At 39.7% G+C, this 288,358-nt stretch overlaps 2 protein-coding genes across 14 annotated transcripts in view; one reads left to right on the top strand and one right to left on the bottom strand.

Moving 5' to 3' along the window:
* ARHGAP26 (Rho GTPase activating protein 26) overlaps positions 1-90,835 on the top strand; it is a 469,263-nt gene extending 378,428 nt beyond the window's left edge. For 3 of the 7 annotated variants that reach the window (XR_003309454.2, XR_003309455.2, XR_003309456.1), the window contains 5 exons: positions 9,154-9,304; positions 69,294-69,569; positions 70,603-70,791; positions 76,063-76,154; positions 84,434-90,835. Coding sequence is in view for 4 of the 7 variants with exons in the window: in XM_023187730.2 (XP_023043498.1) it covers positions 9,154-9,304; positions 69,294-69,404; positions 76,063-76,154; positions 84,434-84,522 (443 nt within the window). In the remaining 3 variants the exon portion in view is untranslated. The remainder of the gene's footprint in view (positions 1-9,153; positions 9,305-69,293; positions 69,570-70,602; positions 70,792-76,062; positions 76,155-84,433) is intronic. The other 4 variants (XM_023187733.2, XM_023187735.1, XM_023187730.2 and 1 more) reach the window with 3 other exon arrangements.
* Positions 90,836-143,383: 52,548 nt separating this feature from the next.
* NR3C1 (nuclear receptor subfamily 3 group C member 1) lies at positions 143,384-268,786 on the bottom strand. 7 transcript variants are annotated; one of them, XM_023187763.1, is made up of 10 exons: positions 268,581-268,683; positions 267,417-267,457; positions 263,861-265,057; positions 178,325-178,494; positions 173,378-173,494; positions 163,951-164,229; positions 162,190-162,334; positions 158,842-158,972; positions 146,220-146,377; positions 144,842-145,739 (listed from the first exon to the last, which is right to left on the bottom strand). In XM_023187763.1, exons 3-10 carry the CDS (start codon positions 265,042-265,044, stop codon positions 145,587-145,589), a joined length of 2,337 nt encoding a protein of 778 aa, XP_023043531.1. In that variant the 5' UTR covers positions 265,045-265,057; positions 267,417-267,457; positions 268,581-268,683; the 3' UTR covers positions 144,842-145,586. The 7 variants fall into 7 exon arrangements, with proteins under 7 accessions (XP_023043537.1, XP_023043536.1, XP_023043531.1 ...); XM_023187765.1 differs by lacking the exon at positions 268,581-268,683 and adding an exon at positions 268,191-268,444; XM_023187769.2 differs by lacking the exon at positions 267,417-267,457 and having other exon boundaries at positions 143,384-145,739; positions 178,328-178,494; positions 268,581-268,749.
* Between the last annotated feature and the right edge of the window lie 19,572 nt (positions 268,787-288,358).

Here is a 288,358-nt window from a genome sequence, read left to right as displayed (position 1 = left end):
AGACTCTCTCTCTTTAATCTATGGGTATTAGTATAGTCTTCTCTAGGTGGTTTTTTGTTTTGTTTTGTTTTGTTTTCCTTTTCCTAAACATAAAGCTGTCATCTATTCTTAGAATGAAGAGCTTGATGATTTCTCATGCTCTGTGCTGGGCAGGGACTTAGATCAGTTATAAGACAGCAAGTGGCTCCTTATATCTTAGGCAATGTGTGATGGAAATGGGGCTAGGAGTGAAATGGGACCAGCCTCTGAGATTAAAACTTTGTGGACAAGAGGAAAGGGAATGATGGGGAAATGCAGGATTTAGAAAGCATCATAGCAACAAATACAAACCATCCGGAAACCACTGAGTATTTTAGTGAGGAACAACTAGATATCAAAGTTATCTGTAGACAGTCAAGGAATGTTTTCTGAAAGGAGTTTTGAGAAAGATACAAAATGATGTGAAGATCCCATCCTGGTCCAATAGATAGGAAAGGTGGTCTGTGATGGGAGAGTCTCTGTGCGTAGCAGTGGGTAGCTGTTGTCTGTAGAACTGCGGAGAGAACTGTAGAAAGGTAATTTAGTCAAACTGAACCTGGAAGACATTTTCCTTAGAAATTGATTTTTTGCTTGTCTGTGTTTAATATCTATGACTATATAACTTACCAGGTGGTTTCTTGTGTTGGACATTGTGCACCACAACATCCCAATTGATCTTTAAAATTATATGACACAGGTACCGTCCCTATTTTACAGTTGAAAGGAAATAAAATTTACATTAAATAGTGTACACTCAGGATTACACAGCAACAATGTAGATTTGAACCCTGTCATTCTACCTCAAAGTGACACTGTTAACCAATCGTTATTTTGCTGTCAAATTGTGGGATGGTTCGACAGGAGATGCATTCCATTAGGGTTAGCTGTTGTGACCGAGTCTGCACGCTCATCCTTATCTCCAAGGGAAAATGTTTCCAGTTCCACTTAAGAACCTGGAGTTCAACGTTTCATTAAGCTGGGCGTCTGCCCATAAAATGCTGAGGGGCTGGGGTGGAAGTACAAATGGATACATTCGGTAAAGAACTTTCAGGCCAAACTAAATTTGAACCTCGTCTAATAATAATAATAATAATAATAAAAATAATTATAGCTCTACTTATGAGCCTGCTAACCTCATTGTCTCGTGTCATCCCCACAATTAATAATCCTGTGAGGTAGGTTCTTATATCCAAATTTTACAGACAAGTAAACTGAGGTCGAGAGGTTAAGCAGTTACACTGTTAGCAAATGGCAGAGAAGGGATTTGTACCTAGGTAGTCTTCCTTCCCTATACTTTGTCATCTCCAAAAGAGTGCCTTTGTCAGTTCTTGAGCTACCAAAGTGAAAACCTTGCTAGCCTGAGTTACAGAAGCAATGAAAGCCATCTGTTCCAGCTTCCAGGGCTACATGGGGGCAGCTGAACCATATTGAATGGGTTCCTCAACATTCGTCCTGGCAGGCTGCAGCCACATGACAGTCTCCCCTCCAAATCTAGCACCAACTACACAGAGAGTGATACGTGTTGAACGGTAGCTTTCATATACTCGGCCAAGCCACTCAGGCTCATTTGCAATCACCTTCGAACAGATGGAACGAGGTTTTTCAACTGTGCTGCCAAATGAATGGCAGCAAAGGAGATTACTGTTTAATCTCCAAGTTTCCACACAGATACATCATCCAGCAGAGACTGTACTGGTACATCTAGGTGAAAGGTACTGACACACAAGCTGTACTTTTTCCGGACAACTGTAGAAGGGGGAGCCAGAAGGATTGAAGGGAGCCAGCAACAAGGTCTTGTACCTCATAGATTTCTTCCAAGAGGTTGCAAGGTGACACTCAGGATTTATTCTGTCCCAAATCTTTAGCATTTATACCGAGATGTTGAAATGCGTTTCTTGGAACAGAGGTTCGTAGACTTGAGTGTGCATTCGAATCTTGTGGGGAGCTTGTTAAAAATACAGATGCTTGGTCTCCTACCCAGGATATTCTGAGTCAGGAGGTCTTGGCTGGGACTCAAGCATCTATATATTTAAAGCACCCTAGTGATGCCGATGCTAACTCAATTTAGAGAAGTACTGGCTTGGGAAGGTGGGGACAGTCAGGGTGGCTTGTCTTCTGTCATTAGCAGGACATCTCTTTGAATCACTGTTGGGGTTTGGAGCACCCTGGCATGGTGGATGAAAACAGAGGCTCTGCAGTGAGACTGAGACTGAGTTGTTTTAATGTCATCTCTATCACCTACCACTCTGAGACCTGGAGTATGTTACTTTCCTTTTCTGAGCCTCCGTTTTCTCTTCTGTAAAATCTATCACTAGTAATAGCTTCCTCAGAGGGTAATTGCCATGGTTAAGTGAGCCAGTATATATAAAGTACTTGACGCTGGGCCTAGACCATAGTAAGCACCCAATAAATGTTAGCTACAATTATGGTGATTATCATCAGGCTATAGTTTTACCTTACAACTGACTAAGGAAATATACCCCTCTTTGGAGCCTGCAGATGCAAAGGGGAGGCCCATCTGTAAGGGAAATGCAGAGTCCCCCCGGCCCCTGAAAGAGCCTGTTTGATGCTTGAGTGCAAAAACATCAGCAGCCTAGGACATGTCGTACAGTGTCGGTGGAAGTGGGGGGTGGGAGCAGGAGGGGATTCTTGGGCCTTGTTTTACATGGATCATGTTAACTAGCTGCTGAGATTATAGCTCTGAATGATTTTTTTAGTTCCGTTAATTCATCCTGGACCCTCTCCCAGACAGGCCCAGTGAGAGGTTGAGAATTCAGCTTATGTATTTCTCATGTGTGTCTTCCTTGTTGAAACATGACTGGGAATTCATACTATTCAAAGGCTTACATAATGCCTTTCTCTGAGCAGTCAAAGCTGTAGCATGTGCCCTTTCTCAGGTTGCCTTTGCAGATCCCGGGTGCCCTGGGCACACCTATTTGCTTTGGAAGATGACATGTTTATTCACATGGATTGCTATTGTCACACAGGCTGCAGAAGGTGTGTAAGGTGTTTCTTGGGTCAATTATGTGTAATTACTACACGTGACTGAAAACCATGTTGATAATGTGGCCATTAAAAAATGATGCTGTGGAAAGCTTGTGGCAGGAAAAAAGTTCCAGCTAGACCCATTAAATGAAAACAAGCACATTCTAGACGCATGCTTTTGGCACTATCACCGAGTGAACAAAGCAGATACCATTAAGTATGATGTGAGTCTGCTTTGTTAAAAGCATGACACATGTCTGTGTGTGTGTATATGTATATATTCCTCTGTGTTGCAGAATAATTGGACTTTTACACACCAAAATGAATACAGCTGGAGTGTGGCCCATGCAGGATATTTGTGTGCAGACGCAAATGCTTTTCTATACTTTCTAAGTTGGAAAGAAATGCATATTTCTTATATATTCACTTGTTTTTAAGTTATTAAAAACAAAACTCCCTAATTGTATCTTTCATGTACTATCTCAAACCCATTTTGTAGTGAGTCGTGGTATAAAAGTAAGTAAACGTGTAGTTTCCTTCTTTCTAATGAGCAAGAATATAAGCCATCTGTACGTGGACTCCCTCAGATCCCAGTCAACTGTAGATTAACAGGAAAGCAACTTTTCCTGAAAGCAAGTTCTCACGTAGAAAAGAGGGCTGTCTCGTGAGTAATAGCGTGTCCATTTAACTCTGATCATTCAACCCCCTATTCAACATTCATCAGAGGCCCATTCCTCCCTTGTGGTTTCTGAAATGGTGTTTTAGGGCCAGTCTTTCTCATTGTGCCTCCATGTCTCTTTCCTGTGAATCAGTGCAATCCCAGGCCAGCTACAGTGACTTCCCCATTCTCTCACGAAATTCAGTTTTATTGGCATTTTTTCCCTTTGCAAAGAAAAGGGTTATTACAGGTGCTATAGAGAAAGAGTCAGTCTGTCCACACAGAACCATAATCAGAAGTCATTTTGCTGAAGATCATCTGTCAAGGTTTTAATATCATCTTTCATGTATCATGTACTATGATCAAAACAATGGATTGACTCTACTTTTCACTTTTTTTTTTTTTTTTTTTTTGAGACAGAGTCTTGCTCTGTTGCCCAGGCTGTGGAGTGCAGTGGCATGATCTTGGCTCACTGCAACCTTCGCCCCCTGGGTTCAAGTGATTCTCCTGCTTCAACCTCTCAAGTAGCTGGGACTACAGCTGCCCGCCACCACACCTGGCTAATTTTTGTACTTTTAGTAGACATGGGGTTTCTCCATATTGGCCAGGCTGGTCTCGAACTCCTGACCTTGTGATCCGCCTGTCTCAGCTTCCCAAAGTGGTAGGATTATAGGTGTGAGTCACCGTGCCCAGCCTACTTTTCAACTCAATGTGTAGCGTCTGTCATCACCCAAACTCCTTTTTAAGATTAAAAAAAAAAAAAATGCCCAAACTGTTTTGTATACCCAAACATATTATGCAGACTGCTTTCTAAGATTATTTTTATCATAGGGACTGAGCCTGCTGGGTCAGCCTGAAATGAGACCACCTCAGATTTTAGTGTGGCTTGGCATGTCACTATTATCAGGAGCAAGAGCTACAGGGGGTAAAAATTGCTTCGGAAAGTCTGATTCCAAGCTTCCCATGTACTTGGGTATTTCCCAGGGATGGTAAACTCAGAAATTGCTGTACACTCATCATTTTTTATTGCAAAATTCATTAAGCTGCCGTGCTATAATCATCCCATCTTGTCAAGATGATACATTACAGACTTCATTGCAAAACTTTAACAAGCAGGAGAAAGTACACCTCTCTCCTGACCACAGCACAGGAAAGCCTCTGGGTATTTTGTGTTTGCCTTCCTATTTTTTTATATAAATCTCCTTGTCTTTGTAAAACTTCGCGCTGTCTGGTAACTCCCTTTTCTCCTTGTTTGATCATGTGGAGAGTCCGTTCCCTCCTTTTGGCTCTATGAGGCATCCTTAGAGGCTGTTAAAGAACAGTCCTCTTGCCTCTTCTTTTTGCCCTCTACTCTTAGGCACCATGGAAAGTTGGGATATTAGCTTGTATTCTGACAGAGTCCCATGCATGGTGGGAAACCTCCCGCAAATGTTTCATATTTACCCTCCAGCTCTGTGTATTCAGTGAGCCAGACCTGTTCAGGCCTGCCAAGACGTGTGAATTTGGCTTGGCTCTGTGAGTGCTTTCCTGGCCTCGCCTTTGGGTTCTGTGATAAACAGAGCTCCTGCCTCCCGTGTGTGACGGGGTTGCCATTAGAGTGGGTCGGAGTCACTTGGTAAATATGGAAAGTGAAGTCGCTCAGCTCCCAGATTTCCATGGCAACCCCCAGAACAAGTACAATATCACCAAAATTATTCTGCGGCTTTCCTTTTTTAGTTGCAGTGATTTGGTTGCATACTCATGTTTTTCCGTTCCTGATTTGTACAAAAAACAAAAACTCTGCCCACTGTCATCTTTGGTTTCAAGGACATTCATGGTCCCTGTCTAAAGCACCTGAAAAATTCAGTCACAGAAAATTACCTCTTTCTGTTCCAGCAGCATAAATGTTTGACTGTGTATTATTCCCTTATATTTAATATTTATCTTATAACCATTCACGGAGCCTTAGTGTCAGTGACCCGTGGGCTAGGCACCAGGAGTGGATGGCTAGTGTTGACCTCACCAGCCACATTAATGGATGCCGTGTGGCCTGACAGCATGTCCGTGCCCTCAGGTGGTTTGCATCCTTAAGGACCAAGTTCACATCCAGTTTGTCACTCCTTATAGAACGTATGTTTGTGAAAGCACTGCCAATGCATGCTTACCATTATTTGGGGATTTATTTTATCATTTTCTTGTTGCTGGGGTCTTGTTTTCTGTGACTGATAGAAAGACAGATTCTTGTTGACAAACATGTTTGAGGTGGGCAAGCATTCTCACTGACTTCAACCAGTTTAGGCATACTTCTGAGTTGTGGGCATTCTTTCCTTTTTGTCATGGTCCTCTATGATCTTGTTGACTTGACTCATAACTAGCTGTTTTTCTTTTGAAGCCCACTAGCCTATAATTTTTTTCCTTCAGCAACATAATTGCCATCAGTCCTTCTTATACCTTCTATGAGGATACCAGAGCTGGATTGAATCATCAGTGACTCAGGGAAGTCTAGCTATGTTATTTGAAGGATTTGCTTCATTTTTATTTTTATTTTTTAAAGTGTCTTCTAGACTGCCTGTTCTTGGGCGCTTCTGTCAGGAGCAGTACTCATTTGCCTAGCTGATGAAAAACACTCCTATTTTGAGTGACATTACTGAATAATAATAATAATAATAATATTATTATTATTATTATTATTATTATTTAAAGGAGGCAGAGTCTTGCTCTGTCACCTAGGCTGGCGTGCTGTGTTACCATAATACCTCACCACAGCCTTGAACTCCCAGGCTGAAGCAATTCTCCTGCCTCGGCCTCCCAAGTACGTGGGACCACAGGTGTGTACCACCAGGCCTGGCTAATTTTTAACTTCTTTTTTGTAGAGATGGGGGTCTCACTATGTTTACCAGGTTGATTTCAAAATCTTGGCCTCAAGTGATCCTCCCACTTTGGCCTCTGAAGGCGATGGGATTGCAGGCATGAACTGCCATGCTTGGCTTATTTTCTCCTTATTTCCTTATTGACTCCAAATGCTTTAAAATTTGTCTTGGTATAGTTTGCTGTAACCACTAAAACATTTGACTGGCCATTGATCTTATTCTTATCCTTTCCCTGGAATAATCCTCACCTGCCTACTCACCCTCAGTAAAGATTGTCAGCCTTTCAGCTTAGATCCTCTACCTAGATGTTCTCAGTCTCATTATGTATTGTCTACAGATGATGAAACCTTTCTTCTACAAAATTGTAGTCGCTTTATAGTCAGGCAGTGCCAGGTTTCTGGGTTTTCTTGTCATTTGTCCCAGCAAGGGATACCAATAAAGAGTTGGCCTCTTAGGATGCATATTTGGCCCTCTTGGCTGTAAAACTATGAAGCCTTATGATACATTTTTATACCCTCCTTTACTAATGGATAGTAAGGGAGAAAAATAATCTCCTGCTAACATTTTAGAAAGACGAATATACTTTTAGCAAGATACTGTTTTTAGTTTGTAGAATGATAATCCTCTCCTGGAAAAGTAAATATAATCACAGGAGAAATGTGAGCGATAGTTACGCTCTTCTGTTTCCCAAGAATTCTGAGAATTATGTCACACAAACTTGGCCCTTTAAGCTTCTCAAAATCAGGTTAATAAAACTGTTTCTCTGTCCTGTCCTGTGAAGCAGTAAATGTCTCCAGTTGAAGCCCAGGGAACCGTCCTCACTCTCTTTCTTTATATGGTAGTCTCGAGCTCCTCATGGTCTTTCGGGCATCTTTGTATGCGTGTTTTGTGAAAAGGAAAATCTTACTGATACTGATTCATACTGATAAATGGCACATCCAATCTCTCAGTGATCCCCTTATTATGTAATCTTAGTGTTGTTTTTCTTTCTGGTAGGAAGTTCCCATTTACAGGCCCTGTTAGTCCTCCTACATCTTGGCTCAGTGTAACTCTTTTGGTTTCTCTTTGTTGTCGTTTTTGTTCAAAAATGAAGCTCTTAAAATATGAACAGTTCTAAATCTCAGACATCAGTTCAATCTACTTTTTCCAAATCTACTTTGAGTTCAGTAGTCAGGAGGTAGCCTCATAGGGTTTTGCTCTCTCCTGTGGGGCTTTATCCAGGGCGTTAAGGATTTGCTAAGATATCAGGGGTATTGGGGTGAGTGTGTATGTATTTAGTGTGAGGCTTACTCTAAAATCACTTCATAAGCATACTTTATTTTTACAGACATGATTCGTGCAAAAGGAAAAGTATTTTTATGACACATCACCCTCTTAATTGCCTAAAGAGACCTGAGTTCAAATGTTGGCCTTTAAATTATCATACCAGTGACTCTAGACTATCCTGTGAGGGACATATTGTAACATACCCCTGACTCACTGCAGAAAGGTCCAGGAGTAGCCTAGATATGATGTTTAAGTGAATTAATTGCCAGAAGTATCAGTTGATTTTAGTATGGTATATCTGTAATCAATAGGGGACAAGAATCACATTCCACATCTATAATATTTTGCTACGGCGATGGTGGGTGCCTGTACCATTTAGCTAAATTATCTCCAAAAATTGTGTTTTCCATTCATGATTCTGAGTTTTTAAAGATGGGAAGAACATAAAGTTCTGTTCTTTGAGCGGTATTCTGAAGTTTACAAGATACATTCCTGCCTGTGATCCCACTTGATCCTCATGACAGTTCCACAAGCTGTGAAAGGCAGTTCTTGTTCTCCCCATTTTATAGATTGTTAACCAGGAATCTAAGATCAAGTAGAAATTGCCTGAGGTCACATAGCCAGTCAGGGCTTGAAGAGAACTCAGCTTTTCTGTCTCTTGGCTTGGCAATATTCTCCAAGCGTGAATATGACTGCTGGGACTATGGACTCGGGTATTTTGTTGTTGTTTATAGGCAAACCATTCTGCAGCCCAGTACAGAATGATTTATCAAAGAATTCACTTGAAGTTAAACACCAAGTACATGGAGCTAGAGGCAACACCGAAAGACGTGTCTGAGAAGGGGTCAGGAATTTAGACTGTTGGAGTCATAAGGACATTGGTGGCTGAATAGTAGATCTTCTCTGGTGAGGCTCTGTGGAATTGGAGGTGGGACATGGCCTGATGAATTAGAGCAATACTAGAGACAGGAGTTTTAGAATAAAAGGTGAGTGTCACAGAAGCCAAGGGGATCTGGGTGAATGTGAGGGGGTCTATGAAGGCTTTTCTCTAGTCTGGCAATCTGCCAGTCAAAAGAAGATGCAATTTGTGGTGCCATGGTAGGGCCACTCTTAGAAAAAATCCTGGCTTATATTAAAGGGGAGATATATCCTGTTACGACAAGGAAGGGGGTTTGCTTTAAAATTTCGAGTCACCTGTTCCCCCTTGACTCTTCCTTTCCCACTTTTAATTCTTAACCTTTTCTATGTTGTTTCTTAAACTTCCCTGGGACCAGAGATCTTAATCCAGTCTTATTCTTTATAAATTTTTGTGCGTGTAGCAATACACTGTCCCTGTGCAATAATAGTAATATGGGACTTGTGACTTTTTCCCCCCAGAGGAACAAAGGAACAGCATCATCAACTCCAGTTTGGAATCTGTCTCATCAAATCCAAACAGCATCCTTAATTCCAGCAGCAGCTTACAGCCCAACATGAACTCCAGTGACCCAGACCTGGCTGTAGTCAAACCCACCCGGCCCAACTCACTGTAAGTATGATGTCCAGGTGCCTATCCCACAAGGACTTTGGTCAGCCATTCCACCTAGAATTTGCTATCTGGCTCCATCTGACTTCGGACCATTGTCCCCTGAACATTATTTAAACTTCCTCCCTAAACTGGGAGCTCAGCTGGCTTGTTGTGGGTTTTTAAAGCATCATCATCTCAGAGGGAGTTGTTATTCTTAACATACTGCTTCTTAGCCTTGGTGATTTTTGATTTACCGTCCTGCTGAGATGGCTTTGGTGATAGCTATTGCCTGTGCTGGCTGCTGGGCATGAAAAGCAATTTCTGTAAGTTTTACAAACATCCAGGGACTGTAGCAGCTCTGTGGCCGAGTTTGTTTCACTCATCCGTGTTGTCTCGGTTTCCCTCCCCACTGACTATGTTGGAAATGTTCAGTGCCACCTCCGTGTCTGCTTCCATAAGGAAGAGCCTCTAGGAGCCCTTTGTGTCTTCACATCCTCAAACCTTAGCAAGACTATGACTTCTTAACAGATACTATTAAAGAGAAGAACCCTTTTTGCTTTATTTTTGGGCATTGAGCACCCATAGTCAGGACAATGAGTTTGGGGGCTGGTTGTCTAGCCCTCCACAGAAACTAGATCTACTCTGCTAGGATCAGAAAGTTCTCCCTCATGGTTTCAACCCACATTGCTTCACATGCTTCTTTAGACCATCCCATAAATCTTGTCAACTAGTGCCTTTGCAGAAAGAATGTGAGGCCATGACCAGAACAGTTGGACTCTCAGGCTACAGTTATGTAAGACTCAGGAAAAACAGAGATGATTTTGCCTTTCTCTAAGTGAAAATAGATTGAGGTTCAGCCACAGACTGTCTTCAGGGCGGTTGTTTCACGTGGGGAGACACTAGCATGGCGGTGAGATGCTAGGATGTCAGTAACCTTTTCCTGCTGCTCCGCATGCCATAGTTTCATGACAGCACCCTGTCATTCAATTGCTATGAGGTATTTACAAATCTGCAAAATGAGTCTGATAATGCTTTAGAAGACACTAAGGGCTATTAAATACTTGGGAGGAGAGATGACTCCAAAATGGACGTAAGAGGTACATAATAAAAATGTTACTATACTGTAGGATGAAATCTTAAACTGAGAATATCAGGTCTTTTTAGTTGTTGGCAGCTTTAAATCATACTGATGTTCAGGAAGTTTAATTATTTGCCTGTTGAGTGGTAAATCGCATGTTCCTTCACCAAGAAGTGGACCAGTGCCTCAGGACCTCAAAATAATTGAATTTGTTTGGCTTATGGGCAGTGAGTCTCTTCTGGTTCTCCATAGCTGGGCTTGCCTAGGGAGCCTCCCTGCCTTGAGGTTTGGCCTTCTTTTTTTTTTTTTGAGACGGAGTCTTGCTGTGTCTCCTGGGCTGGAGTGCAGTGGCCGGATCTCAGCTCACTGCAAGCTCCGCCTCCCGGGTTTTTACGCCATTCTCCTGCCTCAGCCTCCGGAATAGCTGGGACTACAGGCGCCCGCCACCTCGCCCGGCTAGTTTTTTGTATTTTTAGTAGAGACGGGGTTTCACCGTGTTAGCCAGGATGGTCTCGATCTCCTGACCTCATGATCCGCCCGTCTCGGCCTCCCAAAGTGCTGGGATTACAGGCTTGAGCCACCGCGCCCGGCCAAGGTTTGGCCTTCTTAGGCTCTCCTATACCCGCTTTCCTAGACTTTAGGGAGATTCTATTTTCTTTACTTTTTTTTTTCTTAATTTGTTTTAATTTTCTGTACCTAGCAGTCGCTGAAGTTATTTCTTGCTGTGTCTGAGCAAGGTTGAATTTCTAGCCCAAGTTGCTTAACATCCCCTGATTTTAGCCAGCCACTACCACTGAGTGGTCTGTAATTTTTTTTTTTTTTCAGTAGCTGGTAGCTGTGAGCTCCTGAGTCACTGCTGAGTACAGTGTGTACAAAGAGGTTGCCTAAGCAGCTAAGTGGAAAAGGGGGGTGTGTCTTTTAAACAGGTCCTGAGGAGAAGGCTTGGGATTTTTTATTTTTTAAGTGTCTAGATACGATTTTTTTTTTCCATAACATCCTAGGAATCGCTCTGCCTACTTCACACCACCCAGAGGGACTGTTCCCTGCCTGGTACAGATCTGGGGGGCTTTCCTGGGGAAGGGAGGGTGATAACAGGAATGGTTCTACTTGTATGTCTCCGGAGGAGGATTAGAAAAGGAAGTGTGGGTGTGCCTCCAACAAGACCACTGTCCTTCCAAGCCGAGTGAGTCGCTGATTGATACCTTTGAGTCTTGAGGTCAGGGAAGGTTGTTCCCCGAGGTAGAAGCAGTACCCGCACCAGCACTGATACCAGCGTCTGCCACGGTCCAGAGTGAGAGCCATGCCAAAGTCCCCCATAAGCTCTGCAGGCAGGCTCACAGCCACTTCTCAAACCCAAGGCAGTGAGGTGATTTTCCTGGGTTCCTGTCTCCCTGATATTTTCTGCCTGGGATTTGCTGGCGTGGATTATGCATGGCTATTAGGCAGTCCTAACAAATGGACCCACAGTACTTTCCCTGAGCAAATTGATTCCGAGAAATCTGTCGGCATACAGATGTGCCATGGTAACAATCACCCGAGACCACTTGGGTCTCAGCCCCAGGTGTGGACCCTTTTGTTCCTGCCATCATTGTTCGGTTGGAAGTGTCCAGAGCTCCTCCAGTGGGAACACTTAATGATGCAGATGAAAATGAGGAACATAGGTGGGCTGGGAGGATTACCATTAGCTTGACTATTAAATAGGCATGAGGTACGGAACCAGCCGCCATGAAGCTATCTGTTCTTTTTATTTCACTCCTTTATTTCACTATTTTTTGTAATGACTGGGATATCATTATGACCAGATAGAAATCTTAGCGAAAGAAACATGTTTGTAACTCATAATACAGTGGTACCTCTGATGATACATTTTGCGGTATTATTAATCTTCCCTAATTCTCCAAGGATATCAGGGCCCTCTTATTTACATGAATGTAATGCTAAATCAGACATCAAAATTAGAGATGCTATTATTCTACCTGTGCCAGGGCAAGGCTGCTGGGTTTAAATCTTTGGCAGGCCCTCAGCTTGACTCCTGAAGTAGCCTTCTCTCCTGAAGAACAAAGGACAATTGGTAAGTCAGGACCAAAGTCCAGCTAGTCTGAAATTGTTAGCAACTGTGGCTGAACCTATTTTATGCCCAGACCCATGCATGCCAAGCTACCTGGGGTAAACCAGAAAAAGAGGGTTCCTGTCTTCCCCAAGAGTTCACAGTCTAGCTAAGGAAGAAAGGCAGTGGCATATGGCAGTGCTAATAGGGACTTACAAGTCATAGTGTGTTTAGATTTCAACCACTATTAACTGAGTATCTGCTGAGTGCACACACCAGGTCGAAGTAGTGGGAAAGGTCGGGTAGATGGAGTGTGAGGTGGGCATTAGGAAAAACTTAGGTGGATGGATGAAGAGCATTCCAGGTAAGAGGGATGAAGGAGGCAGAGATGATCCAGAATGGATAAATGCATTCTGCAGACATGTATATTAGGGGAGAGGGGAGCTGTAATTCCTCCGGTACCACTACTACCAAAAAAAAGACTTGAACGAACCTTTAAAATCAGGAGATTTCACATAAAATTCAGATTTCATGCTGGAACAATTGGACATCCACATGCACAGAAATGAATCTAGATACAGACATCATACCTTTCACAGAAATTATTTCCAAATGGACCATAGGTCTAAATGTAAAATGCAAAACTGTAAAACTTCTAGAAGATAACATAGGAGAAAACCTCGGTGGCCTTGGGTATAATTATGACTTACTAGATACGACATTCAAAGTATAATCTGTGAGATAAAGGCTGGTTAAGTTGGACTTTGTTTAAACTAAAAACTTCTGCTCTGTGAAAGACACTCAAGAGAATGAAAAGACAAGCCACACACTAGGAGAAAATATTTGCAAAACACATATCTGATAAAGGATCAGCATCCAAAATATACAAAGAACTTTTAAAATTCAATAATAAGTAAACAAAGAACCCAATTAAAATATGAGCAAAAAATATGAACAGATACCTAACCAAAAAGGACATACAGGTATCAAGTGAGCATAAAAAATATGATTCACTTCTTATGTCTTCAGGGAAATACAAATAAAAACAACAGTGAGATACCACTACACACCTATGAGAATGGCCAAAATTCCAGAACACTGACAACATCGGATGCTGGCAAGGATGTGGAGCAGTGGGAACTCTCACTCATTGCTGGTGGGAATGCAAAGTGATACAGCCATATTTGGAAGACAGTTTGGTGGTTTTTCACAAAACCAAACATATTCTAAGCGTACAATCCAGCAATCATGCTCTTTGGTATTCACCCAAATGAGTTGAAATTTATGTCTACACAAAAACCTGCACATGGATTTTGTTAGTAGCTTTATTTATAATTGCCAAAACTTGGGAAGCAACCAAGATGTCTATCAGTACATGAAAATGGATAAATAAACTATGGTGCATGTAGACAATGCTATATTATTCAATGATTTTTAAAAATGAACTCTCCAGCCATGAAAAGACATAGGGGAACTTTTAATGCATATTGCTAAGTAAAAGAAGTCAGCCTGGCAGGGCTCAGTGGCTCACACCTGTAATCCCAGCACTTTGGGAGGCCAAGGCAGGCAGATCACTTGAGGTCAGGAGTTTGAGACCAGCCTGGACAACATGGTGAAACCCCATCTCTACTAAAAATGAAAAAAAAAAAAAAAAAAAAAAAAATTAGCTGGGCGTGGTGGTGTGGGCCTATAGTCCCAGGCTCAGGAGGCTGAGGCAGGAGAATGGGTTGAACCTGGGAGGCAGAGGTTGCGGTGAGCTGAGATCACGCCACCACACTCCAGCCTGGGCTACAGAACAAGACTCCATCTCAAAAAAAATAGAAATCAATCTGAGAAGACTATAGTATGATATAATACCAACTATATGGCTTTCTGGAAAATGCAAAATTACAGAATCAATAAAAAGATCAATGGTCGCCAGGGATTCCGGGGGGAGGAACAGGGATGAATATTTGGAGCACAGGGCATTTTTTTCACGGTGAGACTATTCTGTGTGATGCTCGAATGGGATATACACAAGACATTATGCATTTGTCAAAACCCATAGAACACAAAGACTGAATGCTAATGTAAACTATGGCCTTTAAGTTAATAATAATGAACCAATATAAATATTTGTTCATGAGTTGTAACCAGTGTATTGCGTTAATGCAAGTTGTTAGTAATCAAGGAAACTCAGAATGTAGAAATAGAGAGGGTATGTGTAAAACTTTCATGCAATTTTTCTGTAAACCCAAAACTGCGCTAAAAAATAGAGTCTATTAATATATCTTTTTAAATCCAGATTTCCAGCTTCTTTTGAAATTTCGGAAGAGGTGGCTATACTAAACCTGTGTGGAACTTGGGAGCGGATGATGCTCTCTGGTCTCTATATTATCTCACAGCTGGCCTTCTTCACTTTTATACCTAATGCCTGTAGGCCCATAGTCAATTAAAAATGGCCACAGAATCTTTGGAATCCCTCCCATTAAGAGCTAGAGCCCTTGAATCTAGGCTGGCCTTTACCCTTTGACTTATTTTGGCCAATAGAATGTGGAGGAAGTGACATCATGTGCCTTCCCGAGCCCAGGCCACAATGCCTCACAGCTTTCTCTCTCATCCTCTTGGAACACAGTCACCACGTGAAGAAGCCTGTTGTAGCCTCCTTAAAGATGACAGATTACGGGAGAGAGAAGCCCAGCTACCTCTCTCAGCCCAGCTCAGTATCGGGACCACCAACCAGTTGAATGCAGCTCACCTGGGTGAATCAGGCAAGACCAGCCAAAAGCTTCCCAGACAACGTATAGGTTCATGATAAATATCACATTGTGGTTGTGGGAACCCAGTGAGTTTAGGGTGGTTTCATATACAGTGATAGTAAACTGATACAAGGCCTGTGAGTTTGTGACCTTGGAGTCATGGGCAGCTGTCTTGGGATGGGGCTGAGCTGTCTGCGTGCATAGAAAGGTATGGAAGGGTCTCACTGTAGCATAGTGCAGCATGGAGACTGGCCTCTCAGTTTTCAGAATCTTCTTGGAAAGAAAACAACTCGTAACTGAGATTCTAAGAAACTTAAGAAACAAAATTTATGGCTAATGGCAGAGGCAAACAACAAAGGTGGCTCAAACATTGGAATGGAAAGCAGGAAACCCTAGGTTTTAGTTCTGGCATCAACATTGCCTGGCTGATGATACCAGTCCCTGGACCTGAGCATGCCCACCACCACCACCTTCCACTCTCTCTGGTGGAGGAAGTGGGGCTTATCTACCTCCAAGGGTGAGGGTCATTCAATGGGTGCTTACCGAGGGCTGCAGAAACAAATCGTTCTCTCCTTCTACAATGACCAGTGGGGCATCATGCCAACTCCCTTCTGGGAGAGAGTGATTTTAAAGGAGGAAGTAAACAAATGCTGAGAAAGAAGTCAGGGGACGGCCCACCAGGGACATAACATGCTGCAGTAATTTCCCCAAATTAGAAACGACTAGGTGAATGCCTTCTTTAGACCACAAAGATTGAAAGATTGAAAGAAAACTAGGAGGGCTGGGATGATTACCGCAATGACGGAACCCAACCTTGGAGTTCTCTCTGCCTAAGTGGTCCCCACCCCTAAAAAATAACGAACTGCTCAGTAGGCTCATAAATAAAACTAATTTTTTCTCGTCCTTCCCCCTTAACACACACTCTCATGCATTTCCAAGTTATTTCTGGTGACCTAAAAGACACGCATGCCAAACGCCTGCAGATTCTGCCAGAGTCAACCTTCCTCTCCTGTCTCAGTGGCCAGAGAACAGTCCCTGGAATTCAAAGGATAAACAAGGCCTGTGTCCAGACAGAGCTGTTTCTCTGAAACATTGCTGGCTTCTGAGTTTGATTCAGCTGCTCTCTGATGAAATTCAGGGAAAACTTGCCTTCAGAGATATCTCTCAGATTTTACGCATCTTCAGCTTAGCTGGTCAGCATTCATTCCACAAATATCAGTTGAACTCCTACCATGGGCCTGGTGGTGTTCTGAGTGCTGAAGGTACAGTGATTTAAAAATATTTTTTTTAAAAAAAAAGAGTTTCTGCTTTCATGGATTTTATATTCTAGTGGAGACAGGAGATAAATCAGTGTTTAACACAGTATATCACACAGTATATTGAGAAGTCCCAGGGAGAAAGCTAATGGAGAATCAAGGAGATAGGGATTTGGAGGGGAAGGAGGCAAGTGACGTCAGCTCTCTGTACCTCAATTTTCTCATCTGTAAAATAGTGTGATCATAACCTCCTCAAATAAAGTGGCATGAAAATTAAGTAAGATCATCTTTTATTTACATATTTTAGTACTGTGTATGGCAATTATTAGTATTATTTTGGAGGGCTACCCCCACACACTATCCTTACATTTTCTCCAGTCCCTCAGCCATGGTATGTATTTTTCCTGTGCAGAGAAATGTCCCTGGCTGTCCCACTCACCTTCCCCCACCAGCCTCCTACCTTGAGTCTGAGACTGGAGCTATAACTCAGTCCAGGCTGTAAGTTATCATTGAAGAGGAGGAAGGAACTTCTGCTGTAGAGGCAAGTGTTACCCCTCCTTAAAGCAAGACCGGCTAGGGTAGACACGCCACGCCCTGTTCCTGGAAGATTTGGAAACCTCTAAATCCCACAGGGTACCTGATAAGTTGTGTGCATAGCTGTTATTTATTGAGACCAAATGCATGGCAAAATGTATAATATGCATTAGACAAGTGATAATTAATGACATATTTTTTTAAAAAAGCAATTTTACCATCCCCATGCTATTTTATGCCAAAGGGTTACACCCAAACAGGCAGCTATGATTTTACTAGAATTGTCTCTATTTGTCATCCTTTGGAATGTGGGGCTTTGAAAGAGGAAGTTTTCCTCTGTGGCTGGATCAGCTTTTTGTGGAGAAGGATGTTTCCTTTTAGATTGAGGATTCTGTTTCTCACCCACCTCCAAGCAGAAAAGGTCTCTTCAGACCGGTTTGCCTGAAAACTTGGTGACATTCCTCACCTTTGGAAATAACCTGAACGCCTCATTGTTCTCAAGAGGATTCATTTGCCTCTCCTTGCTCCCCACAGTGCCCTTGGTGATTCCAGCTTACTTACTCGTTCATTGTTGTTTCTTGGACGTGCCAGATACCCTCCCTCTGTCACCTCAGGCTCCTGGGCTGTGGAAGCCACAGCTCCGCCCCGTAACTAGGCCATGTTCCCTTGACATTTTCAGTTTGTTACTGGTGTGACCCATTTTCTGAGTGGCTTCATGTCCGCTTTTCCCTTTCCCTAAGCAAGATCTCACTCATCAATCAGGAGCCCAGCTGGGCTTCCCTTGGTTGAGGGTGGAGATTCCTGCCTCCATCCAATTTGTATTAGATAATGGGTTTGGTTATTAGTGGTGGTTCTTCTTTTTTAAAATATAAAAATTGCTTGAGACAGCCCTCACACTTGATGACCCAGTAGGATTTCTTTCCCAAGCACCAGGGACCCACTGGTGACACTTGGATCTCTACGGCCTGTCAGCAGAGGGGGTATGGGAGGAGGTAGGGGCAGGGCGCTGTTTGAATGCCTAGCCACATCCCTGTTTTCCAGCAGAGTGGAAATCGCAAATGGAAAAATGTTTTCCTTTACACATATTGTTCTATTCTTTTCTCCTGTATAAGCTAAAATCATATAAAGGGTATGTATTTTCTCTTTAAACTTATAAATCTTGCTAAATAACCTAAAACAGTTTCCAAAAATTGCCCTGATGTACAGCACATGCTTAAAGTCTTGGGGTTTAATTAAAGGTATGAATGACTGAATTTCATTTTGAATTTATCTACCCTCAAATGCCTTATGACACTGTATTTTATTTGTGTAAGTTTAGGCATTTTAAATCTCAAATTTTTGGTAGAATATATGGGAAGGAAATACACTTAAGATTTTGCATGGCTTTTCAGCATTGTTATGCCTGTAAGGGAACTTTGAAGGAACTCTAAAGTGTTATTTTTCTTATTTAGGATTAGAATTGTTTCTACCTCTGTGTATTTAATCTGAGGGATCTTATTCATAGATTCAGATTCTAAATTGGGTAAATTAAAAGTACATTAGAGTTCAAGTACTGCTTTTGAAACCTTTTTTAGTCAATCTGGAAAGCAGATGCTTACTTAGCTAGGAAAGCATTCCTAGTTGGAAACAGCCTTAGAATCTTGTTTTTAACTCCTTCTCTGCATTAGGGATCTGGAGAGCCATGCGGGATCTACCGTAGGCTTCATTTGGTCTCTATTACACTGGTCTTCCAAGGCAGACTCTTAGTTCCTGTGCACTGGTTCTCGGAGTGTGGTCCTGGGACCAGCATCATTGGCGTTACCTGGGAGCCTGTTAGATCTACAGAATCTCAGGCCCCACCCCAGACCTACAGGATCAGCATATTCTAGAAGGAGGGCCCTGTAATCTGTGTTTTACCAAACCCTGCAGATGATTCTGATACATGCTCAAGTCTGAGAGCCATAGTGCATAGTGATCTAGTGCGTTAAGCTCATGGACTTCCACCAGAATAAAATCAGGACTTACCTCAGTGTAAAGCTCTCAGGGCCAAGCCTGTGTCATCACCAGCACCCTCTGATTGTCTGGCAGTGATGACAGTACTGGGGCTTAACTGAGCTCTGCCCGTGGCCTTTGGGATCAGTCACAGCTTATACAGCTGAAGAGGGATGGGTTTGCTTTTCACAGGAACCTATTAGCTCACCAGTGCTGCACTTTCAATCTCCCCCAAAAAACCCAGTCAGCTGCTTTGCAAATGCGTGCCTGTTGGTTACAAATCAAGACAGGGTGGATGCATCAATTAAGCCAGTAGATATTTTTATTGTTTATCTATGGTGTGCGTAACATGAAAAGACCAAGATGTTGGTATTGACAGAAAAATAGCTCCCAGGCTATGTGATACTGAAGGTGATGGATGAGCATCAATGTGGACAGATTACAGATGTCTAAATCAGCATTTTGCAAACTGGTACAGGAAGGGAAGGGGGCAAGAGCTGCATTGGACTAAGTTCAACAGATTCTTTTTTTTTTTTTTTTTTCTCGAGACAGAGTCTCACTCTGTCATCCAGGTTGGAGGTCAGTGGTGTGATCTTAGCCCACTGCAACCTCCACATCCTGGGTTCAAGCAGTTCTCCCACCTCAGCCTCCCAAGTAGCTCTGACTACAGGTGCACACCACCACATCCAGCTAATTTTTGTATGTTTTGGTAAAGACAGGGTTTCACCATGTTGGCCAGGCTGGTCTTGAACTCCTGACCTCAAGTGATCTGCCTGCCTCAGCCTCCCGAAGTGCTGGGACTATAGGCATGAGCCACCATGCCTAGCCAGTTCAACAAATTATTGGCTAGAGAACTTCTGAACCTTTAATAATGTCCATCATGAAAGGGCATCTGTTATGGTACATTTCCTTAATACATTGACCATAGTACATTATTTCGACAGCACTTCTCTTAAGCCTGTTGAAACAGCATTCCATGGTTTAGAAAATGCTATTCTAAATCAACACTCTACTTTTGAGGGGGAAAATGTATTTCTCATAATGGATGGCATTATTTATGGTAAAGATCCTTCCAGAGAACAGAGATTTTGTTTATAGGTAAGTGTATGACCACAAATAACTTTCTGAAGACTGAAATGGGTTATAGGTTTATATCATGTGAAAAGCATCGGTAAGCTTGAGAATCTGGGGCAGAGCAAAGCCTGTGTGGCCTGATTGTGGATCTACAATCCACAATTGTAGATTGTACCAGGGTCAAGCCTCAGCTCTGCCATTTCCTAACTGTGTAAACTTGGGAAAGTTATTTGCTATCTCTGAGCTAAACCTCTTCCGTGAAATGGTAATAATAATAATAATAATAATACCTACTTTTAAGGTTATAAGATAATGCCTTCCTAATACTTAGTAAATGGCCTCGTTCAGAGTATCAGTCAATAAAACCAATCAATAAAAATTGGTTTCTACTATTATTTTTATTCCTTATTATTTGCTCTCAAACTGCCCCCACTACCAATGAACAAACCCCTAGTGTTGATTTCTTCCCATGGTGGCAGCAGATGGACACTCAATATTTATTTTTGTTTATTTGTTTGATTCTGATGTAACATAAAGCAACACAGATTAAAAACATTGATATAATTAACTATAAATAATAAAATACACTGAAATCAGTAGAAGTGCTCCTCTTCCAAGACAGGCATCAAAGAGCATTTGGTCAAAGGCCCCTACCCTATTGTTCCTCCGTTGGGTGGAGTCAACTGGAAACTACACTAATTAGACTAGAAACCAATTGCAATCTCAACTCTCCACTGGGGAAGAATTTAGCCCCAGGAATTCCTCTCCAGCCTAGGACTGTGTGTTGATTTGACTGTCATTATGGCAAAAAGGAAAAGGACTTCTGAAAAAAATTTTATCTGGAAATGTAGCATCTTAGTCATTCACTGCATTTGCACTATCAAATTCTCTTCTAGTGTCTATCACCTTCCTTCACAAGGAAGCAGTGGAGTTCTAAGACATTGCTTTAATGTTCCTTGTAATATTCTTTACAAAGTGAAGGCAGCTGGTGATGGGGCTATTCCCTGGCTGTTGTCAAAAATACTCAGAAAAGGGATAAAATAGCTGTATTACACACTACTCTATTACCTCTTGTTACCCTATACAGAAGTCTTTTCTTCAGAGAAAACCAAGATGTTATTGTCCACAAACAAATAAAGACAAAGGTGTTCATCCAAGGATGACGCATTATGATCCTAAGAAGAAACTTTGGTGCATTTGAAATAACGTAACTCAAGGAGGGTTTATTTACCAAAGAGTTGGTGCCGAGGAATCACAAGAGATAGTACAGTAAGTCAGGGCTAGCAGCTGCTGCCCAGTCACCACCCTTAGCTAAGAGGACATGAGAGGAAAGTGGTACAGGATCCCAGAAGGATATACGAGTTGGTGCCTTGACAGGAGCAGTGACCTTTGGTCAAGGGACACAGCCAGACCTTTCAGAAATGGAATAAATGCCTTGGCCCTCTCCTTCCACTGCTAGTCTAAAGAGCTCCCCATTGGTGAACCCAACAGGAAGCCAGAGATTGCAAAAGCCCTGTTGAAGAAATCCGTGCTGGTTAGATCCCAGAGAAGAGATCAGGGTTAAGATTGTGTCTGGAGAGGCAAATTAATGATGTCCGAAGAGTGGAAACAGCAGGAATAGCTATCAATAAAGGACAGCCTAAATAAATGGTAGAGTTGAGTACTGTCCAGTACAACAGAGGCATTAGGTAGTTCTGTATGTGCTGGTCTAGAGCTACCTTCAAAGGCACATTAAGGGGGAAAAAGAGGTGCAGGACAGTGTGCAGCTGTGACTCTCAGTCCAGACAGCACATTAGCACCACCTGGGGAGCCTAAAATAAAATATACCAACACCTAGGCCCCTTCCCTGGAGCCTCAGAGTTAATTGATCTGATGTAGGGTCTAAGTTGTGGTGTGTTTCTTAAGCCTCCCAAGTGATTTTGATGTGCAGCTAGATTTGAAAACCATCAGTGTACATTATATGATAGTATTTTATATAAGAATCCAGGGATATAGACACACATGGGTGGGTGTAATATCTGTAATATTTCTGGGAAGATACAGGGGAATGAATCCGTGTGGTTTTCCCTGAAGGAGGCAGATGGGATGGTGATCTGTGGCAGAAGGAACACTGACTTTTCATTTTAACACTACCCTCTTGTAGTGTGGGATTTTTTTTTTTTTTTTTTTTTTTACATGTGCATGCGTTGACTGTTTAGCTTCAAAAACTCAGAAATACATTTGCTTAGTTTTGAAATGACCATCCATTCATTCATTCTCTTAAAGCTTTGGAACATGTCTTTGTGAGAAAAGATTTTTCTTTTTTTCTTTTTTTTTTTTTTTTGAGATGGAGTCTCGCGCTGTCGCCCAGGCTGGAGTGCAGTGGCGCTATCTTGGCTCACTGCAAGCCCTGTCTCCTGGGTTCACGCCATTCTCCTGCCTCAGCCTCCTGAATAGCTGGGACTATAGGCACCCACCACCATGCCTGGCTAATTTTTTCTATTTTTAGTACAGACAGGGTTTCACCATGTTAGCCAGGATGGTCTCGATCTCCTGACCTCATGATCCACCCGCCTCGGCCTCCCAAAGTGCTGGGATTACAGGCGTGAGCCACCACACCCGGCCAAGATTTTTCTTTTTAACCTTAAAATTTTTTGTATTACCTCAATAGCTAGGAATCTAAATGAGATGCTATTTGATAGAAGAGTAAGGTCTTTACCGAGAAGTTGTTGCTTTGGGTGTGTTTTTTTTTTCTTTCTTTCTTTTTTTTTTTTCTTTTTAGACAGGGTCTCACTCTGTTTCCCAGGCTCAGTGCAGTCGTGCAATCACAGCTCACTGCAGCCTCAACCTCCTAGGCTCAAGCGACTCTCCCACCTCAGCTCCTGAGTAGCTGGATAGTCCCAGGCATGTGCCACCATACCCAGCTAATTTTTTATTTTTTGTATAGTTGGGGTCTTGCTATGTTGTCCAGGCTAGTCCTCTGGATGCAAGAGATCCTCCCACTTCAGCATCCCAAAGTGCTGGGATTACAGGTGTGAGTAATCATGCCTGGGCTGGTATGTTTTAAGTGAAAATGAAATTAAGGCCATTGGTCGTTGGTCATCGAATCATTCCGTCAATAGCCAAATGGCTCCCTTTCTCCAGGCTGGCCTCGCCCAGGGCTCCACGTCAGTTTAGTAAGTGGTAACTCTTGGAACAGCAGAGGAAATCATATATGGAGTTAATTGAGCTGTCACTCAGGGAGCTGAGTAGAACCAGTTAGACCCCTGCCTCTGGGCTATTTCAGATTTCTTTTTTTTGAGACGGAGTCTCTCACCCTGTTGCTCATGCTGGAGTGCAGTGGTGCAATCTCAACTCACTGCAACCTCCACCTCTTAGTTTCAAGCGATTCTCATGCCTCAGCCTCATGAGTAGCTGGGATGACAGGTGCGCGGCACCACACCTGGCTAATTTTTGCATTTTTAGCAGAGACGGGGTTTTACCATGTTGGCCAGGCTAGTATCAAACTCCTGACCTCAGGTGATCCACCCATCTTGGCCTCCCAAAGCGCAAGGATTACAGGCACGAGCCACTGCACCTGGCCTCAGATTTCTTATTAAAATTAGGGAGCCCTAACTTAAGAATCCAGAAAGTCAATTTAACATTGAGCAGCTACTCATGAACTCCTCCTCCAACCCCCAACCAACATTGTGAAATATAAGTAGTTCAATTATGTTGAGCTATATATAGTTCTTTCACCTGATCTTCATCTGTCATTCTCCATCTGCTATCTAGCCAATTTCCTTTGAAAGCTCCATTTTAAAGGAGAATATATAATGGAAAAACCTTAACTCCTGACCTTTATGGAGATATACTAGAGTTACTCAATAATAATTAGCAGTTGCCCTGGTAACCTCAGACTTACTGCTTAAATCACCTGTATTTTTCACCATCCCCTGCCTGCAGGACAATAAGATCACCGGCTTTGTGCTAATGAAAATGGGGACATTTTAGTAATTTTATAATCCTTTTCAGCCTCTATTATAAGGGTAGAATGATATTGTTTGTGATTATGCTCACTAAAAAGAGGCTTTTTGTTTTGTTTTTTAGTTACCAAAGCAGTGAGATAGAAATCATTCTCGGTTTTGAGCAAATTGGAAAGCCCTGTGCAGTCTATTTTGTTTACCACTGTACTGAAAACCTTTGAAAACTTAAGTAGGTGAAACTTGCAGACTATAATGTAAGGATGATGGCCCTGAGATAGAAAAGGAGAATGAAATTGGCAAGTCTGTCATATCAGACGTCACAGACAAAGATGAGTAAAGCCCTCTAACTCCAGCACTTTGACTTGCACAATGCTGCTGAAATGTTGGTAAATCCAAAGCTGAAGCACAAGAGAGATTTCTTCAAATGAATGTGTTGGCTTCTGCTCTGTCTCAGGGAAAGCCTGCATCCCCTCCGTAGCATCCATGTACTGTGCCTTATGGCATAAACCTCATGGTAGGAGCTCCATATAATTCTCTGCTTCTTCTGGAGGAGAAACACCCTACTCCCAAACACACACACACACACACGCAATCCCCTTTCCCATTTTTCCCTTGATCCTTTGCGTGGAAGTAGAATTAGAGGACATATGTCCTTAGTCATCCCATAACAGCACTTACAATGTTCAGTTGTCACACAGTGAAAATAAACTGGCAAGAAATCAGAAATCAGGAAATGGAGTCATGGGAATCCTGGACATACTAATCCAAAAGAGACAAGATCTACACGTTAGTGATGGCCACAGCCAAGGTAATCTCATCCCAGAGAGCAGTCAGACTCTGCACTATCCCAAGAGAAGACTACAAACATTTCATATGAGGAAATGAACACCCACCAATTGCCCTTACTCCCCGCTTTCCCCTTCAGCCTCAATGGAACACAAACTTATTTTCATCTAATGTTTCCCTTTGGAGTATGGCGCCGCCTGTTGAATATTTGCTACTGTAGCCTAACTGCACTCTGGAGCACTCACTAATATCAGCATCCAGAATCGACCAGCTCTGACAGACAGTCCCTTCCCAGTCAATGAGCAAACACTTACTGAACATTTAGTATTTAAGACACTATTCCAGGGTGCAGTGGCCCACACCTGTAATCTCAGCACTTCAGGAAGATCACTTGAGCCCAGGAGTTTAAGACCAGCCTGGACAACATGACATACCATCTCTACAAAAAAAAAAAAAAAAAAAAAAGTTAGCTGAGTGTGGTGGTGCGCGCCCGTGGTCCCATCTACTTGGGAGGCTGAGGGGAGAATTGTTTGAGTTCAAAAGGTCAAGGCTGCCATGAGCTGTGATTGCACCACTGCACTCCAGCCTGGGTGACACAGTAAGACCTCATCTTAAAAAGAAAAAGACACTATTCCAGGCACTGTGAAAAAGACTAAAATATACTCTCCTTGCTGCTGCTCAGACGAGGGAGATCAGATCTACATATGTAGGGGAGCATTGCTGCCAATGCAAGATACATTTTAAGTAGTAAGTGAGCAGTTGGGTCATTTACTCAAAAATATTTATGGTTGAATGAAGTATCTTTGCAATTGTAGGCACGGTTTCCAATAATTTCCCTAGTTCGTTTTCTAGATCTGCTTTGAAGTATATTAATTTCCTTATCTGCCTTGGTCTTGCTGCTGTGAGTTGGGTAGAAGGAGTTCTAGGTATGTTTTTCTTTTTCTTTTTTGGAGATGGAGTCTCACTTTGTCACCCAGGCTGGAGTGCAATGGTGCGATCTCAGCTCACTGCAACCTCTGCCTCCCGGGTTCAAGCGGTTCTTCTGCCTCAACCTCCTGAGTAGCTGGGATTACAGGGTTGCACCACCACACCCAGCTAATTTTTTTTTTTTTTTTTTTTAGTAGAGACAGGGTTTCACCATGTTGGCCAGGCTGGTCTCGAACTCCTAACCTCAGGTGATCCATCTATGTCAGCCTCCCAAAGTGCTGGGATTAAAAGGCATGAGCCACCATGCCTAGTCGGAGTTCTAGTTTTATGATCCAACTTTTTTCTCCTGTTCTCCGGGAGGCTCCCTACCTCTCAGACTCTACCAAGCTATGTCCCAATTTATTTATTTATTTATTTATTTATTTATTTATTTATTTATTTATGCCCACTGAGGCCTCTGTGGCTCTAATGTTTTAGATTTCAGGAAAACTTAAAATTTGGACTGTAAGAATGACATAGAAAGGAAAAAATATCACAAAGAATGAAAAGCTGCAATTTGATCATTTGCATGTGTTGCATTTTTGAAGTCCTCCCCACCCCATTGCAACAAGAGACTTTATCCTTAGATTGTATTTGTTCTTTTTTTTTTTTTTTTAATCCCAAAGAACTAGCAGTTTACTGATATTTGTATTGGCAAAAATTTGTAACAATTTCTTATATAATGTACTATATCAAATATCCTATTAAAATAAAATTTAATTCATATCTTGAAGGATTGTTTTCTGACCTTATATGGAAAAGGAAAGTTTTGAGAATGAGTAGTTCTTTAAACCCTGAATCAGTGTAACCAGGAAAAAATAAGTGAAGAGAGACTATGGCTTGCCATGGGTCAGGGGAAGTTTTACTATCAAATTTTCATGCAATACCCAAATCTCTGTATAGGTATGAGGGCTCTCTTTTCTGGTTCTTTGTCTATAAGGAAATTCTAAATTAAATTTCCTCTTCCTTACAAGCCAGTTGTTAAGTTATTAAGTTCTGCCTTTAATTTCAGCGTGAATCAATTAGGTTAGATGCTCGCAAGCAAGCGCCCTGGTTCATCATTTCAAAGAATGAGACTCTTTTTGCTATATTTTTCTTTGCATCCGTGGCTGATTTTTCTATTCTGCTAGCAGCTCTTCTTCCACTTGCAGGAGTTTATTCTTTTCACTTGTATGCCAACTCCAGTGGCAGTACAAAGGGAGGGTTAATAAAACCTGTGTTGAGTTGATATTTTGACTATCACAGCTCTGAATTGGAGCATAGAGAGCGCTATTAGCCATAACCCTGAGTGTTCCTGTTGAAACCCAGAGCCAGCTTTCTGCCTTAGTCATCATTTTTGGTTCACCTTGTGTAAGCAAGTTCCCAGTGTTTAACCCACTGGCCTTGGCACATTTCAGGAAGAATTAGGTCTCTATGTGCAAAAATGTTCAACAGAAATCTAAGACCCTCATCTAGAATCTGAATATATAATCAGTGTGTTGGGCCCCAAAACAGAAGAGCAATGTGATGTCATGTAGAACCCTATTTGCATGCTGCCACAGCCCTATACTTTGCTTTACTCCAGATTCATATAGAAATCCATGAATTTGTAGTAAGTAAGAGAAAGAAAGCAGCATCTCTGCTCAGCTGAGCTGGCCTGTGTGCCGAACTAGGAAGATGGCTCCTTTCCTCTGGAGAGGATATGATCTTTTCAAGGCTGCTTTTTTACACATCACCATGGGGCTGGCCTGACTGCACGCTGAAGCTGTGAAACCTGAGTGTGTATCTGTGCAAAACTGGGGTAGAATCAGGACCCCTAGGGGTCCTGCACTGGTTTGGCTGAGTGGAACATACAGGTTGGGGTTTTTGGAGGCTGGATGGGGAAGAGGGAGGAGAGATGAGGGTGTTGTCAGTGAGGGAGGAACACTGGGGAACAGAAATAGCTAAAAGAAAGTTTAATGGAGTTTCTCGTACACGGTGCATGATGTGAATCCTCCTCCATGTCACCCCATGTGGGCTTCGGTAAGAACCACTCCCTCATTCTTCAGTCTTCCACAGTATTAAGAGCTTGGGTTCTGGGGGAAGATTTACTGAGAGTTCACGTCCCAACTTTATTAGTTGTTTTACAATGAACACTTCCTTTTTAAAATTTATTTTAGATTCAGGAAGTACATGTGCAGGTTTGTTATGTGGATATATTGTGTGATGTTATGAGGACTGGGCTTCTAATGTACCCATCACCCAATAATGAACATTGTACCCAATGGGTAATTCTTCAATCATCACCCCATCAGCCCTCCCCACTTTTGGAATCCCCAGTGTCTGTCTTTCTATCTTTATGTCCATGATGTGTATTTTTTATTCCCTGCTTATAAGTAGAAACATATAGTGTTTTATTTTCTATTTCTGAGTACAATGAACAGTTCCTTGCCCTCTATAAGCCTCATCTGTTAAATGGGAATAATAATAGTATCTACCTCCTAGGGTTGTTAGGATGAAATGAAATAGTTCATGTAGAGCTCTTTGCATGGCTTCTGGCTCATGATCAGGGCTCAGTAAAAGTTACCTGCTATAATTATGGTCATCGTTGTTCTTTTAACAATCACTGGGTATTTGGAATGTGTTTGGAGGGTTGTACGGAGGTGCAGAGTCCTGCTTCGTGATGGGCACAAGGTGAGAAGGGAGGCTGCTCTCCGGGTTCCAGTCATATCTCAGTTAAAGGATAACACACGTCCTTCCCCTAACTCATCTAGAACAATCCCATGTACATAGCTGGCAGTGAACACAAAAGCTCTCTGAGTAGCTGAAAGAGCTCACAGTTTCATCAGCTCTTTAGACCTGTTGGGCATCCTCAGGTCAGGGTGACTGAGGGAGTATGGGCAGGAAGTCCAGGCCAGGAATCCAGGAGAGGCTGCTTAGGGCTTTGGGGTCCAGGCAGAGCAGGAACTATAAGAAGGAGGAGCAGAATGAATTGGAGTGGCTCTTTTGGCTCCACATGACCACCATTTAGTTACTTGGTGTGTTGGCCTCTCTACATCCAATCGCTGCTTCTCAGTGCTCCCCTCTGGCTTATTCTTTCCCACCATTCTGTGCCTGGGCCTTACTTTCCCTCACAGCTTCTGCTTCTGCTTCCTTATAGCTTTGGATTGCCATGACCCCCAACAGCCTCAGTGCTCTCATAGCCTCGTTCTCCTTAGAATTTCACCTGCTTCTTTGCTGAATTCTGTGCTGCCCAGCCCTGAGGGAAAGCATCTATGCCCTGGAGACCTTGAGGCAGGGGATTCTACAGTTTAATCATCTGTAGCCACAGGGAACTGGCTTCCACAACCTTTCAGCAGGAACTGAAGGTAGAGCATGTTCCAAGGTTGCCAAGTCCAGGACATACCTTTTGCAGACAATTAAAACAAACTTGGCTCCTTGGCTTTCCGCCATTCAGTATTTTGGAAGTAACACTCATACCACAAAAGGTAGTTATATTCACAGAATAGAAAGTTAATAATTGCTGCTGAGGCAAAGTACAGAAGAACTCTTTCTGAAGTCATAAAAACTGTAATAATACAAAGGTCTGGATAAAGAACTAGCTACCCTTCACACCCAGCAGCTTCTTTGGTCACAACTGTATGACAGCATGAGACAGTAATTGATTTTTATAATTCTCTTGCCTCAATTAAGTAAATTGCATCTGATATATTCTGTTTTTGAAGGCAGAAAAATGTGTGCCATGTTTTAGAAAGGTTTCCATTGGTTGACCTGGTGCGGTGGCTCACGCTTGTAATCCTAGCATGTTGGGAGGCCAAGGTGGGTGGATCACTTGAGGTCGGGAGTTTGAGACCAGCCTGGCCAGCATTGTGAAACCTCATCTCTACTAAAAAAATACAAAAATTAGCTGGGCCTGGTGGCACACGTCTGTAATCCCAGCTACTCAGGAGGCTGAGACATGAGAAATGCTTGAACCCAGGAGGAAGAGGTTGCAGTGAGCTGAGAGCACACCACTACACTCCAGCCTGCATGACAGAGTGAGACTCCATCTTTAATTAAAAAAAAAAAAAAAAAAAAAAAAAAAAAGCCGTTGTTTGTAGTAAGAATAGGGGCGCTCAAATGATTAAATTTCATTTGTTTGTAGAGTTGTTCATCAATGATGTAGATTGTGTACCACAATTCCTTAGGACCTAGAGATGGTGATAGTATGGGGGTAATCTCATGACTAAGCCAGGCCAACTGTAATATTTTCACGGATTTTTTTGTTTTGTTTTAACTGGAGCTGGGTTAAGAATCTGTGTTGCCTACCAGAATGTCCGGCAGCCATGTTCCCCATCACATGGAGAAAGTCCAGCTGCAGCCATTCCAATGTGCAGAAGAAACTGACAAGAGACAGTGGAAGCAACACTTCACAGAGGGCTTTTGTGCCCCATTTTTTGAGCTTTTTTAACTCTCTCTGCCATGTCTTCAGTATGTAAGCACATTAAAGATGAGTTAGAGGGGGATCGTGCCCTTCACGATGAGAAATAACAGAAACATTAAATACCTATATTGAGTGGTCTAGGTGCTACAGGATAAGGTGCTGCTGGAATTCCTAGGCAAGAGAGATGACTTTGAACTGGGATGATCAAGGAAGGCTTTGTGATCAAATTGGCACTGAAGCATGCATCTTGAGGATGGGTTGGATTTCAACAGGAAACAGTGGGGAAAGGCTCAGAGGCAGGATCATACTGGGCACATGTGGGGAGCTGCTCATAGTTAACTTTGAACATATGCTTCTCATCTGTAATATTACCATTGTTTTGTTTTCTTGTGTCAATATGCTTTTTACCTCTTTAGACACTAAAGCTGGGGAAGTCTAGTCATGTTGTTTTCCCATTCCAGAATTCCATGCTAGCTGGATCCCGATGGAACATCTTCTGTCAATTTACTTCATGTAATTGACTTGCCTGAGATGTTCCCTATTTTCATCACAGTTTTGCTTCATAGTCAAATAGACCTCACCATCTGGAATTCTTCTTCTTCTTCTTTTTTTTTTTTTTTTTGCTCAAATTTTCTTCCACAAAAGGCCTGTTTTCGTTTCTAAGTGTCACACAAGATCCTACGACATTCTGCCTCATCCTCTTTGCTTTGAGTTTTATAATGTTAAAAAAACCAACAAAACAGGTTCAAAAATAAGCTGTATTCCTCTTCTGTGTTGCAACCCAATACTAAGCACATCAGACAAATTCTGACACCTTCAGCTTTTAGCAAAGGCTGTTTGGTTGCCTTGGAGTTAGACTATGTCTCTAAGAGACTAGCTCTGGGCTCTGAGAGATCTATCCAGAAACAATCAGGATAGACCAGATTCATGGTGAGATTAATAAGGAGAGGATATAAATAGTGATCATGTGGACTTACAGAAAATTCCTGCTTATTTTTACTCCTTACACAGAATTGTTTTGTTTAGCCTTCACTTACTATGCTAACACTGCTAAAGTACATGTGGTATTTATTTTCATTTGGACGGGTAGCATCCATTCTCTTTCTCAAACTGTAAGTGAACTGTGGAAACTGCATCCCAGACATTCAGTGATGATAGTCTGACACATTGTCACAGAGTACCATGCACTACTAAAGTGACTGTTGGGGCCTTTGCTTTTGCAATGTTTGCATTTCTCTCAATCCAGGGCCTCTCTGGGCTCTAACAAGAGCTATTCCTGTCTTCCTCACATTTCTGGAAACTGAATACTGGTGTAAATTTCCCTTATGTGACATCTTTTACATGGACAGACAGTTATATTCAATACCCTGTGTGTCAGCTTGAGCAGATTTACCAATCAGTGTTCTTGGTCGCAAGTAACAGAAAACCTAGCCCAACTAAGCTAGGCTAAAATGGAACTTACTGTTTTTCCAGTGTGTAGGAACGTTTGTATTCAGGCATGGCTGGGTCTAGGGGCATGGGTGTTGCCATCACAACCGAGCTCTTGCCGTCTCTCAGCTCAGCTTTCCTCTTTGCTAACTCTCCTTAGATAAGCTCTTTCCTTTTGATGGCAGGGTGGTTACCACCAGTTGGACTTACTTTCTTAAAAAGCCCAAGCCCAGCAGAAAAGAAAGAGAGAAGCTCTTTTTCTCAGCACTTTGAAATACAGACTGGGCCTAACTTTTGTTGGTCCACATTGAGTCCCATCCCCATCCCTTAACCAATCTTTGTGGCCAGGGATGTAAGTGAGGCTCTGTAGGACTAGGCCTGAATCGCCTGTTCACCCTTGACTGGGTGGGAGGGGAGAACAACACCCCAGGCACATGGGCTCTGCAGATGGAGAAGGAGTGGTCCTCAGAGAAGAGAGCCACAGATTCACTACACTGGACCTTTCTTATGTGGACTTAGTGAAAGATTTGGTGACTTTACACTCCAGGATCCGAATTTGTGCTGCTTTCATTCCCCTCAATAGTGTCTTAGATGTTCTCTGAAAATATCCCTTTTTTTCCAGTCCAAATGCTTCTTGCATAATTTATTTTATTCCTAGTTAACTGACTGCCTCCTTTAAGAATAATGTATTTTGTAGTTTTTTAAAAATGAAGAAAATATTATCTTCCTAATTGGCCCTGGACATAGTTGATTCATTTAAAAAACAAATTTCTGGGAAAAGGCTTTCATTATCAGTGCCCATTAGAGGTCATTAGAGAACATATGGCAAACACCGGTGTGCTGGGGTTGGCCTCCATTCATTTTAATGACAGTGTTGTCAAGAGTGCATCTTAGACTGTGATTAAGCAGAAGAAAAAGAATCTGAAAAGGACTGGCCCCTTGTCTTCTGTGAGAGCCATGAACATGCGAAAACAGTGGTTCAGCAGTTCTGAGAGCGGCTCAGACATAGGCCACTGCATGGTGGCATCTTTTGGTGGCCTGCCAGACACAGTGGGGCAGCTAGCATCCACCTCACAAGCTTTGTGAAAGTCTCCAACTTGTGGTGACAGTGTCCAAAACCTATGAGTTTGGATAAGAACTCTTTCTTCTGCCAGGAATCACATTGAGCCGCTGGAAAATTCCACCTCAGTTTGATCTGCCAGTGTCTGGTTCATACCTGAGAACAAATTTTGCTTGCAAAGGTTAAAATGAAGTCTCCATGAGCTATGGTGTTGATAATAGTGCTGATGACAATGATAACTCACATTAATGAAGCCCCAGTGTCCCAGGCACTTTACGTGTGTACTTATTTAATCAACACAATGCCGCAGGTACTGTTGTACTCCCCATTTTACACATGAGGCACAGAGAGATCACCTAACTTACCTGAGGGTAGAGGTGGGATTTGAGCCCAGGCAGTCAGGTTCTAGTACTGCCCCACCCACAACCACTATGCTCAGTTGCTTCTGTGGGCAATGGCTGGGTGTTGGCAAGCTACTAAAGCTGGGTGTGTTGGGAAAGAGACTGAAGCAGCCCAGTCATATTTCTTCTTTTTCTTGCCCTCCATTCTCTGGTATCCTTCAAGTGTCAGATGCTGGGGGAGTCTGGGGAGATAACAAGAGCATGGGAGAACAGGAAACAGAGAATGAGTACCTAAAAACAGAGGTCAGCAGGCCAGAGTTTAAGAGAAAAAGAAAGGGGAAAAAAGAGCAAGAGATCCTTGAAAGGAGCTATAATAAAGGACAGAGAATATAAAGAATAAAAATGGACTCCAAGGAGGAAAAAGAATGGGAGGAATGTTTATTGACCATCTGCTGTTGCCAGGCAGTAACCTAGGGCTTTTCCATATGTTATCTAATCTTAGAACCCAGTTAGATGAACAACCACTGTCAATATTCCCATTTTACAGATGGGGAAACTGGGTTTCAGGGGGATAAAGTGACTTCCCCAAGATCACAGAACTGGAAAGCAGCAGTTTGAGCTGAGGCCTGTGTGACCCTCAACCAACGAGCCATCCATCGTCTTGAGGGCTAGTCCCTCATTCCTGGCCATGGTTTGTAGCCCTAGATGAAAGCTGCACTTGAGATCTTGAGATTTGGCAGATACTTGGAGATCATACTCCAAGGAATATAGCCATTCCTTTGCTGGAAGGCAGTTGCTGTGTACTTGCATCACAGGGAGGAGAGGGGAGGGGAGGGGAATAAAGTTTTATGGGACACCTCATTACTTCCCAAGTTTCAAACTTTTATCAAGCCAACTCTTTAAACTTTAAATATATTGCCAGAGGTACTGTCCCTTAAGCATTCCATAGCTCTTCAATCTCAGGTAAGCTATTTTTTCCCCCATATTTGTGAGCTTTCCTCCTACATTTGCCCATTTCTGCCATTAAAAACAAAACTAAAAACTTTCCCTCAAAAGCTGATCATCTGCTTGTCACTACACTTTCTTCCAAATTGAAGAGGTGGTAGCAGGATGTTTGCAAGCCCAGTATTTATCTCTGGTGTAGGCACAATCCCAGCATCTACTGATTGCATTTCCCATTTACTGTTAGTTTTGCAATTTGGGAATTGAACTTCCTCTGCATTTTTTTCGTTTCCTTCCTTTTATTTCTTAGAATCCAGGTCTAATTGTCCCCCTAAGGGCTAGACTGGTTTCAATAGATTTATTAAGTGATGGCTTTACAGTGTGGGTGTTATGTCCATCTCAAAACCTGTGCAGGCAACCATCACATACACGCTTGTCTCCTATTGCCAGCTAAAACTGAGGCAGCATTTTCGAGAGTGCCAAGCCTTTACTAAGTGCAGGCATTTGTTTGTTATTTCAAGTCTTTGTATGCTGACAAATTCTGTTCATGTATGTGTGTGTTTAGGGCACAGTTGGGTGACAATGTGCCAGGTATCTGGTGACAACTGTCCTGTAAGCATGGTTGATAACCAAACAAAATCCAGGAATGTGAGGCTCGTTAACTCTTTAAAAAAAAAAAATACATGTATGGTTGAGTAAAATGAGAATTAAAAAATAACAGATTAACAAAGGCTGAGAGAAGAACAGAGTAATTCATCATAAAACTGTCCTGAGCCACCTAGCAGCCATGACAAAGAAGGGAAAAAATATAATGGGATGTATAGTCTAATTGTCTGTTCAAAAAAAGCATTCCAGTTCATCAAGAGCTATAATATTAATTTTTCATGTGAGTCTTATATTAATGATTTTCAATAGCTCAATAGACAATATCTTCCAAAGCAGTTTCATGCAAAAAATAAATGAGGCCCTCTATATAGAGCTATTACTCCCATTGGTTTTGATTAAATACAGAGTCTGATATTAAGCTGAAGTATTGAAAGGTTGTTTTTACTATGGTAAAACAAGGAGAACAGCCTGGAGAAAGCATGTTTGCTGGTGATCGGCCTGGTAACAGAATGATAGATGGAAGGCAGGATCCCTCTTAGAGGATCCCAGTTGTCTTGGCCATCCTTTTGATAGGCTCTACATGACATGTATTCTAAATTGACGTCTGTGGGAATATAAATACCCGAAGGGCAGATACCCATGTTGTTGGCTGAAAGAAGATGCCAGAGGCATAGATAATGTTTTATTGAGGCCAACTGGAATCCTTGTCTCCATAGGGTTCATATGAATTCAGCAAGCAGTTATCATGTCTACAGCATGCCAAGATAGTGTTGGGAAGATAGTATTCCGTGTATGTGAGACCTGCACCCAGGTCCCTTTAAGGTGGCATGACAGTGCTGTGATGGAGACAGACTCAGGATGCGGTGGCACCCGGGGAGGGACACTGAGCTTCACCCTCTGGGCTGCATCTTGGTAAGTGAGTAAAACTTACCCATGGGAAGATGGGGGACATTGCAAGCAAATGGAACTGTGCAAGCACAAACAAGGAGAAAAAAATAAAGAGTGCCCTTGAACTCTTTGGCCTCAACTGATCCTCCCGCCTCAGCCTCCCAAAGCACAGGGATTACGAGCATGAGCCACTGCACCCGGCTCATACTGCATGCCTGAGAAGTAACAAACCATTCTGCAGGAGCCTCGAGGGCCTAGAGGGAGTGGAGTCAGAACAGCAGAGAATTACCACAGGCCAGCATTTTGGAGAGATGTATTTTTAGGCAGAGCCAAGATGTTTCTCCAAAAATGAAGTGCCTCTGCATTGCTTTATTAATAAGAGTCAACATTTCTGAATTCAGGCACTTCGCTTCGCAATTTACATAGGCATTGTTTTTCTTAATCCTCACAGTCACTTCTCAGAGGTAGGTATTATTTTCCCATTTTTACCAGTAGCAGCCTCGGAAAGGTTAAGTAACTTGCCCGAAGTCCACAAAGTCTAACTCTAGAGACTTCCCCACCTCACCATTTGGGAGCTTTTTTGTCCAAAGCCTCTGAATGTCCTAAATCAGAGTTCAAGTAGAACTGGAGTTTGGAGTCATGCTGTTTGGAAGGGAGAGGTGACCTTGACCTAGACTGCACCCTAGGCTTCCCTATACCTAAAAAATTTACCCTGAAGATGATTTTTCTTTGGTGAAGGCTGTTAGACATTGAGGCTAGTCTGCCCACCAAGATGAATTTGGTTTTGGCAAAACTAAGTAGCTCCTCTTCCCAGGAGTCAGTTGCCGTTTGAGGGCAGCATCAAAGCAGAGAAGTGTTGTATCTTCCTGTGTGTAACAGCAAGAAAGGTGACATCTATTTCTTCCAATAGGCTCTCCACATTGTTTAGAAATCAGTTATTTCTTAAAAGGAGGATGGCAGCAGGTAGATCAAAATGTCAATATTCGTTCAGTGCCTCTTCTGTTTTATGCAGCTCAGAGATTCTGTCCCATTCAAAATAAAAGATAGGAAACAATCTATTGTTCATTGTTAAGAATCTGGTTGAGTATGTTGTTGGACATCTCCACAATGGCATGTTACATAGCAACTAAGAAAAAATGAGGAGGCAACTTTTGATGTAATGATGGAGTAATCTCCAGGAGATGCCATTAAGGAAAACAGACAGGGTTCAGAACAGTGTGAATAACTGGTGGTCATTTGTTTTTAAAGGGAAGAGGGGTGTGAAATCACACACACACATCCACCCACACCAGTCTGCAAGTTCATTTAGTATCTCTGGAGAAAATATGAGAAACTCATACTAATGGTTACTTCTGGAGAGGGAAGGAAGAGTTATCTTTCCTATCCACCCTTTTATACTGATACCCTTTTATACTGTCTGGAAATTTTATCAACTGATACAATAGCCATTCCAAGCAATAGATTAATATAAAAATGAAAGAGAGAAAATGCCCCATCCCCCAAACAAGTTGAAACATATTCATATAATTTATCTGTAGATATATACCTCTATCCTATGGTTGTGAATTATGCATCATAGGAGTATTTTAAATTTGTAGTATATAAGCAGGCAACTTTTTAGCAATATGGGATTACCTAGGATCATAGGTAATTGGAACCCTCAGCCAAATACTTGCTGATACACTACCTCTGAGTTTCTAAACAAGTGAGCAAGAAAGTCCTGTATTGAACTTCTAAGCCTCATACCTGGCAGGGACAGATAAGTATACATGGGCAGGTTCTTTGATATGTTTCCAAGTCCATTATGAGAGATAAGCAAGCTTAAGTGTAAATCTGTGATTTAACTACATTTCAAATTTGATATGCAAGGATGCCAGAGAGAACCTGTGTGCTCCGAATACGTCTGTGGCTCTAGCTCTTTAAAAGACGTTCTTCTCCCTACATTAAAGGAGCCCAAATGTTCCCTCTCCTATATAAATAAGGCTGTTTAACAGACCTAAGGGCTGACTCTTACTTTTTGGTGCTTCACAGATAACTAAATGGTGGTATTATTTTAACCAGTAAAAATTCAGAAATCTAGGGTCAGGCTTGCAGCTGGCAGAGCTTGGAAACAGTTAATGATTGAAAGGACTCATCAGCATCTTGAAAGGCAGCTCCTGAGAAGCTTAAGCAAAATGCTTCAGGGCACCTGCAGATAGAGGATTGGGGCACTCTGCGGTGACAGTGAAGGAGAATGTGTTTGATACCATCTTGTCACAGAGAAAGGCTATCTGTCATACCTCAACTGAGCATGAGTTTTTCTTTTGTAAGTAAGATATTTTCAGAAATGTTCTAGAAAAAAGACTGCTTTTCTTAACCAAATTTGCAGTGTCTAAAAAAAGATACACTTTTTTTTTTTTTTTAAATGAAGAATGATGGATACCAAAATGTAAGAGATTTCTAATAGACAGCCCATCTCAGTTGGTACAGACTTCAACACCTGGTCCGGAAGTTTTATACTATTGGGCATATGTGGGGTGTGGGAATTACTGTTTGTTTTGTGTTTCTGCAAAAGCAGGTTTGAGTTTCTTTCTGATTCTTATTTAGGTTTGAGAGAGAATTGCCATAAAAAGGTTTTTGTTTTTAGCCAATTTTGACTTTTTCCCTTAATTTTTAAATTTCCTCATCTGAAATATGGCACAATAGGCCAGGCACAGTGGCTCACGCCTGTAATCCCAGCACTTTGGGAGGCTGAGGCAGGTGGATCAACTGAGGTCAGGAGTTCAAGACCAGCCTGGCCAACATGATGAAACCCCTTCTCTACTAAAAATGCAAAAATCAGCTGGGCATGGTGGCACGTGCCTGTAATCCCAGCTACTCAGGAGGCCGAGGCATGAGAATTGCTTGAACCCGGGAGGCGGAGGTTACAGTGAGCCGAGATTGTACCACTACACGCCAGCCTGGGTGACAGAGTGAGACTGTGTCTAAAAAAATAAAATAAATAAATAAGTAAATGAAATATGACACATGACCATGAAACAGAATTGTCTTTATGAGATTTGTGTCTTCTCTTAGCCAGAGATTGGCCAAGCATTTGTTCCTTAAAAATGAAAAGTCATGATGCCTGTGTAGTGAGCCATCTGCTGCTCAGTAGACTGCATAAGAGACTTGCCAGCCAAGTCTGCTTTTATATTTATGAACTGACATTCACTTCTTAGATGGTAGGAATTAATACAGTGGTACTCTACTTTGAAAGTAAGTTTCTCTTGGGAAATTACCTGCAGGATTGGCAGGTGAGCCCTTTGGACAGAATAGTGACTCCCAAGCACCATCGCATGTTTGTTTTTGAGAGCTTTTGTGTCCCTCCTCTCATTCTTCTTCCGGGGAGCACCACCTCCTTGCTCATATACATTGAAGTAAAAGTCCTTTCACCACTGAATGTAAAGAGACAGCCTAAAAATGAGAAATTAATTTACCTTAGCCCCAGGGTAGCTTGGAGACAGCTTTTAAATTTTGATGTTAAAAAGCACTTGGAAAGACAGTTCATTTTGGAGCCTGAGGAAGGAACTACTTTAGTTAGGGGTTTAACATAAACCTAAGTAGCAGACCGTTAGGCAGAGGTCTAGATTTGGTATTGAAACTTCAATTTCAATACTATAATGTAAATTTCCACCATAAAAAAGACTCAGGTGTCTGATTTTCATCGTTATGCAATTTTCAGCTCATAATCTCAGAATCCATAAATGCCTTTAGGATCTAATTTGCAAAGAGAATTACATATTGCAAGGAGCCATGGAAAGTATATAGCTAGTTCCGTGGAAAGCAAAGCTGTGAGTGACATCTAATTAGGCTACAGTGTCAATGTGTTTTGGGTCTGGCACTCATCTGTCATTACTTTGAACAAGCCATTTGACCTTTATATTACATGTAGGGACCATACCTCTTCATTTGCCTGTTAGGTCTGTTGCCCTGGTGTAAATTTATTTGTGGCTTTCTGCTTCAGTGTGCTGGTTTGGGTGATAAATTATATGATCACTCATATACCATCTAGAATAAATGATAACACCTCATCATATTAGTTTCCCAAGTGTCTTTTTCACTAAATTGATCATCTGTGGACCAAGGATCATCTAGTTGGCCTCTCAGAACAGTGTTTGGCTTTGTTTGCTACGTAGTGCTTGTCAAATGAAGGAATCAGTTCATCAGGCTGCATCACGAGCCTGTAGGATTTGGATCCATGAAACATATGTGAGATCACCAAGCATGATGCTCCCCAGTGAAAACAGTACTCATTGAATGCCAAGACACTCAGTCATGGTTGATTACCAGACCACAGAAAACCTGGCAGAGCTGGCATGTCAATAGCAGACATGTACATGTATTTGATGTGCACGCTCACCCATAGCTGCCTTGGAGACAAGGTGCTGTCGGCAGAGCAGAAGTTGGGAAAAATTTCTGATGGGCTTAGGATCTGGCTGGCACTGTTGTCAAGAATAACAATAATACTACAAAAGGTATTTATAGCGCTTTTCAGTTTTCAGAGCCACTTGAAACAGTTTTCAGAGTGTTTCATTTGGTTTTGGCACTAACCCAAATCATAACACTTGGCATACTGTATTATAGTTGCCCATTTTCTTCTCTGATTCCTGCTCTAAGCTGTAACGTGGGTCAGGCCCACATCTGTTTCTTGTTCACTATTGTTTGCCCAGCACTTGATGGTGCTCTTTGCGGGTATGTGATAAATACAATGGAAAGCATGACGACTGCAGGGCAACTCTCTCCTACATTTTCTAAATGAGGGACACTGAGGCTGAGAGGGCATGAGAGGCCTATTCAAGTCTATGTGGCAGTCTTTTTTTTTTTTTTTTTTTTTGTATAGCATCTCACTCTGTCACCTGGCCTGGAGTGCATCTCCACTCACTGCAACCTCCACTTCCCAGGCTCAAATGATTCACCTGCCTCAGCCTCCCAAGTAGCTGGGATTACAGGCATGTGCCACCATGCCCAGCTAATTTTTGTATTTTCAGTAGAGATGGCATTTCACTATGTTGGCCAGGCTGGTCTCAAACTCCTGACCTCAAGTGATCTCACCTCAGCCTCCAAAGTGCTGGGATTACAGGCGTGAGCCACCGCACGCAGCCTGTGTGGCAGTCTTAACCCGTAAGCTCCTGTTAAACCTGGACCTTTGGATTCGAAGTTCAGTGCTCTTTCTGTTGAATCAGTACCCAGAAGAATCAGCATTGTGTTCATTGTATGAGGGTGACAACTTTGCAAGAAACATAGAAAAATGGGAGACTGCAGTTCCCTCTGCATGGGATTTGCTCCCTCTACCTACACTTGATAACATCTGCTGTTTCTTTTAGGATCCACTGAGACCTCTTCCAGGGAGCCTTCCCTGTTGCCCTGCCCCTTGACTGGCTTAGGTGCCACTATTCAGCGCTACTACAATAGCTGGTGCTCATTTCTGTCATTGTACTTAACAACAGCTGCTGCTGCTCATGCGGGCTCCCTTGGGGCCAGACACTGAGCTGAGGGCTTCACATTTCCCCACAATTGCTCTAGGAGGGAGGCTGTTAATACTTCATTTTTCAAGTGGGAAACTGAGGTTCAGCAAAGTCATCTAACTTGCACAAGGTCACCCAACGTGTAAGTGGTTGACCTGGAAATCATCTGACTCCAGACTGCCGAGCCCACCACACCCCATTTAACTAAATACATGATTTTTTTTCTTTTTTTCCAAGGAGTCTTGCTCTATCACCCAGGGTGGAGTGCAGTGGCACAATCTTGGCTCACTGCAACTTCCACCTCCCAGGTTCAAGCAGTTCTCCTGCCTGAGTCTCCCAAGTAGCTGGGATTACAGGCACCTGCCACCACATCTGGCTAATTTTTATATTTTTAGTAGAGATTGGGTTTCACCATGTTGGCCAGGCTGGTGTTGAACTCATGACCTCGGTGATCCCCCTGCCTCGGCCTCCCAAAGTGCTGAGATTATAGGCCTGAGCCACCACGCCCAGCCATTTATCATGTATCATGATAAATACATGATTATCAGCCATTTATATACCAGCTTTCCCCCACTGGACTGCACACTCCTCAAAGGCTGGGATGAGGGCTTATTCCTCTTCAGCATCTGGTACCTTTCCTGGCACCAAGGCAGCACTTACTAAATACTTGTTGGGTGTACAAGCAAGAGAGGCAGTGAAGAGAGCTGTGGGAGCCCAAGTGAAAACAGGGAGTGCATCAGCTTCTTGGACCAGCCTGGGACCTCCTGGGGTGCGTTGCTTTTCATGACTGTGGCTTTCTGCTCTGCTGGCTGTGATCACTGTTCCTGCACACTGCCCTTACTGCTGAGAACAGACACTGTGAGCTATGCCTGGAGGCTCATGGCCCTGGGGCATCTTCCCCACACCTGGGGCTTGGCTCCCTGTGAGAGAAGTAGAGTTTTTAGCTGTGCAAGCCATTGGGTGGCCACTCCATAAGACATCTGGAAGGAGGAAACTCCGGGGGGTTTCCTGGGCCTTTTCTTGTCTGAAGTAATTTGCTCTCTTTTATTTCCCATTTTAAAAATCTGGAGTTATTTCCAATGTTTGGTAATTCCACACTTCATTTGTTACTGTGGGAAAAGTCCTGTGCTGATTGTTTTTCATCCCTACTCTTAAAACTAAATATAGGAATGCCTCATGTCAGCCTCCATTTTGTCCCCACCCAACCCACTGACACTGCCTCTCATCAAGGTCACCATGACCTCCCTGTCAAACCTCATGACCCCTTTCACGCCTTCTTTTACTTGATTTCAGGCAACAGTGGTCATTGTCAACAGCCCCATTGGTTTAAAACCCTCAATTTGCTTTTGTCTTTGGTGGCACCATACTCTTGAAGTTTTTGGACATCTCTCTGTCTCAAAGGAGCCTCCTTTGAAGGATCCTTTCCCCTTAAAAGTTCTTATTTCAGAGAGTCAGATTTTAAATTCTCTCTTTTTTTTTTTTTTTTGATTTTTGTTTTTAGCTTTTTGAGATGGAGTCTTGCTCTGTTGCCCAGGCTGGAGTGTAGTGGCACGGTCTTGGCTCACTGCAACCTCTGCCTGCCGGGTTCAAGCAATTATCCTGTCTCAGTCTCCCGAGGGGCTGGGACTACAGGTGTACACTACCACACCCAGCTAATTTTTGTATTTTTAGTAGAGATGGGGTTTCACCATGTTGTCCAGGATAGTCTCAATCTCTTGACCTCGTGATCTGCCCACATCGGCCTCCCAAAGTGCTGGGATTACAGGCGTAAGCCATCTTAAATTCTCTTCTTAACCCCAGTTGATCTTGTCCCTTTCTATAGTTCCATTTATCAGCAACATGTCTGTGTTGGTCCATTTTCTCACTGCTATAAAGAATTACCTGAGACTGGGTGATTTATAAAGGAAAGAGGTTTAATTGACTCACAGTTCTGCATGGCTGGGGAGGCCTCAGGAAACTTAAAATCATTGGGGAGGCCTCAGGAAACTTACAATCATGGCAGAACGGGAATGTCTTATATGGCAGCAGGCTAGAGAAGCGTGAGGAGCGAAGAGGGAAGAGCCCCTTATAAAACCATCAGATCTCGTGAGAACTCACTCGCTATCACAAGAACAGCATGGAGGGTTCACCCCCATAATCCAGTCTCCTCTCACCAGTCTCTCCCTAGACATGTGGGGATTACAATTCAAGATGAGATTTGGGTGGGGACACAGCCAAACTATATCAATGCCAAAAACTATATCCCAGATCTCCTACCTGTTCTTCAGACCCATCTACCCAAATGTCTGCCAAGCCAGTTGCCTGTTATGCATGAATGGTTCCCCTTCCTACCCTGCACCCACACCTGTGTGTCTCCCTATTTCCATGAATTCCATCTGGTGCATGGAAACCTGGCCAACTTCCTTTAATCATCACTGACTTCTCATCAATGATCAAGACCTGTTGATTCTGTTCTCACAGCAGCCTATCAGTCACCATCCCCACTGCCACCACCCCAGCCCAAGCCTTGCCAATCTGGCCTTCCTGACCCTTTTGACTGGCTCATTCTCTATACTGAAACCTGTGGGATTGTTCTAACATGCAAGCTTGAACACAGCACTCTCCTGCACAAAAGTATTTGACGGCCCCCATGGATACTATATACTCCTGAATCCTTTTATTAACTGGGAGGCCTGGGTGACCTACTCTGGCTTGTCACTGCAGCCTCTGTTTAGACTCTCTACTTTGACCTTACTGTACTTGTTTCACTTCCACAACCTTGTCCTGTTTCCTCTCACCTCTGGGGTACACTGTATTCTTAAACATCCTTGCTTCAGAAAGCCTTTCCTGCTTCCCCCTCCTCACACCTTCCTCCTCCACGCTCCCTAGACTGGGTGGGATAACCCTCAAGTGTTAGGGAAGCATCATCCCCAGTGGGGCACTTATCAGTGTGTTGTCATCACCTAGTTATTTGTCTCATTCTCTGTGGGCCAAACCTGTCTTCTCAATTGTATCTCCTCAGTGCCAAGCACAGTGGCTGAAACATAGTGAAAAACATTTATTTATATATGACATGAATGAGTAAACAAATGAAATACACTGGAAGAGATTTCTGGACAATTCATTTTGCAAAAAGAGGAACTTTAGCCCCCCACTCTGGATATGCCAGTATCTTTGAGATGTTGAGGATTTTTTGTTTTGTTTTTGTTTTTTAATTCTGTAAATACATTACAGGTTTTGCAATGCCTCTGATTCGGGAATTTGTTTAAAACTCCCCAGTGGCTTAAAGCTGCACATAGAGTAAAATCTAAACTGTTTCTCATGGCCTACATGGTCAGCCGTTGTTTACCTGACTTAACAAACCTCTCCGACCTCTCCTGACACGGTTGCCTCCCTGGCTTCTATGCTCCTGTGCTTATTCTTGTCCCTGTACAAAGCACATCCGTTCTTGCCGTGAGGCCTTAGCAACACCTGCTCCTGCTGCCTCAGAAGATTCTTCCCTGATCCTTACACACTGTAGCCTGCCCTGACCCTTCTGTCCCCACACTCATCGCTGTCTACCACAATACTCTGTGTTATTTCCCTAATGGTAGTAAGAGTTGACAACTCTTACTACTATTAACTCATCTCAGCTACTATTCTGGAGGAACACAAAGCACTCGGTTTTGGTGCTAACCCACTGGGAGTTGGCCTTATCCTGAACAGTTGCAAAACTCACCCACAGTTCATCATCTGCTGGAGAGAGCAGCTTGCAGATGATGAACTGGGAAACTCCGTCGCAGTTTCCCTCTGAAATGTTCTTGCCCGGTAATTCACTTGTTTGTCTCTCCTCATGACACTAAGCTCCATGAGAGTAAGGCGGGTCCTATCTTGTGTATCACAGGATTCTCAGCACTTAGGACAAGGCCTGACTCTGATGCTTCCTAAATATTTGTTAAGTGAATCCATTTTAGTTTAGAAAACAATAAAACTTGGTTTGTTGTTAAGCTACAAACTCCTTTACCCAAAGCCTGTCATTAAGATGGAAGATGCACAAGATCATTTATTATCTACCCTAGCTGATTGGCCTAGGAGATAATTCACATAACAATTGATTTTTATATACTCATAGCCCTGAAATTTCCAGGCTATAAAGACAAAGCCCTTGCTCTATGTGTGTGATGGTCTGGCCTGGTCACACAGTTAAGAGAACTGTGTGATGATAGTTCTCTTAAGTAAACAGTCACTCTGTCTTCATCCACCCTATTCTCAAAATCAAGCCCTATGTAAATAGTCACCTCCATAAATCCTGTCAAGAAAATTAATTTTTAGAGTATAGTTATTGATTTTATCATAGTCCTCCTAATCCTATGTGACATAGATCCTTTGGAAAGTTGGTGCTACCAGGTGGTAAGAGTGGTCCAACAGGCCCTGTGGTTCTCTGGCTTTGTTGACTGTCTGAATGCAACGCGATGGCAACAGGTTAGCTACTTTGATTTTAGGTTATTCTCCTTGTGCCTCATGCAAATGAAAAGTAACAAAAAACAAAAACCCTTTTCCTTTCCTAGATAAGACCTGTAGGGGAATTTTGGCTGTTCTTGGTGGCAGTATAATCTCACAAAAGATGTATAAACACAGTGCTTTGCCAAATATTTACAGAGCTGAGGGGCAAGAGGTGGGTTGGCATAGGACCAGATTAAAATGTCTTGGAAGGTTTTTTGTGATTCCTCAGAACACCCAATTCATACACATGGTCTCCTCACCTGTGAAATGGGGCTAATGGTAGAACCCACCTGCTGATCTTGTTGTGGGGATTGAGGAGATGATGAGAGCCGTGTGCTCCGTGACCTGCCTGGTAATGTGCCTTCAGTAAATGTTAACTGTTCGTACTGTTAGGTCATCTCAGCTACTATTCTGGAAGAACACAAAGCTTGTGGCTTTGGTGCTAACGCACTGGGAGTTGGCCTTATCCTGAACAGTTGCAAAACTCACCCACAGTCCATCATCTGCCGGGGAGCAGCTTGCAGAATGAGTCGGCTTCAGGCAACCCATTTCTTGAGCTCTTCCCTGCCCACACGTACTGTGAGTTGCCAAGAAAGTAGCAGCTGCATTCACCAGTGGAAATTCCCCCGGGGCCCCCTTGGAGGCCACCCCTACCTCTGGTTATGGGCGAAGGCGTACCAGGGGAATGGCTTCCTCCACCAACTCCTTAGTGTCCGATGTAGGTCTCTAACTACCAGTGTGAGTCCTGTGGCTCCTCAGCAGTGTCTCTGCGCCTGTCTCTGTCATCCTCCTAAGCAAGCGGAGATGCTGATGGGGAATATAGTAGAAGGCACTTGGGGCAGGACTCCATTTTCTTAAGTTTCAGTAGAAGTTTGGATAACCTGTAGTTTTTGAAGATTGATGCTCCCGCCTTCTTTCCTCTCCTCATGGTAACCACATGGTTTGAAGTTCCCTTTGCCCCTGTTCAGAAACTCTGACCCTTGAATAAAGGGGTAAGGTATTTAGATTCTGAAAGTTTCATGGGGGAAAGGGGTTAAGGGAAAGCAGTGTATGTGTGCAAATGCTGACAGTCTGAATATTACATTATCTATTTCAACAAATAAACCTTGGACCAGATCAGGCTGTCCAATACAGAGACAACATTGATCTTTCAGGAGGGATTTGCCAAGTCCGAAATGCCAGCTGTCCCTTCCTGCCCATTAGGGGGTAGAGAATGCCTCTTTTGGACTAGCTGAAATACTCATTACAAATATTCAGGCCTCCCTCTAACCTGAATTAATGTATTATTGCTTATCCTTTTGTCTCTCCCTTAAAAATATGTATAAGGAGCATTCCTTGGTGATTCCATGAGGATTATGGAGGTACATCTTACCTGCCTGAGTGTCTCCAGCATCACAGCCGGAGGTGCCGTGGGTGGGGGTCTGTGTGCCTGTGTGTGTGCAGCATGTGTGTGTCTACTATATAAAAGCTCATTCATTCCCTTGCTGTAATTCAGTGTTCAGACTCAGCTTGCTGACTGATGGACTGGAGGAAGCCAGTAATTCTTAATTCAGGAGAAGAGGCTAAGGGAGAACAAATCTACCCTCCTGCCTCTCATCAGCCCCCTTGTTCTGAAACACTGCAGTGGTTCAGAGAAGTCTCCTCTTAGAGCTTTCGTTTCTTTTGGAGGGATGGTTTGAACCTAGACTGGATCTGCCCCATTTTTGCCTTGGCAGTCTTGATGAACAGAAGCAGCAAAATCCATATATTCAAGAGACTGAAAAAGGGGAGAGGAGGGAAGGAACATGTGTGAGGCCAAATTGCCCCACTGGGGATGAGATTATAAAGGAGTGAGACCTTTCTGTCAATACATGTTGTAAGCCTTATGATGGGCTTACTACACCCCTAGTATTTATCAGGAGGAATTAATGAGAGATCTATGCAACAGTGAATGGATTTTTACCCCTGTATTATTTACAATAGTAAGAGAAATAATTTAAATGTCCAACAATACTGATGGTTGTGTAGTTATTACACAACCATGAACTACAATGCAGCTACTGAAAATTATATTGCTGATAACTGTTTATTGATATGGGGATATTATATAACAAAACTACTTTGTCAAAGACAACAGAATGAAAAAGTATGTAAATTATGGTGTCATTTTAATGCATGAGATGAAATATGTATGGATGCATATATACACCAAGAAAGATTCTAAAATAGTCACTAACGTGTTAACTATGGTATCTGGAGGAGGAGTATTGATAAGTTTGGTTTGGTTTTGTCTTTTGCTTATTGTTTTTTAACAGTAAGTATGAAGTCTTTTTATAGCTAGAAACAACAAAGTTTCTTTCTGTATTAAGAAAAAATTTCTGCATTAAAAATATATGTTACGGGGTGTCCCTCCTTTTTTTCTTTTACCAAAAACAAAGGAAGTAGAAAGAAAGTAAGCTGGCTTTGAATATTTGAATTAAGCAGAGCCCTGGAATCCTCTGTGTTTATTTTTGCTTTTCCAAAAGCAAATTTTTCCAAAAGCAAAAAATGGCTGCGCACACCCTAAGGCTATTTATTTCCTTCCTTAACTCCACTACTTTATCCGATTCAGCAAATATCAATCCTTGCCCTTCTGTCAAGGGAGCACTTTCTGTTTACTAGACATGGTGCCCACCTCTTGATGTATGTTAACTCCTGCAGTCCGCACAAACACCCTTTAGGGTAACTTTTACCCTTGTTTTCAGAAGAGGGGATTGGGGCAGAGTTGTCACAAGGCTGGCAAGCAGAGGAGTGAAGCTTCCCAGCCACGCTCTGCCTGCACTGCCCCTCCCTTGCTCTTCCCACTTGACCTTGCATCCCCGGTGCGAAGTTTCTCACTGAATGTCCTCTAGGCCTGTCTTCCTAAAGGAGCCATCCCATTTAAAGAGCCAGGATTTAGCTTCTTTGCAGAGATTAGGGCAGGGAGAGGAGAAGTAAAAAGTTAAGAGGCCATGGCTCAGAAGGAAAAGGAGGGAGGAAAGCTACTGCAATGGCCCACCTGCCACCCTCAAGAAAGTCAGCCATTCTCAGAAGCCTAACATTCAAGGATCCGGTCCAGCCTACCTTGTCCAGCTTAGGAATGGGGACTGTTTGTCACTCACCTTGTGGATATTATAACATCACCTTGTAGAGTATTATAAGAATGAGAAGCGCCATCTCTGGCAGCATTTGTATGAAACATATGTGATGTTGCTTTTAAGAACATGGAGTCCAAGGATAAAGCCCACCCCAAGGAGGAAGTACTGCCCTGTGACTCTGTGTCCCTTTCCTCTAACCCCCTCCCGACTCCATCTCCACATGGGGCTTCTAAGAAGCCATCCACAGCAGTGCCTAGGGACTCAGACTTCTCACTGTGCCACCATCAGTATGAGTGTGGAGTGGGAAGTAGTGACTCTTCCCCATCTTCCCAGGCCTATTTGCTGCAACATCAAGCCTCTCTTACTCTTGAGCAAACCATTGGAGAAACAGACATCTCCTGTTTTCCTGCCCTGAAAGAAGATTCTGGGGCTTACTGAAGTTTCATAAATGAGCCGGAGCTCAGGATTGACACCTCCACGTGAACATGAAATTTTGAGCTTTGGGCACAGGTAATTTGATACCTGTGGACCTATCTGCCACTGGTGACACAACCTGAGCACCTACGAACTTGTCTGTGTACATTTTCCACTGGGGAGCTTTGCTGTGCAGACACAGTGACAAGGCTGTGCTAAGAGGGGAAGTAATCCTAGAATGAAAGCTCTAGAACCTGAGATGTAGTACTTTTTCTCTCTTTCCATTTGGTTGCATGATGGTGCAATTCTGTCTTCATTTTCACTTCTATGTGGATCAGTGCCTTAGGATTTAGAGATGGTACAAATACTGAGTCCTTAAATCTACTCTTCATTTTAAAATAAAAGCAGGAGTTTTTTCAGGACAAGCCAAGCATATTCTAATTATAACAGCTACCATTTAGTAAACATTTACTATATCCAGGCTTTAATATACTAAGTATATTGTATATATTATCTCCTTTAATTATCACCAATCCTATGAAGTGTAAGCATTATTAATGATCCCCATTTTGCAGGCAAAGAAAATGAGGGACACAGAGGTTAAGTTGCCCAGGGTGACACAGCTAATAAGTGGCAGAGCCAGTAATTGAAGGCTGTCTGACCCTAAACTCCTGCACTTAGCTGTTAATTCAGTATTCTTAAGAATATTGTTTTCTTTTAGAAGTCTGCTTATCAAGTATGACAAGTTTTCTCTGAAAACAGATAACCCATGAAACTATTAAGAAGCTTCCAAGCCATTTTTTCTTCTTTTCTATTTAATGTATATTTATGCGATCATGGAATGGGATTTCACCTGTTTCAACAGCTTCTAGGGCAATTTAAGCAAATTTTCTGGAAGTCTGTTTGGTTTGTGTCAGGCCTTTCCTGGTCCCTCGCGTCCGTCAGGCTTGTACAGGAGGCGTGTGGGAGCTTTTTTCGGAGCCATCCGCCTTGTGGAAGCCACACAGGCAAGGCCAGGGGAGAACAGTGGCACAGGTATTCAGAAAAACCTGGCTTCCAGCGTCAGTTTGCCTGAGGTCAGGCCAAGCACCACCACTTTCTGGCTCTTAGAAAATTACTTAACCCCTCCAATCTGCAGTTTACCCTTATGCAAAATCAGGGCTGCCCTTGCAGGACTGTTGTGACGAGTCAAGTGCACTCTATCCATTGGGAGCTGTTATTTTAGAAGCAGGACTTCGTGTTGTTGCTACGTCTTGCCTCAGCAGAGAGAAACATTTTGCTCTTGACACTGATTCTCCTTTCTCAGCTGTAAGGAGGCCACAGTCCCCTTGATTTTGAACCCAAAAATGGAAAATGAGAGCACTCCATCTCACAGGACACTTTCCCAAACTACACCAGCCCAGTCTGATCCCTCCCTTCTCAGAATCCCTACAGTTCTTTTGACCAAATCTCAGATTAGCACTAAAAGTTTATTAATTCAGTGGATAAGAAGCTTACACACATTTCCAGAGCCAAAAATAATGATAAAATCCATGCAAACAAATAAAAGGTCTTAGAGGAGCAAAGTAATCACAATGGTGTTTTGCTACTAAGTACAACACCTGGGGCATTCACACTTCCCAGTCATGTTCAGAGCTGAGGTAGAGCACAATGGGAACCAAGATCAGTGGTTCCCGCCTCTGGTTGCTCATCAGAACCACAAGACCAGAGCAGGAATAGTGTTTTGAAAGTATAGCTTCTTAGGCCCCAACCCTGCCATACTCATTCAATTTCTTGCTAACGTGAGGACTTGCCATTTTGTAAAGTACATTTGATTTTCTTTCATTTTTGTAATTTGCTAAATTGTCATTTGTAATAGTCCTTCCCGGAGAGGAGTCTCCTTTCTCTCCTATACTTTTCTGGGAGAATGACAGAAAGTTGGAATAAATGTAGAGTACCGTTTTGTCACAATAAGGCTGGGTGACAATATTGGAAGAAGGAAGAGCTGACAGAGACATGCTGTGGGGTTTGGGGGATGACATTGTGGAAAGTTTACCCTCACTAACATTTCAGGTGGGTATTTTTGAAGGTGTAGACTGATGATTTCTGAAGGGAACTGAATGAGCCTGTAACAGTGTGACCATGAATACTGTTGCAAGTGAATTAACATAAATATACTGATGAAAAGGGAGTAGAACTTTAGAACTGTTACATCTCAGGTAGTGAAAGTGAGGGTAACCTAGAAAAAGGAGGTGTAATAACTGTAGTATCGAACAGTGTGCTGCGTCCCGCAGATAGCTAGAGATGTGTCAGGTTACACAGAGGAAGAGAAGTTCCTAGGCTGTTTGTTTGGGGCTTGCATAGTTCCCCTTTTCCAAAATGGAACAAGCAACATACTTTTTTAAGGGTGCACAGAGACTTCATTGAAAAGGCAAACATTTGTTTCCCTAAACAGAGTGACTTTTTAGCTTTACCAAGAAGCAATTTCGTGCAGGAAAAGTATGTTTAGCTGTTATCAGCTGCTACTGGGAATTCTGCTATAGACAGGCCAGTGTTTACTACTGATATTCTTTCCACAGTTCTTTCAAAATAGGACCCTTTCCATTAAGTTCACATAGTATTCTGGGAAAAGGCTCTGTGATTAGGCAAAGAGACTGTGAAGGAGCTTAGGCAGAAATGGGGGTTAGCTTTGTTTTAATCCCAAATATTTAACCATAAAAAAAGATGCACTGGGGCTTAAGACAGTGAGCCCTCAGCAGTCTACTTTGTTGAGATCTCAGCTCAGATGTCACCCAAAAGAAGTTGCCCTAGCCACAGAATCCAAATTACACCCAGACACCCTCCCCACCCAGGCACCTGCTTTCACACTGCCTTGATTTTGGTTGATTTCATAGCTCTTAATACCACCTAAAATTATCTTCTTTGGTTGTTTACGAGTTTATTTTTGGCTTTACACACTCATAAGTAGTATTTCCTAAATTTTTTCCATTACAATAATAATTTAAATATTATCAGGAAAAATATTTGGGGCATGTACTTCCAGTATGTATTTGTTTTTATTTACTTAATTATAAAGTATATACCTGTCTTAGTAATTGCTATATTACACACATTAGAAAACATAAAAAATATAAATGTTATAAGAATCAGATATTTAAAATGCCAGTAGGAGCTTTGATATTTTTCTCCTCCACCAGCCTGTGTTCTCCCCCACCCTGTGTTCTCCCCCACCCTACCTTGAAGCTTACTGAACTTGAATGTAAGCTGCCTGAGAGCAGAGGCCTTGCTGGGCTTGTTTCCTGCTGTGCTTCCAGTGCCTACAACTGTGCCTAGCAGGTAATAGGTGATAAGTAAATATTTGATTATTAAATATTTATTGTTGAGTAGTAAACAAGGCTAAGGCACAATTCACTCTTCCAGGCTCCTAATAGCCAAGGTTTTACTACATCTTTGGAGGACAGAAGGAGGGAATAAAACAAAAAAAAAAAAAAACAAAAACCTGGTTTCTAGGGGTCAGAATGCCTTCCTAATACAATATGTGCTGAATAAGGATTTACTGTAATGATTCAAATCCTTCACCAACGAGGTAATTACAGCTTCCTTGGTAAGAGCAGAGCTCAGGCAGACAGGTGGTTTCTAGTTTCTCTTATAACAGATGGCACAAATGGACCAGCTTCTGAAGCTTTTTGAGGAAATTTGCTCATAAACAGTTTTAAATATTTTTCTTTTATATCTTCCAACACATGCTTCTTAAAGTAAAAATGCTTCAGTAGATTTCAGGCAAGGGCACATATTATGAATAGTGCTGCATGGGGCAGGGTGCTTGCAGTTTGCCTGAGTAGCAGCAGGTGCAGTATGTCAGGAACATAAGAGGGAGGCTCCGTGCGCCATGGTGGCTAGATATACATTGAATTTTCGAAGTGCTTAAGGAAATAACAAAGCTGTCAACCAAGAATTTTATGATCAGCAAAACTGTTCTTCTAAAATGAAAGTGAAATAAAGACATTCCCAGACAATTACTAGAAGAAAGCATAGGAGAAAATGTTTAGGTTAGGCAAATCTTTCTTAGATTTAACACCAAAAGCACAATTTAAAAAGAAAAAAAAAATTAACAAATTGAACTTGATCAAAATTAAAACTGTTTGCCCTTCAAAAGACACCACTGAAAAAATGAGAGGGCAAGCCATACACTGGGAAAATATATTTGCAAATATTATCGCTAATAAAGAACTTGTATCCAGAATCTATGCAGAAATCTTACTACTCAATAAGAACATCATGTCCATAGAATGGGACAGAATTCAGTAATAAACATAAATTGACTACTTATACACGCCAGAACATGGGTGAACTTCAAAAAACATTATGCCAAATGAAATAAGTCACACACAAAAGACCACACAATATGCAATTCCACTTTTATGAAATATCCAGAAAAGGCAGATCTCTAGAGTTAGAATGTAGATCGGTGGTTGCCTGTGGCTGAGAATGGGAGAAGGGCTTAACTGCAAATGGCAGGAAGGACCTTTTGGGGTGGTGGTGACTTTATAAGACTGAATATGAATGATGCTTGCACAGCTCTATCAATGTTCTAAAAGTTGTACACTTAAGACAGATAAATTTCATGGTATATAAATTATACCTCAATACAGTTGTTTTAAACTCTCCCAGGAGTACAAAGCATTCCTTAAATGTTGATAACTATTTTTATTATTCTGTAGGCAGTGTATACAAATGATACCAAAATTAAGAGGGAGAAACGTTAAATGACTGTGCACACTTTGCTTGAGTGGACAAATATGCTTTTCATTCATTAAATTAGCTCCTCCAAATAATTAAATAGATCTTGGGAAAATATATGCCACACTTTTATAAGAGGGTAAAAAAGGGTTAGTGGCCAAGAACAGAAATTTCCAAAATGTGAGCTGTGTGGCACTGAGATAGCTGAAATAGCTTTCAATGGTGCGTGGATGAACTTTCTTCTATATACTACTAATGATGAGATATTATTTACAATGGACTAAAGTAGACATTTGTTAAGGAGATCAATCTAAAGAAAATATTAAGAAAATATTATCTATTAAAATTACATGTGATACACAGATGTGACAAACATAATGAAGCTGGGGCACGCATGACTGAGGTTGGGCACCACCACCCAGTAGCCAGGAGCAAGAACAATGCCAGTGGGTGGCTGAGAATGAATACTGAAACACAGGCATTCATCCAAGTTTATGCCCAACGTGCCTGTCTCCCTCCCCACCAGAAATGAAATGTCTGAATCTCCACTTCCGTCGTATTTGTCAGGCCTAACTGTCTTAGGCAAACTGGCAAGTGGCCATATGTGGAGCTGTCGTGACAACACCAGAATGAGAGCTGTACCGTTTTATGACATCAGATAATTCTGACTCAGAAATGTCTGCCTTCCCTGTCTGCCAGCAGTCTTACCATTGGTTTCTGGTAGATCCATTTCCTTTCTTTTAACTATTTACTTGATCCTGTGAAGTCTTTCTTTAAAATACAGTCTTTAGATATTGTCAGTTCCAAGCATTCACAGTGTGCAAGAGATAAAAGAGGGATAAGACAACTGCAATTCAATGTAGCATCAAGACCGGAAGAAAAACACAGCCCTTGAAGATTCCAAGGAGAAAGATCTAACTCACTGGAGAAAGATCAAACTCATTGTGATATCAAAGAAGCCTGAGCAAGGAGGTCACATTTGAAATGGGCTTTGAATGGCAGATGAGCGGTGGTTACGGGAAAGGGAAAGGCATTTCATATGGGAACAGCAGCACCAGCAAGAACATGGAGATGCAAAAGCTTAAAGCACACTCAAGGCACAAGTAAAACCATTTGACTAGAAAGGGGTAGGCAAACCAAGGCCCACAGGCCACATCCATCCAGGTGCCTTGTGAGAAAAGACTGTTTTTCCATTGTTACATTTTAAATGGTTATGTAAGTACCTCAATTATATTCTCAGTTTTTGCCTCTTGGCCTGCAATGTCTAAGCTATTTATTTGATGGCCCCCTAAGAAAAAGTTTGCCGACCTGGAGAGCCCTGGGGACTTTGAAGACAAGTAATGAGTACTGAGAGGGGAGTTGGGGCTTTGTTGTGAAAGGCCTTGAAATGAGGAAACCCAGCTAGCTTAAGGGAAACAAAGTCATAAACTGACATTTTGGGAAGTCTCATGGTGGATCTAACGCTCAGCACGTTTGGATTTAAGAGCCCAAATTATTATTTTGCTTGGCTCTTCTTCCCTCTTTTTTTTTCATTTTAACTTCATTTGCGGACAGATGTTGGCCATGTAATATGAAAAAAGATCTCTGGTCACCCTAAGCCAATACATTTCATTGTTGGATCCAGAAAGAAGAGCATTCATATGCAGTAGGCTCTCCTCATTCACGGTTTTGCCTTCCTTGGTTTCAGTTACTTATGGTCAATGACTGTCTGAAAATATTAAATGAAAAATTACAAAAATAAATAATTTGTAAGTTTTAAACTGCATAGCATTCCAAGTACCATGATGAAGTCTTGCTCCCCGGGACAGGAATCATCCTTTTGCCCAACATGTCCACACTGTGGACACTAGCCACATTTTAGTTGCTTATTAGCTACCTCAGCTATCAGATTGACTCCAGGTATTACAGTGTTTATTTTCTTTTTTTTTTTTTCCTTTTTGTCTTTTTTTTTTGAGAGAGTCTTGCTCTGTCACCCAGGCTAGAGTGCAGTGGCAAGATCTCGGCTCACTGCAACCTCCGCCTCCCAGGTTCAAGTGATTCTCCTGCCTTAGCCTCCTGAATAGCTGGGATCACAGGTATACGCCACCACACCTGGCTAATTTTTGTATTTTTAGTAAAGACAGGGTTTCACCATGTTGACCAGGCTGGTCTCGAACTCCTGACCTCAGGTGATCCACCCACCTTGGCCTCCCAAAGTGCTGGGATTACAGGCATGAGCCACCACGCCAGGCCTACAGTGCTTATTTTCAAATAATCCTTACTTAACAGTGGCCCCAAAGTCCAAGAATGGTAATGCTGGCAATTTGCATATGCTAAAGAGAAGCCCTAAAGTGCTTCCTGTAAGTGAAAAGGTGAAAGTTACTGACTTAAGGAAGGAAAAATATATGCTGAGGCTGTTAAGATTTGTGGTACAGTAAGATATTTTGAGAGATTACATTCACATAATTTTCATTATATTGTTTTATTATTGTAGTTGTTCATCTCTTATTGTGCCTACATGTATAAATTCAACTTTACCATAGATAGATACATATAAAAAACATAGTATATATATAGTGCGATACTATCCCTGGTTTCAGGCATCCACTGAGCATCTTGGAACATAACCACCAAGGATAAGGGGGACTACTTTATTAGACTCCACAGATGAAGAAGGGTTCAATGCTGACCACTGTGGCCAGCCTGGATCACATGCCTGCCCCTGCAGTGAAATCAGTGGGACACTGGACCCACCTGGGTCACTTAGGATGGAAAAGAACTTCTCCAAATGAACCAGAAGAAGGGGAATGCAAAAATTCTAGAATAAACTGTAACTACTATTCCAGTCTGTCAGAGTAAGAAATTTATTCTACATTCGTTAAGTAACCAGAAATGTATGAGCAGGAAAATGCTCTTCATTCAACAACATTCAACAAATATTTATTCAGCTGTCTTTAGCAGGTGTATGTACTTACAGTGCACAGTAGGATGGACTGGAATGGTAAAAGGTAAAGAAAACAGGCTGAAGATTCTTGTAACAGTCTAGGTGAGAAGGCCTTTATCCTGTGAGCAATGGGGAAGCATTGAAATGTTTTAAGCAGAGAAATGATGTAATCATCAGATTTGAATTTTGAAATTTTCACCAAGAATAGTTCTCTTAAGTTAAGCATTTATGTATAAAACCTTTTTGCACCGTAAGTTAACTCATAGATTATCCAGAGTACATTTGCATCCACCTCAGATTTGAAAAAAAATAGAAATTATAATTTTGTGAGATCAGAATTGTGTTTTGCCATGTCTGTTTTTCATTGACTTCTCTGTAGATATTTGGTTTTGAAGTACAATAACTAGAAGAGAATATAAAAATGACTTTTCTTCAGTTTGTTTTTATTCACAGATGGTAAAACTCTTTTTCTCCAGTGGAAAGGGTGACTTTGCTGGAAAATCATTTGAAGATTTTTCCAGTCAAGTCAATAAGCTCCTCAGAACCAAATGAACAAGGGGTAAAAATCACCGTGAAGCCTAGTAAGATTACATTCCTCCATGGCAGCCTGCGCCAGCCATTGTGGAGGGCCAGCGGGAACACAGGGAGAATGTCAGGTTTGTGAATGGTCACACTAAAGGAGCAGGGCCAGGTGTGGAAGATATAAATGGAATAAAGAAGAAGCTTGAGTAGATTAAAATCAGATCAGAGACAATTTTCCACATGTTTAGACTACTAAATAAGCACCAGAATTAGAGGGAAGTCTGCTATTCGCTTGGAGGGAAAGAAAAAGACTTGGAGACTTTCAGCCTTTTCATCAAAATTTATCTCTCCTTATCTCTCTGCCTCATCTGCCTTTCATGGTATCCGGACCAAGGTTTGTGCATTTGCAAGAGTTTAACTTAATCATCCTGGGCATTGTCCTTAGCAGAAGTGCTGCTTCTATTGCTGAAAAGTCCTGACGAGAACATAGTGAAATATTGTAGGCTCCTTACTCAAGGAATCTCCTCTCTCCAGGGTTACCCGTGAGCTGAAATGCCTTGGGCCACTGCTGCTAATTTTAGATACTCCTTTGTTTTCAGCAGTGGACATTTAGATTCTTATTAAATCTTTTTCCTCCCCCTAGTCCAAACAGGAAATATTCCCTGAAAGTAAACCATATAGGAAAGTATGCCAGAGAGCCAGTGCCTCTCAGTCTGTGTTGTTAATATGTTGTACAGTTTACTCAGAATGCTACATCAGAGACATCCTCCTTGACATCCCCCTACCCCGGGTAAAAGGAAGAGACCACTGATTTACTGTAATAAGTTTACCAAAATAAAAAAGTCTCTGAAAGAGTCAACATAATTTCTCAGTGCAGTAGGCAGAGAAACAATACAAGTTGGGAGCTGCCAACTGTATTGTGCAACCTAAACCATGGATTGGTGCAACAAAGGCTGAACTATCATTTTGCCTCTATTAAACATCCTTATTCTATGGAGTGAAAGTCGCAGTTTGGGTGGCTGGGGAGATTTTTTTTTTTTTTTTTTGCAATATTTATTACATTGTGGTTATAAAAGTAACATGTTAATTGCAAAAATGTGTTTTAAAAACACAAAAACTTCATGTATGGGGACAAGGGGTCTAGGGGAACTCTGTACTTTCTGCTCAGTTTTGCTGTGAACCTCAAGCTATTCTACAAAAAATAAAGCTATTTCAAAGTTACCTTTAATCTCATCACCCAGAGAATGCTACTAATACGTTAAGGTACTTACTATCCATATGTTTTAAGATAGGTTTGAACATGTATTAAAAAGTACATGAAATATAAATGTACATCTTAACAAATTGTTATTTAGCAAACACCCCCTAAATAATACTAAATTATTATTTAGTAACCACCCCCCAACACCTGGTTAAGAGCTGCAACCTTGCTGGTGTCCACATCTCTTGCTTTCTCCTCCCTCATCATGGTCTTTTTCTTCTACAAGGGTGATGTCTAATCTCATGTTTATGGGAATCAATTAGTTTTTATTTATATTTTTACCTCATAAATACATTATTATGTTATTCATGGTAGTCATGTTCTATAAAGTTACTGCAAATATGGAATTACTGAATACTAAACCGTTGCATGGAGGGGAAATACAGAGTGAGCTTTCTGCAAGCTCCTGGTCACACATTTTCATCACCTGATAAATACATCACCCTGTTTTATGTGTATCTCTACTTAAAGACACCTTATTTAATATTACTATTGATTTATTAGCATTGAACTTAGAACCAGCAGCACCATTAACTCATGCCTGGAGCTCATCTGACACACACATTTTCTCTGTAAGGCACATCACAACCTTCTTGTGCTTAGGAACACTTGACAGTGCTTCAGCTGTATGCTCAGGGGCCATTTTAAATGGCAAAATCACCATCGAAGAGCACAAAAACGTGGTACTAGGTAGACCTTGAACAGACACTTGTTTGCAGTATGAGAGCTGAAACAAGGCAGAGCTTTGTTTCAAAAAAGTATTGATTTTGAGGTTACAGATACATTTTAACATGTAGGTGAATTTGCAAATAAGGAATATGGAAATAATGAGGATAGACTGTATATGTGCCTATATGCAGTATTTTATTGTTTTGAGTTCGACTTCGTTTGCTCAACCATATTTAAGTCATTTATGTTGCTGTGGTTCATTTTCATTGCTGTAGAGTGCACCATTGTATTAATACATGGGAATTATTTTTTCATTCTACTTTTTCTGAAATTTTGAATTTCCAGTCTCTGCTTTTACTAATAATTTGCTATACACATTCAATACACATCTTCCAGTGTACACATAACACACCCTTCGCTAGGGTGTATGTCTAGCAATGGAACTACTGGGTCCGAGAGAATAATATCTTCACCGTTGATAGATAATGCTACCCTATTTTTGAAAATGATAGTAGCAATTTACACCCCTCCTGCAGCAAAATATGAATTACAGATATACCTCATCCTCATAAACCTCTGGTATTTTCAGCATTTTTATGTTAACTATTTAGTCATTCTGGTGGGTGTGCAGTAACGTCTCACTGTGGTTTTAATCTGCATTTCCTGCAGTGCAGAAAGGTTGAGTGCCTTTTCTTTTGGATTTTCTCTTTTAATATCCCTATTCAGGTTTCTTGCCCATTTTCCACTTGGTTGTCTTTACTCACTAGTAGGAAATCTTTACATAGTCTGGTTATAAACCCTTTGCTCATTTGTATGTTGTAGGCTGCCTTTTTACTCTTTTAATATTGTTTTTGATATGCCCTCTCTATGCCCTATTGGATAAATTCCAACCTCTGTTTGGGAACCTTAAGTTTCTGGAGTTATTTCTTCTAAAATCGGTATTGTTTGCGTTTGGCATTTAGGTCTATAATCTATCTGGAACACATTTGTTATGTATGGTGTGAGGTAGGGGATTGTGTCATTTTTTTCCATAGAGATATCCAGTTATTCTAGCACCATGTATAAAAGAGCACTTTCCACTAGTAGTATAAAATAGTATAGGCCCATGATAAATTCCAAACAGTATAAATAAAAAAGTGAATGTACAGTCCATATCTGTACATTCAGTTCCCTACTCTCAACCCCCTGAGACAGTCATAGTTTCTTGCTTACAGATTTTAAGAATCATGTTTAAACATCTCTAGCATTTAAACAGTGGCTTTAGATTATACCCTAGAACAATGAAAGATTGGATGTAGTAGCACTATTGCTTTCTTTTTATTTTTATGTTACTTGAGTGAATTTGTTTTGGCAAGCACAATATCTTCATTATGTAGAGAAAGGCAATTGTACTGCATTCAATTTAAGAGTTATATGCCTAGTAAGGAAGTATTGGGATTTCTTAGCAACTATTCATATCTTTTGAAATAGCAAATGTTACCATATGAACACTTCATAATGCCCCCAAAATGCTTTAGTGTTTTTTAAAAAATAAATTCATAAATTGTGAAATTTTTTAGTTGAGAGGAAGTAAATAATTTTTATTCTGGGAAGTTATGTTGTGCCTGAAATGTGGTATTGGAAAAGATTGAAAGGCTACACTTAGGTTCAACAGGAAAGAATATTAAGCTCAATAAGTATTGTGAGCCATGGTGCACAATAGAAGCATTCTGCCCATTTAACCTTTCTGGCCCTTTCCCTTGAGGTTTTTCTGTACAATGAGCAGTTGAACTAGGAGTGTTGTCCGGATGTCTTTGTTTCCAATCTGGAATTTTTCCCTCTGCCTCATATTTCTGTATTATTCAATGAGAAAAGATTCAGATTATTGACTTGGGGAACATTAAGGATGATGTATGTGCTATTCCAAAATCTTGAATTTTGTTTAAATCATGGAATTACTTGCCATTCCTACTCACCCCATCTAAGTTTAGAGTTTATTTAAACCTTCATAAATTATTTTATTTGTGTAAATAATTTCAACTTTTAGATTCAGGGAATACATGTACAGGTTTGTTCCATGGGCATATTGTGTGATGCTGAGGTTTGGAGTACGAATGATCCCATCTCCCAGGTCATAGCCACAGTACCCAATAGTTTAACAAAAATTTCTTAAAGCTAGAAAACAGAATCACTGCATTGTAAACTAGTCAAGCTATTTTTAAAGCAAATTATTGAAGAAGTATTTTAAAATGCAATTCCCTATTATTGTTAATACCTTAAGGGGATTTCACTAGTTTCATTAAAATAAGAAACAGAACTCTGTCATTTTTAAAATAAAAATGCATGTTAAATTGTATTAGATGAGGGGAAATAATCTGTGCAAAGACATCTGCACATAAGTAATAGAAAAGAACATGGAACAGTCAAGCTCAGGGACATGTGGATTTTTTCTGCTCGTAAAGTTGTGAAGTACATACTGAAAATCCAGGAGGTTAGGACTTATACAGGATTTCTGTGTTGTAAAAGCTTGAGTGGACACACGTAAGGAATATATGTCTTCAAATTTTCAACAGATAAAAACTGGTTTTGTGTCATTTGGTCTGGTTTACCACTAGCCAATTTACCAGTATTCCTTTTGACTCTATTTTCTTGGCTAAACTTTGATTTCCCTCTACCTGAAGTCAAACCGTAAAGGGAGATATTTTCCAAGGAAGAAGAATTCAGTGAAATGGGATTAGGTTAGATAGGACATTTTAGATTTTCATGGAATTTTCTTCTCTTTTTCATCATAGGGAAAATTAAAGCTGCCCCCTGTTACTTAAATAGCACCATCCCCAGTTAACAGTCTAACCCAGAAGGGGAACTGACAGCATTAAGATGAGCCCTGGGCCGGTGATCCAAGGCTCAGCCCAGGCCTGAGACATATGATAGGGGACCTGGACTGCAGATCATGGGCCACTGCCTGGCAGAGACGTGCAAATGACAATTTTGCTGCTTCTCCATAGTCTGACACTGCGGAGACTCTTAGTGCAAGACTCTCAGGCCCTTCCTTGTGTGCCTCATCCCTCCTACTTCGTCCTTGTTTTGAAAGTCCTACACTAAGCTACAAATCCACTACTCTTTTCCTTTGGGAGCAGCCATACCTTTCAACTAGGGGGTCTCATGTCTCCAGATTGTGGATATCTGTCTGTCTATCCATCTGCCTGTCTTCTTCCCCACACAACCGTCTTGTCAAAATGCCCTTTGGAAAATTAAACATTGCTTCCACGTGGAAACAGAACACAGGCAGGGAATTGTATTCATTCGTACATCACTGAAAAGATCAGGAAAGCAAAGAGTCCAAGGTGACCTCTGAACACTGAAAAAATGTCCATCTAATTTTTTTCTAATGATCATGCTTAATGTTGGTGGTGTCATGGTGAGAAGGAATTCTCAATGTTGGTGGAAATGCACAGCAGTAGAACCTTTCTGGAAAGCTATTGGCACGGTATATCAAGACCTTTAAAAGAAACTCCTAGACTTTGACCCACTAATTTTACTTTCAGGAATTTATGCTAAGGAAACAATTGAGACACTGGCAGGGATCCTCTACAAAGATGTGAGTTGCAATACTATTTATAATAGCTAAAGGGGGATAGGCGTTATGAGTGTACACAATAAGAAAATGGTTTCATAAATCAGAGTATAGCATACAATAGAATACCTGTAGCCATTTTTAAAATATGTTATCAAATGCTATATAATGGCATTGGAAAGTGCCTTATTAAGTGGAAAAAAAGCAGGGTATTAACTGCATGTGTAGTACAATTCTCCAAAAAAAGCGAGGACAAATATGCCAAAGTGTTAACAGTGATTATCAGTGGCATAAATTATGTATGATTGTATTTCTTTTCTTCTTGATTTTTGGTATTTTCCAATTTTCTACAAGGCCGTCGGTAATTTTCATTATTAGAATTTTGAAAGATTAACTTCCTTCTTCACGGTCAGCTTACTCCTCCAGTAATAGAACCTCTCATCTTGTAGTAGCTCTACTACTGTGGTGTGGAGACTAGAGAGGGTCTGCCACATCCCTTGTCACACTGGGAGCCTGCCTGGGCAGCCCTGCCACAGTACGGCAGGCATTCCCTGGCTGGTCCAGCAGACGTTCCGTCAGTCAAGTGAGTCACCACAGAAGGGTGTCAAGCTGATGATATTGCTACACACTGTACTTGAACTATCAGCCACAACCCAGTATGCTGCCAAACCTTTTAGCCTTATCTTCCTAAACCGTTATTCTTTCACTGTCCAGTGAATTTCAGAAAGACTGACTGGGACTGTCTGACTCCTTTTGAGGACACTATGGGCCAGCAAACTAAAGTGGATGTAAGCCTACCAGTTGAATCCAAACCAGACCAGCAAATGTTCCTTCCATGCTAAAATATATGCCATGTTGTTGCTGTCATTGGGCCTAGATGTGGGGGCCTGGCAGGAACCCAGGAATATTTAGGGGCACTGGGTATTCAGCTCAGTACACCCATCTGGACTCTGAGGGTTGTAGGAATGCCTTTAGGAGTCGTCTGCTAAAATTGTGGTTATAAAATCATTTTTTCCTCTTTTTAATTGTTTGTTATCCTTGGCTTCATTAGTGGGAAAGAGGTTGCAAATTTGATATTGGAGGTTTCAGAGCCAGGAGTGAAATTGACCATTTTGAAATTTGTCTGTTTTGTTTTGGGTTTGATGAGGGGCTGGAGGGAGCAAGATTTTTATTGTATTTATTTATTTATTTTGTCTGCCATTGTCATTTTCAAGTAATCTACAGCCAGACACTTCTGTAGTGAAAGGAGAATTTAAGATTCTACAAAGAGTCTTGGGCCATAATAACCATCCCTGTGCGTCTTATATCTCACATATGTGTTTGTTCTATGAGTATGAGAACGCGTAGTCATACACCTTTAGCTTTGCATCAGAACTAAAATACAATGTGCTCTCTATTTCTTGGAGGAGTGTTCGTCTGTTTAGAGTCCTTCTGTTGCAACAGGCATCATTGTGGTACATAAAAATGTGCAGTAGTATTGTTGATGGGTTTATTGCCATGACTCTAAAGTACAAATAAACAAAAGGCATAATTTCTTTAGTCATTTAAAAAATCACAGAAGTGAAGAGTTCTGTAGATGTCGATTAGGTCCGCTTGGTCCATTGCTGAGTTCAAGTCCTGAATATCCTTGTTAATTTTCTGTCTTGATCTGTCTAATGTTGACAGTGGAGTATTAAAGTTTCCCACTATTATTGTGTTGTAGTAGAAGTCTCTTTGTAAGTCTCTAAGAACTTGCTTTATGAATCTGGGTGTTCCTGTATTAGGTGCATATATATATTTAGGATAGTTAGCTCTTCTTGTTGCATTAAGTTAGCTCTTCTTTTTGCATTGATCGCTTTACCATTATTTAATGCACTTCTTTGTCTTTTTTGATCTTTGTTGGTTTAAAGTGTTTTATCAGAGACTAGGATTGCAATCCTGCTTTTTTATTTTTTATTTATATTTTTTGCTTTCCATTTGCTTGGTAAATTGAAGTGAACTGCCATTCACAATTGCTACAAAGAGAATAAAATACCTAGTGATACAACTTGCAAGGGTTGTGAAGGATCTCTTCAAGGAGAACTATGACCACTGCTCAAGGAGATAAGACAAGGACACAAACAAATGGAAAAACATTCCATGCTCATGGATAGGAAGAATCAATATCATGAAAATGGCCATACTGCCCAAAGTAATTTATAGATTCAATGCTATACCCATCAAGCTACCATTGACTTTCTTCATAGAATTAGAAAAAACTACTTTAAATTTCATATGGAACCAAAAAAGAGCCCATATAGCCAGGACAATCCTAAGCAAAAAGAACAAAGCTGGAGGGAACACGCTACCTGACTTCAAACTATATTGCAAGGCTCCAGTAACCAAAACAGCATGGTATTGGTACCAGAACAGATATATAGACCAATGGAACAGAACAGAGGCTTCAGAAATAATGCCACACGTCTACAACCACCTGATCTCTGACAAACCTGACAAAAACAAGCAGTGGGGAAAGGATTTCCTGTTTAATAAATTGGCTGGCCATATGCAGAAAACTGAAACTGGACTCCTTCCTTACATCTTATGCAAAAATTAGCTCAAGATGGATTAAAGACTTAAACGTAAGACCTAAAGCTGTAAAAACCCCCAAAAAACCTAGGCAATACCATTCAGGACATTGGCATGGTCAAAGACTTCATGACTAAAACACCAAAAGCAGTGGCAACAAAAGCCAAGATTGACAAATGTGATCCAATTAAACTAAAAAGCCTCTGCATGGCAGAAGAAATTATCATCAGAGTGAGCAGGCAACCTACAGAATAGGAGAAAAATTTTACAATCTGTCTATCTGACAAAGGGCTAATATCCAGAATCTACGAGGAACTTAAACAAATTTACAAGAAAAAAAAACCCATCAAGAAGCGGGTGAATTATATGAACATATACTTCTCAAAAGAAGACATTTATGTGGCCAAAAAAATATGAAAAAAGTGCTCATCATCACTGGTCATTAGAGAAATGCAAATCAAAACCACAGTGACATACCATCTCATGCCAGTTAGAATGGCGATCATTAAAAAGTCAGAAAACAACAGATGCTGGAGAGAATGTGGAGAAATAGGAAGCTTTTACACTGTGGCTGGGGGTGCAAATTGGTTCAACCATTGTGGAAGACAGTGTGACGATTTTTCAAGGATCTAGAACCAGACATACCATTTGACCCAGCAATCCCACTATTGGGTATATACCCAAAGGATTATAAATCATTCTACTATAAAGACACATGCACATGTATGTTTATTGCAGCACTAGTCACAATAGCAAAGACTTGGAACCAACCCAAATACCCATCAATGATAGACTGGATAAAGAAAATGTGGCACATATACACTGTGGAATACTATACAGCCATAAAAAAAGGATGAGTTCATGTCCTTTGGAGGGGCATGAATGAAGCTGGAAACCATCATTCTCAGCAAACTAACGCAGGAACAGAAAACCAAACACCGCATGTTCTCACTCCTAAGTGGGAGTTGAACAATGAGAAAACATGGACACAGGGAGGGGAACATCACACACCAGGGCCTGTCAGGGGGTAAGGGGCTAGGGGAGGGGTAGCATTAGGAGAAATACCTAATGTAGATGACAGGTTGATGGGTGCAGCAAACCACCATGGCACGTGTATATCTGTGTAAGAAACCTGCACATTCTGCACATGTATCCCAAAACTTAAAGTATAATTTTAAAAAATCACAGAAGTACTATGGAGTATGTATTTTATTATTATACCAATTCAAACATAGTGGTAATAAATGTTAAAAAGCAGTCACTTAATACCAAATGTTACTGCTATGGCTAAACCATAAACAAACAAATGAAATTCTGAAATTCTGTTGTTAAAAATTGCATTTGAGGCCAGGCACAGTGGCCCATGCCTATAATCCCAGCACTTTGGGAGGCCAAGGTGGGTGGAATACCTGAGGTCAGGAGTTCAAGACCAGCCTGACCAACATGGTGAAGCCCTGTCTCTACTAAAAATACAAAAAATTAGCCAGGCCTGGTGGCGGGGACCTATAATCCCAGCTACTTGGGAGGCTGAGGCAGGAGAATAGCTTGAACCCAGGAGGCAGAGGTTGCAGTGAGCCGAGATCGCACCATTGTACTCCAGCCTGGGCGACAAGAGCAAAACTCCATCTCCAAAAAAAAAAAAAAAAAAATTGCAGTTGATACTATGGTAATCAACATAGGGATTGAGGAGTAAGTTGTTACAATAGTTACGAATATCCTGCATTCCAGCCACACCCCCAAATAATTTCAGCCATGTACTTCTGGCCAAGAACCACTTAGATATCTGAGGTTGTGAAAAACATTTAGAACCCACATTGTGTTCACAGAATATGTTCCCAACTATGCCATTAGCCAAAGGCATAATTCTTGGTACAGATGGAATAGGAAGCTGGAGGTGTTTCCTACTTATTAAAGTCATTAAAAAAAAAAAAAAAAAAAAAAAAGTTGGAAGGACTTTTTAATTGTCCTGTGGTAACCACTGACCAAAAGAACACATTGGTAAAAGCCCCTGGGTCTGGGCTGTTCTCTTGTACCTCCAAATTGTCCCCGGTTCTGCTTGGGTTCCTGGACTGGGTTGTGGTTTGAAAGTTGTTGCCAGGCCTTGCCTACTAGGTCATTGTCTGGTGGGGCGGGGTTGTGTTGAGAGGACTGAGAAAGTGAGGCCTCTCTGACTAGCAGCAACTGTGGAAGAAAATGGAGACTGCACAGTAAAAAGAAGTTGACACTTTTCCTAGGACTCGAGACAGAATCAAGGGGGAGCCAGGTATTAAGCTAATAATAGCTTAGCCCTCAGCTGATGGATCTTACTGTCTTACATTACTATTGTTTTTAAATCTGTTGCTTCTTGTCAAATATATTTTAAGCTCTTGAAGTCAAAGGACCTTGGCAAATATCATGTATTGTCTTGAACATACTAAGTGCTCAATGACTAGCTTTTGCTGGATTAACAAAAAAAAAAAAAATTTTAAAGAGTCATACTCTTTACATTTTATTTCTTCTCTTATATGAATTCCATCTGCTATATGAACCTGCCAGACTGAACACTGGAGGCAGGATTGGGGATTTTGTTGGAATTTAGAATATGTTGAGTCTTATTGTGATTCTCTATGACTGTATTGTCATTTTCCCATGCAAATAGGGTAGGAATCTAAAGGAAACACATGAATCAGTGGTTAAGAAGAGTTCTAATGCTATGACTGAGTCTATAAAGAAGCTTGGCACAGGCTAGAGGAACAGGGCAAGTCCTGCTATCTCAGAGGGAGTATACTGGCTGCAGGAGCCCTGGCCTTAGAATCAGCAGATGAGGTTTGAACCTCAGCCCTGTTACTTATAGGCTGGGTATCCTTAGGGAAGCCTCAGCTTAGCCCAGGTTTCCACATCTGTGAAATGGGAATTACAGCAGTACCTGTTTGTGGGCTTTTCGGGTGTGTAAATGAGATTCATTAGTTTATTCAATAATGATTCGTGAAATATAATACCTACAGACACTATTTTAGATATTGGATATACAGCAGTAAGCAAAACAAAAGCCTCTGCCTCATGGAATTTATATTCTAAAAATATACGTAATTAAATTTAATAAAGTGTTTATCAGTCACATTAGTTTGAGCCTCTCTGATGAACTCACACTGTGGTTTTTGCTGTTATTTGTCTATAGGAGTTACAACAGTAAGTAATTAGGGCTACTATTGTGGTGTCATGCTTGAATTGGTATAACCCTAGGGAAGTTCCAGTAAGTAGGACATTTGTGTGTGCCTGCTAAATTGCAGTACGCTTAGAAAGTCTGTTCCCCTTGAACCGGATTTCTGTATTTTTGCCCCCATGAAGTGCTTAGTTCAAACAGTCCAGCAGTCTGCTGAGATTCAAGGGTGGCAAGTGGTGGTGTGGCTGAACTGGTTTCTCTCAGTCATTGGTGTTTGCCCTATTTGTGATGTATGATTTCACAGAGTTGTGAAGGTGCTTGTGTCATTTGTGGAAATAAGTCAAAAGGCTAACACAACCAATTAAAATCCACAAGCCACATTTCAGTGAGTAATTTCAACCTTTCCTCTCCAAACTTTTCATTAGCCACCCGTCAAAGAACAAAAAGAACAAATTGAAGGTTTCAGCTCATTTTTTTTTTTTATTGCCTTCCCTCTGGGGCTTTTTCTTTGAGTATCGTAATGCCCAAATTCCACGAAAGGAGAAAGGGCAAGCCCGGGCAGCAAACCTCAGAGGAACCGCATTCTGCTGGTAATTGCATACCATCTCCCAAGAGGTGTATCTGTATTCACCTCCATCGGCTGTCACCTTCTTCATGCAGTACTTCAGATCTCCAGTGGCACACAGACCATCTAGTTAAAAATGCAAACAGGAAATTATTTTCTCACTGAATGGCCTTTGTGGCCCAGAAGAAAGAAAAAATGGTCATTTCTGCTGAGACATAACCTGAAAAACACTCTCACAAGAGTGGAAGCTCAAGGCTCACTATAAGCTAGCCCTGCCTCAGAACAAGGCTGGTGATAGCATGTGTGTGTGGGAACTCATGTGCATGGGCTCAGGGCATTTGTCACCAATGGACATGATTGAAGAAGCTTCTATCACCTGGAAAGCAGTTGTTCTGCTGGGCAAAGCTTGTTTATACTCCGAGGAATTACAGAAAGACGTTACTTGATGCGGAGGTTTGGTCTGGAGGACTGTGACATGGCCCTGACAGCACGTCCCTGGGTTTTGGTGCTCCTCTGCTCTGCCCAGCTTTCCGTCATCTGGCCTCCCATGACCTCCTGTGCTCCCATTGTGGTTTCCCTGTGTGCTGACAAGTTTTCTGGTTGTTATGTCTTGCAGCCCCCCGAATCCAAGCCCAACTTCACCCCTCTCGCCATCTTGGCCCATGTTCTCGGCGCCATCCAGCCCTATGCCCACCTCATCCACGTCCAGCGACTCCTCCCCCGTCAGGTCTGTTGCAGGGTTTGTTTGGTTTTCTGTTGCTGCCGTTGTTCTCTCATTGGCTTGGTCCTCTCTTCATGCAGTGTTCAGCCTCCTCGTCAACTTTGTTCCCTGCCATCCAAACCTGCACTTGCTTTTTGACAGGCCAGAAGAAGCGGTACGTGAAGACTTCAGGTAAAATCTCGGATGATGACCAATCTGTTCCCGTTTATCCAAAGCTGGCCAGGGACAACAGGGGGCTGCCTCTGCTCTCCTGTGGTTCCATCCTAAGAGACCAGAGCTAAAAGGGACCATTTGCATGAACCAGCATGGCATTTTTCACACCCTTTTTAACCCTGACTCAAGTTTCTGAACTAATCTCTCTGGTGCCTAGAGTTAGGGGAAGGAGCACCTCCTGAATCAGACTCTGGTTTTCATGGCTCTCTCAATTTCATGTGCTCGCTGTGCTTTGGCGTAAGATAACATAAGCGGGAACAGTGTTGAGACACGTGCCAACCTTTTCTTCTCTCTTTTTTATCAGGTAGCATCAGGCAACATTTATTTGCAGGGTTGGCCCCCTGGCCCTTGAGCGGTGACACCGAGTCACTTAGACCAGATCCAGTGGGGGAGAGCCAAATAGAACACACAGAATAAAAGCTTGAGAGATGAAGCGATTTCTCTTAAATTGCTCATGGCTTATGCCTCCGTGTCCCCCATATACTCCCAGAACCATCCATGCTCCCAGCCTGCTTCCGTCTCTGTGTGTCATGAAGCCTGAGCTGTCCTGGGGACAGGCACTACCTCTCTCTGAGGGAGAGCAGCTTGACCTAGTTCCTCCTCTCAGGGCCATGCTGTAGTTTTCCCTGCTTTTGTGACTTCCGCACTTAAGTTATTTACTCTTGTGCTCTTTGGGAAAAAAAGAGCTCTTTACAACCAGGAAAAGAATGAATAGGGATCCTGCAGAATTCCTATGCTGTGAAGCTCCTGAACATGCTTCTCTCTCAAGCTTAGTCTCGGCTTTCAGACAACCAAATAGTAGAGCCCAGTTTTAAGCATCAGAAGCGTTTTGGGCTTTGGGAGTATTTTCTCTTCTGTCTTTTTCTCCAAAGGTTGGATCCAGCAGAGAGGCTTAAATAATTGGTGAAGCCGAGTTTCACTTTTAGAAGAAAAGAAAACCCCATGCTATTTATATAGATACAGATACGTATATTACTTTATTCCCCACTAGGCACTTACACATCTATCATTTCATTCTATCCTCATGTGAGAATGAGAAGAGAAATGGCCTGAAACCTATTGTGGAAAAAGAAAACTAAAGCACAGTGAGGTGACTTGGACACGATGACATGACTAAATGAGAGCCAATCCAGAATTCAGGACTTCTCCCCCTCAGCTCAGCACTCTTTCCTCCAAACACGTGGGTAACCCCAGCTTTGAGTTTCCATGCCGCTCCCGGCCCAGAGCCTGGCTTGCTCTTTTAGGTTTTATACAGCTTTCTACCTGGCTTTGTCCTGGATGATGGGAAGGAGCTTTTCAATGAATTCTTTTTTTTCTCACTCTATAAATAAGGGAAATTTTTCAGATCATGACTTCCTGACATTCTAGTGATTTCCTGATCATTCCTTGGACATCTTCTGGGCACTTTGGGAGACATTAACTTTTTAAGATACCAGAAACAGCATGGATTATTCTCATTAGATCATGCGGGCCTGAACCAGAGGAAACTAAGTGACCACAGACAAGTCAGCTTCCAAAATGCCTCACTCACTCATTAGAGAAACTTGGGCTTTAGGAGAATGTAGTTCCTTCATTTTTATCAAAATGGAGTAAAAAATCTTCAAAATATTGGCCCTTTGGACAAAATGGGTTAAGAGACTCGAGAGTGGCATCACTCAGCTAAAATCCTAAAATGTCCTCTCTGCCTTGATGGTACTCACTTTTTTGTGACTCTGAGCTTTGGGGCCCTGTTTCTTGTCAAGTATCTTTACCTCTTCACTCGTTTTCATCTCCCCAAGCATTTCAGACTGTTTTTCCTTCCTACCTCTTCCTACCTCCCAAAGTGTTTCCAGATTGACAGAGGGCAGTGGCAATAGAATCTGCCCATCTTGTGTGTCTGGGGTCACAATCAGTCAGTACCTCCTTCCCTGGCCATTGTTAGAATTTGGACACCCTTTAGGAAGCTGCCCTCTTGAAATAAGGCAGGCAGGGCACAGTGGCTCACACCTGTAATCCCAGCACTTCAGGAGGCTGAGGCGGGGAGATCACCCGAGGTTAGGAGTTCAAGACCAGCCTGGACAACATGGAGAAACTCCATCTCTACTAATTAGTAAAGTACAAAAATTAGCCAGGCATGGTGGCAGGCGCCTGTAATCCCAGCTACTCAGGAGGATTGCTGGAACCTGGGAGGCAGAGGTTGCAGTGAGCCAAGATCGCGCTATTGCATTCCAGCCTGGGTGACAGAGCTACACTCCATCTCGAAAAAAAAAAGTCAAGGCAGAGTTGGGCTAAGTGTGTATGCCCGGGGGAGCACAGATAGCAACATTGCTGGGGAGCTAGCTCATCAGAGGAACAGAGAGGGCCAAAACCTATACACTGCAGTGTATAGCAAAGAGGTGGTGGTATACACCCATTATTCAAGTCCATTGAGGCCTCCCCCAAATCCACTTCCAGAGCATGAAGCTTCAGATTTCCTTCCCTGAGCAAAGCCTTTAAAAGTAAATATTGAATTAGACCTAATCAGTGGTCCCATGAACTTCTGAATGATGTCTCCTCTGGAAATTGCTTCCTGTCTGTATTAGTCGGTTTTCATGCTGCTGATGAAAACATACCCAAGACTGGGAAGAAAAAGATGTTTAACGGACTTATAATTCCACATGGCTGGGGAGGCCTCACAATCATGGCAGAAGGCAAGGAGGAGGAAGTCCTGTCTTTCATGGATGGCAGCAGGCAAAAAGAGTTTGTGCAGGGAAGCTCCCATTTTTGAAACCATCAGATCTCATGAGACCCAATCACTATTACGAGAACAGTACAGGGAAGACCATTCCCCATGAATCAGTCATCTCCACCGAGTCTCTCCCACAACATGGGAATTATGGGAGCTACAAGATGAGATTCAGGTGGGGATGCAGAGCCAAACCATATCACTATCCCGTCTTCAAACCATTTATAGACCTTGTTTGTTCAAAGTCAGGAATGGAAATGCCTTTTGCAGCACAGTAGAGAAAGGGTGCCGGAGACGCATTCCCTCCATATTTCCCTTTTCTTTCACTTGCCCACCCCTCCCCCATAAAAGCCCACAGCCCCAAACCCATAACTTGCATTTGCACAGGAGTCCCTGGAAATTATGCCTAAATGATCAACCCTTTGCCACCTGCCAGTCTAGCTGGTCCCACCTCCCTGTAGTGCCATATGATGGAGAATGGGTCATCATGTTGCAAGGTTTGCAAGGGCATTTGAGGGAAACTCCTGTGAGTGCTTTCCAGGCCTTGTGCCACACTCAGAGGCGAAAATTAAAAGGGAACTAGCAGGAGGATCCAAACTTGTTCATGCCTTTAAAGGCCCAGCTGAAGTCTGCAGGGCAGTGTGACAGGAGCAGCCAAAAACTGCTCCAGGCTCTCTGTAGCCAGTTTTGAGATGCACTGTGAAGAATAGGAAGCCAAAGAACCAATGATGCCTGGTGGAGATTTTTTATTTTTTTTCAATCAGAGCCAAAGCCTACAAACACAATCTTTCTGCCAATAGGATTTGTCTGTTTTGGTAGGAACCCTACCTAAAGCAAACTGCTTAAGGCTTTTGAGAAGGAGTTACGGGACACTTGACTATTGAGCTGACAAGCTTTTAAGAAGATAAGACTTTTTGGGTAGGGTTGCCAGATTTAGCAAATAAAATAAAAATACAGCATACCCAGTTAAATTTGGATGGTAGATAAACAACAAAAATTTTTTCATATACATATGTCCCATGCAATATTTGGGACATAATGTATACTAAAGAAATATTTATTGTTTAATCTGCCATCCAAATTTAACTAGGTGTCCTGTATTTTATCTGGCAACCCTACCCATTCCTACTCCTTGGGCAATAGGAATGGCCCCCTTTAAAAGCACCTTTTCTATCATTTCTCCCATTTTTGTGCCTATCCTATGGCAGTAGAGGGAGATCTCAAGGGAAAATTCCTCCCATAGACTGTTGGCTACTTATCAACTTGAGGAAGAAACAAGGCCCTTTCTTGGCTGGCTTATTTTTTTATTTATTTACTTACATTTTTTTTGAGACAGGGTCTCACTTGACTAGAGTACAGTAGTGCAATCTCTGCTCATTGCGGCCTCAACCTCCTGGGCTCAACCAGTCCTCCTGCCTCAGCCTCCCAAGTAACCTGGACTCCACACGTGTCCCATCATGCCTGGCTAATTTTTTTAATTTTTTTGTAGAGATGGAGGTGTCTATAGTCTGGTCTTAAATTCCTGGGCTCAAGCAATCCTCCCACCTCCCAAAGTGCTAGGATTACAGGCATGTGCCACAGCACCTAGTCTGTTATTTTTTAATGTATTATGTTATTGCCACTTCATTATTCAATTTCACAAACCTAATATCAATGGAATGTTACTCTTTTTGAATGATAATCTTGGACACCTGGACCATTCCCTTTTATTTCTGCCTGCCAAATACCCCTGCTGGTTTCCTGGCTTGCCCCTGTTTTGTCCCATTATCCTTATTTAGTGAGGTTAATAAGTAATGTTTGCGAAAATCCAGTCAGAGGAGCCTTTCCTCAGATGCTGTTTCCCTTACTTTTAGTCCCCCTTCCCTGGTCTCTTTGCTTTTTACCCACCTGCTCTGCCCTGCCCAGGACCTGCTCTGCGCTGTCCTCAAGAGGCAGAAATATTGCCTCAAAACCTGGTCTCTGAGACCCCGGCTAATGTGAACTGGATTCTCCTTTCACCTTCAATGTCATAACAGGCTCCATTTGCCTGTCAGTATAGTCTTTTATCTGTTTTAGCACTTTTCACAGCCAAGTCACTCCTCCTCTCTGCTTTCCAGCTTCTCAAAAAAAAAAAAAAAAAAAAAAAAGGCCTCTTATGTTCCTCCCTGGAAAGTTGCACATAGGATATTTGGTCCTTGCTGGCCAACACAGACTTGGTTTCTTTGGCTCACAGACTGTGCCCTTTGTCCTGAACTTTATTCTTTCATCATAATTAGCCAGGAAGAGCTGTTTTCCTGTTGGAGCTGATGAATACTAAGGACTCTTCTTTCCTTCATTCCCAGGGGTCCCACTTCATTTTCTCCCACTTTCCCAATGTTTTCCCACCTGGCCATCATCTCTTGGCTCCTAGAAAACCAGAGGGAACAACAGTAAACTATGGCCTAGTAATAAATTCGAGATAACCATTTACTTGGATCAACCTGCAGAATGGAGACCATGTGGCTCACAAAGCTTAAAATATTTACCACCTGGCCCTTTGCGGAAAAAGTTTGCCACCCTCTGCTCTAGAACAGTGGCTCTCAACCCTCATTGCATATTGGAATTACTTGGAGAGCTTTTTTAAAATACTGATGCTCAGCCAGGTGCGGTGGCTCACACCTGTAATCCCAGCACTTTGGGAGGCAGAGGCAGGTGGATCACGAGGTCAGGAGATTGAGACCATCCTGGCTAACACGGTGAAACCCTGTGTCTACTAAAAATACAAAAAATTACCTGGGCGTGGTGGTGGGTGCCTGTAGTCCCAGCTGCTCGGGAGGCTGAGGCAAGAGAATGGCGTGAACCCGGGAGGCGGAGCTTGCAGTGAGCCGAGATGGTGTCACTGCACTCCAGCCTGGGTGACAGGGTGAGATTCCATCTCAAAAAAAAAAAAAAAAAAAAAAAAGATGCCTATATAATATCTGCACATCTGGGTAGAACCCAGGCATCTGCATTTTCTAAATGTTCCCCGGGTGATTCGGATGCACAGTGAGAGTGACTGTAAACACTCATTGGACGTGAGAAAAGCAAAAACAAAACAAAACGCCTCATGTCCGCTATCCCTTCTTCCTCCTCCCCGCACTCCCCATACAGGTGCACGTGTGTGCTCGTGCACACACATGTGTAATTGCCCTCACGCACCTTGTCTATTCCCTCCCCTGGGAGTTGGAGAGCTCCAGCTCTGGAATCCTGCCTCACCAGCAAGACCCAGCCTAGTAAGAAATCAGGAACATCTGGGAGAGCTCATGTCCGCCCGTGGCCTGGAACTGAAACTTGGCTTTGCTGGAATTCCTCCTTCTTGACTCACTGAGCATTGCCAGCTTTCAACAGGGTCTGTTGGGAGTGTGTTCTCCAGAGCAGCTTGGAACTTCTTTCCTGCCCCTGCTTCCCTCCCCTCGCGCCAGGCACTCCCACTCCAAAAATGGGGCCCAGCCTGCCCTCCCGCTGTTTGGCTGTTGTAACACCCAGGTAGAGTTTTAACATGGCACAAGGTGACCCCACAAGAAGTGTAGTTTCTTGAAGCTTATGGCTTTTCTCTGAATATTTCTCATTTTTCTCCTGTGACCTTTGCAGCTTTCCCACCTCATGTCTTGCCATCTGGCTGCCTTGCCAGGCACTTCCCACGAGAGGGGACTAGGTAGTTTACAGGGAAAGGGAAGAAGAGAGATTAAATATCTGGGGCTTTCTAAGGGTTTTTTCAAAAATGTTAAATAAACTCCTGTTTTCACACAGCACACCGTTCCGGAAGGCGAAAGCCTTGTATGCCTGCAAAGCTGAACATGACTCAGAACTTTCGTTCACAGCAGGCACGGTCTTCGATAATGGTGAGTTTCTCATCCCCTCACAAAGATATGGGCGGGGGGCGGGGACAAGGGGAGCACATAAATAACTGGCATTTTCAAAGCTCCTCCCTAGGGAAAATCTCAATACAATGGGTAAGAAAAAAAAGCGTGTGTGTGTGTGTGTGTGTGTGTGTGTGTGTGTGTGTTGGTTTCTGTGTCTTTTCCCAAAATAAAAGAGCAGCAGCAGGACTTCCGGAGACATTGTGAAGAGTGAACTAGTGTAATCAGCTCCATGTTGAGTTGTTACCACCGTGAATGAGATTGTGCCTGCAAAAGACCCAGCCCAGGACCTGAAAGTGGCTTTAAGAGATCCTACGCATCACATGTTTAAAATGGTACTCAACACGTATTAAGCATTCAATAAGTTAATATTTTTATTATTAAAACCATCGTCATCATTGTATCCGTCTTCGAAAAAGGCCCTGATGCTCTCATAGTTCACAGTGACAATTTTTCCTCACTTTTGTCTGAGCAGTGGGTGCTGCACCTGACTCTGGGGTCCTGGCTGTATCTGTAAACACATTCCAGGCCAGAGCAGAGATGGGTTCCTGGCGACCAGCCCTTGACTGTACTCATGTCTGCAGGGGCTGCCGTTGTGTGTGCCCAGCCCCTGCATTCAGCACAGCAGAGATACCCATCAGGTACAGGTAGACAAAAGGGGGAACAAGGCACAGAACATGGAGTTTCCCAGGTCACACTCAACCCTTGGCCTTCTGGGTCAGCAGAAGGGGGAGGGATTACCCCAGAACTGCATGTGGGTGTCTGGGTCTGCATTCCCTTTTATCGCTCTCAAAGCCTCAAGCACTGTCCTTAAACCTTTGCTCCATTAACTTTCATCTGGGCCCTTTATAAATCAAAGTGCACAAACAGCCAGCCCAGCCACCTCTCCTGTTCACAGCTGGTGCTTGCAGGCCCCAGCAGACTGCAGGTGCAGTGCAGGTGCAATGGGGCTGCTGAAGGCTGTCCAAAGCCATTTTACTGGTGAGCGTCCCCCATGCAGGCCCAGGCGGCGGAGTCCTCACCCTGCCGAAACACGACACGGCTCTTACAGAAGACAAACCACAATGGGCTGCGTTGCTTGGGCTTCTGCTCCCTGCTTTGTCAGCAGGGAAGGGGCTTCTGCCTGTAGAAGAGCAGGATTTGAGAGATTCCTACATTGACAGGTGAATCCAGGGCTTAAAGGTCTGTCCTCTAAGTCCCAATTCACTGCTCACATGGGCAAGGGATCATCATGTTCCTATCAGCCATTCCCTCTGACAACACAAAGGACTCCTGATCTCAGGGGCAGAATTGTTTTAAACTATCGAAAGTTATGTATATGCTTCTATCTTCTTTGTGATTCCTTTCGGTGAGTGCAGCCTTCTTCCATTTTTTAATGGTTTATTAAGATAGCTGTACAACCTACAATTTACCCATTTAAAATGTACAATTCAATGGTTTTTAGTATATTCAGAGTTGTGCAACCATCACCACTATATAATTCCAGAATATTTTCATCACCCCCAAAAGAAACCCCATACCTTTTAGCAGTCATGCCCCACTTACCACAACCCATTTCCATCCAGCCCAAGGCAAACCACTCTTCCACTTTGTCTCTCTATATTTGCCTGCTCTGGACATTTCATACAAATGGAATTATACAGTATGTGATCTTTGAAACTGGATTCTTCAGTTTGCATAATGTTCAAGTTCATCCACATTGTAGCGTGTCAGAACCGTATTCCTTTTTATGTGTGATGGTATGGATATAGCACAGTTTATGTAAGTTCATTCCTCAGTAGATGGGCACGTTGTTTCCACTTTTTGGCTGTTTGAACAATGCTGCTGTGAACATGCGTGTAGGTTTTTGTGAGGGCACAGGTTTCCAGTTCTCTTGGGGATACACCTATGAGTGGGATTGCAGGGCCACATTAATTCTGTGTTTAAGTGTTTGAGGAAACGCCAAACTGTTTCACGAAGAAGTTGCACCATTTTACCATTTTATGTTCCTACCTTCTTTCATTTTTAAGTCTTTCTGCAGTAGCTTAAACAGTCAAGCATAAAGGGGGGGAAAAAAAAGACGAGAAGAGAAGCCTGGGTGATTGTTAACTGCCAAGTCCTTTTTTTCCCCAGCAGAGTGTCCTTCAGCATCCACAGCCATCTTCACTGCCACACCAAAGCCCCGGGCGCCTCCACCTGTCACCTGGGCGCTTCCACTGGCCGCCCGACACATCTTCTCACTTCTGCTCTTGCTGCCGTAACCCCCCCTTTACAGAGCAACGAGAGTGATCTTTGAGAAATGGAAATGACATTAAAGCCCTTCAGTGGCCTCCCATTGTCTGAGAATTACTTACAAGGCCCTCCAGGGCCCAGTCCCTGCCCCTCTGACCTCTCGCCCTCACTTGACATACTCCAGCGTCATAGACCTTCTTCATGTTCTCAAGTAAGGTCAGCAAACTATGACCTGCCGGTCAAATCCAACCTGCCACCTGCCACCTAACAATTCTGTAAGTGCTCCCGCCTACAACGTGGTAATCGTCAGAAATCCTATGGGTATTGATAGATGAGAGCAGGAGGGAAGTTTGGTTGAATGAGTAAGAGGCCTTACCCAAGCCTTCCTGTGGGCTCGAGGAGTCGTGGCAGAGTTTGCTGATGCTGGTTTGTTTTTAACCAGCCTTGCCAGTGACCTTTCAAATTCCCTGAGGAGCAAAAGGCCAAATTAAACCTGAAAGAAAACACCTCTCAGTGTTGACTGAGTTGCAGTAGAAAATGGATCTGACGAAATGTTAGTACACTTTCTCAATTGAGTTATCTGAAAATATGTTATTAGGTCTTCTTTCCAGAGGAATATGCTTACGTAGACCCTCTTCCTCCCCAGCCCTTCACCTGTACAGGAGAAAATGGGGCATTACAGAACACTATTACTCTGCCTGGCGGGGGGTGGGGAGGGGGTCTTTTTCCTTGTTCCATTTCTTGTTAGTTTACCACTGGGGATATTAGGTAAAGGCTATTTAATTTGTATGCTGTGTAGCTGTCAGATTAAATCATCAAACCAATCAGAAGAAAGTGCACATGTGTGTGTATGTGTGTGTGTGTGTCATTGTGTGTGTGTCAGGATTAAGAAGAATGAATAAGGAAGAGGAAAAGGGGAGGGGCCCGGGGAGGTGAAAGTCTGCTGTTTCGTAATTAATCTCAAAGCCTTTGGATTCCAGGGGCCCCTACTGTGACTCTGTAGTGGCTGCTACTGTCAGCTCATGGACTTTGTGCAGTGGGAAATGGATGTGCAATACCTAGAAATAATTCCAGTGTCAGCTCTGGCCAATCTACTGGGAAACTGTCCATTTTAACAAGAGCACCTCAGACAGTAACTGGAAAGAGAAATAGCTCATATTCTCAGGAACATTAGTCATCCTGAAGCAACATGATTCGTGATACCTGGAAAATGCACATGGCAGTCACTAAAATTGGGTTCTAGGGATACTTTTAACAAGATCTGAGAGGAGCTGGATCCGTTCATTCCCATGGTACCTGACACAGCACCACTACACAGCAGGTGTGTCCCAAGTTTCCTTTGCTGATGGAGAACATCCTCACGGGGGAGCCCCCAAGCTGCCTAGGAAATGGGTTAACAGGAGAGCACTCAGGGATCTCCTTCAGCTTCTCCAGCCATCTTCGCTGCCACGCCCAAGCCCAGGCCACCTCCACCTCTCACCTGGGCGCTTTCACTGGCCGCCTGACGCATCTTGTTGCTGGCTTCCACTCTTGCTCCCATAACCCCGTCTTCACATAGCAGCAAGAGTCATCTTTGAAAATGAAAATCACATCATGTTATTTCCTGCTTAAAATCTATCAGTGGCCTCCCACTGCTCTGAGAATAACTTACAAGGCCCTCCAGGGCCCAGTTCCTACCCCTCTGACCTCCTCTTACCCTCGCTTGACATCCTGCAGCTTCGCAGACCTTTATGTTCTCAAGTAAGGGCAGCAAACTATGACCTGCCAGTCAAATCCAACCTGCCACCTGTTTTTGTAAATAAAGCTTGACTGGAACACAGACACTCATGCCTTTGTGTCTGCGTGTTATCTGTGGCACTAATGGCAGAGTTAAGGAGAGAGACACACTCCCTGTGAGGCTCTTTAGGAAATACAGGCCCACCACTGTTCTAAAATCACTCCCAGCTTTTTCCCATTGCAGGGCCGCTGCACTTGCACTACCCATCTGCTCTAGTCTTTCTCCTTTCACCACTCCGTAAAATTATATGCTTGCTTATTACTTGATTGTCCCACCGAGCAAAATCTTGTCTGCTTGTTCTGTGCTATGTGCAAGGACCTAGCATGGTGTCTAGCATGTGGTAGGTGTTCAGTAAACGTTTTTTAAATGAGTGAATGTACTTTAATTACCCAGGGGTCTGCACCTCTTTTAGTTAAGACTCCTTTTGGGGACAAGTCAGCCATTAGAGACCTTAGTCACACACTTGCTCCCTGTCCATGGTGAGCAAAGGAGGGCAGAAGGCATGAGTGGTATGTGCAGGGGTGTATGGTGTACACAGGGGTAGAGCTGAGAGAAAGTGATTGGCAGGAAGCACACCTGTGTCCCCAGAAGCTTGTATTTGTTATATGCTTGCTGGGCTGAAGAGCCCCTCAGGCAGCTTGCGGCAACACGTTTTGTTTGTGCAGCATCTTGGACACTGGTGCAGTTCAGTGTTGCATACTGGCGCCATTCAGCCCAACAAGCACTTAGCATCTTTGATGTTCAGAGCATTGGGCTAGGCAACAGCAGTAGTAGTTAAGATGACAGACTCTGGGATCAGATGTCCTGGGCTCTGATTTATTTTCATCGTCTACCAGCTATTAATATTTAGTTTTGGCCAAGATGCTTAACTTTTCTCAGCCACAGTTTTTCGTCAGTAAAGTGAGGGTAATAGCAGAACCAACTCCATAGTCACTCTGAAGATGAAAGGAGGAAATGCAGGTGTGAAGCGCATATTCGCAGAAGGTCTGCCACCTGGCATGTGCTCAACATGTTATCGTCCTTATCAGCATGGCTCACACTCTCTGGTTAAATAGAGACCTGATATAGTGGGAAGGGGGTTGGTCTCTGGAATCAAACAAGCTGAGTTCAAATTTTGGTTCTAGTATTGTGACTATGCACAAATTATTTTACCTCTCTGAGCCTTAATTTTCCCATCTGCAAAATATGGATAATAATAATATAAGCTAGGATCCTGAGAATCAAATGAATCAGTATGTCTAAAACTCCAAGCACACGGCAGCTTCATAACATATCTAAGTGTTAGCTTGTATCATTATAATTCACGAGGCAGAAGGGAATTACTGAAGGTTGTTGAGCCAGGAAGTGCTATAATCCAAACCAAAACGCACTGAAAAACTAGATAGAGAAGCAAAGCTTAGCACATTTGAACAGCATATTAATAGGACGCATGCATACTATGTGGGATGTACTATGAGCATTTTAGGAGTCTGGAAGAGGAGGGTGCGGGTAGAAGGGATTCCATGGTAATATTTACAAAGGAAGTGGGGCTTCAGGTAAGCCTTAACATGGAAACAGAAGACAGCAGAAAGAAAGGGGGCACTGGTGCTACCTCCCTCCTCCATTAGTAAATGACAGTTTGCATTTTAACTCAGAGGCATTTGGGCACAGAAAACTTACAGCTCCTGACTTCCTGTGAGCTAGTGAAAATACAGGTTCCTGGGTCCCCTTCCCAGAGATTCTACTTTAATTGATTTGCCATGGGGCCCAGGAATGTGCGGTTTGAATAAGCATCCTGAGGGTTCTGAAGCACATGGTCTGGCATATGCTTTAGTAAACCCTGGCTTGAAGGCTCAGTGAGTCAGCAGTCCGACCCAAAGGCTGTGTTATCTCCTGCGATCCCCTGTGACCTACCTTTTGGCCTCCAGTTTGGAGGGCCTGTCTTGTCCCCTCTAATTCTTCCCTTAGTCCCCAAATTGCATTGTAAATGTTTTCACCCCCGTACCTGTGCTGTGGTTGAACAGCTGGCCAGGAAAAGGAGAAAGATCTGAAGGAGATGGACTCAGTGCATCTGGTAGAGTAACAACTCAACTTGGAGCTTTGCTGTAAAGCAGGAGGGCCTGGCTTTTGTTTTTTGTTTTGTCAGTTTGGTTGCTTTATTCTTTCTAGGTTTTTCTTTTGGAGAATGGGTTTGATTTGTTAATTTTATTCTGAACATTTGATTTTTCCTGAAGCTCAGGTGGGTGGTAAGGGCCGTCTGGTTTTACTAGGTCTTTACTAGGAGGGGGTCTTGCTGAGCAGTCGCGATCCAGGATCTCCTACTGACTAGCCTGTACTGAGCAGTTGCTCTGTGCCTGGCTCTGTGCCGAGAGCTTTATCCACACCAGCTCCTTACATATTTGCAAGAACCCACTAAAGGGAAGAGAGTCTTGTCACCAGTATGAAGTGCAGAAACTGAAGTGATCTTGGAAGCTTTGGTTGGATGGATAGGCAGAGGGCAGGGGTATTTGGGTGTTCTTTAAGAGTGGCATGGAAGACCTTTGGTAATTGGAGAGGCCAGGTTGCTTTTAAGTTGTGTCTTCTTCCAAGGCACTTCTCTCCCAGACTCTGTCTTGTGTGGGTTGTCATGAACCCAAAGTATCCTTGCTGTTTATTCCTGAGGCTTAGTGATCTGAAATTGGCCACTTTGGAGGCCAACAAATAGATGTTTAACCTTGTCTTTTCCTAAGGAGGCACTCAAGGTGTACCCAAAGTTGACTGGCACTGATCTTCTGGAAGATTCTTTTGCTGTCTCCCATTTGCCTCCTTTGGTTTCTGTTCTTGCGTCTTTCCCTACAAACTGAAACTAGAATTCTGTAGCAGTGTCGGAGCGGAAATGCTTTTCTAAAACAAGCTCAGGAAGTCATTTAATTAGCCCAGGAAGGGAATAGGGGAAAATCTATTCTCTCCAAATAATCTTGGAAAATTGGAACTTTCCTAACACATTAAGAGTAAATGCCCTGCCTCACTGCAGAGTGATCTGTATATCTTCAGTTGACAAGCATGAACATCCTCCACCTCTTAGTCCCATGATTCCTTCTCTCTTCCTTCCTGCTATTGACTACTTTGCAGACTCAGCTGGATTTTAGATAATCTTTATAATATCACAATGGTTTCCATGGAGATGGATCATGATGTCACAAAAGTAGATATACATTCTTTGGATACTGAAAAATCAAAGGGCAATAGAGGGAGGAAGAGAAGAATTTTTAAGCTGGTATATAGAGGAGGGGGAAATCTAGAGAACAGGAAAGAAAACTAAGAAAGAGTGTGAGTGAAACAGAGAAATGGCTATTTAAAGGCTATTCAAAATGACAACCACCAAAAAAAAAAAAAAACCCAGAAAATTTGCAAGGAAATTAGAAGCAAGGGGTAAGGATTTGAAGGAAAGTAAGATGATGATGAGAAGCTGGATTGATTGATTGAGACAGGGTCTTGCTCTGTTGCCCAGGCTGGAGTGCAGTGGTGCAGTCATGGCTCAGTGCAGCCTTGACCTGCTGAGCCCAAGCAATCCTCCCACTTTGGCACTCCCCCTCCTCCAAGTAGCTGGGACTACAGACACGCTCCATCAAACATGGCTAGTTTTTGTATATTTTGTAGAGATGAGGTTTTGCCATCTTGCCCAGGCTGTTCTCAAACTCCTGGGCTAAAGCAATCCACTTGCCTCAGCCTCCCAAGGTACTGGGATTACAGGCGTGAACCACCAGGCCCAGCCTCTAGATGCTGGATATCTTTAGAGACTAGTTCTTAGTCTTCTATGGGTACTGCTCTGAGGACATAGTTGATACTGGGCAGGCGGGTGGGTGAGTACGTGGGAGGAAGGAAGGAAAGAAAGGAAGGAAAGGAAGGAAGAAAGGAAGGATACATACATGTATGGATGGACCAGGACAATTGTTGCCCTCTAACCTACATAGTAGGAATCTGTCACTTCTTTGTAGTTTAAACCAGGAGCTTCACAAAATCTATGAAACCCCTAAAATTGTATGCAAAATTTTGAATGTCTGTGACTGTTTCCTTTTTCATTGTGAAGAAAGTTTTCAGGACAGCTTTCATCAAAAGGCTTATATCCCACAAAAGGTTCAGAACCTGTAAACTTCTAGAATGATGTAACTTAATAAGTGATTGTACTCATTGTTCAAGCTTCCTTCATACACACACACACACACACACACACACACACATACCCCACACACATCTGCCGCCTGCTCTATCTGTAACGCCATCTATTCTCGCTTTCTCTCCCCTTCCTGTACAGTTCACCCATCTCAGGAGCCTGGCTGGTTGGAGGGGACTCTGAACGGAAAGACTGGCCTCATCCCTGAGAATTACGTGGAGTTCCTCTAACCGTGGGCCCCAGCAGAACTGCTGAGCTTTACATGGTATCCATGACAACTGCTGATTCCAGTGTCGTAGGCCATTTCTCTTTGCCACTGAGAAATGCAGCGTGACTGACTCTGTTGCTACCTGTCAACATGAATGTTTCTGTGAGCTCTGGTGTCACTCATCTCCATGATCATCTCAGCCAACACTCATCAATACTGCAAGAAAAGAAGTCAATCAGCAGAAGGAGACCATTTGCTTTTGATAACTAAGAGGAAGACTTGTAAAGCCGTTTTCTCATGAGTACCCTAAATAGGGGGCACTCATTTTGTTTCAACAGTCCAAACGCCCAACCTTCAGAAAGAGGAAGTCAGATAGAAGTAGTCTCCGAGAGCACACTGTGTAGCTAAGTCTACTGGGGCTGGGTGAAGAAATTGGCGCTGAGATCCAGGCTGGATCCGTTGCTTTTGTTTACAGTAGGCACTCTCTCTACCCCACCTCTCAGTACTTGAGACTTAAAGTGCTACAGGCAGCTGAGTCTGTTTGCATGCAGGATGAAGAGGGTTAAAGCACTGTTTATATAAGATCCAATCTCTCACCATCTCTAAAGCAGCCGTTGGCCCGTCATCAGTGAGATACAGTCCAGTCTTCTCATGCACGGGAACACACACACCCTGCGTTTCTCCCTCCCAGGCTAGGAACCTCTCTGCCACCAAGGGCTGCCATCCATCGCCTAGTAACCACGGCAACCCAACCTACTCTAAAACCAAACCAAAAAAAAAAATAAAATAACACATCCTCTTTGCATGACACATTTTTTCTCTCCCCTTTTTGGTATACTTTTATTGAATGGTTTTCTAACAACTTGAAGCACAGGATCAAGGAATTAGGGTGGTCTACTTGAGGCAGACGGGATAGTAGCTGGGAACTGTTCCCCTTCTGATGAATTTCGGCAGCATCGGGATATATTTGGAGCACACCCTAGTAACCTCTTGAGATTAAATTACATAGTCTTAATATTTCTGTTCCTCCATGCAACTGATGTTTGTTTTTTAAAGGGTAAGATGCTGCCTCCCAATGGGTGACACCATCTGACTGGTTTCCCCATGTCTTCCCGTTCACCCATCCCTGCTCCCACCCTTGCCTGCCTCTAACCCACCACTGGCCAGCCCCCTTGCCCTGCTCTGGGCTGCTGAACACTGGTGCTGTGGTGGTTTTCAAGGTTAATTCCTAGGCTAACCGTATGGCCTATAGTTTAAAAGGACATCTATATTCACTGCCACTCCGAAAAAGGGAATTATTTCTCAGTCTTTTGAGGCATGAGACTAATATAGGCCATTGTGATTCAGAAAGAAACCCAAGGTTAGAGGGTGGGATGGGTACCCTCTGAAAAAGGGAATTTGCTGATGAAAAGAGGCTGGATCTTGTGGAAGGCTGCCTTGGATGGGGAAGTTCTGCCTGGACTTTTCAAATTCACTTGGCCTTCAAGCAACAGAGTCATCCATATCTTCCACATGTGAATGTCATTGCAAAGGTGACTCTAGACAAACTACAAACCGACGGACGGTCAGGCTCCCCAGGAGCCCCTTGGATGGCAGCGTTGCTTCCGAGTGTTTCCTGTTTCTGGAATTCCTTGTTAGGGAACTTCAAAGAAGAAAAGAAAAACTTGAATTGTGTGGAATTACTGTATCTTTTACTTTTTTTTTGAAAAGATAAACTTGTAAATAGAATGATTTGAAATACTATATGGCAAAGTTTTATATTTGATATTCTTTAAGCTAGTTGCTCACATGCTTAGTCTTCAGTTGCTGAAGAAGTACGTTTAAGAGGGAGAGGGGGCGGCAAAGCTGAAGAGAGTCAAGGTCACTGTCCCCGCTTCGGCCTGAAGGAAAGAGAAGACATTCCTATGGCCTTGCTCTCTGCTGTCCCGTTGGTGGGCATGACACATCAGTGGTGTTCAGTCTTCATGTGTTTCTGAGTATCCCTTGGGCTTTGGATTTGGAGATGGGAAGAGCATCTCCAGGCAATGAGTTTTTCAAAGAATGCCTACTTAGTGGTAAGATGAAGCTCAGGATTTAAATAAGTGGGGTCAGGCATTTGATTTTTTGTCTTTCTTCTCAGGTGTATTTCTTGGTACCCCCAAGATATCAGGACAGAAAGAGATGAGTCAATTGCTGTGTTCTTTACTTCTTTTTCTCCACATCTTCTGAGACTTCAGAAATGTGGACAAGCTAGTTTTCAAATTTTGTGTGTGTCTGTAAGTTCTTAAAAAACCAGCTTCTTAGAATGTTCAGTTCTCAGTGTGCTGCTGCTTTCCTTTTTCCTAAACATTTTTAAACTCTTCCCTTTCACCTCCAATTCCCTATGATCCCAAAGGAAGAGGAAGACTCCAGGAGGGATGTAGATTGTGCCATCATAGCTTTACAGGTGGTTTTAAAGTTAACAGGGGTTTGTCATGGCGATTCACTACTCAATTTATCAGCTCAAGAATTATACGACTCTTTTCCAGGAACTCACCCAAGAGCAAGCTAGACACTACCATCGAATCAGGGAATAAGAATTAAGAATGGACAGGACCAAGATAGAACTCAAGAAAGCCATTGGAGAAAACTCGAGAAGAAAGGGAGTATACTAATAGGTTAGATCTGTGGACCTGAGGACAAGAAGACGTTGGGAAATGGGGGCCTCAGGGGATGTGCATTCACCTACTATTGTGTTTCCCAAAGAAAGACCAACATCATGCTTTTAACACATACAATGGGGGTTTTTTATTTGTGTTTTTGTTTGTTTGTTTGTTTGTTTGATTTTTGAGACGGAGTCTCACTCTGTGGCCCAGGCTGGAGTGCAGTGGTGCAATCTTGGCTCCCTGCAACCTGCACCTCCCAGGTTCAAGTGATTCTCCTGCCTCAGCCTCCCGAGTAGCTGGGACTACGGGCATGAGCCATCACACCCAGCTAGTTTTTTGTATTTTTAGTAGAGATGGGGTTTTGCCATGTTGGCCAGGCTGATCTCGAAGTCCTGACCTCAAGTGATCTGCCTGCCTCTGTTCCCCAAAGTGCTGGGATTCCAGGTGTGAGCCACCATGGCCGACCACATTTGATGTTTGAAATTGAAACCTGTCCCATCATAAACTTACCTGGAGCTCATGTGGAGGAACAGAAGGCCAAGATCCTTGCTTTGGGAGTGCCTCACAAAGCATCCCTGTAGACACGTGGCCCCAGCTTCACTGCTTGGAAGCATGTCCCTCGCTCCTGAGTTGGCTCTGATTTGAAACCAGGAGAAACAGAGCTGCTGCCAATGGGATCTTTTAGGTAACCCCCTCTCCAGCTTCCATGTGTCTGTGCAGTGCCCATGAGTTGCTGCCAATGGGAGCTCTTAGGTACCTCCTCCCCAGCTTCCCTGTGGCTGTGTGGTGTCCATGACAGATGGCTGCCAATGGGATCTTTTAGGTAACCCCTCCCCAGCTTCCCTGTGTCTGTGTGGTGCCCTTGACAGATGGCTGTTGTGTTTCCCTTTGCGCAGCCAGGCTCCCCTCCTTCCTATTAGCTACAAAACTGGATAAACTTCAGAATATGAGCCAAAGAGTAGGAAGGAACTTGAAGACTAGAAGATTTTACTCTCTCCCCTATCCATGCCCCCAACCTCTGACTCTGTGTGAACAGGAAACTGTAGGGCAGATGAGGAGAATGAATTGGTTATCAGAGTGGAAGACCATGGCCCGGGATCCCTGAGCTTCCCCAGTAGCCTCCAGTTTGCCTTGTAAGACCCAGAAATCACTTAGCCATAGCCTGAATCTTTTAGGGGTGTTAAGGGCAGCCTCTCACTCTTCCTTCAGGTTACTAACAAAATGTCATAGTTAAAGAATGCCGTGCCAGGAGAAGATAGCTGGTTTCAAATCCCTGCCCCCAGGCAAGTAAAACCCTGCCTTGCTCAAGACAGAAGATCTTCTCTCCTGTTTTTCAAAATAATTGTATATAGGGATGGACCCTGTGCAGTGTGGCCTGCCGTGGTGTCCTAGAATTGGAGCCAGTCTTTCGCTTAATGTCCGAAGTATTTCTACGGCCAATATGTGTTTTCTTATGTCAGACCAAACTGTCTTTTTGACATCAGTTCATTTCCTTTCGCCAAGTGCTTTTCGGACAGAGAGGCAAAGAGAATGAACAATCAAGTATTGACAGACTGGCATTAGCAGGACAGAGCCATACGAGTGACAAGGGCATTCCAAGGCACTTGCCCAGAGCTACAGAGTTGGGTGTGCCACACCTGCGGCTCAAAGGGAGGGCCTTCTATCCCCTGAGTTTCTAATGCCTGAGAATGGCAACTCTGTCTCACTAAAAGCTCTGTCTTGACTACAGAGGCTCCAAAACCATTCGCAGATGAAGGGGAGGAAGACAGAAAGAAGAAGCCAAAGATAACCTGATCCCTGCCTGACTGTTGGCACCTGTCATCCTCTGGCTTCTGCTCCCAAAAGCAAGTCTGGATGACTGAGTTTTGTGGACATGGCGCTCCCAGAATTTGCCCAAGTACTGAATGTTTTGTGAGCAACCGTATTCCCCAAGTAGGTAGCCAGCAATGCAGAAACCAAACAGCCTGTTAGCTACCTGACTTTAAGAGGAATGACCTAGGTGTTCTGCCAAGGGAGTTATCTGTCATCTCTGGCAAACTTGACAATCATCACTTACCTCGACAACCCTGCCCCACATCCCTTTATAAAGTCAGCAGGATGTCCTCTCACCCACCCCGTGCTGGTGTCTAAAAAATTTATCTTGTCATGCTCAAATGTGTTTGGCAGCCACACTGATCGGCTGAGTGCTGAACCACCGCTCTGTAATTGTAGCATCAAAATGACAACAGCAGCAGAGCGGCAAATCTTGCCCAGCCCCACAGCATGCCTGAGACAAGACTCCAACAAGTAATAATTAACTTTTTTCTCCTGCCGCCTACAGTACCTGTCTAACTAAAGAGCTTCCCAAAGTGAAGGGAAAGGCCGTAGAGAGAATCCAGGTGTTATTCAGAGCCAGTCCTTGCTGAAATGTGGTCTTCCAGTGGAAGCACCTGTATTCTTGGGAGGAAAAAGTGCTGGATGCAAAGTAACACCAGGACCAGAGAGAAAGAGGAAGGTGAACTATCCTAAGGAGCTTTGGATACTTTTTTAGAAGGATAAATATTGTGCTTACTGAGGAGAAAAAAAAAAAAGCAATCACAGAAAAATTTCACAGCTAATATTTTTACAAAAGTTGTGCCGGACATTAAAAAACGTCTCTCAAGGTGGAATGCTTTACAGAATAAAGGCTTAGCACAGGCCCAGACCCTTGTGTGGGTATGACATGACGCGACATGTACATGTCAAAATTTGCTTTAGTGTAGTCAGAACCAGAGTATTGATAAACAAAATGTTAGTTACCTGGAGCAGTCCTGGAGAGGCTAAGACATCCTATACTGTTGTACATCAAGCATTTCTACAAAGTTATCCAGACACCTAAAAGCAGCTTTCTTGGTTATCCAGATCCAGTTTCTTGGTTATGCCAGAATCAGCCTTGTATCTGACAATGCACATCTGTTGATTCTAAAGTATATTTGTGTGTGTATATACAGCACATATTTACATCTATGAAGACACAGACACTCATAGAGACCCACATGAGCTGGCACTTGCTGAGCCTTTACAGCCTTTAAGACTTGGAGGTTGAGAATTAGAGACAGAAGAGAGGCTGTTGATGGCCTATTAAAATGATCAAAGATGTAAATTCAGTGCCATTTAAAAACTGTTCATACTTATCAAATGATTATCTACAGCTACATTCTTTGTTAACTTATTTAAAGTCATGTTGCAAAAAAGGTCAAACCCATGAATGCTTAGTAGCTAAGGCTAGTGTTCAGAAGCACTCTAAAAGACATTTTGTCCACATTTTGGAAAAGAAAATATTTGCATGTTTAATCATAATTTAGACTACCTTTGAGTATACTGTAAAGTGCTGTGTGATATAATATCAATAAAGTACTTATTAAATGGCACTTTAATCTTTTCTTTTAAAATAACGCACTGTTCTAAACTTCAGTATTGACTATTGAACTGGTGCATAGAATCCAATGCTGTAATTAGAAAGTAATCTGTGACTAGAATAGATCTTTGTCCCTGTTAGTAGCCCTGTTGCCATGTTCAGGCTTTTAAAAAATGTGCTTTTGTGTCACAAAATACATCTATAAAGAAAATAGAATTTCTGTTCAGAGGCCTCTGAAACTTGGCTTTCTTACATTTGGTTGGTTTATGTGACAATCCCTATGAAATGAGTGGACGTATGATTTTTGAATTAAATGTCTTTTCCATTTGGTGGTATTTTCTTGAGTTTCTGATAGAGTTTGACTCAATACATACTTTAATATGTCTTCAAATAAGCATATATAGATGATGATCCAAGGTCGCGATCCTGCAGTTTTTGGTGACAACCACAGTGCTGATTTCTGATGAGCTCTGAGAAGCTTTGCTTTCCATTTAGGAAGAGGTCAGATGCTGGAAACTTGAGAATTTGCTCATCAGGCATATTAAACAATTGAGCCCGAAGAGTCACAGTCCACTTCACATTTCTAACTTTCTTCCATTAGAATACATATTGTTTTATTCTTCCTAAATTTGACTTTCTAATCACCTGTTTTCTGGAACCTCATGAACGCAAGGATGGAATCATCAGAGCCAGAACACAGGCAATGCCCTCGGCACAGCTGGCTCATAAATCAGTTGTTGAGAGCTTGTCGCGCGCTGTCCCAGGCCAACCCAGATCACTGAGTCTTCGCATTCATCACGTCCCTTCCAGATACATTCTGAGTGGCAGCCTGGGACCCAGGCTTCCAGTGAGCGCCCAGCTTCCGCCGTAAGCACAGAGGGCTCCCCGACATGCTCAGCGGAGGGGGCATGGGGAAGCCAGCGCTCTGGGGACTGAGGGTGAGGCTTCTGGCTTCAGAAGCTTGCCCTGGGAGAGGAGGAAGGGATGTGAAGCTCCCTTGGTCCTGGTTCTAAGGGGAGGGGGGCTCTTTAAATGCGTGGGTCACACGTGAGCTGTCTACTTGTCCTCATTTGCCACTTAAGGCCCTGGTTTACCCCTGTAAACAGCACAGGCTGGCAGCAGCTGCTGCCCTCACTGAGCTGACAGCCTCCTCTGGAAAACTCCCCCAGCACCCAACGCCTCCCACATGTGTGGGTCATCCTGTAACTAGGCAAGGCTTTCTGAGTATGGCGTACATCGATGTCTGATCCTTCATGGAGAGAATGAAATATGTGGTGTGTATTTTATCTTTGTCCTTGGCCTTTCCAGTAGATTTCCCAGTTACTTCAACTTTCATGCCTTCCTAGCAGAAGGTTTTAATTTCGTTTTGCTTTTAGCAGCCATTCAGAGCAGAGCACAAACTGTCACGTCCTGTGGTTTTAAGCTTGGTGTTTTTCACTCAGTTCTGACTGCATGATTAGTCCTAAGAGCACCTGGGTTAGAAGTGGATTTGATTGACAGTTGAAATTAGGTAAATGTTAGAGAGTGAGTGTGATGAGAGATTTTCTCAGACTCCAAACATGCTTGCTCATGAGAATTAAGTCGTGGCTCTAATTTCTTATTTTCTCAGTTCTTTCTCAACCTGCACTCAGATACCACACTTCTCTCCTACCTGAATGTGTCAATGTCATTGGCTTGGCCTGCTTTTAATAGCACCAAGCTAAGCTGCCACTAATTAACTATGCGGGGTTAGTCAGTATTGGCTGACTGCAGCCTGCACAGCAGCCAAGGGAGGCTCTAACCTCCATGGTAACTGCTCGGGGTGGGTGAGGTTCCTCACATGGAAGAGCTTTGAATAACCATCTGCAGGGAAGGGGCATGCCCATGCTGGGGTGCATACTTCAGAAAGCCACCCTGCAGCACCCAGTCAACATCAGACAGCGAGGACCAAAGCCAGAGGTTTTAAGTTGAAATGATCAACACGGAGACCCTCTGTATCCCACAGCACTTAGCAACTCCTGTCACACTGTAAATGTGTCACATCTCTTATGTCATTGGCCCCATGAAGCCTGCTGCAACTTCCTATTAGCTGAAACCCAGGTAGCTTTGATGCCTTCCCCAGGCCAACCAGCAAATTAGTAAAAACGTGAGTCCATGGGTTCTTTCTTTGGGTGCCAAATCGCATCTTACCCTCCAGGTCTTGTGCCCACCATAAACTTGAAATATGTGTTTTGACACTGTGACTGGATGCCCTTTTGGGATTTGGAGGTGGGGGTAGGTTATTGGAAAGAATTATTAACTGTTTTTCTACCTTTTCTGAACCTTCATGACAAAGAAAAGGAGTAGTCATGCTTGCCTCAGCTGTGATGAGCAAGTTGAAATTATGGCAGTAGAGGATGGCCATCTTTCTGTTCCACCTTTTCTCCTATCACACCATCACACCATTTTTCTCCCTCACGTACTTTCTACCTATAAGTAATTCACGATTTGTCATCAAATGTTTGAAGCCCATCTTGCTCTTAATAAACAGCTCAGTTAGGACAGAGACCAGGTCTTGTTCACCTCTGCCCGGTACCCAGCCTGGGGCTGGCACTCAGCAGGGGCTCATAGCCCCTGGGTGGGCTGACCAAGGGGACAAAAATGTGGGAAAAGCACTGCACTAGAAGGCAGTTCCTCCTTCCTGTTTTACTCTACAGTTATGGTTGGAAGAAAGAAACTGCATGTTATTAGACGTGGGTACTTGAACACAGGGTAACTTTGTGACCCTTGGCAAAAGGCACTGTTTGCTCACATACTGGGATTGGAGCTCATGGGAGGAAGACCTCCCACCCTCCACTCAGGCACACACAGCCACATTCTTTCCCAGCCTCCTTGGCTGGTGCTGGGCACAAGAAACCATCTGGAGAAACAGCTGACCAAGAGCCAGAGACCCTGTGCTGTCATCTGGGTTACTTACGGGTTGTTTCATGAACCTCATGTGAAACGGGCCTGCCTTCAAGCAAAACCACATCACAATCACCCCCAAACATAAAAGAAGTATTCCTTTGTAAAGTCCCTTCACGGAAATTCCACACTGTCCCACAGGAGTTTGGTCTGGTGTCTAACACTCTCACTGAGGGAATTCTTTGGGTCTGACTGAAGTTTCCCATGTGGCAGCTTAAGTCCGTTTCCGTTCTGTTTTTCCTTACAGTGGGGAGCAACTGGCCATGGCCCATTGAGAGCAATCACCCTTGATTTTTTATGCTTCCATTCAGCAATCACTTATTGACCACCTCTTCCATGCTGGAGCTGCTACAACCAGGAAGTGTAAGACATGATCTCTGTCCTCAGGAAACTCAAAATTGGCTTCTGCCATAGGGAAATGTACAAGGAACAGCGTTTGCCATGTGGTATCACCATACTAAGCAGTGCGTGGCAGGTAGTGTGATGCGATAAGGAAGAGGGATCCTTTCTACTGGGAAATAGGAACCAGAGAAATTTCACAGAAGAGGTGGCATTCAAGATGGACCTTGAAAGATAGAGAAGAGTTTCCCACTTAGGCAAATGGAGAAATGTCCCAAGCAGAAGGACAGCAAGGATCAAGAATGAGGTGGGGGGGAGGGGAGAGAGAAATGGGGAAGGTGGGAGTGGGGAGAGAGAGCAGAGAGAGAGAGAGGTGGCTAGGTGGTTAGGTATGATTTCAATGTGACTGAAACATGAGAAGACAGAGCTTTCTGGAGAATTGAAAACTCTAGTCACCCTCGCCCACCCCCCATCTTAGCCTTTAGGCTCTATTTTCTCTCAATGACTGACAATATTAGCTAACATTTAGCTAGGTACCTAACACTGTACTATATTGATCACTGAATCCTCAGGACATTTGAATGAAGTTCTATAATCATCTATAATTATAGATGAGAAAACTGAGGATCAGGGAGGTCACACAAGCCAGGTGGCAGTGAACTGAAAGTTCAAACATAGGTCTGTCTGCTTCTACAGCCCATAGGTCTTTTTTTTTTTTTTTTTTGAGATGGAGTCTCTCTCTGTTGCCCAGGCTGGAGTACAGTGGTGTAATCCCAGCTCATGGTAGCCTCTGCCTCGTGGGTTCCAGCAATTCTCCTGCCTCAACCTCCCAAGTAGTCGGCATTATAGGTACAAGCCACCACGCCCAGCTAATTTTTTTTTTTTTTTTTTTTTTTGTAGAGATAGTGTTTCACCATGTTAGCCAGGCTGGTCTCGAACTCCTGACCTCAGGCAATCCACCTGCCTCAGCCTCCCAATGTGCTGAGATCATATGACCTTTTAAAACTTCCAAATTTGTTTATAGATACACGCAAGTGATTTACACAAATGCATAAACATAATCACATCACATGTGATCATTTTAAAATTTCGTGGCAGTTTTTCCTTCTGGTTTTGATATGGTTCTTCCATCCCCCCCCCCCCCCCCCAATCAGCCTCCTCCCTCTGCAGAACCAATGTCAGCAACCTCATTTTGCCCTTCTCAGCAGTGAGCCCTTCAGAAAGCACAGTCTCTGGCACACACTCAGCCTTGGTTTTGCAGTGGCAGGAATAAGAGCAGGAAATGTTTGGATTAAAAACTTTCTTTCCTCCTAGGAGCCCTCTGCTTACTCATCTTGGGTGAATAGTTCCCCATTTCTTGAGCTCTGTGCAGATACTCCTCATTCCCTGGGCAGCCCCGGACACTCCAGCTGCAAGTGTTGGCCAGTCACTTCATCCTTAGGGACGTGGCATGGAGGCAGCCCCCACAGAGGGCCCAGTTGTGCTTTGCTGGCTGGAAGTATGTAATGTGAAATTTTAAAAAAACTTAACAATTTGAAAATGGCTCCTTTCTCCACCCTGATTCAGCTGCTGACAACAGACCTTCAGGCTCTTACGGGATTGCCAGGGAAATCCCATGAGCACGTGTCTTCTTCTGGGAGAACCAGTATGTTTCTAACCCGATCTGCTAATGCTTAAAAATAGATCATTTTCATGGATTTGAACCCTCTCTTGAGCCTAATGAGATTTAAAGAAGTCACAGGTAGCAGAGAGAACACGAAGACTCAAAGCAGATGGTGGGTGAGTATCTGTAGGGCACAGGAACAGTGGGAGTCAACTAAGGTGGGCTTATAGAGCAAGACCCTCACCCAAGTCTCCTACGTTCCCTGAAGGGGGCTAAACTGTTGCATGTTAAGAGGCCAGTCGTGAAGTCTGTCTCGTTGATTCAGCACTTCCACGTTATGGACATTGAACCAATTGCTGTACATTAGTCTCGTTCAATTCTCAAATCAGCTCCATGAAATAGGTGCTGTTGTTACCCTATTTTGTAGATGAAGAAGCCAAATATTAGATTGGGCAACTTGTTCAAAGTCACAGAGTTAATAAATAACAGAGCAGAGAATCAACCCCAGTGGGCTGACTCCAGAGCTTAACGCTTAACTCCCATACTCTTAATTCCCATATTATTCTAACTCTGGGAATGGTCTTAGAAGCTCCACCCCCCAAACGTCCTTCACTTCTTTCACCCCAAGGGAATATCTTTTGTTTTGTCTGCTTGGCATCCAGTACCCCTCTTTCTGATAGCAGCACCTCTGTTTTCCTTTGGGGAGCCACCCTGCCCCTCCCCTCACCTTGGGTTCCATGGGTTTGGGTGAGCTGGCATCAACCCGTGATCCAACCATGACCCTGTGACCCTGCTCTGGCCTTTGAGATCACCACATCTACCCAGCCAAAGTGATTGATTGATTCAGGAATGGGCACAGGGCCTAGTGAAGTCCCCAGTGCCAGGGCTTTGTCCTGGAGAACGGTATACAGGACACAGCAGAGGAATTCATCATATCGGGAAAGAATAGTAAGTGCTCTTTCCCCCAGCCTCAATGTCTCCTCAGCATGAACACTGTCTGCCACTTGTCTTCATTTAAAGTCCCAGTATAAAGGCCCCCATACTTTATGTTGACTATTTCCTGAGATTTTAATAGTGTACCATGTAGAAAAGTTGTTTCAGATAGCAAGCAGAAGATGTGAAATATTCATTGCAATATAAAATGGACAAACACAAACACTAAAAGAAAAATCTGGGTCAGGTGCCATGGCTCACACCTATAATCCCAACACTTGGGAGGCTGAGATGGGAGTACTGCTTGAGCTTAAGCGTTTGAGACCAGCCTGGGCAAGATGGCGAGACCTCCATCTTGGCAAAAAAAATTAAAAATTAGCCAAGCACAGTGGCACATGCCTGTAGTCCCAGCTACTTGAGAAGCTGAGGCAGGAGTATCCCTTGAGCCCAGGAAGTCGAGGATACAGTGAGCCGTGATCATGCCATTGCACTCCAGCTAAGCTACAAAGTGAGACAGTCTAAAAAAAACTAAGAATAATAGAAAGAAAAGACTTTATGCCTTCCTCCACTCTGGAAGCAAAGCTTATTTTAAAATACTGACTTTCGTTCTTCATGCTGGGCCAGGAGAAGCCATGACTGGATCTCATAAGAATAGGAAGGAATTGTGTCATACAGAGGCCTCTGCAAATACTTTCCCAAGCACAGTTGATTCAAGTCGTTACTTGATGATTTGGCCCATCCCAGGGGTGCATCAGTGTTGAGACATTTCACCCTGGAATTCTTACAAAGGACCCCTCAGTCAGTTGTAATAAAGAATGGCAATACATCATGCCCAGATCATGACATGGAATTGAATGGCATAAAGTGATCCTCAGTTCAGAAAGATGTTCCCACACCTTGGGGGCCTCACCCAAACCTGTTCAACCATCCCACAAGCATGAGTCTGAGACACTCTGGGGGTACCCAGTTCAGACCTTCACCTTCACTGGGGTGGGGCAGCATCGTTGGAGGCCCTGAAAGGGGGTAGGTGTATCTAATCAGACTTAGATACCCTGCTGCTGCTCTTCCTCCATGCTGTGCTCACGTTTTCCTTGTTTCAAGGACTGCCAGATAAAGGGATTTCAAATCTTCTTTCCTTCCTTCCTTCTTTCCTTCTTTCCTTCCTTCCTTCCTCCTTTCTTTCTTTCTTCTTTCTTTCTTTCTTTCTTTCTTTCTTTCTTTCTTTCTTCTTTCTTTCTTTCTTTCTTTCTTTCTTTCTTTCTTTCTTTCTTTCTCTTTCTTTTCTTTTCTTTTCTTTTCTTTCCTTCTTTCTTCTTTTCTTGATACAAACTCTTGCATCTGTTGCCCAGGCTGGAGTGCAATGGCATGATCTCGGCTCACTGCAACCTCTGCCTCCCAGATCCCAGTTCAAGCAATTCTCCTGCCTCAGCCTCCTGAGGAACTGAAATTACAGGCATGCACCACCACACCTGACTACTTTTTGTATTTTTAGTAGAGACGGGGTTTCACCATGTTGGTCAGGCTGGTCTCAAACTCCTGATCTCATGATCCACCTGCCTCGGCCTCTCAAAGTGCTGGGATTACAGGCATGAGCCACCGCTTCCAGCCAGGGATTCCGCATCTTACAGGAACATCTCCACTGGCAAGGAGGGCACTCCTGGCCCTCAATAGATAATACATTCACTTAAGTACAGCACTTCGAAATGTTCAAGGGATTTTTTTTCTGCTCCAAATTTTCACCATGGCACATTTCTGATCAAAAAATTTCAGAAGCTCCATGTGGCCTGGAAAGGAAGGAAGGAGGGAACGAAAGAGGGAAAAGAAAAAGAGAGAGAATCCTTGCTCCTTAGCATAGCATTCAAGGTTTTTCCCGATATGGCCCCAACCTCTTCTCCAATGCGCCTGCATGCAACTTACGTCCCAGAAGCACTGACTCTTCATCATGTTACAACCATCTGAACCAACATCCATCTGTCCATTCATTCATTCTATATTTATTGGGTCCTTACTTGTGTCCACACCTAAGACTCAGAGCTGTCTCCCACTTGTGTTCCCGAGGTTAACTTGGGCTTACCTGCCCTCCACTTCTCCCACCACAAGGGAATATCTGTTGTTTTTGCCTGTGTAGCATCTATTACTCTTTCTTCTGGTAACAGCACCTGTTTTCCTTCACGGAGGCCCCCCTACTCCTCTCAGATCCCATGGGTTTAGGTGGCAACAACGGTTTATTTTTGAACCCAGTCTGGCCTATGAGATCATCAAATCCACTGAACTAGAGTGATTGGTTGATTCAGGAATGAACCTAAGACCTAATTAAGTCCAGGGAGAATCAGTATTCTAGATTTTTTAGATAGGTAGTGGTGAGAGACTTGGTCTGCTAGATTTGGAGCCATGAAGACTGCTGGTGGCTATCTTGTCCCCTCAGTGAAGGAGGCCGCCTGAGATCTGGATAACTTAAGAGCAGCACCGAGAGAGACAAAGAATAACAGCACCCATGCCATTGGGCCAGATGCACCTGAGCTTTTCCACTACATCAGCCAATAAATTCGCATTTTGCTCAAAGCAATCTGAATTGGGTTCTTTCACTTAAAATAGAAATCCTGAGCTCTAGATAAACTCAGGGGTGATTTCTGCACAGCCCTCTGTCCCACTTGATTGTCTACTCCTTTGTGAGGCACCAGAGAACCTGACATCAAGTGTGATTCTGTAGGATCTTGAGGTAATCGCTCCTCTTCTCTGAGTATCAGTTTCCTCATCTTTAAAATGGACATAAGAACACTTCCCTTCTAAGGTTATGTGGATTAACTGACATCTATTAATGTGCTTTATAAAGTTCATTGCCTTTAAGTCAATAATATAGTATCACAATATGGATTGTTTTTTTCAATTTGTGGAAGGAGTTGGCAATATCTGGATGTTTTCTAAAATGTTGCAGAGCCATTACTACATTCAGCCTGCCAGTCTTGGGCATCACCTGGGGCTCTATGGGTTCTGCCCATTACCCCTGTAAAGGACAACCCTACATATTAGGTGTCATCCATTTCTGCCCACTTGCTTCCCTGGCCATGGTCAAAAGGTCTACTTGTGACACGAGTAGACACGTGATAGGGTCTGGATCTGTGTCTCTGCCCAAATTTCACATTGAACTGTAATCCCCAGTGTTGGAGGAGGGGCCTCGTAAGAGGTAATTAGATCATGGGGGTGGAATTCTCATGAATGGTTTAGCATCATCCCCCCTTGGTCTGTATAGTGAGTGAGTTCTCATGAGATCTGGTTGTTTAAAAACACATAGCCCCTCCTCCCTCTTTTCTCCTGTTCTGGCCTTGTCAGATGTGCTTGCTTCTCCCTCACCTTCTGCCATGATTGAAAGTTTCCTAAGGCCTCCCAAGCAGCCATCATGCTTCCTATACAGCCTGTGGAACCGTGAGCTAGTTAAACCTCTTTTCTTTATAAATTACTCAGTCTCAGGTATTTATTTACAGCAGTGCAAGAATTAATACAACACCCAAGCCAGAGGCTGTCAAAATGCCAGTGGTCTGGCTTAAACACACGATGCAGGCCAATCAGATTTTTGCTCCTGTGAGTTTGACCTTTGAAGGAAGCTGTCCTTAGAGATGGGTGCATGAGATGAGAGCTCCTGATGTCCAGCTAGGACTGGTGGTCATGTTGCACTGGGTACAAGTTTAAGACATAAAGAGGCCTATCTGCAGAGGCAAGAGATTGGTGCACAAAGAAAAGACCAGAACCAGAGAAAGCAAAAAGCTGCCTCAGTCCTGAACAGCTATTTTCCTAGAAGGACTAGGTTCTGTGCTCTGTTTTAGGATCCCAGATGATCCCTGTATCCTTACAATTAACACCTCATTGTATTTGGGTGGATTTAAGTGACTTCTCTTCCTTACAACCAGAAAGCCCTGTAGTAGTCTATTCTCACGTTGCTAATAAAGACATACCCAAGACTGGATAATTTACAAAGGAAAGAGGTTTAATGGTTTAACTCACAGTTCCACATGGCTGGGGAGGCCTCACAATCATGGCAGAAGGCAACAAGGAGCAAGTCACATCTTACATGGACAGTGGCAGGCAAAAAGACAATTTGTGTGGGGGAACTCCTCTTTATAAAATCATCAGATCTCATGAGACTTATTCACTATCATGAGAATAGCATGAGAAAGACCTGCTCCCATGATCCAATTACCTCCCACAGGGACCCTCCCATGACATGTGGGAATTGTGGGAGCTACAATTAAAGATGAGGTTTGGGCGAGGACACAGCCAAACCATACCAAGCCCTCTCTAGAGCCATAATAGGTCCCAAATGGCGATGAGGAAAGCCAGAGGTTCTGGCAGCCCAAGGTCAGGTAGTGAAACAGTTTTCAGCCTCTGGGCTTTTTACCCTTAGTCTGGAGCTCCAGAACTGGGGCGCCCACCCTGAGGTTTCACACCAGGAGAGAGATGGAGTGTAGATCTTGTGCCCCTCTCTTTCCTGCTAGGGTTGGGAAAAACAGGTTTAGAAAGTTGCAGGAGTTGGGCTGGCCACTAATTTCCACAAACTACCTTAATGTCTTATTGTTGTTAATATTAGCTATTGCTCTTAAAACACACACATAGCAATGGTGTTGCAGGGAAAGCCAAATAGAAATGACAGCTTTCTACTTCCTCTGCTCAACTGAAGCTCTTTCCTTTGATAATACCTGGAATGGTTTTCTATTAAGGGCAAACCGGAGGGCCCTGAGGACTGTGAACAATCTCAAGCCCTCTGCCACATTGTTTCTCTCAAATGCCAGAGGAAAAAGGTTGAAAATCTTGAGAGGCAGGGACAGTGATTTTCTCTCCTTGGAGGCCTAAGCTTACCATGGGGCACTGGCCCCATTCATCTGCTGTGCGGCACAGTAAATTCTACTTCTTCTCTGCCCCGTCCCTGTGGTAGCCCCAGCTGAAGCTGATGAATCTTATACTTAAAACTGGCTCATCTCAGGTCACCAGAGCCAGCTTGTAACTGGCTATGGTGGGAGTTATTTATACCACCAAAATCACCAAGTGCTACAAATCAGCCCTCCACCTCCACCCCCACCCGCACCCCAGCCAGTTTTTAAACACCTCCTAGCACACCACTGCCTAGTCTACTTGGGTGTTAATATGATAGATAACACCTGAACTTGGCTCCATACAGCCTAGGCTGGCTTCAGCCTAAGTGAGGGAGGGCACGTGGGAATGGGGGTGGGGTGGGTGTAGAACTAGAGAGGCGCAAAGTCACTTTGCCCAAGTGCAGGCAGTACTCTGCCCTGTGAATCAACAGCTGGGTTTTGTTAATTTGCACTGGTTTTCACCAGATCTAGAAAAAGGAGTTGGTTCCCCACCTCCCTCAAACAAGCTTCTTAAAACTTTCTTAGAGCTGCCAAGACCTCCGTACAGGTCCTGTGCATCAGAGTACTTAGTGATGCATTCTCTCTGCCGCTCCATTTGCTGCAGGAAGGAGGCGGGAGCTCGATGAGATGGAAGCCACTGCAGGCTCATTCTCCCAGGTCAGTGGAACGGTCACTAACCATTCCAGGTCTGGCTGCCTCACTTGGGGATCACAGAATTACTCTTTCCCTTGGTAACTGCTGAGGGCAAGAGGCCCAGAGGTTGGCATTGCCAGTATACAGCCCCCCAGGAACCAAGCTTGGTCAGAGTCCCCAGCATCTCTGAGCTCACTTAGTGACTGACCTTTAGCATCCTCTGGGAAGTTTATTGAAACCAAAGATCCTGACTTGGTGTATGTGGGATGAGGCCCCAAATTCTGCGTGTGTGTCTGTGTGTGTGCGTGCGTGTGATGAGATCTCACTATGTTTCCTGTGCTGGCCTTGACCATATTCTGTGTTTTTAATGACACTTGGGATGATTGTGAGTCTGGTGACCCTCAAAACTCATTTTAGGGTCAAATCCAGACATGAGTGATGCGTTAATAGACACATTTCTTTTTTTTTTTTTTAATTAAATATTGAGGTTTTCTGGGTTCTCTCTATGCTGTTGTTAGCAACTTTCCTTGTGCCACGGATGTATGAATGAGAAGCTTCTTCACTGTGTCATGATTAACACAAGCATAATATGAAAAAATCCATATTTAGTAAATCATAAATTAGTCGGTAGCTATATGATGAAAGACCTCACCAAACTTTGCCTTTAAATACTGGAATGAACTCGCTCACTTTAAAATATTAGATTTTCAGTAACCCAATTGCCAGAAACTATTTCAAGAACACAAGGATTCTGCCAGGATCTAAATCAACACACCTTCCTAACTTTAGTGCTGATTAGAGTCAGGGTAGCTTTTGGCCAAAGCAGAAACCGTTACAAATACAGGCTGTCAGTGACAAAGCCACGGTTTCTCCTTCACCTCCTCTGTCCTGAATAGAATTGAGTAAGTGAAAAAAAGGAATAGAGCCTTAAGTATCCCATCTGCAAAAGAAAAAATATCTTAAAGGGGCAATGTGTTCTGGGAAAAAGCATGGGATTTCAAGTGGGCCTTTGAATTCTCATCATAGCTTTTCTGACAGGTTATTTATCCTGTCTGAGTCTTTCTCATTTTAAAATGGGGTGGGGAAGTGCCGGGCGTGGTGGCTCACACCTGTAATCCCAACACTTTGGGAAGCCAAGGCGGGTGTATCACTTGAGGTCAGGAGTTCGAGACCAGCCTAATTAACATAGGAAACCCCCATCTCTACTAAAAAATATGAAAAAATTAGCCAGGCGTGGTGGCACACACCCGTAATCCCAGCTACTCATGTGGCTGAGGCAGTAGAATCACTTGAACCTGGGAGGCAGAAGTTGCAATGAGCTCAGATTGTCCCACTGCACTCCAGTCTGGGCAACAGAGGGAGACTCTGTCTCACCAAAAAAAAAAAAAAAAGGTGTATGTGGATGGGGAGAGGAGATAATTCCTGTGTGGCAGAAACATCAAGAGGGATCCCCACCTCATAGAGTTGTTTTGAGAGTTGAATGATTAAAATTTGATCCCTAATGAATTAAATGAAACAATTGTGTCTGGCAAACATTTGGAACAATGGAGTATCAAAATAAATATAGTAGAAAGTTCCAACAGACATGGGTGATGGTTTGATAGACACATATCTTTTTTTTTTTATTAAATATTGAGGTTTTCTGAATACAGTCAGAATTCATGAGTCCAAGCTGATATAAATAAATAAGGCATACAAGAAAATTCTTCCTTATGGTTGAAAGCAACTAATAACTGTAGAAGGAATGGCAGAATTAGAATATCACCATCTGGCAACCATAATAATAAGTATTTGAGTCATGGAGAATCATCAATGAATGATTCACTTAGGATATTTACACAGTTTCAAAGTGTCTCCTCACAAGAGACTTATTAATCACAAGGGATCAAACAGTAGCTGTACGGTAGAGAAGCCTAACAGACACCAACTTTAAATGGGACTAACTGACAGCATGTCCCTCCTATGAGGCATTAGGAAGAACTGAAAAATGCCTGGAAAAGAAAAACAAAAACATATAACCTGAATCTCACCCAACTGAGGGGCAAGACCCTGAACTGAGGAAAGACCCAACTGAGGGGCATTCGACGAGATAACTGGGCTGTTCACTCCAAATATGTCAACGCCATGGAATAAAAGATTCAGAAACGGCCGGGCGCGGTGGCTCAAGCCTGTAATCCCAGCACTTTGGGAGGCCAAGACGGGCGGATCACGAGGTCAGGAGATTGAGACCATCCTGGCTAACACAGTGAAACCCCGTCTCTACTAAAAAATACAAAAAACTAGCCGGGCGAGGTGGCGGGCGCCTGTAGTCCCAGCTACTCGGGAGGCTGAGGCAGGAGAATGGCGTGAACCCGGGAGGCGGAGCTTGCAGTGAGCTGAGATCTGGCCACTGCACTCCAGCTTGGGTGACAGAGCGAGACTCCGTCTCAGGAAAAAAAAAAAAAAAAAAAAAAAAAAAAGATTCAGAAACTATTCTAGATGTCCATGGACATGACAAGCAAATGCAACACATAACTTTGGGTTTTCTTTGGCTAGAAAGGACATTATAGGAACAACTGGCAAAATCTGAGGAAGGATTAGAGACTAGATAATTGTATTCCATCAATGTTAGCATTGCAGTTTAGATAATTGCACTGTGGTTTAGAGAGGCAGAATTTTTAGGCAGGCTTTTAGGAAATATACATAACTATTTAAGGGAATAGGGCATCAGGTCTCCAATTCACTCTTACATGGTAAAAGAAAGAATTTAAAGAGAGAGAGATGATAGATAAGGCAAACGTAGTAAAATGCTAACTTTTGGGGTATCTGGGTAAAGATTGTTCAGGAATTCGTCACTATTTTAGCAACTTTTTTGTAGGTCTGATGTTATGTTTTTAAAATGTATTCAGTACATACTGAGACCTGCTGTTTTATCTTAATGATGATAATAGAACATTGAGTCTATTGTAAAGAGTTTAGAAGCCAAAAAGAAAGCAAATATAAAACCAACACAGGATGTGCTAGAGGGAAGTTTGGGGTTTTATAGTGCAAAATTTGTAACTGGCCACCAACCTTCCCTCATTCACCTTGATTTAGGTCCTCTTGGTGGCTCTGCTCCCAGGACTGGGGGCTAATGTGGAAGGTGCGATCTTATAGGAAGCGCAGGCTTTATGAAGTGTGTCCTGTGTAAGGTGGAAGCCAGTGTGCTTCACTCTGATGTTGTTTCTTAGGCTCATGCCTGGAAGGTACTGCAGGATACCGGATACTGGGTCTACCTTCCAGCCCCAGAGGACACGGTGAAAAGCCATCTCAGGCTAAAGGTTTCATCTTGGCCCTGTTTCTGTCTGGAGGACATAAACATAAGAGAGTACTTTCGGCGGTACAAAGCACCATCCACATGTGTCAGTCTCAGACACGTGCTGGTGGAGCCTGTGGCTAAGAGGGCAGCCTCTGGAGTCAGACGGGCTGCTTCCAAATCCCAGACATGCCACTTACCCCCCGGTAGGTGATTGGGGGGAGGTCATTTAATCTGTCTGCCCTCCACTTTCTGCATCCATAAAATGGGGATAATAACTGTAATATAGAGCGAACTAATAGGATTGGTGTTCAGTAAATGAAACAGTGCAAATGACACAGGCTTTGTGCTCATGCATCCCAAAGTATCTTCAAGTATAAAATAATGCTATCATGCTATCCTGAAATTACCTAAAATCAGAGCAATTGTATTAGAATTTGCTGTAACTTCTCTCATTCCCCTTGACCTGTCCTGGCCAGCTTATCTTCTGATGGCACAAATCACCAATTGCTTTTAGTGTCGATTTTCTCTTGGTGCCAGTTCCTACTGGGCTTCTGGGGTAGGGGGCTGGCTCCTCTCCTACCTCAAGATTCTAATTTGCTAGGAACCTTGGGGCTCCTCAGATTTCTGTGCTACTGCAGGAATTCATCCTGCTTGAGATGCTCACCTGAAAAACATGCGGTTGAAGATGGAATTTCAATGTTAGGCCCCAGAGCTGTGGAAGGTATTTTCAGTTTGGCCTTCTTGCCAGGCACACTTGAGCCTGCACAAATTCTGTTCCCCACGCAGAGACAGGGAAAGAAAGCTGCCTTGCTGTTAGGACTGTAAGACTACACCCAGGATCTCAGAACAGCACTTCCCCCACCAATCTGTCCACGGTGGCCTTAGCCAAACCCGAGGAATGGAGGCTTAACAGGAATGTGTCATAAGAAAAATATTCCATTAGAGTTTTCTCTCCCAGATTCCACGCCCACATTTCTGCCTGCCTGTTGGACATCTCCAGTTAGATGACCCACAGGCATGTCCTTACCAAAACAACATGCCCAAAACGACACTTCACTCTTTCTTCCTGTCTTGGGTAGTGTCACAAGCCAACTTAAAAGCCTGGAAATCCTCCTCCCACATCTCACCCCTACTGCTAGGAGGTCTTTTCCATTGCAAATCCCAAATGGCTCAGATCCGATTCTTCCTCTTCGTGCCGCACATATTGACGTTCAGGGCTTCAAGATCTCTCGCCTGGACTATTTCAGCAGCCTCCTAACGAGACTCTCTTCTCCCGGCTCCTGACTCTGGCTCCTCTCCATGTTAAGAGCAAAGTCACCCCAAAGCAGGAAGTGGGATTACTCTCCTACCATGATGAAGCCTGCGTTGCCTCTCCCAGTGACTCAGGGATGGAGTGTGGACTCTTGAGTTGCCATGTAAGGGCCCAGCCCATTTCCCCTGCTTCATCTCGCCCTGAACACCCCTCCCTCCAGCATCCCAAACTGCTCACGGGTTCCCCAACTCCTCCTTAGGCATTTGCTGGTGAGCCCTTGAACAAGATCTTCCCTCTGTCTGGACCTTCTCTTCTCCCCACCCTTTTTTTTTTTTTTTTTTGTAAACATGAAAATATCAAAAGTGTATGTTCTTAACATGTTGTAATACAATTATTTTAATACAATACAGAGTTTCTGTTTCCTTAATAGCTACTTTCCAAATAATTTTAAAAGATTATACTCAGTTTTTATTTTCGTTAATATGTATCCCCAAACAATTCTGTTTTACTTGCTTTTGTGATGATCTTTCCTTTACTGAGAATTTGAATGTAACACCAATAAATATTAAGCAGTTACCATAAATATAACATTTAGAATATGGGATGACTGCCAAAAATTCCTAAAGGAATGAATGTAAGGTACATACATTGGAAGTATCTATCACCACATGTGAGAACAATTCAAGCAACCATTAGTCTAAATGTAATCAGAATAACATCTAAACACACATCTTTGGCACTATGAGGATCTGAGAAAAGAAAGAAGGAGGAAAAAAAATAGTTTTGAATTTAAGATGCTATATATAACAAGATCATTTCATGTGCTTAATGAAATTTGAATTACTATATATATTTCAAACTGCACACTTTGTTAGGTGTATTCAAGCATATTTATATTTATTTTCAGACTATCCATAGGAAGTAATTAAAAAACAGTGATTATACCTGTATGACAGTCTTAGTACCAGAAAAAAATTATGGATAGAGTGAGTTGTCTGCTCCTAAAATATCCCCTTTCCGTGAGTCTTTTTGGTCAAGATCTTCTGTAGAGTCTGATATACGTTGATACAATACTTGCATAGGTTGCAAAGAAGAACTAGAGAACCCAAAAAACAAAAATCTGCACTTCTTTTTTTTTTGAGACAGCGTATCCCGGAAGTTTCCTACTTAGCCTTCTAATTCAGCTCAAAAGTCACCTTCTCTGGAAAGGAAGTCTCCCTATGCCCTCTTCTTTCCTCCCAGAGCATGTTTTCAGTGCCTTTTGCATCATAATGTATTAGTTCATCTTGTGGTTGTTGGTTTATATATTTACACTAAATGCTTTTCAAGATCAAGGATTCTGCCCTGTTGACTTTTGTACTCCCAGGTGGACATGGTGTTTCTTCAGGAAAGGGTGCTTGGGTGGGTGTGTATATAATGCACCAATAGTGCCACAGAGCAGCCCTGATATGGTTTGACTGTGTCCCAACCCAAATCTCATCTTGAACTGTAGCTCCCATAATCCCCACATGTTGTGAGAGGGACCCAGTGGGAGGTAATTGAATCATGGGGGCAGGTTTTTCCCATGTTGTTCTTGTGATCGTGAATACATCTCAGGAGATCTGACGGTTTTATAAATGGGAGTTCCCCTGCACATGCTGTCTTGCCTGAAGCCATGTAAGATGTGCCTTTGCTCCTTCTTCACCTTCTGCGTGATTGTGAGGCCTCCCTAGCCATGTAAAACTGTGAGTGCATTAAACCTCTTTTTCCTTATAAATTACCCAGTCTCTGGTATGTCTGTATTAGCAGTGCGAGGATGGACTAATACAAGCCCTGTACATTAGAAGCACTGCCCTTTGCTGTAGCTTCATAATTCTGCGTAAGTACTAGAAGGTTGATGCTATGAAAGGTGGCATTCAAGGCTCCAAATTCACCTTTATCTCAAACTTCTTTCAATAGAACTTGTCTCCCTTCTTTACCTGCCTTCCTTATCCCCTTTCTCAGCAGATCTCTGAGAGGATATCTCTCAGTCATAAAAAAAAAAAAAAAAAAAAAAAAATATTGTCTTCTGTATTTACCGGCTACAGAAATTTACTTTCCTGGGGAATCAGAGAGAGAACTGATCTTGTTAAAAGGCTCTAGCTATAATCCCTTAGAGAGGGGATCCACTGAGTAGAAAACTGTCAACAGAATAAAATGCTGACACTTTAGGTGTCTATTTCCACACCCAGCCATGTTTACATATGATATTTAGAACCAGGATTCAACTGACCCTGGCACTCAACAGCCTTTGTTCTAATTTCTTCCACGTTGAGTTTTGTTCCAAGTTTCTGACCGTTTTTACTTTGGAAGGTGGCCAGGGTCCTGGGGTGGCCACGGTCATGCCAAGTCTCAGTGCCCCCTCCACTTCAGGGTCTTAGACTGCTGCTTGGAATGCGTGCGTTCTGGCAGGTGCAGTGCATGCAGGGGTCAGACCCCTATGGTTTGATGAGATAAGAGCCTCCTGCACAGAATCTCATTTTTTCTCCATCTGCACCGCCATTTGGGCCTCGGGCCTCATGACTCACACAGTGGCTATCCATCTGCCCATTTACTCCAGAAAGAGAAAAGGACTTCTTCGCACACAGTGAGTCATCGCATCACATTTCAGAGCCACCTGCCTGACTCATAGACTATAGCAGAGCTCTGTAATAACGGGGCTCCCTATTGCATGAAGATGAATATTACTTGCATATGACCCTTTACACCCCCAAACAAACTTGATATTCCCATCCTGAGCCAATAATGGGAGAGATCAGGCTCGGCAGATTTCTGTCCTCCTGTTCTTGAGTCCCCTCCCTGCACCTTGAAGACATGCTAATTGATGGATGAGCTTTCCGCTGCTGAGGCCAGCAGAGGCCTCAGCATCAGAGTTAAGACAACACTCCAGTGGCAACCCTTCACAATTGGTCAGAATTAGTGCCAGAGGTTAAAGCATATTGATATGCTAAGGTTAGATTGGGAAGACAGGACTGTTTTCAGGGTAAGCACTGTGGTCTCCAGAAGGCTACCCTTCTTTTTTTATCTAGTTAATTATTTGAATCAGGAGTATGGAGGGAGGTAACATATGCACAGGGTACAAAACTCAAAAGGTATGCAATAGTGTGTAGTGAAAATTATCTTTCCCATCTCAGTTCCTCAGTTCTCCTCCTAAAAGTCACCAACATCATCAGGTTTTTTTAATTTTAATTTTTATTTTAATTGAGACAGTCTCACTCTGTTGCTGAGGCTGGAGTGCAGGGGTGCCATCTTGGCTCACTGCAACCTCTGCCTCCTGGATTCAAGTGATTCTTCTGCCTCAGCCTCCCGAGTAGCTGGGATTACAGGCGCATGCCACCACACCCGACTAATTTTTGTATTTTTAATAGAGACGGGGTTTCACCTTGTTCACCTGGCTCATCTTGAACTCCTGGCCTCAAGTGATCCACCTGCCTTAGCCTCCCAAAGTGCTGGGATTACAGACGTGAGCTACCATGCCTGACCAGGCTTTTTAAAATATATATTTTTTTCCATACATTATCTTGACAGATACAAATGTACACAAAAATATTTTTTTTGTGTGTATACATGTGTGTTTGTGTGTGTGTGTGTGTATATGATGATAGATGATAGATAGATAGACAGATTGTAGGTGGGTGGGTGGACAGATGGATGGTTAGGTGGTCGGATGGATGGATGGATGGATAGATAGATAGTTGGTGGGTGGGTGGATGGATGGATAGATAGATAGTTGGTGGGTGGATGGATGGATGGTTAGATGGTTGCATGGATGGATGGTTGGATGGATGGATTGATAGATAGTAGGTTGGTGGGTGGGTGGATGGATGGATGGTTAGGTGGTTAGATGGATGGATGGTTGGATAGATGGATGGATAGATAGAGAGATAGTAGGTTGGTGGGTGGGTGAATGGGTGGATGGTTAGATGGTTGGATGGATGGATTGATAGTAGGTGGGTGGTGGGTAGATGGATGGATGGTTAGATGGTTGGATAGATAGTAGGTGGGTGGGTGGGTGGATGGATGGATAGATAGTAGGTGGGTAGGCAGATGGATAGACAGTAGGTGGGTGGGTGGATGGATGGTTAGATGGTTGGATGGATGGATAGATAAATAGTAGGTGGGTAGGTGGATGGATGGATGGTTAGATGATTGGACGGATGGAGGGATAGAGAGGTAGTTGGGTGTGTAGATGGATGGATGGTTAGACGGTTGGATAGATGGATAGATAGGTAGCAGGTGGGTGGGTGGATGGATGAATGGATGGTTAGATGGTTGATTGGATGGACAGATGGATAGATAGATATGCTGTATTAGTTTCTAGGGTTGCTGTAACAGTGTGCCACAAACTGGAAATTTATTATCTCACAGCTCTGAAAGCTGAAAGTCTCAGATCCAGGTGTGGGCTGAGTAGGTGTCTTCTGAAGATTGTGATGGAGAATTTGTTCCATGCCTTTCTCCTAGCTCCTGGTGGTTTGCTATAAATCTTTGCCAGTTCCTGGGCTTGTAGAAGCATCACCTTGATCTCTGTCTTCATTTTCATAAGGCGTTCTCCCTGTGTACATGTCTGTCCAAATTTTCCGTTTTTATTCAGCACACCAGTCATATTGGATTAGGGTTCAACCTAATGACCCTTATTTTAACTTGATTACCTCTGTAAATACCATATCTCCAAAGAAAATCACATTTGGAGGTACTAGGGGTTAAGACCTCAACATCTGGATTTTGGGAAGGGCACAAGTCAACCCATATACAACAGGCATCTAGGTACATGCTAATTTTTACACAAATGCTAGCCCACTCTCAACACTATTCTGTGTCTTGTTTTTCATTTTATTGCTCTTGAAGATTTTTCTACATCAATACAGAGACCTGTCTGCCTCATACTTTTTAATGGCTATTAAAACTGCAATGAATCATATGGGAGTAAAATTATTTAGTCTTATAGTGAGGGATACTTAAGCTGTGTTCTAACTTTTATTATTACAATAGAGTTTCAATGAATGCCCTTGAACATATCAATTCACACTTTACATGAAGCACAGCTGCAACATATTAAAAATGGAATTGTTTGTTTATAGGGTAAGTGTATTTTGATTTCAATATCTACATAAACTGTTCTTATGCAGAGGACAGAGATGAGTTTATCAGATTAGCTAACAGCCACCTTGGGTCTATTTCAGGTTAAAATTCAGGACTAGGAAGGGTTCATAGAAGGAAGGAGGGGATCTTTTTAAATTAGCACTCATGAGCCCCCCAATTTGAAATGACACCCTTGATTTGTGCCACCAAAAAGTATTTCTCTGTGTCTGCTCTAAGACCATATCTTCACTACTGAGCTCATGGACTGAAACTGTGTCCAGAGATTCTAGAACCTTCCTGAGGCTTGAGCACAGGGTTTGGAGCAGCACTGTTAGGTGGAGAGGAGAGAGAGGAGTGAGGGACTTGGAGGATAGAGGGTGGTGCCCCAAACACAAAAGAAGAGATGTTCCAACTAATGCGAGGCCTACTGTGCATGTCATTTCTCTACTTGTTCTCGCTGGTTCCCTTCCTAGGAGGATGTCTGTTCAGCTTCTGTTGAACCAAACCTCCAGGTTGATTTTGGCCAGGAATCACCACTGGGGAGTCCTGGTGGAGGGCTCTGAAGGTGGGGGGCTGAGGATGTGAAGGTATCTGAAGTCAATCAATCAGATTACAGTATGACACTTTTTATCTTTTTAACCTAACTGCCAGCTGGAAACTTGGAAATCCTCCCTCAGTTTTTGCTTATTATGGGAGCCTGACTCATGGACATTAACTCGCTTCCAGCCCTTTCTAGCCCTACTCTCCCTGACTCAGCATTTTAATATCACAAGAAAGTCCAGAAGTCGTGTCCTTGCTGACTGTTGAAGCTGAAGCACAAAGAAGTGAAGTGACCCAAGTTTCTATAACCAGGAGCAGCAGAACCTGGGTTACGCATCCGTTCACCCATAGGTGCATGCATGAGACTCATTCAACACACACTTATTAGCATCTACCAGGTTCCAGGCACTATGCTAACTCCTGGGGCTACAGAGTTATAATTAAGACAGACCCTCTTCCTGCTCTCTTAAAAACACTCACGGTCCTGTAGAGAAGATAGCCATGAAAGCAATAATTTGCATTTGTAAAATGTGCACAGAAAAAGAAATTAACAAAAATGAAAGACGTGAGAGCTGTGAAGGAGATATTCACGGCACCATGAGAGTGTGGGGGGTGGGTCAGAGACTGCTCCAAAGGGGAGCGACATTTCAGCTGTGACCTAAAGATGTCTCCATCCATGAAGAGCCTTGCTGCTGAGGCGCCCTCTTCCCTTGGACCAGAAAAGTACGACAAAAAAACATTCCTCTCACTGACCACTCCAGACTTAAACAATGAATGAGAAAATTCCCTGTCAAGACAGGGAGCTGGCCATGTCCTGCTGAAGAAGCCTAATAGAGGGACTTTCCTGGCCCAGGAATAATTTGGAAGATTATAAGTGACTAAAGGACTATTTGCCGCAAGTTCTAACTTTCCTGCTTCTCTGGATGGGGAGTTAGAACACGGTGCCTCTACTTCATTGTTAAAAAAGAAAACTTATAGCTCATCAGGCCTATCTAATGCCTCCTACCTGGCAATGAGGGGCCTGCTGGCCTCCACCCCCACCAAGGCAAGGGCAGCTGTGGAGGGGATTTCTTTTTTAACTGTGCTCTTGAGCCTGGCCTTCCTTAGACCCTGTTTTGTACCAGCAATAATTAAATAATTGATGTATTCCTAGTTTGAAGACACAAACACAGGCCTGGGACCCCGCATGTCTAGAGCTGAGCCCGGGCATTCTCAGGTCGGTGACCCAGTAAGCATCACTCGGGCCTTCCTTATTGGATCCTATGAACGTTAGAATGTGGGAAAGGAACTTATCTGTGGTTCATGAACACTGAAGAGAGAACCACTGTCTTCTTTTCACTCTAGCACCGTATGAGGTTGATATAATGATCTCCATTTTACAGATGAGAAAACAAAGGCATGGAGTTTTTGCCGAGAGTCACAAAGCCTGTAACTGATAGAGCTCGGATTTGAACCTGTATCTTTCAGATACTGGACCTTGCTTATAAACAGTCATCTAAGACCAGGTGGCCAACAGAAAATAGATCTTATAACACAGTACAGGACTTTCTTCCCTCTCCACCCCTTCCTTCTTGTCCCAGGTAACTTACTTCAGCAGTTCATTACCCAGCAAGACAGAAATAATGAATATGGGCAGAAATGGGGAGGTTGGCCTTTCTGTTTGCTTTCCAACTAACCAAGGGGAAGGGCGACTCTGGGGAAAGATGTTTGGGGGAGATGGGAAATACAGTGGGGATTTGACTGTTTCCCACACTGTCATCTAACTTTGTGACAGAGGAGGGGCAGGTTTAGAATCTTGTCCCTCATCAACACATGTGAACCTGTAACTGCCAGTGGGCCCCTCTCTCAACTGTCTCAGGAGCAGTCCTGTAGCTTTTCCACCACAAAAGCCCTTCTGGGAGGCCTGACCATAAGATGGTATGTGCCAGTGTGAGGTGCCACCTGGCATTTGGTGAGGTTTCTACTTCTCCAACCCCACTACTCAGTTGTGTTTAAAACAAGGACCCAGGCAAATGCCAGTATCTTTGCATAAAAATATGCCAGTCCTTTGAAACTGATGGCAGTTGCCATTTTTTTTTTTTTTTTTTTGAGATGGAGTCTCACTCTGTGGCCCAGGCTGGAGTGTAGTGGCACGATCTCGGCTCACTGCAAACTCCACCTCCCAGGTTCACGCCATTCTCCTGCCTCAGCCTCCTGAGTAGCTGGGACTACAGGTGCCCGCCACCACACCTGGCTATTTTTTTGTATTTTTAGTACAGACAGGGTTTCACCATGTTAGCCAGGATGGTCTCGATCTCCTGACCTCGTAATCCACCTGTCTCGGCCTCCCAAAGTGCTGGGATTACAAGTGTGAGCCACCACGCCCAGCCCAGTTGCCAAATTTTTGAGCATGAGAGCGGTAGATGAAAAAGTTCCCTACCCATACCTGCATCCAGTGAATAGCAAAAGGCTGAGGAACAGAAATGCGCCAGACCCACAAAGGGTTTCTGCTGAGTCTTGGTCATCTGTTTCACAGGTTTCCAGGCACTATGCTGCTCAATCTTACTGCCTTGTGGACAAATGCAAGTCAGACCTTGGCCAAATGTATTCCTTCCTTCAAGTTTGAGTTTCTCATTGATAAAATGAAGTGATTGAATTAGTCTGAATGAGATAATATGGGTTCAAAATCTAAAGTTCCTCTTCCTTCTACTGCATTTGTCAGACCAAGGCAGAGTTGGGGAATGGTAGGGACAGGGCGGGAGGAGTGGGAGCAGTGTGCCCTGGGCTGGCAGTAAGGAGGTGTGTTGTCTATAGGGAATTTAAACAGATAAAATCAACTAAAGACTGGTGTCCGTCTTATTAAGAGCTGGTGATTCTAAACAAGGTTATGATAAAACACTCCTCCCTGCAGGGTGGACTGTTGGTACCACCCTGCTCTTGGTGTGCCACTTATTGAGACTCTTTTGGTTGCCAGTGAAAGAAACACAACTCAGAATGGCTTCAATGAAAAGGATTTTATTGGTCCACATAAGTGAAAAGACCAGACACAACTGTGCTCAGACAGGACTGTTTGCAGGTGCTCCATGATATCCTCAGGGATCTCCCTCTCTTCATCTCTTAGCCTCAGCCTTTTTCCTGACTGTCCTAGCATCACTCCCGGCAGCTCCAGGCCTGCACCCTATCAGCTAAGCTACCTCAGTCAGTCTCACTGACCCAAAACTTTCAGCAAAAGTTTTGGGTTTTCCCCTGGACCAGCTCGAGTCTCATGACCGTCCCTGATTTAACGAGATGGAATATGCTGACTAATCTGCCTCCTCATAGAGCAGGTCATCACATATATACTGAGAATGGTGAGGGAGGGGGCATTTCTCCAAAGGGTTATCGAGGTGGTATTGCTAGAAGAAGGGAGGATGGATGCTCAATCACTAAAGCAATACTGTCCATCATATTCTTGCCTTCAAAGATGAGCTCAAATGATCTCTCTGGCTTGGAATCCTCCATCCACATTTTCCCCTTTCTTCCTTCCAGTGCTGAAGATCCCACCTCCTACTCCCATGAAGGCTTCCAGATTCCTGCAGCTTATCTTCAGTTCTTTTTCCTTTCAACTCCAAAGAATTGTCATGCATACCTGTCACTCTGATAGTTAACCATTAATAAGATCAACTGCTAGTTTGTTGTCCATTATAAAGTTAATACATGTCTATTTTAGGGAAAAATAGAGAAGTAAAAAGAAGAAACAAAAATATCATCTGTGGCCCCTCCACATGGAAACTAGAAAGAAGAAATTAAAACCACTAGGTTTCTTCTATGCATAATTTTTTTCTGTTTTTAAAAATATAGCATGCCCTTTATATAACATATATATACGTATATGTATGTACACAAATCAACTCAATGAATTTTTGCAAACTGAACACATCCATATCACCAGCACCTAAAATTAAGAAACAACATTATCAGCATTCCAGAAGCCCCTCCTTCCTGCTCCTTCCAATCAATACCCCTCCTGTAGGGTAACCAAAATCCTAATTTCTAACACCATAGATTAGTTCTGCCTGCTTTTGAACTTTATATAAATCATATATTGAAAAAACATAGTTGAGATCATTGTGCACTGGTTTTATTTGTTGTTGTTGTTATTGTTTTGTTTTTTGAGACAGAATCTTGCTTAACTGCCCAGGCTGGAGTGCAGTGGCACAATCTTGGGTCACTGCAACCTCCGCTTGCCTGTTTCAAACAATTCTTCTGCCTCAGCCACCCCAGTAGCTGGTATTACAGGCGTGTGTCACCACACCTGACAAGTTTTTGTAATTTTAGTAGAGATAGGGTTTGGACATGTTGGCCAGGCTGGTCTCCTGGCCTCAAGTGACCCGTCTGCCTTGATCTCCCAAAGTGCTGAGATTACAGGCATGAGCCACTGTGCCCCGCCTGCTTGTTTTATTTCAAATGATGGTATGAATCTTTTCTGTTTTATTGATTGATTGATTAGGAGCAGAGGTTTAATAGGCAGAAGATAAGAGAAACAGAAACGAGAAACAGCTCTCTCCCTAGAGAGCAAGGGATCTCCCAGTGGAAAAGACCAGCTGTCAGCAGATATGCTGGATTTTATAGTCAGGTTTGAGGAGGCGGTATCTGATTTACATAGGGTAAAACTTCCCGCACATTGCATACACAGAGGGGATAGGAGTCATGGACAGGAAAGGAGGAAATTACCATAGGAAAGTTGAATATTCTGTTGCCGACACCCCATTGGGCAGTAGGAGGCTGGGGTCAGTCCGGAATGCTTTGGATAAACCGGGGGATAGCCCCAGCCAGAAATCCTCAGTTGCTCCAGGACTTCTTCCAACCCCAAGTGATGGCTAAGTCCTCCGTGAAAGGAAGCTGGTTCAAACACGGCCAACGTGCCCAGCAACCCATGTGTGCTGGTGGATTCTCCATGTTCTCCCCAGCAAGCCTGTCCCCCAAGTCTTGTAAGACTGGCAGCCATGCTAATAGTTTTTAAACGGCTGAAGGGGGCCCAGTATTTGGCTTGATTTGGTTTTAAAATGGGGGCCGAGAGCCTCGAATTGAAAGGACAGAGTTGGCGCTGGGCGCAGTGGCTCACACCTGTAATCCCAGCACTTTGGGAGGCCAAGGTGGGTGGATCACGAGGTCAAGAGATCGAGACCAGCCTGGCCAACATGGTGAAACCCCGTTTCCACTAAAAATACAAAAATTAGTTAGGCGTGGTGGTGCATGCCTGTAGTCCCAGCTACTCAGGAGGCTGAGGTAGGAGAATTGATTGAATCCTGGAGATGGAGGTTGTAGTGGGTCAAGATTGCACCACTGCACTCCAGGCTGGGCGACAAGAGTGAAACTCCGTCTCAAAAAATAATACAATAAAAAAAAGAAAAGAAAAGAAAAAAAGGAAAAGAAAGGACAGAGTTGGAGTCTGTTCTTCTACTCAACGTTTTGATGAATATTCTACCTTGGTATCATGGACGAGGCACCCATTATGAAGTGGCTACATTGCCTGGGGTATATACCCTGGAGTTCATTGTCTCACACCAGGAAAATTTAGGACACAGACACATGCAAGGAGTTTAGGAGCAGAGGTTTAACAGGCAGAAGAGAAGAGAAAGAGAAATGAGAAACAGCTCTGTCTATAAGAGAGAGAGGGGTCCCCAAGCGGAAAATACCCTGTTTTCTTTCTTTTCTTTTGAGATGGTCGCCAGGCTGGAGAGCAGTGGTGTGGTCTCGGCTCACTGCAATCTCCACTTCCTGGGTTCAGGTGATTCTCCTGCCTCAGCCTCTTGAGTAGCTGGGACTGCAGGTGCGTGCTACCACCCCCACTCTCAGGCATGAGCTAAAGCTGCAGTCCACAGGTGGAATTTCTTCAAAGAAACTTCGGTTCTACTTGTCAGACCTTTCAAATTATTGAATCAAGCCCAAGAATTATCTGGGATAATTTTCTTTACATAAAGCCAACTGATTATGTTAATAGATGTTAATCTCATCTGCAAAATGCCTTCACAGACACACCCAGAATAGTATATGATTGAATAACTGGGGACTGTAGCCTTGCCAAATTGACACATGAAACTGACCATCACAACTATTCCAATAATGTCTGGTTTATTAAAACAGCCATTCTTTCCCGCATTGCTCTGCGGTTGCTGCCTTCAACGTTAACCATGTAAATTATCTTAGTCTGGGGATCTGTTTCTAGGATCTCCACTGGCCCATTCAATTATCCTCTCCCAATACCAGACTTTATCAATCTTTTTATCTTTTATAGTAAGTCTAAACATGTGGGAGAGTCCTTCCATGCAATCTTAATATTTTCAAATATATTGTATAAGCTATTTTGAAGAATATGCATATTCTCATGTATTATATACTGAATTTTGACACATGAGAGGGCATTCCCATTTTAACATGGCTATCTGGTTGACTCATTTTTATGTGATCCTTGGATTTAAACTTCTATTATCATTATTATGCATATATTAGAAACTTTTTCTTAGTCTGAAAAAATTGAGATCTGGGCATATATATTTGCATAAGTAAAATTGTACAAGCATATATACTACTATGGCACATATATACTTCACTTAAATAATAAATTCTAGGCAAGATTAAATCCCACAGCTCAGTGTATTTTCTCTTGACAGTTTATCTTAGAATGATTTTCGGTAGCTGGGTGCAGTGGCTCACGCCTGTAATCCCAGTGCTTTGGGAGGCCGAGGCGGGCGGGTCACTTGAGGCCAGGAGTTTGAGACCAGCCTGGCCAACATGGCGAAACCCTGTTTCTACTAGAAATACAAAAATTAGCCAGGCATAGTGGTGAGCGCCTGTAGTCCCAGCTACTTGGAGGCTGAGGCATGAGAATTGCTTGAACTCGGGAGGTAGAGGTTGCAGTGAGCCGAGATCGCACCACTGCACTCCAGCCTGGGTGACAGAGTGAGACGCTGTCTCAAAAAAAAAAAAGTATGAGATTCAATAAAGTTATTAAAACGAATGAATATTTAGCAGTGGCAGTAATATTATTATTGTAGTTTCAGTTTATAATTGAGATGCTTTTTTTCTGTTTTTTATATTTGTGATAAGGAATGTAAACAGTAAGATATTCGTTTATTCATACTAATTTGCTAAATTCTTGGTGATTTTTTGACTCAATATTTAAATTAATTTTTCATTTCTTTAAAGTCAACCTTTAAATCATTTTCTATTATCCATCTTTTAAGTTTCTAAGCCATTTTAATAGAAGAGTAGCTTAAGATTGTGAAGTAAACTGGTGAAGAAAAACTATTACCACTTGAAGACACCTGTGTACATCAGGATTATTTTTGATACATTGGATCCTGAAATTTATATGGAATATAAACTATCAGACCTAACTTATAATTTAGAATTGTTTGAGCTCACTAAAACATAAATATAAATTTGAACATAATGTATACTAATAAAATGCTAATCAAATAGTCTTTACTTTGTATTATATATGTATCATATAAGACTTTGAAAAAAGAGCTCCTGCCAAAATCATTATACAACTACTGTATTAGTAAAACTAGTATTACTGAAGTAGATAAGATCCATATACACTAGCTTATTATTGTTTTAAAATAACCTAAGAAATACCCAATCATTGTGAAAAAGTTAGGAAACTGTAAAGGATTAAAACCTCTAGAGAGATTCTACCATTCAGAAATAAACACTATTAACATTGTTAGGTATCTCCTTCCAGATGCTTTGTGCATGTGTACGTGTGTGTGTGTGTGTGTGTGTGTGTGTGTGTGTCTATGAAGACAGTATAACATGGTGGTTAAAATCATGGACTCTGGATCCAGTCTTTTTGGATTTGAATCACAATTTTGCCACTTACCAGTTTTGGGATCTTGGGAAAGTTCACTTTTCAATGCCTCATTTTCTTCACCCATAAAATGGGGATTATAAAAGTACCTATTTCAAGTGGTGTTGTGAACATTAAATGTAAAGCACTATACTGAATAGTCCCTGGAACATAATAAAGATTCTATAAAATTAGTGATTATATATTATATAATGTATGTATAGACCTACATTGAAAAAAATTGTTCATATATATACATATACATACATATATACACACACACACTGTGGTCATATATAGGCTAGATTTTTAAATTGCTTTCATAAAAATCAATTTTATTGAAGTATAATTTACATGTGATATGATGTACCCATTTTAAGCAAACAGTTTAATCAATATATACACTCCTGTAACTACCGCAGTCACAATCAGGAAAGGCATTTCTATTATCCCCGCAAATTCCCTCCTACATAGTGTCCCAGTCAACATCTATCTACCCTTAACTCCTGGCCCTAGGCAACCACTGATCCCCTTTCTGTGACTGTAGATTGGTTTACCTTTTTAGGATTCCAAATAAATAGAATCATACAAAGTGTGCTCTTTTGTGTCTGTTTTCTTTCAACAGTTTTTGAGATTCTTCCTTGTTGCATGTGTCACTCTTTTTTTTTTTTATCACAGTATTTTATTTTATGAATATACTATAATTTCCTTATCTATACACTGTTAATGAACATTTAGTTCTCAATTTTTGACTACTATGAAAAAAGCTGCTATGAACATTTTTTGTATAAGCCTTTGTGGGGACATATGCTTCAGTTTTCTTAAATATAGATACTTTAAACAGAGAAACCTAGTAGTAACTTGCCTTGTTGGAGAGTGGGGTGGGCCAAATTCAGGAGTCCAGTGTGGCACTGTCACAGAACAGGACCAGGTCCCAAAGTGCCACATCTATCTTTGATGAGAATGGCTTGCCTACTGCAGCCCCATCAGCGAAGAAGAAGACTGTTTTAATGGTTGTCATTCCATTTATTGTACTGGACATTTTGAGTCAGAGGAAAGGTGCCTCTTCTAGTTTCACGTGCAGTTTACATGAAGCTAAAGCTGATTCAGGATGGATTTTTATGGATGATAGCAATGGGTAACATTTTTAAACATTCAGGATGCTGACCATTTCCCATGTTTTATTACTGAATTCTCATAACAACATTGTGAAGTAGGAACTGTTGTTTCCCCAGTTAGAAAACCTGAGGCCTGGAGGAGCTAGGCAACTTACCCAAGGTTATATATCCAGTAAGGAGAGTCAGCATTGGAACACATTTGAACCAAGCTTTGTCTTTTCTTTCTCTCTCTTTCTTTCTTTCTTCCCTTCTTCCTTCCTTCCTTCCTTATCTTCTTCCTTCCATTCCCCTTCCTTCCTTCTTCCTTCCTTCCCTTCTTCCTTCCATTCATTTTCCTTCCTTCCTTCCTTCCTTCCTTCCTTCCTTCCTTCCTTCCTTCCTTCCTTCCTTCCTTTCTCTCTTTCTTTCTTTCTCTCTCTCTTTTTTGTCTCCCTTCCTTTCTTTCTCTTTCTTTCTTTCCTTCCCTTTTCTTCTCTTTTCTTTTCTCTCTCTCTCTTTCTTTCTAGTTTTTAAGATGTCTCACTCTGTCACCCAGGCTGGAGTGCAGTGGCGCTATCTCAGCTCACTGTAACCTCTGCCTCCCGGGACTAAAGCAATCCTCCCATCTCTGCCTCCCGAGTAGCTTGGACCACAGGCGTGCACCACTATGCCTGGCTAATTTTTTGTATTTTTGGTAGAGACGGAGTTTCGCCCTGTTGCTCGGGCTGGTCTCGAACTCCTGAGCTCGAGTGATCCGCCCGCCTGGGCCTCCCAAAGTGCTGGGTTTACAGGCGTGAGCTACCGCGCTTAGCCCTTTTCCTATGCTCTTAACTACAAATTATACTCCACCTCGTTCTTGACTCACACTACTTACTAAGTAATATTAATGGCGGTCTATGCTTAATTGCTGATAGTTTTCTGATAAAGTCATTTTGGGTAGACTCAACTTACTCTACCTTTAATTATGTTGAACTAAAATCAAAAGCAGGTCTTTCCCGCCCACCCTCTGCTCCCCCCAGCAAATCCTTCTAAAACGGCACAGATTATATTGTAGATCCAGCGATTCATCATTTCATCCATGTCTTCATCAGATATTTACTGAATGCTTTGTAGTAGACACTGTGATTGAATCTGAAATATCCCTTCTACCTCTAGAGAATTAGCATTTTTAGCCAATGAGGATAAATCTGCTCTCCCTTGTCACTGATTGGTTGAGGGGTGGGCAGACCCTAGCCTGTTTGGGCCAATGAGAGGTGAGTATAGGACTGTCAAGATCTTCCGGGAAGAAGCCCTACCTCCACCGCCATCAAGCTGGTCTCTCCATCTTGCAGCCCGAGGGAGGCCTGACTTGGCGTGAGGCTGCGGTCTGCAGAGTGGAAGGCTGCAAGAACCTGGTTTGGAGTCTCACCTTCTGCATCTCCAGTTAATACGAGGTACAGCTTTCCTTTTTTTCCATTGCTTAGGCTGATTTGAGTGGAGTTTCTAATACTTGCAGCCCAGTTTCTGAGATTCCGCCATGGTAAGTACCTGCCCAGGTGCCGCAGGGCGTCTCTCTCTCTCTCCCTGGAGAGGCAGGTGCTCAGCAGCACCTGGGCCTGCTCGGTTATGGCTCTCGACAGGCACTCATATTACTCACCACCTCCCGTGCTTGAATGTAGGCTCCCTGTGGACAAGGACACTTCCCAATTTATTTTGGGATCCCCAGGGCCAGCCTCGCAGGATGCATGTGGTGGACAGCTGCTGCGGATGAAGGGAATCATTATGGGGGGTTGTGTGTGCGTTTCCTCGGAAAGAACTGAAAGTTCCAGGCGGGGATTTACATGTTTGCGTATCTACTCTCCGTGCCAGGTGTTTTACACATACGTAAATTCATTACTTCCTTGTAGCAATCCCAAGAGCCAGCCACAGCAGCAATTCCATGTTTTATAGATGAAGAGCCTGAAGCTTTCATCTAGAGATGAATTAACACTTATTTAAGGTCCCAAAACTAGTAAGTGTGCCAGGAAATGCTTAAGAATAGAGCTTGAAAAATCCCTTTAATGATTCTCTCCGTCTACCATTTATGTAAGTATACCTGTATGAGATAGATGGGTAACATTTTCTTCAATTCTGGCTTACAGTGGCTTAGGGTCATTATTTGAGATATTGGTTTTCATCAATTAATTAAATTTTTGGACTAACACAAAGTTTCCCCCCAGCTTTACTGAGGTATAATTGACAAAATTGTATGTATGTAAGTTCTGCAACATGGTGCTGATACATATATATATAGATATGTATAGATATATAGATATATATAGATATGTATAGATATATAGATATATATAGATATATATACATCTATATATCTATATATATATAGTGTGTGAAATGATTACCATAATCAAGTTAGTGAATACATCCATCACTTCACAAAGTTACCTTTTTTGTGTGGCAAATAAAAAAGGTAACTTTCTGATCTTTGTTGGCAGATTTCAAGTATACAATACAGCATAATTAGTTTTAGTCACCATGTTGTACACTGGATTCCCAGAACATACCCATCTTATAGCTGACGGTGTGTATCCCTTCACCAGCACCTCCTGTTTCCCCTACCTCCTAGCCCCAGGAAACACCATTCTACTACTCTCTGTTTCTGTGAGTATTTGTCTGTCTGTGCCTGGCTTATTTAGCATAATGTCCTCCAAGTTTATCCATGTTGTTGCAAATGACAGGATTTCTTTCTTTTTTTATGACTAAATAGTATCCCATATCTAGATATCCCATATGTAGATATCTCTATCTCTCTATCTATCTATATAGATAGATAATACACACACTACATTTCTTTGTCCATTATGTGTCCAAAGACACTTAGATCATTTCCCCGTCTTGACAATTGTGAGTAATGCTGCAGTGAACATGGGAGTGCAGATGTCTCTTTGAGATATTGATTTTGTTTCCTTGAGGTGTATATCCAGAAGTGGGGTTGCTGGATCATATGGTAGTTCTATTTTCAATTTTTTGAGAAATCTCCCATAGCATTTCCTATAATGGCTGTACTCATCAAACATTAAGAGATATTATAGATATCTTGAAATTAGATGTTAATCACTGTGCTAAGTTCTGAGTGTACATGAGCAACACAAAAGTAGGCCTTGGTTTTCAAGCACACACATCTGTGGTGTCACGAACTTGGCTTGAGTGTGTGTTGACCCTTACAGCCCCTGCTAACATCCTAGAATTTTGGATTTGGAGTGTGAACAGTAAAGTCGCACTCATTTTCTTTAAAGATAGAATGCTAAAAACTGTTATCAGTGAATTTTAGCGTTCTGGTTAGTTGGCCCTTTGTTGATCTTCATTATAATTGAGATTTTTCAGCTTTTTTCCAGACAATTGCACATCATTGATGATATTTACTATCTTTGAGGCAGATTTCTGCCTATATACCCATAATTGGCAGGGGGAAACAAAGAATCCTTTTAGGATTATATTTAATGCAATGCCTTATTCCCATGTTATAGATACAGAGCAGAATCTCTTATAAAACACCTCACTCTCCAGAAACTTCAGCATGTTCTAGATATGTTTGTACTCAGGGTACAAAGTAATGCTGAGAGGTTTTTGCTGTGCTCCTAAAGGCCAAAACATGGATCTGGCTAGAGCAAGGAGTGCTTGTGAAAAATGTTTTCTCAGCTCTGTACTGTATATTTTTTGATAAACTTTTTTTTTAAATGAATTCTTGGGACACATCAACCATGAAAGAGGTTGCAGCACATCCAACCTTTCACCTGAGTCCCTGGTGGTTTTGTATGTTAAAGGTGGTATATTAGCTTTCTAGTTCCTGCTCACAATTTGATAGTGCGTTTTTTGGACTCTTTGCCACAAAGAGGTATGTAATCTCTGGCCTACTGTATTTAAGTAGGAAGCAGCTAAACTGTTCATGGCCTGCCGGTCACAAAGATGATGCCATGTTTAATCCGTTCCATCACCCTGCTCTGAGACACTGTGTTTTAAAAAATTGAGATATGATTCACCCTTTCAAAGTGTAATTCAGTGATTTTTAGTATATTCACAAAGTTGTACAACCATCACCATCATCTAATTCCGGAACATTTTCATCACTTGAAAAAGAAACCTTGTACCCATTGTCAGTCACTCCACATTTCCCCACTTCCCTTTGCTTTTGGTAGCCACTAATCTACTTTCTCTCCTATGGATTTGCCTATTTTGAACATCTCATATAAATGGAATCACACAGCATGTGGTCTTTTGTAACTGATTTCTTCTGTTTAGCAGTGTTTTCAAGGATCATCCATGACGTTGCATTTAATAGTATCTCATTCTTATTCATGGCTGAATAATATTCCACTGTATGCATAGGCCACATTTTATTTATCCATTCATCAATTGATGAACATTTGGGTTGTTTCCACCCTTGACTCTTGTGAATATAGTAATTCCCCCTTCATCTATGGGGGATACATCCCAAGACCCCCAGTGGATTCCTGAAACTGCAGATAGTACTGAACCCCATTGTGATAGTCCATCTGGTAACCAAGATGGCTACTAACTGACTAATTGGTGAGTAGTGTATATATAGCATGGATGCACTGGACAAAGGGATGACTCATCTTCTGGACAGGACAGTGGGATTTCATCATGCTACTCAGAATGGCGCATGATGTAAAATTTACAAATTGTTTATTTCTGGAATTTTATTATTTTTAAACTGTGATTGACTGTGGGTAACTGAGACTGTGAAAAGTGAAACCACAGATGAGGGGGACTGCTGCAGTGCTGTTATGAACATTCCTGCACAAGGTTTTGTGTGATTTATGTGTGATTATGCATAAGTTTTGTGTGTTTTCAGTTCTCTTGGGTATGTATCTAGGAGTGGATTGCTGGTTTATGTAGTAACTGTGTGTTTAACTTTTTGAGGAAATATTGTTTTCCATGGTGGATGTACCATTTATATTCCCAGTAATGTACAGGGATTCCAGTTTCTCAGTATTCTTGCCAATACTTGTTATTGTTTGTCTTTTTACTTATAAATTTCCTAGTGGATGGTGACACACTATATTTTGCTGGAAGAAATGTATAATCATCGTATTTTCACATTTTCAGCCTTAAAGTCCTATTCCATGCAAAAATAATCATTTTCTCTAAATCTTTATCTTTTACCTATTGAAGACTGTCATTGGAATAATTCAGTTACGTTATTTACTTGAACTTATAGGCTAATCATTGAAAATCCTTAATTATGACTTGAGCTTTTGCCAGCTCTGAGGTGGATTTTATTGAAAATTTCAACCATATCTAAAAAAACTCATTATTTACATGAAATTTTAAAATTATTTTGAATCACTTGACCATGTTCCCTTGCCCCAGACTATTTCCAGTGCCTCAGACTGTTAAATAATGTTATTGAAACAACTACAAACACAAGAGTTTCAAAGTCATTACTAAACATTGCAGAAGAAATATTCGCTTCCTTGCTTTATAAGTCACCCTGGCCAATGCCTTTGAAGATATTTTCAAATTGTTTACTGGCATTGTGCATTAAACTCTTTCTTCAGTGTACGCTCTGTGAGCCAGAAAAATAGTAACTTTTTTCTTTGTTAATACTAAACTTTATGTTGACCATTATGATTCACAAACTTTTGACATTATGTTATCTCCTTGTGGTGGTTAGATTATCCCTTTGAAGACAGATATTAATATTTTTCTTATATATAAGAAAAATAGATTAACAATTGCCCAAGGATTCAAAACTAATAAGTTGCCCATGTAGGCTTTCTATTTCATTTCTCATGATTTTTTTCACCTCACAACTGTGAACCCCAGATATCGGAGACAGGTCTCAGTTAATTTAGAAAGATTATTTTGCCAAGGCCTGTGACACAGCCTCAGGACGTCCTGACCACGTGTGCCCAAGGTGGTCAGAGTACAGTTGGTTTTATACATTTTAGGGAGACATGAGACATCAATAAACACATGTAAGATGAACATTGGTTCAGTCTGGAAAAGGTGGGACAACTCCAAGTGGGGAGGGGGCTTCCAGGTCATAGGTAGATAAGTGACAGATGGTTGCATTCTTTTGAGTTTCTGATTAGCCTCTCCAAAGGAGGCATTCAGATATGCGTTGATCTGTGTGAGCAGAGATGACTTTGATTAGAATGAGAGGCAGGTTTGCCCTAAGCAGTTCCCAGCTTGACTTTTCCCTTTAGCTTAGTGATTTTGGGGTCCCAATATTTATTTTCCTTTTACAAAGCACTCTCTTCTAAATGTAGAATTCTGTCTTAACAAATATAAAAATGGTGGTATTAATACAATTCTCAATAGTTGCTCTTACTGCTTTAGTGATATGAAGAAACAAAAATTTAAGTTAATAATAAAGTCTCAGTAACATCTGCATTTACAAGTCTCTGGTCTGCCAAAATACCCATTCACTTAGAATAGTGCTAGGTCCTGGAGAAACCTCTGGGTCAAGACATGGCGCTGGCTGGGTGTTGTGGCTCACACCTAGCACTTTGGGAGGCTGAGGTGGGCGGATTGCTGGAGCCCAGGAGTTGAAGACCAGCCTGGGCAATGAAACCTTGTCTCTACAAAAATACAAAAATTAGCTGTGAGTGGTGGCATGCACCTGTAGTCCCAGCTACTTGGGAGGCAGAGGCAGGAGGATCATTTGAGCCTAGGAGGTGGAGGTTGCAGTGAGCTGAGATTGTGCTATGGCACTCCAGCCTGGGTGACAGAGTAAGACCCTGTCTCAAAAAAAAGAAAAAGAAAAAGAAAAAAAAAAAAGATATGGCCCTGTTGTTGAGAAGATCTCACTTTAGGGAATGCGTTCAAGTCAATTGACTATCACGTGTGTGCTGGATGCTGTAAAGGAGGTGTGTCTTGTGGTATACAGGGGAGGGAATGGGCCCTGGAAAAGCCTTCCCTGAGATGATGTGTATAGAAGAACCGGATCAGAGAACAGCAGTTCAGGTAGGGGCAGCTCTATGAGCTGAATGGTATGGAGGACCAGAGGAGATGTCGAGTGGAAATTTCAAGTGGTCTGAATGATGCAAACTTGGGGTGTATTTGCATGTATTGAGTTAAAAGTTTGTGTTGGGGAAGATGGAACAGAAAATAGGCCTGAAGAGGTAAGTTAAGACTAATTTGAGAAGGGCCTTGCCAAATGTCTTTGGTTTTTTATTCAATCTATGGAAAAGCATCAGAGGCTTTTGAATGGGAGACCTGCATGATTAGATTTGATTTAGAAAGAAAATGGAAAGTGGTGGTGAGGATGGTTTGTGGTGCAGTGAGACAAGAATCAGGACGATTGGTTGAAGGTTTTCGCTGTAATTCAGGTGAGGAATATAAGGACCTGTATGGCAGAGCTAGTGGTACTTTAAAAAAAGACAGGTATTCCAGGTTTTTTAGCTGGAAAGTAGAATTTTCTTATGTTAGTGATGGTCACAGTTCGTAACTTGAGAATGTTTATTTGAACTCTTTTCTAGTGCCTAATATTCTTTACTAAATAAGGATATTTAAGTCTGTGACTTATTGATTGTTTTCTAAAGGCGGTATTTGTTGGCTTACGGAAGTTGCAGATTGCCTTACAGAGAATTCTGATTCTGCAAGTTGAAGAGTTTTTTTGTATTTGTTTTTAAACTTCAAATTTATTGAGACCAAATTTACATACAGTAAAATTCACCCTATTTAGTGTAGAGTTCGGAGTTTTGACAAACCTGTATCCTCAAGTATGTAACTACCACAACAATCAAGGTATCACCCTATAAAGTTCTTTCCTGTGCCTTTGTAGTCAGCTGCCTCCTCTAACCCCCAGCCCCTGGCAACCCCTGATGTGATTTCTGTTCCTATGGATTTGCCCTTATTTACATAATATCACATCGATGGAATCATACAGTATGAAACCTTTTGTGTCTGACTTCTTTCACTTAGCATAGTATGTGTGAGATTCATTCATGTTAATGCATGAATGTATCAGTTATTCATGTTGACTACTGAGTAGTATTTCCTTATAGGAATATACCACAAATTATTTATCTTTTCATTTGTTGATGGACGTTTGTATTGTGTCCACTTTTTAACTGTTGTAAGTAAAGCTGCTGTGAACATTCATGTACAAATGAACACATCTTTACATGGACATATAATACTCTTGGGTTAGTACCTAGAGGTTGAAAGTCTAGATCATATGGTAGATGTATATTTAACTTTTTAAGAAACCACCATGCTGTTTGTCATAGCAGTTGTACCATTGTACATTCTCATCAGTAGTGTATCAGAGTTCCCCTTCTTCCACACCTTCACCAACACTTGGTATGGTCGGTCTTTTAAATTTAGCATTGTAATAGATACATAGTGATATCTCATTGGGTTTAGTTTGTATTTCTCTAATGACTAATAATGATCATCTTTTTATGTGTCTGTTCTCTATCTGTATTTCTTCTTTGGTGAAGAATCTATTCAAATATTTTGCCCATTTTTATGGGGTGAGGATTTTTTTTTCCTTATTGTTGAGCTTTGAGAGTTCTTTATGTATTCCAGACACAAGGTTTTTTTTAAAAATCAGATTTATACTTTGCAAAGATTTTTCTCACAATTTTTGGCTTGTCTTTTCATTCCCATAAAATTGTCTTTTGAAGAGTAGATATTTTAAACTTTGATGAAATCCAGTTTATAAATTTTTTTAATGAATTATGTTTTTAGTGTCATGGCTAAGCAATTTTTGCCTAACCCAAGGTCACAAAGATTTTCTCCATTGATTTCTTCACCAGTTTTATAGTTTTAGATTTTACATTCACGTCTTTTTTCCATTTTGAGTTCATTTTTGTATATGATGTGATCTACAGATCCAAGTTCATTTTTAAAAACATAATTAGCCAATTCTCACAGCACATTGGTTAAAAAAAGGTTATTCTTTATTGCACTGCCTTTTTAAAGACTATTCTTTAAAGAGAGGTTTTAGGTTCACAGCAAAATTAAGAGGAAGGTACAGAGATTTCCTGTATACTTCCCGCCCCACAAACGTGTAGCCTCTCCATTATCATCTCTCCATGAGAGAGAGAGATTTACTACAATTCATGAACATATATTGATACATCATTATCACCCAAAGTCCATAGTTTACATTAGGGTTCATTCTTGGTATTGGACATTCTTTATGTTTAGACAAATGTGTGATGGTTTGTATCTACCACTGTAGTATCATAGAGTATTTTCACTGCCCTAAGAATTATCTGTGCCTTATACGTTTATCCCTTCCTCCTGTCTAACTCCTGGCAACTGTTGATGTTTATTTTATTTTATTTTTTTATTGTCGTCATAGTTTTGCCTTTTCCAGAAAGTTGTATAGTTGGAATCATACAAGGATATAGCTTTTTCAGATTGGCTTCTTTCACTTACTAATGTATATTTAAGGTTCTGCCATGTGTTTTCATGGCTTGATAGTTCATTTCTTTTTAGTGCTGAATAATATTCCATTGTCTGGATATACCACAGTTTATCCATTCACCTACTGAGTGACATCTTGGTTGCTTCCAAGTTTTATTAATTATGAATAATGCTGCTATAAACATCCCTGTGGATGTTTTTGTGTGGACATAAGTTTTCAGCTCCTTTGGGTAAATACCAAGGGATGCAATTGCTAGACCATATGGTAAGAGTATGTTTAATTTTGTAAGAAACCACCAAAGTGCCTTACAAAATGGCTGTCCCATTTTGCATTCCCTCCAGCAGTGAATGAAAGTTCGTTTTGTTCCACATGCTTGTCAGCAGTTGGTGTTGTCAGTGTTGTGGCTTTTGGCCATTCTAATGGGTGTGTAGTGTTGGCTCATTATTGTGATTTTCACTTCCCTGATGACATAGAATGTGAAGCATCTTTTCATTTGCTTATTTGCCATTTATGTATCTTCTTTGGTGAGCTGCCTGTTTAAGGTCTTTGGCCCATATTTCACTTAGGGGGTTTGTTTTCTTATTGTTGAGTTTTAAGAGTTCTTTCTGAGTTTTGGATAACAGCCTTTTATCAGGTGTGTCTTTTTCAGCTATTTTCGTTTGGTCATTGGCTTGTCTTTTCATTCTCTTGACATTGTCTTTTGCAGAGCAGAAATTTTCAATTTTAATGAAGTCCCGCTTATCAATTCTTTCTTTCATGGATTGTGCCTCTGGTATTTGTATCTTTTGGAATTTCTCCTATATTATCTTCTAGGAGTTTTATACTTTTGCATTTTACACTTAGGTTTATTAATTTTGAATTAATTTTTGTGAAGGACATAGAGTCTGTGTCTAGATTCAGTTTTTGCATGTGATGGCCAGTTGTTCCAGCACCAGTTGAAAATTCTTTGCTGCATTGAATTGCCTTTGTTCCTTTGTCAAAGACCAGTTGACTGTATTTATATAGGTCTATTTATGGGCTCTCTGTTCTGTTCCATTGACTATTTGTCTATTGCTAATATCACACTATTTTGATTACTGTAACCTCATGGTAAGTCCTGAAGTCAGGTAGTGTCAGTCTTCTGGCTTTGTTCTTCTCCTTCAATATTAGGTTGTCTATTTTGGGTCTTTTCCTTTTCCATATAAACTTTAGAGTTGTTTTGTTGATATCCACAACATAACATTTCTGGGATTTTGATTAGGATTGCATTGAATCCGTAGAGCAAGTTGGGAAGAGCTACTATCTTGACAATACTAAGTCTTCCTATCCATGAGCATGTAATATCTCTCCATTAATTTAGTTCTTTTTTGATTTCTCTCATCAGAGTTTTGTAATTTTAATTGTGTAGATCTTGTGCTTTTTTGTAGATTAATACCTATTTTTGGTATTAATGTTATTTTTGGAGGTGCTAATGTCTGGGGTTGTGTTTTTAATTTATAATTCCACTTATTCATTATGAATGTATAGGGAAGCGAATAACTTTCATGTATTTACTTTGTATCCTGCAACCTTATTGTAAGTGATTTTAGGAGTTCTTTTGTCAGTTCTTTCAGATTTTTTACATAGACAATCATGCCATCTGTGAACAAAGACAATTTTATTTCTTCCTTCCTAATATATATGTATTTAAATCTTACTGCAAATTAGCTGGGAATTCAAGCACAGTGTTGAAAAGGAGTGGTGAAAGGCAACATTCTTGCCTTGTTTTTGATCTTACTGGGAAAGCTTCTCATTTCTCACCATTAAGTATAATGCTAGCTGTAGGTTTTTTGGTACATATACATATATTTTTAACCAAGTAGAGAAAGTTCCCCTCTATTCCTAGTTTACTAAGAGGTTTATCATAGATGGGTGTTGGATTTTTTTTTTTTTTTTAATGCTTTTACTGCATCTATTGATAGGATCATGTAATTTTTCTTCCTTAGCCTGCTGATGTGATGGATTACATTAATTGGTTTTTGAATGTTGAAACTTGCATGCTTGGGGTAAACCTCAGTTGGTTGTAGTATAGAATTCTTTTTCGGATTTGATTTGCTAATATTTTTTTGAGGATTTTTGCATCTGTGTTTATGAGGGATATTTGTAATTTTCTTGTGCTATCTTTGTCTGGTTTTGGTATTGGGGTTATGCTGGCCTCATAGAATGAATTAGGAAGTATTTCCTCTACTTCTGTCTTCTGAAAGAGATTGAGAGACTTGGTATAATTTCTCCCTCAAGTGTTTGGCAGAATTCACTAGTGAACCCGTCTGGGCTTGGTGTTCCCTGCTTTGGAAGGTTATTAATTATTGGAAGGTTATTAATTATTGATTCATCTGTTTTTTTCTTGTGTGAATTTTGGCAGATTTTTATCCTTCAAGAAATTTGTTCATTTCATCTAGGTTATAAACTTTTTGGGCATAGAGTTTTTCACAGTATTCCTGATAATCCTTTCAGTGTCTCTGGGATCTGTAGTGCTGTCCCCTCTTTGATTTCTGATGTTGGTAATTTGTGCCCTCTCTCTCTTTTTTCCCCTTAGCTTGGCTAGAGGCTTATCAATTTTATTGATCTTTTAAAAGAAACAGCTTTTGGTTTCATTGATTTTTTTTCTATTAATTTTCTGTTTTTGATTTTATTGATTATCCTTTAATTTTTATTATTGCTCTACTTTTGCTTACTTTGTGTTTAATTTGCTCTTCTACTCATTTCCTAATGTGGAAGCTTACTTAGATGATTGATTTTAGGGCTTTTTTTTTTCTTTTCTAATATATGCATTCAGTGCTCTAAATTTCCATCTGAGTGCTACTTTCATTGCATCCCACAAATTTTAATAAATTGGGTTTTCATTTTCATCCAGCCCAAACTATTTTTATTTTATTTTTTGAGATATGGCATCACTCTGTCACCCAGGCTTGAGTACAGTGGCATGATCATGGCTCACTGCAGCCTTGACCTCCCGGGCTTAGGTGATCCTCCCACCTCAGCCTCCCAAGTAGTTGGGACTACAGGAATATGTCACTGTGCCCAGCTAATTTTTGTATTTTTTTGTAGAGGCTGCGTTTCACCGTGTTGCCCAGCTGGTCTCAAACTCCTGAGGTCAAGACATCAGCTTGCCTTGGTCTCCAAAAGTTCTGGGATTATAGGCGTGAGCCACCACACCCAGCCTCAAACTCTTTTTAAATTTCTTTTGAGATGTCTTCTTTGACCCATGAGTTACTTATTAATAGAAGTATGTTGTTTAATCTCAGTGTATTTTGAGATTTCCAGTTATCTTTGTTACTGATTTCTAGTTTAATTCTACTGTGGTCTGAGAGCATACATTGTATGATTTCTCTCCTCTTAAATTTGTTAAGATATGCTTTATGGCTCAGAATGTGGTCCGTCTTTGGTGAATGTTCCATTTGAGCATAAGACAAATGAATTGCCTTTGTACTTTTGTAAAAAACATCACTTGTGGCTGGGCGCGGTGGCTCATGCCTGTAATCCCAGCACTTCGGGAGGTCAAGGTGGGAGGATCATGAGGTCAGGAGATCAAGACCATCGTGTCTAACGCGGTGAAACCCTGTCTCTACTAAAAAAATACAAAAAATTAGCCGAGCGTGGCAGCGGGCACCCGTAGTCCCAGCTACTCGGGAGGCTGAGAGGCAGGAGAATGGCGTGAACCCGGGAGGTGGAGTTTGCAGTGAGCCTAGATCGCGCCACTGCACTCCAGCCTGGGTGACAGAGCAAGACTCCGTCTCAAAAAAAAAAAAAAAAAAAAAAAAAAAATCACTTGTTTGTATATATTTATATGTGGGTTTACATCTGGACTTTCTATTCTGTTCCTTTGATCTATGTGTCTGCCTTTATGCAGTACCACACTGTTGTGATTACTATAATAATTTTTGGAATCAGGTAGTGTTAGTACTTTAACTTTGTTCTTTTATTTCATAAATATTTTGGTTGTCTTAAGTCCTTTTCATTTCCATGTGAATTTTAAAATATACATGTCAATTTCTATATATAAACCTGCTGGAATTTTTATTGTGATTACACTGAATCTATGTATTAATTTGAGCACAATTGACATCTTTTTTTTTTTTTTTTTGAGACGGAGTCTTGCTCTGTCACCCAGGCTGGAGTGCAGTGGCCGGATCTTGGCTCACTGCAAGCTCCGCCTCCCGGGTTTACGCCATTCTCCTGCCTCAGCCTCCCGAGTAGCTGGGACTACAGGCGCCCGCCACCTTGCCTGGTTTGTTTTTTGTGTATTTTTTAGTAGTGACGGGGTTTCACCGTGTTAACCAGGATGGTCTCGATCTCCTGACCTCGTGATCCACCCGTCTTGGCCTCCCAAAGTGCTGGGATTACAGGCTTGAGCCAATGCACCCAGCCAATTGACATCTTATTAATACAGTTTCAGCATCCCAAGCTTGAAATCCTAAATACTCCAAAATCCAAAACTTCTTGAGCACCAACGTGTTGCTCAAAGGAAGTGCTCTTTGTAGATAGAGCATTTTGGATTTCCGATATTCAAATTTGGGATTGTTCACCTACTCAGTATAAAGCAAATATTCCAAAATCCTAAAAAATTTGAAATCCAAAACATTTCTCATCCCAGGCATTTTAGATAAGGAATACCCAACCTGTATTGAGTCTTTGAACAGTATCTCTTCCCTCCATGTATTTAAATCTTGAACTTTCCTCAGCAATATTTTGTAGTAGAGGTTTTTAACATTTTGTCAGATTTGTCACTTAAATATGTCACATTTTTGAAGCTATTATAAATGCTATTTTTTAAAATGTTAATTTATGATTGTTGATTGCTAGTATGTAGAAATAAAATTAATTTTTATGTTGATTTGGTATCTCAGGCATCAGAAAACTTTTTCTGTGAAGGATCAGGTAGTAAATATTTTAGGCTTTGCAGGCCATATGGTCTCTATTGCAACTACTTAACTCTCCTTTTTACAGTATGAAAGCAGCATAGACAATATGTTAATAAATGAGTATCTGTGTTTCAAAACATTTTATTTACAGAAACAGAAAGTGAGTTGGGTTTGGCTCTAAGTTGTAGTTTGCCAACCTCTGTTGTATCCTGCAACCTTGCTAAGCTTACTTGTTAGTCCAAGTAGCTTTTTAAAAAGTAATAATTTATTGAAGTGAAACTCACCTAACATGAAAGTAACCATTTTAAAGTGATACATTTAGTGGCATTTAGTATATTCACAGTGTTGTACAACCACCACCACCTTTGTCTGGTTCTAAAACATTTCCATCATTCCAAAGTAAAACCCCTTCCCCATTAGCAGTTTCTCCCCATTCCATTCCCTTCTTCTGCCAGCCCCTGGCAACCAGCAATCTACATTCTGTATCTATAGATTTATGTAATCTATATATGTCATATAAATGGAATTATACTATATGTGACTTTTTGCATCTGGCTGCTTTTACTATGCTTAATGCTTTGGAGTTTCACTCATGCTGTAGCATAAATCAGTACTTCATTCCTTTTTGTGGCTGAATATTTCATTGTTTATATATACTATGATTTATCTGTCATTCGTTTATGGAGACATTTGGACTGTTTTCACCTTTTGGTTGTTGTGAATAATGCTGCTATGAACGTATGAACATGTGTTTGCTTGAGTACCTGTTTTCACTCTTGTGGGTATATACCTAGTAGTGGAATTGTGGGATCATATGGTAATTCTGCATTTAACTTTCTTTTTTCTTTTTCGAGACAGGGTCTCACTGTCATCCAGGCAGGAATATGATGGTGTGACTATGGCTCACTGCAGCCTCAGCCTCCCAGGCTCAAGTGATGCTTCCACCTCAGCCTCCCAAGTAGCTAGGAAAACAAGCATGTGCCACCACACCCAGTTATTTTTTTAAAAAAATTTTTTGTGGAGATGGGGTCCCACTGTGTTGCCCAGGCTGGTTGTGAACTCCTGGCCTCAAGCAGTCCTCCTACCTTGGCCTCCCAAAATGCAGAGATTACAGGCATGAGCCACCACACCTTTTTGAAGTCTAGTAGTGTTTTTTAATTTTTAAAGGTCACATCAGAATTTCTAAATAGATGATCATGTCATCTGTTAATAAAGAGTTTTACTTCTTTGGTGATCTGGATGCCTTTTATCTTTCTTGCCTGATTGGATTGGCTAGAGCCACCAGTACGATAGTGAATGAAAGTGGTGACAGCAGACCATGTTTTGTTACTGTTCTTAAGAGGAAAGTATCCATGAAGTGTGTATAATGCTGGAAGATGGCTTTTTGTGTGTGATGCCCTTTATTAGGTTGAGGAAGTTCCTTCTATTTCTAGTTTGCTGATTTTTTTTTTTTTCAATTGAGAGTGTATGTTAGACTTTGTCAAATGCTTTGTCTGACATCTTAATCACGTGGATTTTTCTGTTTTCCACTATTGTGAATTGCATTGGTTGATTTGTAAATGCTAAGTCAAACCTATATTCCTGGGATAATCCCTTGGTCATGATGTATCTTCCTTTAATATATTATTATATTCTATTTGCTAAGATTTTGGTTAGAATTTTTGCATTTATGTTCATGAGGGATATTAGTGTGTAATTTTGCTATATTTTGTCTAATCTAGCTATCAGAATAATGCAGACCTCATGGAATTAGTTGAGAAGTATTCCCCCTCTTCAGTTTTTTTGGAAGTTTCTGTAGAATTGGCAAATAACAGAACAGCCTTCCTCAGCCTTATGCATGACTTTGATTAATTAAGAAATGCAGGGTTGGAAATTTGTGTGCAGTTATTGTGTTCATACTGCTGTGTTCATACTGCTCTTCATCATTTGCCTCACTTCTGTACATTTTTGGGGATAGCATTAAAAAATTCCCCCTTTCTCTTAGATTTTCATGAGGACTAAAAACACAGCTAACATGTATTGAATGCTTGCTATATAGTAGTTGAGCTAAGCACCTTACATATATTTTTCAGATGTAGAAACAGATATAAAGTGGTTGTAGAATTTTCTCAAGATCACAGACTTAGTAAATAACAGAAGCAAGGCTTGAACCCAGATTTGTTTATTCCAAAGTTGTAAGACCACTAAGGTCTTAACAGTTATTAACACTTAGTATTCATATAAGACATTGTTTTTGTATTTAAAGTGAGTAGTCATGTATGTGCTGTGAGTTTTTTTACTTGTCATGTAGGTGATCTAAAGAGATCACATGGTTGCCTTCTCTGGGGATGGGCAGAACATAAAACTAATTAAACATTACAGGGGCATCCATTAATATTAAACGAGCAAGGCTTTGTGCTGCTGAACTCCAGCTCATCCTTTAACACCTAGCACAATGAAGACATCTTCTGACAGGCTTTCCAAAAAAAATAGCTGCACTTGTTTGAATGAATTCAAAGCAGTTTGTGCCTGCGTTTGATACAACTGAATGGCAGTTACACATTTGCTTGGCTGCCTTTCTCTATATATTTTTAATACACATTTATTGAGATTTAATTTATATACCATATAAAATCCACCCATTTTAAGTGTAGCATTTATTAAATTTACAGAATTGTGCAACCATTACTACAGTCTAGTGTTAGAACATTTCCGTCACCCCCAAAAGTATCCTCATGTGCCCATTTGCACTTAAACCCTAATGTTATCCCTAGCCATAGGAAACCACTGATGTGCTTTCTTTTTCTGTATAGATTTGCCTTTTCTGGACAGTTCATATAAGTGAAATAATATATGGTCCTTTGTGTCTGGAGTCTTTTAGCCTGATTTTGAGGTTCGTCCATATTATAGCATGCAGCAATATCTCACCTTTTTTTTTTTTTTTTTTTTTTTTTTAAAAGAGATGAACTCTCACTCTGCTGCCACAGGCTGGAGTGCTATGACACGATCTTAGCTCACTGCAACCACCACCTCCCGGGTTCAAGCAATTCTTCCACCTCATTCTCCCAAGTAGCTGGGACTACAGGCGTGCTACCACGCCCAGCTAATTATATATATATGACAATGTTTTGCTCTTTTTGCCCCGGCTGGAGTGCAGTGATGCTATTTCAGCCTCTGCCTCTTGGGTTCAAGCAATTCTCCTGCTTCAGCCTCCTGAGTAGCTGGGATTACAGGCATGCACCACCACGCCCGACTAATTTTGTATTTTTAGTAGAGACAGGGTTTCTCCATGTTGGTCAGGCTGGTCTTGAACTCCCAACCTCAGGTGATCTGTCCACCTTGGCCTCCCAAAGTGCTGGGATTACAGGCGTGAGCCACTGTGCCCAATTGTTTGTATTTTTTCGTAGAGACAGGGTTTCACCATGTTGGCCAGGCTGGTATCGAACTTCTGACCTCAAGTGATCCACTCCGAAGTGCTGGGATTACAGATATGAACTGGCGCGCCCAGCCGGCAGTATCTCACTTCTGATGACTGGGTAGTTCTCCACTGTATGCCACATTTCATTTATCTGTACATTGGTTGATGGATATTTGAATTGTTTCCACTTTTTGGCTGTTAAGAATAATGCTGCTATGAGCATTTGCATACAAGTCATTGTGTGGACACGTTTTCATCTCTTCTGAGTAGATACACAGGGGTAGAATTGCATAGTCATTTGCCTTTCATCTTTAATTCCTTGAGGGCAGGAACCTCTCCTTGGAGTCTTAGTATTGCCTTAATTGTCTTTGAATTGCTTCATCTAGCATGCTTGCCACATAGTAGGTCTTGAAATTGATCAGGAGGTATTTGTGACGTATTCTCATGTTTTGTGCGCCTTTGCTTGTTTTTGTGGACACTGTCCCCCTTGCTATATTGAAAGAATTTCATTTTTATCTTGATTTTTTGCAATCCTAGCGAACAATTATAGTGGTTTTGGATGACCTAGATTTTTATTTCTAGCAAAACCCCATGTATATACTCATAGTACTTTTAAAACAATGCAACTTTTTAACAAAAATAGAAAAACGTATGCCTTATTTACATTATATACACATTATAACCCTATTGAATATTTTTGGTGAGGGTACATAAGGTGAACAGAATATAAATTGTCTCTTGAATAGAGTGAAGAAAGTTTTTTGAGTGTCTGATATGGTCTGCACAAACTCTTTTGTTCTGAGACTTAACATGTTTGTAACCAAGTGAAGTAAAAATATTTCCCTAACAAAGTACTGCCTCATTTTAACTAGGAAACAGGAAGCCTAAATGGAGGGAGGGCAGGGTTATTTCACCAGAAAGAAAGTGCTATAAAGTTACCAATACTCTTAAGAATGATTTACTTTCAGTTAAAAGAGATTAGTTGAAATTCTAAAAAAAAAAAAAAAAAAAAAAAAAAGAAAATCACCTTGTGTAAAAGTCTCTGTATTTTCAACTTTTTTTCTACACCCAAAGTCTGGCTCTTTACTTGCAAAACTAGGAGCAAATTTTAACTTGCACTGTGGTTTTCATTTGTAAACAACTTTCTTCCTTGGTTTGACTGTATCCTATATGCTATTTATCACTTGAAGAAACGTTCGATTTTCCTGTGGGCATTAGTGGGCATTAGTGAGACAGACTCCCTGTTGTGTATTAGACAAACAGAGGGCATTCTGCAATCTGTGGGCAACTACTATTGTCCATCATCAACCACCCTAGGGTACAGGACACGTTTTTAAGAGAAGGAAATACAATAGTCCCCCCCCTTATCTGCAGTTTCACTTTCTGTGGTTTCATTTACCCTCAGTGTAGTATGATTTTTTGAGAGATCACATTCACGTAACTTTTATTACAGTATATTGTTGTAACTGAGTTATTGTTAATCTCGTGCTGCATCTAATTTGTAAATTAACTTTATCATAGGTATGTAATATAGGAAAAAGTGTACAGTTCAGTTCTGTCTGTTTCAGGCATCCATTGGGAGTCTTGGAACATATCCTCCATAGATAAGCAGGGACTAATGTATCATTGTTAAATTTCTAAGTCAAAATTGATATGGTAGCAAAACGGATTAAACGAGGACATGTCAGAAGACCAGACACATAATGATCAATATGGGCTCATTCGCCCTAGTTAGCGCATATTAATAATTTCTCAAGTGGTTAAAACTACGGATTCTGGAGCTTTGTGACTCTAGGCAAGTTACTCAATCCTTTAAGCCAGTTTCCTGATATAAATAAAATGAGGATATAATATCACTGCTTTACAGTAGTACTTTAGAGGGGTACTAAGATAAAATGAGATAATATGTTGAATGATCATTGTGCCTGGCACACAGTAAGTGCTCAGTAAAGCATTAATTTAAAACAGAAAAACATAACCAGTTCCCTGAGAGGCCCATAGGCCAGAGACATGCTCTTTGACATCTGATAGATGAATGGCCTCATTAAAGGCTTTCCATTCAAACTTCAATAACATGGGAGCTAGGGGCTATGAATCAGTTGCTTAAATTCTGAGCCTGTTTACTTTCTTATAGAGTTTACTTAGAAAATGGAAACGAGAATAATCTGCCTCGTTATTTTCATGTCATTGATTCATTTGGTGAGGCTTGTTAAAAATGTGTGTGAAGGTGTTCTACAGAAATGTAAGGTTACTACTAAAAGTGAATGGTAGAGCCATAATGGGTATACATATTGATGCCATATCTGGTATCTCTGCATTATACCTGAAGACACTGGGAAAGGTTTGTTACACACTTTTCCAATCACATACTCTAAGTGACTGAGGGTAGCAATAGTATTTTTCTTATTCATGTTGTATCTTCAATATTATATAGTAGGCAGGTAGCAAATACTTGGTGCACATGATGATGGATAAGGCAAATTTGGCTTTTAAATCACAATGCTTTTTTTCTTAGTGATGGAGATCTCTTGTGAAAAAAAAAAAAAAAAGTACTCAAAGAAGTTTGTTAGGTCATCCAGTTCCTGGATATGGCCTCAAAATCAAATGTTCTGGAAAATACTGAATGGATCGTATAGAATAGCTGACTTGCCACTACCCTGCCCCACCTTTCTATTCTATGTGCAATATTGCTATGAGATTTATATTAAATGTTTATTCCCTTTTCTTGAAGAGCTGATTTTAAAATAAGCTAAGAATTTTGACTAGATAATGTTTGCTTACATAAAATATAATATTTTGTGATAAAGACATACATTTGAGGCAGCCTCAGGAGTTTCTCCTTCCCTTAGTACCCTTTGCAGTAATTGGCACACAACCATTTGAGGCATGGATGGGATAATCTTCAGGTCTTTGGCACCAGGGCTAAGCTTATTTTGAATTTATGCCATATTAGCATGTGAACATTGCCACACCGACATTTAAATGCCCACCATATTATCTTAGGGTTCCTGAAGTGGGGGTAACTCTACTTTTAGTAGAACAAAAATCAGAGTGGACAATCGGAACTGTACAAGTTCTACAAAAGCATGCTGGAGTCACATAATGAAAAAGCAGATTTTTTTTTTTTATTATGATGTTTCTCCATATTTGGCATTGCTGTAAATGGCTAACTAACATTTACTGCCAATTCGGTACAAATGTGTGGTTTGGTAATACCAGAACAGCAAATTTAAATGAAAAAATAAAAGTTAAACATTTCCACACAAGGTTTTACAGTCTGACATTTCACTGCTTAGGTAAAAAGACACTTTTTTTTTTTTTTTAACTACAGATTATTATTCAGCATGAATAAAAAACTACAACTTTTATTTTTAAACAGGAGTCACTGGTTTTAATTTTTACACATTTTAAAATTACTGTGATAAAAAATAATGAAAAAGCTTCTTAATAATGCCATACACAGTATAATATAGATTTGTCCCCATTATATAGCATTTAATATACAAAATAGAATATTGACACACTTGAATCTATATGTAGTTAAGCAAGTTATTTGAGGAGGGTATTTTCATACAGCCTTTCATCAGAAAATAGAATCCTTTCAGACATTTTCTAGAGAGAAGCAAATCCTTTCCTGAAAACCTGGTCACTAATCCTGGGTGGACCAGGTTGCTTGAAAATAGTCTGGGATATTATGAAACTCCACCCAAAGGGCTTCAAGTGTCCTCTTTACACTTTTATTTCCCTTCTGACACTAAAACCAGGCACATAAAAAAACACATTCACCTACAGCTACAGTCAGGGAGTGACCAGCCAAGATCGAAATCTCACTGAAGGCTGCCATGGTTCTGGAAGTTTGACAGATCAATGTATTGTATAACAATATTTTTAATTCCATGGTGGTGTAGTTTTTAGGGTTTTGAAAAGGGAACTAAAATTATGAGACTTAGGTGAAACTGGAATTGCTCCCTAGCCTCTGAATTCTCAAGGGAGCGTGGCTTTCCTTCATGGGCATGCCCAGAGCTCATCCCATGCTAATTATCCAGCACTTCATAGACACAAATCATGCTAGCTTTCCTTTTGGGATGGCCAAGGTTTCCTCCCACAGTTTTAGGCATTTGGGTGTATATACCCCAAAAATGTTATGTCCTAAGTGCCTCAGTTCTGCCTGTATAGTATCCCACAGAATGCCTACAAACACTGAGGAGGTCACTTTTTTACACCAGTAATTAAAAATACTTTTCAGGATTTGTTGTGAGTAACCAACTCTCACTGAAGTCACTACAAACTTCAGTAGTTTGGGTTGGGATAACCAGATAACACATACATAGGAAATAAAGCTGCTTTCAAACAGCACCACCATATAGCACTTAAGTCCCTAATTAAACATAATTAAGATGACTTTCTTTTCCCCCACGTATTCTAAAAGGGCACAGCTTCTTTTCCCATTTAATGAAAAGCCTCCTATAGTTGTTGATGAATATCAGTTGACTTATTATTGACAGCAAAGTACACATAATCTTTTTTTCATTGAGTTCTATTTTTTGAGCGCCAAGATTGTTGGGACGAAAATCAGATTAATATGTGAGATGTGCTTTCTGGTTTTAACCACATAACGTTCTATAAATGAACGATAATCTGCATTGTAGAAGCTCTTTTTGAAACTTAACACTGTCATTGATAAAAATATTCAAGCAGTTTTCTTAGGCACCAAAAATTTATCCAGCTGGGTTACAAACCATCTTAAAATATTACATTCCCTTTTAGAGAGCATTCAAAAAGCAAATGATTGTTTTTTATTAAATAATTTCTCCAAAATACTGAAAATAACAAATAACATTCAAAAAGCATTCAAAGAAAACAAAAACATGTCCTCATTTTATTTGGAAATAAACTTTTGTTGTAGGATAGAAAGGAATTAGTGTATTATTGGCAACCTATGAGATTCTGCACTATTTACATATTGCTGGTACCTCTATGCAAACTATTGCCAAACTTCTGTTGTCATTCAACTGCTGGGGGAGGGCTGTATGTGAAAGTAACCCGCTATTAGATGGTGCCTTTAAGTATGTAAGCACCACTTTACTGTCTCCTGTTTACATACTTTAGTGCAAGGGGAGATTGAGTAAACTAAACCTGCGCTGACCGACTCACTGTTGGAATGAGAAGGGTGGTCAGAATGGGAGGCAGAGGGTAACTTCCTCTGTAATCTCATTGGGTCAGAGCCTCAGCAACCTTCACTGCACACAGGACCAGTCTCCATCTCCCTCTTCCCCTAGAGCAAATTGTTTGGTTTCTGAGACCATCGCTGCCTGTATGAATGCATGTACAAACTATAAATCATATAGGTTATCCATCAGCATTTCTTTGACCCCTACAAAAAATATATAACATGTCATGATAAAACAATCTCATCTAAAAATCATTCTTATTTTACACTATACAAGCTATTTTACAATCATTTTAATAAATTGCATGTAAAGCTGCAGTAGCCCTTCCCTTCCCAGATTAGTGAATACCAATATGATATATATCTGAAACTATAACTAAATATAAAAATATATTAGAAGTTCCATATTTTTAATATTAGATTTTCAGTTTTCTATTACACAAATAATTTGGCCACCTTGAATAGAAATCAAATTTCCTGTGGCTTAGTAAATATGTTAAGTTTTGAGTTTACAGAAAGTTGGTAAGGTGCACACAGAAAGGGCTACTACAGCTTCTATTTTGTTTAAAATAATTTTCAACAGTGAAGAAATTCACAGGACTTGTGTTAAACTCTATGGCACACATTAGGGATGTGTAGTTTTACAAACGTGGATGTCTGACACACAGTTCTAAATCACAAAAATCAGTAGCTGAGCTTTCCTGTACCATCAGGAAAGATTAACCAATTGGTGACAGATGGGAATGTGAAAATGGGTGTCTAGCCATTTTTGCCATATTAGAGATTTAGTTTTTGGGTAAAGTTTAGTGAGAGGAATTACTTGCTCTGATTAAAATTCTCTCAGCTGTGTTACAGCTGGTTCTCTGGAATCACAACTTTTAAGAAGTTATACAAACTACTTCAAAAGGTCCTGAAAGACAAATAGTTTACCAGCTTTCTTGCCATATAGCCTTTGCAAAAATAGGGCATTAGGTACAGACAGGGCCTCTTGGTAGTGATTTTTAAATCAGTCTTTTGCAACCATCATCCACAGTTTACCCAGCAGGTCCCTGGACTAGGTGCTCTATACCAGTTAGGACGGTGAATTTGCACAACCTATATAATTCTCCACTGAAGCAGATATATACAAAATATGAGCTTTTTTTTGACAAGAATACTGGAGATTTGAGTCAATTTTGTGGTCTTCTGATAGCTAAGTGCCATCAGGTTAGAAGCACCAACCCATTTTCACACAGAAGATTAATGTTTAGAGTTTATTTGGGAAAGCTACGAACTAGCTGCCCATCTTAAACAGCTGTACAATAACTTGAATAAAAAATTATGTAAGAAAAAATGAGCAAGCGTAGTTCACTAAATATAAAGGAAATTGTTAAAACCAGACAGTAATAGCTATAAAAGGCACAACTTCCCTTTTCTGATATACACTTGTAAACTTTTTTTCAGGTTTCCATGCATAAATCAAAAATGCTATCTTAACTATACAGGGGGGGGATACACCAACAGAAAGTCTAGAAAATTTCATCCAGCCAACTGTGAAAAAGTATGAGCAGAAAGTTCATCACACAGACTTTGGGCACTGGTGGTTTAGGTGCCATCCTTCTTTGACTATGGAGATTACGTCCACATGTTAAGGTTTCTAATTTCTGGGATATACTAACTAATGAAATTTCACTGTTTACTCTCCCATCACTGAAAAGTGATGACTCAATTGCTTCTGTTGCCAAGTCTTGGCCCTCTATAAACCACATGTAGTGCGTATTTAAAACAAAACAACGGACGAAAACAATAAAAAATAAAACAACCTCTACAGGACAAACTGATAGTTTATACAATAAAAGCTATTAATTCGACTTTCTTTAAGGCAACCATTCTTATTAAGGCAGTCACTTTTGATGAAACAGAAGTTTTTTGATATTTCCATTTGAATATTTTGGTATCTGATTGGTGATGATTTCAGCTAACATCTCTGGGAATTCAATACTCATGGTCTTATCCAAAAATGTTTGGAAGCAATAGTTAAGAAGATTTTCAACCACCTGCAAGAGAAGATACAGTAATGATTAGGCTTCAAAATTGGTCACTGGGAACAGCTCATGTTTGTTGTCCTCTATTTTGAAAGAATCATCTGGCCTAGAATATACCAATCTCACTGAAATTCCCCAGGTGAAAAAGAAGCACTTCCGTACAAGTTTCTTTGATTGTATGTAGAATTATACGGAATTATTTCATGAACCGCTGTGGTACCTATATAAAGGGTACATTATTCTAATTTAATGGATTAATCATACTTTTTAAAAAGTGTTACTCAATTCTATAACATCGTGATTTTATAAGATGAAAGGATAGTTCATAATTGGTCTTAGGAAAAATGTCTACAAAAGTTGAACTGAAGCTATCACCAACATCCACAAACTGGGGATGGGGTGGGGGTGCTGTTGGTATATAATTATATGCACTAATTAAAACATCCTTTATCCCAGAAAGTTCTTATATTTGGCTTTATGTTCGACACTTACTTCATGCATAGAATCCAAGAGTTTTGTCAGTTGATAAAACCGCTGCCAGTTCTGGCTGGAGTTTCCTTCCCTCTTGACAATGGCTTTTCCTAGCTCTTTGATGTAGGTCATTCTAATTTCATCAAATAGCTCTTGGCTCTTCAGACCGTCCTTAGGAACTAAAAGGTTAAGATGAAGTCAATTAAAGGATTTTCTTTTTCTTTTCTTTTTTTTTTTTTGAGATAGGGTCTCAATGTGTCACCCAGGCTGGAGTGCAGTGGCATAATCATAGCTCATTGGAGCCTTGACCTCATTTGCTCAAGTAATCCTCCCATCTTAGCCTCCTGAGTAGCTAGGACTGTAGGCACAAGCCACCGGGTCTGGCTAAATTTTTTTGTAGAGACAGGATCTCCCTATGTTGCCCAGGCTGGTCTTAAACTCCTGGGCTCAAGCAGTCCTCCTGCCTAAGCCTCCCAAAGTGCTAGGATTACAAGTGTGAGCCACCGTTTCCAGCCAAATTTCTTGCTGTAACTTTTCATACATGCAAGACGGGCACTTAACACTGTCTGTGTACTCTTAATGCACCCTAAAATATAAGTATTTTCTCAGGATTATTAAACTACAGCCAAGAGAAAATGCAGGATAACAAAGAATTGGAGGACTTAACCTTGAGTAAATCACTCGATTTCTCATCTATAAAATGGAACTGGTGATGATACCTTCCTCCTTAGCTCACAAAGCTATCTGGAAGACCAGATGAAATAATAGTGGTTTTTAGTTAACTTTGTCTGCCATTCTGCACTTGAGTTTAATTCTGGTATCGAGATAGATAGAAGGCTTCAACAACAGTGTTTATTCCAGCAATTACATCTTAGAGTATCTGTGACATCACCAGTTAACTATAACCTTAAAATCGCCATGCAATACATTTTGTTTTAATGTAGCTACTAGATATGTCTTAATAGGGAGCAGATATCTGTCCTTCCTTAGGTACATGGATTCTGGTTAGTGAAACTGGTATAAAAATTTTGGGGGGATACATTACATTACTCTTCAAAAAATGGTACTAATAAGGACAAGGAACAGAGGGTTAATCATGGTTTCACTGAATCCTGTGGAGATTAGGACTTTTGTAGAGTGCCACATTTTTCACAGTGTGCTCCTGGGAAAACTGATTCTGCGTTAACTATGGTTAGAGGGAGAAAAAGGATTTGGTGGTCAAAGTTTGAGAAAAGCTAAATGTTTAATACATATTAGGCAGACTTCTGAATTTCAGTACTTCTTGGAGATACTACCATGCACTCTCCAGAGAGGGGGAATGCATTATTTCCCAAACTGAAACTTCACTGCTGCTGACATTTTTAGAAGATGCTGGTATAAAGGAAAAGCTATGGATTTAGGAGCTTTGAGAAGTCTTAATTTGTTTTTTTTGTTTTGCCCAAGACAGAGTCTCGCTGTGTGGCCTAGACTGGAGTGCAGTGGTGTGATCTCGGCTCGCTGTAACTTCCACCTCCCAGGTTCAAGCAATTCCACCTGCCTCGGCCTCCCAAAGTGCTGGGATTTCAGGTGTTAAGTCACCGTGCCCAGCCAAGAGGTCTTACTTGTTACTTGCCATGTGAACTTGAATATAACCTCCTTGAGCATCTTTCCTGCTCTTTCTCATTGGATTATGATTAGAATTAGACTAATGACTATGTATGAAAATGTTTGATTCCATAAAGCATTACTTGACACTTCTAAGACTTGACACTTCTAAGATATCAGTATTAACATGAAATGAAGACTGCTTAATCAGGAGTGATAAGGGCATTCTATGTTAACAATGGGTTAATTTTACACATTACTATACTATAGAAAATCTAATTATTGCAAAATTGTAAAACAGTGATTGCTTACAGTTTTTTCCCTGCTGGTTAGTCCTAATTCTAAAAATAAGTAACTATGGTGAAGCCCAATTCAATATGCATATAAAATAATTTCATCCATCTCAAATTTTTTGTTTAATGTTTTAGTATTGAAATCACTAACATTACATCCTCTTTTGGCTGCAGGAAGTAAGTACAGCCTGGCATTCCCCTCCTACTGGAAAACTGGACAACAAGCAATACATGATTATGATCCCTAGGAAAACAGAAACAAATATGGTAAGCCATACCTAGCCTAGGAGCAAGAAATCTTAATTCTAAGCCTTTTTGCTTGAAAGTAATCATCATACTGCAGAGCAGGGAAAGGGAACCCAGAGTCTAGCAATCTTGCTGGGTTGAGGAGAAAGAGATTGAAGTTTGGGGAGGCTAAAGCAGCTTTAATGTATAGGTTAGACTACTGGAAACTAAGGAGGTACACAAAGTAAAAATTCATGCATACTTAGGGTGAAATCCCTTGAGGCCATAGAGGAAAGAAAGATCTAATTAAATATGCAGGAAATTCAGTAGAGAGCTAGGGGCCACATCTCAGAAGCAAGGCTAAATTAGTCCCAGCAAAAAGGCTACTATGGATCACTGATTCTCAAAAGGGAGGGGGAGAGTTTGCCTCCAAGGGGATATTTGGCAGACAATCTATAATTATAAAAACCTTTGTCTCAGAATCAATAATTTGACATTTCTGAAACAATCTACCCAAGAACTGCATTCTTTTCAAGTATACACAGAACATTAATCTAGAACATAAAACAAGACTGATTATACTTAGGAGGATTACGTCACACAATGAATGCTCTCTGACAAAAATGAGATTTAAACAGAAGTCAGTAACAAACATATCCATAGAAAAACCCAAATGTTTGGAATTTGACATTTAGTGAGCTATGGATTAAATAAGGCATCATAAGAAAAATTTTAAAATATCTAGTACTGAAAACACAGCATATCAAAATGTGTGGGATGCCATCAAGACAGTGCTTAGAAAATTTACAGCATTAACAGCTTTTATTAGAAAAGAAAGGTCTCAATTATATATGCTTCTACCCTAAACTGGTAAACTAAACACAAGAAAAATGGAAAGGATAAAGAGTAGAAACAGATAACTAAGAACATGCATAAACAACAACAAAATCAAGACCAAGCTGGTTCTATGAAAACATCGGTAAAACTGAAAACTTTTTAGCCAGACTGGTTAAAAAAAAAAAAAAAAAGCAAGAATATATTAAATACCAGTGTCAGGAATGAAAGGGAATAATGCTAGAGATACTGGAACCATTAGAAGAATATTATGAATAACTTTTATACCAATAAATTCAACATTTGAAGGAAACAGTTAAATTCCTTCAAAAATGTAAACCAACAAAGCCCACTCAATAATAAACAAATATCAGTAAACATTTGATGAATTTGTACTCGAAACCCTTTCTACAAAAAAGGCTCCAAGCAAACCAAGATGGCTTCGCTGCTGAGTTTTACCAGACATTTAAGGAAGAAATAATACCATATTATCATAACACCAAAGCTACAGAATATATCCCTCATGGATTTAGATGCAAAAATACCAATATTTCAGTACACTGAATTCAGCCATATGTAAAAAGGATATTATATCATAACCAAATAGGATTTATCCCGGGAATGAAAGGCTAGTCAATTACTCAAAAATTAAACAGTATATTATACCGTATTAATAGACTAAAAATGAAAGATATATGATCTTGAGGCACAAAAGCATATGATAAAAGTTTTTCTGCTATTATGAATAATGCTGCTATGAACATGGGCAGTCATTAAATGCATGGCAAGTCACAAGGGTCAACTACATACTCTCTAGGAGAGCAAAAATAAAAAGGCCATACCAAGCTCTGGCAAGGATGTAGACAAAGTAGTAGGAATCTAGCACAACTAGACAGAAAATCAGCAAAGATACAGAAAACTTGAACTACTCTATCAATCCACTTGACGTAACTGACGTTCATAAAACCCTACTTAACAAGAGCACAGTACAAGTTTTTTTTCAAGCACTCATGGAACGCTCAGGATAGACCATATGCAAGTGCCTAAAAAAGTCTCAGAAAACTTATTAAGAGTCATTCAATGTATATCCTACCTCAATGGAATTAAACTAGAAATGAATAGGAAGAGATATAGGAAATCCCCAAATATGTAAAAAAGCAATACACATGGGTCAATGAAAAAAAATCATGAAGGACATTAGAAAATGAAATGAATGAAAATACATAAAAAATTTTTAGCTTTAAACATCTATATAAGAAAATAAGGTCTCCAACTAATAATGGAAGTTTCTACCTTAAACTAGAAAAAGGAACAAATTAAATGAAAAGCAGGAAAAAAGAAATAATAATCAATGACACAGAAAACAAAAAACAGTAGACAAAATCAATGAAACTAAAAATTTCAATGAAACTAAAAATTAGTTCTTTGTAAAGACTAACAAAATAAATTTCTAAGTAGACTAACCAAGAAAAAAAGATGATCAGGCACAAATTATCAAAATGTATAATGGAGGGGCACCACTATGGATCCCACAAAATTTAAAGGATTAGATTACAAACAACTTTATGCCCGAGTTAGACAACTCAAGACAAAATGGCTCATTTCATAGAAACACACAAATTACAAAACAAAGTCAAGGAAAAATAGAAATTCTGAATAGAGCTATATAACAAGTAAGCAAATCTAATTAATAATTAAAAATTTTCCCTGAAAGAAAACACCAGACCCAGATGGCTTCACTGGTGACATGTATCAAATCTCTGTAAACTCTTTAAGAAAACAGAGAACACTTCCCAACTCATTTTAAGAGGCTAGTACTACCCTGGTAACAAAGCCAGAAAAATATATCACAAGAAAAGAAAGCTGTAGATCAGCATCCTTCATAAAGAGAGATATAAAAATGATCAAATATTAGCAAACCAAATTTAAAATATATATGGAAAAGATTATACACAATGATCTAGTCAGAAAACTAGATCTTAAACCATTTCAAGCCATTTTCCTGATTTTGCAAATAAATCTGTATTGGAACACAAGCATTCACATATTGTATATAGCTGCTTTCCTGTTATAACTGTAGAACTGAGAAATTGCAACAGGGACTATATGGCCTGCAAAGACAAATATGTACTGTTTGAGTCTCTTTACAGAAGAATATTTGTGGAACTATATTCTGCTTAGTAGTATAGTTATTTTTTTTTTTTTTAAAAGAGGATTTGATGGTCTCCCCATTCCTCCAAAGCTGGAATTCCTATTCTCTCTCAACAACGGAATTTTTTTTTTTGAGATGAAACCTCACTCTGTTGCTTAGGCTGGCACAATCTCGGCTCACTGCAACCTCTGCCTCCCAGGTTCAAGCAATTCTCCCGCCTCAGCCTCCTGAGTAGCTGGGACTACAGGCTTGTGCCACCATGCCTGGCTATTTTTTTTGTATTTTTAGTAGAGACAGGGTTTCACCATGCTGGTCAGGCTGGTCTTGAACTCCTGACCTGATGATCTGCCCACCTTGGCCTCCCAAAGTGCTGGGATTACAGGTGTGAGCCACAGCGCCCTGCCGGAAATTGGAAATTTAAGATGTTAATTATTTTCAAATGGATCTATAGATTCAAGGCTATCCTAATAAAAATTCCATCAGACTGTGTTTTTGAGACAGAGTCTCACTCTGTTGCCCAGGCTAGAGTGCACTGGCATGATCATGGCTCACTGCAGCCTTGACCTCCCACCTCAGCCTCCTGGGTAGCTGGGACTACAGGCACGAGCTACCATGCCTGGCTAATTTTTTGTATTTTCTGTAGTGACAGGGTTTCGCCATTTTGCCCAGACTGGTCTCAAACTCTTGGGCTTAAGTGATCTGCCTGCCTTGGCCTCTCAAAGTGGTGGGATTACAGGCATGAACCACCACACCCAGCAACCACTACACCCAGCCCCAAAAGACTTTCTTTTTTGGTAGAAATTGTCAAGCTAATTTAAAAATATGTGGAAGACCAGGCGCGGTGGCTCATGCCTGTAATCCCAGCACTTTGGGAGGCCGAGGTGGGTGGATCACCTGAGGTCAGGGTTTGAGACTAGCCTGGCCAACATGGCGAAACCCCATCTCTACTAAAAATGCAAAAATTAGCCAGGCATGATGGTGGGTGCCTGCAATCCCAGCTACTGGGGAGGCTGAGGCTGCGATGAGCCAAGATCACGCCACTGCACTCCAGCCTGGGCAACAGGAGCCTCGGCCATCTCAAAAAAAAAAAAACAAAACAAAAAGGTGGAAATGCAAGGAAGCTAGAATATCCAAAAAAAAAAAAAAAAAAAAGTGGAAATGCAAGGAAACTAGAATATCCAAAACAACAGTTTGGAAAAGAACAAAGATTGGGAGAATTCATATTACCGGATTTTAAGATTTACTGTAATGCAACAGTAATCAAGACAGGATGTTATCAAATATGAATATAGGCATACAGATCACTGGGTAAGACAAGAGTCTAAAAGTAGACCCACACATATACAAACAACTGATTTTCTATAAAATTGCCAAGTAACTCAATAGGGAAAAGAGAGTCAAGTTCTGGAGCAACCAGATACAGATTTTGGGGAAAAAAATGAACCTTGTCCCTTACCTTGCATCATATACTTAAGCATGTGAGCTGAAACTACAGAATTTCTACAAGAAAACAAATAGTGGAAAATCTTTTTAACCCTGGATTAAGCAAAACTTTCTTAATACACAAAGACATGAAGCTTTCTTCAGAATTATATACTTTTGCTCATCTCTACATTTTCTGTTAAGAAAATTGTAAATGTAATCCACTTACTGAAAGAAAACATATGCAAAACATATATTTAACAAAGGGCTATACTGAGAATATTTGAATAATTCTTAAAACCCAATAAGAACATAAATAATTCAGTTAAAAAATGGGCAAAAGATTAAAAGAGGCACAGTACCAAATGAGAAATATAGGTGGCCAATAAGCCCATGAAAAGATGCTTAGTACCTGTAATCATCAGTATACCTACGATGAAAGAGGCTGACAGTACCAAGTACTGAGGAGGATACAGAGCATAGCTTAAGTCTCATACATTTCTGGTAAATGTTGACAATTGTGGAAAAATTTGGCAGTTTTAAAAATAAATTTAAACACACACTCAACATATGTCCCAATGATCTCACACCTCAGTACTGACCCAATAGAGATGAAATGTACATCTATATCCTTATTTTTTTGTCTGCTTGATTAATTTGTGAGAAAGGTATAGTAAAATCTCACTATTTTTACAAGATGTATCTAAGTATTCTTGTTCTATGAATTTTTGTATTATGTAATTTGAAACTATATATTTAGAATTATTTTTCCTGGTGAACAAATGCTTCAATAAGTATTTTGCCTTAACATCTATTTTGTTTGGTAATAACATAGCTCCTTCAGTTTTCTTTTGGTCAGTATAGGGGCCAGCAAACTTTGGCCTATGGGCCAAAACCTACTTGCAGCCTGTATTTGTAAATAAAGTTTTATTGGAACACAGCCACACCTGTTCTATTTGAGTATTGTCAATGACTATGTTCCTGCCACAAGGGCAGAGTTTAGTAGCTGTGACAGAGACTGTGCAAAGCTAACAACATTTACCATCTGGCCCTTTACAGAAAAAGTCTGCCATGTTGTACTATGCAAAGTCAATCCTTTTACTTCAGCCTTTCAGTATCTTTATTCAGATATAGTCCTTTTAAATAGCATAAATTTGGATTATTTCTAAAATCCTGTCAGATTAGCTTGGAGCATTCAGTCCATCTCTACACTTATTTTATTTTTGAGACAATGTTCCTCTGTCACCCAGGCTGGAGAGCAGTGGCACAATCTTGGCTCACTGCAACCTCCGCCTCCCAGGTTCAAATGATTCTTGTGCCTCTCAGCCTCTCGAGTAGCTGGGATAACAGGCATGCACCACCACACCTGGCTAACTTTTTATATTTTTAGTAGAGTTGGGGTTTCGCCATGTTGGTCAGGCTGGTCTCGAACTCCTTACCTCAAGTGATCTGCCCACCTCAGCCTCCCAAAGTAATGGGATTACAGGTGTGAGCCACTGCACCTGGCCCCATCTCTACATTTAATGAAACTACTGCTGTGTTTGAATTTAGCTGTACTACTATACCTTATCTGTTACTTCCTGTTTTCATGCCCTTGTTATGCATTTTTCTCCCTCCTCTCACATCTTTCATTCTTTTGAATTGTTTTTCTTAGGTATTCTCTTCCCCTGATGGTTTGGTACTTTGCATACCCTGCATACCCTATTTCTAGTTGTCATCCTTGAAACTTAAATATACTTTAGTTCTAGTTTTTTAACCCTCAAGGAAATTGTTACTGTTGTTATTTTATATACACAGTAAATGTCAGTTTAAATGTATCTACATTATTTACCACTTTCCTTATTCTTCAGTCCTTCTTAAAGATGGGATTACTTTTATTTTTTTCTGAGATGGAGTCTCGCTCTGTCACCAGGCTGGAGTGCAGTGGCGTGATCTTGGCTCTCTGCAACCTCCATGTCCCAGGTTCAAGCGATTCTTCCTGCCTCAGCCTCCTGAGTAGCTGGGACTACAGGCATACAACACCGTCCCCAGCTAATTTTTGTATTTTTAGTAGAGATGGGGTTTTACCACCATCAGGTCAGCCAGGATGGTCTTGATCTCTTGACCCTGTGATCCGCCTGCCTCCCAAAGTGTTGCAATTACAGGTGAGAACCACCACTCCTGGCCAGGATTTTTTTTCTTTAGCCTAAGTATACCCTCTAATAATTTTTTAGTGACCATCTGGTGGCAAACTTTATTTTCACCTCCTAGTTAAAAAATAGGTGATTGGTGTACTTAGAACATTCAAATTTAAAGTAATTACTGATACAGCTGGATTAATATCTACCATGTTTATAACTTTTCTATTCAGCATATTGCATGTGAGTTTGGGGGAGTTTCCTTTGACCTATCTTCAAGCTCACTGACTCTTTGCTTGGCTGTGCTCAGTCTACTGATGAGCCCATCAACATCATTCTGCATTTCCTTACAGCATTCCTTAGCATTTATTTTTAGAGTTTCCACCTCTCTGCATACATCACTTCTTGCATATTGTCTACTTTTTCCACTGGAGCCTTTAACCTACTAATCATAGGTATTGTAAATTCCCTATCTGATAACTGAAATATTGTGTCATATCTGAGGACTGCTTCTGACGCTTGTTTTATCTCTTCAGACTGTGGGTTTTTGTCTTGCATTTTATCATGCCTTATGGTTTTTTGTTGAAAGCTGGACACGATATATCAAAACTGAAGTAATTTGACGTGAGGTTTCATGCTAATCTGGCTAGGAGGTAGGCTGTATTTAATGTTTGCTGTAGTTGTAGGTACTAGAGGCTTCAGTTTCCTCTAGTTTCCTTGTTTTTATTTACTTTTTCTTCTGTTGTCTTTGGGTTTCCTAAGAACTTCTTAAACAGCTTGTGTCCTGCAGCTCTCTCAGTTGTAATCCACTGTTATTTTATCCTGGAGCCCTGTTTATATGGTGGTAAGGTTTTGGGGAGGGGGAGGTGAAGTATTTTATAATCTTTATGATTAAATCTCAGTTGTTTTTAGTGGGTCTGAATCCCTGGGCTGTGATTTTCAGAAATGAGACAAGAAGGCTAAGACAGGGCCAGAATCCTCAATTTGCCTTCCCTCCAGGTCACATTAGGGTCTGTCGAATTAGTTTTCCTTACAGTGCAGGCCTTTGTTGTGAACACTCTCCTACATATTTCCAATTTTTACCTTCCCCCTACTTCTACCAGAAAAAGGAGGGAATTCTTCACCCTAAGAATCTTGTGGAGTTTCTGGAAGTTAGAAATTCTGTGGGGTAAACCCAAGAAATTGCAGGAAACCCCCACTAAGACTGGGTCCCTGGGAGTTTTTAACTCGGAAACTAGTCCTCGCTCAGCCTCCAGCAATTCATCAAAATTGCCTAGTCTTCCTGGCTTCAGTGGCATCTTTCCCCAGTAAGCTGATCTTGGCTGTTTCTCTGTATTTGTCTGTTCTAGATTTTGAGGTGGTGGTTTGTCCTATGACCTCCATTCTCTGAGGGATCTAAGAAAAGTCATTGTTTTTCCAGTTTCTATAGCTTTGTTGCCATTTTCCAGTTGTGATTTTCAGTACCTACAGATCTCCCTTGTGGTTTATATACACAAACATATACACAATCATTAAAAACAATTGTATTCTGGCTGATTTTTTCAGATATACATTTCAAGTGTTTCTTCAAATGTGTCCAATCTGTTTTCAGACCAATCCACTGCCTTTTAAACTGCATTTATATTTCCATCTCTTGTTTTTAAACTTACTAAATATACAGAACCAGCCCAAATGCCCATCAATCACTGAGTGGATAAAGAAAATGTGGTATATATATACCATGGACTACTACTCAGCCACAAAAAGGAAAAAAATAATGGCATTTGCAGCAACCTGGATGGAACTGGAAACCATTATTATAAGTGAAGTAACTCAGGAATGGAAAACCAAGTATTGCATGTTCTCACTTATAAGTGGGAGCTAAACTATGAAGATGCAAAGGCATGAGAATGATATAATGGGCTTTGGGGACTGGGGTTGGGGAGGGGAGTGAGGGATGAAAGACTATACATTGGGTACAGTGTATACCGCTCGGGTGATGGGTGCACCAAAATTCCAGAAATCACCACCAAAGAACTTACTCATGTAACCTAACACTACCTGTTCCCCCAAAATCCTATTGAAATCATTTTTAAAAAGATTATAAACTTAAAAAAAACTCCAACTTACTAATTTACCAGGTTCTACAAATGCCCTCAAAGAGCAAGTTGGCTTGAGTTCCACTTACCTCTGTGGGTTCCTGCCTTCACTTAGTTCTTAATTGTTTTAGTCTAGCATTTTTGGTGGGAGGTTATAGTACCTATTCCAGTGGTCTATCATAGTAGAAGTCTATATCTTAAGGTATATATTTCCATCCGTATGTTTCTATTATTTTTTAAAAAGAAGAACTTGTGATATGTACTAGGCCAATTTACTTATTATTTACAATGAAAAAAAATCATACAGCTCTATTAGTCTGGGATGTATGCAACTGAAACCACTTTTTTTTTTTTTTTTTTTAAATAAAGTTGTTAGTATCTAGGCACTGAATTATACCTTCATGGTATCAATCAAAGTTATGATCAGAATTTTACATAACTGCTTAATCACTTCTTTAACAAGTGTACTGCTACAGGTAACATTAAACATGTCTCTAGCAATGATCTTTACCAGGTTCTCTTGCCTTGACTGAAATATTATTAATACTTCTTATATCCATTAACATAAAATAACTTTTTGTTGAGCAAAAATAGTGTGAAAGCATTAAGACAAATGTGTGCTTTGGAAATCTTTAAATAGATACGAAATGGTTAAATAAAGTCATAGTCTTATGCAACATCCATAGCTTACAGTTATTTGGCAACTATGAAACCACAGTTACTAATGGAATTAAGACTTTTAAAAACTGCAAATGTACGTATTTGTATATGAAACACGTATTCAGCTATTAACTCAGTATTTAATAAACATTGATATGTAATTTTTACTGGAAATGGCCTAAGGTTTATAATACCAACTAGTTCATACAGCTTTTTTAAAAAAAGACTTTTTTAGAGCAGTTTTAAGTTCACAGCAAAATTGGGAGGAAGGTATAGACATTTTTCATATACCTCCTGTCCCACACATTACCACCCAAAGTCCATAGTTGAGGGTTCACTCTCAGTGGTGGACATTCTTTGGGTTTGGACAAATGTATAATGACATGTTTCCACCATTATAGTAGCATACGAAGTATTTTCACTGCCCTAAAAATCCTCTGTGCTCTGCACATTTATCCCTCCCTTCCTTCTAAACCCTGGCAACCACTGATTTTTTTTTTTTTTTTTTGCACTCTTCACGTTTTGCCTTTTATGGAACGTTATATAGTTGGAATCACACAGTATGTAACTCTTTCAGATTAGCTTTTTTTCACTTAGTAGTATGCATTTAACGTTCCTCCATGTGTTTTCCTGGCTTGATAGCTCATTTCTTTTTAGTTCTCAATAGTATTCCATCATCTGGATGTATCATAGTTTATTTATCACTTTGACATCTTTGTCTTTGCTAGCTAAAAAGTAATCTCTCACAGAAGTTTGTTTTATAAACTCTTGTTGCCGTTTTCTAGATAGTGAATCTCTGTCTGACAATCCAGTTCCAATGCTATGTTAACCAATTCCCAGTAGTAATTAAGCACACCTTTTCTAGGATGCGTCTTTTTCTCCCATAATTTCTTATACATGCTAATACTCATTAGGTAACTAAAATCTTTAACCAAGTAACAGTATAGTAGACAAAATCACTGTAGTCAGCTTTCTTTTTCCATGTCTTCCCATGATCAAAGATTAAAGGAAGGAAGGAGAAAAACGTCCACACAGATTCCTATCAACAGTGATCCCTATGTGGCTCATATACCTGTTTCTGCTATACCTATTTGTCTTATTAATCTTGGTATCACTTACTGTGCCTTTCTAATATTTACATTCATAAAAATCATCTGACTAGTAGGAAATAATAGTAGACTTGGTATAATTATTAGTACTACGTATACAAATTAACCTTTGTTTCTAGGCTTTCATAGTTCATGCTTTTGACATAAAGTGAAAAGGTGTTCTACCAACCTGAAGAGAGAAGCAGTAAGGTTTTCATACAGAGATATTCTTCATAAGATACCTGAAGCCTGTGTAACTCAGAGGAAACATACAGCATGTGTTTACATTGGTCGTACATGCAGGGTAGAGTCATTCTCTGCCTGTGAAAGATAAATAGCAGGGTATTAGTTAGACATACTGCTACTTCCCTGAAAACAGTACATTTTTGTTTTGTTTTGCAAAACTATGAACTTATAATGAAAAAAAACTATTGCAATAATATTATTGCTAATTCCCTATAAAATCAGAATTTTGGAGAACTTTCCTTAAACTTCTTCCTGCATCTTGGCTGTGTAAAGAGACTAATGCATAATCTAATGTAACAGTGGAGACATTATTTTCTACCATGCATGCCATGTATTATTATTTAATTAAAGTGTTAGAATTCTTATAGAACTTATTACTAGTTGCTCATTTTAAATCAAGGTTTATCACTTGAATATGGTCAATTAGACAACACAATTTTAGGTCCTACACACCTGATTTTTAAAGGTAAATTTTTTCACAACATTCCATCCTAAAGACAAAAATGTGTGACACTGTTCACAGTTATGCAGAGGGCCAGACCTAGAACTTGATTCTAGACTTCTGATGCTCAAAATCTGCCTCTGACATGCATATGCCTTAATATTCTTTCAACTAAAGGTACTAAACCAATTCTTGCTTATGATTCTGAAGTCATTACACACCTATGATTTTCAAATAGATCTCTAAAGTTTCCTGACTTCTGAAATGACACTAAAAGCCTGAAACTGTGCTCAGTTCACAGCTTTTAAAATGTTTCAAGATTTTTTTTTTTTAAGTTTCTGACAGAAAGTCATCTTGGACTTAACAACAAAAAGGTTATCATTTTTCTCTACTGAATATGTGGTTTATTCTTTTATATAAAATAAATCAAACATGAATTATATGCTGCCAAAGTGACCACAGGCTCTTCAAATTTTAAATCTGCTCTTACCAAAGAGGCACCTCCCCAGTCCTTAATAGTAGGTAAAGCACTCCTTTTTTGGGAGGCACCTTTTTTCCTTTAGTTTCTTGTACATGGTTATATTCATATAACTGAACATTTCAGTAAAGTTGTAGTGTAGTAGAATAAGTAAAAACTCATTCTTGTTGGCTGTAAAAACAACAACAAAAATTTTTTTTCCACAACGTTCTGACCTAAGGGCAACCATGAGAGACGGTTTTATAGCTCTATAGAGGGTCAGAACTTGAATGCTTACTTTCTGATATGCAAAATCTGCCTGTCACAGACACCAGAGCAGTATGGAAACATAGTGGGCTAAGAAAAAAGGGTGGAGGGCTGGGTGCGGTGGCTCACACCTGTAATCCCAGCACTTTGGGAGGCCAAAGTGGGAGGATCACTTGAGGTCAGGAGTTCAAGACCAGCCTGGCCAATATGGCAAAACCCCGTCTCTACTAAAAATGCAAAAAATTAGCCGAGTGTGGTGGAGTGCGCCTGTAATCCCAGCTATTTGGGAGGCTGACGCAGAGAATCGCTTGAACCCAGGAGGCAGAGGTTGCCAGATCACACCACTGCACTTGAGCCTGGGTGACACAGTGAATCTTGTCTCAAAAAAAAAGAAAGAAAAGAAAAAGGTGAAGGACTGCCCATCTTGTATGCAGCAGCATGAGAACACAGGAATGGGAAGTACATATCCCTTAATGAAAATGAAACTAATGTAAATCTGTTGAGGAAAAAAATTTATAAATCCCACTTTACATAAGAAATTTATGTGGCATGATTAGATTATGCTGTGACTGCTTAAAGCTAAATCTGAATGCCTTAATAATAAAAACCTTAAATTAGGTTTTGTAAACCAGAAGGATAAGTTGGTGTTTCATATAAATCTGTTTATGCTTTTAATTCCACTTAAATGCCTTCAAATTACATATTAGAAAGTGACTAAAAAATAAATACTGCCAACATGGTATTTTTTAAACAGCATGGTAGGATTCTGATGAGTAATGTCTTCAGTTTACCCAGAAACTAAATATATTTACCAGTTAATTTAAAATTGGATCCAACTACCTAATCTTGTTACATTGTGATGCAATAGTTCGAACAGTCCTCTTTTTGGCAATAAAAGTCAAGGTGACTTCTGTTTTCTATACAAACACAAATCTCCATTTTTTTTCTTCTTAGGCCGGGGTATGTGTGTGTGAACTCCCTGTTTACACTGTACTAATAGCAATAAGCTAGGGGTACGAAAAGTAGTAATATAAGGTAGAAAGTGAGAAGAGCTACAATGTGACTTCTCTGCTGTGTATCTGGTGATGTGAACACCAAGAATCTAAGAGTATGCTTGAAAGAATGGATGGGAATGAAGAGTGTGTGAAGGACAACAATGGGAGAGGAAGTGAGGTCAGACTGTGGGAAGCTTGCGCAATCATGCAGAGTATGGACTGGAGGGTCAGTGGGAAGATACTAAAGACAGTCTGTGTGCTAGGGAGATAGGTGGTGCAGTCATACTGTGCTAGAGGAAGCAAACATTAGCCAACGTTCATGTTTGCTGAACATTAAGGATATTTAACAGCATCTCTGAGGTTAGTAAAGTCTGTTGCTGTTAGACTCTTAGACTCTTGGTGTTCACATCACCAGATACACAGCATAGAAGTCACATCCTAGCTCTTCTCACTTTCTACCTTGTCAGAGGTGCTGTTAAATATCCTTAATGTTAATGATGAACATCACACTGGAGGGAGAAAACGAGTGAGGAAACAACTGCAATGAGTTAAGGGGAAATGGACACCTGACATATTTTGCAGATGCAGGAATAAGCCTAGAGGATGAGAGAATAGCTGATTTATAAAATCTTCAAGGCTTGGTCTTCTCTCAGTTAAACAAAACAAATTTGTTCCCATATTTAAACCATAGACACCTGCCATGCAAACAGACACCTCTTGTGTCTGGGTCCATATGTCCCACCCCATCAGCCTAGATATCCTCATCTACAATTGTCTCCACTGAATCCACATGAGTTTTATCATGCTCCTTCTTCTTTCTGGAATAGCCTTATGTAAATAATAGCACAGTAAGATTCCTTGTTGCTTGTGACACACTTTACTAACCTCAGAGATGCTGTTAAATATCCTTAAACATGTCCTGGGACAGTAATAATGCCACATGTACATTTGCTCTACATTACACTTATCCTGCCCCAAGCACTCATAACTCTATTTCCAGTTTGCCTACATCCTAGATACCTAGTAGGATTGTTTCAGTCCTGAATTATCACAATAGCAGTCAATCAGGATAACATCAGCTGGTTAAAAATACCCTGTGAATACAGGGAAAATGACTCACATACAACTTACTCATTAATAATCAGATCAGGAGCAAAACACAGCAGGTTTGCACTTGATTGTCTATATGATCTCCACCCCAGGGCAAATGCCATAAGAAACATCCAGGAGTATTGCAGTAGGGTCATTTGGTCATCCAGGTGTAAGTTCCTGAAACCTGAATTAAGAGAAATAAAGGTATGAGGCAACATTCTAAGATCATCATCTCTGTGGGAATTGCCAAAGAGCAATGAGATCAATTAGCCCTGTCAAAACAAGGGGACCCCTAACAGAAAACGGAAATTAAATACTAGGTAGACACAGTTTTCCTCTGTCATCTGACACTTCAAGACTCAAACCCTCTGTGCTTTTTTTCTTTTTCTTTTTTTTTGAGACAGAGTCTCGCTCTGTCGCCCAGGCTGGAGTGCAATGGCGCCATCTTGGCTCACTGCAACCTCCGCTTCCTGGGTTCAAGTGATTCTAAGTGCCAGCCTCCCAAGTAGTTGGGAATACAGGTGCATACCACCATGCCTGGCCAATTTTTATATTTTTAGTAGAGGGATGGGGTTTTGCTATGCTGGCCAGGCTGGTCCTGAACTCCTGACCTCAAGTGGTCCACCCACCTGGGCCTCCCAAAGTGCTGGGATTACAGGTGTGAGCCATCACACCCAGCCTGCTCTGTGCTTTCTAATAGCTTTCAATGTGGGGGGGGGGGGGGGCCAGTTTTGTCACCTTTGTCTGCTTAAGTAAACATGAACTAAATAGTAAAACAGCCAAAATTCTTGGCTTGGCGATTACCAGTGTGATGGGGATGAAGGGGGATTTGTTGATGGGTGCAAAAATAGTTAGAAGAAATAAGTTTTAGTGTTCAGTAGCACAATTATAGTTAACAATAATTTACTGTATATTTCAAAATAGCTAAAAGAGAAGATTTGGAATGTTCCCCAAACAAATGTTTGAGGTGATGCGTATCCCAGTTACTCTGATTTGATCCTTACACGTTGTATGCTTTTATCAAATTATTACATGTACCCCCTACATATAAATATATACAGTAAATATGTACAACTATTATGTATCAATTTTAAAAAAGAGAAAAGAATCTTGGCTTGAGGTATTAATCAGTGAGTTAAGTAAAACATTTGCCCTGTTATTCACACCTCTTCCCCCCTTACTAAAACAAGGATGACAGGAGGTCAGGTTACTTTCTTGTTCAGGCTTGTCAATTCCCTCTGTCTTTAAAGTCAGAGCTGACACTAACACTGACCTCTGCTGTTCCACACCAAATTCCAATAGGGAAACTTTTATTTAAAATTATCTTTAAAATTACATTCAATGTGTAGTATTTCATTTAGTGAAGGGTTAAAATCATTCTACTTTAGTACAAATTTTGAGTCAACATACTTGATGTTTACCAGTCTTACAAACAACCTGATTTTTAAAAGTGGCACAATGAAGGAAAACAAACGGAATTAACTAAAAACATTTTCTTTCCCCAAACTTCAGTGTCAAAGGAGTTTTGAGTGAGTCCTGTAACTCGAGTTCTGATATTACATCATCCTATGTGAAATTACCATCCTGTGCATAATGATTTGAAAAGCAGGGAGTAATGTAAATGTTTTATTATAAACTCCCTATCACCTGTATTCACCTGACTCTCCCCTTCATAGTCCCCAGAACTGAGTAAGAGAAAGAAGATAAGCCACGGGTTCAGGATGATATAAAAGCCAAAATGTTTTCGCTGAAGAAAACACAAAGGTTTATATAGTTGCTCTTTTATCTTTTGCATCTTACCTGGTATCGCTTTTGCCCATTTCACTGCTGCAATCACTTGCCGCCCTCCTAACATGTTGAGCGTGGTCATGATCCTCCAAGTTGAGTCTGGAACAGAGCTATCATATCCTGCATATAACACTTCAGGTTCAATAACCTCCAACAGTGACACGAGGGTAGGGGTGAGTTGTGGTAACGTTGCAGGAACTATTGTTTTGTTAGCAGGATTTTCAGAGGTTTCTTGTGAGACTCCTGCAGTGGCCTGCTGAATTCCTTTTATTTTTTTCTTTGTTTTTCGAGCTGTGGATATTTTAAAAAATACATAGAAATGAACTGTAATGGGAAGGTCTGCGCTACATAGTTTATTCAAGAAGTATTTTTACTTTCTAAAACTATTAAGATGGGAGAAATATTTTGTTTAGCAATTATGATAAAGTGACATGGAAGAGGAGAAAAAAACTTTTTTTTTCTGAAAGCAAAGGATCCAGAGGAACCTATTCCCAATTAATTTTGCCTACAAATAGGCCAGAAACTTCATTATAGTTATTCCTTATACAAAGTATTATAATGGTATGTTAAAACAATCAGAGTAAATCACTTTTGTAAATTCTTCTATAAATTATTTTTTTGTCTCACTTTCACTCTAAATGCAACAATTTCATTGGTTATGTAAGGCAAATTACTCTTACTATAAACTGAAAAAAAATCTAAGCTTAGAATAATGGATTACAAACTGTGGTTTAAGATTAATCTAAATCATGGTAGTATATATAATGAAGAGAATTACACTATTTACATTTGTTCAAAGCCACTTATAAAGACAGGAAGATGATAGCAGATTACATGCTAAAAATAGTAGTACCAGTAGAAAAATTCGCTTTTCACCTTTACATAAGTACTAACATAAATACTGCTTGGGACTGAAAACATTTGGGAAGATGAAATGAAAAACTTTACTTCACATAAATTATAAGTGGGAAATTTCCCTTTTACAAGGAAGATTTATATTGATTATAAACCTAAAGCATCCATTTTCATATTATATATAAATTAATTATCTTTTACCTTTACTTGGTATGGAACCATCTAATCAAACTACAACATGGATCCTATAGACTTTTTAGTAGACTTATTCATACTCCTGAAGTTATTTTTGTTTTAGTGACTAAATAAGAATTACCTTGTTCTCTCAGAGGGAAGGTACTCAGAACTCCAAGGAAAGGCAAGAAATGTAATTTATATCAAAGAAGAAATGTACCTGTTCAAATTATTAGGGATACAAACCATTTTGCAAAGGGAAGAGTAAATGTAAATCACCTTTAAAAATCATTTTTAGATCCTCTGTCCTTAAAATGACACACCATATAGTCTGTGGAGGACAGATATGGTGGTGGGAACGATATCTCAATGTCCAATGTTAGAATGGTTCCATTCTTACTGTGTTCTATAATAAATGGGGTACTGAGAAATTCAAAAATTTTTAGTTAATATTTCAAAACAGAAACAGAATCATGATAGAACTATTCTAATTAGTTTACCATGCTCTATTGGAGGCATGGTATGATACAGGACTAAAGAGCAGAAACCTGAAATCAGCATATTTGGGTTTAAGTCCTGGTTCTGCCATGTTGTAGCTGGATATCTGTGCAAGTTAACTCCCTGACTCTTCATTTCCCCTTCTGTAAAATGAGGATAATATTACTCCCTACCTCACAGGGTTGTTGTGAGAATTAAATATGTAAAATGCTTAGAACAGTTCCTGGCATATATTATAGTAATTACCATATAACAACTATCATTACCTCAACTTGCAGGAGAACGTTTTTTTTTTTTTTTTTTTTTTTTTTTTTGAGACGGAGTCTCGCTCTGCCACCCAGGCTGGAGTGCAGTGGCCAGATCTCAGCTCACTGCAAGCTCCGCCTCCTGGGTTTATGCCATTCTCCTGCCTCAGCCTCCGGAGTAGCTGGGACTACAGGCGCCCGCCACCTCGCCCGGCTAGTTTTTTGTATTTTTTTAGTAGAGACAGGGTTTCACCGTGTTAGCCAGGATGGTCTCGATCTCCTGACCTCGTGATCCGCCCGCCTCGGCCTCCCAAAGTGCTGGGATTACAGGCTTGAGCCACCGCGCCCGGCCGAGAACATGTTTTTAGAATATTTTAAATTTGGATATTGCAACTTAATAGAGGAGTGATAAAATTTTAAAAAGGAAGGACACCAATACATAAAGAAACTCTTTAAACAACCAGAAGTATCCCAGTGAAATCTTGATCCAAATCATAAAATGTACTGTTGACAATGTAAAAGAGAACACACATGTGCCAAATCAATACACTGAAACAGTACTGTGAAAACCTCAATTAGTCATAACTTTAAATGGTTTAGAATGCATTACTGCACATTAGAACAAGGAAGAAAGAGTAACAAGCTGGAGGATTAAACAAAAACATTTTCTGTGACTCAGTTTGTAATTAATTTCTCACTACTTATATATATAGTCCTAAATGAGAAAACTGATGTTTTTGAATACAGCTCAGAAAGTACAAGTGAACCCAATTGTGCCGTACTGACTGGAGCAAGAAATAATACTAATTAATTTTTCAAAATATCTTCAGGAAGGAGTTAACTGAACTGAATCATTTAGTTAAGCAATCACTATGTTAAAGCGACTTAGTTAATGCAACTTTACTTTATATAAACTGACCCACTGGAGCATATAGAAGATTAGCAGTCAATATAGGAGCTCCACAGAAGTGTTCATGAATCTGTGGTGTAACGCTACTTCCTCCTTAATAAAAGTAGAGAAATCTTACTTAGCTTAAAACCTAGTTTATAAAAGTCGGTTACTTGAAAGGATAAACAAGACTGACAGACCACTAGCTAGATTAACAAAGAAAAAAAGAGTGAAGACCCAAATAAACACAATAAGAAATGTCAAAGATGACAATTACAAGAGATTCCACAGGAATAAAAAAGATCTTCACACTATTACAAGTACCGCTATGCACACAAAGTAGAAAATCTAGAGGAAATGGATAAATTGGAACAAAGGCTTAAAAAAATCTTAGGGTTTATGCGTGTGTGTGTCGGGGCGGGGGTGGAGTTTACTATGAAAGTAACATTTTTGTTTTCAGCTAACCCCCGTATATATAAAGCCATTATTTGGAGTAAGTATATATGTGGAAATGGAAACACACAACCTCCCTAGATTGAACCAGGAAGAAATTGAAATTCTGAACAGACCAATAACAAGTTCTGAAATTGAATCAGTAATAACAAACCCACCAACTGAAAAAAGCCCTTGACCAGATGGATTCACAGCCAAATTCTACCAGATGTACAAAGAAGAGCTGGTACTAATCCTACTAAAACTATTCTAAAAAAGCAATCGAGAAAGAGGGCCTCATCCCTAACTTATTCTACAAGGAAAACATCATTCTAATACCAAAACCTGGTAGAGACACAACAACAACAACAACAACAACAACAACAACAAAACTACAGGCCAATATCCCTGATGAACACAGATACAACAATCCTCAACAAAACACTAGCAAACTGAATCCAGCTGCACATCAAAAAGTTAACTCACCACAATCAAGTAGGCTTTATTTCTGGGATGCAAGGCTTGTTCAACATACGCAAATCAATAAATGTGATTCACCACATAAACAAACAAACAAAAAGATCATCTCAATAGATGCAGAAGAAGTTGCAATAAAATCCAACATCTTTTCATGATAAAAACCTTCACTAAACTAGGTATCAAAGGAACATACCTCAAAATAAGAAAGAGCCCTCTATGACAAACCTACAGCCATACAGCCAACATCATACCAAATGGGCAAAAGCTGGAAGCATTCCCCTTAATGCAATAAGACAAGGATGCCCAATGTCACCATTCCAATTTAACAGAGTACTGGAAATCCTAGTCAGAACAATCAGAGAAAGAAATAAAAGGCTTCCAAATAGGAAAAGAAGTAATCAAATGATCTCTTTTCACTTACTATTCTATACCTAGAAAACCCTGAAGACTCTGCCAAAAGGCTCCTGGAGCTGATAACTTTGGTAAAGGTTCAGGATTTAAAATCAATGTACAAAAATCAGTAGCATTTCTATACACCAGTAATATTCAAGCTGTGAGCCAAATCAAGAATGCAATCCCATTTATAACAGTCAAAAAAGAGTAAAATACCTAGGAATGCATCTAAGTTAGTTTAAGATTTTTACAAGGAGAACTACAAAACACTGCTGAAAGAAATCAGAGATGACACAAACAAATGGAATAACATTCCATGCTCATGGACTGGTAGAATCAGTATAGTTAAAATGGTCATACTACCCAAAGCAATTTATAGATTCAGTACTATTCCTATCAAACTACAATGTCATTTTTTACAGAACTAGCAAAAAGCATTCTAAAATTCATATGGAACCAAAAAATGCCCCAAATAGCCAAAGCAATCCTAAGCAAAAAGAACAAAGCTGGCAACATCACATTACCCCAAATCAAACTATACTACAGGCTACAGTAACCAAAACAGCATGGTATCAGTACAAAAAACACACAATGGTACAGAATGGAGTCCAGAAATACAGACACAAACCTACAGCCATCTAATCTACACAAAGTTGATAAAAATAAGCCATAGGAAAAAGACTCCCTATTACATTAATGGTGCTGGGATAACTGGCTATCCATGTGCAGAAGAATGAAACTGGACCCCTACCTATTGCCATACAAAAATTAATAAGATGGATTAAAGATGTAAATGTAAGACCTCCAACTATGAAAATCCTAGAAGAAAACCTAGGAAATCACCTTCTCGACACTGGCCTTGGCAAAGAATTTATGACTAATCCCCAAAAGCAACTGCAACAAAAACAAAAATTGACAATAGGACCTAATTAAACTAAAGAGTTTCTGCAAAGCAAGAGAAACTATCACAGACAATCTACAGAATAGGAGAAAATACTTGCTAACTATGCATATGACAAAGCCCTAATATCCAGAGTTTATATGGAACTTAAATTAACAAGCAAAAATAACCCCATTAAAAATGGGCAAAGGACATGAGCAGACACTTCTCAAAAAAAAAAAAAAAAAAAAAAAAGGACATACATGTGGCCAACAAACATATGAAAAAATGCTGATTGTTAATCATCAGAGAAATGCAAGTCAAAACCACAGTGACACCACTGTGGAAAGAAGTTTGGAGATGTTTCAAAGAATTAAGAATTTACCATTCAACCTAGCAATCCTATTGCTGGGCATATACCCAAAGAGAAATAATTCATTCTATCAAAAAGACACATGTACCCATATGTTCACTGCAGCACGGTTTGCAATAGCAAAGACATGGAACCAACCCAGGTGCCCATCAACAGTGCACTGGATAAAGAAAATGTGGTATTTATATGCCATGGAATACTATATAGACACAAAAAGAATGAAATCATGTTTTCTGCAGCAACATGGATATAGCAGGCGGCCAGTATCCTCTATGAACTAATGCAGAAAACCAAATACTGTGTTCTCATTTATAAATGGGAGCTAAACATGGAGTATGCAGAGACATAAAGATGGGCACAGACACTGGGAAATAAAAGAGTGGGGACAGAGGAAGGGAGGCACACGTTAAAAAGCACCTGTTAGGTACTGTGCTTACTTCCTGGATGAAAGGTTCAATCGTACTCCAAATACCAGCATCATACAATGTATCTTAGTAACAAACCTGTACATGTACCCCCAGAATCTAAAATATAAGTTGAAAATAAGAGAGAAACCACTAGATTGGGTTTATCAACTTAAAAAAATTAGTTAAATAATATTTGGTAATAAATCTGATAATGCCATAAGACTGTAAGTTTCATTTGACTGTTTATACTAAAAACAAAGCCATATTTTGGATTGATTATAATATACCTTAAAATGAAATGAATAAAAACATTTAGTTACAAGAGAAAACAAGCAAGTTAAAAAAAAAATTAGGATCACCATTAAAAATCTTATCCGTTCTTAAATGCTAGACACTTGAAGCAGTGAAGGCCACTCCCTTAAAATAAATCTTGAGATTTACTTGGTATGGGGCAAGAGTATAAAAATACACCACTTGCAGTCCTAAGTTACATTTATGGAGAGACTTGGGCAAAGTTACTCTGGGGTTATCATTGAAACTTCTTGGCTTAGGGGAAGCACTCTGATGAACAAGAGAATATTTCTGAAGGTTGTAAAAAAAAAAAAAAAAAAGTGTGAAACACATGGCTCATCTATATTGTAAGTATTAGGGTCTGCCAAAGATTGCTGGCAAACATACATACCAGGCCAAATACAGATTTTATGTATACTGGGGTTAGTTCAATACAAAAATGATACTTTTACAGTAAAACCACACACACAAACCCTAAGAACTTTTTTAAGCCTTTCTTTCAATTCATCTACAAGTAGAAGTGGATCAACTATATGATATGTGCCACACAGTACATATCATAGTATGAAATAACAAGTTAGAATTTTCTTCTACCACATAGTATAAAAATGGATATAAAGTAAATCATGGCCCTACTCAAAGGTGTTTTTAATAATATGAGGGTCCAAAAAGTAGAAGAATGTATGTCAAAAGACTAACATGTAGTAGTTTTTAACAAATGCCAATTTCTACACTAACTGGATATGTTATAATGACAATTTATAAGAGCATATAATTGGTTATTTTTAATACAATATTTTGAGAAACTGCAGCCTAAATTGTATGCTTAAATTTTATTCATGTAAGAAAAATTTCTCATGTCCAACAAAAGATTCAACTGGAAATGACAGTGATGGCATAATTAATAGAAAAATCAGATGTCAGTCACTGCCTTGGGTCATCTTCTAGTGCAGTAAGGGCAAAGGGCACTGCAATTGCTATTAAACTGTAAGAGGGAGGAAAGCACGGACAAATTTCGTAGCCTAGTCCATCAAAATCATTACTTTGTAGTTGAGGTATCTTTTTTGTTTTGATGAAAGAAGTCCCTTGTAGTTTGGATAGGGAGAAATTGCCCAGAAAAACATTATATGCTTAAAGCTCCAAAGATCTTAAACTTCACATGTATTCAGAAAAGCATCTAAAAATGTTACTGGGTAAGCAACCACAATATATTAGAGGTACAACAAAATTTTATTTGGGTTTGTCCTTTGAGCTTATTCAAAATCTATTTCTAAATATAAAATAGCTAAAATGAAGAAATGAAGATTAGAGAAAATTGGGACCAGAGACAGTAACCCAAAGGGCACTAAAAACTCAAGTGTCTTAATATATATTTAAATGGTCAAAGTATATTACATACATAGGAGATTAGAAAGCAGCAAGATGAAACTGGGTAAAATCTGGGCAGAGATCTGGTATATAAGAAAGTGGGGAATACTGTATTTATTTATAACAAAAATAAACTACCCTTGTGGAACTTAAAGCAAACTTCTGTGTGCATTTTTTAGTTAATCTCTGCAGTTTTTATAACATTTACAAGAAAGTGGGCAGTTATCATTTTATGTAAATCAATGTTTATCATGCTGACACTCTGCAGTTAAGTTTAAATAGCCTGGGCAAACCTAGATAGAGTTCTGTGTGTAGTTTGGGGAATTAGACTCTTCATAGTCATACCCATAAATCTATTTTCTATTTACCAAGATGTACATAAACAGTGTGTGCTAGATAGCACCAACAATTAGTCTCTCCTATCAAAAGAACCACATAGGTCAGTTGCAGTGGCTCACACCTGTAATCCCAGCACTCTGGGAGGCCACATTGGGAGGATCACATAAGGCCAGGAGTTAGACACCAGCCTGGGCAACATAGCAAGACTCTTTTGTCTCTACAAAAAACTAAAACAAAAATTAAAAAAAAAATCAGCTGGGTGTGGTAGTATACATCTGTAACCCTATGGGGTGGGAAGATGGCTTCAGTCTTAGGAGTTCAAGGCTGCAGTGAGCCATGTTCATGCCACTGCACTCCAGCCTGGGTGACAAGAGTTAGACTCTGTCTCTAAAATAATCATCATCATCATCATCATCATAAAAAGAACCACATGGTTTCCATTCTCTCTCAGTACTGCCTGCCATCTCTTATCTGGAGGACCGCCATATTCATTTAATTGGTCTCTCCATGTAAGATTAGTCTTTGTAAAATACAAATCTGATCATGTCTCTGCCCTTATTTTTCATCTGTCTAATTCCTACTCAGCTTGTAGATTTAAAATTCAATGTTACTTCTTCCTTGACTTCCAAGGAACTAGGTGACCTTCCGCTTGTTCCTGTGGCCTTATGCTCTCTATGGTGTGCCATGCTATTTTGTGACTGATTCTGCAACCTAACTAGCCAGTAAACTACTTGAATACAGGCACTATTTTACTCATTTTATATCCAGTGACTGCTTTGTTGGTGCGTATTTGCTGAATAAAAGTGCTAATCTCACAATAAATACTAAGCATATGTGTTATTAGATCACACACTACCTTCACAGAACTTACAATTTCAACCACAGCAGAATTCCAAACTTTCTTCAGAGGAAAATTTTTTAATGCTGAGATCAGTGTTAATTATACAACTTGTTATATAAACAGGGATATGAAACTCTAACTTACAACTAGTTTCAGGTTTCTATTTTTTTTCTCCCCCTGGGATGGAGTCTTGCTCTGTCGCCAAGCTGGAGTGCAATGGCATGATCTCGGCTCACTGCAACCTCTGCCTCCCGGGTTCAAGCAATTCTCCTGCCTCAGCCTCCTGAGTAGCTGGGATTACAGGTGCATGCCACCACGCCCAGCTAATTTTTGTATTTTTAGTAGAGACAAGGTTTCACCATGTTAGCCAGGATGGTCTCGATCTCTTGACCTCATGATCTGCCTGCCTTGGTCTCCCCCAAAGTGCTGGGATTACAGGTGTGAGCCACTGCGCCCGGCCCAGGTTTCTTCTTTACTTGAAAACCAAAACAAAACCCATCCAGTTCTTCCTTGAGATTTTTTTTTCCCACACCCCCCTTGAAGATCTGTAATAAAACATAGATCTCCAAGTAAAATGTGTGCTTTTAAAAGGCAAACAGAAAAATGGACATGTAAATATGTATGATACAGAAACATTCCCAACCCTAGGGAACAGTTTTGAGGCTGAAAAAAGGAGTAAGAATAATAAAGTTGCTGCATGTTGTATAAGTTTCATTATTATATAATTTCCTTTCTTCGTATATAGTCTGGCTGTACTGAATTCAGTGTGTGTAAGAACTGGTGGATAAACAGAGTATGACATACTCATGAAAAAAAAGTTCCCATTTTTATTGAGCAGTAACATTATGCTAGTCAAGCATATGTATGCTGAACTGACTACATTATTACATCTGCTTACTTGTATCTTCAAAAGTAAAATGACAAATTTTTATAAGCAACAGAGACAAACAATTGCTTTCAGATATTTACATTACCTTCCAGGTTCATTCCAGCCTGAAGACATTTTCGATAGCGGCATGCTGGGCAGTTTTTTCTTCGAATTTTATCGATGATGCAATCATTCCTTCCAGCACATAGGTAATTGTGCTGTCCTATATGGAATAAAAGGCACTGTTAAAGTTTCACAGGTCTTCAAAGATATTTTTTATGGAGAGCCTCTATCTGTTTTTGTTTCCGGTGGAATGTAACCAAGGCACCCACAGGTATTGATTAGGGAAGGGTTCTTGCCCACATTGCCATTATGAGGTTGAGAGATCAACAACAAAAAGAGTCTCCCTTTTTCTGTTCAACAAACTGAAAACAGTGCAATGAAAAACCTTACTGCAGTATTCACATATAAAAAAAAGTACACAAATCATCAGTGAACCACTTAATAAATTTTTACAAACCAAGAACTTTTATGTAATCAGGTTAACAGATCAAGAAACAGAACAGTACCCCAACAAGCCCCCTTTCTGCCCAATTCCAGCCAGTACCCAACAAGGGTAACTACTTTTTTGACAAACTGTGTTTTCAACAGTTTGATAGATGGTGGTTCTTTTTTTTTTTTTTTTTTTTGAGATGGAGTCTTGCTCTGTCGCCCAGGCTGGGAGTGTAGTAGTTTAGTGGCATGATCTCAGCTCACTGCAACCTCTGCCTCCCGGGTTCAAGCGATTCTCCTGCCTCAGCCTCCTGAGTAGCTGGGATTACAGGTGCGTACCACCACGCCTGGCTAATTTTTGTATTTTTAGTAGAGACAACGTTTCACCATGTTGGCCAGGATTGTCTCGATCTCATGACCTCATGATCCACCCGCCTCAGCTTCCCCATGTACTAGGATTACAAGCATGAGCCACCGCGCCCGGCTGACAGATTGTGTTTTAAACACATAATAGTTTGGGGTAGATGGTTAACTGTATCAGGTTCAATTCTTTGTAAAGAATAGGCCACAAAATTGACGACTGGACTATAATTCACCTTTGTTCAGAGCTGCTCTCCAATGCCAAATATCTGTACCAGCTGTTTCAATTTCTTTTTGTACTCTATAAGTTTCCCAGCTTCTTTACTTGGATGCAAAATGGAAGCACTAACCCAATTCTATCTCCTATAAAGCAAAAGTAGGATCAATGGATACATCCATTGTTCAAGCAGTTATAATACAAAAAAGTTATACCTTATAAGGAATCTCTAAATCATTGTCCCACAGTTAACAGAAGAAAAAAATAGAAAAAAAAAATCACCCACTTATAATAAAAAATTCCAAAGTTTTGTTTATATCCAACTGAAATGTCAGGATGTGCACATTATGCCAATATTGATTTCTTTATCCCAGGTATGTCTTTTTTTTTTTTTTTGAGATGGAGTCTCGCTGTGTCTCCCAGACTGGAGTGCAGTGGCGTGATCTCAGCTCACTGCAAGCTCCACCTCCCAGGTTCACGCCATTCTCCTGCCTCAGCCTCCCGAGTAGCTGGGACTACAGGTGCCCGCCACCACACCCAGCTAATTTTTTGTATTTTTAGTAGAGACAGGGTTTCACTGTGTTAGCCAGGATGGTCTCGATCTCCTGACCTTGTGATCCACCCGCCTCGGCCTCCCAAAGTGCTGGGATTATAGGCGTGAGCCACCACGCCCGGCCCCAGGTATGTCTTTTGTGCAGCTAAGACTCTGAGCTATAGGATCAGAGGCACTGTACCTTCATAAGATAAAAATAGCCCTTTGTGGTTATTAGCATGAAGTTGGACACGTCTATCTATCTGTTTCTTATCTATAAAATGAGGAGTTTTAACTAGTATTCACTATTTCACAACACATGGCCACGTACAACTAATAGTCATTTCCTGTCAATCCATTCATTCATGCCTTGACTCATTTATTTATTTATTTTTAGACAAGTTCTTGCTATGTCGCCTAGGCTGGAGTACAGTGGTGTGTCATAGCTCATTGCAGCCTGAATCTCCTGCTTTAGTTTCCTGAGTAGCTGAGACTACAGGCACGATGCCTGGATAATTTTTTTTTTTTTTTTTTTTTTTTTTTTTTTCCTGTATAGACAGGGTATTGTTATATTGCTCCGGCTGGTCTCAAACTCCAGGTCTCAAGCAATCCTCCCATCTTGGCCTCCCAAACTGCTGGGATAATAGGTGTGAGCCACAGTGCCCAGCCCATTTTCCTGACAACCCTTCTGATAAGAGAATGAGACATCTTATTTTGGAGTTCCTATGTCTTCTACTACTAAGTTCCCTTTCTAACTGATAGAAAGATGAGTCTTCAAGTCAGCTGAAATTTTGTGAGATTGTTTTGTTTACATGGTATTTATTTGTGTGGTTAAAATCTATTTTTGGCAAGTAATTCTGGTTTTCTATTTATGGTAGGTGTGGTAGCCAGCCTCCCAAGATGGCCCCCAGTGATCTCTGCCTCCTTGAATGCATGGTCTTATGTAGTCCCTTTCCGTCCTTCACCAGGATTGGTCTATGTGGCCAATAAAATACGGCAGAAGTGATGGCATGTTACATGTGAAATCAGATAATAAAAGAGAGTAGTTATGCTGCATTGATCACATACTCTCTTGGATCATTTGTTACGGGGGATATAAATTATAACACTACTCATGTTACTCCACAGAGACCGCAAGGATGCCAGCTTTGGCTAGTGTAGTAGTCCCACCTACTGATAAGAGTCAAAAGTAAAGCCCACCCCTGACTAGTGCAAAGCTCCAAATAAAGTGCAACAACTTGCTAATAACCATATTATACAATGCCAATTTTGAGCGATAACCTATAACTCTAGCAGGTATTAAGAATGGAGTGCTAAGTGTATGATGTAAATAATACAAGTTGCATCTTTATAATTGTTTAAGAAAGTGTTCCAAAATATGTATCTGGGCTTTAAGGCATATTTCTGTTGTGTCTGGATAGAAAAACAGAAGAATTATTGAGTTAGGTTATCAAAGGACTGCAGAATTTCAGAGCTGTAAAGGGCCTTTGAGAACATTAAAATCCAAATAAAGGAAGAAACAGAGCAAAAACTTAACATATTCTACAATTTAACCTTTCTTATTAATCATGTAATCTCACCATCATACTTCACTTAAATACTTAAATAACAAACATTTAATAGTATAGCTAATAGTCAATTCAATTTTACCTAAAAACAAGTATGGGAATTTAATTTTAAAGCAGGGATTAAGCACAGAGGGTATATGGCCTGAACTGGTCTTCTATAAAAGGGAGGTATGTTTAGCTTTGTTTTCTGTTCTAATTGCACTTGGGATGCTTTTAGGTAGGGCATGTGTGCAATCTCTAATACTAACATGTGCCCTCCTCCCCACAACTGTATTACATTTAGCCAAAATGACACATAATTGGTCTCTATAAGCATCTGAATTTGTACCATTTTAAAGAATTTTAATTCAAATGGAGGAAAGTAAACATTTTTAATAGCCATATTTAAGGCTTCATTGTGAAATTCACCTTCAAAAATCAGTTTGTCAGTATTTATTATATACAGTACAGATGCTCTTTAAGACGAAGTTACATCCAGATAAACCCATTAGAAGTCAATAGTGCATTTTTCGATTTAAGATATTTTCAATTCACAATGGGTTTACCTGGAGGCAACCCCACTGTAAGCTGGGGAGCATACTGAATGCATATCACTTTCCCACCATCATAAAAGTTGAAAAATCATTAAGTCAGGGACTGTCTTACTGTTATCACTGCATTTATATCATGGAAATACTTAGGCAGTTAAGAAAGTGAGTAGTAAAGTGAGGACACGAAGATGCTTCCGTCTTTTGCGTATGTGTTAAATATAATCCACTTTATTAGGAAGCATTGCACTAGGCAGGGCTGGGCTTTACTTTTGACTCTAATCAATAGATGGGACTACTACACTGGCCAAAGCTGGCATCCTTGTAATCTCTGTGGTGTAATATGAGTAATTTTGTAATTTGCTAATGTTTTAAAAAGTAAAACAAAAGAAAATGACTCATCTAACTCATGGATATGCAAACACAACATGAGACAAAGAATCCTCATAGAGTGAATGAATAGTAAATATGTTTCTTTAAAAATTAATATAATCACAGCTTTAGGCCACACTGCTTTCAAACTTTAGAAATAACTAAATTATATGACTTTTTTTTTCCAAGAGGAGTCACTGGTAACATTAGGAAATTTTAGACTCTCTTCTAATAGGTTTGCTATGGAATGAATTTCTCCTTTAGGGAGATAATGCTGTTGCCCTGTCAGCAGTCTGAATCCATAACAAAGTAAGATTTATATTAATACAACATTTATATAGTGAAATATCTTTCTCTAAAATACTTTTCCTGACCTCCTCAGGTCGAGTTTCTCTCTCCCTCCTCCGAATTATAATCTCTGCACCTTGTCACTGTTAACCCATCTTTCACTTCAGTGGAGTGTGACTTCCCAGAGGGTAAGGATCAGGTCTTATTGGTATTTATACCACTTAGCACAGTGCCCTGGCTTAATAGAAAAAAAATGAATAAGAAATGAAATGAATGTCTTTTTTTTCCTGTCACAGTTCTCACTGTGTCTCACATTTTTGCCAGGCCAGTATAGGTGGGGACTTTGAAACCTATTAGCTTATGGAAGTTAAAGCCCATATTTCTAATGCAATGAACATTATGTTATGCCCAAACTTAACACCATCATTTCATATGATAATACTTTCTTATAGTGTTACCTTATGCTCCCTGACCAAACTCCCAGGCATCAACTTATACTTTTCTATTTTATTCTAGATCTTTTTGTGTCGTTGTTTTAAATAATTTACTGCACATTAGAGGACCTAGAAGCCACCCTCCTCTCCCCTCTTAACTGATATTTAGCCTTCATGGGCTTTGCATATAATGGAAATTTCAAAATCCACCCTGAGAAATGAAAACCAAGTAGAGGAAAAATAAAACTCTTCAAAACACACACTACCTTCCACTGCTCTTTTGAAGAAAACTTTACAGCTTCCACAAGTTAAGACTCCATAATGACATCCTGATGCTTCATCAGAGCACACCAGGCAGAGTTTCGGAGGTGGTCCTGTTGTTGCTGTTGAGGAACTGGATGGAGGAGAGCTTACATCTGGTCTCATGCTGGGGCTAAAGAAGGGGAAGAACAGTGTTATGATTTAACTGTCAAAGAAATATCAAAATACAGTTCTCTTAGCTTTTCATTTCATAGTCAGAATGCGCACACTGACCTCTGGCTTCAAGTGCTAGCAGGCACTAAAATATCCTATCTAAATATATTCAAATCATGTTATAATCTTCTTTAAACAAAATTAAGAATGAGGTCATTTCTTTTGAAGTGCCTCCAAAATAGAATGGTGTGGTTCTGGTTCGATTTGTTTATTTTTATAATCACCTTTATTAAGGTGTCACACACAATAACATTTACTGTTTTCTAAATCTATAATTTATGGCTTTTGTTAAATATTCACATAACTACTATCACAATCAGGACAGAGGATATTTCCATCATCCCAAAAAGATGCCTCCTATGCCTTTAATTGCTTAGGACATAATTTTTTTCCTAATTTTAAGATCTTATACAGGCATCTTTTAAAATTCAATCAAGCGGCATTACAATTCTACTCATGTTTCCCACTAGAGTCAAAATGTTTTTACAATCTTAAAAGTTTTGTCCCATGTCTCTCAATTCCTAATATCATCTTGGCTGAAACCACAATTTCATATGACTCAGACAAGACTGATCCAGAAACATTTTCTGTAACCTTCCTGTCCGGCTTGTAGTAAGACTGGACAAAGCACTAGGCTTTCAAAAGTGAGTTCCATTCTGCCCACTCCACTCTGTGACTATTTGGCCTGAAGAAAAAGACAGAAATATGAATCTGCTTCTTTTTACTAGTCTCTAACATTTTTCATTTTCTCACCACAAAGAGTGCCGGTCTAGTGATTACTAGGTGTTTAAAAGATAATTTTTTGTTTTAAAAATTTTCAATCTCAAAGAAAAGTTGAAAGAATTGTACAATAGATATATAGTTTTTACCAGTATTCACCAATTCTTAACATTTTGCTACATTTGCGGATAAAGATGTATTTTTATAAACCAACGAAACAGTGATCTTTTTATTACTGGAGGAAAAATTAATTACTGCATTTCATATTACATGATACAATGGTTTTCAATGTTGTATCTTCCTAAGGAATTTTCCTCTTACGTGTTGACTTCAGAACTAGAACTGTATTATGCAGCTAAAATGATTTTGTTGCCTTCTGCTTATAATTAGAGACTGCCTATTCCATTTTTGGTTGTGTTCTTAAGCAAATCTTCAAAAACATGGATGCTGGCAACCTGCTGATTCTGGAATTCTACATACTAAAGTCTGTTTTGCTTATCATCTATACAAGTTCATAAACATACTAGTACCACTCTCTAAACTTTTCTTAATTTGCCTTTTCTCTAAAAGAGATGGCACTTAGAAATAAACTTAAATTGGGTGTTAGTTGTCTCTGTTATCCTTTATTATCGCTTTCTTTTATTTATTTCAGCCAATAACAGTAGTAAATCTCAATTACAAATATGTTTAAACTAATTCACAGAGGAAAGTAACAAAAATTTTTTCTACTTATCAGTCTGGTTATAAATTACATTTATCAAGTAACATATTTTGTTGCTATTGTTCTCTTTAGGAATAAAAAGTTAAAAGGTAGTAATTGTAGAATAACAATTTCTTTTATAAATGTTCCCTTAAGTAATTAAGCCAGTAAATTCAAATGCTCCCCCTAAATTCTGTCCTCAAATGAAGCTTCCTGAATCTTGCCAACAGTCTGCTTACCTAACAGCCTTAGTCACCAGGACAGCATTCCCACCACCCTAATTCTGGGAAAAGGCTCCAGGGTTTCACATTGTTCTCTGAACACTGTTAAGAATTTCTAGAGGCTTCTGTATTACAAGGCATTGATTCCCTGCTAGATTTGGGTGAGTGGACTGACTACATGTTGAAAGCCTGTAACAGAAGAGAATAACCTGAAATGACTCTGCTGTAGGTCCGGCACAGGCCACCCGTGCTTAATGGAAACTTGTGACTAATGTAGAGGAGCTGCTTTGGGCCAGAGTTTTACAGAGAAGTAGGAAGGTCCTGGAACAGGGAATGGTGCAACAATGTGTTGGGGAAGCAAAAACCTCTCTGGCTTCTATTCTGAAGATACTCCTATTCTTGCTCAGCCAATCTCTGTCACCTGACAGCTATTTTTAGGAACCAACCAGTTGTTTGTATATTAGTTTACAGAAAATGAGTGCATTGTTTAAAGGTTAGGACGGTATTCTGCAATGTTTCCCCAAGGAATTATATATACACACATATGCATAAATAGTATGTATTTATATTTTAAATAATAGTTTGTAGTACTTTGTAGTTTCAGCTCTCAATAACCCTGTGAAAATGACGTCATCACCCCTGGATGCAGTCATACAGGCCGTGGCAGGTGGCTGATCGGGGAGCCTATCTATGGTGAAGTTGACATGTTTTAGATCCCAACTGTACCACTTCACAGCTTCTGTTACCTTGGATAGGTATCTACCACTTTGACCCCTGTGTTTCCTCATCAGTAAACTGGGAAGGGTATCACCTGTGTGTGTGTTGTGACAATAAGATAACACATAGAAAATCTACTACAAGTTCCTGCTTCAATACATGTTCATGTTCCTTTTTCTTTTTCAGAAACACTGAAGATTTTATGAGTAAGTATTATATAAGCGGAAGGTGGTATTAAGTCTAAATCCTAGGACCGTATTTCCCACATTCTTAGATATTGGAATATATGCAAAACATGTTTAGGGCACTCAACTGTAAGCTACAGATGACAAGGGAAAGTAAAACTGAAATGAACAAATGGATTGATAATACAGTAGCTAAAAATCTGGAACCTTAATCAGGCTTTTGGCATCCCTTCAGGCAGTCATTCTGGGCTACATCAGATAAGAACTGAGTACATGGAAAGCTGCCAGATGTACCATAGATATTGGTGAAAAAAATCAATTTTTGTCATACAAATAGGAGGACTAAGATGGCCTATAATGAACACCACTGGAAAAAATGGATGAATGCTAAATGGTATTCAGTTACAAGTTTGATATTGTTAAAAGGGCTAGGGTACAATAAAACAGTCAGAACTCAAGAGAAAACTATATGGAATTGACATCTTTTATTAAGGATACATGGCAGAAGGAACCAAAAGTACACTATAGTAAGAGTGCATATTTCACCCCCTTTGAATGGGAAAGCTAAAATGTCCTGGTCTTAAGGGCATCATTATCTGTAATAGTTGCTGATTGCTCAATGTGTGTTCACAGCTATGCCAAACATTCTGAGAATGTTAAAAAGTTCCATTATGAACTACTGCTAGGGTGCTTGCTTTTAAGTGAAGAACCCTTGGAACAAAATGCCTTGTTCCAGGTGAATACCTGAATGCTGGTGGTTCCCAATCAGAATGGCAAATGTAGTGGAAACCGAATAATTCCTGAAGCTGAGCTTATGTTAGAGTTCAGAGAGAGAAAACCATGCATAAAGCTAGATATGTCTACTTAATCTTCTCGCAAGCAAAGCAATTGCCACAAGGAGGATTACGGGTGAAAGTCATGGATGGATTATGAGTTAATCACACACCTTGAGAAGCATGTAAAATGTGCAGGTAAATTACACCCATTCATTCAGGCAGACATTTCCTGGCACCTGAATGAAAGGCAGGCACTGTGAGGATCCAGTATCATGCTACAAATGATAACAAACCTTGAAACTCTGGTCTAGGAAGGAGTATCAGAGTATTTTGTAGCCGCCTCTTGTGTCTCAGTACTATTACGAAGAGAATCAACTTTACATACAGACAAATCTGGGTTCAAATCCTAGCTCCAGTGCTCTAATAGCTGTGACAGTGGCTAGCTGACTTAACTTCTTTGAGTCTGTTCCCTTATTAGTGCCATTTTAGGGGGTTTGTGTGGATTATATATATTAGAGTTATATAAAGCCTTGTTACATACTTGTGATCATCACACAATAGGTTTCTACCCTACCCCCAAGGATTATCTTTTCTTCTTGCTTCCTGGAGGATCTCAGGGAAAGAGAAGTGCTACAGTCTTCCCTGTGAGCCTGCAGAAGGTTAATGGTCCTCCAGAAACTTAAGTTCAGGTAATTATAGATTTCCTTTTGTTGATACTACACCAACATTTGACAATTTAGCTTTTTAAAGGTTTTAGTATTGCAATGTGGAATCCAAAACTGTTATCAATGAACTTTTGATTGTTACACTGAAATATGTTAGTCTATCTTGCACTTTGAATGTATCTTTTACCCATGCATGATTTTCTATTATCATGCATTAGTCATTTGGAAAATACTGGTTCACTGAGTTATGCAGATCTTTCAAATGTTGACATAGTTCATAATAGAAAAGAATCACATTTGTCAAGCTCACAGTGGCAGATGCAAGTCTTCAAAAATTCTAATTTTTGCTTGAAACCTGTATTTTATCAATTGGCAACAAATACTTTAAATTGTTTTCCTTAAAGTGCTACGTTTACTCAGTCATTTTTGGGAAAACATCGCCAAATGCCCAAGGCTGAAAACCAGAGTTTATCTCTCATGGTATTCCATGAGAAAAAGGGGGTTAACTCACAGTTTAATCTTATACACACTTTTCTTTGAGACAACTATCAAATGCTATATGTGATATAAGTGGATTATGCATCTTCTCATTTTGTCACAGTGACATGAGAAAGACCACGTGTATTTAAGGGTTGAAATTTAATGTAATTAATAATTTTTTTGCTTCTTCAAACATTTTAAGTGCATGGCAGTGAATATAGTAACTACTGTATACTAAGATGCCAACAGTTTTACTCATCTTTGCTTTTGTACTATCAGTGCAAATGTTGACATAATAAAACGGCAAATAAAGTGTGTGTTACTGTGAAAATAGTCTGCCCTTTCAAGGGAGACTCCCAGGGCCCCATGGACCACACTGGAAGAATTGCTGTTATGGAGACTAGTAAAGTGAAGACTCTAAACCAGACAGGCTACAATTCATAACTTAACTCTACCATGTAATAGCTCGGTGACTTTTTAACCTTTCTCAATCTCAGTTGCCCTACTGCTAATAGGAGTGGTACTGTACTTGACAAAAGGATACAGTATTGCTTACTAAATTAGAGGCTTTCCCTGACAGAGAAAGGGGCAGAGTTGGTAAACTATTACCCAAATGACATGATTCGCTTAGTCTTCAATTTAAGTGAATTAATCAGCAATTTTTCAGTGTAATGCAAGAAACTTGGGAGGAAAAAAAAAAGATACCACCTCAGAAAGCAAGTGTTAATATGGAAAAAAATTCCAGAAATACAGCTGCCATAACTGGATTAATTTTTTACAACTACCAATAGAATGGGTATATTCCCATTGGCTTGTCAAGTTTTTGTGCAAATACCATGGCACTGCAGTTCTCAACAGAGAGTAATTTTGCTCTCTAGGAGACACTTGACAATGTCTGAAAACACTTTTGGTTATCACGGTGGGGGAAATGCTATTGGGATCTAAGGGAGACGAGGCAGGTATGCTGCTAACCATCCTACATCCTGTGGGCACAGGACAGCCCCCACCACAAAGAAGTATCCAGCTTCAAATGTCAATAATGCTGAGGATGAGAAAACCTGGCCATAAAGCTTTTTAAGCAACATAAAGTGGAAAAGAAAAAAAAAAAAAAAAAGGACCAGAAACATTTTAAAACCTTCTAGACTATGCTTAAAAATGCAACAACTGGCCGGGCACGGTGGCTCAAGCCTGTAATCCCAGCACTTCGGGAGGCTGCGGCGGGTGGATCACGAGGTCAGGAGATCAAGACCATCCTGGCTAACATGGTGAAACCTCGTCTCTACTAAAAATACAAAAAACTAGCCGGGCGTGGTGGCGGGCGCCTATAGTCCCAGCTACTCGGAGGCTGAGGCGGGAGAATGGCGTGAATCCGGGAGGCGGAGCTTGCAGTGAGCCGAGATCGTGCCACTGCACTCCAGCCTGGGCGACACAGCAAGACTCCGTCTCAAAAAAAAAAAAAGAAAAAAAAAAATGCAACAACTGCACTACTGAAGCAGCCCTAAACAGTCCACTCAAGAAAAGTCCAAAAAGAGATTCAAAACAGGGCTGAAGCCAAGCTATGGACTATACAGCTTAGTTACCAAGTACAGGATTGGCTTGAGCCAGTAATTTCTTTTTCCCTCTAGCGCTAACACTAAAAGGTAGTTTTTACACATTAAAGTCACCTGCACTTTTCTTATCTTTGTTCAGTAGGAAAAACGTAAATACTCAGCTGCATACACCAGGTGATTATGTTTTCTGACTGCCCATTTATCTCTGCATTAGCTAAAGGATTACTGATTTGTTTGATAATAAGCTATGGAATAGTTTTCAAATCAAATAGAAAAATGCTTTAGGGGAAACCTTTCACAATATTTCTGTTAAATGGTTTTAGCAGAACACATTTTATCTTATTTAACAAGCCAAAAAAGACTGATTATTCTCTTTGCATTTATTGAGAGAGGTTTGTATTGGTTTCAACTTTAGGTTCATATTAAGGTAGCCATCCAAACTCTGCATCATTTATATTCACTCCTCTTGGGGAGAGGGTTACAGCAACAAAACCTATACATTAATAGATTAAGAGAATTTTCAGTAAAGGATTTTTCAGACCTGTAAGACACCAGTGGCCTAGTACTCAGTGTCTCTGGGCTTGGTTTCCTTGTCTGTAAAACGAAGGTCTTGATTTAATTAACTCCAAATAAGCTGGCCATATCTTGCAAGGTGGGTTTGGGGATAGAAAAGTGGAGAGGAAAACACCTGGATCTATAAAGGGTTTCTTAGGTCCTGTGTATTTTATTTGTAGAGAGAATATAATCATGTTATCTAAGCTACTTAAAGTCTAATCTGTTTCACAGAAATAACGTATTTCTTTCTCACTGGAAGAATTAATCCACTGTTTGGTCACTATGTTTGGGTAACTTACTTCCTAACAGCTGTATCCTTTTTGGTTCTTCAAACCAAGTGTCAAAGATGGAGAAAAACAGAGTAAGTCTTGAGACCCGAAGCACTCCCTTCTTAGGCTGTGTGTTCTCAGTCCTGTTTGCTCAGGCTTGCATTAGGGGATGAGAGTTTTAAGGAGAAGCAATAATAGTACATTGAATGGTAAACAGAATACCAAGAACAAGTATGGTAAGAACAAAGACTGAAAACTTTTTCATTGCATGGTTATTTCTAGAATTAAGACTGGATTTTGTTCCCACCTTATGGTTCCTCACACGTAAGAGCATACAAGGATAACAGATGGTTCAGACATTCAGAATTATGAACATGACATCTTCAAAGAAGGCAAGAACATGTTGGAGACAATGGTGAAGTTGTTGCCTGTTTCCAGCAAGGTATCTCGAGCATCTTTGACATGCCATTTGTGTTCACCTCAAGCACAACAGTAACTTATTTCTAAATATTTTATTAGATTCTTAGAGAGATTTGAATTGCTCTATGTTTAGTAATCCAGACGTACATGCAGAGATTTTGCCAATTCTAACCCATCTTCCACATCCTATTTATTACACCGTGTAACACTATGTCAGGACCTTTTCCCTCCCATCCACTCTGACTGCCGCCATTCTAATGTATGCCTTCCCTCACCTCTTGCTTTAACCACTGCAATGGTTGATACTAAGTAGTCCTTCTAGCACTGGCTTCTCTTTCCATTCTATCCCCACACACTGCTAAAACTCTTTTCTCAACATGATTAAAAATCTGAAGGGCTCCTCCACTGTGTATAGAACAAGCTCAATATGGTCCACAATTTGGTTCTTTTTTATTTTTCCAGTCATACGTCTTCTCACTCCCCTACATAATCCATGTAGTTTCTTTATCACTACATGGATCCTGGATCCTAAAATATTTATCAAGGACCTATGATAGAAGTAGCTTTTGCTAAGATCTGTTTTCCTTGTCTGAAGTGTCCACCATGGTATTTCTGATCCATGACAGCTTCTAGACTTCCTAAAACACTGCCATATAGCACTTTGCACAGATGATCCTATGTTACCTTTTGATGTATATGTATCCTGTTTCTATCAATAATTTCTTTTAGGGGCCCATGTCTTGGGTCTCTCCATATCACCAGCGTCTTGTAAAATTTCAGTATATGTTCACTTATTTTGCTTACTTATACTTTATATCTTTATCTGTTTTGCAAAAGAACTCTGAGACAACTAACATGGTAAATATTTATGAGATTATAATCAGAATACAGGTATAACCTCACTATTACTAGGCACTATTATGCAAGCTCTTTCTTTGTATAGATTATCCCATTTAATCCTCTCCATAGACCTATGAGGTGGGTACTATTTTCAGCATTTACAGATGAGGAAACAAGATTTAGAAAAGTTGAGTTGCCTAAAGTGACCTAAGTAACTAGTAAAGTCAGGGTTCAAACCCAGGTCTTTCTGACACCAACATCAGTGTTCTTAAGCAATCGTCTTCCTTCTCCACCATGATAAAGTGTCAGAACTGAGAAGTTGAGGTATATCCAGGCCTTCAACTTGAGAAATAATGCTTTCAACTTTGTAGGTTTGATGTCTTGGTAACATAATACAAAAAAGGTGGCAATTTTTTTCTGTCCCTGCTTCCAATCATGACCTGCAAATGAAGATTTCTGCCCAAATAGGGATTGCCAGACTAGGTCAAATAGGTAAAAACATTTGTCTTAAAATTGTGTGACAATTTGTGTCATCTGACCTAATTTTCAAATGTTCCTCAAACTAATGTATATCTTATATTCCATAATTAGCAGTTCCTAAGTCCTACAAAGACATCTATAAAAACAAATGGAAATGCAGAACAGTTGTGTCTATATTCATATCAATATAAAGGAAGGAAAAAGAACCCTCAGAACCAAACTCAACCTGATTTAAAGCCACACTACCCTTTCCTTCCCTCAAAGGCAAAGGCTTAATTCTTTAATTCTTAGATTCTCACATTAACATGAGAACGTCTTGGTTCCTCTGTCACGCCAGTATACTAGATGAGTTTCTTTTGCTATCGAAATTTCCCTCAGGTTTTCATGCTGCTGCTCTCACTTCATACTCAGGTCCCTACAAATCCACTGAAACAATTTAAAGGAATAATTTTAGGTACAGGACTCCCCACTTATCTGTGGTTTCACTTTTGAGAGTTTCAGGTACCTGCAATCAACAACAGTTTGAAAACATTAAATGGAATAATTCCAGAAATAAACAATTCATAAGTTTTAAATTCTGTGCAATTCTGAGTAATGAGATCTTATGCCTTGGAATGCGAATCATCCCTTTGTCCAGCATATCCACACTGAAGACGCTCCCTGGTGGTTAGTCCCTTACTAGTCATCTGTATTAGTTGTTTTCACACTGCCATGATAAAGATATACCCAAAACTGGGAAGAAAAAGAGGTTTAATTGGACTTACAGTTCCACATGGCTGGGGAGGCCTCAGAATCATGGCAGGAGGTGAAAGGTACTTCTTACATGGTGGTGGCAAGAGAAAAATGAGGAAGAGGCAAAAGTGGAAACCCCTGATAAACCCATGAGATCTTGTTAGTCTTATTCACTATCATGAGAATAGCACAGGAAAGACCAGCCCCCATGATTCAATTACCGCACCCCTTCCCCACCAGGTCCCTCCTATAACACATGGGAATTCTGGGACACACAGTTCAAGTTGAGATTTGGGTGAGGACACAGCCAAACCATATCATTCCACCCCGGCCCCCCCAAATCTCATATCCTCACATTTCAAAACCAATCATGCCTTCTCAACAGTCCCTCAAAGTCTTAGCTTATTTCAGTATTAACCCAAAAGTCCACAGTCCCAAGTCTCATCTGAGATAAGACAAGTAAGTCCCTTCTGCCTATGAGCCTATAAAATTAAAAGCAAGCTAGTGAATTCCTAGACACAAGGGTGGGGGGCAGGGGGTGCCATGCAGTGTCAGAGGTTAAATACAGCTGTTCCAAATGGGAGAAATTGGCCAAAACAAAGGGGGTTTACAGGGCCCATGAAAGTCTGAAATCCAGTGAGGTAGTCAAATTTTAAAGCTCCAAAATGATCTCCTTTGACCTCAGGTCTCACATCCAGGTCATGCTGATGCAAAAGATGAATTCCCATGGTCTTGGGCAGTTCCGCACCTGTGACTTTGCAGGGTACAGCCTACCTCCCAGCTGCTTTCACAGGGTGGTGTTGAGTGTCTGCAGCTTTTCCAGGTACACGGTGTAAGCTATTGGTGGATCTACCATTCTGGGGTCTGGCGGATGACGGCTCTCTTCCCACAGCTCCACTGGGCAGTGCCCCAGTAGGGACTCGATGTGAGGGCTCCAATTCCACATTTCCCTTCTGCACTGCCCTAGCAGTGGTTCTCCATGACAGCCCTGCCCTGCAGTAAAACTTCTGCCTGGGTATCCAGGTGTTTCCATACATCTTCTAAAATCTAGGTGGATGTTCCCAAACCTCAATTCTTGACTTCTGTGCACCCACAGGCTCAACACCATGTTGAAGCTGCCCAGGCTTGGGGCTTCCACCCTCTGAAGCCACAGCCTGAGCTCTACTTTGGCCCCTTTCAGCCACAGCTGGAGCAGCTGGGATACAGGGCACAAAGTCCCTAGCCTGCACACAGCATGAGAACCCTGGGCCTGGCCCATGAAACCACTTTTTCCTCCTGGGCCTCTGGGCCTGTGATGGGAAGGGCTACTTTGAAGGTGTCTGACATGGCCACGGAGACATTTTCCCCATGGTCTTGGGGATTAGCATGAGGCTCCGTGCTACTTACGCAAATATTTGCAGCCAGCTTTAATTTCTTCTCAAAATATGGGTTTCTCTTTTCAACTGCATTGTCAGGTTGCAAATTTTCTGAAGTTTTATGCTGTTTCCCTTTTAAAGCATGAATGCTTTTAACAGCACCCAAGTCACATTTTAAGTGCTTTGCTGCTTAGAAATTTCTTCCATCAGATACCCTAAATCATCTCTCTCAAGTTCAAAGTTCCACAAATCTCTAGGGCAGGGGCAAAATGCTGCCAGTCTTTTCACTAAAACATAACAATAGTAACCTTTGCTCCAGTTCCCAACAAGTTCCCAATATACATCTGAGACCACCTCAGCTTGGACCTTATTGTTCCTATCACTCTCAGCATTTTGATCAAAGCCATTCAACATGTCTCTAAGAGGCTCCTAACTTTCCCACATTTTGCCGTCTTCTTTCAAACTGTTCCAACCTCTGTCTGTTACCCAGTTCCAAAGTCGCTTCCACATTTTTGGGTATCTTTTCAGCAACATCCACTCTACTGGTACCAGTTTACTGTATTAGTCCATTTTCATGCTTGTGATGACATACCCAAAACTGGGGAAAAAAAGAAGTGGAAACCCCTGATAAACCCATCAGATCATGTGAGACTTGTTAACTATCATGAGAATAGCAAGGGAAAGACCAGATCCTATGATTCAATTACCTCCCCCTGGGTCCGTCCCACAACACATAGGAATTCTGGGAGATACAATTCAAGTTGAGATTTTGGTAAGGACACAGCCAAACCACATCTGTGTTACCAGTTGGACTGCCATGGTATCACAGTGATTGTGTTCAAGCAACCCTTATTTTACTTAATAATGGCCCTAAAGCACAAGATTAGTGATGCTGGCATATTGTTTAATTGTTTTATTCTATTATTAGTTACTGTTACTCTTTTACTGTTCCTAATTAATAAATTAAACTTTAACCATAGGTATGCATGTATAGGAAAAACAATATACATATAGGATTTGGGTGGTTTCAAGCATACACTGGGGGTTTTGGAACCTATCCTCCATAAATAAGGGGTGGGGGCTGATATATTTAGTAAATAATGAAAATATTGGTAAGCTTATCCCTAGAAGATCAAGGAGGAAAGAGTTTTTAAAATTATATAAAAGTTACACAGCAGACATCTCCAATACAGCCAATTAGATAAAAATTTTAAGACTGAAAAAGTTTTCAGTAGGTGAAACAAAATATCCCTTTCACAGTAATCATACTGGAAAGTACTGACTTGTAATTCTGTGTGTCAAGCTGCATGGCTAGGTACAGTAAATAAATTATCTCAAATATTTTTTACTGAGTCCATTTTACAGGTAAGGATACAAAAATCGGGCCTTTTATTTGCCCAAAGTCACATTGTAAGGCAACACCTGGATCTGAATTCAGCTCTTCCTAATTCCAAAATCCATGTGTCTCATAACCTTATGACTGCGCTTGGCATGGACCTGCAGAGTAACATCCATTAAGCTTGACAGAGTTTTTTAAGATTATGTGGGCCACTTAACAGTTGTAAGGTAAGGTTAAACATCAAAGTTAATTTCTGTTTTTGCCTCTTCTATCCTTCATATCACAGTGGAACACAAATTATAATTAAGAGATACAAAAGCATGCAGTCACTTCCATTTTTTTCTTCAGATACTTACTATATTAAGTCTTAAATGAACATATTGGCATTCCAAATTATTAAGATAATGTCATGCTGGTCATTAAAATGCTAAATTAACATGAAGACTGCATTTCAAAAATACAAAAGTATAAATATGAGTGTTTTGTATATTCATACCATGAGTTCTGCCCTTAGAGGAACTCTGAAGTACACTGTTATATGTTTGACTAATGTATTCAACCCTAGAATTTTGGGGGATGCATTTGTTTTTTCTGAAATATACTGTCCCACTAAAGTATCAAGTTGGGCATACATGATGATATGAAAAGCATTTCCCAAACCATAGTTAATTTAAGTAAAATGAACTTAATATTATACTTAACTAGAAAGGAGACGTCTTGCCACACTACCAGTTTTGTAAATAGAAGTTGAGTGAATAGATTTATATCTATTAACCAGAAAAAAGTATAGGCATAAAATAACATGTCATCTGATGTGAGCAGATTGAGAAAGCCAACAAATTTCTAGTTACTCAATTTAAAGGACACTGAAGTACCACAATGTATACATTCAATTTGACTACATAATAATAGCTGCTATTTACTTAGCACTTCTTGATCTACATATTCTGTAATCTTCATTACTATCCTGTATTAGTCCATTCTGACACTGCTATGAAGATACCACCTGAGATTGGGTAATTTATCCAGAAAGGAGGTTTAATTGACTCACAGTTCTGCATGGCTGGGGAAGCCTCAGGAAACTTACGATCATGGTGGAAGGGGCAGGGGAAACAAGGCACGTCTTACATGGCGGCAGGAGAGAGAAAAAGCACAGGGGAAACTGCCACATTTAAACCATGAGCTCTCCTGAGAACTCCCTATCACAAGAACAGCATGGAAAAACCTCCCCCCATGATCCAATTGCCTCCCACCAGGTCCCTCCCCCAAAACATGGGGGTTACAATTCAAGATTAGATTTGGGTGGGGACACAGAGCCAAACCATATCATTTTGCACCTGACCCCTCTCAAATTCTATGTCTTTTCACATTTTAAAACCAATTATGCCTTCACAACAGTCCCCTAGTCTTAACTCATTACTGCATTAACTCAAAAGTCCAAGACCAAAGTCTCATCTGAGACAAGGCAAGTCCCTTCCACCTATGAGCCTATAAAATCCAAAGCAAGTTAGTTACTTCCAAGATACAATGAGGGAACAGGCATTGGGTAAATGTTCCTGTTCCAAATGGGAGAAATTGGCCAAACCAAGGGCCACAGGCACCATGCAAATCTGAAACCCAGCTGGGCAGCCCTTAACTCTAAAAGCTCAAAAATCTCCTTTGACTCCATGTCTCACATTCAGGGCACACTGCAGTAAGGGGTGGGCTTTCATACCCTTGGGCAGCTCTGCCCCTGTGGCTCAGCAGGGTGCCCCTGTGGCTCTCACAGGCTGGCATTCTGTGGCTTTTCCAGGTGCATACTGCAAACTCTCGGTGAATCTACCTTTCTGGAGCCTGGAGGACACTGGCCCTCTTCTCACAGCTCCACTAGATGGGGACTCTGTATGGGGGATCCAACCCCACATTTCCCTTTCACACTGCCCTAGCAGAGGTTCTCCATAAGGGCCCCGCCTCCACAGCAGTCTTCTCCCTGGACATGCAGGCATTTCTATACATTCTCTGAAGTATACGCACAAGTTCCCAAACCTCAACTCTTGTCTTCTGCGCACCTGCAGGCCCAACACCACATAGAAGCTGCCAAAGCTTCACACTTGCATCCTCTGAAGCAATGGTGCAAGCCATTAACTCGGCCCCTTTTAGCCACAGTTGGAGCTGGAGTGGCAGGGATGCAGGGATGCAGGGCCCATGTCGTGAAGCTGTACAGAGCAGTGAGGTCCTGACCAGGAAACCATTTTTCCCTTCTAGGTCTCAGGCCTGTGATGGGAGGGGCTGCCCCTGAAGATCTCTGCCATGCCCTGGAGACATTTTCTCCATTGTCTTGGTTATTAACATTCAGCTCCTTGTTACTTATTCACATTTCCGCAGCTGGCTTGAATTCCTCCACAGAAAATGGGGTTTTCTTTTCTACTACACAGTCAGGCTACAAATTTTCCAAACCTTTATGCTCTGCTTCACTTCTAAACCTAAGTTCCAGTTTCAAACTATATCTTTGTGAATGCATATGACTGAATGCTTTCAGAATCAGCCAGTCACCACTAAGATACTTTAATACTGCTTAGAAATTTCTCCTGCTCAATACCCTAAATCATCTCTCTCAAGTTCAAAGTTCTTCACTTCTCTAGGGCAGGAGCAAAAAGGCTGCCAGTCTTTTTGCTAAAGCATAGCAAAAACAACATTTGGTCCAGTTCCCAATAAGTTCCTCATCTCTATCTGAGTCCACTTCAGCCTGGACTTCACTGTCCACATCACTATTAGCATTTTGGTCAAAAGTATTCACAAGTCTCTAGAAGTTCCAAATTTTCCTGTATCTTCCAGTTTTCTTCTGAGCCCTCCAAACTGTTCAAATCACTGACTGTTACCCAGTTCCAAAGTCGCCTCACATTTTTAGGTTATCTTTATAGCAGTACCCAATTCTGCCAGTACCAATTCTCTGTATTAGTCAGTTTTTACACTGCTATAAAGAGTATCTGAGACTGGGTAATTTATAAGGGAGGTTTAATTTACTCATAGTTTTGCATGGCTGGGGAGGCCTCAAGAAGCATACAATCATGGCAGAAGGCAAAGAGGAAGCAAGGAAAGTCTTACATGGTGGCAGGAGAGAGAGAAAGCACAGGGCAAACTGCCATATTTAAACCATCAGATCTTTTGAGATCTCCCTCACTATCACGAGAATAGCATGGAGGAAATCTCCATGATCCAAACACCTCACACCAGGTCCCTCCCTCAACATGTGGGGATTACAATTCAAGATAAGATTTCGGTGGGGACACAGAGTCAAACCATATCACATCCTGAAAGTAGGTATCTCTGATCCCATTTGACAGATGCAGAAACTAAGACTCAGAAATTAGAGAACTGTTCCCAGGACACTGTATTATACATTTATTAAGAGGCAAAATCTAAATTTGCATTCAAGATTCCAAGTCTACTGCTGCTTTATTTTTTTGCACATGCCAATAGCAAAAGCTTGGTTTTCAAACTGTGTCACAGGTTAAGACAGATTAAATTAGAACAATATTATAGTAATTAGAGGATGTTAGAACTCCTTTGTTTCACAGAAATAAAGGTCAAATGATACCCAAAGTAACAGGTATCACAGGTAAGAAATTAACACCTTTTTTAAATACCAATACTCATTTGTTATTCCTTTACCCTGCATTCCCCAGATACAGATAAAAGGGCTGAATACATTTTTTTTAAAACGTGTGAATTGTTCTAAAATTCAGTACTTTTCCACATTCTGGTGAGATCCTCTTGGTAAATTATATAATTAAATATCAGTCAAAACGTACTAAAAAATGTATTGTGGCACTGTATATAATCTGTATGTACTCTGATTTACACATATTTGTCTACATATACATTTATCAATTCACAATAACAGAGTGATGTGCCATGTAAACTATCATGTAGTTTCACTTTTGAAAATTTAGCAATAGAAAATAAATTTTGGTTTTGGTTGTTTTTCACAGTCTAAGTAAATATAGGTTACTGTGGTTCATTTTAGAACACTCATTAGAAAAGTAACGTGTTTCTTCTAATTTTTAAAATTTTAGGGATATTCTTCAAAATGTAAAAATTTCAAGGGCACATAGCACTTTTTGAGAAAGAATAAATGGTAGCTACTGTTGCAGTGGGAGATGTGCAATGTGGAAGCTTTGAAATTGATAAGCATTTATAATCAAAATAATAGTAAATAATCTTTTCCTTTTTTCTAAAATAATATTGAGATTTACAAATAAAATCAATACTATATTCTCTCAAATTTATTTTAAAAGCTCCATCAGTTTGTATCTTCATAAAAGTATTGCAAAAAATATTTTTAACAAACCAAATCCCTTTTTGAAAAGAATCAAAAAGAATAAGAATGTGAATGTCAGCCATAAGAAAGCATTTTTAAAACTGTGTTTTCATATAAGCAGGTCTGCATGCAAGAAACAGAAACTGCTGAGTACCACTGCAGATTGGATTATCCTATTAACAGCTCCAAATTCTAAGAGAAATGGAATCTCTGAAAATAAAAGTCTTTACTTAAAATTTTAATTACCAACATAATTTTTAGAGTTGTTACTTTCAACAAAAACATCCCTGAAAAAACTTCACAACCAAAAAGTTAAATACAACAACAAAGCATTGCAGGGGATAGAAAGAATCAATATTGTTAAAATGGTCATACTGCCCAAAGCAATTAGCGGGTTCAATGCTATTGCTCTCAAAATACCAATGACATTCTTCACAGAGTTAGAAAAAAACTACTTTAAAATTCATACAGAATCAAAACAAGGCCCAAATAGCCAAAGCAATCCTAAACCAAAAGAACAAAGCTGGAGGCACCGTATTATCTGACTTCGAACTACTATAAGGTTACAGTAACCAAAACAGCATGGTACTGGTACAAAACAGACACATAGACCAATGCAACAGAATAGAGTCCAGAAATAAGACCACACACTTAAAACCATCCGATCTTTAACAAAGCCAACAAAAACAAGCAATGGGGAAAGGACTCCCTATTCAGTAAATGGTGCTGGGATAACTGGCTAGCCAAATGCTGAAGATTCAAAGTGAAACCTTTTCTTACATCATATACAAAAATCAAGTCAAGATGCATTAAAGACTTAAACACATAAGCTAAAAATATAAAAACCCTAGAAGATAACCTGGGAAATGAACTATTATAGACACAGGCCCTGGCAAATATTTTGACAAAGATACCAAAAGCAACTGCAACAAACAAAAAAATTGACAAATGGAACCTAATTAAAGGGCCTCTGCACACTAAAAGAAATTATGAACACAATAAACAGACAACCTATAGAATGGGGGAAAATACTTGCAAGCCATGCATCTGATCAAAATATAATATCCAGAATCTATAAGGAACTTAATAAGCAAAAGACAACTCCATTAAAAAGTGGGCAAAGGACATGAACTCTTTTCAGAAGAAGACACACATGTGGCCAAGAAGCATATGAAAAATGTTCAACATCATTGATCATTAGAGAAATGCAAATCAAAACCACAATGAGATACTATCTCACACCAGTCAGAACAGCTATTACTAAACAGTCAGAAAATAATAGATCCTGGCGAGGTTGCAGAGAAAGGGAAATGCGCATGCACGCCTGGTAGGAGTGTAAATTAATTCAGCCATAGTGGAAAGCAGTTTGATGATTTCTCAAAGAACTTAGAACAGAACTACCATTCGACCCAGCAATTCTATCACTAGGTATATACCCAGAGGAATATAAATGATTCTACCATAAAGACACATGCATGTGTATGTTAATTGCAGCCCTACTGACAATAGCAAAGACATGGAATCAACCTAAAAGACCATCAACAGAAGACTGGATAAAGAAAATGTGGTGTATATACACCATGGAATTCTACACAGCCATAAAAAGAATGAGATCATGTCCTTTGCAGCAACATGGATGGAGCTGGCAGCCATTATCCTAAGCAAACTAACACAGGAATAGAAAACCAAATACCACATGTTCTTCTCACTTATAAGTAGGAGCTAAACATTGTGTACACATGGATATAAAGAAGGCAATGACAGACACCGGCGCCAACTTGAGGGTGGGAAGTTGGTGAAGACTAAAAACCTATCCATCAGGTACTATGTTTATTTACTGGGTGATGAAATAATCTGTACACCAAACCCCTGTGATACAAAATTTGCCTGTATAACAAACCTGCACATGTACCCCTGAACCTAAAATAAAAGTTTAACTAAAAAGAATTGCAGGACTTTTTGGGGAGTGGGTAGGGGAGAAAAGGAACCAATAAAACTATGATTATGGCAAAACTTTTATCCATAGTTTAAAATTAGAACACTAAACATCTAACTACCTGCCAAAACATGAATCACAAAATTGATATTTTAAGGACAGTCATTAATTTGTAACATAAATAGCTGACAACCTTAGACTAAATGTTTCATTGCTGATAAATGATTCACATCTTTAATACTGAAAGCTGACAAGCATTCAGACATTAAAACAATATATCACAACAGAGACTGTTACATGTTAGGTGGAAAGTCAGTGCATGAGTTTAGCTGTACCAGGATTATTTTAAGATAGTTCGGGCACTTTGAGTGTTTCTTTTTTTTTTTTTTTTCCATAACCTTCTGTAAGAACCACACTGTGGATCATAACATCTAAGCTATAAGGATTAAGAGCGTAACTGGGGCCTGTTGGGTGGCAGGGCGGGACATTAGGAAAAATAGCTAATGCAAGCCAGACTTAATACCTGACGGGTTGACAGGTACAGCAAGCCACCATGGCCACATGTTTACCTACGTAACCTGCACATCCTGCACATGTGCCCTGGAACCGTAACCTGCACATCCTGCACATGTGCCCTGGAACTTAAAATTAAAAAAAAAAAAAAAAAAAAAATTAAGAGTACAGGGAGTAAGAGAAAGAGGGAGATCTTTAAAATTACATTGGAAGCAGTTAGTAAGTTTTCCTAGTTAGCCTGAGGAGGAACTCTGTCCCTGTCTCTGCCTCCCAAAAGAGAGGAAAATGGTATAAATAGTCTATAAGAAGCATCCATTTGAAAGTTTAATTTTTCTCACAGTGTCAAAAAGAAAATAATACCAGAAAAGGTTATGATTTCTGAAATGTAGCATAAAGCCAAAACTTGAAAAGAATAAGAAACAGTTAATTAGACAAGGGTATGCAACAGAGAACATGAGGGGTTCACACCTTCTTGCCACTGCAGGGAGTAGCTGAAATGACTGGCTGATGCTATTTGTGGGACAGAGGGTCCTGGTTTGAATAGGAGGCAATTTGCTTCTCTCCCTGCTAGCATCAAGAAATCAGATCATACACAGTAGAGTGGTACATGCCGAGGCACTTCCAGCTGTAGGCTGGCCCCATTTTTCATTCATGTGGGAAAGGAAAACTGAATAAACTCAATACAGTTATGATCCCCACACTGAGGAAAACTCTCTGTAACCATAAAGCCCAAAATATTTTTTTCCTAGTTCATGTTTTTACATCTAATCCATAGTCTACTCTAAGATTATTGTTGTAAATTCATCTGCTCTAAGATTACTGCTGTAAATTCATTTAGAAATATACAGCTAGATAGAATGAAAAGGTAATTTGTCAAATGAAGCTAAATTGGAAGACACTTTTACATTATAAAAATTTAACTATTTAGACAATTTAGAAAACCGCAAAAAGTTTAAATTAGAAAATAAAGCCACCATTCTTTTGACAGAAAACCAGCAAACACTTCCATATATAGCCTTCATCTTTAAAGAATTTGCATATATTTATTTTGGGGATAACAATATAAATGGCTACTTTGCACCATGCTTTATATGTGAGGAGGTACTATTCAGCTGTATACTTCACATTTTGATAAAACTCCTATGTCAATAGATATTTTACATGATTCTTTAGTAGTTGCAAAGTATTCAGCTATAACTTTCATTCTCCCATTATTGGTCATTCTTTTGTTTTTCACTGTTATAAATACCACTGTATACACCTTTGCAAATGTCTGATTATTTCCTTAAGTTAAATTCCTAGAAGGGACTGGAAAGCTGATGGACACCTTTAGAGTTTATCACATGGATCACTAAATGGCCTCTCCTCACCGGCTCCAGGAAAGTAGGCAAAACATGAGCACATGTATTTCCCCATATTCACTTCTAACAGAAAACAAATCTGGTGAACTGGCAATTGATAAAAATTGCCTACTTCTCTGTTGGGGTGTTTGTCTTCTCTTGATTAGTAAGAACGTTTTGGATGTTAAGTACTTAAAACACTCAGTCCATTGAGGACATATGTATAAAGCTCTCATTTTAAATCAAAATTTAAAATATTTCAAGTATGGCGATATAATCTGTGATGTTCAGAGCCCTGGCTGTTGTTCACATACTTCCTTTAGTCATATCTCTGTTTGAAGTGTATGTGAGCTTGAAAATAAAATGACCAGTCAAATGTAGTTCTGGTTAAAGATGGTATATTTAACACATGCTTTTATTTCAGCTCCCTCTGGAACCCAGTATTTGTTTTTAAAAGCATACACTTCTAAGAATAAAGAGAAGATCGGGAGGCTGAGGCAGGAGAATGGCGTGAACCCGGGAGGCGGAGTTTGCAGTGAGCTGAGATCTGGCCACTGCACTCCAGCCTGGGCGACAGAGCCAGACTCCGTCTCAAAAAAAAAAAAAGAAAAAAAAAAAGAGAAGAGACAATACCAGCAACAGTTCATAAGATAGAAAGCAGATGGACAAGGATTGTTGGTTTCCTGAGATCTGTTAAGTCAGCAGACGGGAAAACTAAGAAGCAACCTAATTATTATGAAAAAAATTCTGAAAGGCTCAAAAACTGGAGGGTAAAGGTAGGGGTTCAAAATCAGGAAGACTGGTTGAAAGTCTAAGACCATTTACAGGTTTCTTTTTATAGAAATGGTAGGTCAGACTGTGAGTGCCAACCTGCCAGCCAAAAACCAAAGTGCCAGATAAAAATATTTCTAAAAAATATCCAGGCCGGGCGTGGAAGCTCACACTTGTAATTCCAGCACTTTGGGAGGCTAAAGCAGGCAGATGGCTTGAAGTGAGGAGTTCGAGTCCAGCCTGGTCAACATGGCAAAACCCTGTTTCTATTAAATACAAAAATTCGCTGGGTATGGTGGAACACCTGTAATCCTAGCTACTTGGGTGGCTGAGACAGGGAAAAGCTTGAATCCAGGAGGTGGAGGCTGCATTGAGCCAAGATTGTGCTGCTGCACTCCAGCCTGGGTCACAGAGTGAGACTCTGTCTCAAAAAACTACACACATACATATATATACACATGCACATGCACGCACACACACACACATATATATATCCTTAAAAGCACCGTCAAGCTGACAAAATGATAAAGAATTAGGCTAAATCTAAAGCAAAGCATCCCAGTTACTTGTGCTAGGAGAATAACAGATTTAGGCAAATTTGAATTTCAACTAAAAGGACAGAAAATTAGAAAAATGGACAAAAAACTTACACAGATACTTTATAGTACAGGAACTTCAAATGGCCAATAAACACATGAAAAGTTATTCAGCTTAATTAGTAATCAGGGAAATGCAAATTAAAACTACAATGAAATACCATTACACATCCATCAGATTGACAAAAATTGAACATTTGACAGTAAGATGTATCCTGAGTTTAAGGACATAATCACTTTGAAAGACAGTTCGGTATTATCCAGTAAAGTCAAAGACAAGAATGTCCTATGACCTAGCAACTCCATCACTAGACACATATTCAAAAAGAAATTAATACTTGTAAATAAATTAATGTGCATATACAGTAAAATGTGTAAGAATGTTGGCAGCAGCATTTTTTTGGTTAAATAAACCAAAACTACAAACTACTCAAATGTTCATAATAGTGGAATGATTTATTTATAAACATCCATATATCTTCTTATCTCTGAGGATATAATTCTACATAGCAATGAATAACGTACAGCTGTATACTACAACATGAATGAATCATGCAGTGTTGAGTGAAAAAAGATGCAAAATGACATATATAATATTCTATTCACATAAATTCATATACATATGATATTCTATTAATATGGGATTCAAAATATACAAACTGAGTTATATTGTTTAAGGATGTTTATGTAGGTAGTAAGAAAAACAAGAAAATAATGATCACATTTTCAGGGCAGTGGTACCTCTGGGGAGGAGGAACAAAATAGGATTTGTAAACTTACATGGTCATACTGGAGGCCTCCAAGGTACAGGCAATATTCTATTTCTTACCCTGGTTGGATATTACACAGTGCTAGCTTTATAATTATTCATTAAATTGCATGTATGGTCATGCACGACATAAATTTCAGTCAATGATGGACAGCATTTATAGTGATGGTCCCATAAAATTATAATGGAGCTGAAAAAATCCTATCACTTAGCTGTAGCTGTGCATTGTAATACAACACAATGCTTATGTTTGTGGTGATGCTGGTGTAAACAAACCTACCATGCTACCAGTTATAGAAAATACAGCAAATACAACTGTGTACAGTACATAATACTCGATAATGATAATAAATGACTATGTTGCTGGTTTATATATTTACTGTATTATACTTTTTTCATTATTTTAGAGTACTGTCAAACAGTCTCAGCCAGGTCTTTCAGTAGGTATATCAGAAAAAGGCACTGTTATCATAGGAGACGACAGCTCTGTGTTTGTTATTGTCCTGAAGGCCTCCCAGTGGGACAACATGTGAAGGTTGAACACTGATGATCCTGACCCTGTATAGGCCTAGGCTAATGGGTGTGTTTGTGTATTAGTTTTTAGCAACAAAGTTTAAAAATAAAAACATCTTAAAAATGGAAAAACGCTTACAGAAGAAGGACATAAAATATTTTTTATAGCTGTACAATGTGTGTTTTAAGCTAAGTGTTACTACAAAGGAGTCAAAATGTTAAAAAAAAAAAAAGGTAAAAGTTTAAGAAGTACAAAAGTTACAGGAGGCTAAGGTTAATTTATTATTGAAGAAAATTTTTCATACATTTAGTGTAGCCTAAGTCTACAGAGTTTACACTACAGTAGACTTTATATAATAAATGTTCTAGGCCTTCACATTCACTCACTACTCAATGGCTCACAGCAACTTCCAATCCTGGAAGCCCTATTCACAGTAAGTACCTATACAGGTGTACTATTTTCTTCTCTTTTATACTGTATTTTCATTGTACCTTTTCTATGTTTAGATATATAAATACTCACCACTGTATTAGAGCTGCCTACAGTGTTCAGTACAGTAACGTGCTGTATGTTTGTGGCCTAGGAGCAACAGCTATACCATATAGCCCAGATGTATTGTAGGACACACCATTCAGATTTGTTTAAGTTCACTATATGATGTTTGCACAATGATGACATCGCCTAATGATGCATTTCTCAGAACCTATCTCTGTTATTAAGCAATACATGACTGCAGATGTATTTTGTTCATTCTTAGGTACATATGCTTGTTTCACAGTAAAAAAAAAAATGTAATTCAAAATAAAAAATAGAAAAAGAAACAGACAGCATGACCTCCCCTACTCCAGTCTTTGATGATTTCTTCCCTTTTGTTGTCTACATTTTTCTCTTTCTGGAACTCCTAAGTTGGTTCTCTAATTCTCTTATCTTCTCCCCTATTTTACATTGCTGTCTTTTTGCTCTTATTTTTGGGATATTTTCTTACTTTTATCTTTCAGTCCTTCAACTGAGCTTTTCATTTATGCTATCATCCTTTTAATTTCCAAGAGTTTAGTTTTATTCTCTGAAGTTCCCTTTTTCAAAATCATTTTATTTGATAAATGCATTATTTTTCTTATTTCTGAGGATATAAATAATAGGTTTGAGGGAAGTTTCCTTATCCAAGATGACTCCTCTGTTGTTCTGATCTCTCTTCTGAAGCTAGAAGCTCTCCCATTACTTTCACCCTATCCTTCTCCTTACTTCTAGGCTGAGGATTGGAGGGGCTCTGGACTAAAGGATTCCAGACAACTGAGGATAGAAATATCTTACAAATAACAAGAAGTTTAAGTGAGCCATTACATACCAAATTATCAATGGCGTTCATTCAACCGAAGAACAGAGACAAAAAAAAAAGACTGAAGAAAAATTAACAGTACTTCATGGACCTGAGAGACAGTATCAAATGGCCTTACATATGAATGGAGTCCCAGAGGAGAAGACAATGAAAATTCAAGAGAAGGATATTGAAGACATAATGACTAGAATTAGTTAATTTAGCATGATCACAGGACACAATATTATAAAAAGTTCTATATATTGCAACAAACAATTAGAAAATAAAATTTATATTAATATAATTTAGTAACTGTAGCAAAACACATATACACAATAGATATGGGACAAAAGATGTGCAAGAGCTCTACAGGAAAAATGAGAAAATATTGCTGAAGGGAACTAAAGATCTGAAAATATTGTTGAAATAAACTAAATATCTGACTAAATGGAGAGATATACAATGTTCCTGGATTGGAAGACTCAATATAGACTCTGTCCCCAAACTAAGTCTCCTCTTCCCAACTGATTTAATTTCAATGCAATACCAATCATAATCCCAGCAGGGTTTTTGTTGTCTGTGTATAGAAATTGACAAGCTGACTCTAAAATTTACAGGGAATACAAAGGACCTGGAAGAACCTTAACTTTGGCCCTGCCTTCTGGGGAAGGGTTAATTATCTCTAAAAAAAAAAATATATATATATATATATATTTGAGATGGAGTCTTGCTCTGTCACCCAGGCTGGAGTCCAATGGCCCAATCTCAGCTTACTGAAACCTCCGCCTCCTGGGTTCAAGAGATTCTCCTGCCTCAGCCTCCCGAGTAGCTGGGATTACAGGTGCACACCACCACAGCCCAGCTATTTTTTGTATTTTTAGTAGAGACAGGGTTTCACCATGTTGGCCAGGTTGGTCTTGAACTCCTGACCTCGTGATGTGCCGGCCTCAGCCTCCCAAAGTGCTGGGGTTACAGGCATGGGCCACCACACCCGGCTGAAAGATGATATTTTTAAAAACACATCGATTGATTTACCAAATATATATTTTTAAACTTTTAGGCTTGGGGATACATGTGAGGATTTGTTAAACAGGTAAACACGTGTCATGAGGGCTTGTTGTACATATTATTTCATCATCCATATATTAAGCCCAGTACCCAATAGTTACATCTTTTCTGTTCCTCTCCCTCCTCCCACCCTCAGTACCAGGAATTAAACATGAATAATGAAGGTAGCTCAGCCAGTGAAACTGAATCAGTTCTTCGGTCTGTGGGCAAACACAAAACTCTTCTTTCAGAGGTTTGATAAGCTGTTGTAGTTTCAAAATGATCCAAATAATAACTTACATGACTTGATTTAGTAAGAAGCCTGAAATATATGAAACAAATCACAGCTCCAAAGAATGAACAGTAGGATAATGGAATGTTAAAGGAAAACAAACCAACTTAAAGGAAATTTCCATCTGCAAAAGGCTTAGTAGGATCTGTTAACTCAGAATTAGGAGTGTTCTTTAATTTATGAGGTTCTCATTTCAGTACTTTAAAAAATTAATGGTAAATGGCCCCATGGCTTATAGCAAAAGGAGATATTCTATTTAAGCAAAGTTATTAGAACAATGGTGATTGTGAGAAGAGCTGAAAACAAAAGTCACTCAGCAACTAGAATGCCAGAAAGAAAAAAAAAAGACAAAAATAGAAAGACATCCACCACTGGTCCTTTCAGGACATCTGGATACATGGCTCAGAACTAACCCGAGTAACATCCCTTTCAAACACAAGAACAGAAGTCTTCTAATTGCCAAAACTGTTCTAACAGAACATGTGTATCATATCCTTTAGTATTATTAGCATATTTTTTTTAACCACCAGGAAGTTGAAAGTGAAATGACTTTAATATAAACCTGTCCTTAAATAATACTTCTCCTAAGAATATTTTTTAGTTATTAAAATAGAATTTTTGCGAAAGAAAAGCCCACTTCAAATACTCTGTGGCCAAATATAAAATTATAATTTATAACAGATAATATATTCAAATGTCCTCAAATTTTATTCTGAATTGAACTGAAATATTAGTGCTATGGGCTTAACATCAATAATTTTATAGTAAAGAAAATACAGAGAGGGAGGAGGGGCAAAATGAATGTCTTTTATCACATGTCCTGACTTGCTTCTACTGGTGCTTGTCCAGGATGATGCAATTATTGAATCATAAGCTGTTCCATTTGATGTCATGTTCAAAATGACAAGTCTCTCAGTCTCTCAGCTTTTAATAAGAATCTAGGACAGCCACAGTCAAAACAGTATGAATAACAAAAAGGTGCCATGCAGGTGTTTAAAAAAAAAAAAAAACTATTACATTTTAAGAATTAACAGAATTTCTTTCTTTCTGGTTACTTCATTTAGTCTGTTCATTTTTTATGAGCATACTAAATTGATGGATGCTAACTCTCGCTTAGTATGTGGCAGGCACTATGCCAAATAATCTACAGGAATTATCTTGGTTATTTTAATCTTGGTAACATCTCTGAGAATGGGTTCTATTAATATCCCCACTTTAAGGATAAGGAAACTGAGGCTCAGAAGGTCTACTGTCCAAGGTCACCAAGGTGGTGGCTCTGTGAGAACTGGAATCTAGATTCTCAGACATCCAGGGGAGGAGTTTCCTCACTGCATTCTGTTGTTGCTCTCCATACTGATGACATATCAATGATATTTATTATGGAAAAACATTTGCTGAATCAATTTAAGAGAAGTTGGAAATGTCAGAAAAAACCTTCATAGCAGTATGAGAATATGTTTCCAAAAACCAGGAGAACGAGATGCCCCAAAATGTTTTAAGACGGAATCAGAAAGTCCTGAGCAAGGATGCATCGAAAAATGATCGAGTTCCTAGCCAGGAGCCAGGAAATGTGCTTTGTAATTGGAATTATAACTGCCCGGAGTAAAACAGATTGTGTTTTCATGAAGCTTCAACAGCTCATTGTAGGAGACATACAAGGAAAAGGCCAGTTAAAATACACGGTGATTCATGCTGCCATGCGAGAATATGGAAGGACCTTTAGACAGAGAAAGGTGTCAGAGAAGTCTTCTGATTCACTATGAGCTGGAAAGGTAAGTAGAGAGGGAAGTCGAGGAAGAGAAGACAGCCATGTGTGAAGTTTCCTGGCACACAGAGTATAGCTCTTTTGGGGGAACCCAAAGACAACAAAAGATGACAAAAAGATATACCAAAGAACACTAGAAAACACTGTTCAACCAAGGTTCTAAGTGATCTGAAAGTCACAGGTTAAATTTCTTAAGGACAAATACAAGATAGCATCTAGCGAAGGGAAAGTGACAAGCACAATGGTCATACTGCCTTTTCATATTTAGAACTGCACAGTATTCTAGTGCAATGCAGAGCCCAGAACTAGGAAATGGGCAACTAGTGGAATTCCAGATTATCTATCACCAACTCACGGGGCGACCGTCAACAACTCTTTCAGCTTCCCTGGGCTTCAGCTCCCCCTTTGGTAACTCATGGTTAAAGCTAATTGTCTAGCAGGAGGCAGGTTGCTCGACCTGATAGTCTTCTTGGGACTCTTTCAGTTCTAAAATCAATGACTCTCTAACTCACATACATGATGGCAAACAACCAGGGATGAACAATAATACTATCTTAATGAGAACCACTAATAGAAATTAACACTATGTGTGAAGTAGGTACTATTATTATCCCTATTATGTAGACAAAGAAAAATGCAAACTCAGAGAAGTTAAATTATCTGCACAATTTCATATAACTAGCCTTTAGTGGAGTCAGAGTTCTCTTTCAGGCATCCCAGCTACAGAGTCCATATCCCTAACCATCAGAATATGCCATATGCTTCCTCTTTCTTACAAGTTGCAATATTCCCAGTATTGTTACTCTGTGTATATTTATAATACGTAACTTTTTAATCTTCATAATATTCTTGGAAGGCATTATTTCCATTCAGAGATGAAATCAAAACCTTGAGAGGTCCTACAGGGATTTAACTGTGGCACTGGGCCTAGATTTTATCATGACCTCCATTTCTATGCTCTTTCAAATACAGCAAATTATAGAGATTAAATAAACCAACATCATAGAAAGATGAACTGCAAATCTCATTCAATTTTTTGTCATCAATTAATTTATAAAAAGGCTATTAGTACTAACAAAAGATATTTTACTTTTATAAATCAGTCACTGTCAGCTAGTATTTTTTCTAAATTGTAGAATTTTACTAATTATGTTCTTACAGGACTTTTTAGATGTAGCAACCTTTAAGTTATTTAACTATGACATAGTGCTTAGAATTTAAACATTTTTAAACATTATATTTTGCTATAGCTCATTTGGAAAATCTAAGCTTTAAAAAGACTAAGATAAATTAGATAAGAAGAAAAAATAGGTTCCCAACGATCTTTCATATCCATATTGTACAAAAGTTTGCTTTTCTATATCATAAAGCCAATTCTTAAATTTTATTTCAGCATGTCCTGTTAGCACACAGGTGAAACCAAACAACAACCACATAAAAATAATAGCAAAGACAACAAACTAATTAGTTAGTATGGTCTAAGTACTTTATTAAGTATTAGCTGATTCTAATTCTTACAAAAACCTTATGCATTATTACTAACCCCATTTTATAAATGAAGACATTTAAGCTCAGAAAGGTTAGCTAACTTTCCCAAAGAAAGTCACACAACTAGAAAATAGCCGTACAGCAGGTCTTTGAATAATGTTTTGTTCAACACTGTTTTAACGTTGATGAGAAAAACACTGATGCCGACTGGGTGCAGTAGCTCACGCCTGTAATCCCAGCACTTTGGGAGGCCTAGACGAGTAGATCACTTGAGGTCAGGAGTTCGAGACCAGCCTGGCCAATATGGTGAACCCTCATCTCTACTAAAAATACAAAACTTAGCTGGGCGTGATGGCGGACATCTGTAATCCCAGCTACTTGGGAGGCTGAGGCAGAAGAATCGCTTCAACACGGGAGCCGGAGGTTGCGGTGAGCCGAGATCGCACCACTGCACTCCAGCCTGGGTGACAGAGTGAGACTCTGTCCCCGCAAAAAAGAAAAAAACTGATGCCTGCCCAGCTCAGCCCAGGGCCACTGTCTGTGTGGAGTCAGCTCGTTCTTCCCATGTCTGTGTAGTTTTTCTCCAGATACTTCGCTTTCCTCCCACATTCCAGAGCTGTGTGTGTTCGGATAACTGGCATGTCTAAAGGGTCCCAGTTTGAGTGTGAATGTACATGTGAGTGCATCCTACAATGGGGTGGCGCCCTGTCTACAGTCAGTTGCTCTGAGCTATGAGGATAAGCTGTGGGCCCCCTGGACCCTGAACTGGATGAGCACATTGGAAAATAAATGAATACTTATTATTATTATTATTATCATCATTATCATTAGAGACGGAGTCTAGCTCTGTCACCAGGCTGGAGTGCAGTGGCACAATCTCGGCTCACTGCAACCTCCACCTCCCAGGTTCAAGCGATTCTCCTGCCTCAGCCTCCCAAATAGCTGGGATTACAGGTGCATACCACCACACCTGGCTAATTTTTGTATTTTTAGTAGAGACGGAGATTCCCCATGTTGGTCAGGCTGGTGTCGAACTCCTGATCTCCAGTGATCCACCTGCCTCGGCCTCCCAAAGTGCTGGGATTACAGACATGAGCCACCACGCCTGGCCTACAAATTATTATAAAATGAAAATTCATAAAGTCTGTGATAATCATTCAAGTGCATGACAATAAACAGTGCAATTTAAAAATGCTGAGCAAGGCTGCCCTAATTATTATTTCTGAGCTGTGTGGTAACGGGGTGCTTCTTACAATTTTCACTGCATTTATTCCTTGATTTCATCCACCATCACTATGATCACTATCACTCACTGGTTCACCAAAAATTGGGTAATTATTTTTTATTATTCTTAAATGTATATATAGCTCACATTTATTTCCGTGTTTAATATTACAGGTGTTTTGGGTCTTTATTTAGAAGTTTAGTGATGTTTTTGTGACCAGAAATATGCCACAGGAACTTAACTCTTGTTTATATCAATTAGCCTGTGGTAAAACTGGTTTCATTAGATGTTGTTTTGCTTAAGGTCACAGTTTCCAAGAACCTACTGATGATGTTAAGTGAGAACTTACTATAGCTGGATCCCAAATAAGTAGACCATTCCAGATGGCAGGCTCTTAACCATTATGCTAAACATACAATGTTATGTCTTTCATAAACAGCAGATTATTATGAGGCATATACTGCATGCTGTCAGAATCCCAAATCTAGGTTATCAAAGTAAGTTACTGACAAGTTAGAGATAATCAGCAAGCAACTGAGCTGATATCTATTTGCTCAAGTGAGATATCTGCTGTGGTCAACCAAGGGGCTGTGTCAGGGTCATTGTGCCTCTTCTTCTCCTCCTTCGTAACAGGCTTAGAATTCCATGGCATCTGCCACTTAAAATACAGCAAAATCTCCTAATCTGTCTAGCCTAGGTCCTAGGATCTCAAATCTTCAATCCACAGAGTGGTCTTCAGAAGAGGAGATGTAACAGAAGAGGAAAACAGATTTCTATCTAGCCTTTTAACAAAGTCAGTATCAGTTTGGCCTGAACATAGTTTATGTTTTTTTCAAGTGTCACTGACACTTTATTTTGACAAACGTATAGGGGCCTTAAAAATATATAGGAAATCAGACTTTTGTGTTACTGTAAAATTCATAAATCTGACAAATCAAAATTTCCCAAATTTGGTTGATCTCACAATTACAAGGAGATCACCACCAAAATAATGTTTATATCCTAGTTGTGGCTAAAATGAAACATTCCTAAAATACGTTAACAAAGTATAGCAGCAAAATTGAAACACCTGTAAACTTCAAAAACTTACACACGACTATAAATGTCTTATACACATTAGCTGTCTTAAAAACTAAAAACGTAGCATGCAGTTGTTCGGTTTAGGGTATTTTCTTTATGAGCGGAAAACAAATAGGAGAATCACAAAATCAAATAAGATTCTTTTATAATTTAAGATTGCTTGGCAGAAATAGTGAATGGTATAAAGCTAATGAAAACTGACTTCTGATGCTACCAAAGCAGCAACACGTGTGCTCAGTGCTTTCTGATTTACAACACAGCCTTTAGTACATAGCACTGTAAAGGAAATCCCTTTTCAGAGAGGGTGAAGTTCTTTTTAATGAGCAGTTTCCTCCCTGCCTCTCTCTTTTCTAGAATGTTTACACAGTACATGAAATGTATATTTGACACCGAAAATGTTAAATGTCCACATACTCAAAAAATCTTTTGCAAATATTGCAGTTTATTCAAATTGTCTTACCAAAGTAAAAAGTAGAGACTAAAGTTCAAAATCTTCTCATCTGTTACAAAGGGAAGAATACAGTCTGTAACATTTTTATAAGTTGCAGTCATTAATATTTTTAAGAACTGAAATTGGCATTTCCTTCTTCTATTTAAAACACACACACACACACACACACACACACACACACACACACACACACACGAATAAAAAGAAAAACTTGCACCTGAAAACAGACTTTAAGCCAGTGCTATTTCTAGGCCTCAACTTTAATGTTAGTTATTTTTTTACATCACACTGGTAAAGAATTAAAGGTCCCCTTCCTCTGTAAATCCCACTTAAAGTACATGTTATTTCTAATGTCTATTCAAGGGGATAGAGAGTGACTTTCTGGGAAATCCATTTTACTATACATAGAACTGGAGCTTGCCAAGGGCTAATTTAAGTGTTAATTTTTGCTACACAAGAATTTCAGCCTGAAGAACCTACTTCCTCCCCCAGTAAAGACTATAAAATCACATTCTCATTGTAGAAATTTCGACCAAACACCAAGGGATAAATATCATTTGTGTGAAACAACATTGGTGTTTTCAGGCAGGTAACAGCTCTACCAAAACATATGTGCCAAAATGCAGCTTTTATGCAACCCTTCAAAAACCAATAGTTTTGTTTTGTAGAGGATAAAGTCTAAATTTCTTCAGTTAGCAAATATAGCTCTCCACATTCTGTGCCCAGTCTGCCTCTTTCCAAAATGGGCTCTCACTTTTTTAGTACACATTCCAGTGTCAGCTTTCAATCTCTGCTCCCCAGTGAGGCCATCTGAGTTTGTTCATTGGTGTCTTTTTGGTCTGAGGACTACACCCTCAAAATACAAGCAGCTTGACTGAGTAAGCCTGCCTATAATTCTCTCTGGGTCTCCAGGAAGGTTTCTTAAGCATTTTAGCCCACAACTGTGATGGTGGATTACCTGTTGATTTTGTCTCACAGCATCAACTCGTGTTTCCGGTAGCATACTTTGGAGCTTCAAGTACAAAATTTGAAATGTGACTTCAGACAAAACTACTGAAAATGCCCAATGAAACTATAAACTACAACACTCAGTGAATGGGGCAGGTTAGAAGGTGTTATAATAGTACTTTAAAAAACTGATTTAATGATCAAACTAATATAGTTGATTCTAATTACTTGTAGATTCCACATCTGCAAGTTTATGTGTTTGCTAAATTTTATTTGTAACCCCCAAATCCATACCTGCTTTCCTGTCGATTCGTGGACAAGCACAGAATAGCAAAAAGTTTGAGTCAACTGATATGCACGTTCCCAGGTGAAGTCAAACGAACTGACACTCCACTTTCTTGGTTTAAGCTCTCAAACTGTAAACAAGTGTCCTTTTCATGGTAAATTTACTGGCACATTTTTTTGAGTTTTGTGTTTTTTCTTGGGAATTTTGCTGTTTCGAAGATTAATTCAAGATGGATTAGAGACTTAAATGTTAGACCTAATACCATAAAAACCCTAGAAGAAAATCTAGGTAGTACCATTCAGGACATAGGCATGGGCAAGGACTTCATGTCTAAAACACCAAAAGCAACGGCAGCAAAAGCCAAAATTGACAAATGGGATCTAATTAAACTAAAGAGCTTCTGCACAGCAAAAGAAACTACCATCAGAGTGAACAGGCAACCTACAGAATGGGAGAAAATTTTTGCAATCTACTCATCTGACAAAGGGCTAATTTCCAGAATCTACAAAGAACTCAAACAAATATACAAGAAAAAAACAAACAACCCCATCAAAAAGTGGGGAAAGGATATGAACAGACATTTCTCAAAAGAAGACATCCATACAGCCAACAGACACATGAAAAAATGCTCATCATCACTGGCCATCAGAGAAATGCAAATCAAAACCACAATGAGATACCATCTCACACCAGTTAGAATGGCAATCATTAAAAAATCAGGAAACAACAGGTGTTGGAGAGGATGTGGAGAAATAGGAACACTTTTACACTGTTGGTGGGATTGTAAACTAGTTCAACCATTATGGAAAACAGTATGGCGATTCCTCAAGGATCTAGAACTAGATGTACCATATGACCCAGCCATCCCACTACTGGGTATATACCCAAAGGATTATAAATTATGCTACTACAAAGACACATGCACACGTATGTTTACTGCGGCACTATTCACAATAGCAAAGACTTGGAATCAACCCAAATGTCCATCAGTGACAGACTGGAATAAGAAAATGTGGCACATATACACCATGGAATACTATGCAGCCATAAAAAAGGATGAGTTTGCGTCCTTTGTAGGGACATGGATGCAGCTGGAAACCATCATTCTTAGCAAACTATCACAAGAAGAGAAAACCAAACACCGCATGTTCTCACTCATAGGTGGGAACTGAACAATGAGCTCACTTGGACTCCGGAAGGGGAACATCACACAATGGGGCCTATCATGGGGAGGGGGGAGGGATTGCATTGGGGAGTTATACCTGATATAAATGATGAATTGATGGGTGCTGACGAGTTGATGGGTGCAGCACACCAACATGGCACATGTATACATATGTAACAAACCTGCACGTTATGCACATGTACCCTAGAACTTAAAGTATAATAAAAAAAAAAAAAAAAAGGATGAGTTTGCATCCTTTGTAGGGACATGGATGCAGCTAGAAACCATCATTCTTAGCAAACTATCACAAGAAGAGAAAACCAAACACCGCATGTTCTCACTCATAGGTGGGAATTGAACAATGAGTTCATTTGGACTCGGGAAGGGGAACATCACACAATGGGGCCTATCATTGGAAGGGGGGAGGGGGGAGGGATTGCATTGGGGAGTTATACCTGATATAAATGATGAATTGATGGGTGCTGACGAGTTGATGGGTGCAGCACACCAACATGGCACAAGTATACATATGTAACAAACCTGCACGTTATGCACATGTACCCTAGAACTTAAAGTATAATAAAAAAATTTAAAAAAAAAAGGCCTCCATGCATAGTACTTAAGTACTACCTAGAGTTCCCATGTATGAGAAGACTATAACGTACCTTATGGAGAAAGTACGTGTACCATAAGCTTTGATCAGGCATGATTTATAGTGCTGTTAGCCATGAGTTCGATGTTAATGAATCAACAATATATATTAAGTATGGTATCTTTAAATACAAACACACATAAAACAAGGGCACAACTTAAAATTTTCACATAAATACAGAAAGAGAATGGGTCTTACTATATTTGTAAATATTTCCCCCACAAATGCTCCTTGTATTATTGACAAAGGAAAACATCTGAATAATTTTCTCTCCATGCATGCCAACCTGGTGACATTTTATACAAATTCTTAATTATTGTTGCATTATGTGTGGTAAAACTGAAGTGGAGGGAGGATCAGAGAGAGAACCCTCTTCTACAGATTTCTCTCTTCTTAGTCCTCCAAGTCCCTGAGAAAGGATGAGGGGGGTCAAAAATGATCCTACTGTCTTTTTGTGGTGATTGTTAAACAATGGTAGTATATTCTTTCTTAGTTGCTTTGCTTTACCAAAACACAGGTTTCCCCAAGGATATCATTTTCCTTACAACACTATCTGATGATGGCTGTTCCTTCTCTAACTGCTTCTACCTGGGAGATTCAAAGTTAAGAAGGGTTAGCATCTCCTTCTTCACTGGACAACTGCCTACTCTCTTCATGATGGCTCATTATCTCATATTTAAGATCTATGAGTGGAACAGGCTCATATTTCCATCCCCTAATCCTTCTTACTATAATCTATCTTTTTAGAAGACTTTACCCCTTCTGTTTTGGAATCTGGCTCTCTTCCTCTCCAACTTTGCCACCCATCAGTATCCACTGTTATCAGATAGTGGACTATCCACACCCAGGCCTTGGTTTTTTGCTTCAGTTATAGTGGTCTAAAACACAGTATTTCCTAAAACAAACTCTTCTTCTAGGACGTAACCTGCTGCTTTCCTGCAACTTTCATAGCCTTGTTTCCCAGTCTTGAAACTTACCTCTTCCTGTTCTCTTTTTCATTTCTTCATACATCTAACAAATATTTTGAAAGCTTATCATATACTGGCACTGGGGTATACCACAGTGAAAAACACAAACATGAACCTTTGCTCTCCCAAAACTTTTAGACTAGCAGGAGTCATAGACACAAGTACACAGTAGTTGCAATACACTGAGGCAAATGCTAGGATGGGGGACACGTCTGGTGCGGTGATGGTACTGAGGAGGGATATCTAACCCAGGCGTGGGAGATCAAGAATGGGCCTGCATGACAACGTGATATTCAGAGGAATTTTGGAGGAAAAGGAGAAGTGAAAGGGAGATGAAGGTTAGACGTGAGGTGAAGCACAGGGAACAGCATTATGCAAAGAGAGCTAAGAAAGAGGGAAGTAAAGGCAGTTTAGAAAGATTATACAATAAAAAGCTCACCAAATCATAAAAGACCCTGTAAGCCATGGTAAACCCTTAGAATGTACTGAGGACAGTGAGAACCCTAGGGTGTTCTAAACAGGGGACTAATCTGATCACATGTTTATGTTTGAAAGCTCTAGCTGCAATACAGAATATAGATTGAAGATGACAAGGGAGCCAGTCAAGATGATGATGGAGTCATTCAGCTACTGCATCGGTATTCTGCATTGGTATTTTCAGCTACCAAAATTACGGCAGCCTGGCTTAAGGTAGGAGCAGTTAAGAATATAAGTAGAGGGCTTTGCAAGGTATTTATTTAGTCAAATCTATGAGGCCTAATGACTGAAATTATATGCAGAGAGAGGGGAAAAGGGTAGTTAGGGATTATGTCCAGATTTCTGCTCTGGGATTGATAGCACCATATATTTCCTGAGACAGGGACTACAGGAAAAAGAGGAAGAAGCCTTAGAATAAGTCAATGAATTATTTTGGACATGTTATGTTTGAGAGAACTGTAACTCATCCAAGAAAAGATACCCAGTTAGATAGTTGGAAATATGGGTCAGGAGGCAAAAAGAGAGATCTAAGCTGGAGATACAGTAGATATGGCTGTCCTTTGCATAAGGACAAATGGTAACTGATGCAACAGAAAAAGATGAGATCACTTGGAGAAGGAGAAAGTAAGAAGAGCGCCTAGCACAAAGCTCTGAGAAACTCTGAAAGAAGAACTTGCAAAGAGGCTAGCGAAGTAGGAGGAGGAAAACTAGAAACAATTGTGTCACAGAAACCACTGGCAGATGCCTTTACAAACAGGATCCTGGTGTCTAGCACAGGGCTGGTGCCAACAGTAGGTTACTGGAAAGTGTCCACTGAATTTAAGGACAAGCAGGTCACTGATAACCTTGGAAAGGTCAATGGAGTGGAAGCAGAAAACCAGTGATTCTGTAAGGTCAATGAATTGCCTCATACTTTCCAAATGACTCCCACATCTATCCTTTTATTTCCTTCCCCACTGCTAATCACTCCAGTTAATGCTTTTACTACTTCTTGCCAGACCTTTGGTAATGACTCATATAACTGCCTTCCTATGTAGTCTCTCCTAGAGAACTGTCTCCCCAAATAAAACAGCGCAACATACAGCTCATCCTATGTACAACTGCCAGAGTAATATTTCTAAGGTACAACTTAGAACAAGTCAATCCTGGCTTAAAAACATAATGGTTCTCTACTGCCTTCAGAGTAAAACCTAAACCTCTCAGCGTGATGTTCAAAACCTTCTATTATTTGGTCCCAATCTAAGTGTCCAGCCATATCACCCACATTCCAAACACGTATCTTTATAAAAAATGCTGACTTAAAAAAAATTAAAGCCATTCAAAGAGGCAGATAAGAATAATTTTCCTCTTTTGTTAAGGAAAAAAAGATGTGTCCAGGGCTCTCTTCATTTGTTCACCAAAATGAACAAACAACATCTGACAGAACAAAACTGTCATAAAACACAGGCAATTGTCCCTGTTGTGTTGTGGCATGAAACACATGGCTTACAGAGGAAAAAAAATGGTGTTTTAGCATTTAATAACACATTTGATCAATATTAATCTGTTACAGAAAACATTTCTACTCTATTATTAGCTGACTTATTTTATATTCTCAGCTAACTAAAATGACAAAAAATTAAAAACGATGTAACTTTATGAAGGTTCCCCCCAGCAATCCTATAGAAGCTATCCAATGGTTCCTAATTGAAAGATGGTAGTTTTTACATACTTCACTAAACTAGCAAGTGTGATAGCTTTATACCTATACTACAAGCTAGTTGGGAAATAATTATATAGGTAAAAAGCTATTTTAGGCTTTCAGACCAATTTTAATCCAAACAGATGAGACAGATGTATAACAAATTTAAGAGAAGATGTTCTAAAGATGACCTAATAGATGAAAAGAGTTTTGTTATATAATTTCAGGGGTAACTTAATCCCTTCACAACATTCCTAGTCATTTAGCTTTTTGGGGGTAGATTTCTAATATTTTATATAATCACACACATGCACAAACACACACATGCATGCACACGCAATGTGGTATGCTGATGACAAAATATGCTTAGCAAATCTTTGTCCTTCTATAATTTGGTCTCCTTGTCTTGGTACTACAGTGTAATACTGGGTAAATGGTTATAACGTGATCCTAGAATTGATCATAAGAAGATTACTGTGTACTTTATAAATTCTATATCCCAAATAAATAACAGCTATTAAAAGTATTCTTACTGAGATTGGTATAATGAAATTTTATATTATGAACTACAAGAACTGGCTATCTTGGACATCTTTTCTTGGTTTACATTCTTCCCTAATTACAATTTATCATGTTCTTCAGTTACAGAAAAACATTTTCATTCATATTACTGAAATCTCAACATATTCTATGTTTTTTTATATGCTGGGTTTTTTACTTGCAAAATAATATTAATACAGGCATACCTCTGAGATATTTCAGGTTCGGTTCTAGACCACTACAATAAAGTGAATATGGCAACAAAGCAAGTCACACGAATTTTTTGGTTTCCCACTACACATAAAAGTTATATTTATACTATACTGTAGTCTATTAAGTGTGCAATAGCATTATGTCTTTAAACATGTATTTACCTTAATCTTAAAATATTGCCTACAAATGCTAACAATCACCTGAACTTTCAGTGAGTCGTTATTTTTTTCCTGGTGGAGGGTCTTGCTTCAGTGTTGATGCCTGCCAACTGATCAGAGAGGTGCATGCTGAAGGTGGGGTGGCTGTGGCAATTTCTTAAAGTAGACAATAATGAAGTTTCACTTTCTTTTCATAAAAGATTTCTTTGTAGCATGAGACGCTATTCAATGGCATTTTACCCACAGTACAAATTCTTTCAAAACTGGAATCAATCCACTGAAACCATGCTGCTGCTTTACCAATTAAGTTTATGTAATACTCTAAACCCTTTGTTGTTATTTCAACAAGGTTCACAGAATCTTCACCATGACTAGATTCCATCTCAAGAAACAAATTTATTAGCTCATCCATCCATAAGAAGAAACTCCTCATCCATTCACATTTTCTCATGAGATTGCAGGAATTCCATCACATTTTCAGGCTCCACTTCTAATTCTAGTTCTCTTGCTGTTTCTACCACATCTGCAGTGACTTCCTAAACTGAAGTGCTGAGCCCCTCAAATTCATCTATAAATGTTGGAATCAACTTCTTTTAAACTGCTATTAATGTTGATCCTTTGACCTCCTTCTGTGAATCACAAATTCTTAATAGCATCTAGAACGGCCAATCCTTTTCAGAAGGTTTTTGACTTACTTTGCCCAGGTCCACCAGAGGAATCGCTGTCTATAGCAGGTACAGCCTTACAAAATATACTGCTTTGAAACTTGAAATTACTTCTTGATTCGTGGGTTACAAACGGATGATGTGTTGGCAGGCATGAGAACAACATCCAACTTGTTGTACAATTCCATTAGAGCTCTTGGGTGAGCCCAGGTGCATTGTCAATGAACAGTAATATTTTGAGAGTAATCATTTTTTTCTGAACAGTTGAACAGGTCTTTACAGTGGCCTTAAAATATTCAGTGAAGCATACTATAAACAGATGTGCTGTCATCCAGGCTTTGTTGTTTCATTTCTAGAGTACAAGCAGAGAAGATTAAGCATAATTCTTAAGGGTCTTTGGATTTTTGGAGTGGTAAATGAGCCCTGGCTTCAACTTAAAGTCACCAGCTACATTATCCCCTAACAAGAGTGTCAGCCTGTCCTTTGAAGCCAGACATTGACTCCTCTCTAGCTATGAAAAGTCCTAGATGGCATCTTCTTCCAACAAAAGGCTTTTTCATCTACATGGAGAATCTTTTGTTTAGTAATCTTAGCTGGATCTTCTAGGTAACTTGCTGCAGTTTCTATATCAGCACTTGCTGCTTCACCTTGCACTTTTATGTTACAGAGATGGCTTCTTTTCCTAAACCTCATCAACCGACCTCTGCTAGCTTCCAAATTTTCTTCTGCAGCTTTCTCACCTCTCACAGCCTTCACAGAATTGAAGAAAGTTGGCCTTTGGCTTAAAGAAATGTTGTGAATGGTTTGATCTTCTGTCCAGACCACTAAAACTTTCTTTGTATCTATCAGCAAGTAAGCTGTTTCACTTTCTGATCATTCACATGTTTGCTGGAGTAGCACTAGTTATTTCCTTCAAGGGCTTTTCCTTTGTGTTCACAATTTAGCTAACTGTTTAGTACAAGAGTCCTTGCTTTCGGCCTGTCTTGGCTTTTGATGTGCCTTCCTCACTACGCTTAACCACTTCTAGCTTTTTATTTAAAGTGAGAGACATGCAACTCTTTCACGTCAACATTTAGAGGCCACTGTAGGGTTATTAATTAGCTTAATTTTAATATTATTGTGTCTCAGGGATTTGAGAGTCCCAAGAAGAGGGAGAGAGACAGGGAATGGCCAGTTGGTAGAGCAGTCAGAACATGTGCAATATTTATCAATTAAGTACGGTATCTTATGTAGGTGAGGTTTATGGTGCCTGAAAACAATTAAAATAGTAACATCAGGCCGGCACGGTAATCCCAGCACTTTGGGAGGCCGAGGTGAGCGGATCACCTGAGGTCAGGAGTTCAAGACCAGCCTAGCCAACATGGGGAATCCCCGTCTCTACTAAAAATATAAAAATTAGCCAGGTGTGGTGCACACGTCTGTAGTCCCAGCTACTGGGGAGGCTGAGGCAGGAGGATTGCTTGAACCTGGGAGGCAGAGGTTGCTGTGAGCCAAGATTGCACATTTGCATTCCAGCCTGGGTGACAGAGCAAAAGTCCGTCTCAAAAAAAAAAGAAAAAAAAAAAATCAAGGCTCACTGATCACTGGACATAACAGATACAATAATGATGAGAAAGTCTGAAATATTGAGAGAATTACCAAAATGTGATACAGACACACAAAATGAGCACAAGCTGTTGGAAAAATGACACTGACAGACTCGCTTAATATAGGGTTGCCACAAACCTTCAATTTGTAAGTGAAACAAAACCAAATAAACACGCAATATTTGTAAAGTGCAATAAAACACGGTATGCCTATATCTAAATATGACAGAATACCCCTATAGTGGCCACAGCTATTATGTTATCAATTGTTCTTAGAAGCAATTCCAGAAACATGTGGAGGGCTTTACCAAAATTCAGATACCCAACCCCAAAATTCTAATTTAGGAAATCTGGTATACAGCCTTGGAATTTCCCAGGTGATTCTTACTTGACACTTAGCTAATTGGGCTGAGGTGGCAGAATAGCCTGAGCCCAGGAGTTCAAAGCTGCAGTGAGCTAGGATCATACCACTGTGTTCCAGCCTGGGTGACAGAGCAAGACCCTGTCTTTAAAAAAATAATAAATAAATAAATCTAAAAGGGGGAATAACTGTAGAACTCTTGGTTTTTAAATATCACATAACTTTTTCCCCCCAAATAGTGATGGTCAGTAAATTAAATGCATTGAAAGTAGGGCAGAGAAACTCCCAAATATGATCCCAAATAAATCAACATAAGGAGCAAGTCAATCTGAGAAATTCCGTTTAACTATACAACCACCCTTTAAAAACTTCTCATTATCATGTTAGAGGTATTCAGATTCAATGAAACCGTATTAAAAACTTCCAGGCCATTCCTAAAAGATCTTACAAGCCCTAGAAGACCTATGAAATACTTAATAATTAGTACAGTTGTGCCTTTTTTTAATGTTTAAAAGAGGCAGAGATGAACAAGTTAAAAGGCATTTTCCTAACCCTGACTGCAAGTCACAAGCTTGATGCTGCCTGAAGCCAACTGGCATGGTGCCCATTTACAGTAAGTTGTTTACTCCCTGTCTACCAATCACACCACAGAGAAGGAATGCCTAGAGACAGAAGAGTCTTTTCAAGACAGATCAACAGAGAAAGAGGGATTTATAAGTTTATTAAATTACTACAGATACTGTTTTTAATATTGCTCCAAAATATTCCAATCTACTTTCCATAATCTCAGCATTTTTAAACCAAATAACTAGCCCTCAATGGATAAACTTATGTAACAGTTTATCAGTGGAATGGGTAGTATCCTCTCATCAGTTTAAGTATCTTTTAAATAACATTTTTAAAGGACACAATATCGATCTTAAAATGGATTTGAGCTTAAACCAATTAGACTGAGGTTGATTTACACTGTTTTAAATAACCAATTCTTAGCATAAGGACTGAGATTATTAAGAAATGGAATATCCAGAGAAATAGAAAATAGAAAAAATGAACCCTGATTATCAAGAGAAAAATGGATAGGAAGTATCTGTCTAGTATATCAACAATTTCACTTAATTCCCAAGCCCAAATAGCAGGGCAAATCACTTCAATAACAATATAGGATTGTGGATTTTAATACTTTGTTTGGACCCTCAGAGCTAGTCTGGACTGTCCCCTTCCTCCACTGTCCTGTTTTTAGTACATTATGCCCAATAATTTTGAAGTTTTGGTTCCTACAATCTTTTGATCCTATAATGATATTTCTTCTGCTGCTGCTTTTACTTTTCTGTTTCTCACAATTTGTATTCTCAAAAAAAAAAAAAAAAACTCACACGCAAATGTTGTCACATTATTAAATTACTAAATTATCCTATACTTCTTTCTAAACATTTACGTTTTGCTGAAAAAGGTTAGTGCTAATGATCATCAGATGTACGTTAATTTTCCTTTTAAGAGCCCAAAGGAGAAAGAATATACACACAGAATACTAGGATTAGTTACAGGTCAGAATACATATGTTATTTCTAATATCTCACTAGGTGTAAGATTCAAGTTAGACTTCAGTCAATAGGTAAATACATAAAATCAAATTCTATCTTTGTCCCAATAGTACCTGGAAAAGTGCTACATTCATGACCTTGGAAATTGTATAGTTTATAAACAGGATTTCGAAATAATGCTGAGGCAGCAGTGGTTCCTCACCGCTTCAGTGCTTCTATTTTAAATCCAAAGGACTAAAAAAGCATCAACTGTTCATTAAATAGGTTGAAAGTTACATATTTATAATGTATTGCTAGTGTATTTGCTACAGGAAAGCAAGTTTGTTAACATGGTAAATAGCTTGAAAAAAGATTATGCACAAAGAAAATTCAAATTTAGATTGCTATTTTAATAATTATAGGCAAAGTTACATTTTTTGATACATTTCTAGCTTCCACTTTCTCTTTACATTTTAACCAATGGGAAAAACAAAAACGCTTTGTTAATTTAACACAACTATATATGGTATACAAAATTGTCTTGAGCATCACAGCATGAGAAAGCTGAAATTGGAGAAAATCAAAAGATACACATCTTATCTAATAAGTGAAAAATAATTCTACAAACATTTAAAAATAATTCTATAATCCTCAGTGTGCAGCTGCACTGGCAAAAGGCAATTTAAACCCACCTCGTGAACTACAAACAGGGGAATGCCATGCTCCCTTTCTCTTCTTCTTCTTCAGTTTCCACACTTAAAAAATTTCCTAGAGCCACAAGATGAGATTCCACACTCACTTTTTATTTTTTTGTTGTGCAAGGTAGTATCTCCAAAGTAGAATTTCTAACACTCAATGAAAAAAAAAGAAAATTCTGTGCAAACATTTTAGTTGTCATCACTGAAAAATACATATCTTCATAATTGCATTGTAATTTGTCTATTTTAAGGCGGTACAGTTACTAGAAGTTCATAGACCATTCCCAAAGTCTCCCTTCATCTTCTCTTATTACTCCTCAACTTTCCTTACTTCCCTTTAGACTTCCAGAACTAAAATTAGTTCTTTTGGTTAATAGCTAACATGAAACCCTGAGATAACAAAAAACTTAAGCACTTGCTTGAACGAATAAATACTAAATACCTGATCAAGCCAAATGATAGTTTTTTCATCTGAAAACAGACAAATTAAGATGCCTTGATCATTAAGTTATTGTATACTACTGAACACGAAGTTTATGTTCTGTAAAGCGGGTAAGGATTTGGGTAGATTTCTCTTCCCATCCTCTCTTGCCAGCAGCACTTCCCGTTCACCACCCCAATAAATGAAACATTTACTATATAGAGAACTCCCCACCAAAGATGTTTTTTCTGTACCATTCAGTGAGCCATGTTAGCTCAGCAGTGGACATAAGAGGACATGAGAAAGGAACAAAGTCTCTGGGACAACTTCTACATTAAAAGCAAGTTTGCCACAGAAGTAACGTATTTAATTCTGAAGAGGGATAGCCTTATAATGTTCATTTTGATCATGAATCATGAATATGATAGCATCCTTTGAACACTTTTGCCATTATAACCATCTAATACCTGGTACCATTAAATATTTGTGGAAAGAATTATATTGTGTAAATATTAGCAAAGAATTCCAAACACAAGAGCCTCTTCTTTGCCTTTCGTTTTAATTTGTCTTAATTCATTCTTGCTAAAATAAGAGTTTCCAAACCCTTAGCAAAATATTTTCTTTTAAAAAATTAAATCTTGGCCAGGCGTGGTAGCTCATGCCTGTAATCCCAGCACTTTGGGAGGCTGAGGCAGGCAGATCACCTGAGGTCAGGAGTTCAAGACCAGCCTGACCAACATGGAGAAACCCCGTCTCTACTAAAAATACAAAATTAGCTGGGCATGGTGGCATGTGCCTGTAATCCCAGCTACTTGGGAGGCTGAGCCAGGAGAATCGCTTAAACCCAGGAGGCAGAGGTTGTAGAGAGCCGAGATCACACCATTGCACTCCAGCCTGGGGAGCAAGAGAGATACTCTGTCTCAAAAAAAAAAAAAAAAAATTAAATATTATGCAGAACCTCCAATACATAAGACAGATAAAAGTTGCTATTTTACTGCTAAAGTTTCCTTTGTACATTCAAATTTATAATATTAATCTGCATAGGAAGCAATCAGTAAGATCAATGAAGATGTTTTGACAAAACCAGTAAAACTGAAATGGAAGTTATAAACAATAGTTATGTCAGGGTTATCATCAAAGTTTGGATTTAAACAGTTTGAAAACCACTACCCTAAAACCTCACTTTGTCCCCATTAACAGCCCCAAGCCTCATTTCCAAACCGCTATGAAACCTTTTATAAGGGGAGCCTTATAAAAATAAAATCCAAACTTTAACAAGGCTCACCAAAATCTGGACTGTAACATATGTCTCACCAGTTTCTTGTAGGAACTATCTTCCAGTCAGTATGGTTTTCTCAGTGTTACTCAATACACCAAGTTCAGCCATTCATTCTAACAAACATATACTTGAGTGCCTACAGTGAGTCTCTAGATTTTTGCTTATTCTGCCTGTTATTGTCTTGGACTCTTCCTCAACCATCCTCAACAAAAGTTCTCTCTTATTTCCCGAAGTACTCAATCCTTCTGTCACTCATGAATCCTGAAGTGTTTGCCTTTACAAGCTGTTTAAATAATAAAGAGCCATATGGTATAGCATCAAGGCTGCTAATAAATGTACTAAAATATACAATTCTGTCTTCTTTGATTTGGATTTTTAAAAATAAAGTTTTTAGTTGGGCGCGGTGGCTCACAGCTGTAATCCCCAGCACTCTGGGAAGCTGAGACAGGCGGATCACCTGAGGCCAGGAGTTTGAGACCACCCTGGCCAACATGGAGAAACCTCGTTTCTACTAAAAATACAAAAATTAGCTGGGCATGGTGGCAGGCACCTGTAATCCCAGCTACTCGGCAGGCTGAGGCAGGAGAATCACTTGAACCCAGGAAGCAGAGGTTGCGGTGAGCCGAGATCACCCTTCTACACTATAGCCTGGGCCACAGAGTGAGACTCCGTCTCAAAAATAAAAATAAATTTATTAAATAAATCAAGTTTCTGTTTCTACTGGAAGAAGATAAAACCCATTTCTGAATTTCAAAAGTGAAGACTTGAAACTCATGTACTATTTATAGTAAACGCATGTGCAAATGTGTACAGTTTGATTTAAGTGGTATTTGTGGTTTATTTACCCTGTTGAGTAATTTAAAATTTTAAAGTCACAGTTTGGCACAGAGAAAAGCTACTTGGTTGTCAAAGAAAAGCCACATTTTACACACACGTGATTAAAGAGTAATTATCTAAAATGTTTTTCATAGCAGAGTATTTGATCAAAATTTTCAAACATACTAAATGCATGAGTTCCACTCTACTAATATTTGTAAACTTAGTAAAAGTACTTCTAGTGGCTTGTATACAATTCAATTTTAAAATACGTTTACATTTTTCTCTGTGACTTTGTGTGCTGTCAAGCTTTTTTTAATTTATAAATGATGACTGCCTTTTTTTAGAGAGGACTTGAGACAGCTTTAAAAAATAGGTTAAATTCAAGATGGCAATTTAAAAGAGAATGAAAAGTTTATCAATTACATTTCTATAGGAGTAGCTAACTGGATCACTGTTAAATTATTCAGAAACACAAAATATTCAGGAAAGTATCAGACTTTTATCTTTGCTGATTAAGCTTAGTCTAAAATTTTCTATTGCTACAAAAACAGAACGATTTCAATCTGAAGACAGAAGAATACAGGTCTTTAAACACCTAACCTTGATGCCACAAATGGTACTAGGCTTTGTCTTACCTATAACACTTAATGAAGCATTAAAGACACTATTCCACCTAATGATGTTTCTGGTATCTCATTAGGGACTCATCTAATATGACTGATAAACAGTAAGCAGATACATGTAAATACACAGCTAAGTTCTAATGTAAATTTCCTCCGCTATAAACTGATAGCTACTACAGTAGGGTACCAGGTTTTATCTTGAGTCTATCCAGTGAAAAACAGAAATGAACAAAACACACAAAAAATTGCAACATATTACAAGCAATTGAAAACAAATAAGCTATCCTATAGAAGAAAGAACAGGAATGAGATAAAATGATCCTACTGCAGGACAATTCTGAATTAAGCATTCTCCTGTCAGCAACTAGAGAGTCTATTGGGTATTTAGTTTGAAAACAGTTCAGAACTGTTTTTCTTAACTTAGGCAACAGCTTTCTTTTTTGAATGTTAGATTAAGCTAGCTTATTCAGTATAGGTAGGAAGCATGGATGAATGACTAAAGACAAAATAGGTAGCAGCAATACTGGCATTAACTTCATTGGACTGAAACCTTGGTCTGGATTACAGCATAAACTGAAAATTGTTAAATTTTAATAAAATTCAAAAAAGAAATAAAAAATTAATTACCAGACGCTTTAACCAATATTCTGAACACTAGTATCAGTACCTTAATTTTTCTACTTTCCATTGATTTCTCTAAAATAAAATTAAAATGCAATATAAGTGGCATTCAAGGTAATTTTTTAAACCTTAGAACTCTTTCTTCAAAGGAAGGCTTCTCTAGAAATAAGATGTGTGATATAAGCTGGGTAGATTTCTCTACTTGCACCCAACTCTCTGAGCTACCTCTATAATCCCTGATAGTTCTTCTGAGTAGTTAGGAAAACACCAATAAACAATTGCTCAAACACTGCCGTACAGATAAAGATGGCTCTACTACTGAAGCTGTTGCCTGGTAGACAGTACTACCAGGCAGTGACTTGAAATATTTGTCAGCTGCTATAAGAAATTCCTAGATGTCCCACGAGTAACAGTTCAATGGAGGGGGCATCAATATGTAATTTCTAAACAATTGGCAACTTGCACACAAGTTCATTTGTTCCAAAGTTGAACTTACGACAATCGAGGACCACCAGCATGTCAGACAATGTACAGGAATCATTAGATTCTAAAGTTTAGATAAATGGTAAAACAGCTTGAAAGACCTCTAGTATTGAATTTTGGTCAATAGGAATTCATTTCCAAAATCAAAGGGGAGTAAGAGTATTTTTAATTATTGGCAAGCCTTGAAGAGAGACAACACTTGGGTTTTACAAAAAGTGCTTTTAAAACAATGTCAGCAAAACTGGTGGAATAAAGAACTCCAAGTTCAACACATCCATAAAAGCAAATAAAAAGGGTAAAAACTGTCAAACTGAACTTTTTCAGAACCTGAAAGGCTTGAAGCAGCCCAAGGAATTTTTATTGAAAAACAAAAAAAACCAACCCTCTTCCCCAGCTAATTCTTGGTAAAAACAGCAAACTCTGTGGTGTTTTACCCAGTCCCATCTATCCCTTGATCCCCAGCTTAGCAGTAGCCATGAAAATAACAGTCCACATTCCATATTCCTGGTATGAAAGACAGCAGAATGGGCCTCTTTCACAAAGACATGTAAATTTTTTTTTTTTTTTTTGAGACGAAGTCTCACTTTGTTGCCCAGGCTGGAGTGCAGTGGCACCATCTTGGCTCACTGCAAGCTCCACCTCCCAGGTTCACGCCATTCTCCTGCCTCAGCCTCCTGAGTAGCTGGGACTACAGCCGCCTGCCACCATGCCAGGGTATTTTTTTGTATTTTTAGTAGAGATGGGGTTTTACCATGTTAGCCAGGATGGTCTCGATCTGCTGACTTCATGATCCACCTGCCTTCATGATCCGCCTACCTTGGCCTCCCAAAGTGCTGGGATTACAGGCGTGAGTCACCACGCCCAGCCAAAGACTTGTAGTTAATTATTTAGTTTACCTATCTGGTGACTCCATGGAAGACCACCTCAAAAGGATTGTCTTTATTTTGCTTAACTTAGAACTGGCTTAGTGCTTCACTGGGGCACACCGCGGGTGGAGAAGTTGAAAACATTTATGCTAATGTCTTAGTTTGCTGCTGCCTGGCAGGTAACTGTTGAAGAAAACAATAGATTAGTCTAAAGGTTGGGAGAAAAAGCTGGGGAGTCTATAAGGGCTCTGAAAGGGTCCAGCACATTCCTGGAAATCTAGAGGGCCACATGCATAAGCAGGGCTGTGTATATGCTCAGGAAAGAGGGAGTAGGCTCCAAACTCTCACCACCTGTTGACCTTGATGTTCTGCAGAAGCTGGCAGTAAAGGCTAAGGCAGGGTTGTAAACTTCCTGGGTAAGAGTTCAAGGCCTGCCCTAATGCATACACAGAGGCCATGGGCAAAGAGTGGAAGATATTTTGCTTCTGGGCATTTAAGGAATTCTCTGTTCATTATTAGGTGACCACTAAACTAACAAAACAGAGACTTCGGGGTGCCCACAATCTTCAAAGAATATAACATTTATAGAATTAGCCATGAAAAGTCTCTAAACAAACATCTACAATACTCACCACCAACAAATACTGGGGAGGGGAGAGAGTCTGACTGCCAGAGCTGTCACACTATAATATTCAAAATGTCCAGTGAACAATAAAAATTACAAGGTATACAAAGAAACAAAGGATACAGGAAAAGAAAGAAATCAACAGAAACTATGCCTGAGGAAGTCCAGATACTGGACTTCATAGACAGAGACTTAAAATCAGCTATTTTAAATATATTCAGTGACATAAACTATGTCTAAAGAGCTAAAGGAAAGTATAAAATAGTATCTCATTAAATTGAGAATAATCTAGATAGCAATGATAAAACTGAACCAAACAGAAATTCTGAAGTAGAATAACTGAAATGACAAATTCTCTAGAAAAAAATTCACCTCACAGATGTCAGTTGGAGAAGAGAAAACCCATGAACTCAAAGAGATCAATTGAGACCATCCAGTCTGATGAAGTGAAAGAAAAAACAATGGGAAAAAAAACTGGACAGAGTCTCAGAGACTTCTGGTACACCATCAAACAAAGCAACATACAAATAATCAGAGTGACAGAAGGAGCGGAAAGGGGCAAAAAGATTATTAAAAAAAAATAGTGGCAAAAGAACTTGCCAAATCTGATGAAATACATCTACAAAGCTCAACAAACTCCAAGTAGAATAGACCAATAAAGTACACACCTAAATACATCACAATCAAACTATCAAAAGCTAAAGGCAAAGAATGAATCTTGAAAGTAGCACGACAAGCAAGTCATTATAAACAAGTGATTCTCAATAAGATTAACAGCTGATTCCTTATCAGAAACCATGGAGGTCAGAAGACAGTAGGATGACATATTCATAATGCTGAAAGAATTACATGTCAACCAAGAATGCTGCATCCTGGCAACACTATCCTTCAAAAATGAAGGATAAATTAACACATTCCCAGATAACAAAAACTGTGAGAGTCCACCATTAGCATATCTCCAATACATGCTAAAAGAAGTCTTTCAGGTTGAAACAAAAGGACACTCAGAATAAGGACTTCACCTTTAGAAATGTAACACCAGGAAAGGGAATTACTTAAGTAAACATACAAGACAATAAAAATGCATCTTTTGTTTGTATCTCCTTTTCTCCACTGATTTTAAGTCTGTCTATGAAGTCCAGTTGTCAGATTCTAAAGACAACTATTGAGCAATGATTTGCAATCTATATTGATAAACACACAGTGTAGAAAGATGAAAATCTATGACAGTAACAGCACAGAGTTGAAGCAGAAGAGGTATACAGAGGCAAAGTTTTTATACACTGTTCAAGTTGAGTTGGTATTAATCTAAATTAGATTTTTTTTCCCTTCATTTCTTTGAGCTAGTTTTGCCCTGGTGCCCAGGCTGGAGTGCAGCAGTGTGATCAAAGTTCACTGCAGCCTCAACCTCCTGGGCTCAAGCTATCCTCCCACCTCAGCCTCTCAAGCATCTGGGATTACAGGCACACACCACCATGCCTGGCTAATTTTTGTATTTTTTTTTTTGTAGAGACAGTATCTCACTAAGTTGCCCAGGCTGGTCTTGAACTCCTGGACTCAAGCGACCCTCCTGCCTCAGTCTCCCAAAGTGCTGGGATTACAGGCATGAGCCACTGTGTCCAACCTAGACTGTTAAAATGCCAATAAATTCTCCATGGCAAGCATTAGTAACTAAAAACACACAACAAATGACCAAGAAATTAAAATTGTTGCACTAGAAAATATGTAAAACAAAAGAAAGAAGGTAGTAATGGAAGAATTTAAGAACAAGAGACACAGAATAAAGTAAACAAATGGCAAAATGTCAGAAATAATTTTCCTCATCAATAATTATATTAAGTGTCAATGGTTTAAACTCCCCAAATAAAAAGCAAAGATTGGCAGATCCAATTGCTATCTACAGAGACTCACCTTAGACTCAAGAACACAAATAGAAAGTAAAAGCAAAAAATGTTCCATGCAAACAGTAAACAAAAAAAAGCTGAAGTGGCTATACTAATATTAGACAAACAGACTTAAGATAAAAATTGTTCTTATAGGGCACTGTATAATGATAAAAGAATCAATCTATCAAGAAGATGTAATAATTATAAACTTACTTGCACCTAACAGTAGCATTTCAAAACACATAAAGCAAAAAGTGACAGAATTGAAGAGAAAAATAAATAATTCAGCAATATTAGTTGGAGATTTCAGTATCCCACTTTCAATAGATAGAACAACTAGACAGAAAATCTGAAGGAAACAGATTTGAACACAACTTATACCAACACACCTGTCAAACATTCTACCCAACAAAAGCAGAATACACATTCTTCTCAAGTGTACATGAAACATCCTCCGGGACAGACTATGAGGTCATAAAACAAGCCAAATAAATTTTAAAAGATAGAAATCATACAAAGTATATTCTCTGACCACAACAGAATGACACTGAGAATTAACAAAGAAGGAAACCTGGAAAGTTCACAGATATGTGGAAATCAACAAGTTCCTAAATAATAAATGGGTTAGACGGGAAAAAAATCACAAAAGAAATCAGAAGAATATACCTTGAGACAAATGAAAACAAAAATACAACATACCAAATCTTATGGGATGCAGTGAAAGCATATACATTTCTGAGAAGGAAATTCATAGCAGTAAATGACCACCTTACAAAGAAGAAAGAATTCAAATCAGGAACTGAATTATCTACCTTAAGAGACTGGAAAAAGAAGAACTAAATCCAAAGCAAGCACAAGGAAGAAAATAATAAAGACCAGTGTAGAAATAAGTGAAATAGAGAAAAGAAAAACAAGAGTAGGTTAAAACAAAAACAAAAACAAAAAACAAAAAAACAAAGCTGGGCTAGGCTGGGCACAGTAGCTCACACCTGTAATTCCAGCACTTTGGGAGGTCGAGGCAGGCAGATCACCTGAGGTCAGGAGTTCAAGACCAGCTTGCCCAACATGGCGAAACCCTGTCTCTACTAAAAATACAAAAAATTAGCCAGGCATGATGGCAGGCGCCTGTAATCCCAGCTACTCGGGAGGCTGAGGCAGGAGAATCACTTGAACCCAGGAGGCGGAGGCTGCGGTGAGCCGAAATTGCACCACTGCACTCTAGGGGAGACAAGATGGAAACTCTGTCTAAAATAAAATAAAAAGCTGTTTCACTGAAAATGGACAAAACTTTACTTTAGCTAGACTGACCAAGAAAAAAGAGAAGACTCTTAAATTACTAGAATCAGAAATGAAAGAGTGAACATTATGACTGACCTTGCAGAAAAAAAAATTAGATTATAAAGGAATACTATGAATAATTACATGCTAACCAATTAGATAACTACATGAAATGAACAAATGCCTAAATCAACTGTCAAAACTGACTCAAGGAGAAAAAAATCTGAATAGACTTATAACAACAAGTAAAGACATTAAGATAGTAATCAAAAACCTTCCAAAGAAGATCCCAGATGGCTTCACTAGTGAATTTTACCAAATGTTTAAAGAACAATTACCAACAATCCTTCTTCTCAAACTCCCCCCAAAAACAGAGGGAACACTTAGTAAGCTATACAGTTTACTATACTTACTGGTCAGCTATAACAGACCAATATCCCTTATAAATATAAATGCAAGCATCCTCAACACAATACTGGCAAACTGAATCTACAAGTATATAAAAAGGATTATAAACCATAACCAATTGAGATGAAACCCAGGAACACGGTTTGTTCAACATATGAAAATCATTTAATTAATGTGATAAACCATAAGAATAAAAGAGCATTAAAAAAACACAAAAATCTCAACAGCTGCAGAAAAAGCATTTGACAAAATCTAATGCCCTTTCCTGATTAAAACAAATGAACAAAAAGAAAACACTCCACAAACTAGGAACAGAAGGGAACATTCTCAATCTGATAAAGGACAACTATGAAAACCACACAACAAACTTAAACTGAAAGGTTTTCCCCCAACATGAAGACCAACACAAACATGCCCATTCTCACCACTGCTATTCAACACTGCAATGGAGGTTCTAGCTAGGGCAACTAGGCAAGAAAAAGAAGTAAAAAGTGTTCAGACTGAAAGGGAAGAAGTAAAACTATTTCTAGTTGCAGATGACATATGACATGATCTTATATATAGAAATCCTAAATCTATTAAAAACTCTATTACGCTAATCAATGATTTCAGCAAGGTTGCAGGATACAAAAATCAACACACAAAAATCAGCTGCATTACTAATCAGTAGCAATGAACAATCTTAAAATAAAATTAAGAAAACAAATTCATAAAAGCATCAAAAACAAAATATTTAGGAATAAATTTAATCAAAGAAGTACAAGACTTGCATATTGAAAACTACAAAATATGAATAAAAGAAATTAAATATCTACAGAAATGGAGAGAAGTGTTGTATTTATGGGTTGGAAGACCTACTAATATGATGGCAATATACCCCAAACTTATCTACAGGTTCAATGCAATCCCTATCTGAACTTCAATTGCCTTTTTTTTTTCTTCCAGAAATGGAGAGTTGATTTAAAATTCATATGAATTTGCAATGAACATGGAATACAGGCAAAGTAATCTTAAAAAGAATAAAGTTGGAAGACTCACATTTCCCAATTCCAAAACTCTGTACAAAGATGTAATAATCAAAACAGTGTGGTACTGGCATAAGATTAGATATACAGACTCATAGAATTGTGAATCCAGGAATGAGTCCATATATTTATGGTCAGTTGATTTCAACAAGGTATCAAGACCATTCAATGGGGAAAGAATAATCTTTTCCACAAATGGTGCTGGGACAACTAGGTATCATTACACAAAAGAATAAGTTAGAGCCCTACTTCACACCATATACACAAATTAATTCAAAATGGATCAAAGGCCTAAATGTAAGAGCTAAAACTATAATTCTTAGATGAAAACATAGGTGAAAATCAGTGTGACCTTGGATCAGGCAACTTTTTAAAGATACAATGCCAAAAACATAAAGAATTAAAAAATATACTGGACTTCATAAAAATTAAAACTTGTGAGTCAAATGACACTATTAATAAGTGAAAAGATGGCCTTCTAAATGGGAGAAATTGTCCACAAATTATATATTTCATAAGGGTCTAGTATCTAGAATATATCTACATATATACATACACATATATTCTAGATACATACACACACACACACACACACTCTCTCTCTCTCTCTCACCAACTCAGCAATAAAAAGACAACCTAATTTTAAAATGGGCAAAGAATGTTAATAGACATTTCTTCAAAGAAAATACACAAATGGCCAAAAAGCACATGAAAAGATGTTCCACATCGTTAGTCATTTGGGAGATACAAATAAAAAAACACAATGGGATACCCATACCCAATAGATGGAGTCTTAGTCTGTTTTCTGTTGGTATAACTGAATACGTGAGACTGTGTAATTTATTTTTTTAAAAAATGGATTTCTTGCATTTCTGGAGGCTGGGAAGTCCAAGATCAAGGGGCCACAGCTGATGAAGAACTTCTTGCTGCTGGGGACTCTCTGCAGAGTCCCAAGGTGACACAGGGCAGCAATCACATAGTGAGAAGGCTGAGCTTACTAGATTAGTTCCCTTCCTCCTCTTATAAAGTCACTAGTCCCAATCCAGTGATAACCCATTAGTCCATTAATTCATGAATGGATTAGCCCATTCATGAGGGCAGAGCTCTGATGACCCAAGCACTTCTTAAAGGCCACACATCTCAATACTGCCACATTGGGGATTATGTTCCAACATGAGTTTTGGAGGGGACAAACATTCGAACCACAGCAGTTGGCTAAGACAGTAACAAATATAGGCAAGGACAGAGAAATTAGAATTCTCTACATTGCTGGTGGGACCATAAAATGATACAGCCACTGTGGAAAAATGTTTGGCAGTTCCTCAAAAGGTAACACATAGAGTTATCATATGATCCAGTAATTCTACTCCTAGTTATCTACACAAGAGAAATAAAGATATATGTCTACACAGAAACTTGTATATGAATATTCATAACAGCATTATTTATTTATAATAGCCAAAGAGTGGACACAACCTAAAAGTCCATCAGCTAAGGAGTGGATAAACAAAATATGGTAGTATATCCACATAACAGAGTATTATTCAGCCACAAAAAGAAAATGAAGTGCTGTTACATGCTACAATATGGATGAACCTTGAAAACATGTTAAGTGAAATAAGCCAGGTACAAGAAGCCACATATATATGATTCTATTTATATGAAATGTCCAGAATAGGCAAATCCATAGAGACAGAAAGTAAGATCTGTGATTGTCAGGGATGTTGCTAACCATCCTGCAACACACAGAACAGCCCCGACGGCAAAGAATTATCCAGTCAAAAAATGTCAAGAGTCCTGAGATTGATAAATTCTGAAGGAGTATTCAGTTATCAGTTTCAAGTTTAAAGTGCACCTTGGAGTTCACCTATTTTAAGATGTCTTCAGAATCTGGCAATCTGCAAGTTTTTTTTTGTTTTAAATGAACCAAGCCAAAAATTATAGAAGAGCAGATTAAATTGGAATCTGATTCTTTCCAGTTCTTTAGTTTAAGATACTACAATACTGAAGCAGTTCAGTGGATCTTTATAATAATAGTCCCTCAAATCCCTCTGCCCATGCTGCCCCGCAAAGATGGTTTTCTACTACCTATTCACAAATAAGATTCCCAAGGAGCTCAGAAACACTTTGAGGGATGCTATCAATGTATTACGATTGTTCTCTTCAGCTGACTTTATAGCACCTTGGAATAGCAGCCAGGAAGCAAGGACAAGATGGTACCCCCTTGCATACACTCCAGACAGAAGAAACCTACTTTTTGTTTATTTAGGACCTGAAAAATGTTAACTTCAAACAATAATGCATATCATCATTCTTCTCAAATTCACTAATTATAAATATGTCTTTATGGTTTAGCCAACTTTACTTAAAATGAGGGGATACATTAATTTTGCAAATGTATCTTCTAGAGCAGAAAAACTTGAATTTCTTAAACTGCATATTTACAGAAGGGAGTCAGGAGACATGAAGCCAACATATTAAGGACACTGGCTACAGACTTGCACATTGTAGAATACCACACTGGTCCTCCCAGCCTTTAGCAAGGTCGGCATTTAGCTGAAGCTGTATTGGTCTTGCTTCAGCCTATTACTGTTTCTACTCCTATTCAAACACCTACTTATTTGAGCAGCTTCATGATAGATGCAGAAACACAAAAATTCCCACTTGGAAATTTTTACTGACTCAATATTTCAAAAAAAATAGCAACTGAGGAAAACAAACTTTAAAGAAAGAGAAATTAGGTCTATATAAAAGCAAGATATCAGGAACCTATAAGTGGTTGGAAGCTTCGCGTCTGAGAGTGAAGGCAATCTGATCCTAGAGATCTAGCAATTCAAGATAAAGTTGTTAAAATCTATCCTTTACATTTTCATGGATTATCTAGACCATAGATAAGTCAAGTACCTGTGTAAGGTATGAAGGACATTAACAAAAGTATAGAAATATACTAAATGTTTTCTATGTGTCTTTCTTTGATATTTAACTAAGTCCTTAATTAACCAACGACCAGAAAAGGGGGAAATTTTGTTTTAGATTAGATTGTGGTCCTTAAAAATAAAATGTTTGCTTTTGTCATTATATGTACATCTTCTGTAATATTAAGTGGCTCCCTGAAGGTTATCAGACAAATTAGTAACACCATAATTACCAAAATAGCAAAATAAAACATGTTTATCTTGAAAAAAAATTCAGAACTTTGAAAATTCCTTTAATTCCAACATTTCTATTCCATTCTGAAAAGACTGCTCTTGCTTTTGACTTACAGCTAAAGCAGATTTTTACTACATAGTCTAGCACCTTATTATAAATCATTTTGGTCTCTTCATATTTCATATCAGTCTTTTCTGTTGCTCCTACAGACTTTAACTCCTGGGCAGGAATCTGGCTTTTTCTTTCCAATCCTTACTAAGACATAAGCGTGCTGAAGGCAGAGGATCAATGCTTGTTGACATTGTCCACAGTAGAAACTGCAGCCATGGTGATCAGGAGGCAGAAAAGTATAAAGCAAAAGAACCGTGTGCTTGGCGAGAAGAGCCTTGGGGTCACACCCCATCACCGTCTCTTACCAGATGGGTATCATTGGCCAACATGTTTCATCTCTCTTACCTTTCATCTCTTTATCAATAAAGCAGTGGTAGATGATACCTTTCTTTCAGTTATTGTTAAATGGGATCACAAATGTGAACATTCTGTAAATGCTAAGAGTTCTGTGTGACTATAACTTATCATTATCTATGCCACTACTGTTAAGGTAAAATACTAATCACATTTTTCTTCTTTCTCAAATAATTGTTTACCTATACTCAAACTGTTGAACTAATCTTCTCCAACTTCTTCCCCACCTCTGTTCCTTAGTGTTCATTTAACACTAAAAGAGTAGTCTCCCCCTATATTCAGGAGACCCCCAGTGGATGCCTGAAATCACAGGTAGTACCAAACACTACATATACTTACCTTAAATGCCTTTTTCCTTTTAACTAAGCACTTATCATGCACATTGGCTGCAACTTTTGCAGTTTGAGATATGACAGCAAAACCAGCATGCATTTATTCTCCATTCTTCACAATTTCATGTATAAAAGATTCATTCTTATCATAGATCTTAGCAGTCTCAGCATATGATTTCTTTTCTTTATATGTAAGTCTAGACTTTTCATTTTTCACTTAAGGGAAACCTGGATGGCTACTAAGTCACTAAGGGGCAGGCAGCACCTACAGCATGGAGATGCTGAACAAAGGAACGATTCACGTTGCAGGTGGGATGGGTGGGACAGCATAAAATTTAAAACTCATCGATTCTTTATTTCTGTAATTTTTCACTTAATATTTTCAGAACACAGTTGACTGTGGATAACTGAAACCTTGGAAAGCAAAACTGCAGATAAGGAGGACTACTGCGTAAATTTTGAAATTCTTTGCAAGGGTTCCCTGTGTTTTATCACAGCTGGTCGCCATCCGGTTTATCGAACATAAGCCCTTAAACCTTGTTGCAACTTTTAACATAAAAGTTGGGGAGGCTAAAACTGACCCACAACAGGTGTCCCTTGTACAGTACAATTGTTCAGAAACTTTTTACTGCCATTCTGTTCAACAATCACAATTACTGCTCTGACTTCTAAACTACACATGCATAATTTAACATACTTGGTTTATTCAGTACCAGAAAAGCTCCAGAATACCAAAAAAAGTTTTCCTTTTAGGAACTTTGCAACCAATGTTTATTCCAAGTCCTAATCTCAATGTCTGCATTAAAACAGAAGAAGCAAAAAATAAAAACAAAAACAAAAAACTGCCTTGACTTCTAAATATTTTTTTTAAAAAAACTATTAAATGGCACCAAGAAAAACTAAATGTAAATATTTCACACCCACCAAATGGGCACAAATGTAAAAGACTAGCACTAGAAAAAGTTGATGAGAACACTTATAACGCCGCTTGGAAACAATTTGACATTACCTAGTAGAAGCTGTAGATGTGTATGCCTTATGATCTAGTTATTCCACTTCTAGGTATAATTCCCTTGTGGAAAAAAACTCTTATAAATGTGTTTCAGGAGACATTTTCACAGCAGCATTGTTCAAAATAGCAAAACTTTGGAAGCAATCCAAGTGTCCACTGATGGCAATAGAGAGAGGTATGTACTGTATTCATTAAAAGGCTTAACAAAGATATCTATACAAAAGCTTCAGTTTACATGAATTAATCTTACAATGTTGAGTTAAAAAAAGTATATTATAAAGACTACATTTATTGGGGGCTGGGGGGCTGGGGGAGGGATAGCATTAGGAGAAATACCTAATGTAAATGATGAGTTGATGGGTGCAGCAAACCAACATGGCACATGTATACCTATGTAACAAACCTATATGTTGCGTATATGTACCCTAGAACTTAAAGGTATAATAAAAAATAAATAAATAAATAAAGACTACATTTAATGTGATTCCAAAACATAAAGTTAAAACATATAAAACTAAATAACGTATTATTTAGGGATATATAGATAGGTAGTAAAATCATAAAACAAAGCAAAATAATGCAAAAAATATGACATTTACTATTCTAGTCCTGCAGGTGGGAAGGGAGGGGGATATGACTGGGAAGGGGCATCCAGCGAGCACCAAAGGTAATAGCAATGAGCTGTTCCTTAAGTTGGGTGGTAGGTACAAAGAGGTGTTATTTCTTACACACATACATATAGTTTCCTATGTGTATGAAATAAATAAAAAAAATTTAAAAATATATGGTGCCTATGGTATTACACAAAAAAATGTGTTAAGATAAGCTCCCAACTTCAGTTACTCTTTTCTGTCCTTCAACTTCTACAACTGTCTTATTTTGCCATTTTTTTGATATATAAAGTATTATGCTACTACCTTCATTGTTTTTTCAGGATGATCATTATTCAACATTTATATTAATTTCCCCAGATTTTAAATTGTTAAAAATTTGCCTCAGCCTCAGACTGGCTTGGGGAATGTTTTACAGTTGAGCAAATGAAAAGAAGGGCTTATAAACATAGTAAGTAAAAAAGACATGATCAGGTGGGTGATCATCCAAATTTTCTAGAGAGATTTTAGTAACTCTGATTCTTGGGTTCTGCCCCTATAACTTTTAAATGGGGGCGAGGGCAGGGAGGAGAGACAGTGTACAGAAATCTATTTTTTAAGCCCAAATGACAAGGGCTTCAAAACACAGTGAGTCCAAAAAAAAAAAAAAAAAAAAAAAAACAGTGAGTCAAAAAGACACTAGATTCAACACTTCACCTTGCCAGGCTCCAGGCTGACATCAGGTCAGCAGCTATATTTGAATACAGCTTCCACAAAATCCTTCGGAGGTCCTCACTCTTTAAATGCCCATGATATATTTTTAAGAGACATAATTTGTATGCACACACACATGCATGCACTCACATGTATTTTACAAATCACTGTATTACTCAAATTTTTTGAAAATAAGAGATTATCCACTTTTATTTACGAGTAAATTATAAACCTCCAGAAAGTATAAAAAGTATCAAAAGTAAGCAACAGCCAGGCGCAGTGGCTCACACCTGTAATCCAAGCACTTTGGGAGGCTGAGGAGGAAGTACTGCTTGAACCCAGGAGTTTGAGACCAGCCTGAGCAACATAGTGGGATCCCATCTCCACACATAAAAAAAAAATGGTTTTTTAATTAGCCAGGTGTTGTGGCACATGCCCATAGTCCCAGTTACTCAGGAGGCGGGGACAAGAGGACTGCTTGAGCCTGGGGGTAGAGGCTGCAGTGAGCCATGACTGAGCCACTGCATTCTAGCCTGGGAGAAAGAGTGGGACCCTGTCTTTAAAAAAAAGAAAAAAAATTAAAAAAAAAATTAGCAGGTCCCGTTTTATTTTGTATCTATAGTTTGCTGTTTCTCTTTCTCAAGTGACTTGGGCCTTCATACTCTACTGATTTTCTAGAGACTCCATCTTATAACTTGGGATGATTACCATGAAGTGATGAAAACTACAAATCTCAGTAAAGGGATGCTGGCATGCAGGCAGACACTAGATTCAACACATCACCTTGCCAGAGTCCAGGCGGACTTCAGGTCAGCAGCTATATTTGAACACAGCTTCTCCAAAATCCTTCCCGGGACCTCAGTCTTTCAGCTGAGAAAGTCTAGTCATGCCACCTATTTTTAAATGGAAGATTTCGGGAATTTTATGCAGAACAAATTACTGAAAGCTAGTCATAGAGATGACATAAAACTTTTAAAAGAAAAATGTAAAAAAGCTATGATTTAATGCTTCTGAAAACACTTAAGACAATTTCAAAACCTTTCCTTTCTAAGATTTAAAACTAAAGAAAAATCTGAAATAGCCAGGGGGAAAATACACGTACACATATACAAAGATACATACACAGATCAACACTGTAACACTATAATAGCTACAAAAGAGTCAAAATTATTTTAATAGGGGCCTAGTTAAATATATTATGGTATACCCACATGGCTATTAGAAAAAATGAGGTAGATATGTTTGGACATGGAAAGATGTCCATTGATACATTTTTAAGAGACATAATTTGTATGTGCACACATCACACACATACATGCTGCTCACATATATTTTACAAATTAGATTGTTATTCAAAATTTTTAATATAAATTATGCACTTTTATTTAGAAGTTGTCAACTTCCAGAAAGTATTAAAAATATGAAAAGTAACCAAAAGATTAGTACCCATGCTAACAGCACAGAGCCACTTGACAATTTCTGTAAGAAATCTACTTCCCTGAGAACTGTTTAAACTACAGGAAAAACTGATCAAAGAGGAACATAAGGGTTAATGTATAAAGTGCCTTTTTTAAAAACTGGGGGAAAATCCTGTTTTAAAACAATCATGTTACATTCTGAATAGTACCTGGATGAGTATTTGGGAGAATATGAAACACAGGACAGGGTTTGGCATTTCAAAAATTTTCACGAACCACTTCTATTTTAACTAACATGCTAATAGGCATAACGCTCTACGTTACATTTTCATAAATTATCAATGTTATTTAGCTTTCAAGGGAGGCTCCCTGAAATTAGATTTATGCCAATGAGAATTATTCTAAAGCAAAGTAAGGAAATTTTTTACCCATCAGAAAGCTGAAAGATGTGGAGAAAAAAAAAAGTTGGCATACACCTTGGATAATCACAGGAAGCCAAAAAAGTTTCTGACACACAAGGGTAGTGTTTGACACACCAGAGTAGTGGGAGAAACTACCAACAAAAAAGTGTTGAACACACAAGGGTAGTGGGAGAAATAAATGGATGAGATGATACAGCGGAAGGAGGCTGGACCATAGCTTTTTGCTGTCTCACAAATGCAGCTGGAACCAAAGATTGTTAGAATGGGAAAGAACTGTGGATAAATTCTCAAGTGAGAACACAGACACCTAAGCAGGGCTAGGACATTCAGAGCACCTCTTTACTTCTTGCACATGATTCTTTCCATGACACCTAGTGCCCTTCTCCATCTAGAGCTATCTCTATATGTCCATGTTCCTTCTCTCTAGACTCATGACAGACCTCTGGAGAAAGTCAGGTAGGCCTGCTGCTTTTGGCTTTATTATGATGTAACTAGGGCATGGATTATTTGGCTATTGTGGGATTCTCCTCATGTTATCAGGGTTCCAACTCACATAATCACCTCCTTAGCAACAGAATTTATTGGCATATTTATTGTCCTTCTTAGAGCAGTGGTTCTAAATGTGGGTGATCATCCAAAATTTTTAGGGACTTTAAAAAAAACTCAGATTCTTGGGTTCTGATCCTGTGACTCTTAAATTGGGGTAAGAGTGGGGAGCGAAGACAGCATACAGAAATCCATATTTTTCTTACTGCGTTCCAGATGTAGTTATGTACCACTAGTTCTTAACGCTAATTTTGATTGATTCACCATCTGTGACTTAAGAATATCAGGGTTTGGATAAGGTGCAGTGGAGGACTGGAGATTTAGAATAAATGATAGGGGGAGGCAGGAAAAACAAGGCAGCTATTGCTCTATGGGAGAGACAGATAGGACTGGTTTCCTGTGTGTGTGAAGTAGGTGCTGTGATCTGTTACACTGGGAAGCCTCTTCTGTCTCAAAGTATCTCTCATTAGCTTTTTATTAATGCCTGAAATTCCATCCTTATGATTTCATTCCTTCAAGTTATGTCATTTGTTAAATAGAAATACCCCTTACTTCTCAGGATTCCACTGTAACCTTTCCCTAATGAAGCATAAATTCATTCATTTCTTTTTAACAATCCACTAAAACAAAGCACGTTTAGGAGGGCACTGTACTCCTTGATTTGGCAGAGAAGAAGGGGGTGCCATCCCCCTCGCCAAAAAAAGGCCATGACTCAATATGATGGCTTTTGCAACTTGCCTCGGGCTAGCCTTAGGGCATTACCTATGAATCTGCTGGTGCCAGGATGATACTTGACCTAGAGGAAATGTGAATTTGCATAAGGAAGAACCATCTGACGATGCTCTGGGCGATTCCTTAGCCCACACTCGCTTTACCATTCTCTGACCTCCTGGTATATTCTTCAGCACCTGCTACAGTTAATTGTTTCTTAATTATTTCATGTGTCTGCATCATGTCTCTCTAGCCAGATACAGGCTCCTTTGAGGTCAGGAAAAACACATGATTTATCTTTCCTCCCTATGAGCATGTAGTGCAGCACTGAAAAGATACAAGGTCCTTAGTAAGACTTTCACTGATACATCCTATCAGCAGGTAGTACAGGGAGAAACATTTTTATGGCTATCTCTTTAGGATCTTCCCATTTCTGAACACTCAACTCGACTTGCCTCTCAAGTTTCTCTTCTTTCCAAGTAACTGTTTTTCCCAAATTAAGAATCTTTCTTTGGTAGTCCATTTTTGTAGGTTTTGCAAAAATGTACTGACAAGAATTAGCATTAATCATTTGGGAAAATATCCTTGGATCCCAAATATGTCTGAGGGAATTTCTGTTGATTTATGGTTGAAAGCAGTCTTTGAAACTGGGGGCCAGGTGCAATGGCTCACACTTGTAATCCCAGCATTTTGGGAGGCTGAGACCAGAGTATCACCTGAGGCCAGGAATGTGAGACCAGTCTGGGTAACAGAGCACTACCCCATCTCTACAAAAAGTCAAGGATGGCGGTGCACACCTGTAGTCCAAGCTACTTGGGAGGCTGCGGTGGGAGGATGGCTTGAGCCCAGGAGTTCAAGACTGCAGTGATCCATGTTTGCCCCACTGCACTCCAGCCTGGTGACAGAGGGAGACCCTATCTCTTAAAAAAATAATACAAAATGAATGAAATTGGGAAATGTCAATTAAAAAAGCAAAGACTGCAATCCATAAAGGCTGGCTGGCAGTTTAACTTAAAAACAAAAAAAAAATTAAGGGCTTCTATGCCGAATGCCTTTATTGTCTACACTAAATTTTATCCTTAATAAAAAATTACACCCAAATGTTACCTTCTTTTCTTAGAAGAATGTATAATTATTAAACATGAAAGGTAGCTATGGCGCAGAAAAATTCACAGACTTGCTTGTGTTCACAAATAGATAATGCCAGAGGTGGTGGTCTCAGTTTCCAGTTCTTTGAGAACACTTACCTGGTACCTCTCCTAAAAGAGGCATTAACTCTAGTCAACATTTCTGACTGTCTGAATTCTGAGATATCTGGCCCTTTGTATAAGCTAATCTAGTTGTACTGTGTGTGTGTGTTTCATCTTTTCTATTACTACTAGTGGGATGAATTAAGGTGTTTAGTCCTCACCGAATATCACAACTATGTTTAACACAAGAAATTCATGTGATTTTATTTCTATATGGCCCTTTTAGTTTTTTAAAAGCAGTCAGCTTTCAACTGTTAATGTGGAATGATACTGTTCTTCTTCCTATCTGATGTAAAACCTGATTTAAAGGAGTGATAATTGCCAAATCTTGTATTAAGGCACCCTGTGTGTATAGGATGGACCATAATTCTTTAAAAAAGAAACCTACATTGGGACTGTGTCTAATGTTACACCTCTCACCAAATGAATCACAGAGAATCCTACCCCAAGGAGACTTTTGAATTTGCATCTCTTAACCATTCTTTTCTTACAGGAAAATACCCCCAGTGAGTGGTCACTTTATTCTGAGGCCACAATTAGTAAAATATTTCTCTTCCCTTCCCTAACACACTTTCTCTTCCTTTTTAATTCAAGGAAGATACTGAGTCTTACACCTTGAATGGAGTGTGGGAGCCAGGTTTGCAATAATAAAAGCAGTTACATAAGTGCTTTGCATTTACCTAGCCCTTTCTTTAAAATACATAAAGAATCTGAGGTTCAGGTGAATCAATCATTACTGAGTGCCTATCAGGAAGATTAACTTCTGCGGGATTGCAGAAATAAGTGATGGAACTGGAATCTGAACCTTTGTTAGTCTCTAAATTACAAGTTTTTATCCATCTGTCACAATGATTCTGTCTTTCCACCACAGGCAAGGTTCATGAACAATTCGATATCACGGAAGGATCAGAATTTTAAATACATCTTATTCCTACAACTACTGTGACAAATTGCAAAACAACAACAACAAAAACAAAACAAAAAACAAAACACACACACACACCCCTCTCCCTACAGTCACACTCCTTTGCAGTGTAATTTACAGCTCCTTCACCCACTTGAATCTAGACTAGCCCTGTGATTTGCTTTCACCAATAGAATGTGGTAGAAATATAGTTGTTACAAGCCTAGGTCTTAAAGAGTTTTGCACGGTTCTGCTGGTTCGTTTGTAACTCTGATGCTACTGTGTGAAAAAGTTAAGGGCAGCCTGCTGTCACCATTCATTGCTACAGCCAGCCAGCCAGCTGATAGCAGATACACTGAATGTGCCCAGCTGAGATAAGTTAAGCTTGGCCAGATCAGCAGAACTGCCCACCTGATTTATAGACTCATGAGGAAAAATAAACGGTTATTTTAAAGCCATTAAATTTTAAAAGCAGTCAGCTCTAAATTGTTAATACGGAATGATACTGTTCTTTTTCCTATCTTATGTAATATCTCATTTACAGGAGTGATAATTGCCAAATCTAAGTGTGAAGGCACCCAGTGTGTTTGTTATAGAGCAAATACTAACAGATACAACAAACATAGCTACTTTGAGCAAGCAGAGAAAACAAAAGATTGCTTATAAAAGAGGACCCCAACATGGAAAAGCTTGATATTAAGAGAAATGTTTAAGAAATCCTTAATTATTTGACTTAAAGTTTCAAAGTAAGGCTGAAAAATAAGACCTGATCCATTCGAGAATTTGCAAGGTGCTTCGGTGTGTATAATAAATCTACTTATAAACATCAGTAATTATGTATTTGAAAATCTACATTAAGAAAGTAAAATCCTTTTCATTGTGGGATTTAATTCACACTGAATCATACAAAAACCAGTTTTTTAAAGGTCCTTATTTGAAGAGGTAGAACCTTAGTATTATGACTTTCAAAACATTAGTATTCTTTTTAAGAAGAAGTCAAAGTAATTGGAGAACAGAAGCAATGACGTTATTTCTAAAACCCCAAGAACTTCTCAAGACATGAAAGGCTTGCTCTTCTTCAGATAGTTTTATTCTAATTTACCTTAACCCCAAGTTCCTCAGAGGTTCAAGTAGTTGATGAGTGACTGAGAGAGGAACTTGTGTAGATTACAGGGCAGGAGGGTCGGGGAAGAGGGCCAGATAGGAAGCACATGCATCACATATGCATTTTTCAGTTCTTCTTCAAGCTTATGGCCAAAATATAAATCTGATAATGGTACCACAAGTTAAAGTCTCCACTTCCTAACTATAATCAATTAGTTTGAAAGTTACGCCATATGCAACAGACTGACAGCTAGTATCATACTGAATGGGGAAAAACTGAAAGCCTTTCTTCTAAGATCTACAGCAAGACAAGGGTGCCCACTGTTACTCAGCATAGTACTGGAAGACCTACCCAGAGTAATCAGACAAGAGAAAGATAAAAAGGGAATCCAAACTGGAATGGAAGAAGTCAAATTATCCTTGTTTGCAGACTGTGCGATCTTATTAGAAAAACGTAAAGACTCCACCAAAAAACTATTAAAACAGATTCAGTACAGTTGCAGGACACAAAATCAACATACAAAAAATCAGTGGCATTTCTAGATGCCAGCAGAGAACAATCTAAAAAAGAAAGAAAGTAATCTTATTTACAACAGCTACAGATAAAATAAAACACCTAGGAATAAAGTCAACCAAAGAAGTGAAAGATCTCTACAATGAAAACTATAAAACACTGATGAAAGATACTGAAGAGGACACAAAAAAATAGATATTCCATGCTCACGGATTGGAAGAATCAATATTGTTAAAATGTCCATACTACTCAAAGCAATCTACAGATTCAATGCAATCTTTATCAATAAATATCAATGACATTCTTCACAGAAGTAGAAAAAAAAAAGTCCTAGAATTTATATAGAACCACAAAAGCCCCAGAATAGCCAAAGCCATCCTGAGTAAAAAAAATAAAACTGGAGGAATTACATTATCTGACTTCAAATTATACAACAAAACTATAATAACCAAAACAGCATAGTACTAGCATAAAAACAGATACATAGACCAATAGAACAGACAAGAGAACCCAGAAACAAATTCATACACCTACGGTGAACTCATTTTCAGCAAAGGTACCAAGAACATACACCAGGGAAAGGACAGTCTCTTCAATAAATGGTGCTGGGAAAACTGGATATCCATAGGCAAAACGAAACTAGACCCCTATCTCTCACCACGTATAAAAATCAAATCAAAGTGGATTAAAGCCTTAAATCTAAGACCTGAAACTAGGAAACTAAAAGAAAACACTAGGGAAGCTCTCCAGGACATTAGTATGGGCGAAGATTTCTTGAGCAATACCTCAAATGCACAGACAACCAATGCAAAAATGGACAAATGGGATCACATGAAGTTAAAAAGCTTCTGCACAGCAAAGGAAACAATCAATAAAGAGACAACCCACAAAATGGAAGAAAATATTTGCAAGCTACCCATCTGAGAAGGGAATGATAACCAGAATACATAAAGAGTTCAGACAACTTAATAGGAAAACATCAAATAATCCAACTAAAAAAATGGACAAAAGATCTGAATAAACATTTCTCAAAAGACATACAAACGGCCAACAGATATATGAAGAAATGTTCAACATCCTTAATCATCACAGAAATGCAAATCAAAACTACAATGACATATCTCACCCCAATTATATCTCACCCCCACAAAGCATGCCTGCATCAGAACATGACCTGTACCCCATAAATATAGATGCCTAACTATATACCCATAAAAATTAAAAATAAATTTTAAAAATAAGCTGAAATAAAGTTATGATCATAATGAAGCCAGTTTGAGATCAAATTAATGAAAAAGGCTTATGAATAGGGTGTGGTATGGCACAGTGGACAGAGTTCTCAAGTAAAAACCTTTGGCATTAAGGAGTTGTGTAATCTTAAACCACATCACTAAAAACTTCAGGAGTGCTTTTTAAGTGCCAGACACTGTGCTACGCAGTTTACATGATTTTGTAATGCCCATTTTAAAAGTGAGGAAACAGAGTTTATAGGGTTATGAATTTGGTCAAGTTCACACAGTTGTTAGTCAGATTCATACCCAGGGAATCTGAAGAGTCCTAACTCTTACCCGCAGTACTGGATCTTAGTTTCCTCACATGAAGTGAGACCTGGATATCAAAACTAGCTCCATTTGGAATTCTACGATTCTTTGACAACGACAGGAGCATGCTCCTTAGTGGTTTGTGTACTGGGTACAGGGATGAAGACTGGCACCTTTCACTAAAAACAAATGTCCCTGGGGTATATGCTGACACTAATCCCTATATCTAATCCTTTCCTTGTATATGCAAATACAGAAATGGTGAGGCTAGTTTGGGAAACAAGTCTACTGCCCACAGTCATCCTGGTCAGTTCACTACCTCTCAGGTAAGGCCTGCCTGTCTTTGGGCTTTCTCTTCAATTCCTGGCAGAGTAGGCACTAAGTAAATGCTGAATGAATGGAAAAATATTCCACAGTTTCTGCTGGAAAGAGCCTGAAATTGGATGGCATTTTTAAAATGTGTCCTACAAATGTCTTGAATGTAACACCCTTAAACCATAAGCTCCAGAAAGGCAGAAACAACTTCAGCCTTGTTCACTGTTGTATCCTCTGCAGTTTGAACTGTCTCTCACATATAGTAACTGCTCAATAAAAGTGCTGTTCTTAATATTGTTACTAGATTTTTACCGTTCCAGTTTTCCCTAAGAGAAGTAAAATATATGTATTAAAGGCAAGGCCATGCTATTTGCTTCCTCTGTGGTTCTTTGTTCAAACAGCCCTACCTAAATTGAGTACCTTAACTGCTAGGTGGTATAGTGAAAGCATTCCTTGTCCTTAAGGAGACTGGATTTACTTGGAGATAAATTAGAAATATATAAACAGTTTTAATTCAATAAACATTTATTGGGTACCTATTATGTGCTAATGATGAATTTACGTAGAAAGAACTGTGTGGTCTGTGGCTGCCAGAGGACACCATCAGATGAGGGAGAGGGGCTATGGTCTGGACTCCATAAAAAGGAAAGCATACAAAGTAAGTAGCATTAAATTGGTCTTGAACATTACATATTGTTAAAAGCACAGAGAAGGAGCTTGAATTCCAGACTGCAACAGTCTCCAGCTATGTTATATGGCACACTGATATGTTGTGATCAATTTTAGAACTCATGGCAAGAAATCTGTTAGTAATAATGATTTATATATTTTTATTGTAAAGAAAAGTGTAAACACTGCCAGGGGGAACTGTGACTTGCTATAATCCTTGAAAAAAGTAATTTGGAAATATCTGTTAAAATTTTAAATACACATACCCCTGACTCAGGAACCCAACTTTGGGGAAATCTATTGTATTAGTCCGTTTTCACACTGCAATAAAGAACTACCTGTGTCTGGGTAATTTATGAAGAACAGAGGTTTAACTGACTTACAGTTCCACAGGCGTCACAGGAAGCATGACTGAGAGGCCTCAGGAAACTCGGAATCATGGTGGAAGGTGAAGGAGAAGCAAGCACATGTTTACGTGGCAGAGCAGGAGACAGAGACAGAAGGGGGAAGTGCCACACACTTTCAAACAACCAGATCGCATGAGAACTCACTATCATGAGAACAAGAGGAAGTCTACCCTTGTGATTCAATCACCTCACACTAGGCCTCTCCCTCAATATGTGGGGATTACAAGTGACTGAGATTTGGGTGGAGACACAGAGCCAAGCCATATTATTCTGCCTCTGGCCCCTCCTAAATCTCATGTTGTCACATTTCAAAACACAATCTTACATTCCCAATAGTCCCCCGAAGTCTTAACTCCTTCCAGCTAACTCAGAAGTCCAAGTACAAAGTCTCATTGTGTCAAGGCAAGTCCATTCTGCTTATGAGACTATAAAATAAAAAACTAGTTACTTCCAATAAAAAACCGGGGCACAGGCATTGGGTAAATGCCCCCATTCCAAATGAGAGAAATTGGTTAAAACGAAGAGGCTACAGGCCCCATGCATGTCCAAAAACCTGAGGGCAGTCATTAAATCTTAAAAATCAGAAATGATCTCCTTTGACTCCACGTCTCACATCCAAGCCACACTGACACAAGGGGTGGGCTCCCAAGGCCTTGGACAGCTCCGCCCCGTGGCTCTGCTGGGTTCAAGCCCCTGCGGCTGCTTTCACAGGCTAGCATCGAGTGCCTGCAGTTTTTCCAGGCACATGGTGAAAGCTGTCAGTGGATCTACAATTATGGAGCCTGGAGAATGGTATCCCTCTTCTCACAGCTCCACTAGGCAGTGCCCCAGTGGGGTCTCTATGTGGGGGCTCTAACCCCATGTATCTCCTCTGCACTGCCCTAGCAGAGGAGCTCCATGAGGGCTCTGCCCCTGCAGCAGACTTCCTCCTGGACATCCAGGCATTTCCACACATCCTGAAATCTAGGCAGAGGCTTTCAAGCCTCAACTCTTGCCTTCTGCACACCCGCAGGCCCAACACCACAAGAAGGCTGCCAAGGCTTGAGGCTTACCCCCTCTGAAGCAACAGCCCAAGATATCTCCTGGCCCCTTTTAGCCACAGCTGGAGCTGGAGCAGCTGGGATGCAGGTCACCATGTCCTGACGCTGCAGAGAGCAGCGCAACCCTGGGCCTGGCCCACGAAATCATTTTTTCCTCCAACACCTCCAGACCTGTGATAGGAAGGGCTGCCATGAAGGTCTCTGACATGCCCTGAAGACATTTTCCCTATTGTACTGGCTATTAACATTAGGCTCCTCTTTACCTATGCATATTTCTGTAGCTGGCTTGAATTACTCCCCAGAAAAATAGGCTTTTCTTTCCTACCACAAGGTTGGGCTGCAAATTTTCCAAACCTTTATGCTCTGCTTCCCTTTTAAATGTAAGTTCCAACTTCAGACCATCTCTTTGTGAACACATATGACTGTATGTTGTTAAGAGCAGCCAGGCCACATCTTGAATGCTTTGCTACTTAGAAATCTCTTCTGCCAGATACTCTAAATCATCTCTCTCAAGTTCAAAGTTCCACTGATCTCTAGGGCAGGGGCAAAATGCTGTCAGTCTATTTGCCAAAGCAAAGCAAAAGTGACCTTTGCTGCAGTTCCCAATAAGTGCCTCATCTCCACCTGAAATCACCTTAGCCTGGACTTTACTGTCCATATCATAATCATCATTTTGGTCAAAACCATTCAACATGTCTCTAGGAAGTTCCAAACTTTCCCTCATCTTCCTGTCTTCTTCTGAGTCCTCCAAACCATTGCAACCTCTGCCCATTACCCAGTTACAAAGTTGCTTCCACATTTTCAGGTATCTTGATAGCAATGCCCCACTGTCCTGGTACCAATTTTCTGTACTAATCCATTTTCACAGTGCTATAAAGAACTACCTGAGACTGGGTAACTTATAAAGAAAACAGGTTCAACTGACTCATAGTTCCACAGGATTAACAGGAAGCATGACTGTGAGGCCTCAGGAAACTTACACTCACAGTGGAAGGCAAAGAAAGCATGTTTTCACATGGCACGGTAGGACAGACAGTGAGTGAAGAGGGAAGTGCCACACATTTTCAAGTAACCAGATCTCATGAGGACTCACTATCATGAGAAGAGTAAAGGAGAAGTCTGCCTCCATGATTCACTCACCTTTCACCAGGCCCCTCCCCTGATACGTGGGGATTACAATTTGAGATGAGATTTGGGTGGGGACACAGAGCCAAACCATATCATCTATGCTTAGGAAAAAAGTTGCTATTTGTAAAGAATACATAGAAAAGGGTGTTTATTAGAAACTTGTTTGTAGTGGCAAAAATCATGACACCACCTGAATAGAATATCGTATAACTATTTAAAAGAATGGGATCCGCATCTGTTGACCTGGAAGGATGTCCAAGGTGTACTTGTTAGGTGAGAAAAGCAAGCTGCAGACAAAAGGGTATAAGATAATCCCATTATTTTATTTAAAGGCAAGCAACCCAGAAAGTATCATGTATGTCTCTGTTTATGCTTATATAATTACAAAGAAATGTGGAGAATAAGGGGAGATGTGCAGGAAGAAATAGGAAAGGAGAGGTGATGGAAATAAGTTTATTAACATTTTGGGGTATTTTACTGACGGAATAAACACATTATTTCTGTAAATTCTGAAGGGGCATTTGCAAAAAGAAGAATAAATTTTAAAAAGAGTCGATTCAAAGACTATCCCTATGATGCTCACTTACACTCAGATATGCTTTCTTGGATAAAAGACTATGTATAAGCCAAATCCTCCAAAGGTTATGGACAGTTCCTGTGGCTACCCACCATCTATCAGCTGGCATGTGGGTTGTGGTACAAAGATGGAGAACCACTATGCTATGAGCAACAAAACCACAGACACTTTTTGATCAGGGGAATAACACTGAAAGTGGTGTTCTAGGAAGATTAATCTGGCAGTAGACTGCAGAATGAATTAAGAAGGGAGAGGGGAAAAACTAGAGAATTAGGAGACTACTGATAAGAGTGGTAAGAGTTTGAATTAGGGTGTGGCCAGTTTTTTCCTGTTGTGTTGACTTCTCAGGGAACAGAAACTTAATTCCCTTCTGGATTCCAGCCTTTGTAACTTACTCTTAACTAAATCTCAGGGTTTTTGTGTCTCAGAAGTATGTTTCTTATTATCTGCTTTAATTACATCTAAATTTCAAATTTAAGGTTCCTTTTTTTAAAAAAATTATAAATAAATTACTAGTAATATTGCACCATTTAAGATTTCCCTAATTTATCTGGGTTTGATTTTTGAGAATGTTCATGTTTGAAGGATTGGTTTCAACAACAATAATCACTCATAAATTTATGTTATTCTATTCTGTCTCTTCTATGCTAGTTGATGTGACAACTACCCTCTCCCTGCCACATTTTAAGATTGTTGTCTCCTAATTCTTCAGCTATTCATTATCTTTTGTGGCTGTTCTCTTTGGTTGCCTTCCAGAGCCCTGTCCTTGTCCCTCCCCTCTTTTTTCCTCAACATTAGAGCAGTTCATTCTTAAATGACCTCATCTGATTTTCTTGCTATAGAGCTAACACCTTCTTACCATGCATTTTCTCTTTTCTGACTGTCATTTTGTCTTTTCTGACTGTTCAACCATATTAGGTTGAACTCTCCCATAACTCTTAGTGGAAGAGATGAACTTATCGTACCAACCTTTTGACTGTTATATACTATAGATAGAATAAATCAAATCTAAAATATAAATAAGCTGAAAAAACATATTTTGAAAATTCAGGCAAAAATAAGACACCCCTCCTCTCTTACTCAGTGATTACACACACACTTATTTGAAAAATGAGGAAACCGATTTCTTGCCTCACCTTCTAGGTAAGTCAGTACAAACATACATTAGACTCATCTGCTTAAACAATCTCAATTCTTATAAAAGTGAAAAGCATAAAGCTTCTGCTACAAAAGTTCCTATACTGACAATTTACTATAAGTTACTGCATTGAGCAAGCTTTTACCAACCAACCAAACGAAAACACCCTCTAACCTTTCATTTACAAACATTGGCTTATCTAATTTTTCAATGGTAAACAGACCAGAGTTATTCTAAGAAATTATGAAAAGCAATCCATTTCAAAGTCTTAAAGCAAATGTAGAGACTGACAACAATTGAAAATACATCTTTATGTACACTTCTCTCTGTATTCATATACACCTGTCAGTCTTAAGGCTTATTTCTATCTGGGGAAGATAACCTGGGCTATCATCTCTCTCATTCAGTATCCGCTGACACTTTCCTTACTCGGGAAAGATTAGAAATATAATCCATTCCTATACATCTTTTTGATGTACATGTCAAATTTTGTTTATTTAGGTATTCAACATGTATTTGTAGAGGTCTTACTATAGGCTAGACACTATTCTAGACGGTGGCATACAGAAGTAAGCAAGGCAGACAGTATCACTGATCTCATGGAGCTTACATTGTAGCAGGTGAGCAGATAAGACACAACTAGATAGATGATGTTAAGAAGATGGAAAGACTATGTGAAAGATGCTACTATTTCAGATAGAGCAGTTAGAGATCTCTTTTACAGAGCTGACATTTAAGTGAGAGAGTAAACTATGTGGGTACCTGGAGAAAGAACATTTCAGTTAAAACTTCCTCAGATTTGAGCTTATACACTGGGGAGCCCAGAAAGAGGATTATTTCTCCTAGAGAGTAAGGATATTCTTAAGTGACTAGAAGAAAAAAATATCTTGCACCTAGGGTACACAAACTGAGGTTATGGTGAAAGTCATGTATTCTCCTTGTCTTGTATCATGTAATATTTGATGACACTATGCATGCACATAATATTTTCAACCATTAGTTGCTGAAATCTCCTGTTGGCTCATTCCTATCTACTCAGTCCTCATCTAGTCAACTAATTCTTTCCATCTTTTCTTTCTTTTGTTTCATATTCCTTGTTGCCCCTTTTCTTATTCCAAATAGTTGAATCAAATCTTGTTTCCCATTCATCCATGCAGTTTCCTCTATGAAATTTCAGTTATGTCTTCCCAGGAAGGAGCTTGAGATCCTTCAAGCTCACATTTCAAAAAGCAAATTGAGGGAGGAGTAGGCAGGGATGAGTATCGTCAGAGTGCTCTCCATGCTGCTGGGGATTTTCATCTTCTTCATCTCCATATGCCCAGTGTCTAGCTTGATAAATGCTTGCTGCTGCCAAGCACAATTAGAAGGACCTTGGAGATCATCTAGTTAACCTCCCACTCTATCTATCTCAAGAATTCTTGGCCTAGAACCATGTCTTTGTTGTTCTTTAGTTCTTCCACTTACGAACATAATAACGTAGCTAGGCTGTTTATTGATTTCCCAGTGTCCATAGAGAAACCCGAGGTATACAAAAATCAAATTTAGCCAGGCACCAGAATTGAAGATTAGAATTTTCATTTTTTTCTTAATAGTTTTATAACTTTTCCTTCCGGCTTCCTTATTTACTATTTTCTTGTTTAAATATGTCTGTGGGACCCCCAAAACACAGTACAGCTCTGTTAAATGTCATTATCAATTAAAAAGTCACTCATCCCTAAAATACTGAGTTAGAAATTACTTCACCTATTTTTCTTTCCTTCAAAAACATTTCTTGATTAAAAATGCAGTGCCCATCTACAGACTGCACTAACACCAGCCCATGATATGTGTTTAGTGATGAGAAACATTTGCTACCCAATAGAAAATCTACCAGCCTCCCAGCTGACAGAACAAAGTAGGAGGTTCAAGGCTAATAAAGCAGTGTAGAGAAAAATCTGTTAGCAGTAAAACATTACCTGCCATGCTAGAATGGCTCTTCATCTCCATTTCTTAGCTCTGAAAACTTATAAATCATCTTTTGGGGAGAAAGAACAAATACCCAAGAAAACAGTTTGCTTTTAGTACAATCCTAAAAAACTTAAAGTTCTTAAGCAGGCTGCTGTCACAAAGAAATTCTAAGAACTTCAGCACTAACAGAATGGTTACAAAATGAATATCCTATTTTTGACACCACTACACGTGTCTTCATCATTTCAAAGATTAGGATCCATTTTAGTCTAACATTTTTTGAACAGTAAACATGACTAAATTTAGAAAATAGTAGTAACAAAATTCATTTAGTTTTTAAAAGTACTATCAGTAATCGCAGAGGTTTTTTTCAGGTTGTGAGGAATAAAAGTCAAAAATATATGAATTTTATATTGTAGCTATAACTCAAACTATTTTATAAGCATAAATAATTTTAGTATACTTGAGTTGCTCTTGCTATACTGATAGTCAGATACTTAATTGCCTGATACACTAAGTGAAATGTGTATGAATGGGAAATTAAACTATTTGGGAGACTGTTGTAGGAATTCACATTATATTTACATTATATATGCTATTGCCAAGTTCCCTTCAAGTCCAAGTCAAAAGCAGACCTACCTTACTTAAACATAAAATAAATACTCATTTTAAAAATCAGGCGTAGAGGTGAGTAGTCTCTATTACTTCTTTACTATGCCAAGAAGGGGGAATATATAAACTGTTAGCATCAAGTTCCTTAATAACTTAAAGAAAACACAAATCAGAACTTAACCACTAAGCATCATCCGTTTCAGAATAGTCACCCTGGCAAGCTATTCACTTATTCCAGGCATATCCAAAACAGAATTAAACATTTTCTATAGAATTATCTATGTGGGCTTTTTTAAATACCCTCAAAGAAAATAAATGTTATCATTCAAGAAAGTATTAAATTTCTAAATATCTGGAAATACTCAAATGATTTGAAGTCACACAAATAAGGCTTAGGAATAAATACATTTTCTTTGAGCAAGAACAGTTAGGTGTCACTATAGTGCAATGAGTCCAATTTTCTTTTATGGCTTACAAGGTGGTTCTGAAGGCAGTTTCAAAGAGGAGCAATATACATAGCTTCCCAAGGTGGAAATTTAGAATATTTATTTTGGGTTTTCTGTTTAAAGAAAAAAAAAATCAATCCATTTTATACACTTTATCCTTAATAAACCCAGCTGAATTCCAGATGACAAATTTCATATAATGTTCTAATTAAATTTTTTTTTAAGTTTCCATCTAATAAAGCTGCCTACAAAGTTAGGTTCTACATCGGTATGTTTACCAATTTAAACTGCCGTTTAATAATTCTATGCTTGCCTCTGCTTTTATAACTTCAGTTTAATACATTAAATTTGTTTAACTGAAGTTTTTTTCAACCACTTGATCAATAAAGAAAAAAAGTAAGTGCAGTCAAGTTTCACAATCCTCCCAAATTTATGCAGTTAGGATAAATTTTGGTATTCAACATACTCAAGAGCTTTTTCAGACAGCTTCAATAAATGTAATAAATGTAAAAAAATTTTAAATCTTACTTCATTCCCATTTTCAGGCAAATTAAGGTTTCTAATGACAAAGAATCTTTGCATACTTGATTACACAAAAACATCAGAACAGGAAATACCAGAAAGAGAATACTCTAGCATTTATTAATAAAAATATAACAATGTGGGTGGAGTTATCACTATGGCTATTATTTAGATGGCATACTTCATATCCCTCAACAAAATCCACTGAACACTTCATTGAAGGCACTTTCAAAAAAATAAAACTGAAAAAAAAAAAATCATTGTAAAGATACTACCTTGGCATTTGAAGGCTTTAAAATACAGTAGTCTTCATGAAACTGCAATTCATGACCCTTCCGGGATTGCATGTAGCAGACCCTAAAAGATTCTTGATTATAGGAAATACCTACACCACAGTCACAGATGTCATAATGTACTTTAGCCAATGAGAGTCATACTGGTTTAAGCTAAGTGAACTTGGCAGAGCTTTAAAAATTCCACCTTGCATTTTTATAATGTTTTTTAATTTTCAAAGTAAACATACATGCACAAATCCTGTCAGGTAAAAACACCGTATTTTAAAGGAACTGAAACTGTGACAGAAAGCAGTAAGTGACTTTACAAATATATGCAGGAGAGTAAGGGTCTGATCCCTTATATTTTATTTAAACATTCGCTGTTGACAAAAATTATTAAAGATACATGAGGAACTAACATACCCAATATTAAATATTTCCCTTCAGGTAAGTATTAAGGTTTCCTGGCTATTCTTTTCTCTTTTTCTCTTAAAATGCCTCTAGTTTTCACATTTGTAAAATTAAGGTAAATAACTGCTGCCTTCTGTGCTACATGGATATTGACAGAATCAAGACAATACGGTAACTAGAATAAAAACTTTCACAGAGTTGAGATTTAAATGAAATGAATGCATGCAAAGTGCTTAGCATAGTGCTATCACATAATTGGTGCTTAATCATTATTAGGGAAAAATAGGTTAACAAAATGTATAGGGAAGAATATAGACAATGTATATTTTAAAAATCTAAATGAGTCAAAAGTAACTCTTACAAAGTATGTGGCTAGTCTGTATTATGTCAATCGACTATTTGTTTCAAATGTCTAGAAGAGACCCAGATAATTAAAGAAGCCTACCGGGCAACTTAGATAACTAAGAATTGAGATATTCAAACTGGCAACACCGCTAATTAAGTGTTCTGTGATCTTTACCTCAACACTTTCTATGGATCTCAATTTCTCATTCGAAAAAATTAGGGGGTAGGATTAGGGGAGCTCTCAAGTTCTTTTAAGTTCTAATCTAAAATAACTGTACCTAAGATAGAAAACAAGCTCTGAGAACCCAAGAGCCCCACCTCTCGGGTGCTAACAACAGCAATAGTTTATTTTTTATGTATCACCAACTACATTATTTTAAATCCTTATCTTATAAAAACCCCAAATCTGTATTCACATCTATTTGTCTTACACTTGATAATCTATAAAGAAAATGTCAAAGAACTAACTTTGTTATACCATTCCCTACCCTAATTACTTCCCTCATCAAATTGATGCGTTAAAAGGATTTTGGAATTTTAGAAACACACACACAAGTGTTTTGAAAACAATTCATAGTTGTAAAGAAAGTATTTTTGACTCCAAAGTACCTAGTTCGAGGCCACAGACTGTCTCCCTTAGCATTAGAAACTAGGTCTTTGGACTTTTAGTTGAGTATTTTTCTTCTGTTTCTACTACTGAATAACTAAATCAAATTCTTTGGAAGGGACTTAAGGGTTAAAAAAATAAAAAAGGAAAATCTGAAATTTAAATAGTCTTAAAATTAAGGAAGCTCTTATCCTCAGTAATTACAAAAGAAAACATTAAAACAATAACAAAGTAAAAGTGCCCATAACAAACTGGTAGAGCTTTAGTGTTCAGCATGTGACAATCATAAGGTCATAAGTCACAGCATTGCCCCAACCAGCATGAAATAATAAATCATGTACTGAATTGTATCATTTCACAATAGCTTTCAAAATTTGGCTATCAAATATACTTTCATAATAGCCATGGCTAAATATTATGGACAATTATGAAATCAACTAGAATAAAGGCTAATTTTATTGTAAAAAGAAATAGTAAGTTAACACTATTTGCAACAAACTGTGTATCTTAAACACTGCATGCTTATTGAACTCTCAAATTATTTTTTTACAAAAATAAAAATTCAAGGTAAGATAATGTGTAAACATTTACAACTAATCATATCATTAAACCTTTTTTCCCCTTATATATATTTTTGGTGCCCTATAGTGTGAATGAAAAACAAATTCTAAAACAACAGGTACTTTCACTGAACTTGCTGCATTATAAACACTATTAATCTTGTTGAAACTTGCTAAAAAGAAAAAATATTTTGAAGCACTCAAAATTAATACTTGGGTTACTCTGAAAAATTATGTTTAAGCATGCAGCTCTATTGGGATGTAATTAATATTTAAATTATCCCAGGGATAAAATTAGGGGATAACACGTTTTCATTCAAAATATTGAATTTAAGGAATGTATTGCAATATAGTTTAAGTGACTGTCTAGCACTTGCAGAACTCCATAATTTATTCTACATTAAGTATTATGAATAATTAATTTTCTCAATATTCCAGCAGAAAAAATACATAACCCATAGAAATATATTACCAAAGAAAAAGGTTGCTCTCCAGTCAGTTGACAATGGCTGTAAAAGGGCACTATGAAATATGAAATGATTATATCAACATTAAGACATCAGGTCGACTACATTCAAGTCATTAGATTTTCATTTATTAAACAGCAGCTTAAATAAAAATGGGACAAATATGAACCTAATCTTACCTAAAATAATCTAAAAGAAAGTAAAATGTGCATTTTATCCTTTTTCGGTAATAAAGCAAAGTAAGGGCCGGGCGCGGTGGCTCAAGCCTGTAATCCCAGCACTTTGGAAGGCCGAGACGGGCGGATCACGAGGTCAGGAGATCAAGACCATCCTGGCTAACCCGGTGAAACCCCGTCTCTACTAAAAAAAAATACAAAAAAACTAGCCGGGCGAGGTGGCGGGCGCCTGTAGTCCCAGCTACTCCGGAGACTGAGGCAGGAGAATAGCGTGAACCCGGGAGGCGGAGCTTGCAGTGAGCTGAGATCCGGCCACTGCACTCTAGCCTGGGCAACAGAGCAAGACTCCGTCTCAAAAAAAAAAAAAAAAAAAAAAAAAGCAGAGTAAGAAACAACAACATAACTCAAAAATTAGTATTACATAGCCATGATTAGTTTTAGATTTCTACCTCAAATAAAACAAGCTAAATTGTAATCTTGATTAATGCATTTCCTTGTGCCTAAATATAGCCCTAAATTTTTCTCTTCTTAAACCTCTAATTCATGACAGTTGATCCAAACTGTTAGTTTTCAGAACTGATCTTGATATTCCTAAACTTATCCATAGCACTGCACATCTCTGTTGCTCCTCCCTCTTCACCTTCCACTACTAACTAATTCATGAACTCCACTGGAAATTCTGTATTTAGAGACATTTACAACAGTACTGAGGAATAAAGAAAGCAACCTGTCAAAATTAGGTGTTTGGGGGTTAAAACCACTGTCTCCAACTAATTTTGAACTGCGATAAAATTCTATTTCTTTCTTAATATGTAAAATGAACAAAAATCACCATCACAAGTCACACCCTAATCTAGTTTAGCATAGAAATGATCACACATAATCCAAAGGGGAAGGGAACGCTTAGTAGATCTTTTCTTTTTTAATTTCTAATAGGAATATTTTATTTATTTGAAAAATACAAAACCCAAGTATTAATAGACTATGCCAGAAGCAAATAAGAGCAATTGGCTCCCTGAAGCTGCAGAAATAAGGAGAGCATGGGCTTTTAAAAATTCTCTGTAAAGGTCAATAAATAATTGATTTTTTTTGTAGTTATAGCTTAATGCAACAAAATATTTCTTGAAAACTCTTTATGCAATAGGAATCACCAATGTGTATTTTTCATGACTCAGAAATATGAAAACAAGTGCCCATTAATCTGGCAAATACCTGTAAATACTGCATTACACAATTACTCTTGATGAAAATATTACCAGGATGTCCTCAGAAGGGTAAATGCGATTCAGCACAAATCTATTTTGCTTATTTAATTTGCCCACCTAAGTAGTAGCACATAATGAGAACTCACTGCTAATTAAAATTAGGTATAATCATTAAAGTAAAAAAGAATGTGCTTTAAGAACTATGCCTCAGACCTAGTCTAAACTTAATGTAAATTAAGATTTCCTGGTCTGCTTCAATCACCTGTAGGCCAGAGTGGACTAAGATTTATGTAACTAACCAATTAATGCAGATGTTCTGACTTTCACATTAGGCAGTCACATTGAAGTAAACCCTTTTGATCCAATCTTTCCTTCACTAAATCTCAAAAGGCCCCTAAAGTGATCTCTACCCACATATTCATTTCACTATTAATACAATTTGCATTTAACCTACATTTACGCAAGGCATATTTCAGAATAATTCTTTCATAAAATGTATAAACATTAAATAAACAGCAAAAGTGGTCAGACTAAAATATATGTAACACAAATAGACAAAACCAAAATAGCATATGAATTATGTTACCAATTATAAAAATATAAGAGGAACAGCCATAGAAACATCCCAAGTATTTTCAATAAAATCTGACCACATGCTAGTCACATATTTCTGTATTAGTCATTCCACACTAAAATGACACACCTGAATACACAGTGTGTTTTAAAAGCTTTTCTTTTACTAATCATATAGTCACAACAAGGTATAGATTTAAAAAATAAGATTCTCATCATAAAGCTAAAAATAAATATTTAAAAGGAAATCTCCTTTAACATTCAGAAATCACTTTACATAAATGAATACCAGAAATATTAAGCTTAAAAAACGCTGAAACACCCATTGCCAGAATCTTTAGAAGGAAAAGAAAAAAAGGTAGGAAGTAAAGCAAGTATCCATGGGGGCGGGGGTAAATCATACTCAAAACAAATCTCTTTATATTTCCTCTTTTTCTGAGAAAGCATTCAACATGATGTTAGCAGAATTTGCTTCACTCATTCTGTATCTGTATAGGTCTTCAATTTCATTACTTTTATGAAATTAGATACAGATGCGATTGAGACATTAAAATCTACATACATTTTAGTAGCTTCATTAAGTGCCAATCATCAGAGCCCTACACTCTGCCGAAGACTGAATTTACAAGTTCATCCAACATCATTCATTCTCTCCAATAATCCCTCCGTTCAGGATACGAACAATTTTTTAACACTAAAATTTCAACATAATCCCAATAAAAGCTCTAATACCACCTAAAACCATTTCTTTTCTCTACCTCTGCCATTAATGCTTAAATGAAACAAGGCTGAAAATCAAATAATGCAGAAATGTGCCTTCATCAGTAAGTTTATGCTAAACGTACTGAATTTCAGTATTTTTAAAAGCATATTAAGTTAGAATGGCTAGTTTGTTTTACTTACAGAACAGATTTTGAGAATCAATAAGGTTTCTCTTGTTTTACTATAAATGAACTTAAAAAGAAAATGCTTTACTAAACTCAATCATAATATTCATAATTTTACAATTTTATGTGATAATTCAACGTTGTGGTGGAAGGAAGGAATTGCCTCTTCCCACCCCCAGAGAATAAAGTGAGGATTTTTTTTGTTTTTTGAAGCATTCTGCTAAAAACAATTTTAGGTGGCATTTTAAAAAGTCAAATTGCAATTTATAATTTTTTTTAATTTAAAAGGAATTCAAGTTATTAGTGGCATTTAATATTTTTCTATGTAAAGTCAGAAGGTCAGTATTCAATTCAAGTTGTGGTCTCAATGTGTTGATTATTTGCTGACCACTCAGGGCCACTGGTCATAGTAAATGTTTGGCTAGAGTCATGTAACATATAGAGAAGAGAAAGCAACTAATTTTAGCTATATCAGGGCTGTTGTTTGGAAACAATAGACTAATTCAATGATGGTTTAAAAGAAACACTGTTTCAATTTATTTGGATGAAGCTTTGTTTTGGGGAATCATAGTTCCCAGTGCTAAGTTAATGCCATAAGGTATAAAATCTTCAAATATTAACAAAATACCCTGTATAAAGTATTATACCTTCTTGTTAGGACACAGACTACTGATTATATTTCCCAATCACAGACTGGCATAAAAATAATCATTTAATTCGATATTAAAGAACTTCTAAAGAGCAGCATCATCACTGCCTTGCCTACTACCTCCATGAGGTTATGGGGCCCAAATTAAAAATACATGAAGATGCTTTATGTCATAAAGTACCATAAAAGTTAAAGCATTAAAATCACCTTCAGTGATTTAAGAGTAACTATGTTCACCTACTTATACTCTATATCCCAGATTTTATAGGGTTTAAAAGTTCACAGCAAATGGAAAGTAAGTTTTGTCCCATGCCTTTTCTTTATAGTAACGAAAATGAAAACCATGCATGATGATTATCAGGACAAAATCCATTACTAATCCCCAAGAGTTTCCTAAGATGTTTTACTTTTCTTTGTATAATTACGTTTTATAAATCAATTTAAGAGTTTCCTACAGACAGCTTAGTCAAATCAACCATACTTAACTCTTTTAAGAAAACCAAGTATGTGAATTCTATTGACAAAAATTTGCAATTGAAAATTTTAAACCACAGCATGTCTTTTAGCATTTAAAACACAACAGTTTATGCAGTAAGAAACATCTTAAATCTCCTTACTGAAAACATTTTAGACCTTCAACTCAGGTTGAAGTAGTGTTCTTCTAAATAAAAGATAATTATTTAAACAATAGATTAGGAAGTAGTTTGCATTAATCGTAAGAACCAAGGGGTTTTTTTTTGTTTTTGTTTTTTGTTGTTGTTTTTTTTTTTTTTGACACCTAAGCCTTTTAGAAGAACAGAACATACCCTAAATCTAAGTCTAAATTATTTCCCTAACAAGAACTTCCTACGTGAAGAGGAAAGAAAGAGATCCTCAGGGTTAGGAATAGCTTTCATAGAAAAAGTATTTTCAAAAATCTGAATAACAAGTTAATGGGAACGATGAATATCATTAACATTTCAGAAAAAACTTCAATGGTTACATACAAACAAATCATTCTATCTACTATGTCTTCTCTTTTTAAAAAAACTGCTGATTAATCAATCTTGTGTCACTACAATCCACATTTTTATATTTTCCGTCACACCTAAAATGGATATAAAACCTAGCATTTATCTGAATTGGGAATGAGGTTACAGGTTAGAGAAATTAACCCCTACCAACACATATGTCTACCTTTAGAACTTTTTTCTGATAATTCCATTTTCTGACCTTTTTGGGTCAGACAGAAATATCAGTATGCTTATAAATGAGTATAAAAAAAGAGAAAAATCAAATGATAGCTGAAAATTGAAGCTTAACAATTTTGGCCATCAGTTATCTACTTGAGAACAGGAACATCTGAAAGTAAAATTTTGTTTTGCACCATGTTGGCATCGATTCCTCTATTAAAGAGATTGATCGGCAGACATAACTTGTCTACTTTAGGGCAAGAACCCTGTGAGCAAGACCTGTGTCTAATACTATGATCTGGTACACTGTTCACTGCATTGCTTTAGCAATTTCAAAACTCAAATCCTTTAACAGAAGATTCAGTTTGAAGAACAGGGCTCTTTGTTGGTACTTCTGCTTTTAACCCGTTAATCTCAAGCTAACACTTAACAAATTTACAAATAAGGCAGCACAACTTTTGACTATGTAAGTAAGGGTATCATTTATTGTAATATAAGAACATATTCTAAAACAGCTGAATGAACATGCACAACAAAATATGGTATTGAGACATTATACTCTCCTGAATTTATGTAATTTTTCCTTATCTGTTAATGAGCAATATTATTTTTAAAATGTTAAATAAAATCCTCACCATTGGCCAATGGGATACTGAATACCAGTATTTAAGGAAAAAAACTGAAATGGTGATGTACAGATGTTACTTGGGTTGTCTACCCTTTCTACTTTCAAAAGGCCACTTAAACTTATTCATATAAAAAAGCACACGAATCTTCAGAGAACACATACAAATCAATGAAGATTTACATCTATTAATCTATCTTAAATGTACCATTCTTAAGAAACAGAAAAACACTGATCTTACCTTGAATAGCCATTAGAAAAAACTGTTCGACCAGGGAAGTTCAGAGTCCCCAAGGAAGTCAAGTTGTCATCTCCAGAACCTTGGCACCTATTCCAATTTTCAGAACCAACGGGAATTGGTGGAATGACATTAAAAATAGGCTTCTGATCCTGCTGTTGAGAAAGGGATGCTGTATTCATGTCATAGTGGTACATCTGTCCTCCAGAGGTACTCACACCATGAACAGAAATGGCAGACATTTTATTACCAATTATATTTGCTCCAGGAAAGCTTGCCTGACAGTAAACTGTGCCCAGTTTCTCTTGCTTAATTACCCCAGGGGTGCAGAGTTCGATGAAATCTTCTTTTTCTGTTTTCACTTGGGGCAGTGTTGCATTATTGGGGCTTGACAAAACCAGATCTCCATTATCCTTAATTTTGGGTTTAGTGTCCGGTAAAATGAGAGGCTTGCAGTCCTCATTCGAATTTCCTTCCAAAAGGAATGAATCGTCTTCTCCCGCCAGAGGAGAAAGCAAACAGTTTTCATCTATCAACAGGTCTGATCTCCAAGGACTCTCATTCGTCTCTTTACCTGGGGACCCAGAAGAAAATTCCAAATCCTGCAAAATGTCAAAGGTGCTTTGGTCTGCGGTATACAATTTCACATTGCCGCCGTTGGTGCCAGTATGGCCCTTCAAATTTTGCTGTTCTGAAGATATATCAGAGTGAGTTTTTGGAAACTCCTTCTTTGTGGGTGCAGCAGACACAGCAGTGGATGCTGAACTCTTGGGGTTCTCTGGAACACTGGTCGACCTATTGAGGTTTGCAATGCTTTCTTCCAAAAGCTTTAAGTCTGTTTCCCCCGAGGAAAGGCTGATTTGGCCCTGCTGTGGGAATCCCAGGTCATTTCCCATCACTTTTGTTTCTGTCTCTCCCATATACAGTCCCATTGAGAGTGAAACTGCTTTGGAGAGATCTGGCTGCTGCGCATTGCTTACTGAGCCTTTTGGAAAATCAACCAAAAGTCTTCGCTGCTTGGAGTCGGACTGAGAAGCGACAGCCAGTGAGGGTGAAGATGCAGAAACCTTCACAGTAGCTCCTCCCCTTAGGGTTTTATAGAAGTCCATCACATTTCCCCTCTCCTGAGCAAGCACACTGCTGGAGTTTTCTTCTCTACTAGGAGTTAATGATTCTTTGGAGTCCATCAGTGAATATCAACTACAAAACAAAAAACAAAAACGGGGGAAAACATCATAAACTCTAAAGTCACATTATCTTCCTGATCTGATTAGTAAGAGATAGCTTGTTAAATGAACCTTTTAGTTAACTCCGAATCAAATTCTTTGTTACCAAAAGAGTAATTTCTATCTTTCAGAATAAAAAGCCATGTCTCCTGCTCCCATTCAGCGTGCCACATTTAAAAGTACAATGCAGTCCATTTGCACAGCTGAGGGCAAAATTGTATCGAACGAAGCTTGGCTATTCATCCTGCCACTCACTGAACGTGTAGCTTTGTTAATCACAAACATTATAATTCATTACATCTGATTATTCTAAAGGTTCAAGTTGATGTCAAAGTATTTAATTTCAAAAAAAAGGAAGTGTGATCATTAAAATTTCTACCTCTTTTCAATCAAAGCTGTTTGCTTTTCTGAGAACCAATACATATAACATTTGATAAATACTATGCTAGAATTCTCAATCCCTAATTACTTCCAAATTTCCCTCCTACCAGCTACTCACACATCCAAACCTTTAAGTACAACCAACTGGTGAACCATGCACATTTTCTTTGAAAAATAAACGATGCTGATCTGCTTATCTTCCGACAGGCTGGGAAAAGGCTTTTTAACCCATACTTCTGACTGGATGTGCCTACCTTCAAATTTTGAATATATGAAATGAGATACACATTATATAGGTCACCTAAAATTTAGATTTTAAAGAGCAGAAGACAAGGTATAGTAGCTTCTCTCTCACTACATTGTTAAATAACTTAAATATAGTTGACCCTTATCATAACTCACAAAACCATGTAGATTAAGCTACACTTGTTTACATTGCTTGAGATCCTCAATATGAAACGCTATTACATCTCCAAGTTCTTTCCTTTCCAAACAAATATCGAAGTACCGAAAAATGGAAAAACATGGAATCGTAAAATCACATTCATATAAATTCAGGTACAACGGTATCCAGTAAAATGTTCAAAATAATTTTCTCTGCCTTCACCTATCAAACCTTCACCTATCCCAATTCTCAGCCTGTTCTCAAGAGAATAAGACTGTTAGGATATCGTTAATCAGGGTGTTTTAAGAGATGGACTAAGACTGAGAAGCACATTTGGGACAGTATAGTCAAATCCCGCCCAATAAAAGCAAACTTTTCCTACACGATGACGTTAGGCAACATAAATGTCACTGGCCCTCACTGAAAAGTGAACATGAAGGTAGAGAGAGGGGTGTGGACTTGCCACTACAAATCTTGAGGGTAAACTGCTTATCTCCCCACCCTCTGCCCTGTTTATCTGAGGTGATAACGATCTCTAAACACGAGGTATCAAATGGAGCCCAATGAATTTCCATACCGTTTTCTGACAGCTGCCTTCAAACCCGAAACCAAAACAATACTTCCTAAAACGAAAACGCTCCCTCAAGCGACATTATCCCCCAGTTTAAGTTGCAAATAACCCAGCCACATTAATCGGCCCTAATGAACCATGCCAGAGGGTCTTAAGCGGTATTTCAAGGTTGCAATTATCAAGTCTGCAACCCCAAACGTCACACTAGCACTTCTCAAAAATCCCAACAGAAAACTATTACGGTCACAGGGAGTCTTTTTCTAAAAGGGGCCACTTAGAAACCTCAGGCGCGAATTGACAACAAACGCTAAAGAGCAAGCCCTTGTGGGGCGGGGGCGGGGGGGGGGAGAAAAAAGTGCGAGGTTAAAAGAGAAATATGTCCAGACCTGTTGAGTTCTCTCTCCGACACGCCCACTTCCACCAGATAACGCCAGCCCCTGCCGGAGTCTCCAAGTTGCAAGCTGTCAGCCCCCCGCGTGTGTACTCTCACGCGCCCTGCACGCCCTCCCCAAGCCAGGCGCGACGGGGCCTCCCCAGAGCCCGGGCTCGCGCTCGGGCGCGCCGGGGTGGAGTGCAAATGTTCGAGCGAGTAGAATTCAGACGCGGTTTAGCGTTCACCACGAAAACGGGTGTCGGGCGGCCCCTTGGAGGGAAAGGGGGCATTCGAGGGGAGAAAAGAGGCCAGGGTTCCCGTCGGGGAATGAGAGGCTCGAAACCACCGGCAGTTCGACAAGGCTCCGCTCGCCGTCCGAGCTCAGGTTCCTCCCCCTCGGCCTGGGCAGGGGACGCCGGCGGAGGGAGAGGAAGAAGCCAGCGCTGTCACCCGCGCGCTGCCCTTTCGTCACCGTCGCCCGGCCCTCGCCAGCCCCCCACCCCCACTCCCCGAGGCTAATAAAAGTTTGTAGGCTCCCGCAGCGGCCCCCGAGTCGTCTCCGGTCCCAGCGGCACCTCGCCGGAGTGAGCGCGCCCCGGCCCCCTCCCCGCCTCGCTTCTTACCTCTGACAGAGGAGCCGCTCGCCCGCCACCGTCCGCAGCTCCTGCCGCAGCAGAGATAAACAACTTAGCGTGTGAACGCAGAAGGAGCAGGAGGGAAATATTTTTTTTGTCTAAAAAAAAGGAAGTAAACAGCCGCCCCTTTCTCCATGGGTGGGGGGAGAGCCCCTATTTAAGAAAGTCTCCCATCGCCCAGCTGACAAGACAGCCCTCCGCCCCGCGCCGGGCTCCGCGGGTCCGGGCTTCCGGGCGCGCGTGCCCCGTCCCGGCGCCCAGCTGCTTCGGCCGCTCCGGCTGCGGCGTCTCCTTCCACCCACTGAATCCGTCCCCGACGGGCCGGCGGTGACTCGAGCTCCCGTCACAGACACGAGCTCGCAAAATGGAGGAGGCGGCGGCGGAGGGAAGGGAGCGCGGACACGCGAAAGGGCCGCCCGGCCTGGGCGAGCGAGCGGGACCGAGCGGGGAGCGGGTGGAGGCGGCGCCACGGCGCGCACACACTCGCACACACGCGCTCCCACTCCACCCCCGGCCGCTCCCCGCCCGAGGGGCCGCGCGGCGGCCGCGGGGAACGATGCAACCTGTTGGCGACGCTTGGCAACTGCAGGGGCGCCCGCGGTCCCTGCCCCCACGCCCTCCGCGCGGGCCCCGCCACCCCGGCCCCGACGGCGCCTGCACGCCCGCGGCCCCCGGCGTGGCAGCCCAGCTGGGCGCGCTGCGCTTCGTCCCCCGCCCCCAACTCCCCAGGAAAAAGACAGGGCGGCGGCGACGGGGGCCGACCTGGTCTCTCCGGGGCGGCGTTAGGAGGGCCACCGAGTTTCTCCAGTTTCTCTTCTCACTACCTCCTTCCCGCCCCCGCCCAGCTCCGCAGCTCCGGACCCACTCGGGAGCTCGCTCTGCCCCTTGGCGGCAAGCGCCGCCAGTGCCCCTGCGGGTGACAGCGGGCGGACCAGAGGAGTCGAGGCGCCGCCCGCGGCAGCGCTGCGCTAGTGGCCCGCGCCGCCGCCCCAGGGCCGAGTTGCGTGAAGTGTGTCACTTCGGTAGGGACTACGGGGTTGCACGGAAACGGTGCCGCAGCGTCTCCGCCGCGCTCGGGGCCGGGCGGCCAGACACGCCCTCTGAGGCGGCTTCAGGGAGGGGACTGGAGAGCGGGGGTCGGTGCATACGTACTTTGGGCCCGGGGGGAGTCGCGTGCCGGCAGGTCCCCCACCACCGCATCGTCTGGGCGGCCGGGTCTTCAGCTGCCGCCGCCGCGCTCTCGCACTGGGAGAGAAGTTGCAAAGCAGAACCCACCCTCCCCCGCGCCCCGACCGTCCCCCACCCTCTTCCCCGAGTCTGCGAGGCGGCGGCGGCAGAAGGAGGCGCCGCCTGCCAAGTTCAACCCCCACCCCTCCCGCCCATTGCGCTCACACTCGAAGGAAGTTGCACGCCAAACGCAAAACCTCCAGCGAGCTGGATTTCTTTGCACTTTTATTATTGTGATTAAGGAAAGCAGGGGGCGGCAGTCCTAAAAGCGAGTTGCAGGCGAAATAGTAAGTTGCTGGCGAAGTATGCCCCCCCTCCCCAAACTCCTGACCTCTCCTTCCACCCCGGCCAGGGCCCGAGTCCAAGTTCCCGGTGCAGGCCCCACCCCCCGAATCTTGACATTTGCTGCACTCGACTCTCTGCGTTGCTCACCCTATCACGTTCACGGGACCCCAGCCCCTACAAATAAAAACAAAATACGGGCAGCTTTAAAATGCCAGCGTTCAACTCCCTACAGCTGTTCCTGTTACGAGCTTCCCCCTCAGTCCGAGGGGAAGGAAACACGTGGCCCGTCCTGAGAGAGGAGAGGGCAGTGGGGCGAGGGAAGCCCCCGCCCCAGCTCCCTTCCCTAGCTCGCCGCGTCGGGAAGGCTTGGGCGATGCCTGGACAGAGCTTCCTATCTTGTGCGGCACAGATTATTTTTGTGACTCGGGGAAAGGTTGTGCTGTGTGGCTTTAGGGTTTGGGGAGGTAACTTTTGCGCCCCTACAGGTGACATCGCTTGCCAGCTCCTGACAAGGGCGGGGGCTGCCGCAGCTCCACCTAATCCTGCTCGGGCGCTCGGCCACAGCCACTCTCTGTCCTCCCGCCGCGCTTGGACTGACGGCAGCCGCCTCTGCTCTGACATCTTGAAGACGATTGGGGAAGCGCGTCCCGGAAGCTGCCCGCAGCCATCTTGGTAGGGTACAGTGACGCCAGCCCGGCCCCGCGGCCACCATCTTGGCAAAGGTTCGCGATCGCGGGTAGCCTAAGCCGTTCTTCCTCGGTTCTGAAGGGTAAACGGTTCCCTGTGCGTTTTCTAGTGTGAAAGTTAAGAAATAGGCTTTCAGCAAGCCTCTTGTCCGGAGACTATCTACGGAGGCCGCCTCCAGAGGATTCTGGAGCCGCCATCTTGGCAAAGGAAGAGATAACTCGCCACCTCGGAAAAGAAGAGGGAACCAACCCTATGCCAGCGTAGAACCCTCAGCCAGAAGAATTTTTATGAAGGGCGCTGAGCAACTCCATGTTAACAAAACCCCTTTCTGGACTCAGAAGGCAGACTCCGCTTCTCTTTCCCCTTGGCACAAGTCAACTAGAAGGAGGCCCTTGCTTCGGATGCTCTTCTGTGAGGCTCTGAGAACGCTACTTGACCTAGTTACCCCTTTTTCCAGTTTCTGAGCCTCAAGCACTAGAATGAGATGCCTTTCTTTAATTTGGCCCCTAAACTACCAACAGTGTCATGGGGAACAAATCAAGACCCAACCCTACAATAATGTTTTACACGTTTTAAAAGTGAGTTAAATAGCCCGTGCTAATAATTATCCTTGTACATGTGCTTAAAATAACTAAGAATTCTATTTATATATACATATACGTATACATATGTATATACATATATATATAATTAAGGGGAAAATACAGTTGTCTAATAGAACACATCTCCCCGTGCCATAAGCCTGTCTCACTGCTGAATCTCTGCTCTGAGAATCCACCTTATCGCTCATACATGCTCAAGTCCTTAGTGGTAGGTACTCTGCTTAAATAATTTATGATTTCACAAAAGTTCCCAATTATTCTCCCTCCATTTTTTTTCTCTGCAGATCTTAATAGGGAAGAATACTCACATAGTTTTAAATATGCCATTGAAAACGCTTTTAATTGAGCAAAAAAAAATAAACTTCCTAGTTTCTCTCTTCAGTGATCTAAATGTGCCTGTTAATTTTTTAATTTGATAGCAAAAAAATTCTCATTCATTAGTCTTCCACATTCATTTGGAAGTATGCATAAACTATAAGTTAACCCCTCTTTCAGAGTAATACAAATAGTTATGATTTGTGGCTAACATTTATTGATCCCCACTCTTCTGCTGCCCACTTTTGCTGACAACCATTGAACGAGATAGGTATTGTTATTCAGTTTTTCAATATGAGGACAACAGGCTTACAGAGGTTGATGCTTGTCTAAGTTCACACGGGATCTATGCATTAAGAGGGGAATTAGACAATATTAAAGTGGTTTTCCTCACTGAGCTCAATCATTAACATGAAGTAGTATATCAATTCTGTGATAGACTTACACTAAGTGCTTACGGAATTTAATTCAAGAGATGAACTCCAGTGTACCAGAAAGGACATGAGATTTTGCATTATAATAATAACACGATTCTAACAAAAGTCAACATTTATTGTGCATCTGCTGTCTGACAGGCACTATTGAAAGTGTTTTATGCACAATATCCTAAGTCTTTAGGTATGGCATTTACTAATCTGTAACTCTGGGAACTTATAATTACTACAAGAAATAGGATGAATCCCTGTCTGAGTGGGAATGTATTTGATTGTCTTAGAAGCAGAGGTGGAAATGAAAGTGATGTATTCAAACTCCATCAAGGCAAGGACCTGATCTGTCTTGTCATAGCTTTATGTCCTACTCCTGAAACAGAGCCCACTACATAGTAGGCACCCAGCAGATACATTACAGGGTTATAATAACATCGACTCAACTAGTTAACTAGATGTAAAATCACTTTTACTGGGTTATTGTCGTGGCCAAATGGGTTATAAATAGTGTACGGATAATACTCAAGATCCTCATTTTTATTGTCTCGTGTTTAAACATCCGAGTGCTACCCCCATTTTTTTTAAAAGTAAACTAGATTAGATTCGAGATTGTATTTTCTTATGGTATTCTGCATACTTTGTTAGCACATTACAATGATAGTTCATTATTTGTGCCCCCATTTGTTATTTCTGTGTATCACCCACCAGAACATAAGCTCTGCAAAGGAAGGGACTGTGTCTGTTTGTTGACCCCTTTATCACTGGTGCATAGTTGGTGCTCAGTGGGTGTTGGTTAAATGAATGAATACTATATGGTCTTAGAGACTATGTCCTAAGGCCAACAAAACCTTAAGCCTAACTAATAACCAAACCACCTGATACATTGATATCAGAAACTGACATATTACCCAATGAGTTCTCCCATTCATTTCATGTTTTATCATCTCCATTCCCACTAAAATAATCCAAGCTGTACTCTCAGATTACCCCTCCAAAACATCAACTAAATCATGCCGTGCTCCTTCTCAAGGATATACAATAACTCTTGATTCTAGTGCTACACAGATCCCAACTCCCGGTATGGTATTTAAGATCATCACCTTTACCTGCCGCTTTTGTAGAAAGTGAAGCCTTCTAGCGGATGTGATTGAACTGGAGTTTAATTTAAAAATTAAAGCAAGGAAATAGTTTTAAGAAAGATAACTTGCAAACTTTAAACTTTTGAAACCTAAACCTATGATTGAACATTTATTTTCTAATCTTTTGATGAAGGTCTAAAGCTTTTATGAGCCCACTGACTGGAGTTCCATGTCTTCTTTAGTGTGTGTATAAACTATACCTGTAATGCATTGATGTAGTGTAGCAGTTAAAAGCCAGACTAAAAAAGGCCAAATACAGTCTCCACCACTAAAAGGAATGTAACCTTGGGCAGGCTAACTCTCTGTGCCTTTTTCCATCATCTGTAAAATGGGCATAATAATAATACTAATTTATAAAGATTAAACAAGTTTGATATATGTGAAGTGCTTAGACTAATTCCTGGGTCATAGGAAGTATTTGCTCATCATTAGCAATTATTATTCATCTGTAGAATTACTATTTTCCCCATTTTTTAACAAAGTGGAGCAAGAAATTAAAGATACACATTCAGTATCTATGACCTGAAATGCTTAATACTGAAAGTGTTTTAGATTTTGGATTTTCTTTTTTTTTCTGATTTTGGAATATTTGCATTATAATGAGAAATCTCAGCGGTGGGACCCAAGTCTAAACAGGAAATTCATTTTTGTTTCATATACACCTTATAGCCTGAAGATAATTTTATACAATATTTAAAATAATTTGGGGCATGAAGCAAAGTTTGTGGTAAGTACTTCCACGTGGGATTTTTCATTTGTGGTATCATAACAGTGCTCAAAAAGTTTTGGATTTTGGAGCACTTCAAACTTCAGATTGTCAAGTTAGGGATGTTCAACATGTACTTTTAGAATAATTTTAGTGCAGATTTGTGATTCCTTGTTCCTGCCCCCACCCCAATCTTTTAAAATTTTCTTACGTCCACCTTGCTTGACAGTAATTGTAAGTCAAGGAAGGCTTTAACGCATCTTTCCATTTAGATTTTATAGAACAATTTTTTATACTCGTATTTCATCATTTTACTTAATGTTTAATCAAATTAAGTAAGTACAGTAATAAGCAACAAATGACATAAACATGTTTGGGAAGCAAAAGCACCAGGAACTGTTGGTAGCTCAACTGGTGGGAGCAGAATCGTGTGAAGTGCAGAAATGACCGTGGGTCCGGTGTGCAGCGCACCCTGGGCGTCAATCCATTGTTTTCCAGGGAGACTGGAGAACTGGATCAGTTGAGATCAATGTATTGAGTAGTGTCTGTTACAAGATTCTGTTAAAGAAAGGACATAACACACCACATTCATTCCCACGTCTCCTGTTGTTTATCACATATATTTCCTCTTACATAAGCATACTTGCTTGTGACTTATTTTCCTGTAGTCCATGATTCTTTGTCATGGCTTCAGTTTCCATTTATTCTTTTTTTCTGTACTCTCCCACTTTAAATGTGTGATGTTAAATATAAATTGGAATCATGTATACATGTATTGTGTATATGTATTAATAATTTTGAACATGTTAATTTTAAGCCCAAACAGCTTTTATTGGTGGTTAGATCTTACTTTAAAAAATTATTCCTGCAGCTATCATAGCTATTATTTGTCTCTTTAAAATAATATCTTGACTTTGGAAAATAACTCTATTCCTGTTTAACTTTATAAGGTAAGAGGTTCAAGGGAACCCAGCTGAGCTTTGAATGACCCATCTCTGTCTGCTTCAATATTTGTATTTTATGCCAGACATGCCTATTATAAACAATTCACACTAGTACAGCAAGTTCTTAATCATGATGAACTCCACTTTGGTATTCCTCTTTGTAATTAGAATTAACATTCCCGCCTGGACTGGGAAATGCTAAATTGTTACTAGCTTCCCTGCTGTTTTGATGTTTTTCATGATGCTTTCAATGATTTCATCATAACCAGCCTAAAATATCACAATTTGTGCTCATATGCATGAAATGCCCTATGGGTGTCCTGGTTGACTTTATTCTTTATGCTGGCAGAACTTAGTTTAAGCAATACCTGATTCAAGGATGAGGCAAACATCAGCAGATAAATGAGATAAATGTTACCATAAGTAGGAACTCAATATTTTTTAATGTTTGGAGGCACTAGAGCAAGCACACTGAATAATTGCAACAAGTATTACGTACTTTGTTTTTCATTTGTGGCATTTGTGGCTCCCCATATGTCATTAGCTTTCTTCCTTTTCTGATTTAATCTCCTTTTCTGTCCCATGTTCCTTTGGTAAAGAGTGTTTCAATCTGCCCCACTGCTATGTGGAATCTTTCAGCTCATTTGAGAACCTACATTTCCATTTTGGTTCTTATATCTTCTTATGTATTAGAGCACACAGGGTTTGGTTTTGTTTTGTTTTGTTTTGTTTTAAGCTAACTTAGAAATAGTGGGATTAAGATGAAAACATTCTTGGTATAGGGATCCCTTAACAAGATAAGAAGATACTTCATATCCAACTCCAAAGTGCTACAAAGGATGTTTGTTACCATTGAAAAAAAATTATTTTGAGATCAGTATTTGTTAATTAAATTTTCTCTATCCTCTTGTTGAATTTTCAATACAATACCTGGTTTTTAGACCCTATTCTGTCATTTACTTACTTGAATGAACCTGGGGTAGGCATTTAATTTTTCTCAGCCTCATTTTTCAATCTGTAAAGAGAGGATAATGATATCTACTCCACCTATCTCACAGGAAATAATGTAGGCCTCACATGAGATCATGTGTTCAAAAGTTTTTAAACACTAAGCTTTATTTGGAAAACCTAGAGGGGCTTGTAGAATTTTTGCATTATCACTTCACCACAACAAAAATGAAAATTATCATTGCCTATTTTCACTTATTTCCCAGGTAATCAGTGCAATGGGCAGTCTGGAATTTTAGGCAGGGGAGTGATAATTTGGAAGTGCACCGGAACCAATTGTACCAGCTTGCAAGCACTGACTGTTAAATTTTCAGAGATTTTGTAAGTTAGTTGTTAATCACAGTCATTATTAAAAACCAAATCATTATTAAAAACCAAATTACAATCAAATATTTTAACAACAAAAATAAATGCTGAAAACTTCACTGCCTAATTATTTTACTCCGTTTTACTATTATCTGTGCTCTTAACGTGATTTATATCTGTTCCGTATAGGAACATACCGCACAATGGTATGATGCCGTGTATCCCTTCCTAACGCTGCATTCAGAAATGTTATTTTGGTAGTTTGAAATCAACCATGGTGGAGTGCCTATACTATAGAAATTGGGAAACATGACAAACCAGAACTTAATTTGTTTTGTTGATTGTCTAGACTGACACAATAGAAGAATTTTTAATAATGAAGATTGAACTTAAAAGTGCCTTAGTTCTTGAACACAAAAACTTGAGGAAATATTTTTCCAGTACTTGAAAACTATTATCAGCAAAAGAAGTCACTCCTGTCATTAATGAATGAGTTTAGTTCCAATATCCATTTTTTGTTGCTTCACTTTTATCTCATTAATGTAAAAATATCAACCAACATTCATGTTGGGACCTCAGTACCATGAATGACTTCTTTGCTGATTGAATATTAATCAGATATTTATTTGTGGTCTGATTTTGCCAAACATCGTTGAATTTCAGCTGTAGGTTAGCTATGGACACAAGTATTCTGCAAAAGTCACTGAAACGGTTTTGTGAAAATCATGTGGCCATATAGAATTCACTATTTAAAAGTGTTATATCTTTTCTTTTTGTAAATTATGTGATATATATATGTAAAAATTATAATAAACACATAGATACTCTGTTCCCCTCAGGCAGCTGTTAAACATTTACTAACACACTAATGGACATAATCTAATTTACTATTTGAAAAGCTCATTCTGCTTGCGATATGGAGTATGAGTTGTAGGGGCTAAGGGAGAAAGCAGGGAGAGCAGTAAGGAGACACGCACATTGGTCCAAGGAAAGATAACAAAGTTTGTATTGGTTGCAATGGCAGGGGAGCTGGGGAGCTATGGTTGGACAGGAGAGGTATTTTGGAGGCCAAAGGTAAGCAAAGCAGTCATCCAGCAGCTCTATGGAAGAGACAGACTTCCAAGTACTTTTTATGCTGAGAAGACCTTCTGGTGAAGAGTAAGCAGGCTCAGTTGAGTGCATAGAAAGCTGCACCAGAGAAAAGGAGTCAGGGAGGGATGTAGTAGGAAGTAGGACATGTTGGCAGTTCTAGGATTTCAAGGTAAATATCTTTATAGCAGATGGAGAAAGTTAGGCTGGATTGTTATTTAAATGTCGAATTGCCTCAAAGTGCAGATGGGGAGGGGAAGCCGCAAATACCAATAACATGTTGCAGCTGGAACTCACATACTAAGCTACTCATCTAGGAATTTCATTGATTTTTGCCCACATGGAGGGGTTATTTGTTCATCTCTATGCCTTGAGCCTATCCCAATTTATAGTAGATTTTTTCTCACATTTGGCAATTTTAATTATAAAACTCTCACACTGAATCACCCTGTGTTACACGTGTATTGCTGCCCCCTTTCATGCTTCTCACTACTTCATTCCTAGTTTTTCTTTGCTATGCTATAAAGAAGGACCCTACCAAAGGCCACCCTATTGTCTTGCCTATTAGTTGTCAGCAAACTTCTGGCAACCACGGTTTTCCCCACTTTCCCTGCTTCCTCCATTATAACCTACAATCTATATTCCACATTACAGGTTTTTTGTTTGGGTTTTAACATTTTTCAAGAGAAGTTATTACATTTTATGGAGTTTAAAAAATAGTAAATGTTTTGCAAAAGAAAGAATTATGTCTCCACATTCACCCACCCTTTCAGCCCCAATGACCAGAAGAAAAATTCTCAGCTATGCAGCTTCCAATGACTAACACTTTGAGGATTCAGTTTGGAGATGTTGTTTACTTTGGTCTTCTGATAATTAGCTATTTTATGCATGGTTTCAATCAATCAGGGAATGTTTATTAATAGAAGAGACTTTCTTAATATTCTCTCCTATTCATTCATTGCTTCAACAAAAGAGAATTCCTTCAACAAAATAGCAACTATTATATGTTAGGCCCCAGTATAAGGCTACAGGGATATAAAAATGATCAAATCTCTTCTCTGGAGGAAATGGAGACAGATACGATTACAAGTCATTATAGAACAATGCAGACTTACAGAAATGTGATAGATGCATAAGGCACTATACATAAGCTTCAAGAAGTCATCTGGTGTTTAAGATCAGGGAAGTGGGTGTGGATATGGAGATGGTGGTTGGGGAGGGTTTCCTAGAGGTGAGCAGGACTGACTTGAATTATGAAGGGTTTCCTTCAAGTTATTTGTTTTTTTTTTCTTGGAGATAATACTTCTAATGGAAGCTTGTAGTCAACATTCATTTGGTCATTTTTTGGTGCATTTATAAGAAACCCAACTCTTAAAACAAAAACAGAGTTTTTTGATCACTGAAAAGTCCAGAGGAAGTTTAATTTCAGGCATGGCTGGATTCAGGGGCTCAAATGAAGTCAAAAGGGCTTAAATTTTATCCCTTAGCTTCATTCTTCTATTTTTTTTTTTTTTTTTTTTTCCTGGAAAGGTTATCTCCACCTCTCCACCTGGTGGCCTGTGGCACCTGGATTTAAAACATCCTGCCAGGTTAGTAACTTTAGTGGAAAGAGAATTCTTTTCTTTTCCCGTAATTTTAGTACTTGTTCCTGGGGGAGTTTTCACTGATCCAGTTGGTTCCAGTGCTTATCCCTGGACCAATAACTGTGACCAAGGGATGTCAGGAATGTGTACTCTGATGGGCAAAGCCTAGCTCAGGTGCCCACCACTGACACCTGAGAGTGAGGTACAAATGAAAGAGAGAGAAGAGGAGGTGCTTCTCCAAATAATTGGGGATTTTAAATTTAAATAGGAGAAAAGGAATTTCTGGGCATGCAGAAAAAAACCCAGATGTCCATGACAATAGCTCTTTATCAAAATGTTAACAGTGACATAAATGTCATATTTTACATTTTAAGATAATTAGACATGACTTAAAATGTTTGTCAGCAATGGAAAGAACCCTGAAAATTAAGTATAGTTGTTACAAGTTTTATTGGTTTCACTTCCTGCCTTTAATAGAATGTGGGTTTGTACTTTGAAATTTCAAATGTTACACAAATGAATTGACGATTGCTTTGCAGAAATAGTATCTCCACTTAATTGGGCCTTTTTTGGGTGATGAAGTGATGTTTATAACTTTTAAGCTAGTTTTATCGTCTTCCACTGAAGGAGTTTGTCTCACTTGACTATGATTCCAACAATATGATGGGTATAGGCGGCTGCAGTGAGCCTCTGTCTGCTTATTTTGCTCCTTCTGTCTTGACAAACTGAATGTCACGCAAATGTCTCCAGCCTCTGCACTGGGCAGGCAGGAAGCCAGAACCAGTAATAGAAGCAGTAGGCACTCTGTGAATACTTGCTGATTAATTTTAGCTCCGTAGGCCTGATGGGTTTTCCATCCCTATAATTACCATCAGCAAATAGTTATTGAATGATGTCCAGCATATTTTTATTTCCCTTTCCTTGATCCTGATTTTCATTTTCTATTTTACCTCTCTGTGATTTTATCACACGTGTTTCTGTTCATCAAACCAACAGAGCCTCCTGTGATTAGTTTATAATTACTCAAGTTTATTTCTACCTATGAGATACCTTTATCTATCTGTCTAAATTTGTCTTTGTTATGACCCAGTTCAAGTTCTTTCTGGAATTAGGAAAAGGATGAAGTGTGAAAAAAAAAAAGGAATTAAATAGTTCGGATATTGAATGGCTATTTTGTGCCTGATGCTATATTAGTACATTTCCACATTTGCTTTACAAGTTAGTCTTTTTAATTAGAAGTAATGCTTAACAAGCCTACAAGTACTGACTGGGCTCACTTTATAGAGAAAATGGAGAGCAGGGAAGGGTGAGGAGGTTATGAGTTATGGATATGACAAATGGGGAAGATCTTACAGAAGAGAGATTGGGGCCGTCCAAGAAAAATCGTTACCTTTGTGTAGATGGCATTAGAAGGATGAAAAATAACTTTAGATATTACTTCTGTTTTTTTAAAAAAAACTTAACAAGATGCTAGAAAATAACACATACTTATTGTAAAAATCCAAACATACAGAAGGTAGAAATGTATAAAGGTAAAACCTTCCTCACACAATCCCATTTTGCAGATTTAACTATTTTTTTCTTTTTGTATTTTGATGGAAGCAAAGATGTAACTAATTTTGAGTTTTTACGTATATTCCAGATCCCCCACCCCATTTTTCCCCTCTTTAAAAACTTTTATTATGTGAAATAGAAAGTAGAATCGTGACTATCAGAGGCTGAGAAGGGCAGGGGGAAGGGGATGGGGAGAGATTAGTTAACAATTACAAAATTACAGCTAGATAAGAGGAATGAGTTCTGATGTTCTGCAGTACCTTAAGGTAAATGTGATTAACTATAATTTATTGTATATTTTCAAACCCTTTTTGTCTATGCATGGATGCATGCATGCATATATGTTTTTTAAAAACAAAAATGAGATTTTACTACATGTATTTTTCAACCTTTATTCATCAAATGTTATTGGACATCTTTTTATCTTTTCAATATTTTCAGGTAATAGTAGCATAGTATACCGTTGTTTTAACCTTTTCCTTATTGAAGTATATTTAAATTGTTTTCAATTTTTCACTATTGCAAGACATGTCGCAATGAATATTCCTGTATCTAGATCTTTGCAGTATTGTACAATTATTATAGAATTGAAATTTCTCAGGCAGATATGATTTGCAACAATTATCAAGCACCCAAAAGTGCCACATTATTGGGTGTATTTTAAAAATGCTTGTCCACTATCAGTTCATTTTCTATTTTCATCTTCCTTTAGACATTCTAGAAAAAATCAATTAGAGCAGGAGTCATGGATGGCTACTCAGGACAGGCTACTACCTGGAGACCCCTCATGTTTTGCTATTGATACAGTTTTGCTGAATCCATCCTTACGTTAAATGCATGAACAATTTAAGAGGATTGGTTTACACATGAACTGGGAAGGGATTATTTAGGGATACCATAATGCTTGATGATTGCCTCCATCCTACCAGGGACCCTGATCTGCTGTGTTGTGGCCACATGGTAGATAGGTATTGTTTTGCTTGCCAAGCATCCACTCTCCACATATGATACTAGGAACTAACATTTCCTTTGGAAAACTATCCTTTCCCTAACTTTGGTCCATGCGCTTATGGTGGTATTAACCCATCTAACTCTGCATGAGCCAGGTCTGGCAATATCAGAGATGGGTACATGATAAGGACACATAAGCCTTAATTCTTGGCTTTCTGGGACTACTTGGAAACTTGCCTTGTTTCTCAACAGGAATAGCTAAGCTGATACGATGCAAGCTTGGAGCAGCTGTGGTCTACCACTTAGAGACTCCATTGAATTGAGGTTTAAAAAAAAAAAAAAAAAAAAAAAGCAAAGAGATCTGGAAAAGAGTCCCAATTATATAATTTGAATGTCTAGATCCTGAGGTTAGGGCTCCTCCTAGACTTGACTATTACACACTTCAATACGTTATTCCCCCTCCTTCTCTTCCTCCTCCTTCCTCTTCAGCCAGCTAGAGTTATCTAACACTTGCATCGGAAAGGATTCTGACCTCAGAAGTAAAGGTCTAAAACATGGGGGTGTTGCTCCTTCTGAAAGACAGCGGGAGGTAAGGTTACCAGACCTGGAGGATGACCCCAAAAGAAAAGAGGAGCCCAAAAGAGAAGCCAGTTGAATGTCGAAAAATAAACTTTACCTGCTTCACAAGTTTGGCTCGAGTTTCCTTTTAATGATTAACTAGATGAGATGGTCAAACGCCTTCTTTATTTAAAATACACAAACATAAATAAGAATATCAATATTCAGTTAATTCACCTATTCTGGTTACATCTGCCTCAGGTTTTCATTTTTTTTTTATTAATACATTCATTGCTTTTCTATTTTAGGCTGTGTTTAAAAAGAAAGAGAGAAACCTGGTAATCTTCTAAGAGAAATGTCTTATGTAGTTTTTCTTTAGGGCCTACTTTCCATGTTGATCCAGCCTTTTGTTTTATCGTTTTATTTATAGTAGACTTGGTAATATATTAACAGTACCTGTAAATATGATCTAGTGGAATTATGTATTAAAATATTTTAATATCTTCTTAGCATTTGCCATCTTAAAACTGAAACTTGATAGCTGAAGAAAAAGCTCCATTAAGATGAAAAATCAATCCCTTAGTGGAATTAAATCCACAACGCTTGTAAAACATTGCTTCTGTCTTATTTACATAAACTTTATACTTCTCTCTCTCATCAGTGGCAGGGGAATACAGAGTGGGATGTCATTAGTTGGATTCAATAGACATTTATTTACTTATTAATAGCTCCAGCTCAATCTGGAGCTTGAAATAGACTTGAGACTGTACCTCCTAGTAGACACATGTCTTTAGCAAGTTACTTAACTTTTCTGAATGTTAGTTTCCTTATCTGAAAAGTAAGCTTAATAATATTACCTGCCTCACGAGGTTCTTATACAGATTAAATAAGATACTCTCTGTAAAGCATTTAGCATGGTCTCTGACATTTAATTAATGCACGGTAAAGTAATTGTTATTATTACACTTTCAGAAAGTGAGATAGCCCTGTAGGCATACCCCAAGCAGAAAGGACACGCACACACACACTATGCTAACTTCCTTCAGACTAAGCCCCTTTTCTCCTTACATCATGGATTGTGAAGTGAGCACCTGTCCAATAAAAGAAAGATTCTGTAAAATAAATCCAGGCACTGGATGGAAATTTTCACTATATGATTTATCAGGCCTCTCCCGGCTTTGAGGTCCTATAATTCTATAAACCACACAAGTTTACATATCACTGTGGGATTTGATCCTTATGAAACCCAAGAGAACCATAGATTTTCCACATCCAGCTGAGCATGCTCAAATAAAGACAGACATTTAAAAGCATAGACATTGATCACGTGCTCTTTAACCAGCAAAATACTACAGCCAAAAGAAACAAAAGCACAGAGAAATGAAATGATTTGTTTGAAGTCTCATTGATTTGCCAAGACACCAAACTGAACGTGCAAGCTTTCCTAATTCCTGGTTGGGTTCTCCACACACTAAACATAGTGATATATAATCCTCAGGTGTCAATATTTACGTTTTATGAGTTTATTGCTTGTCATGTGTTAACTCATAAAGCCATTTATTTACTTATATCAGTGCGATCAAAAACTCTTTAATTTCATGATCACAGTTAGTATAACATAGCAGACAAAGCACTTGGCTGGGCACAAAGGGCTGGGTTTTGGTTTTGGCTTTGTCCCCCTTTCTTCCTGCCCTCAACTGCATGATTTGGGTAAGTTACTTTTCCCCTTTTGGACTGTTTGCCTTTCTCTGCTTAGGTATCTGGACTTTCCCTTCCCTTCTTTCTCAACCCACACAGAAGTAATTATGTGTCTTTCATTATCTCTAGCTGCAAAGTTTTTATTAGACAGCCCATATTTACTGGTCATCTGCTGAATGCCTCTGTGCAGGAAGCTGGAGATAGAGGTAAATGAGGTATGGTCCCTGCCCTCAGGGCTTTCCCAGTTAAGAGGGCACAGGGTGTGAAGGGAGCACAGGTCAGAAGGTGAAGGCGGGTGAGGGAAGGCTCCTGGAGGAGGCAGGATGAGACTTAAAGGGTGAACCGTTGCTGGGTGGCAGGCAGGTAGACATAAGCTCCAGTGATGACAAAGATTATGCTGAAAGGAAGAATAGTGTTAACAGAACTGGCTTGGACAAGGGCAAAACTAGAAAGAATCCAGACTGACACTCCAAGTTATGTGACCTTGACCTAGTTACCTCTGTTTCCTCATCTATTAAGTAGGCATAATGATCAGGTTTCCTCTTAAGGCTGTTTTGACAATTCAATGAGATTATGTTTGCTAATTTTAGTGCAGTATTTGGCATTACTGTAGATCAAATGTCCCTAATCCCAAATTCTGAAATTGGAAATGCTGCAAAATCCAAAACTTTTTGAGAGCTATCATGATGCTCAAAGGAAATGCTCATTGGAGCATTTCAGATTTTGGATTTTTGGATTTGGGATGCTCTACCCATATGTATTTCTGCAAATATTTCAAAATCTGAAAATATCTGAAATCTGAAACTCTTCTTGTCCAAAGCATTTCAGATAAGGGATATTCAATCTATATTACCAATTTATTTTCACCAACAACATGCTGTCACACCTGTTCTCTTGTCCCCTCTTTCTCTTCCAAGGACATAGTCATATTCATATCCTGCTATCAAATATATTTTGTTTATAAATGTTTTCAGTAACACACAAGTATTTGAAGTACTGTGATAAAAGAAAAGTGGCATTCCATGCAATACTTGGGGAAATCATAGACATGCTATTAATTATAATGGTCTTCCCTGGACCACTAGTTTTTAACTGGGTGATTTTGGCCTTAGGGAATATTTGGAAATTCCTGGAGACATTTTTGGTTGTCACAGATGGAAAAGGAGAATCTTATTGGCATCTAGTGGGTAGAGGCCAGGGATCCTGCTAACCATCCTGCAATGCATAGCACAGCCCCCAACAACAAAGAATTACTCAGCCCAAAATGTCAATAGTGCCAAGGCTGAGAAACCCTGCCCTAGATGTAACCCAGTCACTGCTTCTTTTCAACAGTCATTGGGAAACATAGTAAAACGACCTTTCTTAAGATCCTAAATTCAGCTACAAAAGTGTATCCTTTGGATATGTTACACATTTTAACATCGCCTTTGAAAACAAAGTCCTTCAGAGAACCTGGTAGAATCATTTAAACTTTTTTTGCTACAAAGATAATGCAAATTATTTTATTTTATCATTTTTCTCCTATATGTATAATTCAGGACAAACTCTTTTTTTATGTGGTAATTTTAATGAAATTCACCAAAAAAGAGACTTGATTAACCCTAGTTTGGGAGTCTTTTCCAGAGTAGAGAAACCTGCAACAGTGTGAGCTTGTCTCCGCCATCACAGGGATACAAATGGCTAGCTATCCAATGGTGGCTCCTGCAGCCTCTGGAGGAGAGCACTAAGTGTCACCTTTGAGTTCCCATAGTCTTGCTAACACTCCTGCCGAAGTGGGGCCAACAACAGGGAGCTCAGAAGGGCTTGCATAGTTTACTATCCTTCATCCATTATTTTGTTTCTTCTAGAAGCAACATAGTGATTAAGAGTGTGGGCTCTGGGTTTGAATGTGGTTCTGCCACTTGTTAGCTACAGTGACCTTGCTAAACTCCTTAACCTCTGTGTGCCTCAGATTCCTTCCCTGTAAAATGGGGAGAAACAATAGTACCTACCTCACAGGATTGTTATGAGGACTAAGTGAGTTCTCATGGGTAGAGCACTTAGAACATAGCCTGGCACATGGGCATGGTGGCTCACACCTGTAATCCCAGCACTTTGGGAGGCTGAGGTGGGTGGATCACTTGAGGTCCGGAGTTGGAGACCTGCCTGGCCAACATAGCAAAACCCCATCTCTACTAAAAATACAAAAAAATTAGCCAGGGGTGGTGGCACGTGCCTGTAATTTCAGCCAGGGAGGCTGAGGCAGGAGAATCACTTGACCCCAGGAAGGGAAGTTGCAGTGAGCCAAGCTTGCACCACTGCACTCCAGCCTGGGTGACAGAGTGAGACTCTATTTATAAAAAGGATACAGCCTGGCACATAATAAGCAGCAAATAAATAAATATGAGTTGTTGCTCTTACTTTTTATTCTTACTTGCTTTTATGGACACGCTGAAGTAGGCTTTAGGTATAATATGGACTTGCTGGAAGTTACATGTCATTGCAGAGTATGGATCACAGTCACAGCCAGGTTTTTTGAGTAAGACATCAAAAGCACAGTCAACCATGCAAAAATGGACAAATGAGATCACCTCAAGCTAAAAGGCTTCTGCACAGCAAAGGAAGTCATCAATAAAGTGAAGACACAACTCACAGAATGGAATAAAATATCTGGAAGCTACCTATCTGATAAAGGATTAATAAACAGAATATATAAGGGGCTTAAACAACTCAAATAGGAAAAAATAATTTGATTTTAAAATGGTCAAAAGATCTGAATAAATGACATACAAATGGCCAAAAATACTCAACATCCTTAATCATCACAGAAATATAGGTCTAAACTACAGTGAGATATCATCTCATCCCAGTGAAAATCGCTTTTATCAAAAAGACAGGGAATTATAGATGCTCTCAAAAATGTGGAGAAAGGGGAACCCTCATACGCTGTTGATGGGAATGTAAATTAGTACAGCTACTATGGAGAACAGTATGAAGGTTCTTTAAAAAAAAAAAAAAAACCCAAACAACAACAACAAAATAGAACTACCATATTATCTAGCAATCCCACTGCTGGATATATATCCAAAAGAAAGAAAATCAGTATATCAAAGAGATATCTGCAATCCCATGTTTACTGCAGCACTATTCATAATAGCCAAGATATGGAATCAACCTAAGTGTCTACCAATAGATGAGTAAAGAAAATGTTGTGCATATACACAATGAAGTGTTATTCAACCATAAAAAAGAATGAAAGTCTGCCTCTTTCATCAATATGGATGGAACTGGAGGACATTATGTCAAGAGAAATAAGCCAGGCACAGAAAGACAAATACCACATTTCTCGCTCATACGTGGAAACTCAGAGAGAGAAAGAAGAGAATGATGGTTACCAGGGTCTGGGAAGGGTAGTGGGGAGGGGGGATAAAGAGGGGATGTTTAATGGATACAAAAATGCAGTTAGATATGAGGAATAAAATCTAGTGTTCAGTAGCACAACAAGGTGACTATAGTTAACAATAATTTATTTTATATTTCAAAATAACTAAGAGTGGAATTGCAATGTTTCTAACACAAATACATGACAAATGTTTGAGGTGGTGGATATCCCAGTTAGTTACCCTGATTTGATCATTATATGATGTATGCTTATATCAAAATATCACATGTACCCTGTAAGTATCTATAACTCTTATGTATCCATAATAATTAAAAATACAAATTTTTAAAAAGAAAAAAACCCCTATGTATTTATGGTCTTAAGACATGGCTTTGGGACCCAGCAGTGAATTAGATGTAATTCTAGTCTTATACGGCATTATAGTCTAATTAGTGGAAAACAGACACATAAACAAATAAAGATATGTGTGTGTACAATGTATGAATGACAGAGTTACTGATTTTCTTAGAAAAGAGAAGGGAGAGATGAAAGTCTCCAAAGGGGAAATTAACATGGCATTGAGGGTTAGAATAGAGATGAAATCAATTCATTCCATGCAACAAACATTTTCAAAAGCACCTACTACATACCAAGCACAGGTCTCGGTGCCTTTCTGAAATTGCCCTCCGTTAGAGAGTGGCAGCTTCATTTTTAACTTGATATTTTAAAAAAAATACTTCACTCGGCCGGGCGCGGTGGCTCAAGCCTGTAATCCCAGCACTTTGGGAGGCCAAGACGGGCGTATCACGAGGTCAGGAGATCGAGACCATCCTGGCTAACACGGTGAAACCCCGTCTCTACTAAAAATACAAAAACTAGCCGGGCGAGGTGGTGGGCGCCTGTAGTCCCAGCTACTTGGGAGGCTGAGGCAGGAGAATGGCGTAAACCTGGGAGGCGGAGCTTGCAGTGAGCTGAGATCCGGCCACTGCGCTCCAGTCCGGGCGACAGAGCAAGACTCCGCCTCAAAAAAAAAAAAAAAAAAAAAAAAAAAAAAACTTCACTCAAAATAGCAAAACAATCTATTAAAAAAGGCAAAGTTCGAGGACTCACAAAACATACTACTACTTACATGCTACAAAGCTACAGTAATCAAGACAGTGTAGTACTGGCATAAGGATAGGCATTCCTATCAGTGGGGTAGAATTGAGAGTCCAGAAACCCATATGCCTATAGTCAACTGATTTTTTACAAGAATACCAAGACTATTCAATGAGGAGAGAATCACCTTTTCAACAAATGGTGTTGGGACAACTGGATAACTGCATGCAAAAGAATTTTTAAAAAAATTAACTCAAAATGGATTAAAAACTTAAATGTAAAAGCTAAAATTGTAAAACTTAGAAGAAAGCATGTACGTACATCAGAATCTCGGATTAGTCAATGGTTTGTTAGTTATGATACCAAAAGCACAAGAAAAAAATAGTCAAACTGGACTTCATCAAAATGAAAAATTATTCTGCTTCAAAAGACATTATAAAGAAAATAAAAAGACAACACACAGAATGGTAGAAATGGTAGACAACACACAGAAATTTGCAAGTCATATATCCAATAAAGGTCTAGATCTAGAATCTATAAAGAACTTTTATATTTCAACAATAAAAAGACAACCAATATTTCAAAAAAAAGCTAAATTACCTGATAAGTTCTCTAAAGAAGATGTACAATAAGCACATAAAAGATGCACAATGGCATTATTCATTATAGAAACGCAAATTGAAAATACAGGAGATATCACTTAATACCCACTAGGACAGCAATAATTATTTTTTATAAAAAGGAAAATAAATGTTGGTGAAGATGTGGAGAAAGTGGAACTCTCATACATTGCCAGCGAGATTATAAAATGGTCCGGACACTGTGGAAAACATATTGGCAGTTTTCTCAAAAAGGTAAACATAGAGTTACTATATGACCCAGCAATTCAACTCCTAGGACTTTACCCAGGAGAAATAACATGTCTATCCTAAAGCTTGTACATGAACATTCATAACAACATTATTCATAATAGCTAATAAATGGCAACAGCCTAAATGATCAGCTCATGAGTGGATAAACAAATGTGGTAGATTCCTAGGACAAAATGTTATTCAGCCATAACAAGAAACGAAGTGTGGATCGAGGCATGTTACAACATGGAGAAATCTTTAATACATTATGTTAAGTGGAAGGTGCCAGACAGAAAAGACTACATATCGTGTGATTCCATTTATTTGGAATGTTCACGGTAGGCAAACCCATAGAGACAGAAAGGTAATTAATTAGTGGTTGCCAGGGGGCTAGGGAGAAGGGAATTGCGAGTGACTACTAATAGAACCAGAGTTTATTGTTGGTATGATGGATATGCTTTGAAATTTGATAGCGGGGATGGTTGTACAAAATTAAGAATGTACTCAAACTCATTGATTTTTACTTTTAAAAATAGTTAA

Source organism: Piliocolobus tephrosceles, chromosome 4 (genome assembly GCF_002776525.5).
Source record: "Piliocolobus tephrosceles isolate RC106 chromosome 4, ASM277652v3, whole genome shotgun sequence".
In the NCBI taxonomy this organism is placed as follows: Eukaryota; Metazoa; Chordata; class Mammalia; order Primates; family Cercopithecidae; genus Piliocolobus; species Piliocolobus tephrosceles.
The sequence above is the reverse complement of the archived record's forward strand: the minus strand, read 5'-3'. Positions and strand labels throughout refer to the sequence as shown.

Bases quoted from the DNA above. Each gene is read 5' to 3' on its own strand.
- NR3C1 (XM_023187762.1), bottom strand. From the start codon at position 265,044: ATGGACTCCAAAGAATCATTAACTCCTAGTAGAGAAGAAAACTCCAGC. The intron at 164,230-173,377 runs GTAATGTAAATA...AAATATCCACAG, and splicing joins GGCTGGAATGAACCTGGAAG to CTCGAAAAACAAAGAAAAAA. The intron at 146,378-158,841 runs GTTGGTAGAACA...TTAACCTTTTAG, and splicing joins CTTACTGCTTCTCTCTTCAG to TTCCTAAGGACGGTCTGAAG.